This window comes from Anolis sagrei, chromosome 3 (genome assembly GCF_037176765.1).
Source record: "Anolis sagrei isolate rAnoSag1 chromosome 3, rAnoSag1.mat, whole genome shotgun sequence".
NCBI classification, from domain to species: Eukaryota; Metazoa; Chordata; class Lepidosauria; order Squamata; family Dactyloidae; genus Anolis; species Anolis sagrei.
In genome coordinates, this window is record NC_090023.1 from 203,729,208 (window position 1) to 203,973,000 (window position 243,793).

The 243,793-nt window shown below is 40.8% G+C and overlaps 1 protein-coding gene and 1 long non-coding RNA gene across 8 annotated transcripts; one reads left to right on the forward strand and one right to left on the reverse strand.

Annotated features, from left to right (window-relative positions):
• Nucleotides 1-116,934: 116,934 nt before the first annotated feature.
• Nucleotides 116,935-139,989, reverse strand: EMX2 (empty spiracles homeobox 2). The gene is made up of 3 exons (XM_060768507.2): nucleotides 139,390-139,989; nucleotides 131,379-131,563; nucleotides 116,935-118,736 (listed from the first exon to the last, which is right to left on the reverse strand). Exons 1-3 carry the CDS (start codon nucleotides 139,814-139,816, stop codon nucleotides 118,569-118,571), a joined length of 780 nt encoding a protein of 259 aa, XP_060624490.1. The 5' UTR covers nucleotides 139,817-139,989; the 3' UTR covers nucleotides 116,935-118,568.
• A 362-nt stretch (nucleotides 139,990-140,351) lies between these two features.
• On the forward strand, nucleotides 140,352-219,437 carry LOC132770989 (uncharacterized). 7 transcript variants are annotated; one of them, XR_010909506.1, is made up of 9 exons: nucleotides 140,352-140,547; nucleotides 161,830-161,938; nucleotides 184,003-184,147; nucleotides 186,499-186,628; nucleotides 203,672-203,776; nucleotides 204,158-204,285; nucleotides 207,136-207,216; nucleotides 214,887-215,076; nucleotides 216,966-219,197. It is a non-coding gene; the product is annotated as an uncharacterized lncRNA (long non-coding RNA). The 7 variants fall into 7 exon arrangements; XR_010909505.1 differs by lacking the exons at nucleotides 184,003-184,147; nucleotides 186,499-186,628 and adding an exon at nucleotides 219,207-219,437 and having other exon boundaries at nucleotides 140,354-140,547; nucleotides 216,966-217,045; XR_010909504.1 differs by lacking the exon at nucleotides 186,499-186,628 and having other exon boundaries at nucleotides 140,354-140,547.
• The last annotated feature ends 24,356 nt before the right edge of the window (nucleotides 219,438-243,793 follow it).

Here is a 243,793-nt window from a genome sequence, read left to right on the forward strand (position 1 = left end):
AAAGCTGGTCATGAGAACAACTGATGGGAAGAAAATAAACTCATTTGAGATGTAGTGCTGGAGAAGATTTTGCAGATACCGTGGATTGCTAAAAGGACAAATAAATGGAACAAATAGAGCCTGAATTCCCAGGAAGCCAAGATGATTACACTGAGGCAGTTGGATTTTGGCTATATCATGAGAAGGAAGTACTCACTAGTATAGATGGCAATGCTTGGTTAAGGTGGAGCCAGCTTTTAACTGCATTATAGAGTCTGTGTAGGAGCACCCTCAGTTGGAAAACCACAGAAAGCAACGTCTGATCAATGCAAGCCGGCAATAGCAGGAAATGAAACTGGGTTACGCACACACACTGCATAGAAAACCTACATGCATATGAGTGTGCACACCCATATGTGAGGAGGGAGATTGTTTGGATCCCACCTTGCATAAATTCATCCATTATGTGACTGTGTTATGCATTCAGAAATCTTTGAACATGGAGCTCAATTAGAATAAGGAGGAGGATAAATACAGAGGTTTAAAGAGAGGCCTGCAAAACGTCTGCTCTTGGGAATATAATATAAATGACATAAACATCCCAGGAGACTTCTGCTATAACTCACAGAAGAAGAAGAAAATGGGGGCGGCAATGGTGGAAGCAACATTATTGTTCAGGAAGAGATAAATAAAAACTTCCCTGCCTGTCTCCATGCACCAAGTATATGTATCTAAATACTATGCAGAATTCCGTCATTAGCTAATAATAGCATTAGCAGTTCAGAAGTTTATATTAAAAAAAGTCTTTAATACTTAGTCTTAGCAGCTGATAATGTAAAATAGGGTGGCATTTGGAAGCATAGGATGCTGCCAGTCTCTGGGGAGAGAAAGGTGTTAACTTCTAATAGCTTTTCAGTAATAGCCAAGCATCTGCAGTCCCCATAAAAAAGGGGTTTTTAAAAATTAATAGAGCTGAATGTGCTTCACACTGAGGAGAATGCCAGATTAATAAGCGCATTAAGGACCGCTTTGGATTGGAAATAATTATGGAAAATGACAAGGAGCAGAGGTAGCATTGGTGGTGCTTTCAGGAATGCATTTTAAAAAGGAGTTTAAAGAGCCTTCAGATGTTGGTATTATCCTGCGTGACCAAATTAAGAGCAAATGAGAAAAGTTTATCTGGCATTTTGGAGTATTGAAAGGGCTTAGTGTTATAAATTATACAGTATGAGGATAGGTAGCGGTGTGCAAATTCATGTTAAACATTATTGGCAGTTTAAATAGCAGCTGCTTTATGAAGCACTAAATGTTTTAAATTTGAGATGAGAAGCTATTCAACTCACACACACACAAAATACATTTGACTGTTCCTGGTATAACAAACACACATCCCTTTGTTTAGAGGTCATTCCACGTTACTCTCTATTCCTATGCTAGGTATAAAAATAGCATAAGGCTTATGAGACCTGAGTTGCCTTCGGATTCAGAGCTGGCTTCACCTTTAAATGTGGCATTGAATAATTGCCAAAACTGGAAGCCACTCTGAGTCCCCTCTGGGGTGAGATACAGCGGAGTCGAAATACAGTAAATAAATAGATAGAAAAAGGCAGTCTTCACACACATGTCATGAAAGGGCATTATATAGTTAGCCATTTAATTTGTTATGATTGTACTCTCCACTGGGTTGTCATAGATTTTTTGGGCTGTATGGCCATGTTCTAGAAGCATTCTCTCCTGACGTTTCATCTGCATCTATGGCAGGTATCCTCAGAGGTTGTGAGGTCTGTTGGAAACTAAGAAAATTTGGTTTATATTTTTGTGGAAAGTCCAGGGTGGGGGAAAGGACTCTTGTCTGTTGGAGCTAGGTGTGGATGTTTCAGTTGGCCACCTCAATTAGCATTTGATGGACTGACTGTTTTTAGGTGTTGCTTGTTACTACCTGGGGGAATCCTTTGTTGAGAGGTGATTAGCTGTCGCCGATTGTTTCTTGTCTGGAGTTCCCCTGTGTTTGAGTTCTTTATTTACTGTTAGAATTTTAGAGATTTTAATACTGGTAGCCAGATTTTGTTCATTATCATGGTTTCTTCCCTTCTGTTGAAATTGTCCACATACTTGTGGATTCCAATGGCTTCTCTGTGTTGCCTGATATGGTGGTTGTTAGAGTGGTCCAGCATTTCTGTGTTCTCAAATAATATGCTGTGTCTAGGTTGGGTCAACACTAATGAATGTTGGAGAGGAGAGAGAGGCACTTGTCAGATTTTAGCCTTAGGGACCAACAACCACTTGGTTGCCCAAGAGTGCCCTTGTCTCTAGGCAGTAAAAGGTCATGGCCCTGTTCACCCCACCCAATTGCCATACCACCTAAGATCTGGTTTAATATTAGAGACAGTTTGCTGTACTCAATGACTTGTAAATCTACATGAGAGCAGCCTTGGTCCTATCAGCAGGCAGAAAGAGGCAACTATCAGAAGATATTGGGTATCATGACGGGACAGTGGACCATCATTATTTAATTTGTTTGTATTCTTGAGAGCTAGAAATGCTGAGAGATGTTTCATGGATTTTTGTCTCCTCTGCCAAATTAACTTGGCTGGCTTTGCCCTGCCAACCTTGATACAAATTCAGCACAGATTAGAAATGTTAATTTTTTTGGACCTTCAGCTAGAGTTTCCAGGTCAGCGGGATCCCATTCTCTAGATTTCAAGGTGAAAACCTGAGACCAGCAATGCATCAATACTGTAGAATTATTGAAGTTTAACAATACCTTAACTGCTATGGATCAGTGTTATGAAATCCTGGGAGTTGTCATTTTACAAGGTCTTTCAAGGACTTTGGAATGCCCTCCTGAGGGAGAGATTAGGCTGGCCCCCACTCTCCAAGCCTTCCATATACAATTGAAGACATGGCTATTTTGACAAGAATCCCTTAATGAACATATTTGAGGACCTAGAGACTATTTCACCATGCCATTTATTACACTGATATTGATTGCAGTTGTTTTATTCTTGCAGCTATTGTTGCATTTTACTGATCTTAACTTTGGGGGGGGGGGGTTGTGATGTTTATGTTGGTAGTTATTGTTTTTATGTTATTGTCTCTGCACTTTTTATATTTTGTGTGCTTGCACCTTTGAGTGTTTTGTGAGTTGCCTTGAGCCCTTTTTGGAGATGGTGGCGGGGTATAAATAATGTATATTTATATTTTTTATACCACCTTCTCTGCCAAAGAATGCTGGTGCCTGACTAAACTACAAATCTAAGGATTCCATAACATTGAGTCATAGCAGTTAAAGTGGTGTCGAACTGCATTAATTCTATAGTGTAGATGCAGTCCAGAAAGTAGTTTTTTTGTTAACGACAAATGGCAACTATAGCCACAATATCCAGACCCTTGCGATCAGCATGGCCAGTAGATTCTGGAAATTATTGTCCATAGAGTTAACTTTTCTGAACTCAGGAGACACAAATTCCTACTCTACCTCAGGCAACAAAAATGTCTCAGGCCAGGTCTGCTTGAAATACGGTTCTGGCCCAACTTACCTGTCTGAACATATCTCCCCTTATGGACCTGCTAAGACTTTAAGACCATCCGGGGAGGCCCTGCTCTTGTTCCCGCCTGCGTCACAAATATGTTTGGTGGGGACAAGGGACAGGGCCTTCTCAGTGGTGGCCCCTCAGCTATGGAACTCCCTTCCTAGGGATATTAGATCGGACCCCCTCCCTCTTAACATTCCAGAAAAGAGTCAAGACTTGGCTGTTTGAGCAAGTGTTTGAAAATGCAATGTAAAAGACATAGGAATATGGAACAACTGGGCGATGAGATTGGACAATGTTTTTAATTAGGAGATGCAATTGATTTATGTTTTTATTGTGCTTGTTATGGTTTTTATATTATGTATTAATGTTTTTAAATGTTTTATGGTGTTGTTGGGTATTGAATTGTTGCCTCTGTAAACCGCCCTGAGTTGCCTAAGGGCTGAGAAGGGCGGTATACAAATATAATAAATAAATAATAATAAATAAATAAACAGCACTGAATTGAATATGGCTTCTTAAGACAGCAATTGAAGGGCTGCTCTATAGTTCTTGCTGAAATCAAATGAATTTCCAATTCGAATCTATAAATATTTGCACAGAATTATATCCTGTTGAGTTGCATCACAGAATTTATTTTTTATCACGAATGCGTGAGATTGCAACCACCTTTTAGCAGTGCTTTTGTCATCTTCTTTTCCAAAAAGTTTGATATTGCAGTTTTTTTCCAAGATTAGGCAAGGGTGTTTCAACCCATCCACAAACGACAGAGATGTAGAAATGTTTAAATATGTTCTTCAAAATGTGGATTTATCATCAGCATAGATAATGGATGCAGAACAGATTAAGGTCAGTAAATACTGAAAACAGCCAAGGCCTCATCCTCTTCCACAAACTCCATTCATCTATAGATAGCCACTTTTTAAAATAAGTCTTCTCTTTATCCCTGCACACAAATGTAACTTCAACATCAATAGTATGAACTATAGAAATTCAAGCCTCTTTCCAGCAGGGTGCAATGTCAACTTTTTATCATATTGTATTCTTCGTTTCTTCCATCACTGCTTGCTTCTTCATAATGAGGAGGCAATACCTCCTGACTGTTTCTTCAAGTTCCTACTCGTCAAAACAAAATGATAGTCCTATGGTATTTTGGGAACTGTGTATTTTGGCTGATTGTAATAAACCTTTGAATGCACAAGATATTTGTGCTTAGAGATTAATGTCTCTTAAATTATCTGCTTGGGTCAGGTATAAGAAGGGGGGAAACAGCAAAGAGACACCGAGATTGCTTTCTCATTGGCAGGTTGATGCTTCCCTTATCATTTTATTTACAATATTTATTTATCTACAACATTTATATTTTGCCCTTCTCACCCCAAAAGGGACTCAGAGCAGCTTACAAGTTATAGGTGCATACAATATATTATATTATTAGCATAGCACGCTATTGGTTTTACATGTTACTATATTGTACTATGCCACTATACTGCAATATTATTAGTAATATTACATGTAATATAAAATATATAATTATTATATTGTATTATTAGGAGTGCCTAGTGGCACAGTGGGTTAAACTGCTGAGCTGTTGAACTTGCTGACAGAAAGGTTGCAGGTCCAAATCCAGAGAGTGGCATGAGCTCCCCCTGCCAGCCCTAGTTACTGCCAACCTAGCAGTTCAAAACATGCAGATGTCAGTAGATCAATAGGTACCGCTCCGGTGGGAAGGTAATGCCGCTCCATGAAGCCATGCCGCCATATGACCTTGTAAGTGTCAACACCGGCTCTTCGGCTTAGAAATGGAGATAAGCACCAACTGTCGGTACCCAGATGCCTTAAAGAGCCAGACTCAAGAGTATGTCCAAAAGTAGAGTTTATTAATGCAAAGCAAAAGGACTCGGAGACACTTACTTCAGTGTCCCTGGTCAAAGCTCAAAAGTAGCAGCAAGTTTCATCTTAAAAAACAAACTAAAGCAATAATCCAGATTATCCAGAGAAAAGATCCAGATTAAACTGAAGCGCTTCCAAAGTCACACAAAATAACACAGCAAATGAAAGACAAACAAGCAAAGGGCCATGAAGAAAGAGACGTAGTCAAACGAAGTCTGAGGTCGAAGAAAGCCAAGTCTGAAGCTGCGAGGTTCCAAAGTCCACATAGGCAGTGTCGTCGTCAAAAACAGTCTGAAGTCAAAGAAGGGGAAATCCGCACTCACGAGAATCCAAGCCGAGTTGTAACATGAACAGAAGCAGCAACCTGCAGATCCAAGACCTGAGCCCAACACGAAAGCGGCAGCAACAAAACCCAAGGCACGAAACCAACACTTTTCCCTCTGCAAAGATCTTCCATTTCAGTGCCTACTTTTATTTTACACCTCATCATCCGATTATGAGCTGACCTCCACCCCGTCATTATCCCTTACAGCTGACTTTGCTTCTGTACCTGAACACCAACACCCATCCCTCCAACTCTTCCAACTCTTGTCAAGACTTAGCTCTCCCCAGTATCTCCTGATTGCCAATCCCCACCACCAGAAAACCCCACAAATGTGTCACTAGACATTGGCTGAGTACATACATCTCGAACCTCTTGAACCTTGGTCCAATCCAGTGTGTTATCCCCATCACTCCCAGACCCATCACTCCCAGAGAAACCCATGAAAGATTCTTCATCTGTGGGAGCAGTAAGTATATCCCGGATCTTCTTCCTCTGTCGCTCCTCATCCGATTCCTGCTCCCGAGTAACCCTCTTAGTTCCCCTATTCACATTCACTGTATCTCCTTCCTCCTCCTCTTTCATTGACCCTTCGCTCTCAGAAAACCCTTCGAAGGAGTCTTTGTCGGTAGGTGACATTATTATATCCCGGATCCTTTTCCTCTGTTGTTCCTCGTCTAGCTCTTGCTCACGAGCACTTATTTCCCCCCTTCTGACACCCATACTACCACTTGCAGTATTACTAACAGGATCTACTACAACACCAACCCCCAGAGTCAGACACAACTGGACTTAATGTCAGGGGAAAACCTTTACCTTTTACCTATTGTATTATTAATATTATATTGTATTACAATATTATGATCAATATTATATGTACATACAATATATTAAAATTATAATTATTAGCATAGCACAATATTAGAATTATATATTACTATATTGTACTATACCACTATACTGCATTATTAGTAATATCATATGCAATATACAATATACCATTATTATATCGTATTATTATTAGTATTATATTGTATTATATTATAATAATAATATTATCATCCAGATGTTAATGAGGAAATTAAAAGGGCCTTTTGAAAAGAGAACAATTAAGATTCCATGCTGATGTTTAGAAGAAAAATTCATGAGACAGGGAGCAAAATAGTCATTTAAATGTACTTTAAAATAATATCTGGCATGTAATTTCTATCCAGTTACCTGATATTATACCTACCAGGGAGAAGAGACTGAGAATGAAAGTGATTGACTATTTGATATAGGTGAGTGAGACTGGAAGCAAAACAACCAAATTATAACAACTATCATTAAACTGTTCTTCTGTGTACCATACAGGCAACACGCGGGAGACTCATTATTTCAAATCCAACTTCTCAAAGATTTATTTTTCTTTTGAAACAATTTCTGACAGCTTTTGATCTTCTAAACGGAAAAAAAATCAAAGAAATCTGTTTCTCGAGCGTATTAATAGCAAAGGAATTTCTGGATGCTGCAAAGTAGGGAACTGAATATAATAGCATACCAGTTTTATTCATCTTCAAAGAAAACCAAATATATTTTTGAGTCTACAAAAAAATTAAAAAAATAGGATACCCTACAGATTTTGAAGGGATGGGATAAACCTCTTTCCATAAGAAAAGATGACAAGAAATTCATCTTGAAGGACACTCTCTTTGCCTCTGTCCATTTAATACACTTACAAACCAGCTGTCACGAAGTAATCGGCCTTTTACATCTGAAGCAAAATTACTGTACCAGTTGGAGAAGCTCATATGCTTAATAGTTTTAGCCCTTTTTTCTCCCTTTGCTCACTTTATAGGTTGCAACCCTTTATATCTACAAATATTCAAATTTATATAATGGACTGAAAAATGCCTAAAATGCTGATTTCATTCAGGGATTGGACACGCTTTACATTTTACCTCTTTGTGGCTGTACCAAAGGTAACTGTTCCATTTATTTCTGGGTAGCTACACACCTGCCTCCAAGCAGAATTGGATGCAAATTCACAAAAAGTAAGTAAGACTGCCAAGGTGGAAATGGAGGTAGTTAATTGTGTCTTGCATATGAAAACCAGTGTAGTGTAATGGTATGAATTTTGAATTATGACTGTGCAGACCAGGGTTTAAATCCTCGCTCAGCCATGGAAAACCACTGGATGACCTTGGACAAGTCACTCTCTCTCAGACTCAGAAGCAGGAAAAGGCAGCAAACCTTGCCAAGACAACCCATGATAGAGACATCATACATTGGAAATGGCTTGCTGGCACACAACAATAAAGTTGTTGGGTCAAAGGGATATAAATCTTTTCTAATTTCTTCAAGGATCCGGAAAACAGTAAGAATATGTGTGAAACTCTTTCTGGACCATTATATGAGGGACTTCAGTCAATGCCAATATATTCAAGCTGAACACAACTAGGTATCCCTCAGTTTGGTTAATTTCCAATATAGGGGGACTCTGGAATATTTGACTAGTAGCCACTGTTTTATTGCGTTTGCTTAAATGCTGGTTTTTCTCGTGGGCTTCTTCCAAAAGACATTTGGCACAAAGAGTCATAATCTTAGCACCAGCTGTTAGTGGGAATGTTAACCCTGTATATCTGGTATAAACTCGATCAGAATTGATAAATGCTTGTGGCATCTCAGGGAAGCGGAGAACCAATAAAAGGCAACTGGATTGGGCAGCGTTTAGGTATAAGATGCTAAGAGGGAAAATAGCATGAAGGGTGAAGTGAAAGAAAGGAAGATAATGTAAATACCCGGGGTTGGGGGGGGGGGGGGAGAGCAAAAAAATTAAATCACTGGGTTGTTGTAGGTTTTTCAGGCTATATGGCCATGTTCTAGAAGCATTCTCTCCTGACGTTTCGCCTGGATCTATGACAAGCATCCTCAGAGGTTATGAGGAACATGGCCATATAGCCCGAAAAAACTACAACAACCCAGTGATTCCAGTCATGAAAGCCTTCAACAATAAAATAAAATCAGTTACAACCATGAGTCTAGTTGTCAGGCTGAAGATCCAGTACAATGAAGTTGGATCTACTGGTGAATATCTTTGTTCAACAGCATTGCTTGTGCAAAAACATCATCTCAATCAGAAAAATAAGCAATCCAAACTGGTTAGAAATCCTGCTGAAACTATCCCTGAGAAAGGTACCCTGTAAAACACACCTAATTCATCATGTAATATGTTCATGTTATAAAACTCCATGCAATTCATGTTAAAAGTAGTAACATTACATTATTTGTCACATTATTCTTTTTTTGCAAAGCAATAACAGCGGGTTGTTTTTTTTAAAAAAAAAAAAAGTGAAACCTTGCTTAATCAAGGGCACTTCTAGACATGACTTAAACCCATACTGAAGTGGGTTTAAAAAACCTGGTCCAAAGTGGGTTTAAGTCCCCACAAGCCCGCCAAAACCCGGGCTTTCCCAGGAGGGTGGCTACTTGCCATCCTGATAACAATTAGGATGGCATGGAGCCAACCCAAAGCCCCCCAAAACAACTCTTAAAAAGTTTTAAGAACAAAGATGGCTGTGTGGATTGGGCCCAGGGAGCATGTGATTGGGCCCAATCCATACAGGGCCTACACCTGTTAACACCTGGATCTTACCTAGAATCTGGATTTTACAAGATTTTTAATTAATTCGGTTTTATCGGAGGCATTGTTTGGACACCTCTGGTAAAACCGAGACAGGTCTTGCTTTTAAGGCCTGTCTATATGGATCCCAAGTTGCAGAAAATTTGAATGGGAGAGAGAAGAAAGGAGAACATGGGTAGGCTTGATCAGGTTCTGAAATTCTAGCAGTCTTGAGCTTCTTATTCACTTTTCACATTACTGCGAGACACCTCTAATATTTAAAACTTTTAAAAAATTTCCATTGCTTGATGTTTGAAATGAATAAATATTTTTAGAACTGCACATTTGGACTTGAAAGTGTTAGACTCGAAGGTGTCGGACAACTGTTCCAGTGTTTATGGGTGATCTGGCAGCTGAGCTTAGGTGCTAGGCCTACCAAAAGGGATTAACCTGGGTTTTGAGGAATTTATTTCCTAGGTTTGCTTTCTTTTCTTTTTTCAATATCTGACATGTAATTCCAATCATAGCTGAAACATTCCATTTTTCCTGGTTCTCTTTAACCCTATAATGGCCCCTGGGCATGGTTAATTAATTAATTAATAAGCAAAGTGGATTATCCACTCTCTTTTCTACTTTTCAAGCAAACCAGAGAAAACAAAGAAACATTCACAATAGGAAGCAAAGGTAGACATTTAGCTCAAAAGGAGGGAGAGATTCCATTCAAGTCTTTGGGAAGAAAGAGAAAATTTACATCTCTCTTCAAGCCACAAACTCACACACACATTGCAGGTTTTTATTCCTTAATAAATTGCATCACTGCTACATTCAGCTCCATCACTCAATGAATTTCCCACAGAATCACAATGCTGGAAATATGGATAAGAATACAGGTCTCAACAGAAGGATGGACACAGAACTCTAACGCCTTGCTAAGGTAACAACAAAGTTACCTTAATTCACAGACTCCATGCTTAAGCCTCATTTTCCGCAATACCGTAATGATGTAGTGGTTCAAGAAGGTTTTTTAAAAATGTTTATCGTGTTTGGCAGGGAGGAATTTTTTTTACAAAGATCTGAATTAGATAAATCATATTGCTACTACAGTATATCTGTGTGTGTAGGCTTTCCTGATTAATTATAGCTACGTTTTTTTGTATTACCCTATTTACTCAAATCTAATGCCCACCTTTTTTGGCTAAATTACCTTGCCAAAAGAAGCCCATGGTGGAGCAATGGGTTATACCCTAGTGCTGGCAGGACTGCTGACCGAAAAGGTCAGCAGTTTGAATTTGGGGAGTGGGATGAGCTCCCATCTGTTGTCTCCAGCGTCTCATGTGAGGACATGAGAAAGTCTCCCACAGGCTGGTAACACATCAAACATCCAGGCATCCCCTGGGCAACGTCCTTGCAGACGGCCAATCCTCATACAATTTCTCAAGTCACTCCTGACATGAAAAAAAACCTTGCCAAAATCAGGTTGTGGATTAGATTCACATCACACGGTAATCTTAGTGCTGAGCCAAAGCAAAAGGGGAAGCTGCTTCAGAAGCTGGACCTGGAGCTCCTTTTTGAGAGACCTCATCTCTAATTCAATGGCCATGGCTCAATGTGATGCATTGTTGGGATTTGTAGTTTAGTGTGGCCCCAGCATTCTTTGGCAGAGAAGGCTCAAGACCTTGTCAAACTACAGCCCCCAGGATTTCATAGCATTGAACCAAGGTAGTTAAAATGGATTGATTCTACAGCATAGATGCATCCCATGGTTTGTTTTCATTTTTCTGTTGCTGGAAGCTTTGGTGTTCTAACACCAAAGATTGTTTTTAAAGTAAGAATTCTAAGCATGCCACAATAGTAACACACACTTTTTTGGTCAAATTACAAAGAGTGCAATTTTTGCCACTGTGCATTCACCAACAAATACTTTTTTGGGTTTCCTGACGTTTTGCCTGAATCTATGGCAGGCATCCTCAGAGGTTGTGAGGTCTGTTGGAAACTAGGCAAGTAGAGAGTGCCTTGGACCACGAGAAGATCCAATCAGTCCATGCTTCAGGAAATAAAGCCTGACTGCTCATTGGAGGGAAGGAGATTAGAGTAAAATATGAAGTACTTTGGCCACATAATGAGAAGGCAGGAAAGCTTGGAGAAGACAATGATGCTGGGGAAAACGGAAGGAAAAAGGAAGCGGGGTCAACCAAGGGCAAGATGGATGGCTGGCATCCTTGGAGTTACTGGCTTGACTCTGAAGGAGCTGGGAGTGGTGACAGCTGACAGGGAGCTCTGGCGTGGGCTGGTCCATGAGGTCACGAAGAGTTGGAAGCAACTGAACAAATAAACAACAACAAAGGGTTTATATATCTGTGGGATGTTCAGGGTGGGAGAAAGAACTCTTGTCTGTTTGAGGCAGGTATGAATGTTGCAATTGGCTACTTTGATTAGCACTGAATGGCCTTGCAGCTTCAAGGGCTGGCTGTTTCCTGCCTGGGAAAAACCTTGTTGGGATGTGTTAGCTGGCCCTGATTGATTCATGCCTGGAATTCCTCTGTTTTCTGAGTGATGTTCTTTATTTACTGAAAGAATGCTTCTGGAACATGGCCATACAGCCTTGAAAACTCATAGCAACTCAGTGATTCCGGCCATGAAAGTCTTCAACAAACACTTTTTTTTTTATTTCAGGATGTTTTGTTCAAGATTTTTTTAAATGGTACCTTAGAATCGAGTAAATACGGTTATTTGTAATGGTGAAGTATCACCTTCCCAACAAGAAAGAAGACCTTCTGCTCTTTATCCATGCAGAGAGGCCATTCATCATTGCTATGACTTTTTCATTGCCTGAAAACATTGACACACTGTAGTAGCAAGAAAGTTGTTTATAAAATAATTGTGCAGGAAAGTAGTTGCATACTTGGCCCATCACATTGCAGTTTCTACCAGAGCCAGATACTTGATTTTTCCTTTCAAAGAGTGTGAGAATCTGGGAGTGATGGCTTGGGAAGAAACTGCTTCTTACTACTTCAGAAGGCATTTATCAACCCTCTTTGCAATTCACTGTCCCATTTCTGAACAGTAAATTTGTAAATGTTCCAGTGATTTTTTTCTCCCTCCAAACTAATTTGAAACTGAAGCATGACTAAAAGTATCACATGCAGCTTTGCTTTGGGCTGCACTAGTCACTCAGGGTCTAAAAAGGTCACCCAAATACCACTGTTGTCTATTATAAATGTTACTGATATACACATCAAAACAAAGTAAGTATAATTTAGCATTTTAATGCCACCCAAAAAGAAGTAAAATCTCCTGGAATTATTATTGCAAAGGATTTTATTCACTGGTTGGAAGTGACATCTGGATGTGGTTTGTAGCAGCAATCTTTCTGATACCACAAATTATTGCCTTGTAAAACAGCTTGGGTCTGAAACCGAAAAAGAAAAAAGGTAACAGTTTGGGGATGATATAATACAAAGACATACTGGAGCACTAAAGATAGAAAGAGCCATTCCTTGCTGTTGGTTTCATGCGAGGCAATTAAACTTTATATGAGACAATTGTCAAAATAAGTGGGAACAGAGAAGAGCAGAGAAAGTGACTAGGAGGAAATATTAGAATAAATTTCCATCATGTGAAACCAGACAAGACGGCGGTACTATTGGTCAGTCGTTGGGCTGATTAAGGTATTGGGCTGCAACCTGTGCTGGATGGAGTCACACTCCCCCTGAAGGTGCAGGTTCACAGTCTGCGGGTCTTCCTGGACTCAATACTGACCCAGGAGTCCCAGGTGTCTGCAGTGGCAAGGAGGGCCCTCGCATAGTTAAAGCTCGTGCACCAGCTGAGCCCATACCTTGAAAAGCCTAATCTGGCCATGGTAGTGCATGCCTTAGTCCAAACTAAAATACTGTAAAGCGCTCTACATGGGGCTGCCCCAGAAGAGCATTCAGAAACTGCGACTGGTACAAACGTCAGAAACTAGACTGCTTACAGGAGTGGAATACAGGGAAAAAAACTATCCTGCTCCTAAGGCTTCCAGTTAGTTTTTGGGTGCAATTCAAGGTGCTGGTTTTAGTCTATAAAATCCAAAACAGTTTGAGCCCATCCTACCTTAGAGACCGCATCTCCTCCTATCAGCCCACCCGAGTCCTGAGATCATCAGGAAAGGCCTTCTTCTTGGTCCTACCTCGGTGACAAGTACGATTGGTGGGAACGAGAGAGAGGGCCTTTTCGGTGGTGGCCCTGTGGTTCTGGAATTTCCTCCCCAAAGAGGTGCATTTGACCCCCTCATTATTGGCCTTTTGCTCCAAGATGAAAACATTTTTAATAGAAGCAGGCCCTCCCTGACAACACACAATAACAGTTTATCTTGGTAAGACAAGGCTCACATGGCCAAAGACTTGGAGATTTGAGATGTTTAGTTTAATATTTTAATGTTTTAAGACAATCTTAGTGGCCTGAGTCATAGGGATTTAGTGATTATACATGTGATTATTTTTAGGCTTATATATATGAATGTAATTTTTATTTTATGCAATACATTGATTTATTGTTTTTATGTTGGGTTGGGGGGATGATGGTTATCTATTATGTAATTTGTTTTTTCTATTTTGTTCACCACTTTGAGTACCATCCATGGGAGAAAAGTGGGGTAACAGTAAGTAGATAAATAAATAATAAAGTGAATTCCAAATCTGTGTGCATCAACCACATTCCTTCTGATTTTTGGTATTTTTCATATAATTTTTCCTCAGGACAATTGCAGAGTAGGAACTGGTAAAAGATGTATTGTGGATTCACCAAACTGTATACAAGAGCCATGTCTTTAAAGTAAGGACAGAGAAAGTGTGGTTTTTCTGTTGTTCCTGGATTGACGTATTCTGTGAAAGTACAACCCAACAATCCTGACCTTGGGGCTAGTCTATTGGAAGAAACCTCTACTTGCTTTTCAAACTGAAGATAAAATAGACTCTCAGTGTCTATCAATCAACGTATCACTCTTTCTCTTGAGCTTCTGGTTCATTTTGAAACCAAAAACCCATTGCCAATCTTTTCCCACAACCATTATTTGAATGGCTAGAATTTGTTTTGGCCATAACCAGTGATATTACATGAGCCCTGGGAGGCATGTCTTCCCTTCAGCTTATATATTTCATATTGTTAAAGTGATGCAAGACCAACCTATACCTATCAGCTCAAGAAATTGGTTGGGTAAACTGACTAAGAGCTTACTGAGATGTTTAATGTAATGCAAGTTTTGATGCAACCTGATTGTGCCTTCTGAACATTGCTATTTGGAGCAATTAACTCTTTGATTTATAGTGTAAGAATAATACACAGTTCCTACAGGGTGTGTTATTGTGAAATAAACACAGCATATGATGGCTTCATGCACCAGTCAGTCTATGGAATTTGCAGCCAAGAATGAAAACACACATCGGATTTGCCAATTTGTAAAGTGAATTTTCTGAACATGGGGTGGGCGGGAGGGGGACTCTCATAATCAGGCTCTTAACTGCAAGACACAACAGATAACTATAAGGTCCAGAATGGAATTTGACTCCCCAATGCACATCAGTTGGCCCTACTGGATTAAGGGGTCTATGTGTATTATTTTATTTTGTTCCACCTCTCTCTAAATCTCTGAGATCAGGTACTGGCCTTTGATGGAATCAGCATGCCAATTCCAAAAGACCATTTGTCTTTCCAAATGTTCATTCATGTGTTAAACTGGCCCAGTGTGCACACCCCTACAGTCATTCCACATTGCCCACAGCGTAATCACATTTGATACACATACTTAGGCACTCTGCTTTCTAAAAATGGGTACAGAAGTCGAGAGCTTGCAAATGGAAATTGCCACATTCACTGTAATATCCGTAGGCACTCACTTATTCTTAACTAATAAGAAATAACCTTATCTTTCTTATCTAATGCAGTGATGATTTACTCAAATGTGAAATGTATCATTGCCAAAAGTCATTGAGTGGTTGCTCAGTATTCCAAAATGCCAGACATTAAAAGCTTTTTTCTTGAAATTGGAAAAGTTATAAACTTCTTTTTACAAAAGGTAGCCTTGCTGTGTATTTTATTTAGTGTCAGAACTAAAAACTAAATGAAGAAGAAAAGAGTAGATCTTTTTGCATTCATTTCTGATTCAATAAGAAATGTTGACTTAATACACTGAAATGATAGCTGTGAGAATGGCTGCAGGTTGTTTGTGCAAAAATATTGTTTTGTGCAAATGATTTTTCCCCCCAGGAAACATTGCAGGAGAGTCACCAGACCACTAAAAAATCTGCTAAAACTTTTGTAATCTCACCAGCAAGGAGACAACATTTGTAATTATTGTATTTTGCATGCAGAAACAAAATAAGAAAAGATGTATACCCTTTGTACTTTTTTGTTTATAAATTTTTCCCCCAAAAATCTCTCGTTTCTTCTACAATTTTCACATCTAATGAAGACTTCACATTTTGTGTTTATATTCCAAATTCTATTAAAATGCTTAAAAATCTAACTAGATTGAATGGGCCCCCTGGTGGCACAGCAGATTAAACAGCTGAGCTGCTGAACTTGCTAGCCGAAAGGTTGGGGGTTCGAATCTGGGGAGCTTCCACTGTTAGTCTCAGCTTCTGCCAACCTAGCAGTTTGAAAATATGCAAATGTGATTGGCGCAATGGGTACTGCTTCTGCGGGAAGGTAACTGCACTCCATGCAGTCATGCTAGCCACATGAACTTGGAGATGTCAACGGATAATGCCAGTTCTTCAGCTTAGAAATAGAGATGAGCACCACCACTCAGAGTCAGACACAACTAGACTTTATGTCAGGGGAAATCTTTACCTTTATCTTTAGATTGAATGGACAAAATTGTATGAGATTATGGAAAAGCTCACAAATGGACAATAATCAAAATTGGTAAGATGGTAAGGAATAGTCAGAGTCAGAGGGTGGTGTATCTTTGAACGGGGTTGTACATATGCTACCTTCTCTGCTGAATATTTGTGACGATTTCTTCTATTGTAAAGATGTGCTTATAGGGAGTGTCTACATAGACAAAGTAATGTACCCATAGGTCTTCCTCAGAACCAGAGATATACATACTGCTACCTCCAAGTTATGAGCAAAATAGGTTATGTAGGTTTGTTCTTAAGTCAAAAGTACATTTTAAGTGTAATCAAAGCTCTGTGTGTGTGTGTGTGTGTGTGTGTGTGTGTGTGTGTGTGTTTATAGCAAAGGTAGATGTTTCCCCTTGACATTAAGTGTACTCAAGTCTGACTCTGGGGGGTGAAGCTCATCTCCATTTCTAAGCTAAAGAACTGGCATTGTCTGTAGACACCTCCGAGATTATGTGGCTGGCATGACTGCATGGAGTGCTGTCATGGAGTGTTGTGTTTCAGGATCCTGATGTGGGAAATGATGAGGGAAATGATGAGAGAAATGATGGTGCTGAGGCTGAGGAACAAGATTGAGATGGTTTGGTCAATGATTTTAAGGCAGACAATGACAGAGAGGCCCAGTGCAAAAGGCAGTTTCTCATGAGAATATTCCTGCTGGGCCTAGCAATGATGGTTCACTCCCTCTCTCTGTGAGCTCTCAAGATTTGGGTTTGAAAAACAATCTGACACCTGGGAATTTTAATGAGCACCTAGATAGTAGGCCTGTCGGTTTTAGTTCGTTAATTCGTTTTTCGGAATTTATTCGTTATTTTTAGCATATCCGACGCGATTTCAAAACATATTTTTAAACCCGGAAGGGTTTAAAAATATCGAAACAGCAGCCCCATTTTTTTTACGAGCTTCAGCTCGTCTCGTTAATGGGATGGAGGCTGCTGTGCTGCTGGTGCCTGGGAGCCCTTTCCCTTTCCCTGCTTCACCTACAGAAAGCCTGAAGGGACATACTTTCTTCCTCAAAAAAAATTACGTATTTGAATACTTGCTTGCTTGGTCTGTGAAGCTTGGTTGGCAGGTTGAGGCGTGTGTGGGGAGGGAAACTGATGGTCAAGGCGAAGGCAGGGGAGAAGGGCGCGCGCGAAAGGGAGGGAGATGTGATTGGCCGGCGGGGCAGATGATTGACAGAAACAGGAGAAGGTCGTTGCAGCCAAGCGAAGAGAGAGAGAGGAGGGCGCAGCAGCTGGAGCCGATCGGATGGCGCGCGCGCTCCTGCGCCCTCCTCCTCCTCCTCCTGAGGAGAAGGTCGTTGCAGCCAAGCGAAGAGAGAGAGGAGGGCGCAGCAGCTGGAGCCGATCAGGAGGAGGAGGAGGAGGGCGCAGGAGCGCGCGCGCCATCCGATCGGCTCCAGCTGCTGCGCCCTCCTCTCTCTCTCTTCGCTTGGCTGCAACGACCTTCTCCTGTTTCTGTCAATCATCTGCCCCGCCGGCCAATCACATCTCCCTCCCTTTCGCGCGCGCCCTTCTCCCCTGCCTTCGCCTTGACCATCAGTTTCCCTCCCCACACACGCCTCAACCTGCCAACCAAGCTTCACAGACCAAGCAAGTATTCAAATACGTATTTATTTTTTTTGAGGAAGAAAGTATGTCCCTTCAGGCTTTCCGTAGGTGAAGCAGGGAAAGGGATTGCTCACGCCGTCGAGCAGTAAAGATGGCGGCGCCCAGGAGAGCAAAGTGATAGCGTTCTGGAGGGGGATCTTTTGGCCAAGCAGGTAGGTGGCTCCTCATAGTTACTCAGGCTATTTATTATTTAGGCCTGTTTGATCAAGAAAAAATTTGTTTCTAAAATGTTTTGTAAATATTTACGAAATTTCGTAAATAACAAAACATTTTTTTGGAAAGTTTTGTAAATATTTTAAATATCGAAACAAAAAAACACCCCAATTACAAATCGATTTTAGAAACAAATTTTTTCTTGATCAAACAGGCCTACTAGATAGGGAGCTGAAAAATAGGCAGCTGGAGATTAGCCAGGATCAACAGCAAACTCAGTGTTTACATCGCTCTGAAAGGCTTTGGCTGAAAAGGGGTGAATGTGGGGGAAAGCGAAACCAATTTCTGAGTTTTGGGATATAAGGTTTGCCTCAAGGGGAAACCTGTTAGATCAGGCATCATTTGGAAACCAAGTTCATGTGCCAAGGAAATCCTGTTCAAGAGGTCTTGTTCCTGTGGAGTTTATTTATTTATTTATTTATTTAACGCATTTCTATCCCGCCCTTCTCAATCCCCGAGGGGGGACTCAGGGCGGCTTACAAAAGGCACAATTCGATGCCAACACCTTTAGCCTTTTGGAGTGTCTTTGCATCTTGTTGATTCTTGTCTGGATAAATGCTGTTTTGGATTGCTTTTATATCTGGTGTGGACATTGCTTTGTGTTACTACCTTTTATGGATTTATTACATTTGGAACTTTCCTATTTTCTTACAAGCATTTATTTCTTCTGGCTATTTACTACACTTCAATAAAAGAAGGTTTGTTTTTTCACTCTTTGTGTGGCATGTTTTAAAGTCAGAGGGCTTATTCCTGACCTGGAGTGCAACATCTTTGCCAAATGAATATGGCAACACCCCTCCCTATTTGAGTAACTTCCTGATAAACAGAATGATGGGCCAGTTGACAATGGACCCCAAAACGTCATGCCTTTTGGCCAAATTGCACAAGCCTAGTGCTGAAGCAAAACTGAATTATTTTGTATGCCATAGCCTAATAAATTGAGTAATGGGGGACACACCCACTGTCCATTTTGAGTGGAATATTAAGAACTTGCTTTTGTGAGCTATGAATAATCTAGCAAAAGAACCAACAAGCTGGTTTCCCACATACTCCATCTTGCATTCATTTTAATCTGTTAATTTTGTTCAAGACTGAATGAGACGTACTACACACACAGCAATTTTAATGGCTCCATTCACCCTCTTCCAATTATGCATTCTTTACTTATTAATCAGCGCTACAATTTCTTCTGACATTTAACATAGGTATGACATTATTTTCATTCATTCTCCAAGTTTGCTATTCACTGTATCACTATACACATGGCAAAGACATTGCAAATGTAAATAAATATAGGCATATCAGGTTTAACCACTGTTCTCAAAAAATAATGTCTTTTTTAATGTGGCTTAACTCGCAATCAAACCAAATGTCATCACAGATGCAGAGAGAACGGGCAAGTCTTCAAGCAAACTTAATTTTTCACACACACCACACATACTGTCTGGCATTTGTGCAAAAATAATGAATTCTCTAAAACTGCAGAAAGAAGAATGCAGCTAATAACTGTATTTATGTTCTTAAGTGCCGCTTTCCATTGATTCGGAAATTGAATAGCATGGCTAATTTCTATTAAATAAATACACTAATTGGCCCTTGAAAATGCAAATTTCGACAACAATATTTAAGGCAGAATAACAAGATGTGTTAGAAGCAACAGCTTTGCAGATCCTTTGATTGTACATAAGAGATTAGTTTTAAATATACATGTGCAGAACAGGTTGGCACTATTTCAGGTACCAGTAGATTTAGGATGCTTGCCAACCTGTATGAAGTACAGGTATTTTTACAATGCACCAGGGGATCTCCACCCCCTCGCCTGAATATTTGCCTTTACAAATTAGCGCAGGAAAAGAGAGATTTTAAAAAGAAAATAGTTGCTTTGATTTCTAGATGTTGTTTACCCAACCACATTCCTGTGCCGTGTTAGCAATAGCCATCTGGTGAATATTGTTTGCATTGAACCATATGGACCCATAGAGATGGACCAGGCTGCTGGACCTCCAGCAAGTCAGAACCACTTGAAGTGACTTTCCCTGTTGCCCAATTCCCTTCCACTGAAAGAAGAAGAGGAGCAAAAAAAAGAACATAGTGGTACCTCTAGTGGTCCTTAAGCAACAAAAGGAAAGGGCTGTTTTCTTTTGTCATAATGGCCTGAAAGGGCCATTAAAACTGTTACTGCCAACACATCTCCCTGTTTGAGACTGCGGTGGCACAATGGGTTAAATCGTTGAGTTGCTGAATTTGCTGACCTGAAGGTTGACAGTTCGAATCCGTGGGATGGGGTGAGCTCCCACTGTTAGCCCCAGCTCCTGCCAGTTGACCAGTTTGAAAACAAGGCAAATGGCATTTATGTTATTATATCATTAGAGTTATTAGTAGAGTTATTATATGTTATTATATTATTAGAATTATTATATAATTTTGTCTGGCTATGTGTAGTTTAATTTATTGATGTTAAGTTTAATTTACTGGTGTTAGGCTTTAATTTGATGTTAGATTTTAATGTTATTTTAATATGTGGGATTTTTCTGGGATTTTATGTCAATGTTTGTTTGTTTTATGTAGGCATTGAATGGTTGCCATTGTATGTTGGAATCCGTCTTGAGTTCCCTTGGGGAGATAGGGTGAAATACAAATGAAGTTATTATTATTATTATTATTATTATTATTATTATTATTATTATTATGCAGTCATGCCAGCCACATGACCAGGAGGTGTCTATGGAGAACAGAGACTCCTCGGTTTGGAAACAGAGATAAACACCTCCCCCAGAGTCAGAAATGAGCACCACCATCAGAGCCAGAGAAGAAAGAGGAAGCCTTTTCCTTTGTCTGTGTATTTGTTTCAAGGCATTGAATGTTTGCCTGTGTCTGTATATATGCTGGAATCCCCCCTGAGTCCCCTTGGGGAGATAAGGCGGAATATAAATAAAGTGTTGTTGTTGTTGTTCTCCTTCAATAGCACAGAGAGTATACAGGTATGGAGTGCGCATTTTCCCGTTTCAAAAGACTTTATCAATAGCTGAAAGAACACTGTTTTGCTCAATACAGTTGCTTGTTATTAAGGCAATCTTGGGGGAGTGGGTCAGACCAAGATAAATTACCAAGTAGCTAATATAGGATATTGATTTTTAACACCAACAATAAAGAACATCATGAATAAAATAACAGATGATATGGTGGTACCATTACTGCAAAATAGCTGTAAAACATCCTACCTATTGTAATATATCACCCACCAGAGGTTTATGTACACATACTTATTTTGGTTAACACAGGGGAATGTATGATAGACATTTCTTCCTCAAATCTGCATACACAGGATACACAGTGTTTGTCCTCATCCTTAGGAATCAACACAGCCTAATACTTTACATATCAAACAAAATTATACTTCAGAGCTGTATGCTGCTGTTTTTGAAGTATATCCTTACAGTGATGTACTTCACTGTTTCTGATGCCCGGCATGAAATGTTGTCATGAATACTGATGTTGGGTAAAACCATAAATTGCAGTTTGTCATTTGTCAATTGAAAGTGATGTCATGACTATATCAAAAAAGTGTCATCATCAGAACCTTTGTATCTCCTGATACTGCTTTTAATAATATATTTAAACAGAGTTGGTTGTATCCCAAACTGATGAGAAACAAATGGATATCTGTATATAAATTAGTATTCTGGCCACTTTCTCTCTTCTGTGCTCCATTTATTCTGGCCAAACCTAAACCAAACCACCCCAAAACTCCTCAAAAGTATAAAGACATCACCATGCAAAGATCCCATCCTTTTCTTTCACAGCACTGACCTCTGTCATAATGAGTGATATCCAGACGCTACTGAAACCTTTTAACTCTAACCTCTGGACAGGTTAGCCATCTGTCACCTGGAGATGAAACATACAACTGCCACCTTGTTAACCAGTACTGATGAGTTTCTCAGCAGCACTTTTAGATGATTCAAAGGCCTGCCTTTATTTTAGGCTGTAACTGGATATCTTGTTTTAGGATTTGGCCATGCAAGAAGCCAATCACCTCTGAAGGTTACTGAGCACCTGAACTCCCAGCAATTTTAATAAGCTTTGAAACCACTTGGCAAATTCTTTCTAATAAGCTGCCATTCAGCATCAAGCAGAATTGGAACTTGTCTACAGAATTAATCTTTGTGGATATGCTCAACTGGGAAACAATATGTCTCAGATATACTTTAAAGGGAAAGGTTGTCAGTATCAAATAGACATTTTGCTGTTTGATGATACTGAATGGAGAGGGTTGACCTATTGAGCTCCTGGTACTGTGATTTTATTTAAGATTTTTAATGCAAGTTATATCATGCCACACATTTCCTTTTCATGTTCTTTGTCTATGAAATTCTATCTGTGGTAGCAATACTTCTATTGCTTTTCATAAGCCAGCATTTCACCCCACATAACAATAGCAATTTTATTTATTGAAATGGACTCAGGTAATAATTACCATCACATGTTGAATTTAATCAACATAGTACAGTAGAATCTCATTTATCCAACCTTAGCTCATCCAACATTCTGTATTATCCAATGCAGTCTGCCTCCCGCCCAGATCCACAGCTGTTTCAATACATTGCAATGTTTTGGTGCTAAATTCGTAAATACAGTAATTACTACATAATGTTGCCGTGTATTTAACTGCTTTTTCTGTTGAATTGTTTAAAAACATGATATTTATGTGCTTAATTTGTAAAATCATAACATAATTTGACGTTTAATAGGCTTTTCCTTAATCCCGCCTTATAATCCAACATTTTTACTTATTCAATGTTCTGCCCACCCGTTTATGTTGGATAAGCGAGACTCTACTATACATCACTTTTTTGAGGCAGAAATTCAGCATGATGGTCAATTTCCGGTGGGAAGGTAATGGTGCTCCATGCAGTCATGCCGGCCACATGACCTTGGAGGTGTCTACGGACAACCCCAGCTCTTCAGCTTAAAAATTGAGATGAGCACCAAGCCGCAGTCGGACACAACTGGACTTAATGTCAGGGGAAAATCTTTACCTATATGAAGAATATGTGGCTATTTAGATCATTCGACCGACTTACTTAGGCGATCTTTCATTGTCTGAGTATGATGACCTTCCAAGTGTAGTGTCTTAGCAGTGGATACGTAGATGACTGTGGAGCCCTATTCTTGACCCGCATGTTCTTCCATAGTGAGGGCATCGATTTCCAGGTAGAAGGCGATCCCAGTCAGGATTGACTTGACATGCCTTCCTCTTGGCATGTTTCTCTCTTCTGCCCTTCATTCTTGTCTCCTCAAAAGGGAAAAGGGAACTTGGGTATAACTTAGTGGGAGGAATGTCTTGGACCTCAAGGCTGTTCTCCTGTGAATCAGAAGAATGAAGAAAGTGAAGTAATGTTTAGACTAAGTGACCAAGGGAGTTAAGAATGTGCAAGTGTAATGGATGGGTTCCTGGACCAATGCTGGTTATTTATGCAAAATGTTAAAAAAGCAAAGCCTATAAATTTTGGATTCCATAATATTAACCTTTCACTGTGAACTCAGCAGATGGTCATTTTGATATATTTTTTTGATGAAAGAATGTGATGGCAATGATTTTGCAAATATTCCATCAATTCACAATGAAAGTGGATTACTAATGATCTCATATTATATAGTCTGTCCCAAATACATGTTCCATCATCCATTTGATGAGTAGCAATTGGTGCCTGCAAGCATAGAGATTTAGAACTGAATAGCATACTGGATGCCAAAAAATGTCTTATATACAATTTTATGTGTCATTATCAAAAAAAGATGCTGCAATATTTAAGCCCACAGCTGTACAACTGACATTTCTCTGTTATTAGGATTAATAATTGAACTGGATAATTTGTGGACAGAGGTATGAAAAATTTTAATCCCTTGAATTTTAGAAAAAGCAATAACTGGTTATAAAAGAATTGATAATTCAGCACTTAACTTGACATAGAAAGTGCCCAAAATACACCTATTTCCTATAGTTGTTTTCCATTTTCCTTACAGACCAATTATACAACCAATTAAGGTGGCAATGATCAAATGCGATGTCTCTCATATGATATTCCTGTGCTAAATATTGAATCCATAAAATTAAAAACTGTTCTGTGATATACTAAATGATTATCACAGAACACGGAGCCCCCGGTGGTGCAGTGGGTTAAACCCCTGTGCCAGCAGGACTGAAGACCAACAAGTCACAGGTTTGAATCCGGGGAGAGCGCGGATGAGCTCCCTCTATCAACTCCAGCTCCTCATGCGGGGACATGAGAGAAGCCTCCCACAAGGATGACGAAATATCAAAAAAACATCTGGGCAACGTTCTCGTAGACAGCCAATTCTCTCACACCAGAAGCGACTTGCAATTTCTCAAGTTGCTCCTGACACGACAAAAAAAAATCACAGAACAAGGAAAGGTTTTGTGAGAACTACCACTTCTCTGAATGTTCTTCCAGCAACAGCAAGAATATCCCTGTGGGCAGCAAAATCAAGCAATTCCAACTGGATGGGCCCCCATGAGGGTCTTCCTTTGGGGCAAACCAAGAATGGGCAACTTGGAAGTCCCTGAACAGACTCAGAAGCAGAGTTGGCAGATCAAAAGACAACCTGGCAAAATGGCACTGCCTAGAAAAATCCTCTACCTTGTACGATTGTGGAGCAGAACAAACAACTCAGCATCTGTATGCTTGCCCACAATGCCCTGCCTCATGCACAGAGGAGAAATGGTTTAAAGCTATAGACAATGCAGTTGCTGTTGCCTGTTTTTGGTCAAAAACTATCTAGCAGCTTTTGATCCCTTTATTTTATCAGTTTTAGATAAACTATTTTATCACTTTTAGATAAACTATTTTATCACTTTTAGATAAACTATTTTATGCAAAGCTTTTGACATGGTATATATATAAGAGGTAAAGGTTTTCCTCTGTCATTAAGTCCAGTCATGTCCGACTCTGGGGAGTGGTGCTCATCTCCATTTCTAAGCCGAAGACCGGCATTGTCCGTAGACACCTCCAAGGTCATGTGGCCAGCAGAACTTCATGGAGTGCCATTAGCTTCCCACTGGAACAGTAATTATTTATCTACTCACATTTGCATGTTTTTGAACTGCTAGGTTGGCAGAAGCTGAGGCTAACAGCGGGAGCTGACGCCACTCCCCAGATTCAAACCTGCGACCTTTCAATCAGCAAGTTCAGCAGCTCAGCGGATTAACCCACTGCATATATAACAGATCAAGCAATGAAACATGCATGAAATTTCATATACTATAAGACCATAGCTAAAAATATCCACTGTGTGAAGAAAGTTCTGCCTCCCTGATAAAACAGCTTAAAAAGTGAGTAGATGTTCTTGCCCCTCCCTCATAATGCTTCTTCATAGAGTAAAAAGTTAAGCAGTTGAGAACATAAGTACTGAGAACAACCAAGGGTAAATCTACTCATAGAATCAATGAGTTGGGCACCATTTTAATTCTCACGACTCAGTGGTGTGGGAGATGTAGTTTGACGATGCTTCAGTACTCCTTGGCAGAGAAGTCTAAAGACCTTGACAAACTACAACTTCCATTATTCCATAGCATTGAAGGATGTCAGTTACAGTGGTTTCAAACTACATTGATTCTATAGTATAAATGCCCTGTTTGATACCTTCAAAGGACAACTTCACTCATTTATGGAATATAATATTATGTCTAGATGTTTTGATAGCTATATTGGCGCAAAGTCAAAGGCCGCATGCATTTGAAGACCACCTACTGTAGGACAACGGCTAAACAGAATCATTGCCTTGTGCCAGGCCATTGTAGGAACATTATTGTGAATTAGGTCCTTGTGCAGAGCTTTTTGTGCACACATGCAATGAGGATACAGTTCCCATACATATTGATACATCAGCAACACAACTTGCAAGCAGTATATGTCAAGAATGTTCTTGTTTAAAGTCATCATATTTCGAGAATGATTTTTTCATAAAGTGATGGTTCATTTAATAACTGGATTTAACAAGGCAGGTCTGGTGGATTTAAATGTGCCTGCCTACCCTTGGCAGGAGTCCACGTTATTAATGCAAGTTGGAATAAACCAATATTATTCAGGGTGTGCAGGTGTGAGAGGCAGTGCATGTGCAGACAGACACACACTCACAACACTTAAGAGAATTCAAACTATATTGTTAAATTGATGGTGTGCTAAATGGTGTGTATCATTAATTTTCCATGGCAGTTGCTTTAAATGCTTATTTCATGTTGAATCATCAAAAAGAAGAGGATTGCGTTAGGGAAGTATGCTCCTTGCTGGAACAATTTTTCAAAGCATTCATGCAATGCCTCAGAAATATCCACCATGCCAGTCTTTTGCCATATCTTCATCTCAAATAGGTCTTTAAGCCATCCAGAAGAGCGGGGAAATCAGCTTCCCTACCTAATCTATCATGTAAAGATATCTATTATTTTTGAATGATGCATCCAGAGAAACTTTCCATTGACCTCCCAAGCAGAGAGGCCACAATGAAGCTCTTATCTCATTTAACTCCAGTGACACTTCATTGAAATCATCCAAGGCAGGAGGATACAGAGAGATTGAAGGCAGAATGGCCTCCAAGGTGAATGGATTGGGAATCTAAGCAGCGCTGTTTAAGGCGCATTACACACAGCCTGGAGAAAAACTTCCACATGCCTCCGTCTTAGGTTGCCATGTTTTATTTTGCCTTTTCCCATCCAGGCATCATTAATCACCAAAAGACAACACCATTATTTTTGACCTTTTACTGTCGAGGCCAGAAGGTTAGGAGGTCTGCTCTAGTAATTACCAATCAGCCTGACAAAGTAACCTTAATTAGTGGGACTTTTTTATATCACATATAGGAAAAGGGGCATAAGCAAGAACACATGTTATTATGATTTAACACCTTGCTCACATCTCATGTACATTCTTTGTCTTCTCCTGTCACCTACATAATTAGGGAACAGGGATGCGACGGATTCTGATTTTGTCAATACCTGCCTGGTCCTCCGGGTTCATATGAAGTACGAAATGAGACGAGTATTAAACAGTGATCTACCTGCAACTTTACAATCCACTGCAAAGATATTTGAAGATGACTGATTTTATACATTCATCTATTAATAATATACCCTTTCAGCCCGAGGTGACTTGCAACAAATTAAGACATTGAGTCAGTTAAGGCTGGACAGCATTTTAAAAAGAACAAAAACATTGCCAACCAGATGTAATTTTCGTAGAAGTTTGGCAGTTTAAACCTATCTGAACTTATCCTATGAAAGATTTTAGACATTTTTATTTAATTTGTTGTTTTTTTATTCATTTCCTATACTTATACCTCGCCCTTCTCATCCCCGGGGGGGGGGGGGGGGGGAGGCTCAGGGTGGCCTCACAACAAGCGTCATAAGATGCATTGCCATCATAGAACAATCAAAAACACATTCATCAAATACATTTAAACATTAAAACAATAAATTAAAAACAATCGATTTAACACACCAGTTAAAAAACAAATCCAAATTTGTTGCCAATTCGTTGTCATGGGTTGCCTAGGTCTTCTTTCCATTTGCTGATAATCACTTGTTAAATACCAGGTCCCAAGTTAAATACCAAATCTTAAGTTTCTTTCTGAAATACAGGAGAGAGGTGGCCAGTCTGATGTCTCTGGGGAGCGAGTTCCACAGATGGGGGGGGCACTGCTGAGAAGACCCTGTCCCTCGTCCCCACTAATCACGTTTGCAATGGGGGTGGGACTGAGAGCAGGGCCTCTCCAGAGTCACCACTTCCCAGAGTCAGACACAATTAGACTAAATGTCAAGGGAAAACCTTTATCTTTAAACCATTTAACAACAGATTTATATATTTTTGTTATTCTTGACCCATAGTCAAAATTCATCCATAAAACTTAAATTTTATCCTGTTTTAATTCATATTGTGTGATTATGTTTGCAAGGGTTGTCAAGTTTTTTATTTTTTTACTAATTTCAATTTGGTATGCAGTTTATAGTAATGGCTGTTCTATTTTCTTTGATGTGCATTGTTTTGATGTAATTTTTTATTATGTCTTTATTCTGGCACTGAATGTTTGCCACATGTGTTGGAAACCGCCATGAGTCCCTTCAGGGAGATAGGGCGGTCTATAAATAAAGTTTCTGTTGTTGTTGAAAAGTGACTGGAAACTTCAATTAGCCCAAATAGCTGCCTCCAGGTGCTGGAACCAGAGAGTGGTCCACCCCTCCTGCTACAGAACCTGCACTGGCTGCCAATATGTTACCAAGCCCAATTCAAGTTGCTGGTTTTGACCTTACAAATAATTTCTGCATAGTTAAAGCAATGGTATGCCTCATAGCAACCTATGGATGTGAGAGCTGGACCATAAGGAAGGCTGAGCAAGGAAGACAGACATTTTTGAACTGTGGTGCTGGAAGAAAATTCTGAGAGTGCCTTGGACCACAAGAAGATCAAACCAGTCCATAGTCCAGGAAATAAAGCCTGACTGCTCACTGGAGGGAAGGATATCAGAGGCAAAGATGAAGTACTTTGGCCACCTCATGAGAAGATAGGAAAGCTTGGGGGAAATGGAAGGAAAAAGAAAGAGGGGCCAACCAAAGGCAAGATTGATGGATGGTATCGTTGAAGTGACTGGCTTGACCTTGAAGCAGCTGGGGGTGGCGACAGCCAACAGGGAGGTCTGGCATGGACTGGTCCATGAGGTCATGAAGGGTCAGAAGCGACTGAATGAATAAACAGTAGCAAACATACAACTTGGCTATGTTACAAGCCAAAGTAACAGTTTTGTTGAAGGAAAATGGGATCATTCTGACTGGTTCATTATAGAATAGCGAACATGTAATTGCACAGGTGACAACAAGATTAGTAATAGCTCATCTTAAAAACACTGTTAGAAATTGATCTATCACTTTGAAGAGAGTGACATCTTCAGCATATAATTTAGGGATTAATGTGGTATAGGTATGTATTTTACACATTGTTGTCTAATGAAGATGGGGTGGTAATCTGTTCTCATTAGGTTAATGTGTCAGCTCTGTGAGGTTACATCATCAGCCTATTTTTGAACAGATATAATTAATGTAAGCATGTAGCAATTCGTGATAATTATTGCCATTAATTCAATGGGATGCTTTTTTCATGTTACTATACAACCAAAACCACTACTACTTATGGGAGGAGAAGAAAGAAGAAAAATGGAAGGAGAGAAAAGGCATGGGGGGGGGGTTAGGAAGGAGAGAAATTTTGACAAGGCTGTTATTCTGAAATAAATGATTTTTGTATATGATTTAAAGAGCAGAAATGTGTTATTGCAAACCTTTTGTTCACTACTTAGAATGGGTTTGGGGGGGGGGGACACTTTTTGTCCAACCGCCAAAGCACCTTGCCAATCTGTATAGTCAGCCTGTTGGATTTGAGATAGTTTTTGGGCTCTGTTTCCATGTGCTTAGAAAACAGAGACCCACGTGATTCCCAAGGAGACCATCACATGATATAAGGGACTTCCAGTGGGATTCTGTGGTGTTCCTTCTCCTAAGCGCATGGAAACAAAGCCCAAAGACCATCTTTCAAGGGTCAAGTGTTACCCAATCCCAAGCTAGAGAAAGCAGAAGAAAGTGGAGAAAAGACTGGGAAAGGCACAGAAAAGACATGAGATGGCTGCCCATCCCAGAAGATGAGAAAAGATGGTAGAAAATAGGTAAGATGGTTCCCTCCACTTTCTCCCTGCCCGCCTGATGAAATCCTATACCTCCACTGTTGAATTACTGCAGTTTGACACAACTTTAACTGCCATAGTTCAATACTATGGTATGCTGGGATTTGTAGTTTAGTGAAACACCAGCACTCAAAACTAATGGCAAAACTACAACTCCCAGGATTCCATAGCATTGAACCATGGCAATTTAAGTGGTGTCAAATTGTATTAATTTTGCATGGAGATGCACTCTAGGACTCAGGAAAGACAGATTATATCATTCTTCCTGAGTTATAAAAATTACTAGGTGATCTTAGTCTGTTGTTGGTGGATATGAGAAGTTGGAGAACCTTGTGCACCACCTTGAATGCACAACAGAAATCATCGCAATCATCATGAATGTCATCATCAAGATAAGTACCTTTTAGAAGTCAAGACTAGGCAAAATAATATCATCCATGCTGGTATTTTGAAGTCTGTACAAAAGATATCCAATGTCCATAATTTGGATTGGTACTATGATTGTAGGACTATAGAATACAAAATATCCATTGACCACAGTCCAATGTAGAATGAGGTGATATTGATTTTTAAGATCTCTTCAGAGCTTAACAATGGTCAGTTAGTGGTGATATGTGAAAACCAGAGACTAACATGGAAACTATAAGGAGGAGCTGTTGGGTCGGTTCAACAATGTATCATACAGTATCTGTCTCAGATCAAGCAGTCAGTCTCAAGGGCTCAAATGTTTCTGAAGAACCTTTAACCAGGTATGCTTGGAGCTTAGCCTGGGACTGCATCAATGTAAAATAAATGCTCTTCTGCTTGGCTACAATCTTTCCTCAATTCTATTTCTGTAACATTTAGTGACTGTGTTTACCAAAGCAAAGAACAGCACTTGCACATACTGGAAGACAGCCAGTTCTTCACAAGTCTAAAAGCCTATATTATTACTCTAGATTTAACTCTCATTCATTTCAACTAGTCTGTTATAAGTGTGATTAAGATTGATTCCAGCACAAAGCCTCCAAATTGAAGAAAATATTAACTACATTTTTGGAGTCAGTAGAATATATCCCTAAGGTGTACTCAAGACCCATTGATGAATGAGATTCAAGGAGCACATAACATCTCTACGAACAGAGCAGTGTTTACAAGGGAAAATCAGTTATTTGATCTAGATTGAGAATTAACTCAAAAGCTTACAAAAACGAGTAGAGTCTTGTCCTAGGGTAATTGAGGGCAACATTTGAGAATGTAACGATTTCAAAGAGCAGACATTAAACAGTTAGAAACTAAGACATAGCTGAGAACTAAGACTGTCAAAGCATAGTTCTCTAATCCAGTATTAGAAAACAATAGTGTCAGGGGGTCACTTGTTCAACTTTATATTTTCGTATGATCTAATGGTCAGAATGTTGGACTGGGACTCTGCAAACAGAGTAGAACTCTCCATTGAGCCAAGATATTTAGCTTCACCTACATCACAACACTGAACAGTGTATGCTACCTTGGACTCATTTGAGGAAAAGTACAAAACAAAGGAATACGTATAATCTATATATAATCATTTTTTTTACAAAGCAGACCAACTGTAGGGCTGCAACCCTTGACAAAACTGCAACTCTTACATGCCCTCATCCTAATTATAATCCACTTTCTCCACTCCTCCCTCCAGGGACAGGAGACTTGCTTGTTGGAAGAGACATATCTATTATTAATCTTAAGATAGTTAGTCAAATCATTTGCACTGTTCATTATCCAGTATCACCTTACGGATTACTAAACAACATCTATGCATTTGCTAATGAGCTCCAGAAGTGAAATATTTTACATATATTATAGCCAGACAATTAGGCGATGCCTTGTTTTTCACTGTGGATCTTAAAACAAATTGTTTGGAGCATTAAGCACATGCAGAGACAGATGACTAATGGGCAAGTGGTTAACATTAACTAGACTAATGAATCATAGACTTAAGCATATAAGAAATGTCACAACCTTTTCGTTTTTTAAAAAATCCTGCAAGTTACTGCAATCAGTAACAGGGATCAACCCAACACCCTATGGAGGCTCCTTTCCTTAAACTATTGCCGAATCGATTGGCTAAGCCCTGCGATAATATACTATGACACTATATACTGTACTTGCTCATATTAGTTGGTTCCCAATTGGTTAATATGATCAAATGCACCAAAGCTGCCTGGGTCATACTGTTGCATAGGTCATTCTAATCCCAGATGGCAAATATTCACTGCCAGTTCATGTCTGTTCCAGAATCCTTTTGGGAGATTCTACAAGTTGTCCAAAAATGCAGCTTTCTCTTCTGTTCACTGACATAGTGGTAGATTTTGATATTCAGACATACATCATTATCTTCCCAATGTGACACATATCATTTAGGGCTGTGCAAAACTTCAGAGCTCCATTTCATAACTCGGAGATTTGAATAATTCATTAATACGAATTTCTGAATTACTAATTGGAAAGGGACCCCTCCAAAGCATTAAGAATTGAAACAGTCACCTCTGAAATATTTTGGGGAGATTAGTAAAGATTTTTTTGTTTTTGGAGTTACATACATACTCCATAATTGTCTGGGGTGGGGCGAGTGGTTGATATGATTGACAATAGCAGCTGTATGTGGTTTTTTTCCTTGTCAGCCAATCAGAAGAAGACTTCTGGTGATCTCCTTCCCTCCAGCATCTGTGTTTCTAGTTTTTCTAGTGTTTCTAGTTTTTTGTGGAGTAATAGGAGAGAGGGGGAGATGTTTGCTGCTAATTCCATGTGTTTGGTAAAACTTAAACTTAGTTTTTTGATAATTCTGTTAGTTTCAGTCCCGTCATATGCAATCTATAACTTTCCTCTATTGGAATTATCCAACCCCAAACTTAAATTTTCCAAATTCCCATCACTACTAGCTAGCTATACTCCCTCCCCAGCTCTTACCTTCCCCTCATTTTTTTCTTTTATCAGCTAACTATGTGTGCTTTTTGCTTAGAAGTCTCATTATAAAGCCCCACCCTAAATGACATCTATAATTCTGCTTGAGCCAGAAAAATGGGGCTGCCCGCATTAAAGCCCCATGTAATAAAGGGGTAAGGGTAATTTTTTAAAAATATTTAAAATGGGTGGATAGGCTGATTGTTCTGAAACTTGGCGGGCTTGCTGCTCTGCTCATGTTGTCTCGCTGTGCCACAATTTAAGGAGATACCACTCATAGTTTTTTTTAAAAAAATATTTAATTGAAACAACTTTTTAAAATTCCTAAAATCATTAGAGGAACAAATCTTTCTGAATTTTTGCAGGATTAATTCTCTGCTTATATTGTCTCATTGTGCAGAAATTCAAGGAGATACCTCCTAGATTGTGTGTGTGTGTAAAAACATTTAAAATTTCCTAAAAATCAGTGGATGACCAAAACATTCTGAAACTTGGCAGTCATAAATGTTGCTTACAAGTGTGTCAAGTTTCATCCTGTTAAAAATTCTATGACAGAGAAAATATCCTCAAAATTTTCCCCATTGCCTTCAGATTACTAATAGGAATGGAACTCCTCCGAATTTTTACAAATTCCACCTGAATCTCTAAAATTAATTATTAATCCAATTGCAGCTGCATCGCACACCTCTAATATCCATAAATTGGCTGGATATGTTTCCATCTCAATTAGATGCTATATGCTGTTATAAGTCCTATGCAAGTCACAACAATGCTTAACTATACAACAGGAATAGTTGACAAGAATGTAATGTTGCCGGGAAAATCTGCAACTAGCTCTTCACTACTAGGGTAACTATTGCTAGACATAGGAACCAGAGCATTTTGAAGCAAGTTGAACATGCAGATAAACTTTTCTCAGTTCTGTTTTTAATTCTGCTTTTCACAACATATGGAAATTGTTTAAATAGAAAGTTTTACAAAATAGATTTTGAATCATTTTTAAAAATTGTTTTCAAGGCAACAATCTTACCCTGAGATTCTTCTTATTGTGCTGGGATTCAGGGGGCAAGGAAGGCTCATGTCTTGAAACTCGGAGCTTTTTATCTCTGGGTGCATATTTTAACTAAGAGGTTTAAGGGAGTGTATATCTTTTGGGAAATTGCAACTGCTAATTCTGTTTCAAAGAAACAACCACCCTCTGCTAACCAAATATATTTATGTAGTGGAATGTCTTTATCCTTGGCAGTTTAAAGACATGGTTCTTCAGTTTAACAACTGAGTTACCTGTGTACCATTACATGAATGCTTATGAATATCACTTGTTCAAAGAATTGACTTCTAACAAGGTCATGCTTTTCTTGATTAGTGGTTTTCAAAAGGTAGTCTCCACATGTTCATGGAGATTCACATTTGCCAGACAGATGTGACATCATTTTTATCTTTTAAATAAGGTTATGGTGCACTTATTTCCAATAGGTTTTGGAATTTCAAATACATAGAAGCCAAAGCTGGCCCTGCTTAGCTTCTATGATCAGGCAGGTTACTTGCTGTAAGTCAAAAATTCCTGGTGTTTTTATCCCTCAAGGCATTGGTTCCCTTGCAGCCTTGATCCTAGTTACCTAGATATTATATTGCTTTCTATTTTGATGATGATGATAATAATAATAATAATAATAATAATAATAATACTTTATTTATACCCCGCCTCCATCTCCCCAAGGGACTCGGAGCGGCTTACACGAGGCCAAGCCCAACAACACATCAGTAACAAAAAAAACAATAACAAAAAATAACAACAACACAATTAAATAAATCACATGTAAACATTAAAATACAAGGATTTAAAGCCTATGGGCGGGCCAGATGTAATAGTTAAAAATTAAAAAATAACGCTGGTCATGAACAGGTAGGATATATCTAATAGGAGTGTTTTTAAAAAGTGAAGGGAGCGCAATCCAAACAGATAGTTAAAGTGCATTTGGGGGCATTTTGCTGGGAATAGTTTCCTTATTCTGGGAAGGCACACTGGAACAGCCACGTTTTCAGGCTCCTCTTAAAGACTGCCAATGTTGAGGTATGCCTGATGTCCCTGGGAAGTGAGTTCCAGAGTTGGGGGGCCACTACCGAGAAGGCCCTCTCCCTCGCCCCCACCAATCGCACCTGTGAGGGCGGCAGGAGCGAGAGCAGGTCCTCTCCAGATGAACGAAGAGACCATGTTGGTTTATGCATGGAAATGTGGTCACGCAGGTAGGCAGGTCCCAAACCATTCAGGGCTTTGCAGGTAAGAACCTGCACCTTGAATTGGGACCAGAAAATGAATGGCTGCTAGTGTAGCTCCTTAAACAGGAGGGTTGACTGCTCTCTGTAAGTCGCACCAGTTAATAACTTGGCTGCTGCTGAATTTATAGATACAAATTCATTCCACAGCCTTCAGGAAGTTCCCCATCTAACAGAATGGAAACTGTATATATTCTAATAATGGGATTCAGCTTCTGAACCCCCTCCCCCACAGGTTCTGAATCTTACCAGGATTTGGATATGTACCAAGAAATAATCATAAGTATTATTCCATTGATGGCTTTTCAAGAGGAGTGTTAATGTGTATTTCTGAGACAGATGCAAGTCCTTTGTTAAACAGGAAATCAATCAACTGGCCTTTTTTCCCCAAATCCTTAAATAGGTTTCTTGGCTTTGTTTCCTCTGACAGCACAGGAAAATGCTGGTCAACCCACTATGAATAGTCATAAAAATGTGGATGTTTGGGTACGCTTGACACTCATGCAATATGCTCAACAGCATCCTGTTCCTGTTAGAGCTGTCCATTGAGTGCGCCACAGAGCATGAATGAAAGAGTCTTTCAGCTGATTTGCATGTCCCATGCGCATATTAATTCCTCATATTATTCCCCAAAAATATGTGTTCAATGTTTGCTATAAACACAGAGTGTACTCGAGATTCACTTGACTGGCAAGCGGACAGAGAGGAGTAAAATTACCCACTGATGAACAATCTCCTCCATTCTGAACATAATGCTTGAGCTCTTTTCACGCAGAAATTCAACCCTCACTCTGCCACTTGGCAAAAAGCCAAATGACCACAAAAGAAGTCTGAATTAACAGGAAAATTGGAATTCTAGGTATAAAATTAACACTAATTTAGTTAATGGCACATGACTTAAAAAAACACACACACACAGCAATCCTCTTTCCAAAATCATCAGGGTGGGTTCAAATGAAAGAATTGCCATTCATATCCAAAGCTTGGAAAGTTACTTCTAAAGACTCATACATTATTGAACTCATCATAAAGTCTCTGTGCTCCTAAAACTTTTCTGCTATTAGCTTTATGAAACAAGCATTAATCATTTCTTTCATTGCTCCTTCCATCACTCATTTTCTTTTCCACTGGTCTCTTTAAAAAAAACACACACCTAAAATTAAAAGAAGATAATCTCAAATTTGAGGGGGGAATGCCCTCAAAAGTACTACAAATAAACATTTTAACATCCAAAAACCAGATTCATGAAAAAGTAATCATATTATTAGTACATACTAGGGATGTGCAATAAGGCAGCAATAGGAAACCTTACCATGCCAACTAGATTTGATGCATGTTTAAATAGTGGATTTTAATGTCGAGATAAATTATTTTAATGTTTATGCATGTGTATAATCTATTTATGTCCTGGCATTGAATATTTCTTGTTTGTATGTTGTACTCTGCCCTAAGTCCCCTTAATGTTTTAAATAAACAATAAATAAATGTGCCAGCCATTAAAAATGGTTCAAAAGTCATTACAAAACTAAAAGGTTCTGGCGCTTCATTTCTAAAGTATACTTACTGAAAAGTTTGTTACTATAACGAGAGTAACGAAATTTCATTGTATTTCATTACAGTAATTGTGCATAAATTACTATAATTGGGAAAACTTCAGGGGCTTCTTTCTCCCTCATTTTTAAGGCTATGGGATGAAAATCACTACAACAGTAGAACACATTTACCATGGTTAGCCAACCAAATTTCAGAACATTTCACTTATTTACAGATTTTGGAGGAATTTTCAATGTTTTTATAAATGACATTTTTTAAAAATTACAAGAGCTATCTCCTTGAAATGTCTATACAATGACAGAGAATAACATCATTATTCCCAACTTTCAGAGATATTCATACATTTACTGATTTTAGAATTTTTAGAAAATGTTTTGACAAAAACCTACAACTGCTATTTCATTGAATGTCTCTCATATTAACCAACAGAAACCAATATTAACCAATTCTGTATTTCTATAGAATCCTTGAGTTGCAGGGGACCCCCAAGAGCCATATAGTACAACTACCTCCTTCCAGGCAGAAAGACATCATCACAACTCTACTGAGAGATGGCCATCTAAACTAATTAATATGCTTCCCCTAAGTGTGAGGGCCATCCAATTAGGAATTTCTTCCCAGCCCAGCACAGAGATTTACTTGCTAGAAGTATCCATCAGTCCTTTTTTGCAGATTCAACAATTCATTGGAATTCTCACTGGCTGCTGTTAGGGAGGCCTCTCCTGCTACCCTGATTGGTGCTTTCTGATGCTGATGCATTTTGGGAAATGTAGTTTAGAGCAGGGCCTTTTGAATTCTCTGACATAGGGCTCTTCCCAAACTACATTTCCCAGAGTTCTGTGCTGTTCTCAGAAAACACTGCTCCCTCTGTTCCCCTCTCCTAATGGCAAGAGGTCATTAATTTACAGGAGAAAGGCAAGACAGGCACTAAGGCATCCTTTTTTACTTTGCTTTTTGAGCTTTGCTTCCTTGCACTAAATATGATGCTGATTTTGAGAGCCTTCCAAGATTTACAAAACTAAAATGAAAAAGTATGGGCTAAGTTGCTATTTCTTAATTTTTGGTGCAGACTACACTTGCATGTCGGATACCACATCGTAAGTACAAATCATACGAAACTGATCTGCACTTAGGATGCTTTCTGATTTTTTACACATGCCTAGTACATATTCTTTCTCCAAATGTTCTTTACATTTTTTAGAAAAAATTGTCTAGCTATTTGAAAAGATGCCACTGTGACCTTCTCATTCCTCCCCAAAATAATGCATTATAGTTACATTGTGGATTAATTGTAATCCATTATTTCCAAGCCATGTTTGTATCAAGCACCATTATTAAAATATTTGTGTTGTCAGTGGTAAAATCAAGGGCAATGTCTTTATTTTAGGTTTTAAAGTTCAATGCCAATAAAACTCAACATGAGTTGGCTCTTAAGTCATATCTCGTAACTTTGTAATTCAAAATGTTCATCAGCCTGGCTACTTGGCTAGCATTAGTTATAAATTTAGAATTTTATAATGTGTTCATGCATTTTAGTAAAGGGTGATCCTTTACTAAAATGGCAATTACAAATGCATACATTGTAGTTACATACTTGTCACTATTATGTATTAAATGATCCCCATTAAGCACCTAGTTTAGGAGCTACATAAGGGCTGTGTGTCAGAAGGCAGCCACTGTGATCGACAGGGGGTCTGTTCCCTATTGATCAGAAAACAACTGACTACTGCTCCCATTCATCAACTTATGTGAGTGATCTTCAAAATGAGGGAGAATTACAACAGGGAACCAGCTTCTGCCTGTCATACCGAAGATAACTTTAAGTTTGGAAACAGCAGCCAACTGCTTCTTGATCAACAGTTCCTGCCAGTTCCACTTCAGTTTTGCCACAGAGCCCTGCTGGATGTAGTTGTACATTGTGGGATGGGAACTGGCAGGCTCCGTGGCAAAACTGAAGATTAACTGGTGTACATAACAGAATTTTAGTGTGTCTGATGGACTAAAAGGCTGAAGATGACTCTGTCTCCATATCTCCTAGCCCACTGTAGGAATGGAAAAAAATATTTTCTGTTATCCATTTCCTGCCTGAGACATGCATTTTCCAATACTAAAAAAAACATCTGGGAAAAATAACACAATGGGGAGAATTTTGTGCGTTTTTTGCCAGTATTCACACATCCCAAAATATTACAGGAAATTGTTCTACACAGTTTTATATGTGGCAATTATAAAAGTTTATATAAAAATAATGGGTGGGATCTTGTTACTCAGTTATGATGTTGTAAGTTATAGCCACTTAACGTTTCCCTATTCATATTTACAAATGTAGTATTGATGGTGCAAGAGAACTCAAGCACATTTCAGATTCTTTCGATATCCCAGTTTTCTTTCTTAAATTAAGGAACCATTGTTTGACTTCCTTAAGTTATTGTCTGACTATGTAAATATGTTGTTTTCAACCACAGTTCAACAGGTCAGCAATGTCAGCAGTTCTCATCAGCAACTTTTTATCTCAGTTCAGCAGTTCATTAATTATTCACCTTCTTTTGCAGTTTTCCAGGCTTCATTCTCAGAATGATGTCTTCAGCCTTATATAGGCCTCAATCATACTCCAATCATACAATTTCATTCATTTCACTCATTATATAGCCAACATTTCCAAACAACCTATGAGTACTTTTTTGTGCAAGACATAAAAAGGCTGCAATCTTGTACTGATAATAGTAGTAGTAGTAGTAGTAGTAGTAGTAGTAATCTTTATGTGTATACCACCCTATCTCCCTAAAGGGACTCGGGGCCATTTCCAACATGTAAGGCAAACATTCAATTGCCAGAAATAAATTATACAGACAATTACATCAAAATAAACACATTCAACAATATGACACAACAATATTAAACTAATAGACAAAATAACAACAACTGAAAACATCATAAAATTTGAAAATTCTGCTAAAACAAATTAAAAATAAAAATACTTCAACAAAAATCTTACACAAAAATATTATACAGAAGGAACATTTTTGTGGAGGAGAAATAACCATAATTTTTCTTTTTCAGTATTTTTGTCTTTTCCACAGTGCAATATGTTTTTCCAAGTGCAGTCTATTTTGTGTAAGATTTTGCTGTACAGATATAGAAAACAGCCATCTTACACAAAAACACACACCTGGTCGTTTGGAAATAGAGTTTTTCACACAGAGAGGATGAAAGAAAAAAGAAAATGTACTTTTATAAAAAGAATACATTTATTCCTTTACTGTATAATTTTCCAAAGCACTTTGGGATGGGTGAATACCAAGTGAGAGCTGTATAGAATTCTTTATTTCTCCACAACAGGAAAAGAACTGAAAATTATTTCCTAGAATGAGATCATTGAATATTTACATTCACAGGGGATGATCAACCCCAAGTGTGATGAGGGCTAATTAGAACAGTCTCTGCCACACAGCAGAACTGGACAAAGTGTGCTTTATGCCCTTCCGGGGTCACCTTTGAGATACCCTCCCCAAATGTCTGACCCACTGACTCTCCCCCAAAGAATCATTCTGAGGGTAAAGGAATGGACAATTTTGTCCCGTATTTCCCAACCGTTTTTAAAACTCCAAAGGGCTCTCTCAAATTTTGAAACAACCCCCCCCCCCCCCATGGGCCTAAAGCTTGAAGGAATTCAACAAAATGAGCAACTGATCGGCCATGTAAGCAGGCCTGTAGCCAGGAGTTTGTTTTGGGGGGGGGGCTGAGTTTGGTTCGGGGGGGCTGAGTCTGAGTGAAAGAGGGTCTGCCCTAGCAAACCTTTTGTATCGTTACCCCAATACCCCCATGCATATGGGATATATTGAGCATGGTGATCAGATGATGATATGAATAAACATAACAGTTTAAATAATGTACCAGTAAGGCCTTTTCGCGGACCACCATGAGAATTTCGGGGGGGGGGCTGAAGCCCCCCAAGCCCCCCCCCCCCCCCCCCCCAGCTACATGCCTGCATGTAAGGATTACATTTTGGGGGTTTCAGGCTCGGGGGGACAGGTGTAGACTTTTGATCTCTGAAGTCACCACCCTTGTTGTTATTGTCATTATCATCTCACTTTTCATCTCAAATGAGATGCAAAGCAGTTCATAATATTAAAAGACTGCTCTATCCAGAGATCTAAGAACCGCATACAGTGCAATAAATCTGATAATAAGATAAAAAGAGGTCCATATTGAACATGCCATCTGATGCCATGATAAGATAAGAAAGAGGACCATATTGAACATGCCATTTGATTCCACTTTAACACTTGTGCAAAAATGTAAATAGGATTTAAACATTTGTAAATTATGTAGAAAACTCATCCTAGTGTGTACTGTTGTATGTGTAACTTGGCAAGCAAATTACAAATTCTGATGGGTTCAGTATATGCATCATTTGTTTTGTATGCCTCCCCTTGGCTGCTATTTATGCTTTTATTATCTGTATGGAGCATCAGATTTTGAAGCCAGCGCTTAGCTTATCAACTACAGGGACACTTACAACACCGTGCCCTGTGCTCTCAGCACTCCACCCATGATGTCTCGGTACACATCTACAGAGATTACATCAAGTCATGAGGGGATAATTCATTTTCATTTCCCATTAAAATCCTCTGTCTCTCTGACTAATAGGAGCTGCCAACAGGGCTACCAATTAATACTGTCTCTGGGGATGAATGGCAGAGCTGGGAGGTTCTATCTTTACAGTGCAGGATTCAGTAGATGGACTTCCAGCAATCTAAGAAATAGCTCCAATGTAAACAGACTACACCCTAACTAGGTAGGATTTTTATAGTGAAGAGGATTTTCTTTCTCCTGTAACTCTACGTTAGTCCCTGCCATTGAACAAAGGCAAATAAATTTTCATAATCTGTCTGTGGATCTCCCAGAGACATCTCGTTTCATCTTGGCAACTGTGGGAAACAAGAGACAGTTTTAGTATGCCTTATCCAAAATGTGTGAGACCAGAAATGTTTCCGTTTTGGACCCCCCCCCCCCCCATTTTTGCATACATTCCCCAGATATTTGCATATGACACATAATGAAATGTCTTGACGACAAGACCCAAGTCTAAACACAAAATTCACTGACCTTATCACTCATGGCCCATTTTTTTGTCTTCCAGAGATTGAATCTTGGTAGTGGATCCATAAAGGATTTTGAAGACCTATCCTGGATCTGTATGGTTTTTCACACTAAGGACATAGATTTCCAGACAGAAGATGGTCATTACAAGGATTTGTTTAACATGCCTTCATCTTGGCATATTTCTCCCTTTCACCCTCTATTCGTGCCTCTTCAAAATCCATACCACTGTTGGTAACAGCTGACCTCCTGTTATAATACACAAGTTCTTAGTGTTATACCATATGGCCTGAAAGTTAACTTAAAAATAAAAGACACCTTATACACATAGCCTTAAGATAATTATATGCAATATTTTAATAATTTTGTACATGAAACCAAGATTGTGTACATTGAACCATGAGAAATCATAAATGTCAACACCCCACCCCAATGTGTATAATTTTAGATTTCAGGATTCCAAATAAGGAATATCCATCCCTTATTGGGTTGGGTGGGCCATTGGTTTGATGGAACCTAGGTGTCAAACCAGGCTTTCTTTTTTTAACAAAGTGATATAGCTTCTGTTTGTCTCCACTTTTTTCTTTTCAAGAGAGATTCGGGGAAGAGATATTTTCACTCATTGCAAGCTTGCAGGAATTACTGACACATCTGTAGCAGTTAAATATGCAACTTTTGGGGAGGTCATTAGGCACAAGCTGCAGCCTGTGTGACTACCAAACAAAGAATCCAGTTTCTTGTTCAACTTGCCAAGAAAACAAAAACAACCATTTGGCCATTTGCCTTGAATATGTCAGTATTCTACTATGTCAGGGGCCAGTTTGTTCAGGTGGAAATTCCTTTAAATATGGCCAAATGCCAAGCTTCTGTCTCATTATTTTTCAAAAGCCACACAAAATGACCAGTTCTCTTTCCTGGAGTCTACAAAAAAGAGTTGTGAGCCAAAATCTACATGTGTATTAAAGTGGACAAAGGCAAGAGAGGTGTAGGATATGAGCAGCTATGCTAATGATTTTGATCTTTGTGATTTCTCCAAGACATCAGCCTTTCAAAATAGAGTTTCTGATGGGAGGATCAGAAAATATCGTGCTTTCTTATGTCCTGTATACTTTCACATGTCAGCAATGTGTAATTAAACTCTTTATACAACATTACCACAATTTAATTTTTCATTTTAATGTTCAGTGACTGGAAGTGTTATGAATTCTTGCTACAAATGTTTGTGCTTTTGGGTGATCTTCCTGGAAAACACTATTGGTTAATTATGCGTACACATTTCCGTCATCCACACAACCTGTTGAGTTCAACATAAGCATTTGTAACCCTTCAGAATTCATGTTTATGCATGTGACATTATAGCTGAGTATTAAATGAAAATCTTGTGACCAAATGTATTTTAGATTTCAGATTTTTTTCCAGATTTTGAACTACCTGTATTTGCACATGCTTATAATGAGATATTGTAGAAAAGTGATCCAAGTCTAAACCGAAAGTTCATCAATGTTTCATACATACATATATATATATAGCCTGAAGGTAATTTTATACAATATATGTTTAATAAACTTGTACATGAAACAAAGTTTCTTGCCACATTGACCCATCAAATAGCAAAAGTGTCACCATCTCAGTCACCCGGATGGGCAATTACAGCTTTTGGGAGATTTCAGTTTCCAGATAAGGGATGCTCAACCTGAACTACCACAATTGCAAATGCCATCCCATGGCCTACTTTAACACCAACAAGAATTTATGATGAAGATCCTGCTTCTGATTGCCTGAGCATGGCTCAGTGGTAGGAGGAAGCTGAAACTGTTATTCTGCAGCACTTAGTTATTAACAGAACAGATCTCAGTCAGTCAGTGCAGCTGCTGGCTCTTAAGGTTTGGAGAGTTGATTAGGAGATGATAATGATGATTATGATTATGATTATTATTATTATTATCTTATCCTATCTCGGGCGGTTCACAATAAGTTCTGGCAAACATTCAATGTCGTACAATACTACACAAAGAATGAACTAACTGAAAGCACAGAAATACCAAATCATACCCAACATCCATATCAAAATAATAATAAAGACATAGTTACACATATAATCATAGTTGGAAAAGACCAAAAGGGCCATCCAGTCCAACCTCCTGCCATAATCAAAGCACTCCTGACAGCTGGCCATCTAGCCTCTGTTTAAAAGCTTCCAGATAAGGAAACTCCACTACACTCAAAGCCAGCATATTCCACTATCAAACAGCTCTCACCTCCAGGAAGGTCTTTCTAATGTTTCGGTGGAATCTCTTTTCCTACAGCTTTAATCCAGTACTCTGAAAGTACATCTGTGATATAGAATCTTGGTTCAAATCTATCATTAGATGTGTACACAGGTAAAGATACCCATTATAGACAATTTACTTTACTACAAAATTGTAAACAATGCAAAAATATATATCTTGAAGTATATGTATAAACTACAGCTGTCAACATTTTTTTTATTTAGGCAATCACATGGTATTTAATAGACTTATGCAGGATACCACCCAGTCATCTGTTTTACATCTGTCTATTTGTTGGCTTGCCATCTAAAGATATTGCTGAGTGTCATTACAAATATCATTGAATGTGGGATGTAATTATTGCATTTCCCATATTTTGAGTTATTATTTTTGCCCATTGTGCTGAGATGATGATAAAGCATTTTAAGCATCTGTGGGAATGAGAATGGGCTTGGCAAGAAGCTTCTTCAGAAATAACTGGGACTTTTCAAGTTGAACTATGGAATTGGGAAAATGGGCTAGTATAAAATTAAGATTAGCCACTACATGTATCAAAACCTGTGGCCACATTCAAATATAAACTGAAAAACATGATTTGCATTTTTCTTCCAACTGTAAGCCCCTCTGGACAATGAGACATATTTGGGAGGGATAGCCAATACCCAGAAGACCAGAGCAGAATTCAAAATGCTCTTAACAGATTAGAGAGATGGGCCAAAACTAACAAAATGAAGTTCAACAGTGACAAATGCAAGATACTCCACTTAGGCAGAAAAAATGAAATGCAAAGATACAGAATGGGGAACGATGCCTGGCACGACATTAGTATGTGTGAAGAAGATCTTGGAGTCCTCATGGACAATAGTTAAACATGAGCCAACAATGTCATGCGGCAGCAAAAAAAAAAGCCAATGGGATTTTGGCCTGCATCAATAGGTGTCTAGTGTCTAGTTCCAGGGAAGTCATGCTACCCCTCTATTCTGCCTTGGTTAGGCCACACCTGGAATACTGTGTCCAATTCTGGGCACCACAATTGAAGCGAGATGTTGACAAGCTGGAATGTGTCCAGAGAGCAACTAAAATGATCAAGGGTCTGGAGAACAAGCCCTATGAGGAACGGCTCAAAAAGCTGGGCATGTTTAGCCTTCAGAAGAGAAGGTTGAGAGGAGGCATGATGGTCATGTATAAATATGTGAGGGGATGTCATAGGGAGAAGGGAGCAAGCTTGTTTTTTGCTGCCCTGGAGACTAGAACAAGGAACAATGGCTTCAAACTACAAGAAAGGAGATTCCATCTGAACATTAGGAAGAATTTCCTAACTGTGAGAGCTGTTCAGTAGCAGACCTCTCTGCCCCGGAGTGTGGTGGAGGTTCCTTCTCTGGAGGCTTTTAAGCAGAGGCTGGATGGCCATCTGTCAGGATGCTTTGAATATGATTTTCCTGCTTCTTGGCAGGGGGTTGGACTGGATGGTCCATGAGGTCTCTTCCAACTCTATGATTCTATGATTCTATGATTCTATGATATGTTGCAGGATCCCCCGGTGGCGCAGTGGGTTAAAGCACTGAACTGCTGAGCTTGTTGATCGAAAGGTCGCAGGTTCAATTCCGGGGAGCGGCGTGAGCTTCCGCTGTCAGCCCTAGCTTTTGCCAACCTAGCAGTTCGAAAACATGCAAATGTGAGTAAATCAATAGGTACCGCTCCGGCGGGAAGGTAACAGCGCTCCATGCAGTCATGCCGGCCACATGACCTTGGAGGTGTCTACGGACAACGCTGGCTCTTCGGCTTAGAAATGGAGATGAGCACCACACCCCAGAGTCAGACATGACTGGACTTAATGTCAGGGGACTACCTTTATGATATGTTGCAGTGCTCCTGTCTTGAAGCATATGCATAAATAACAAACCAATGATGACATTAGTTTAATCAAGTGTCATATCTATGAGAGAATCACTCAAAATCATAATGAAAGTTATGAAAGCTCTGCAGTCGCAGAAATGGTATTGCTACATGGCAAATATAATTACTAAAGTTTGTATGCAAAATGATCTTGCAACACCTTTGGGACTATCAGACTCAAAGGTGATATGAAATCTCTTTGCATACTGATCCAGACTAATGCGGCTATGTTTGGTTCTACACAGACACTATAATGCAGTTCAAAACCTGCTCGAAGGTGGATATCCACAAAGCATAACACCCCCTCCCCAATGTGCATCAAGTCTGAAACATTATGTTAAACTCACCAGAAACTCTGGAACAAGCCAGCTACAAGAGGAAGGGGGCTCTGAGTTTTCCGGTGGCTGTCTAGCTCCAGATACTGTAGGTCCTGGGTAAATATGAGCTTAGTATTTTGAAAAAGTAAAATATGTAGCACTTCTGAACTAAGGTTCCCAGATTCCCCAGCAAAAACAAGTAGGTGCCATGTTGTAGCCAGACAACTTATTTATTTATTTATTTATTTCCTGCCTCTCTTTGTGGCTCAAGGCAGGCTGTAACATCACTAAAAATGTATAATCATCTAAAAACATTCTATGAAATACACATAATAAAACATATTTCTACAAAATACATATTAAAATACACAGAACAAAGATTAAACATAAGACACAAATTTAAAACTCTTGATTAAAACTGGCTGGGTAGGCCTGCCAGAAGAGATAGATCTTCAAATGTGTTTTAAATTCCAACACCAGGGGAAACGGGGAGCCATTTGGGTCTCTCATTCATAGGTGTTTTGCCAGGAGCAGGTAGTTCTTTTCTTATGGAGATACTGAGCACACCAGCAATGAAACATTCAACACATGTATTAAATTAGTAGGCAAACTCTCTAGATTTTAAAAACATTAGAAAGATACTTCCCACATATAATAATAATAATAATAATAATAATAATAATAATAATAATAATCTTTATTTATATTCTGCTCTATCTCCCCAAAGGGAGTCAGGGCGGATTCCAAACATAAAAGGCAAACATTCAAAGTAAAGTAAGTAAAACTCACAAAGTAAACTCACATCTCTATTCAGCCATTAGAAGCTCTGGAGAAGGAACAACAGACATACCTCTTTCTATCTAGTAAGCAGTACTTCAGTTGACCTCTGATCTGCACTGAGCTCAACAGGTTGATGAAGACAGGTGATTCTATCCTATATAAAGTCCTCATGCTCTGTATAGGATTAAACCATTTGTCTTGGTTGTATGCCTCCAATTAAGAGGTGGTGGGGTGTAATTTTTGAGCATTTGACTATGTCTTTGAAACCAGGGTTCAAATCCCACTTGAGCATGAAAACCCACTGGATGACTTTGGCAAGTCACATTCACCCAGTCTCTAAAGATAACAGTGGCAAATCCTCTCTGAAGAAACCTGGCAAGAAAACCCATGATAGCTTCGTTTTAAGGTCACCATAAGTTAGGCAGACAACAACAAATGCCTTCAGTAACTCACACTTGCACTTATTTGATAAATTCTAGCAAGCTAATTGACAGTAGATGCCCTAATGACTGAGTTATTGTGGTTACCTTTAACTGGACCAGGATGAATTGCAACAAATAGGAGGGGTTTTGATAACTTCTCATCAAAGCCATATCAGCCATATACCAAAGATAAACATAAGTAAGAGTCAAGATTACATATGTTTACTGTTAGCCAAAGAAATGGTATATGGGGTTCTGGGAGAAAACAGACAAAGTGGCCAGAATGCTAGAACAACTGACATGGCTCATCTAAATTCTCTCCGGACAATATTTTTCAACCATATTGCCAGTACAATGGGGTTGCCATGGGTTGAAGTCAACTTGATGGAAAGTAACAACAAGCACAACATCTCAGTTGTGGTCCTCTCAGACAACAGAATGTTGACACCATAAATAGGCAAAAAAATAGTTATTTAATTTATTAGTGGGTTTTTTTCTTTGATCACCAAGGTGTACTGTAGTGTAGAGAGACACTACTTGTGAGATTTTCAGCCCCAGATGCATGGTAAATTATTTGAGATCTTTTCACCTAGATGTGGATCAAAATGCATGTCTTTAAAATATTTTAAAATTAACAGAAAAGCACTAACATTATTCTTTTTTAAAAAAAATCACAAAAATAAATAATAACATATATTTCCAGCTCGCTGAACAACTAAAAAGCATTTTTCCATTTTGTTTGAAGAAAAAGTCAAACTCTGTTGAGCCATATACCTTCCACACTGTGTAGTCAAATAATGGGGAAGTTACCTAATTAATGGAGTACTGTGCTGGTGGGAAAGGAATTTGGTGACATATACTAGGTGATTTATTTTCTTTGGTCTGCAATTCTAGACAGACATATATCAGTAATAATTATTACACCTGCTAGATATCTGTAGACTCGAGGCAAAGAAAAATGAATACATATGAAACAAGTGCTTCTTGCAAAATAAAAAAAATCTTTAACTGTGCAACCCTGTGCATGTCTACTCAAGGATAAGCCACACTCATTTTGATGAGACTTACTCCTAGATACATGTGTGGGTAGGATTACAACCTAAAGAAAATAAATCACCTAATATATGTCACAAAATTCCTTTCCCACCGGCACAGTAGTCCATTAATGACCTAAGAGCTATTTCCATTATGTCTCTTGAACTGTCCTCTATAAATCTTTTGTCAGTATTTTCGTAACTATGTGTTATTATAAACATCACTGCCATTGCAGAAAATTCTTGCCACTTAGCAGGCATTTTCATGTTTCTGTTTCTCAGACATTTGCGGATCTGCCTTAGGAAGAATTATGCTGAAGGCAAAATGTGACTTTATTGCTGCCTGTAATAGGCAGATATTTCTTGCAAGGGATTTCCTGCAATAAATACCTGTGTCATTCCAACTAGAAGAAAGCTGTTGCCGTGAAACACCTTGCGATTGAAAAACGGCTTTTTGTTACATGAATGATTACGTAAGTACTACAGGTTTGTCCTCTCACTGCCAGGGGGAGGAGTGGAGGGGATAACCAGGGTTTTGGTGTTTTACATCAACTGCTGCAGGTAAAAAGAGAACTGTTTCTTTGTTGGAACAGAGCCATTTGGGTGCTAATGCTGGGCACATGCCAGGGAGGAAAGGGAACATTAAGGGAAAGGGGGCAGCATCTTGACCTGTGTTTAGGTAGCAAAATCTACAGCAAAATTCAGGCAGCTGTCATCCTGTTCAGTAGCTACACAGTTATAAATTGAACTTGCAATCTGGGAATTTACATTTACACTCATTAATGGAACCCCAGAAACCAACTCTTTCAACCTGGCACACCAGGTTTCTGAGAGCTGCAGACTGGAGCACTGGGAAATGACATCTGCTGGGCAGTGGCCAAACTAAGAGTGGATTATTGTGCACCTCTATGGAAAGATGTGCAGAGAAGAACCACCACTGTAAGTAACAGAAGGTTTAGCTGTCTGGAACTTGTGAGAGGAGGAATTGTGACGGTACCCCACTATGTTCTGAATATCAATATTATTAATTAATTAATTAATTACTGTATTTATATACCACCTTTCTCACCCCTGGAAGGGGTTCAAGGTGGTCCTTCCCAGGCAAAAATTCAATGCCAACATACATGTAAAAAAATCATGATAACTAAACAGTAACATATAATTAAGACTATAAATTAAAATCATTAAAACCATCAAACATAAGACATAAATAACATTTAAACATCAAGACAAGGCATTAAAATACCCCAGTATAAATATTAAAATCACATGATCCAAAATCATAAACCATAGCCATTCCACTTGTCATTGTACATATTGCCTTATTATTCTTTGCACTGCATTACTTTACTGGTCAAAGGCTTGGTTCCATAACCATGTCCTTGTTTTCTTTCTGAAGGCCAGGGGAGAGGGCGCTGATCTAATCTCACTAGGGAGAGAGTTCCAGAGCTGAGAAGCCACCATTGAGAAGACACTGTCTCTCATCCCCACCAACTGCACTTGCGACTGAGGCGGAACCAAGAGCAGGGCCTCCCCAGAAGATCTTAACCTCTGTGATGGTTCATAGAGGGAGCTACGTTCAGAGAGGTAAGCCTACCAATACCTGTTAGGAAACAAAATTGTTTCAGTTTTCTGTGTTATTTTCATTAGGAAAGAACAGCATCATTGTAATAACTATTGGTACAAAGAACATTTACTTCATTACTAATCTTTTTCTTGTTTTTCTTTCATTCTTAAATCTTGCATTTCCATTTTCTTTTTACTGCATCTATCCATGTAATATCTGCAGTAATGGTTGTATCACTTTATGATTTTCTCTGGTAGCACCACATCTTCCCAAATATCATGCCTAGTAAGCTTTTGTCCTCTGTCTCTGTTCCAGGTGGCATTCATAGCCAGAGAGCAGGTAAAGCCCAACAAGGACTTCCAAACAAGACTCTAAACAGTTCCAAGTACTATTCGGGTTGCAGCACAGACAGGGAAGCTCTGGCCATCTAGATGTTTGGATTTCAGTTCCCACAAGCCCCAGCCATTGTAGGCAAAGGCACAAGGGATTATGAGAATAGTGGTCCAAAAGATCAAGAGAGCCAAAGTTTCTACATCCCTGTATTACTGCCATCCTCATGTTGTTTCAGCAACAAAAAAAAATCCTACACTGAGCTCTAAATAGGGTTGGAGTTCAATCTGAGTGGCTTGCCTTATTTCTGTTGAGCTCCACTTATAGGTGGCTTTTCTCCATTTGTAATCATTGGCTGTCCTGGCCTTTGACAGACTACTTTAGTTTCTAGATTGAAATCCTCATTTTTTTATTTTGGGGTGGGGGGGGGGATGATAGTGTATTGTGACAATCTCAGACTGCCACTGTTAGACAGGAAATTGGCTTTTCAAGAGCTGATACTTATAGGAAGGAGTATTTTCTGGTGTTATGACTGAGGGTGATTCCCTCTCACATTTCATCATCACCTTCTTGTTGTTCCCTAAATAACAAGGGGCCAGGATACTGAAAGACCAGTTTTTCCCACATCAAACTGTCTGGAAATTGAAATCCTGGGTGGAGGTCCTACTGCATGGACAAGAAGCTAACCCGATAAATACATAAGATAAGACTTTCTTTACCATAGAATCCTGGCTGTAGAGCCTCTTCTCAAGAAAAGTCAAGCTAGGTCTGGAACTTCCAACAGTCAATCAAAACTCTACTGTTTGCAAGTAAGGACTGTACAGACAAACATCAAACATGTCATTTGGAACTATGGTCCTTTTGATCTGTATCCTTCCAAGTGGACACATTGATAATATCCCCACATCCCATGGTTAAAAATATCCCTCATTTTTTAAAAAACAATTTTATTCTACATCTTCCTGGCTAGTTTTCTCTATGCAGGGACATTTGCATATACTGTTTGGATTGTGAGAGTACAGAGCAGAGCAAGATGCAACAACAAGGGGGCACAAAGCACAAGATAGCACTTGAAGAACTTGACCTTCCTCCTCTAGCCATAAAGTGACTTTGTGACTTTAGAAGTTATGATTATGTCACAAAAGGAGTTGGAACAATTTCTTTTTAAGTTGCAGGCATTAGCTGCCATCATTTCAGTGGCAAACACAAGTGTACCTCTATTTTTTGTTTCTGTGGAGTTTCCTCCCCTCGCTGTGGAAAACTCACCTAGACAAACAGCTGAGATCTGCTGAAAGCCACTCCAATCGTCTTTCATACCTGGAGGAGAATGGAGATCACAGAAAGATACAGGTTCCCCAACAGACCTCACCGGCTCAGGTCTATTGCATCTAATTGTAGCAACATAACTAGATGCTTCTGTGGTCTTCCTCTCCCCCTCTCTCCCCCAGGTAGGCCCGTAGCTGGTGGGGGACTTGAGGGACTTCAGCCCCCCCCCCCCCCCCCAATTCTCAGGGTGGTCCGCGAGAAGGCCTTACTGGTACATTATTTAAACTGTTATGTTTATTCATATCATGATCTGATCTCCATGCTCAATATATCCCGTATGCATGGGGGTATTGGGATAAAGATACAAAAGGTTTGCTAGGAGAGATCCTGACTCCCCCCCCCCCCCCCCAGAAATCAAACTCACCCCCCCCCCCCCGAATCAAAAGCCTGGCTACAGGCCTGCCCCCAGGCATAAATGGCAATGGGTGTTGGGGCTCCTGTAGCTCTGCCCTCGGACTAGGAGATGGCACACTGCTCAGTGTAATGTAGTTCCATATGTGGGACTGCTGTACAACACTAAGCCATGCAAGATTGCAGCCATGAAGTTATACCTTAAGGACTGGACAGTGGCCATACTGGCTGAGAGATTCTCCAAACTGCGGTGGGGAAAAATGTGTGTGGGAAGGGATAAATAGTTACTTCCAAATTTGGAAAGGAGCAAACACATGTTTACCATGTATACAGTTGCTCTGCACATTTCCTGATATATACAAACAGTCACAATTGGCAGAATATTATGGGTGGTCCTCTAACTGCACTCTTTTCATTGGCAGCCAAGATCTTGTTATTTAATCAGGCCTTCAGGCTGTAACTGGTTGAAACAGACGAATACACCAAAGATATATGTTTATATGTATAATATGTGGTTTTTAATTGTTTTTAACTAGTGATTTAATTGGATTGATTATTTTTTTAACTTTAGTTCATTCAACTTATATTGTAAGCCACTTTGGGACACATATTTGGGGAAAGGTAGGATATAAATCAAATAAATTATTTATAAGGCCCTGTTGTTTATACAGCAAAAACATCAGGGGTGACAATAACTATTATCCCTATGCACTCAATACCTGGAAATGTACTGGTTTAAATTCCTTACCCAACAACTGTCTTAATTTTTGCACCAATTTGTTGGATACAATATTAAATATACAGGCAGTTCTCAAGTTATGAACAAAATAGGTCCTGTAGGTTTGTTCTTATGTTGAATTTGTATGTAAGTCAAAATAGGTACACCACCAGCCATACACACACACACACACACCTTTTCCCAATGATAACTCTTTCAGGAGTGAATTTCCCTTCCTAAAGGTAAAGTAATAAATGATCTATTTGATAAAATTTGAAAAATAGGCTTTCATAATGTTGTCTGCCATTGTATATTGCAGTTCTGCTCCTTATTTACTAGCAATATGTAGTCATGATTAATGCCATGATCATAAATGTCCTCCCAACCCTCTTTTACTAGGCAGCAGCTCCAGCAAGAGATGATGGTCTGTTCAGCAGGTGAAGAAAGTACAAGGAGGAACATGTTTCCAGCCCCCGTATACCAGAGAGGGCAGCTGTCAGGCATGTAGCCAGGAGGGGGGGGCTCAGGGGGCTTCAGCCCCCCCCCCCCCCCGAAATTCTCATGGTGGTTCGCGAAAAGGCCTTACTGGTGCATTACTTAAACTGTTATGTTTATTCATATCATGATCTGATCACCATGCTCAATATATCCCATATGCATGGGGGTATTGGGGCAATGATACAAAGGTTTGCTAGGGTAGACCCTCTTTCACTCAGACTCAGCCCCCCCCCCCGAAACTCACCCCCCCCCCAAAAAAAACCCTGAAAAAAATTCCCCCCCCCCCCCGAAACGAAATCCTGGCTACGGGCCTGGCAGCTGTGACAATCAGAGATAGGACGCTAGCCACAAATCTTGGTTGTGACAGGAGGTAAAAATCTATCCCTGCAATTGCCAGCTGGGCAGACTCCCAGTCAGAATCCTCTATGCCAGTTACAAATGCATAACTGAAAATCCCACACTCATGACTGTGACATGTTCACAATCCCTATGTAGTGCCTGCTTTAGGGGCTACATAGCAACTTTGAGGGTCCTCCAGTTCCTACTCAGCAGCTACTGCAATTGATGAGCATCTCTTTCCCGGTCACCCAAAAAGCAGCTGTCTTCTTTTGTACAAGAGATCTTCAGAGCAAGGGGAATGGTAGTAGGGTTTCTGCTTCTACCTATCACATCATAGACCACTCAGGGGGGAGGCTGGAAATGGTCATTAATTCCTTCTCGTGTGACGGAGAGATCTTGAAAGCTGAGCAAGGTAAGCTCTGGCTAATACTTCGATGGGAGACTGCCAATGAATGCCAAGTGCTATAGGTGGTATTTCATAGGAAGGAATGACCAAAGTCACCTCTCAGTAACCCATACCTAAGAAAAACCTATAAAATTCATGGGATTGCCATAAGTCAACAGGTGACTTGAAGGCATCTGCATATATATAATGGGGTGATAGAGGAGACATATAATGGGGAGGGGACCCTCTGCAACCATCTATGCCCCCCCTCAGTGCCAATTATGTTTGCTAGTTTCCAGTAAATAATACTTAAGTATTAAGTATATCATATGGGAAACTGATGGCTGTCTTGCATTAGTGCTTCAGGTGGACTTTTGGTTTTATATTAATCCAGAGACAGCCATTGAATCTGATAGCATAGGGGAAACAAATCCACACTTGATTTTGCCACTGCTCTTGCCTCAGCTGCTCAGAGCTAAGATAGATGATATCCCATCAGAGATTTGGCCTCAACACAGTTCCTGGTCAACTGAGAGCAGCCATGGAAAGAGCAGGCATTAAATCAAGAGAGGATTTACCACTCCTGCAGTGACAGATCCATCAGCTATCTCTGCATGGATCAACCACCACAATTGAAATTGGGGGGCAGAGTGAAAAGCTTCCAGGCAATTATTGGAGAATGGAGAGATTTTTCCAACTTGTAAACTGTGGAGAAACATGGGCTGAATATGGATGTTTAGTGCCTAGGATTTATGGATCAGAGTGTTTATATATAAACACAGTGCACTAAAAATCAATGTGAAAATCAAACTCTTATTTGAAAATCAAGGTGAAAACAACTACTTAGAATCATAGAATTATAGAATCATTGAGTTGGAAGAGACTTCATGGGCCATCTAGTCCAAGCCCCTGCCAAAAAGCAGGAAATTATATAATCTGTGGCTTTATTTAATGGAGGATTGCTAATTTCACAACAACACCCATACCATATTTAGCAATTCACTTAATATTCTGCTGTCTAAAAGAAAACTAGCAATTGTGGAGTGAAATACCTGGGATAGAGTATAGAAAAGTACAAAACTTGCAGATTCTTACCCCACCCCTCACCCCACACACATACATAAAATCCTTGTAAATTTCATTGTTTTTAATAGTCACTTGGTATTCTTCATTTCTGGCATCCACTTATTGAAAGATTAAACAATGAGTGTGATAAAGTCACTAAAATGCATACAAGATTACATATTAAATCAGATGTGTCTATATGATAATATCGCAATGAAACTTAACAACATACATTGTAAAGCAAATCTCTTTGTAAAGGTAACTGAAAAGAAAAGGGAAAAAGTATTTTAACACTGATAGAAAGTGGATTCATAAGCAAATTTCTCTATAGCATTAAAAGAGCTTGGAAATCATTCATTGTTGTTTCAATTATTTTGTGCACCATATAGTGTAATAGTTCTACATGTTGAACTTTGCTATATAGCTCTTCTCCATACCACAGACTTACTGATTAGCCACTGCATTGCTCTAATAGCCACTTTAAGGATGCTGAAAAGCAAGGGGAATGGAGAAGCCCGTGGCCAGCCACAGAAAGACTATATCATCCACAGAGATCCATCTCAATTGATGATATAACTCTTTCACATTTGTCTACAGGAACATAGCAATACACTACTGTTGTTGGAGTTAGCAACTTCTTGTTTGCCTGTACTAAGTGATAACTGAATGGCATGTGAATCTCTAGGAATTTGGAGCACAGCATGTTTATGATGACATCCTGTGTATTTGTGTGTTTATAAATTTGTTGACACATTCTCGTTCTGCATCCTATAGGCTTTCTTTTGTTCCCTAGGGCTTCTTAAACTTTTCCACTTGGGACTTCTTTTGGCCCAAGAAATTGTTATAGAACTCTGGATATATGCTTATATAAAATAGGTATGTAGAGATGTGTTTATTATAAAGTGTTATTTATAATGTGTTTAAACTGTATTTATAATGTTTATTATAAAGTGTTATCTATAATGTGTTTGAATCTGTATTTATGTATTACATTTGTTGCCAGGGCCTAGCTGAGAGAGATAGGTTGCCATGGTGACAGGGCCGAAGAGGAGGTGGGCTGAGTTTAAGGAATAAAAGGTTTGAAAGCGTCAGTTAATATTCAGTCAGGAGGAAGAGACCCTGAGAAGAGGACAGAGCCAGTTAAGGGCTCTGGGAAATAGCAGAGTCAAGAAAGGACTCTGGGGAAAGTAGTTTAGTCCGGTGGATGAGACCCGGGGAAGAGGATCAGAGTCAGTTAGGGCTCTGGGTTGTGAAGCTGTGGAGAATTCAGTTAGTTCTTAGGATTTGTGAATATTTCTTCAGCAAGAGAGCTGAAGGTGTTACCTTGTTAGATTGCTTAGGTTAAAAGAATCTAACAGAAGGGGTTTTAAGGATCGCCAGTAAGGAAAGACTGGTGATCAGTGGTTTGATCCGAGTATAGGACAAACAGTGTGGAATATTCACAATAGGGAACTCTGAAGTAATAAAAGCACTTCACTAAAGAAGGAGTTTATAGAATTGTAACATCAGAAGCTTGAATGTAACTCAAACCAGCCATTTTGTAACATCAAGCCTTGTGCCAAGTTCACATTCTCAAAACTGCAACAATTACGTTCTGTTAACAATAAAACTTGTTCTCTTTGTATTTCAAACCTGCCTCCTCCATTGCTTTATGCTTGGTGCATTCCACACTACCAAAGTCACCTCACAACACAACTAAAGATAAACAGAGACATAAACCAGCGTCTCTAAACATATTGGTGGCAGCTTAATTGATTTTTAAAAGAAGGTTCCTCACAGAATATTGGTGGCATTAAAGAAGATTAATACTTCCTCACATAATATTTGGTGGCATCTAGTGGGATTAGCGCTTCTTTACAAGGTATAAAAGATTTACTGATGACAAATCAGCTAAACAAGCTGATTTTCCTTTTAATGAAGTATAGCTGAAGCATCTTCTGCAGACTCCACTCTAAACACTGATCCCTACCAACAATAGAATTGGGCCAAACTTCCCACACAGAACTCCCATGACTAACAGAAAATACTGTGTTTTTTCTGTGTGAATGGCCCTGGTCCCTTAGTAGGGCCATTGCTAAGACCGATCCTTGCACTGTGGCATTCAGCCAGCCCCATTTTCCCCTTCTCCTTGCACTAGCCTTGGCCCAGCCTGTTCCAAATAGTCCAGGTCCCTTATTGAAATCTTTGCCCCTGGCAGCTTACCTTACATGAAGAAGAGAGCTGAACTGGTTTTAAATTGATTTTAATGTGTATTTGTATTAACAATTTATGCCTATGTTTTTGTTTTATATTGTATGTTTTTGTATTATTTTCCATATGTGGAAACCACTCTGAGTCCCCTAGGGGAGATAGGGCAGTATATAAATAAAGTATTATTATTATTATTATTATTATTATTATTATTATTATTATGGTCTTTGGTGACCCCTCTGACACCACCTCGCGACCCCACAGGGGTCCTGACCCCCAGGTTGAGAAACGTCATACTAGATGGTCCAGAGAACATTTCTGTTCATATACTAGATGACTTCTTTGTTGAAACACTGAGAGAAAAGATTATTTTTCACAGTATCATTAATTCCAGATCTTAGAAAGGTTAATTTTTCAAACCACAGCTCTCAGGATCAACCAGCTAATGCAGCCGCTATTCTGTAGTCCAAAAAATAACTTTCCCAAACTCTGGTTAATTTTCCCTTGCATCTGGTTGCTTTCAAATGATTCTTCAGCAAAAGGAATGTTTTGCTGGCATCCCTGTTCTCCCACACAGACACATCTTCTTGAGCACTGCAATAATACAAAGCCAGACAAAATCAGATTGTATAAATCATTGATGATTATGACTGAGTGATGAAATGAATATTTTTGTGTAATGAAATATACACATTTGAGTTTTTGAGTTTCTGTACTTACATTCATTTCAGCTGAATTGCTAAATTCAAAACAGATGCTAAAACCAAGGATTAGAGTATACAAAGACAGATTTTCACATTTCTTTTGGCGAGTGTTTTTGTCAATAACACACATGAAAAGGATCTTAGAAGCTCTTTACTGCATTCATTTGGTTGCCATAAATCAACAGATAATGAAAAGTTCATTTGACTTAACCACCTCTGAAATAGCATAATAAACAATTGAGTTTTTATTTCACATCCTTACAGTGAGGTTGGTGAGATTCTGTGTTTGAAAATTAATAAAATGCTCATGTGCTCTCAGAACCAGCACTTACCATTCTATTGCTTTGTCTTTTATGAAAATAAATTCACAGTTGGTCAGTTACAGTTTAACATATCTGGAATTGCCTTTATCTATATCTAACAAAATTTGACATCTCTGGGTATTTTCAAGGTCCTCCAGCATGACTCTGTGGTGTTCCTGGGCTGGAAGTCCTTCGCTCAAGAATTTGCTGTTATCTGCAGTTTCATGTATCTACACAAAAATTGGGAATGTATCCCTGTGGATAAAAGGATTGTACTGTAATGTAAAGAGTGAAAAACAAAGTTATGGGTGGAGAGTAGTATTTTCTATTTACTTTATTGCTATTTTAGGGGAATTACTAGAAACCCCTTGAATTTTTTTTCAAAATTTAATTCATTCTGTCATCAGTTCTAAAGTGCCTTTCTTTAAGTTACAAAACCAGTATCATAAATAACAAAAGGATCAATTATTTTCAGGATCTTTGTAAGAGGTTACATAAACAAATTGCGTTTCACAAATATAAAGATTAGTGATGCATCTGTATAATTATTTATTTATCGTGTCAGAAGTGAGTTGACAGTACAGTTAAAATGAATTTAAAAACACAAAGTTAAAAAAAATGCCATTATGCTAAATGTTCTTTGACTAGAAGCTGGCCACTTGCAGTGCCTCTGGTGTTGCTGTGAGAAGATCCTCCATTGTGCATGTGGCAGGGCTCAGGTTGCATTGTAGTAGGTGGTGTGTGATTTGCTCTTCTCCGCACTCACATATTGTGGACTCCACTTTGTAGCCTTATTTCTTAAGACTAGCCCTGCATCTTATCGTGCCAGAGCATAGCCTGTTCAGCACCTTTCATGTCACCCAATCTTCTGTGTGCCCAGGAGGGAGTTTCTCATCCGGTCTCAGCCACTGATTAAGGTGCTGGGTTTTAACCTGCCACTTTTGGATTCTTGCTTGTTGAGGTGTTCCTGTGAGTATCTCTCTTGATCATAGGAAACTGTTTCTTGATTTAAGCTGTTGGCATGCTGGCTGATATCTGAACAGAGGATGGGCTGGAGACGTAACAGCCTTGCTCCTTTCATTATTGGCTGCTACTTCTCAACGGATGTTAGGTGGTGCAATATCAGCTAAACAGTATAATTTCTCCAGTAGTGTGGGGTGTAGACATCCAGTGATAATGTGGCATGTCTTATTAAGAGCCACATCCACTGTTTTAACATGGCGCAATGTATTCCACACTGGGCATGTGTATTCAACAGAAGAGTAGTAAAGTGAAAGGGCAGATATCTTCACTGTATCTATATAACTAAGCTTTTTATTGTTTCAGCACAAGCTTTGGATTGCAAGCCACTTCTGTAGATGTGTGATGTAAAATATAAATCCTCAAACTGCGGCCCTCCCACTGTTTGGCCCTCCAACTCCCAGAAGCCCTAACAAGCTTGTTCAATTGTCAGGAATTCTGGGAGTTGAAAGCCCAAACAGCTGGAGGGCCACAGTTTGAGGATGCCTGCCTTAGAGTCCATGTTTTTGGGCTGTCTTTTGCTGGTTAGTTAAAAAACATCATCAATCTTCAACTGGGCTACCATTATCACATTAATGATATTAGCTCCATTGACATCACCACCTTTTTGTTTTGGCTATGGAAAGCAAAGAAGAAAACAAAAGACAGAGAGGACTAATCAACAAAAGCAAGAATTCTCACCCTGAAAAGTAGAAGATAATGTCTCTTTGCCTTTGATGACTGTGCAGATAAAAAAAAATATAATTTCCCCTTAATTAATTAATTGGATTAAAGTAGATGACATTTCAACACATGCCCCTTCTGTCAGTCCTGTAGCACTTGCCAAAATCCCATCTTTGACGCAATTTGACTACACAGTGAGTGTTATTATCTGATCACCAAAGACAGAGAAGGGGAAAGATGGGCACCAAGTGCTGGAATGGACAGGTCAGTGTATGTTCAGACCATGTCATTTTCACATCAATGCCATTTCAAAATTAATTTTCACATAGAAATTAATATCTGAATGCTTGACACGCTTTAAATATATATCCTTATAACAATAATATTCTAAATAAATTTCCTTTTAATGCAGTATGACCCTGTTCCTGCAATGGTTATAGAATAATAGAGTTGGCAGAAACCATAAGGGCCATCCCAGCCAACCTCCTGCTATGTAAGAACACACAATCAAAATATCCCCAATAGATACCCATCCAGCCTCTGCTTAAAAACCTTGGAGATACCACCACACTTCGAAGCAGCATATTCTACTGCCAAACAGCTCTTACCTAATGTTCTTCCTAATGCTTAGGTGGAATCATTTTCCTACAATTTGAAACCATTGCTCCATGTTCTAGCTTCTAGAGCAGCAGAAAACAAGCTTCCCCCTCCTCAAATATTTAAACATGGCTATCATGTTCCCTCTCAGCCTTATTTTCTCCAGGATAAAGCTGCCCAGTTCCCTAAACGCTTCTCATACAGCTTGGCTTGCATACCTCGGATCACTTTGATCTCCCTCCTCTAGACACGTTCTAATTTGTCAACATTCTTCCTGAATTATGGCAAACAGAATTGGACTCAGTATTCCACATTCCAGGGCTTCAAGTGAAATGGCAGGTAGTAGCAAACGCTAGTGAACAAATTATTTCCATTGGAAACATTCCATAGGGTCATGCTGGAGGATCTAGGAAATGACTTCAGAAAATACATTTTTAGGCATGACTCTATGACTACCCTGCAGTGGAAGCATACTATAGGAACACCTGGGGGATCTAGAAAATGCCTAGAGGAGACATATTTTTCCAAATATGAGTAAATGAAACTGCTACTAAGAAGTCTCTACTGCATAATTTATCTCAAAATGCAGAATTCATATGCATATCGGGAAGAGTTTTAATTGAGAAACACATTCCAAAATTCAGAAAACTGCAAAATCTAAAGAAAGATGATGTTCTAATCTGCACATTACTTTTGGAAGCAAGATTCAATTCATTTCAACATTACATTAAATTTTTTAAGTTAAAGAAATTTTAAAAATAAAGTAGATTTCTATTACTTTACATGACTGCATCTCCCCTTGTGAACCTGTTTGGGCATCAAGAGGGGAGACCCTCCTCTTGATCCTACCTCCATCGCAAGCAAGGTTGGTGAGAACGAGGGAGATGGCCTTCTCAATAATTGCCCCCCAGCTCTGGAACACTATCCCCAGGGAGATCAGACAAGCAACCACTCTCATGACTTTCAAGAAGGACTGAAAGACTTAGCTATTTAAGCAGGCCTTTGAAAATGATTAGTAACCCTTAATGTGGACAAGGTCTTTGTTTTGATGGACACACTTGGGCACTTTAGCTTTTAATTAATTTATTTATAAAATGATTGTGTTTTAAATGTGTTTAATTAATGTTTTACTGTTTATTGTTTAATTGTTATTTTGTTTTATTAGTTTTCCTTAATAATTTGTCATTTACTTTGCATATACTGTTTATTTTGTTTTATTCATGTTGTGAGTTGCCCCAAGTCCTTTTGGAGAGATGGGACAGGATAGAAATGATGATGATGATGATGATGATGATGATGATTATTATTATTATTATTATGTTATATAGCAGATTGAACTTTCAACTAGAAAGGGCTAAGAATGTTGTTCTGTCTCAGTTTAAGATAACCTGGTTGTTTCCAGATGGTCTGAAACAAATCTCCATCATTTTCCTACCAACATTACTGACAAAAATCCCTGGAAGGCACCAGTTTTTTGTTATTATTGTGTAGATAAGCCAATGTTCTCAATCTCCTGTGACCTCTTGCATATGAATTTCCAGAAGCTATTTGTGTACCTTTTGCCGCAGTACAAGTATTCTGAGAACAAACCCACTCCTGGTATAATTACCCTCTTAAGAGAGAAGGGCACATTGCTTCATTTCTCAAATATTTATTTGCAGTCACCACATAAACATTTACATGATTTAATATAGATTTACACACATACTTTCATCCACACACTTGACATCCATGATTGCTGTTTCAATCAGACTCATCATTACAGCAATGTTTGGCTCAGAGTTGAAAGACTGGTGTCAATATTACATTTAGTTGTCTTGGGAGGAGACGTAAAGAGATCCAATTGCAAATAAAAAGAAAAATGTTACTCAGACATCTGGAGCAGAGTTCTGCATGCAGTTTGACCAAAGGTACAATTCTGGAGAAGGCTAGCCAATTTTGTCCAAACCAAACCAAGTCCTTATTGGAATGGTGTGGAGCCAAATGGGTCCAAGAAAAGCTAAATGATTTGTATTGTGCTATGGTGCAGAGTGGTTGGGTCCAAACTGGAATTATAAATCTAAATCCAATAAGATTGTCAGGGAAGGCCCTGCTCTCAATCCCACCATCCTCGGAAGTGCAGCTGGTGGGGACGAGAGACAGGGCTTTCTCTGTGGTGGCCCCTCATCTGTGGAACATGCTCCCTGCTCAAATCTGGTTGGCCCCTTCCCTCTTGTCCTTTAGAGAAAAGCTTAAATAATCGCTATGGGACCGGGCATTTGAGCAGCAGGCGCAGCATTATTAATGTATACCATTTCCTTGATTGACGATGGACAGACCTCGGACTATGACTTTGAATGTGGATTTGTATTTGGTCTTATATTTGTTCGCTTTTAATTTAATGTTTAATTTATTGTTTAGTTAATGTTTTAATTGTGATTTTATTGCTATTGTTTGGTGGTATCTAATGAGTGCCAATTGTAAGCCGCTCTGAGTCTTCCTTCAGGGGTGAAAAGGGCGGGATATAAATGTCTGAAATAAATAAAATAAAATAATAATTTCCCTAGTATTTTCAGACAACTCCAATGACAGCATTTGTAGAAGGATTTGGTCTTTTAAAATATGTTTATTAAACATACAAAATGACAATTTTTATACTGTATAAAACACACATACAAGACAACACAAACTAACTACAAATTACATTAACTATCCAATAATATTAAAAGACAAAAAACAAAGAGGGAAAGAAGAGGGATGAGGGACAGGGTTTTGCTTCCAACCAACCAACTTTCTTAATCAACTTCCTTTAATACAAACATGATTGCCTTAATATTTATCCTTCAAACAGATAACATACACTTACGTCTACTGATAGTAACAACTACTATTCTTTAAATGCTGCAAATCATTACCTAGTCCAATGGTCTATTAAGTATTCAATAACAGGTTGCCAATACTTAAAAATGTATCTATTGTAGGATGTATTTGCGATGTCATGGAAAATGCACATACACATTCATACCCTTTTCATTATATATTTTTTGAAACATTGCTTGGAGTTTGGTTTAAAAAGGCTAAAAGGAGATGAATTCAAGAAAATTGTTGAGAGGTATGTGTGTGTTGTTGTTATTAACTGCAGAAGTTGAGGGATGTTTTCTCATTCTTCTCTTCTGGAGCAGCTTTTGCATGTGCGTGCATGCATGGATGTGTTTATGAGATTTTTCTCATTTTTCTTAAGCTTAATTTAATGTAACCATTCTGGAACTACATTATACATCTGCATGTTTTTGTGAGATAGGACTGGGATTTTTTCTCATTCTTCTTTAGGTCTAAATGTTGGTAAAATCAAATAACTCTTCTGTTTTGTACTGAGAGGAATTATGATTCAAAGACATCGCCATATTAGTCTGGAATATCAATATGCAAAGGGATCTTTTAATGCCTTAGAGATTAATTGAGCGAACAATGTTGGTAGCATAAGCTTACATATATCTCTATACACTTGGTCTATAAAAGCATATGGACCTAACTGCATCTTCTCAGTCTCTCAAGGTGCTACAAGATTCCCTTGCATAAATATAATGTAAGGAGTGAAGAGAAGTGCGTAGTTGAGTATAGTGTAAGGTTTCCAAATACACTTACATGGATGAGCATAGCCTAAGAGTCCCATCTGTCGGACTCCCCAATGGCTCCCCCGTCACCATTCCAAAAAGTTGTGTATTGTAATAGGCCCCCTTATGACCCTTTTATGCTTCTGGGGGAGTGATCAGAAAAGTCCCTAGCTATATTCTAATTTTGGTAATATCCCTAATATCCCTAATAATGACTCAGCAAGAAAGACAGAGTGTCATGGTCTTTTCTATTTGGTAAAGTAAAACACACTCTAAGCATAGATACAGACAACCCTACACATTTATTCAATCATATTTATTCAGAAATTTAAAACTCACTAACATGAAAATCTCTGACTGCAATTTGGCTATTGATTTATTTATTTACAGTTATTTATATTCTCCCCTTCTCGGGGGACTCAGAGCGGATCACAGAACACATATACGGCAAACATTCAATGCTGTTATACAGTGACAAGACAGACAATTGTACATAGATAGAGGTATGTATAAGCTTTACCATCCTCGGCATCTTTGAAGCTGTGCTCAGTTCCGGCCACAGGGGTTGCTATCACTCCACTTTCCCTGCCGAAAAGCTTTGTTTGTAAACTTCCTCCTTGATTGAATTGCCCGCATTTTTCTGGCATTTCCTTATGGATGTCTCAAATGCCTCCTCGTTAACGGTGCCTATTTATCTACTCACATTGCTGTTTTTGAAATTGCTAGGTAGGCAGAAGCTGGGCAAAGGCCAGGAGCTCACCCTGACCCAGACTTCGAACTGTCAACCTTTCAGTTGGCAAGATTTACTACAGCTGGTGGTTAACCTGCTGTGTTAAAGCGCAACCCAATGTTTATCTTCTCTTTAGAGTCTGCCATGCCTACACAGTTTCATCCAGACATGTGAAAGAACAGAGAATTTATAGCCATTTTGGTCTTCCAAGAGAAATGCATCCAGCAATCTGGATTTGCAAGTCACAATTTCTATTTGAACTCTAGATTTAATCATGCCATGTCTGTATCAATTCAGAGTGTATTGGGGCTTGATCCAGATCAGCAGATATGACTCTGGTTTTGCTTCTAAAATAGGCAATCAGGAGCTAACTTTCTGTATTTAACATTTTTAATCATTTTCTTTTTCAAACATATGGCCCCAGGACAAGAATTTAAATCTCCCACCCTTATTTTACATATTTTTCTTCTACACTTTGGAGTCATAATCCAAATCATTTGATTTGTACTCTAAACAAGCATGAAGCTGATTGTCCTTTCTATATTAATAAACTTTGGAGCAGGTGTGTGTGTCATATGTGAATGTGGACATGTTTGATGGCTGCTGAGACTGAGTATACGTATTAATTTCTTTTCCTTTAAGAGATGGTATATCAGGTGCTATGCAACAGAGGATTCACTTTCAGGTTTCATCTTTCAAGTAGATGGTAGACTCTATCATGGAGACTCAAATTACTTGGGAGAAATGAGGGTGACACCTAAAAAATCCCGAAATCCCATCTCCCCTCTCTGTCGCCTAAAGAACAATTAAGGAGGCTGGCAAGAAGGGTAAAGGAGTAATCCATCCCCAGCTTTTCCCCATAATCCAAACTGTGGTGTCACCTTTACCATGAAGGCATCAGTCACTCCAAGGGTGAGGCTGCATTCCAACATAGCTAAAGTTCTGGAAGAGGCAGCCATTGCATTCTGTTTGACTGCCTGTCATATCCACTCATACCCACTCATACTTTCCCAGAGGGCAAGTAGTCTGGGAAAAAGCTAAAGCAGCTTCTTGGGAAAGAGGTGTGAAAAAAGGCTTCACCCTTTTCTCCCCAATATCATTCTTCATAGATTCCATCCCAGTCGCCCAGCCCATTCCCATGTGTAGCAATTACATTTGAAATAGGTTCAGTACAAGACATCTCCCAAGCTTAATTGCCATGCAGAAGGGGGTGATGTTTGTGGAGATCACAGCGCACAACAAATGGAGTGTGAATAAGTGGAGAAGGCTGTTTGGTTGTGTATGTGAAGGTGTATGAACAGATGTTGCAAGTGATGATGGAAAATATTTTCCACTCCTTCTGTAGCCTATCTCAATATTCCCTCTGTCAGCTAATCAGGAACAAGACCAACAAGAGAAGAGGATGCTGTTTCAAACAAACATCATCAAAACAAAGAGAGGGAAAATTATGAAATAGTAAGACTTGCAACTGGGATTTGGCACCTCTAGGAACATAACATTTCCTGTATTTTAGCTACCTTGGGAGCCATTCCAAATGGACTAATAAAACATATGAATGAATTTCCAATTAAAGAGGATCATAAAAGCACAATTACAAATAGTGACAGTGGTTGGAACATGCCAGTAATGAAACTTCATTGATTCTTTGACTCTTGGATAGAATCTAAATGACTCCAGTTAGTAATCTGTGGTACCCTGTGAAACTCATGATGATGATGATAATAATAATAAAGTTATTATATAATAAATAACTCAGATGTTGATGTTGGTAGTGGCAATGATGTGAGTATTAAGCATAATGATAACAATACCCAACCAAAAACCCTCCCTCTATCTCTCTTTTATGTACTTCCAATATAACCAAACCTACTCAACCTCATATATCCTGCCTGATCACGTAAGCTAAAGAGAATTGGCCCTGGTTCATATCTGAATGGGAGACCTCTTATAAATACCAGGTGCTATAGACTACATTTCAAAGGAAGAAACTGGCAAAACCACCTCTGAATATTCCTTGCCTAAAGAACCCCCATGAAATTCATGTGATTGCCATAAGTTGACAGGTGACTTTGAAGGCACACAACAACAACAAAAATCAGCCTCACAAAACCTCATGTAAGCAAGGAGACAAACAAAAAGGTAATAAATCAGTTGGGTTGCAAAAGAAGGAAAGTGGGAGAAGAGAGGTAAAAGGTCAGACAAGTTTTAGTGGGCGAAAGTTAATAGAAAACCATGGTTGTTCAAATAAATCAAGGTACAGAGATCATATGAAAAAATCTTTCTCATTTTTTCCTCTCCTTTTAAATTGTATTTTCTCTTCTGAAACCATGTGTAGTCTTTTCCAACCAGATTCTGATATTGTGGGGAATAAGTATTGCCATCCCTCCCTAAAGCAAGGGTTGTTGCAGTTCTCGTTTTGTGCCTATTTTCATTCTTATCTTCTGATGTGTTGTGCCCCACAATGAGATTAAGAGCTCATCAAAATCAGAGTCCAGTGCAATATTGACATCACACCTTCTTTTTCTAGCATGGATGCAGGGCAAGAACAAATGTCAGAGGCTGGGATTGCTCTGAATGACCTTTTGGTGCCTCTTACTGCAGGATCTTGTTCAACTCCATAACTCTTGGCTCAAAGATTTCAGTAAATTGAGATATCTCTGTAGATGCCAGAGGCAACACCTCTCAAGACCTGACAATAGATGAGTGATGGCTGATAACATTTTGATGATGTGTTTCAGTGGGAACTCAAGTGAGCTAAATGGGCATAGATGATGACAGGGAGGGAAGACTCACCTAGTTCTCCCCTCCAAAGGAATGCAATCTTAGAGGAAGAACAGTAGGAGCAAGTTAGGCATTGTGTATGATAGTCTGTGCTGAATTGGAAAAGGAAGGTGAGGACAGACTGGGAAGTCCTGCCAGAAATCTTACGCCACAATGGTTTCTCCTAGAAAGTGTTAATGCAATGAGTCTTCATTTTACACAGAAAAAAATCTCTAGAGGATAGTGATATGCCCAACAGCCAGTGCAATATAGTGGTTTGATATTTGACTAGGAGTACAGGGGACCAAGGAAAACCAGCAGGTGACCGTAGCCAGGCATGTAGCCGGGGGGGGGGGGGGCTTGGGGGCTTCAGCCCACCCACCCCCCCCCCCCCCCCGAAATTCTGATGGCAGTTCGCGAGAAGGCCGTACTGGTGCATTATTTAAACTGCTATGTTTATTCCTATCATGATCTGATCGCTATACTCAATATATCCCATATGCATGGGGGTATTGGGGTAACAATACAAAAGGTTTGCTAGGGTAGACCCTCTTTCACTATCTGATATGGAGGTTGTATTTTCATTCACTTGGTAAATTTGGCACAAATACCCAATACATCAAATTAGAATACTGGTTGGGGTGGGGGTTTGATTTTGTCATTTGTGAGTTCTAGTTGCTGGGATTTATAATTAACTTATAATAATAATTTTAAAATTTTGAACTCCACCAATGATGGAATTGAACCAAACTTGGCACATAGAATCCCCATGATGAGCAAAAAATCCTGAAGGTCTTTGGAGGAAATTCACCTTAATTTGGGGGAGTTGTAGTTCATCTACATCCAGAGAGCACTGTGAACTCCAAACAAAGAGGGATCTGGACCCAACTTGGCACAAATACTCAATATCCCCAAATTTGAACATTGGTGGAGTTTGGGAAAAATAGACCTTGACATTTGGGAGTTGTAGTTGCTGGGATTTGTAATTCACCTACAATCAAAGAGCCCCTTGAACCCCACCAATGATAGAATTGGGCCAGACTTCCCACACAGAACCCCCATGACCAACAAAAAATACTGGAGGGATTTGAGTTCCTAAGACCATTAGGAATATGTGTTTTCTGTTTATCTTTGGGAACCCCTCTGAACACCCCCCCCCCCATGACCCCCAGATTGAGAAACACTGGCCTAGAAGAAGGCAATGACAAACCTTCCCTGAGTAAATTTTGTCCCCGGGATGTCCATCATGGCATTGCTATGGGTTGCAAAACACACTAGATGATACCAAAATTTCTATGTCTACAATGCTCTTCTACAATGTCCACAAAAACATTTTTCATAAACCCAATTACAAGAAATCTAATATACCTGCAATACTAAAACTCAATGCCAATTTACTTCTGTTCTTTCTAATACAGTATGCTTGTGATTGAGCCAGAGCTGTTATTATTGTCAAATTATGACTGGTCAACCTATATAAAGAGCAAAGAAATACTGGAGACAAATTCACAGGGTAATCCAATAAATTCTTAAAACAAGAAGCAGCTTCAAGCCAGAAGTCATACTACTAGGGCTGTTGGATGATCAAATAAAAAAGTTGCATGAGAAAATACTGCAGCACATGTTAATAGTGGCAGCAATACTCAATAAGACAGAAACACCAACTATAAAAGACTGGGCAGTGAAGATGTGAGAAGTAACAGAAATGGACAGGTTAACAATTTTGTTGAAGGATAAATCACTGGACACATTTCAAGAAGAATGGTAGGCTTTTTATCAATATGTATCTGAGGAGAAAAGGAAAGACTTTATGGTCTGGGTTTTAAACTGGGTTTGGAGATATAAACTGTTGGGATATCCATTTGTTAATATTAAAGCAAGCAAAAGTCAACTTGCTGTATATAAAGTGGAAGAAAATATGTTAAATGATGGAGAAAGGGAAAGTAGGAAATCCTCTTTTAAAATTATTGTCTGTATCTTTGTTTGTAATTTAGAGTTACATGAAAAAAATATTTCCAAATTACGATGATGCTTTTAATTTACATGGTTTTGTTTGCTACAAGTACACACAATTGTTGTGTGTTGCATTGGTTATTTGGTCATTGATTTGGTATTTTAGCTGCAGTATTGTGGTAAGGTGTGATACCGGATGGGAGCCCCTGATGGCAAAGTGGATCAAACAGCTGAGCTGTTGAACTTGCTGACCGAAAGGTTGGTGGTTCGAATCCGGGGAGCAGGGTGAGCTCCCGTTGTTATCCCCAGCTTCTGCCAACCTAGCAGTTCAAAAACATGCAAATGTGAGTAGATCAATAAGTACTGCTCCAGAAGGAAGGTAACGGTGCTCCATGCAGTCATACTGGCCACATGTCCTTGGAGGTGTCTACAGACAACGCCGGCTCTTCGGTTTAGAAATGGAGATGAGCACCACCTCCAGAGTCAGACACAACTAGACTTAATGTCAAGGTGAAACCTTTACCTTTACCTTTTATGGTACAGGAAACAGACCATGAGTTAATGCATCCAACCCTTAGTGACACCAGATGGTGGCCATACATTGGAACCAACTGGAAGATACATAACAACAAAAACAATGTTTCCTTTCCTCAAAAACACACATTGATGGGCATATCAATTGGAAACAACCACTTGAAAAGAATTAGCTTTAGGATTAGCCACTCTATTTGTAGGCATTTGCTCAGATATTTTAGATATCTTGAATGAGATGAAATTTTAATTTATCTCACTATCAGTCAGTGCTATGCATATCAACTCAGAAATACAATCTTTTAAGTTCAGTGGGTCTTGGCCCTAGATAAGTATGTGTAGGATTCAGCCACAATCCATTTTCAGAAGAAAATCAATAGCTCCTATATTCCAAATATCAAAATACAAAATTCATTTTCAAGATGTTTAATTTAGAGAATCTGATTTGCATCCCAGTTGCAAAGCCAAGTTTTTGCAAGACATGTAGCAGATAGAGTTTTCCTAGCATTTACTCTTATGCCTGGCTATATTCCACTGAAGGAAAAGCTGGCTCTATATTTCAAACAGCCATAAACAACAATATCATAAAGATGATGACTCAATGTTTTGACAAGGTTTTTAAAATATTTTACACATGAGCATATGAACAAATTTTAAACTGGGTTTTCGTACTGGAAGAAACATGTTCATCTCAGACATGGCTGCCATTCTTTGCCTTCTGGGCCCTATTAATATTATGTTTGTGCATTTCATAGCAAAACAAAATCAAATACTTTGAGCCGATCCCTATGGTTTGGGTGTGACTTCAAACAAGCAAGAGCAATTTTGTTAATAGAATGGGAATAAAATGATAAATAATGGCACAATTTAAAACGATAAAATTACCCATCTCTCTCATTTCCTTCCAGCCTCATCCTTTTGTGTCTTTCTCTTTCTTCAGCTCTGTTTCAGAGATATCATAATCTCATAACTCTGAAAATCTTTAGTGAATAATACAAAATAACTGTTAGTTTTATAGTGTTTCTTTTTACTGAATTAGCATGACAATAAACAGGAAATGTTTCTGTTGCAATAAAAGAGGGAGTAAACTTGATCTCAACAATAATATAAATATATAAATATATTACTCTGGATTGTGATAGCTATTTCTGAGGTTATATCTGGTGTGTACGCAGCATTTACTTCAGGTATTTGCTTAGGAAATAGGGAAAGACTCTACCTCAACTTTAGAAGCTACTTGTTTAATGAAGCATTGATAACAATACTAGCTAATGCTCATATTTCACCTGCTTTTGTGGAGGTTACAAAAAAGCAATTTATCAATATATACTGTAGTTTTTAGTTGTGCCTCAGAAAGAGACAAGAGACCTAATGTTATAGATTCTGGAAAGATTTGTGGAGGGTATGAATGGCTTTTGGTGAAATAATCCTACTTTTGGAGGGCAGTTCTATGTTTACAAACTCAGAACTAAAACCAAAATAATTTAATGGCCTTTACTAAGCTATAAGGAAGGCTGAGCAAAGGAAGATAGATGCTTTTGAGCTGTGGTGGTGGAGGAAAATTCTGAGAGTGCCTTGGACCGCAAGAAGATCCAACCAGTCCATACTTCAGGAAATAAAGCCCAACTGCTCATTGGAGGGAAGGATATTAGAGGCAAAGATTAAGTACTTTGGCCACATCATGAGAAGACAAGAAAGCTTAGAGAAGACAATGATGCTGGGGAAAATTGAAGGAAAAAGGATGAGGGGCCGACCAAGGGCAAGATGGATGGATGGCATCCTTGAAGTGACTGGATTGACCTTGAAGGAGCTGGGGGTGGTGAAAGCCAACAGGGAGCTCTGGCGTGGGCTGGTCCATGAGGTCACAAAGAGTCAGAAGTGACTGAACGAATAAACAACAGTAAGCTATATTGCAGAAGAAGAAACCAGAATATTGAATATTTCTTGTCTACTAAGAAAACCTTACAAAATTCACCATACATTGACAGACATCTTGATGGCACATACACACACATCCAAGTAAGTACATAGAAGACAACCATCTTAAAGACATCCAACACATCTATACTAAACTATCCTTTGCCCAGGGCTGTAGCCAAGTGGGGGGAGTGTTAGGGACTTAACCCCCTCCCCAATTTTTTTGGGTTAAAAAAACTGGTTTACTCATTACTTGCAGCAATAGCCGATATAGTGGAAGCAACCAAGTTGGCCCACCCATAACTAGCAGGCAAAGGCTAAGAAATGGAGGGAGGATTTGAAGGCCCTCATGAAGGAGACCAGACTTGGTGGAGGCGGTTGACTAAGGTGGAACTGCAAACTATTTAAGGGTGCTCTGCCCCCTTCCTGTGTTCTTTGCTTCAGCATGAGGTAGGAGGCAGGTTCCTAATGGAGCATTAGGTCTTTTCCTCTTTGCTCCCTCCCCTTTTCCAAATAGTTGGATTCCCATTACTATGCTTTTGCCCTAGGGAGACACCTTACAATTTGGGCAGTTTCTGCCCTTGGCATTTATTGGCAGGGATTTTCCAGCAGAGTGTAAGGACATGCCACAACTTTGGCAGTCTTTAGGAGGAGCTTGAAAACGTGGTTGTTCCAGTGCGCCTTCCTAGAATAATGAACCCTCAGCATTATGTCCTCTAAATGCACTTTACACTGATTTAGGGCTGCTTGTACGCTTTCACCAATGCCCCATCTCTCCTACCTTGTTGATGCCTAGCATTATTTTTAAACTTTAATTGCATTTGGCCCAGCCATAGATTTTAAAATGTGTGTTATCATCAGGATGTCTGAGATGCAGAGCTGGTCTTATTGGCTGGAAGATGTAGTTCAAAAAAGGGAAACTCCAAACTGCTGCAATGCGATCCCAGGAATAGCCTCAGCTTGTTATTGGTGTGCTTTCTTGCAGGCAGTATGTCCACCAATGCCGAATTGTGTCACATGACTCCAATGAGATCTTCCAATGAACCCTGAGGAATTGAGAAATGTTCAAGATGCAGGTTTTTCAGTTTTTGCTATGCCATACACTGAATGGCTGATGAGACCCTTTAAGGCAAACCCCAGCCAGTTCTCCCTCACAGACTCAATAGCAGGAACATAATCCCTTACAGTTCCCATTGTTGCCTCTGGGCCCTGTAACCTTTCAATGAGGAGCAAAACCAGTTCCAGGCTCTCCTTTTTCAGTATCTCTTTCTCCTCTGAATGCACAACAGGTAGAGTGCTTTCAGTACACATACATAACCAACAGAAAGGTCAGACGTATAGGTGATATGTAAAGCAGCGTGAGTTACACATTAACTCTTGGTGAGCTTAAATCAGTGAAATGTATACCCACAAAAGGGCCGATGTGCAACTGTAGTGCTGAGGTGTTCTCCCTGGCAGCCGTCAGCAGTTTTTGTAGTAGGTTGTTGTGTTGTACACTTCAATATTGTCCTGTTGTGTAATCTAATCCTCCAAACATCTGGATATTCTCACTGAGGAACCGCAACATTAGAGCTATGGACAAAGTTGTAATCTGTTGTGCTCCACCAGCTGTCTTTGCAGTTTTAACTTGTACAATCTAGTACCTGGGGATGATTACACAAAGTCAAAATTGAGGAATTCTTATTTAACCATGGTTAAAATTCACCTTTATCTCAATTTATTTCTCGAGTTATTGGAGGGCTGCAAACAAGACTCAGAGATAACCTATAAGTGGACTGTTAGTTGATGTAATATAAAAAAGGAGCAATTAAAAGTAATTGTCTGCTTTCTTGCAATGCATGGCTCTAAGAACAGAAAGTCTGTACCCAAGAACACAGTTGATTAAATTATCCACAACCACACAAAGAATGCAAATTAAACTGAGTTTCCTAGCAAATAGAACTAGTCTTCCCATGAATCTATAAATGAAACATTTCTTTTTTCTCATTATATTATATTGATATTCTATTTTCTTTGATATTTTCTATGTTTTCCTTGCTAGAAATTTTTCTTTGATGTTCAGAGAAGAACTCTTGAGGGATGCTAGAACTACCAGAAATATTCAGGGTTCTCTGGAAACCCTAAATATTTGACTGCCTGAGTCAATGCAGAAACAGGTCAAGGTGCATAGTACTCAAAGCCCGTCATATTATTTTGACACATGAGATAGAAAACACTCAAGTACTCTTGTCATCCTTGGCAGTCAAATAATGAAACAAGCAACTAACATTTCCATGGCACTCTAAAATTTCTGCCTGAGACAGACGTCTCATTTTGCCTAATTGTAATCAAGACATGTCTGGAAGAGGCAAGTGACACAACCATGTTGCCAAAGGATGACAAAGTGAAACCATAAGGAACTACCTGTGTACTTCTGTGCAAATTAGCCTCACGTATAGGTCTGGGGCAGGTTTTAGGTTCAAAATTATGAATTTTGCTTGTTTGGGTAAGTTGAGGGTAAACCTTTGGTGTATGCAACAAAACAAATATTTTTCCCATCTTTAAAACATACTTAGAAAGAACTAAAGTAACCCTATTAAAAATGGCTGCCGCATGTCTTATGTAAGAAGTCCTTATTAAAAAGGGACCACCATTCCATTCCATCTCAAGCACTCAAAATGTTGATGAACACTACTTTGGCCAAAAAAGAAAGAAATTGACTGCCTTTCCTTCTCTGGTTTGGGCAAGGGAGAGGTAATTGGGTGGAAGAAATTCTTGCCTCTGTCTCTTGTCACTTCCATCATGCTGTCAATGCTGGAGGAACATTTTTTGTCAGTAATATTGACATATTCACAGATATATATGGTAATGTTTTGATGGCTGATGAGGATATCTTGCAACAGTCTTATACAGCTCTATCATGGCTCTTTATAATCCTAGGATCCTAGGATTTGTAATTTGGTGCTTAGAATTCCTTGATAATGAGTTGTAGTGATCTATGATAATGGAGTGAAAGCACTAGAGCTCTTACGTACCAGAATGTCATTGACTGGAAGTACAGCAGTTAAAGTGGTATCAAACTGCTGTAAATGCACAACATAGATCCAATTTATGGTATACTAGCCATCCCCTGCCACACGTTGCTGTGGCCCAGTCTGTGTATATGTGTTTTGTGTGTATATAAGTGTGTATATGTGTATATATGTGGTTTTATGCATGTGTTGTAATGTTTTTTTTTTTTTGGCTTTTTAAGTCTCATTTGATGTGTTTTCAGTGTTTTATGAGTGATGGTCACTTGTTGGCCAAATTGTGTCCATTCATCCAGTGTTTTTTGAGTTATGTTAATCCCACAAATGAAGGAAGACTGCCTTTTCTAGATGTCCTAGTCATCCGCAAACCAGATCAACAATTGGGTCACACCGTCTACAGAAAACCCACACACACAGATAGATATCTACATAAAAACTCCAACCATCACCCAAGTCAAAAAAGAAGCACCATCAAAGCCTTGGCAGACCGTGCAAAAAGAATCTGTGAACCCCACCTCCTCCAAGATGAACTGAACCACCTCAACTGGGCTCTACAGGCCAGTGGATACTCCGCCTCAGACATCGGGGGAGCTGCGGGGCCGGGAGCAAGCCACGGGAATAGGGATGAAGATCCACCCAGAGGAGGGGTGTCCCTGCCATACATCAAGGGAACCACTGACCGCATGGGGAGGCTGATGAGGAAACACAACATACAAACAATCTGCAGACCCACCAAGAAGGTTCAACAAATGCTACGTTCAGCGGGGGACGGGGGGGATCCTCTCGCCTCTGCGGGAGTCTGCCGTGTACCGTGCAGCTGTGGACGGGTCTGCATGGGGACCACCAAGCGCAGCGCCCAGACACGCATCGGGGAACATGAAGGGCACTGCAGACTGCTCCAGCCAGAGAGGTCAGCCATAGCGGGGCACCTGATGAACCAACCTGGACACGGCATTCTATTTGGGAGCACAGGAATGCTGGACCACTCTCGCGGCCGCCGTGTCGGGCTACACAGAGAAGCCATTGAAGTCCACGGGCATGTGGACAGTTTCAGCAGAAAGGAAGAAACCATGAAGATGAACAAAATTTGGCTACCAGTTTTAAAAAATTCTAAAATTAAAACAACAGAGAGAAAAACAGGCAGGGACATCTAATCACCTTTCATTAAGAGTTTGCTCCAGGCACAGTCAGCCCATTGTATGCTAATCAAGGTGGTCAATTGAAAAGATTCACACCTAGCCCATCTTACAGTAGCCTTTTGTCTCACCCTGGTCTTTCCACAGATATATAAACCCCCTTTTTCCCAGCTCCAGACCTCACCCTCTGAGGATGCCTGCCATAGATGCAGGCGAAACGTCAGGAGAAATGCCTCTAGAACATGGCGATATAGCCCGAAAAAACCCACAAGAACTGAGTGATTCCGGCCATGAAAGCCTTCGACAATACATTACATTTTTATTTATAGAGATGTTACTCACATGAATCAGAAATTCAGCTCAGCACCTCTGACTTAGGACTTGTCTACACAAACAGAAAAAAAGGATTCTTTTCATATACTCTGTGATCCAGATATATGGTGTTCTTCACAATTCGCAAGGAATGTGGTTCTTTGGACTTTAATCATTTTTTTAAAAAAAAACTTGCCTTTTACTTCACTGATTTCCAGAAAATCCAGATTTTCTGGCATATTGGCAAACTTTTCAAAGCTTTATTTCATTGCTCTGAAGTTACAGGAAGGAATTTATAGTAGGAGGAACAGGTTAGTGGGAGGCGACCTGGGCCACATACTATTGTTTGAACAGTAGGGATGACAGGAAACATTGGGAAAGGGGTTTAAAATCTGACAGCAAAAGGAATAAGAGGATGATGTTAATTATTGGGAAAGATGTTTAAAATCTGGCAGCAGAAGGAGGAAGTTCGGGTAAATGGTGAAAGGCTGGCGCTTTTGGCAGGACATGGAAGGACAAGAAGTAGTCCAACGAAAGGAGTGAAGCAAGTAGATTGAGCTAATTAGGCAGCAGCTACAAACCTCATCATTAATCTCTCTCCCCCTACCCCTTTACAGAAAATGCATATATTTAAATACATGATGGGAGGAAGCAGAGCAGCAACAGTCATGTGGCCAAAAATAATGCAAAAGTTTTGGATATTGTTGACCATTCCCTTACACTGAGGATAGTTTGCCAGGGGAAAATGTGTGGCCAGATATGGCATTATCAACATGGTGTGGGTAATGTGCATAAAATTAAGAGGATCAATGCAAATTCCTTGTGGATTAGGAAGACCAGGAAAATGTGGTGCAAACTGCAAACTGGGTTTTAAAATCAGTGTAGACAAGTCTTAAGTCTGCAATTCAAAGATTTCCAGAAGGGAATGAGTCACGCTTTCCAGACAAGCATCACAGGCAGATTAAAATATTATGGTTCCACAGCCGAAACTTATAATTACCTATTAGCTATTCCATATTACAAATCTAGCCTGTTCACTATTCCCATCTGTATAGCAAGCCCTGATTTTAAGGTGCCAACATTTATTTTTCTGCTGCTCAATTATGTAGAATTGTTTTAAATTGTTTAGACTGTTTTGGAATTGTTCTAAGTTATTTTTATTGCCTGTACTCTGGCCCGAGATTTCTGGAAACAAGGCTGGATGTAAATATTTTAATAACTAAATAAAAATTGTAATATGTTTGTAATTACAAGCAAATCTATTCCCAGTTTATTTCTCTTTTTAGTGCCAGCACAGTCTGTGTGGCTGGCATGACCAAGCAGCCGGAAATGAGGTGGTACCACCATGTTTACAGATGCTCAAGTGTTTCCTAATTGTCCCTTTGATTACTCATGCAAATGAAAACATTCACCATTCACATGTTTTGGGTAGTTTCACTTTAACTCTTTGCTTTGTTTCTTTTTTCCTAATTAAAATAATTTATAGCATGGGTGGGTAACTGCACTGGAAAGGGAACATTTCTTCCCTTCCCCATGGGCCCCTCCCATAGCACTGCAAAATACTTCCATTTTCACTGGATCCATCTGAAAATGGCAAATGGAAGTGACATCATGTCACTTTCAGCTGACACTTTGGGAAGGACTATTTGGAAGTGAAAACTTTACAGATTCCTGAAGGTAGATGGGAACATTTTTCAGAAGAAAAGATTACGAGGTGACATGACAGCCAGGTTTAATATTTGAAAGGATGTCATGGATGAGAATTTGCACAGAATGTGACTTTGGTTAACATGGATCAAGGCTGTAAGCAGCAACTTTGGCCTGTGTTAACCCAGGTCAGTTCTGTGTGTCGTTTAGCCACCATGGAGCTAACTCAGGAACTGATTTACCAGCACTTCGTACTATATGGTCAGTGTAGATGTGCCCTAGGACCTGGAGCAATGGATTCAAAGTACATGAAAAGAGATTCTACCTAAATATCAGGAAGTACTTAGTGAAGGTAAGAGCTGTTCGACAGTAGACTATGTTGCCTTGGAGTCTACATCTTTGGAGGTTTTAAAACAGAGGCGGGATTGCAATGTGTCATGTGTCCTTTGGTTATGTGTTCCTGCATGGCAAAGGGTTAGATTAGATTGTCTTTGGGGGTCTCTTCCAACTCTTTAGACAGAATCACAAAATTGGGTGAGACCCCCAAGCTGATGCTTTGGGAACTGCTTTTCTTGTCATTTTCTTCATAACCACCATGTGCACCTGGTCCCAGTTTGTAAATTATTGTTGTTGTTGTTGTTATTTTACTGACACAAAAACACAGTATGTCACAGCAAATGAGATCTATATTTACTGTGACATACTGCATTTTTGTGTCAGTAAAATAATAATCATAATAATAATAATAATAATAATAATTTACAAACTGGGACCATTATTCTTATCATCATCATCACGTCAGAAGCAACTTAAGAAACTGCAAGTCACTTCTGGTGTGAGAGAATTAGCTGTCTACATTGCCCAGGGGATGCCCGGATTTGTTACCCTCTTGTGAGAGAATTTTCTCATATCTCCACATGGGAAGCTGGAGATGGGAGCTTACCCCGTCTCGAACATTCAAACTGCCAACCTTCAGGTCAGCCGTTCAGCCAGCACAAGGATTTAACCCATTGCACCACCATGGCTCCAGTTTGTAAATAAAACAGCTTGTTAAAAAAAAAACCACATGCGACAGCAGTTGAAGAACAATGCATTGTTAAGCACATGGTGGGAAGATATGTTGGACTATGTATGCCACATTTCCAAAATGAACTTTTTTCTCACTTAAGTAGAAAGATCTGATCCTGTTCCAAATGCTGGAACATTAGAAATGTTTTCTTCGTTTTTATTCAGCAAGACCCATAAATCTAATTGGAATGTAGTCATTGTGCCCATCTCTGGAAAATTCACATCAAAAAGTCAAATTTTAATTATTGCTCCATCACCTCACCACCATTTCAAAGCTCTATGAAACTAGCACAGCCAATGATGAGGAATATAGGAAGCTGCAATTTAGTAATATCTGGGGAGCTACAGTTTGCTTAACCACGGGATGGAGTATACTCAAAAAGTACTTACTTTTTCTTTTTCTACATGAAAGAAATATATAACAGGTGAAAAGTATTTATTTGGAAGGAAGCGATCCAGTCTTATTCTTTGGGATGATGAAAAGGGAATAGACGAAAGAGACATGTTTCACAGTTTGTCCTGGGAAAAAATCCAGGTCTAAAATCAAACATGTCAAACTAGAACTAAAACTTCCCTTTTTTATTATGAATCCACAGCCCATGGCAATATTTTTCATAATATTTATGTTGTAATACCACCATTTTCAGCTGGGTGGATGCTTTAACATCACACCTCCATAAAGAAGGTGAAAGTATGAATCTGTCAACATTTGATGGATGTTGGATCTCTACTGAGGCAAGCACACTGTGGAAAGCAACAGTACAGTGCAAATTACTCAGGAACTTTAGAACGTAATTGTACCTTTTAATTATTTCAGTGAAGGTTTCTAGCCTTCAAGTCTGCTGAAAACGCCTTCGGGAAATAACTGCTCAAGGCTCAGAAACCAATGAGTCAGGAAGATCGAGTTTCCAGATGTAGCTAATTATTATACATGTATTTGATTATTCTACTCCAGGTTTATTCATCTATACCTTTTAAACTTTGGCCAAAACTGTTTGCACTTTATGATTTTCCTAATGCACCACAGGATGGCAGAACAGGGCACTAGGTAAAGAATGTAATCTGATAACCTCAGTTTCACATTTAATAGAGGTGTGTGACTCACAGGGCACTGGGTAAAAAGACTTTAATCTGATAAGGACAGTTTAATTTTTAGTAGAGATATGAAATGAAGGCATGATTCAACTCAACTGGCTTGAATCCCACCATCTTGGAGTCCGACTCCATTATTAAGCCACCTATTCAAACTCTGAATCAGAACTTTAGTTCAGAAAATATGAAGCTCCTTATTGACTTTCACAGGGAAATCAGCAAATGACCTTCTTTTGTTGACGGAACTGGATGCAATGAGCAAGCTAAATGGCTCCGTCTGAGAAAATGAAATCTGCTAAATTTCAGGAGTTTCCATTCAAGTATTCTGTATATTTTCTGCTTTTTTCCGATTTGTTGTTGTTTTTAATGCCATTTTTTCAAACCCCCAGTATTTCCAATGTCATATTATATTGCCTCTTCAGATAGATATTTATGCACCTTCAGTCTCCCAAAGTCCACACCCCTTGTCAAAAGTAAAGGAAGGCCTAGTATTTGCCTATTGATGCGTTCCCCAAAGAAATGAGATCTTGGGCAAAAGATTATGTATAGGGTTTTGTTCTGGGTAAAGAAGAAGCCCCTGATTTTTTTTACCAGATTAAAAAAAATAATCTTTGATAAACGGCCACATAGAGACTAAAGATGGCACAATATCCACACTCGTAAACTCTGTTAGAAATGCTTCATCTGTAGCCGTTCTTGGTGACGCTGCTTTTTCTCGTTGGGCTCCTGGTTGGTGGCTGAAGGATCTATGGTCAGCTATGTCCCAAGATGTTAACTCATAGGAGGCAGAGCGCCTGCCCTAGAGCCTTCCCACAGCTTGCGGTGTCTCCCTGCAGCCATGTTCCACCTCATGCCCAAGAGCGGGAGGACGATGGCGGCTGCCCTTCTTCATGACAGCCCAAGTGGAGCATTTTTTCTGTTTTTTTTAGTGTTCCAACTAACATTGAGAGGAATGAGTTACAGTAGAGTCTCACTTATCCAACATAAATGGGTCAGCAGAACGTTTGATAAGCGAAAATTTTGAATAATAGGGAGGGATTAAGGAAAAGCCTATTAAATGTCAAATTATGCTATGATTTTACAAATTAAGCACCAAAACATCATGTTTTACAACAAATCGACAGAAAAGGCAGTTCAATATATGATAATGTTTTGTAGTAATTACTGTATTTACGAATTTAGCACAAAATATTGCAATGTATTGAAACAGCAGTGGATCTGGGTGGGAGGCAGACTGCGTTGAATAATACAGAACGTTGGATAAGTGAAAGTTGGATAAGCGAGACTCTATTGTATCTAGAGATCACTACCATTGTACTCATGATTTATCACTATACAAATTGTTGGGGGGTTTTTTCGGGGTGGAAATTCTGACTTGTTTTTCTCAGTGTTAACTCTAACTGTATCCCTTCCACCCCAATAAGCACAATATAACTGCTCTTCAACAAATATGTAAACAATGAAACCCATATGTACAATTTGTTCATGAATTTGGCCTTCGATTCAAAGAAGCCTGCTGAGAAGCATTCCCTCTGAGTCAGAGAAAGAAAGAAAGAAAGAATGAACTCCTTGGAGGGAAAATATAAAAATAGCTACTATTAAATCCCTCGTATACTGTCATCTGGAAGAGTAAGACAGGCTTGATTTTGCTCCATGGTGCATGTATTCTTCCAAAGGAGAAACAGAAGATCAAATCACTGTGAGGATTTTACTCTCAGAAATGCTTGATGTTGATACTTGCCATCTGTTCGTGTATGTACCATTTTTCCACTGTCAACCATACTCAAAGTAGCTTACATCAGAAGAACCTGATACAGTAAATATAACATTTCAAGATGACTCACCAATACTGATCATTAAAAAAAGAATAATGAAACACAGTAGTTTAAATTCATTTGTTACATCCCAGCAGAGTTGACCCAAGGAATCAATGGGAACATGACCAGTTAATATTTATGTAAGTGTTATTGATTTGAAGAGTTTGCTCTAGTTCAGACTAATATTTAGATTTAACTCACTAAACAATCCACTCATAATTCACAGTAGGGCTTCCAACCAAAATACGAAAATGTAACTTCACCAGCAGCAACATAACATGTCTTATCCAATACTAAATGTTACCTCCTGCAACAACTCATGGTCTCCCAACACCTACAGAAATAGGAATAGAATTTTTCTCAGCTTCCATTTGTGTCCCATCCTCCTAGATCAGGTAAAATGAGCTAGACAAAAGAACAGGGATAGAGTTTTTTAGGACCCATTACCTACCTTGAAGTGGACAACTTGTCCTCCAAATGGTGGTGAATTGAAGCTCTAATTAGTCCTTGCCAGCATATGGGGCCATGCAGGCCCATAGCCAGGATTTTGATTCAGGGGGGCGGGGGGGGGGGGCTGAGTCTGAGTGAAAGAGGGTCTACCCTAGCAAACCTTTTGTATCGTTACCCCATGCATATGGGATATATTGAGCATGGTGATCAGATCATGATATGAATAAACATAACAGTTTAAATAATGTACCAGTAAGGCCTTCTCACAGACCACCATGAGAATTAGGGGGGGGGAGGGCTGAAGCCCCTCAACACCCCCCCCCCCCCCGGCTACATGACTGGGGCCATGGAATTTAATGATCAAGTACACCAGGAGTGCCACATGTTTCCTACCACGTCTCAGGCTCCTTCTACCTTGCCCTATATGTCAGGATCTGGTCCCAGATTATCTGCTTTAAACTGGATTATATGAGTCTCCACTGCCAGAGATAATCTGGTATCAGATCCTGGAATATAGGAGCAGTATAGAAGGGGGCTTAATCTCTAGGCATTTTCAGTGCTGGGATTCCTTATTAGACTACAATTGTAAGCACACGTGCTTGGACATATGTCATATCACCACGTGCATATGTTAGCTGAATGATGGGAGTTGCACTCCTAGATACCTGAGGAGTGCAGCATTGCAGAACCTTTATCTCATGGAAGATGCAGACAAGGAAGAAAAAGGGGGAAGAGGATACATAGACAGATATTGTTTATGTAAGTGAGATATGGGCTTTGGAACATTTATGCCCACCAGAAGCTTGAGAGGTTTTGAGGATTTGATGTTCCTTTTTGGTTGCTATCATTTATAATATTTCATGGATATATATACCCCAAAACATAAAACCAAACAAGGATTGGAATATACTGAATATAAGCCAGTATTGTAATGCTCATGTTTCCATCTATATTGGTTGAATAGAAAGTAGATTGTATTTATGGTCTTTTAGATTTCACTCGATCTTTAGTGTACATATTTGGCATGTTGACTTAAGGTGACCCTATGCATGTCATAGGATTTTCTTAGGCAAGAAAATGGGTTTGCCACTTTTTCCCCTCTGATAAACAGCACCTGGTACTTGTTAGTAGTTTTCCATACAAGTACTAACCAGAGCTGACTTTGCTTAGCTTCTTTTGTCCTATCTGAATAAGATGTGTTCAAAGAAGTTGTTGTAGTAGTTTATATTGTCTCTGATTGGTTCCATATCCCAATAAAGGGTTCTCTTTTTAAGTGGAAAGTAGTCTTTTAGTGGTGGTTTTCTTTCCTTTCCTTTTTTAAACAGTGTGCCAAGTTCTGTCTGTTTTGTACCTTACATAAGTATTAATACTGAAGACGTGAGGGATCCAAGCATTGTATAAACCTTGTCACTCAGTCTATAACTTTCCTCTTTGTAAGCTTGAATTAATGAGACATATATTACTTCTGGCCAGCTTTAAGACACTATAATGTAGCTAGAGAGCCAGCATGGTATGACATTTTGGAGACTGGACTATATGACTCCGGATACCGAGTGGGTGACCTTGGACAAGTCACATTTTCTCAGCTTCAGGGGAAGGCAGCCCCGCTCTGAATAAATCTTGCCAGGAAAAAGAGCATTCTCTATGGCTGATCTGTGGAACTCCCTTCTACGGGAAATGTAGTTGGCCTCCCCCTGCTCCTTTTCCACTGGCAGGTGAAAACATTTACATTTAATGCCACCAGACAGATTTCCAAAGCTCTGGAAGTTGGAGGTTTCCAGTTCATTTGCTTAAATACTTGTGGATGATTGTATTTGTTTAGTTGTGTTTTAAATCAAAGGGAATTTAATTGTATTGTGATGTTTGCATTGAGAGTTTTTAATTGTGTGTTTTGAAGATGTTTATGCCATTTTGGTTCCTGTACTGGGGAAAAGGTAGGATATAAATTTAAAAAGCAAACAAAGAAGCAAGCAAGAAAACTGTTAGAGGCTTGCTGTAGGGCAGTGGTTCCAACCTTTTTTATTTACCAGGGACCACTTTGACCAGGGATCATTTGACCAGCGACTACTTTGACCAGAGACTACTTTGACCAGGGACCATTTTGACCAGGAACCACTCTCCAGCATTAGTACCAAAAGGGTTACAAATCAGGTTTTTTTGGTCAACTTTAGATTTGGTTTGGTTATTTGGGGTGCTGATTCAGAAAATTTCATTGGATAGACCACATCAGCTCTAGTTTCTGATACAGAACATATGCCATCTAGTAGTCACCATCTGCTCATCCACAGAAAACTGTATTTAATAATCTAGAGCCACAGACCTTATTTTAGGTCTCATGGCCCACAGGTTGGGAACCACTGCTGTAGGATCATCATAAATCACAAATGACTTGAAGACACGCAAGAATGTAATGTAGTTACAGACCTATATATCTACTACAGATCCACAAAATAGTCTTAATTGGCTGAGGGTCTGTGGCAAAGAGCATATTTTAATATGTCAAATGATATACATTTCTATTTAAAAAACAGTGTTGAATAGTAGTTTTGGGAATAATCTTGGGACTTGATCTCATGAGGCTGATAAATCGCCAGAGGAACAGTTATATTGACTTTGAATTGTGATTGGATTGCCTCTTTTCATTGATGCGAAAAAGTAATCCACAAATCCAATATCTCTGCTGTTCTACCACTATTTCTTGTGCAATCGTTTCTTGTCACAATAGTCTTGATATTTCAAAGCCAAGAAGGTCTTGCGAGAAACCAAAACTGTGTAACTGTAAAGTTATGGCAAAACAGAGGGAAGGGGGAGGAACAGCGTGCACAAAACAATTTGTAGATACAAAACAACAACGATTTCTCATTATATATCACTTAAAGGATTGACAATTCAACCCTATAGTATGTTCCCTGTGTCCATGAGGGATAAGTTCCAAGACCACACAGGGATGCCTGAAATAATGGATACAAGCAAACCCTATATTTGGCTATACTTGGACTAGAAGCACAACATAGCATAGCCTAGTATATCACTGGAGAACTAGAGAGGTTTGAAAACACTGGGGAAATAATATTATTTTTGGGAATGGATAAGAGAAACTGTGGTTATTGAATCCATGGATAAGCAGACCATATTACATCTGAAGTATCTCAAATTGAGCCATTCAGTGTAGGATCCTAAAAGGAGAACTTATATCACCAGAAGTTGGGACTTTGTTCTTTGAAGATTCATTACCTCCAGCTGCAAGTTACAGTTACAAGATACAGCTCCCCAATTCAACTTCTATTGACACTTTTTAAAAATCTATTACACATTGGAAATTGTCTCTACCTTTGTTCAAATAGATTTTCCTTGTACTTCTGTTTTCCATAGACCAGGGGATCTGTGTGTGAAGAAATTATTCCAAGTAACTGCTTAATATTTTTATTTTCTAAGATGGACAACCTGACATTCTTTGCTCGTTGCTTCTTCCCAGAAAGGACAATGATGCTTTCAATTTCAAACGATGACAATACTTTGCAGATATTAGTCTGAAAGTCAGCAACTTGTCATGGTAGGACTCCAGCCATGAAGACTTCGGGTCCTGTCACAAAGCTGAATAAAATCCCACAGTATCTGCATTCTGAGTTATATGGCTGTGTGCAAGGGCCTTTCAAGTAACCTCACTCTCCTTCCCTCCCAACTACTTCTTGTAACATCTTACCTGAAGACCTTGAAAGCTTTAACCCAATTTAGTGAATATTTTTGTAGCATATGTTAATGTGCAGGAGTGCAATCTATTGGTCTCCATAAACTAATATGAATTGAAAATCTGTCAATTTCCTTTCTTTCCATTTCTAGAAATACCACTGATGGGTTTTTTTTGCCCCATCATAGTTCTGTATCCAGTCATGAGACATCCTATCCTCACATGAAAATGCATGTCTAGTATTTTCCCCCCACATGTATTCAATTATATGATTTTTTTCCCATTTTCCAAAGTGTGTGTGTGTGTGTGTGCATGCATTTTGTTTCAAAAATATTATATAGAGGCACATTTTTCTTTGCCAAAATGCATATGGAACCTCAGAAATGAATGAAGTTTTGAGCCAAGATGCAATTAAGATTGTTGCCATTTGCAAGGTGTGAAATGGATACTTCCATGGAGAAATTGTGGACACAGAAAAGGCATTTTCTTCCTTACCACATCCTCAAATAGAATCCAAAATTGCTATGTCGATCTGTATGGATGTAGGGTATGTATTACATAAAACTTTTGAAAAGGAGATCTTAATTATCTGAGAAAGATTAGCTTGCATTGAAATGAGCAGTTGTGGCGAAGTCTCTCCAGCTGTCTATTCCCAATGTGTCCCATTACCAGGACAGCGATACTGATTCATTCTTCAGCACTCTGGTCTGGAGCACTTTGGAGCTCCATCCTTGTAGTTACATTGGTGCTGCAGACTCTCTGCCCTTGTTTCACCCTATAAACATACACACTTCATAGATATAGTTACAAAGAGGCAAAAAGAGAATGTTGCCTCCTTCAATAAAAATTCAATAAGAACCCTAACCCTTTCCAGCAATTAAACCTCCTCTCCTAGATCAGGAAGAAAGACTGTAGATTAAGAATGAGATCATGTGTGTAAAGTGCTATTCTGTTTGGAACTCAAAACAAATTCCTGGGTTCCGAGCTGTTCGATTCAAATTGTGTACTATAAGACTTATGGTCTGCATTGCATTTGATTATATTGTATGCTCTTTTTAAAATTTAAACTGGGATTTTTTTAATGGAAATAATTAAATTGAAAGTGGTTTTTAGTTTGTCAAGGCTAAATGTTGCTGTTTGGATAGCCAAAGCTGCCTTTGGATATTTACTAAAAATAAAATAAAATAAAATAGCAAAATATTTTCACCAAGATCTCAGGGTTCCAGAAGAAGAAAGCAAATCCTGCAAATCTGAAGTTTTCTCAACCTTACATGTATGTAAACATAACATGGATCTTTTTTGCGGGTAGGGGAAGACCAGTTCTGCTCTCCTCTACCCCCTCTTCTAAATTTCCCCCCTCATTCTCTACATGGTATAATCAGGCTTGAAGGAAGTCTATTTGTTCAGGATTCATCAAAACCTCATTATCAGACTTTCAACCTGTTCAAACAATGCATCTGTGGCAGATCAGTTTTGGAGCCAGTTCTAGAGGGCTGCAGATCCCTTGCTCGCTCCCTCTCCCCTTCCCTTTTGGCAAAGGGCCTTGTGTATTGCCTAAACCCCACTGAAATGAAAGACACCTCCCTTTCTCCCTCGTCTTCACCCTGTTTCAATAAATCAGTCCCAAATCAACGTCTCCTCCTAAGCCTCAGAGACTGACTAGGGTTTAGCCTGTGAGCTTTTCCCTCCAGACAACAATTATGGGGAGAAACATCTGAATAAACACAGGATCATTTACTTAAAGAATTGACAGACCTTCTACTTGAACTGCTTTAAATTATTTGACGCCACTTTTTTGTGCTGGGCTTTTTTTTTTAACCCTCCTTCCATTGAAACATATAATTATAGTCATTTACCAAACCGAAGGAGGAATTGACTGATTTTGGGGGTGAGGAGAGGCAGAGAAGCCCCAGCAGATGGGGCACACAGGCATACCTACTCTCAGACCCCATCTACACTGCCATATACTCCAGATTATCAAAGCAGATAAGCCATGTTATCCGCTTTGAACTGGATTATATGAGTCTACACTGCCATATAATCCAGTTCAGATCAGATAATCTAGATTTTATATGGCCACAGGTTCTGTGACAAAGAGAATGGGGCCTCAGAGAGGAAATGTATAGTTTGGACCACAGCTCTCAGCATCCACCAAAATGGGTGAGGGATTCTGGGGACAGTAGGACAAAATACTATATATACTCAAGTATAAGCCTAGTTTTTCAGCATCTGTTATAACAACTGTTATAGAACTCCAATATGCTGATGACGTCATCTGTGCACATTCAGAAGAAGACCTACAAGCCACTGTAAACACCTTCGCAGAAGCATACGAGAAGCTTGGCCTGTCATTGAACATCAAGAAAACCAAAGTGCTGTTCCAGCAGTCACCAGCCAACCCCTCTCCAATGCCAGAAATACAGCTTAATGGTGTAACATTAGAAAACGTTGAGCATTTCCACTGCCTTGGCAGCCACCTCTCCATCACAGTCAACATTGACACCGAAATACAACACCGCCTGAGCTCTGTGACTGCATCATTTTTCCGAATGAAGCAGAGAGTGTTTGAGGATCGGGACATCCGTAGGGATATCAAGGTGCTTGTTTATAAAGTTATTGTCCTTCCAACCCTGCTATACGCCTGTGAGATGTGGACTGTGTACAGACGTCACATGTAACTCCTGGAACAATTCCATCAGCGCTGCCTCCAGAAAATCCTGCAAATCTCTTGGGAAGACAATCAGACAAGTGTCAATGTGCTGGAAGAAGCAAAGATCACCAGCATTGAAGCGATTGTCCTCCGCCATCAACTCCGCTGGACTGGTTGTCCAGATGCCCAACCACCATCTCCCAAAACAGTTACTTTATTCCGAACTCAAGAATGGAAAACAGAATGTTGATGGGCAGAAAAAGAGCTTTAAAGATGGGCTCAAAGTGAACCTTAAAAACTCTGGCATAGATACTGAGAACTGGGAAGCCCTTGAGCACTCCAGCTGGTAGTCAGCTGTGACCAGCAGTGCTGTAGAATTTGAAAAGGCACGAATGGAGGGCAAAAGAGAGAAACGTGCCAAGAGAAAGGCGCATCAAGCTATCCCTGACCGGGACCACCTTTCACCTGGAAACGGATGCCCTCTCTGTGGGAGAAGATGCAGATCAAGAATAGGGCTCCACAGTCACCTATGGACCCACCGCTAGTACACTGATCTTGGAAGACTATCCTACACAGACAATGAGGTATCGCCTAAGTAAGTAAATAAGTTTTTCAGCCCTTTTTTAGGCTGAAAAAGCCCTCCTTGGTTTATACTCGGGTGAAGGTCCTGGTGGGAAGGCGTGGGCCTGAAAGAAGGGCTTCTTTCAGCCCCAAAACTTCCTTCCAGAACCATCACCTCTCCGCAAAGGAACCCAGTTCTCCTTTCTCTCCTCCTTTCTCAGTGCCAGTCTTTCCCACTTTTCCTTATTCATATACACACAGCATTTCCCATGAAATGTATAATTAAAATAAACTATGGTGATTATTGGAAGAACATTTACATTGAAGAAGGTTAAAATAATGATTTAATCAGAGTTGGGCAGTCTTATCTTAAATTGCAGTTTGATGTAAATATTAAAAAACATTTAACCTACTGATGCCTCCTCACCTACATAAAGCTCTGTTTTTTTTGCTCTGATATTTCCTGGGATCTGGGCTGGCATCTATTTTACTTTATTGCAGACAAAGCATCCTCCAGGAAGAAGGAATGACATAACATTAGCAGCAATTTGGGGGAACCCAATGATGGTGAAAGGCTGCTGTCAATTTCAAGATCACTTTAAAACACACTGAAGGCGAGAGCTTAGATGTGCAGCTGCTGTACTGAAACCGGTTTATCTTAAATAGCCCCAGAGTAAAGCAAGAATATTGTTATATTATATTAAAGAAGGATGCCTGCCTAAATACCCTGAAGGCACCAGATCCCGTCTGATCTTGGAAGCAGAGCAGGGATAGGCCTGGATATTGCATGGGTGGGGAACTGCCAAGGAAGATCAGATTATATTCAGAAAAAGCAATACCAAATTACCTCGAAGGCCCCTTCTACACTGCCATATAATTCAGATTATCAAATCAGATAAGCCACACTGTCTGCTTTGAACTGGATTATCTGAGTCAACACTGCCATATAATCCAGTTCAAAGCAGATAATCTGGATTTTATATGGTAGTGTAGAAAGGGCCTGAGTATCCCTCATCCTGGACAGGTGACTTTGATGTTCATTACTTTAGAGGTAAACTAGTGGAGCATGTGCTGAACATCTTCAGTGTATGCCATTTCAGTTGCAGCATGCATAGAGGCAGCGCTAGGTAATTTTCAACGGTAAGCAAACAGTATTTTGGCATACACACACACACACACACCAACCAATCATTGATATATATTTTCTGTTCATCATGGGAGTTCTATGTGCCATATTTGGTTCAATTCCATCATTGGTGGGCAAAATCAACTATACTGCTGTGAATGCTTACTTTGCGTAATGGGTTGAGCCGCCCCTGAGCATGCAGCCCCGAAACATTTTGTGACATAAAAATATTGTGCTCTGTGGCAAAATTGGGAATTTATTTTGTTGGGCCAAAGCTGAAACAGTTCAAGAACATCAATGGGAACCCCAACTCCCATGACTCCATGGCATTGAGCCCTGGCAGTTAAGATAGTGTCCAACTGCATTCATGCACCCTTAGGCCCTTTCTACAGTGCCATATAATCCAGATTATCAAAGTAGATAATCCAATTCAAAGCATATAATCTGATATATGACAGTGTAGATAGGGCCTGAGAAAGTCCACAAAATCCACTACCTTCTTAATGCCCACATGCCAAGAATTGCCTTCCTTCCCACTTACTAATCCAACAGGTTTGTGGATACAAAAGAGCTAGGGTGAAAGATAAGGATTAGATAGCAAGTTTGATAACTGTCTCCTTAATTTACATGCTTACTATTGAGGACACAACAGTTCATTAAAGTATATGGAAGAGATTGTGACTATGCACTGCAGTTGCCCAATGGGTTGGCAACCACCCAATTGATCTTCATTGCATCATGTTGGCATTCAGCTATAGGAGATTCAGAATGGTGTCATGGTTTGAGTGTCCAACTAGGACTCCTTCTACACTGCCATATAATCCAGTCCAAAGCAGAAAATCTGGATTTTATATGGCAATGTAGAAGGGGCCTAGGCTTAGGGTTAGGCCCCTTCTACACTGCCCTATATCCCAGGATCTGATCCCAGATTATTATGATGGAGGCTCCTTCTTCGGAGGCTTTTAAACAGAGGCTGGATGGCCATCTGTCTGGGGTGCTTTGAATGCAATTTTCCTGCTTCTTGGCAGGGGGTTGGACTGGATGGCCCATGGGGTCTCTTCCAACTCTATGATTCTAGGTCATGCTTTTTTACTAAAAGGTTTTGGCATTTTCCCCAAAAGGTTATGACCTCAAACAAGGTCCTCCTGCCTTTCCAGAGATCATAACATCAAACATTCAAAGACAAAGAAAGAGAGAGACATCAAGCCCATATCTTTCATCCAACTCTTTATTTCCACATTTTTCTCAAGGGGAGGAAAGAGTAGGATATATTTTCATCGCCGGATGTGACCAAAACAACCTTTTCGAGGAAAGTTTACCGTTTGGGTTGGATTTCGGCCGCCAGAGTCGGGATCCAGGAACACCCATCTGCCAAGGAAAATAACAGCGATTAGGCGAGATTATGAATGAAACTCGCCTGGGAGTGTTTTTCCTTTCTTTTTCTTTCCCCCCTTTTTTTATCTGGGAATCTCCCTCTGGCTCGTCGGAGTCCTCAGGAATGCTCTCCAGTCTCCTCCACTTTCTCTGGCCTCATCGCCATCACATGCGAGCAAGAATAATAAGCGGAGCGGTCTCCCTTCCCTTGGCTCCCCGCTCTCCAGGAAGAAAGGCAAGCCCTTGCGGTTTTGCTTTCTAAACAACACCCCCCCCCCCACGCTCGAAAAAGCGTGTTCAAATAATGAATGAAATCCAGACTCTCAAAAGCCCATTTGGAAACCCTTTGCCGAGGCAGGAAATGCGTGCGCACGCTCCAAAACAACGATGCTTCTCCACTGCAGAATTAAAGCAGTTGGACACCGCTTTAGCTGCCCTGACTGAATGCGATGGAACCCTGGGAGTAGTAGTTTGGTGAGAAGTTCAGGTCAGAAGTGAGTTGAGATTACTACAAGTCGCTTCTGGTGTCTGCAGAGATGTGGCCAAGAGGACGTATTACCATCCTGTGGGAGGCTTCTCTCATGTCCCTGCATGGGAAGCTGGAGCTGACAGACAGGAGCTCACCCAGGTCTCAGCGGTGGCCGGGAGAGCTTTTACACAATTAAAACTTGTGTGCCAGCTGCGGCCATACCTTGGGAAGTCTGATCTGGCCACAGTGGTCCACTCTCTTGTCACATCCCAAATAGATTACTGCAAAGCACTCTATGTGGGGTTGCCTTTGAAGACTGTTTGGAAACTTCAATTAGTCCAATGGGCGGCAGCCAGATTACTAACTGGAGCATCATACAGGGAGCATACCACCTCCCTTATGTCAACTCCACTGGCTGCCGATCCAATTTCGAGCACAATTCAAAGTTCTGGTCTTGACCTATAAAACCCTATACAGTTCCGGTCCAGCATACCTGTCTGAACGTATCTCCTTCTACGTCCCACCTTGGAGTTTAAGATCTTCTGGGGAGGCCCTGCTCTCGCCCCACCTCTATCTCAAACACGATTGGCGGGAACGAAGGACAGCCTTCTCAGTGGTGGCCCCCCACCTGTGGAACTCACTCCCCAGGGAAATTAGGTCATCTACATCCCTTCTCACCTTTAGAAAAAAGTTAAGAATGTGGATCTGGGACCAGGCCTTTGGGTAATTAAGCGGACAATGACAATAATAATATTGACAATGACTTGGAAATGGATTATGGATAAGTTTGATGGAGCATTCGACTAGTTTTCAGCTAATAATGGCCACTAAAGTGGTAATTCTTAGCAGTTTTTAACTTTATTGTTTAATGTTTTTAACTATTTATAATTGCTTGTTTTTATTATGTATTTATTGTGGCATTGAATCGCTGCGGATTGAAAGCTACCCTGAGTCGTAGTAGTCCCATCTCAACCCCCAGGGGGTTGAGAAGGGCGGGGTACAAGTGTTCGAAATAAATAAAAAATAAATAAATAATCTCTCTCAGATTCGAACCTCCAATCTTCAGGTCAGCAGTTCAACACAAGGGTTTAATCCAGTGGTTCCCAACCTTTTTTTGACCAGGGACCACTTTGACTAGGGATCACTTTGGCCAGGGACCACTCTCCCACATTAGTCCTAAAAAGGTAACGAATGGTTTTTGGTAAACTTTAGATTCAGTTTGGTCATTTGGGATTCTGATTCAGAAAACTGCATTGGATAGACCACATCAGCTCTAGTTTCTGATACAGAACATGTGCCATCCCATAGTCGCCATTTGCTCACCCACAGAAACCATATTTAATAATCTAGAACTGATGTGGTAGTAGTAATCTTTCGTTGTTAGTCAGCCTTTCCCCTCCTGACATCCCTTTTGCCTCGGCACTATAAGAGGGTTTCATGAGACCAATCCATGCGGTTTCGAAGCAACAGTGTAATAATAATGAAAAATATGTCATCCAATAGTTACCATCTGCTCACTCACAGAAAACCATATTTAATAAGACTCGGCATTATAAGAAGGTTTTGCGAGACCAGCCACTCTCATTGCAAGGGTGTAGGCTGTGGACCATATTTTAGTTCTTGTGGACCACTGGCGGTCCATGGATCACAGGATGGGAACCACTGGTTTAACCCATTGCACCACCACAGCTCCTGGCAGAGAAGGCCAATGTTTTGCAAAACTACAATACCCAGGATTCCATAGCACTTTTACAAGGATCTACACTACCCTATATCTCAGGATCTGAACCCAGATTGTCTGTTTATCCTAGACTATCTTGCAGTGTAGACTCATATAATCTAGTTCAAAGCACATAATCTGGGATCACCAAACAACAACTCCTAGGATTCCATAGCACTGAGACATACCGGTTCAAGTAGTGTTGAACTGCATTCATTTTACAGTGTAGATCACTGGTTCCCAACCTTTTTTTTTTTTTTTTTTTTTTTTTTTTACCAGGGACCACTTGACCGGGGACCACTTTCTAGCATTAGTACCAAAAGGGTTATGAATCAGTTTTTGGTCAACTTTAGATTTAGTTTTGTTATCTGGGGTGCTGCTTCAGAAAATTGCATTGGATAGACCACATCTGCTCTAGTTTCTGATACAGAACATATGCCATCAAGTAGTCGCCATCTGATTGCCCACAGAAAACCATATTTAATAAGCCTCTGCACTATAAGAGCATTTTGCAAGACCAGTCGCTCTCATGACAACAGTGTAGTAGTGATGAAGCCACAAACCATATTTTAGTTCTTGCAGACCACCAGTGGTCCACGGACCACAGGATGGGAACCACTGGTATAGATGCACTCCAAATCTGACACTTCGCCACACTGTTTCTCATTGAAATTGTCCCAATGTACAAGTCTTTCCACATCCCAACCAGTCCAGTTTCACCACTCTATTTCATATCCAACTTGAACTTACCACTGTTTAGTTACTTTTTGGCTGGCCTTAAAATCAAAGGTGCACATGTCTTGTTTTTCACCTCCAGCCAAAGAAGCCTTTGAGAGGCACATTTTTCCAACCACATCCCACTTGGATCTCTCTCTTTTTCTACTACTTCAGGAGAACTTTCCAAGTCAAGCCCTCCTAAATAAACTTACTAGGAAAGGCGTTCAAATGAGTTCAAATTGATTCATGTCCCAAATAAACATGTGTTGGAAGGCAGACTAGAAACCGTGTAGGGATGTTTTTCACCCTTCTCGGTCATGTTAGCTATTCCTCCAAATATTCATTCATATTTTTCAGCATTGATGTAGTATTCCTATTGTGTTGTGCCTTCAAGTCGTCTTCATTTTATATGGCAATCCTATCACAATTTTTCTTGGCAGTATTTGTTAGGGGGGAAGGGTTGCTTCTGCCTTCTTCTGAGGCTGGATCTCACTGCCCTATATCCAAGGATCGAATCCCAGATTATCTGCTTTGAACTGTATTATATAAAATTTTACTGGAATCATATCCTGGGATATAGGACAGTGGAGATCCAGCCTGAGACTAAGACCCTTTCTAAACTGCCATATAATCTAGATCAGGGGTCCTCAAACTAAGGCATGAGGGCCTGATATGGCCCTCCAAGTTCATTTACTCGGCCCTCGCTCAGGGTCAACCTAAGTCTGAAATGACTTAAAAGCACACAACAACAACAGCAGCAATAGCAGCAACAGCAGCAACAGCAAGAACAACAATCCTATCTTATCAGCCAAAAACAGGCCCACACTTCCCATTGAAATACTAACAAGCTTATATTTGTTAAAATTGTTCCTTGTTTTAATTATTATATTGTTTTTAAGTTGTTGGTTTTTTTGCACTACAAATAAGATATGTGCAGTGTGCATAGGAATTTATTCATTTTTTTTCCAAATTATAATCCGGCCCTCCAACAGTTTGATGGACTGTGGCCTGGCCCTCTGTTGAAAAAGTTTGAGGACCCCTGGTCTAGATTATCAAAGCAGATGATCCACATTATCTGCTTTGAACTGAATTATCTGAGGCCTCTTCCACACAGTTGTATTGCTGAGAGACTTGGGGACAAATTCCTGCTGGAACAACTGGGTGACCTTGAGCAAGCCACACTCTCTCAGCCTCAAAGGAAAGTCATGGCAATCCACTCTGAAAAAATCTTGCCCAGAAAGCCCCATTGTAGTGTCCATAGTATTGAGCTATGCCAGGCTGGATCTACCTATATCCTAGGATCCAATCTCAGATTATCTGCTCTGAACTGGATTATATGAGTCTACACTGCCAGATAATCTGAGATAAGCAGATAATTTGGGATCAGATCCTGGGCTGTAGGGTAGTGTAGATCCAGCCTCAGTTAAAATGGTGGCTAACTGCATTAATTCTGCAATGTACACTCTAGGGCTCCTTCCACACAGCTGTATGAAATCCACATTGAACTGGATTATATAGCAATATGGACTCAGATAACCCAGATCAAAGCAGATATTGTGGATTATCTGCCTTTGTATTCTGGATTGTATGGCTCTGTAGAAGGGTCTTGAGTCTACACTACTGTATAATCCTGCTCAAAGCAGATAATCTGGATTTTATACAACTGTGTAGAAGGAGCCTGAGAGAATGAGACTTGCTCAAATCACCCAGCAATTTTCAATGGCTGAGAGAGAATCAAACACAGGTTTCTGGACTTGTAAGGGACATCTACACCTTAGAATGAATGTAGTTTGACACCAATTTAACTGTTATGGCTAAATGCTGTGGAATCCTGAGATTGGTAGTTTGTTGAGGAACCAGCATTCTTTTGGTGCAAAAAGCCACAGACCTTGTAAAACCACAACTCTCAAGATTCCATAGAACTGAGCCATGGAAGTTAAAGTAGTGTCAAACTGCATTAAGTCTACATTAATTCTAGTCCAACAATGCATCTCGGCTAGCACTGTAGGATGATTAAATATGAATAAAGGTTGTTGCTAATGTCACATATTGCCCAGAATTTCCTTCACAATCTACTTGTTATCCCTTCATTGAGACAGGAGTGCAAGCCCATTAAAAATACAGAAAACTCAAGAGTTTAGAAGGAAAACAGTATGTGTGGTTTTCTCTCCATCTTCTTTGCTTGGCTCAAGCCTGAGCTACAGGAAAGGGCAAATGAATGCATCCTCCCCATGACATTTTCACTCCAGTCCCCAGCTTTCTAGCATGGAAAAGAATGAAACACTGCAAAGTATCCACACTCAGAACTCTTCTATTTGCTGTGTTCACATTCCCTTGAAACCTTTGCTTGCCCTTTTTGTTGGGATGCCTAAACTGTATTTTTAAATGGTTATCAATGCAGATAATCCACATTATTTGCTTTGAACTGGATTATATTAGTCTACACTGCCATATAATTCAGTTCAAGCAGATAATTTGGATTTTATAAGGCAGTGTAGAAAGGGCCTGAGTCTGTCTATCCCCCCAAATTTATTGATGCTTTTATAACCTTCTTGGCTGGATTTCCTACCCATAACTCCTAAAATGGCTATGGAAGGGTACCTTCTAGTAGCCATTATAGAAATAATTTCAATAAATATTTTTGAACCTATAGTTCTGACTCCGCAATACTGTGCCATCCTATGGACTAAAAACTTATCCCAGCTCACCACAAGTAAGTTTCTGCTTGTTATGAAGGTTACTTCTGGTACTCTGTTATATTTTTGGTAAAATCACCCCAACTGAGGGGTACTTTGAGCCTAACAGCTCAGATTCCCCAACAAATGGGTACCATAATATCTGCTTCGAACTGGGTTATCTGACCCCACAATGCCATATAACCCTGTTCAAAGGAGATAATGTGAGGAAGTGTTATTGCGCTGTGCTGACCATGTGGCCATTCACCATTTTCCTCTCTCTTCTGCCTTTCCATCCTTTCAGTGAGGACACATTTTGCCTCTCACTTTAAGGCAAAATGTAGCTGCATGGACTTTAAAAAAACTTTTTACCCTTTTACCTCTTTAGAAGATGAGACTTAGTAAACTAGTTAACTCCAAAACCTTTTCTATCTAGAATGTATTTCTTTTACTTCAATAAATATTTTGAACCTAAAGTTCTGACTGCAATCCTGTACCATTCTATTGAGAGAAAATTTATCCTAGCTCCCCACCTGTAAGTTTCTTCTGGTTATGAAGTTTGCTTCTGTACTTTGCTATATTTATGATGGTTAAACCCCTGTGCCGGCAGGACTGAAGTCAGACAGGTCACAGGTTCGAATCCGGGGAGAGGCGGATGAGCACCCTCTATCAGCTCCAGCTCTCCATGCGGGACATGAGAGAAGCCTCTCACAAGGATGGCAAAACATCAAAACATCCGGGCTTCCCCTGGGCAACGTCCTTGCAGACTGCCAATTATCTCACACCAGAAGCAACTTGCAGTTTCTCAAGTCGCTCCTGACACGACAAAAAATGGTGGAATCACCCCAACTGAGGGTTATTTTTGAGCTTAACAACTCAGATTCTCCAATTATTAATCTTTCTAGCAATCTTAAGCTCATTCTGTGCTTTGGCTTTTCTAACTTTCCCCCGAACATACCTCCTTTTTTCCTATTTCTTGTCAATTTAGAACCAATTGACATCCCTTCCATCCACAAACATTCAGGCAATCCTGCCTACTTCCTGGAAAAAGCAAACAAACCACATTTTAATTACCTAAAGAGATGAAGAAGAAGAGAAGGGATGTGATTGGTCGGGCGGTCTTTTATTTCTTCCCCTTTCTTTCTTTCATTCATTCATTCTTTCTTTCCTTCCTTTTCTCTCTCTCTCGCTCGGTTTCCCAAATGATCGCCAAGCCATTGGAGCCTTCCCACCTGAATCCCAAGCCTTGGGCACCTGGGGCCATTTGGGCTCCCAGCAAAGCCCATTAAGGCCTCTTCGGTGGACGTTTAGACTCTCTTGATCCCTTCCCATTTCAAAGGCTGATCTTTCATTCTGCTCGGGAGGGGGCCGCCTCAGCAGCCATTCCAGGGCTTCTTGGACCCTCTTCCCAGCCTTTGAAGTCGAATAGAATGCTTTTCAATAAATAAGGGAGGGGGAAAAATAAGGAACACAGCCCGACGGACAGGCTCAGAGACAAAAAGGTATTTGTCCCTTTAAGGCGCAACTGCTCTTGGCCAGCAACTTTCTCTGCTCTCAGAGGCCAAAAAGAAAAGAAGGAAGGGGTGGGTGGGTGGAAGGTTATCTACCTGAGCCGACCCCCGACTTCCCTAACCTAGTTATGAACAGGATCAGCAAACAAGTATTTTATGAGGATGCGATAGGAATGCCTCTTCCCCCCCCCCCTCCCCTCCCAGCAGAGAATGCCTCTCTCGTTGGATCTATTTGGGGCTAGGCAAGAAGCTAGCTCGCCCTCGTCAATAATATACAAAGTAAGAAACCTAATCCAGCCGGCTAGAATGTTTAATTCATCATTATGCGAACTAATTGGAAGGTGATTATATGGTAATTGCTCATTAGTGGTGTATATTTATCGCTGTACCTTATGTCAAGGCCATGGGAATTGTGTAGAGCCTGTTCTCTCATTTCAAGATCAGTTTCAGAAGCAGGCTGGATCAAGTGTGGGGAGTTGTTTTGCTCTCTCTCTCTCCCTCTTTCTCTCTCTTGACGTCAGGTCCAGCTCAGTGCAATGGAGGAGAGCCCAGCTATAAATATTAGCCGGGTTTGGCATCTCTAGAATGAAAATGGAGGGGTGGGATCTCTCCTGAGAGATGTGGGATCATGGAAGGGGCTGTCCTGGATCCAGAGGATGGATTTTGGTAAAGATGAAGGCTTGAACTTCTCTATCTTAGGCCAAGAAGGAGAGACTTCTTGGGTGGGTGAGTGAGTGGGGGCCTTTATAACAGCTGGATGTCTGCAGAAAGTCCAGGGAAAGTGGCTTCTTGGACTACAACTCCCAGAATCCCCTAACTAGCTGGACTTGTAGTCCCAAGAAGTCATCTTCCTCCAGGACAGTGGTTCTAAACCTTTGGGTCCCCAGGTAGGAGTATAGTGTCTAGATCCAGGGAAGTCATGCTACCCCTCTATTCTGCCTTGGTTAGACCACATCTGGAATATTGTGACCAATTCTGGGCACCACAATTGAAGAGAGATATTGACAAGCTTGAGGGTGTCAAGAGGAGGGTGACTAAAATGACCAAGGGTCTGGAGAACAAGCCCTTTGAGGAGCGGCTGAAGAAAAGAAGGCTGAGAAGTGACATGATAGCCATGTATAAATATGTGAGAGGAAGTCATAGGGAGGAGGGAGCAAGCTTGTTTTCTGCTTCCCTGGAGACTAGGACGTGGAATAATGGCTTCAAACTACAGGACAGGAGATTTCATCTGAACATGAGGAAGAACTTCCTGACTGTGAGAGCTGTTCAGCAGTGGAACTCTCTGCCCTGGAGTGTGGTGGAGGTTCCTTCTTTGGAGGCTTTTAAACAGAGGCTGGATGGCCATCTGTGGGAGTCTTTGAATGCAATATTCCTGCTTCTTGGCAGGGGGTTGGACTGGATGGCCCATGAGGTCTCTTCCAACTCTATGATTCTAGGATTTTTGGGAGTTTAAGGCCAAAACATCTGGGGACCCACAGTTTGAGAAAGAAATGGAAGAAATTGGGAAGGGGGAATAGGGGCTCCTGAAACCCCTTCTACACTGCCATATAAAATCCAGATTATTTTCTTTGAACTGGATTAAATGGCAGTGTAGACTCAAATAATCCTGTTCAAAGCAGATAATCTGGATTTTATATGGCAGTGTAGATTCAGCCTTGAACTCATCGTCTTGTGAGGCTATCTTTGTGAGAGGAAGAGAAGGAATGTGTCCAGAAAGGAATGAAAAAGTGTCCATTCATTATAAAGGAGGCATCAGAAATGACAAAAAAGAAGACCTCTTAGGTAAGCCCCAATCGCTGCTGTGAATTTCGGAATGAGGAAAGTGATTGAAGATAAGACAAGAATTATTATTATTATTATTATTATTATATTGATTTATATCCCACTTTTATTGAGTGGGAATTGAGACTCTGGCAACACTGACAAAAATGCAATTTAAAACTGACTGGATGATTATATTTTGAAAGCTTTGGAAGACAGTATAGTTCCCAGCATCCTCTACAGACCAGAAATTAGTTTGGGAGTCATGAGGTGGATAGATACAGTAGAATTGATGCAGTTTGAGACTACTTTAACTGTGCTGGTTTAATGCTGTGGAATCCTGGGATTTGTAGTTTTCAGACCTGAACACTCCTTGGCAGATAAGGATAAAGACCTTGCAAAACTACAACATTCTCCATTCTAGTGCACTGATCCATGCAGGTAAAATGGTGTCCAGCTGCAATAAAGATCAACCAGAGCCCCCTTCTACATAGCTATATATAATCCAGATTATCTGCTTTGAACTGGATTATATGAGTCCACACTGCCAAATAATCTGGGATAAACAGAAAACTTGAGGTCAGATCCTAGGATATAGGGCTATCTGGGGTCCCTTCCACACAGCTGAATAAAATCCCACATTTTCTGCTTTGAACTGGAATATATGGCAGTGGGGACTCAGAAAAACCGGTTCAAAGCAGATATTGTGGGATTTTCTCCTTTGATATTTAGGGTTATATGACTGTGTTGAAGGGCTCTCCGATAATCCATTTCAAAGCAAATAATGTGGATTATCTGCCTTGATATTCTGGATTATATGGCAGTGTAGAAGGGCCCTTCCACACAGCATTATATCCCAGAATATCAAGACAGAGTAACCCACAATATCTGCTTTGAACTTGGTTATTTGAGTCCACACTGCCATATATTCCAGTGCAAAACAGATAATGTGAGATTTTATAATGCTGTGTGGAAGGGTCTTCAGATAACCCAGAGCCCTTCCACACAGCCCTATATCCCAGGATATCAAGGCAGAAAATCCCACAATATCTGCTTTGAACTGGGTTATCTGAGTCCACACTCAGATAAATTGGGATTTTCTACCTTGATATTCTGGGATATAGGGCTGTGTGGAAGGGGTCCCAGTCACATTCCCATATAACCGACTTCAAAGCAGATATTGTGGGATTTTCTGCCTTGATATTATTTATTTATTTATTTACAATATTTATATTCCGCCCTTCTCACTCCGCAGGGGACTCAGGGCAGATTACAATGTACATATATATGGCAAACATCCAATGCCAAAGACACACAATAGATATAGAAAGACAGTCAGAGGCTATTTAACTTTTCTGGCCGCCAGGGGAGCTGTCACTTTCATCGTCCATCCGCGACACTGCTGAAGTACTTCGCATTCTCCCTCATGCTTTGCTGGAGTCTTTTTTTATGGGCTCATAAATTAGTTAAATTAGCCTCCCCACACATAGGTGATACCTAATTTTCCTATTTGACAGATGCAACTGTCTTTCGGGTTGCAAAGGTCGACAACAAGCTACACAATTGGTCGGAAGCTCACTCTGACCCAGGCTGGCTTCAAACTCATGACCTTTTGGTCAGAAGTGATCTTAATGGTTATATGGCTGTGTGGAAGGGCCCTTGATCACTCAAGTCACTATGCTTTTCGAGGGGAAGATGGAAGAATTGACTGGTCTCCTTTACTTTTAATGGTAGCATTCCTTCTATAAGGTACAGTAGCCCCTTCTAGTTGGCACTCTGGCAGACGCATGCGCAGCTAAGGTCCTGCTATATCTGCAAAGAGAGGCAGAAGCCGGGTCCCTCTCAATCCGTGGGGATGTCTATCTTCCTCGCGGGAACAGTCCATGAGAAGGGGGTGCTAGAAGCAATGGCTGCATCTGCCCCTGTTGCAAAAGCAAGGCAGCCGATCCGAGGCGGGAGGCTTTTCCTTTCGCAGACGAAGACAGCCGTGTCGATTTCGCAAAGAAAAAGCCTTTTGTGAGCTCTCGAGGTCAGCGAGGCACCTGCCGGAGGATTGAATTCAGGCGAGGCGTCAAATGACAGCCGCCTCGGTGGCAGGCACGCTCGAGGTTAGAAGTTTCCAAGGCCTCATCTACACGGCCGAATTCAGGCAGTTCGAGATGGGAGAGGTCCCGCCCGAGGTCGCCTTCCTGCCCCCCTTTTTCCTTCTTTCTTTCTTTCTGTCTGTCACAAAAAGGCCAAGCACCGCAGATCCATCCGAGGGCGGCTGCTGCTGCTTCTCCAACTTCCTCAAAGTTGCTGCTAAGGGTCAGCGGCTTCTCTCAACTCCGACTCCTTAGAGAAGGCCATCAATCGCCATATTGTATTGTCGAAGGCTTCCATGGCCGGAATCACTGGGCAGTTGTAGGTATTTGGGGCTGTATGGCCATGTTCTAGAAGCATTCCCTCCTGACGTTTCGCCTGCATCTATGACAGGCACCCTCAAAGGTTGTGAGGTCTGGTTTTCCTCCTGATTGTTGCCACTGTGCATAAAGTATTTTTTATTTTGTTTCAAACACAGGGGAACTTCAGACAAGAAATAATCAGGTAATCACCTCTCAACAAAGAATTCCCCCAGGCTGTAAGAAGCTACACCTTGTCTCCTGTGCTATGTTAATCTATATAAATAAAAATGTAATGTTTGTTTGTGGGATTAACAGAACTCAAAAAACACCGGACGAATTGACACCAAATTTGGACACAAGACACCTAACAACCCAATGTATGTCCTTCACTCATAAAAATGGATTTTGTCATTTGGGAGTTGTAGTTGCTGGGATTTATAGTCCACCTACAATCAAGGAGCATTCTGAACCCCACCAACGATGGAATTGAACCAAACTTGGCAAACAGTTCTCCTATGTCGAACAGAAAATACTGGAAGGGTTTGGTGCGCAGTATCCTTTGATTTAGGAGTTGTAGTTCACCTACATCCAGAGATCACTGTGAACTCAAACAATGATGGATTTGGACCAAACTCTACAAGAAAACTCAATATGCCCTAATGTGAACACTGGTGGAGTTTGGGGAAAATAGAATCGAGACTTTTGGGAGTTGTAGTTGCTGGGATTTATAGTTCACCTACAATCACAGAGCATTGTGAACCCTACCAATGATAGAAATGGGCCAAACCTCCCACACAGAACCCCATGTGAGCCACAGCAACGTGTGGCAGGGGCTAGTCTATATAAATAAAAATGTAATGTTCATTTGTGGGATTAACATAACTCAAAAACCACTGGATGAATTGACACCAAATTTGGACACAAGACACCTACTAGGCCAAAAAATTGATTTTGTCATATGGGAGTTGTAGTTGCTGAGATTTATAGTTCACCTACAATCAAAGAGCATTCTGAACTCCACCAAGGATGGAATTGAACCAAACCAGGCACACGGAACTCCCATGCCTGACAGAAAACACTAGAAGGGTTTGGTGGGCATTGACCTTGAGTTTGGGAGTTGTAGTTCACATACATGCAGAGAGCACTGTGGACTTGAACAATGATGGATCTGGACCAAACTTGGCATGAATATTCCATATGCCCAAATATGGACACAGATGGAGTTTGGGGGAAATAGACCTTGACATTTGAGAGTTGTAGTTACTGGGATTTATAGTTCTGAACCCCACCAACTGCAGAACCCCACCAATGACAGAACCCCACCAACAACAGAATTAGGGCAAACTTACCACACAGAACTCCCATGACCAACAGAAAATATTTAAGGCTATCCAGTCCAACTCCCTTCACCAGGGCAAGAAAATCAAAGCCCTCCTGACAAAGAGCCATCCAGCCATAGATAGAGATAGATAGATATGATTCACACACAGTGAGATATGGTATCTGACTTTGTATTAGACTGACTTTTTTCTAATAAATAGTGTTAAAAATTACATAAGCTGCTTCTGCTCCTCCTCCTGATGCTCCCGGGCCACTCTCAATCCCATGTGGCAGGGGCACGTTTCCTTGAAGGGACTCGCAAGCCTTGCACACATAGAGCACTGTAGACTCAAACTATGATGGATCTGGACCAAACTTGCCACAAATACTCAATATGCCTAAATGTGGACACTGGTGGAGTTTGAGGAAAATAGACCTTGACATTTTGGAGTTGCATTTTGGGATTTATAATTCACCTACAATCAAAGAGCATTCTGAAGCCCAAAGTTCCCACACAGAACCCCCATGACCAACAGAAAATAGTGTTTTCTGATGGTCTTTGGTGACCCCTCTGACACCCTCTCGCGACCCCCCCCCCCGGTCCTGACCCCCAGGTTGAGAAACACTGCCCTAGAGGGAGGATGAAGTGGGGGGGAGATAGAGCGCCACAAACTAGCAAGAGCGGTCAGATCAATAGAGCTAGATGGGATCGAAGGGTCTCCCCTCTCCTTTCCTAACCTCATTCCTTTAGGGCAGGGGTCCTCAACCTGTGGATCCCCAGATGTTTTGACCTCCAACTCCCAGAAATCCAACCGCTGGTAAAGTGGCTGGAATTTCTGGGAGTTGTAGGCCAAAACACCTGGTTACCCACAGGTTGAGAACCACTGCTCTAGGGTTTAACCCAGACTGCTCGGAAAAAGGTCCTCCCTCTCCGTCAACTTTGGCAGGAGCCTTGATGGACAGCCCAAGCCAGGACCCGTCGCGCCTGATGGAGCCTGTCATGCATGACAGAAACCTTAGCAATGCTTGCTTATCCAACTCTATGATTCTATGGTTCATAGAGTTGGAAGAGACCTCGTGGGCTATCCAGTCCACCCCCTGCCAAGAAGGAGGAAAATCTCGCTCAAAGCACCCCCAACAGATAGCCATCCAGCCTCTCTTTAAAAGCCTCCATAGAAGGAGCCTCCACCACACTTCGGGGTAGAGAGTTCCACTGATGAACAGCTCTCACAGTCAGGAAGTTCTTCCTCATGTTCAGGTGGAATCTCCTTTCCTGCAGCTTGAAAGCCCCAAATGCAGGGAAAAAACGCATTGCAAAACTCCAGCATCTCCCTTGCACGTAGCCAGGAAGGGTAGGTGAGGGGACCGACACGTGTTCAGGTTTATTGCAACAGCCTCTGTGACTTCCAGGTACATATCACCGGCCTAAAGCCAATAGCGGGTCCCAACAAGAGCAGGCCTCCTTGATGCGGTTTGCATAAGCGATGATTTACCATCCCGCACCTGTTTCAAGGTGTCTGGCTGGAAGGAGGAGGAGGAGGCGGCGGCGGGGTTGGCTTGGGGCTACTGGGTTGGATGGGCCCGTCCCATCATCGCAGGTCAGGGAAGACGTGAATACACGCGGCCTTGAGGTCAACCAGGACTCACTCAGGGTTCAAGCTGCATTGTATGAACTCTGTTTAACATCAGACTAATGGATGCAGCATTCCCTCAAATAACGACGTTTAGGTTAAGAGGGAGAACTGCCATTTTACACGTTAGAAACCCCCAACACACATAGACACACACGTTCACAAGCAGGCCTGAATGGCGCGTCTGTAAGATACCAAAGAGAACCAGTTGGGAAGCTGCGCTCTGAGCAGGTCAAAGTGGGCGAAAGGCTGGCAGAGCTCTGCGCCTGCGCATTGGCGCCCACCCCATCCATCCCCCCAACTAGAGTCGCCTTGCAGCCTTTGTTTTAGGGCTCGCGCAGGAAGTTAACATCCAGCCCGGGCTGTGACGTCACCCACATGGGAAAGGGAACCCAAGGGTGCATGTATAGACTGTAGAATTAATGTAGTTTAACTCCACTTGAACTGCCAGGACTCTAGAGTTATCTTTTCCAATGTCTTTAGCTTTTTCTGTCTGTGCTATGCTAATAATATAATATAATATAATATAATATAATAATGTATATACATATAATATAATATAATAATGTATATACATATAATATTTATAATATTATAATGCAATACAATATAATACCAATAATAATAATGTTATAATTATATATTATTATTATTATTATTATTATTATTATTATTATTATTATTACTTTATTTGTACCCCGCTAGCATCTCCCAAGGGACTCGATGTGGCTTACAACAGGCCGGAGCCCAACACAATACAACAATACAATACATAGCAAATAAAACAGTTAAAGCAGAAAACAATAGCAATAGCAGTACAACAGGACATTATTAAAAACTGAGCCGGCCGGAGTAGGGTACAGGATTAAAAGTGCTGAAGTGTCGGAGGGATATGGGATTAAAATATAAGTGCAGTGTGCGGTGAGGGTGATCTTGACTCTACTAAGGTGCTTCTGGGCTTTAGTAGTGGCGTTCCTAAGAAGGCACGTTGGAACAGCCAGGTTTTCAGGTTCTTTCTGAAAACCGCCAAAGTAGGGGCCTGTCTGAGATCTTTCGGGAGGGCATTCCAGTGGCGGGGGCCACCACAGAGAAGGCCCTGTCCCACGTCCCCACCAAACGCGCCTGCGACGGGGGGGCGGGATCACGAGCAGGGCCTCTCCTGATGATATATTTATGTTATATGTAATATTACTAATAATATTACAATATAATGGTATAGTAAAATATAGTAATATTTAATACCGATATTGTACTATGATAATAATATAATATATTGGATGTATATATATTGTAAGCCGCTCTGAGTCCCCTTCAGGGTGAGAAGGGCGGCATATAAAGGTCGTAAATAATTAAATAAATAAATAAGAGGGCTAGTCCCTCACCAAACAACAAGTCCCAGGATGCCATAGCCTTGATCCTTGGTGGTTAAAGTGACTGCATCAAGCTGCACCCATGCTACAAAACAGGCTCAAAACTGCCTCGGGAAAACTGAAATTCACCCAACACATGCTGAATGGACTCACTCCTCTGTTTACAAGCCCCTTCAAAGAAATAACTCTGAGAGCCACCTCTTGTAAACATTTGCCCAAGGAGGCATATTGCTCCAGATTGCAAAATAGGGACCCCAACTGAATAGCGGGTTCCACTCCCAGTAGGGAAAGAGATTTACCATTCAATAATGGCGCCTAAATCAATAGAAACAGCTATAGCTGGGACTGGCCATTACATTTGGGCCACTCACTGATTTGACTTCATTCTATCATATTAGCAAGAGAAGGAAATCAAACAATAAAATGTATTGTCGAAAACTTTCATGGCCGGAATCACTGGATTGTGCGTTTTTCGGACTGCATGGCCATGTTCCAGAAGCATTCTCTCCTGACTTTTCGCCTGCATCTATCGCAGGCATCCCTGCCGTAGATGCAGACAAAACGTCAGGAGAGAATGCTTCCGGAACATGGCCAAACAGCCTGGAAAACACACAACAACCCACAAACAATAAAAATCCATTGACCCTGAAGAGGCCGGTTCAAAGCTGGGAGACCTTGGTCACACTCTCAGAGGAAGGCAATGGCAAACATCCTTTTGCACATATTTTGCAAAAAAAAAAAAAAAAACCCATGATATAGTTGCCATACATCGGAGATTACATGAAGGCACGATTTAGTAATTGCCTGTTTATTTTGCCCTCCTGGTTTTCCTTTTTGTTTTGTTTTTTGACCTAAGAGAACGCCTCTCTAGGAATTTTTAGGGCCCCTTCCACACAGCTGAATAAAGTCCCACATGATCAGCTTTGAACTGGAATATATCGCAGTGTGGACTCAGATAACCCAGTTCAAAGCATATATTGGGCCCTTCCACACAGCCCTATATCCCAGAATATCAAAACAGAAGATCCCACGAGCTTTGCACTAGGTTATCTGAGTTCACACTCAGATAATGTGGGATTTTCTGTCTTGATATTCTGGGATATAGAGCCGTGTGAAAGGGTCCATTGTGGGATTTTCTGCCTTGATATTCTGGGTTATATGGCTGTGTGGAAGGATTCTACGTCTTCTAGTAGGACTCAGTAGCCAACTTTCTTAGGAAGCTGACCACAGAAGTCAAGTTGGAGGACCTAGAGAGGAGTTGTCTGGAGAAAATCCCTAGTCCTCCAACCTGACTGGAGGAAGTCGATCATAAAGTCACTCTGGAGGACGCAGAAATTCATAGAGAGAACATGTTTCATTAAATCCTCCAACAGTCAAACCTGCAATAGTTTAAAAAAGGAGAGAGGGCTGTATGGTGTAGCTTTGTTTACCCCTTACAGGTTAGTTGAGTGAATTTCTGACTTATAGGTACCCCCTTGGCATATATATGTGTGTGTATGTATAATCTTGGCATATGTGTATATGTGTCTATGTATAGATCTCTCTCTCTCTCTCTCTCTCTCTCTCTATATATATATATATATATATATATAGACATATGCCATTATGATATATAAATAGGCACACACAGAGAGACATATGCCATAATGATATATGCATAGACACACATACTTAGACATATGCCATGATGATATATATATAGACACACACACACACATATTCGTTGCCTAATAATCCTGTTCCATTATGTGTGTGTGTATGTGTGTGTGTGTGTGTACAGTATATGGAGAGAGAGGGATGGAATGTGATTATTGTTTGGCTTTCCAGTCATTTGCCCTACCACACTGGAAACACATATTTATGTATTCCAGTTTGGGATGATAGCTGAAAGCAAGAAAAGGTAAGCAAAATAATAATAACAACACATACACATATCCCTGAAGCTCAGGGTCTGTTTCTTGCAATCACGTGTTTGTTTGTTTTTTCTTAATTTGGATGAGGAAGGAAAGAAAAAAAATAGAAAAGAGAGAAAGAAGAAAGGTGGGGAAAGACATTGCAGTGGATGGGAGGAACTCCCAGTTGGATGAGTTGCATCTGCACTGTGAAATGAATGCAGTTTGAAGTCACATTGACTTAATGCTATGGAATGATGGGAGTTATAGTATAAACAAAATCTGGTTACCAGTATTTAAAAAAATCTAAAATCAGGACAGTAAATAAAGATAAACACTCTGAAAACAGGGGAATTCCAGACATGAAACAATCAGGGCCAGCTAACACCTTCCAAAAAAGGATTCCCCCGGGCAGGCCCGTAGCCAGGATTTTGATTTGGGGGGGGGGGGTCTGAGTGAAAGAGGGTCTAGCAAACCTTTTGTATTGTTACCCCAATATCCCCATGCATATGGGATATATTGAGTATGGTGATCAGATCATGATATGAATAAACATAAGTTTAAATAATGCACCAGTAAGGCCTTATTGTGGATCACCATGAGAACTTCAGCCCCCCCCCCCCCCTCTACATGCCTGCCCCTAGGCAGGATTCAGCCATGCCTTGAAGCTGCAAGGCTTTGCAATGTTAATCAAGGTGATTAATTGCAACATTCATACATGCCCCCAACAGACAAGAGTCCTGTCTCCCACATTAGACCTTCTACAGATATATAAACTTCCCTTGTTTAGTTTCCAATAGACCTCACACCCTCTGAGGATGCCTGCCATAGACGTGGGCGAAACGTCAGGTGAGAATGCTTCTGGAACATGGCCATACAGCCCGGAAAACTCACAACAACCCAGTAATTCCCGTTAACAACACATTTATAGTTTAGTCAGACCTCAGAGCTCTTTGGCAGGGGAGGCTAAAGACTGACAACACTCAGGATTTCCTAGCAAGGAGCGGAGGCGGTTAAAGCGGCGTCAAACCGCATTCATTCTACAGTGTAGATGCACCCACCGCCTTCGAGTTTAGCTCAATGGGAAGCTGCTTCGCATCGAGAGATTAAAGACATAGCAAGCATATTCTGGAAATAAGAAAATAAGAGAGGGAGGGAGAGAGAAAGAGAGAGAGAGAGAATGTTGGAAATCCTCCACCCAAAGAAATCTTCCCAATTCGGATTGATCCCGGGTGAGAATTCGCCGCGGACGCCTCTTTCCCAACGCCAGCCAATCCGCCCCACTTTGAACGAGATGAATTAATAACGCGAATGAGGACTTAATAATTCCTCGCGTCCTGTTTCTTGGGCATTTTGGGGAAGAAGAAGAGGAGGAGGAGGACACTGAAGAGAAGGAAGAGAGACAGAAAAAGAAAGAGGGAGAGGGGGGGGGAGAGAGAGAGAGAGAGAAAGTGCGCCCAAATTGTTTGCCGTGGATCAAGGCGAGCCGCCTTTTGCTTCACTTTCTTTATCTTAATTCCGACTTGAAAAGATATAATTATCTAGTTTGAACAGAGCTGCTATCAAATCCTTCTTTCGGCGGGGAAGGGGCCCGCTGGAGTGGGCGGCGGGCCTCTGAGCCGCTCGGTGGAGCCTGAGATAGCGGGTAATGAAGTTGTGGAGTCCTCCGATACAAAGGGCATTAACCTCATTAGCATGAAACCTTTTCTTCCAGCCATTGTGGGACTCTTTCAGGCTCCTAATCCCCCCGATTTTCAAAGCCCGGTTTGTAATAAAGCTTTTAGGGGGGTTCCTCCCCCCACCCCAAAGCTAATAGCATTCTCTGAAGATTTTATTGCTGTTACGCTACATAGGACGCTTAATTCTCTCTATTCCTCCCTTCCCCCCCCCCCCACGTCCCCTTCTTTCTTGTCCCCCCTTTTTGCAGTTTAAGGGAAGAGGTGGGGAGGAGGAGAGATCAGAGTATTTTATAGTATTTTATACATACATGTGTGTGAGAGAGAGTTATATATATGAGTGTGAGTATGTATGTATGAATCTGTGTGTATATATATATATGAGTCTATATAATATATATATATATATATATATATATGAATGTGTGTATATATGAGTATATATGTATATATGAGTGTGTGTGTGTATATATATACATGAGTATATATATGTGTGTGTTGTATATGAGTATAATTATGAGTGTGTATACATATGAAAGTGTATATATATATGAGAGTGTGAGTATATATTATATATGAATGTATGCATATATGAGTGTGTGTATATACATGAGTATATATATATATGAGTGTGTGTATACATATAATATATGAATGTGTGTATATATGAGAGTACTATATATATATATATATATATATATATATGAGTGAGTGTATATATGCATGAGTGTATATATGTGTGTGTGTATTATACTCATATATACACACACATTGATATATATAATATATGAATGTGTGTATATACGAGTGTAATATATATATGAGTGTGTATATATGTGTGTGTATGTATATATATGAAAGTGTATATATGAGTGTGTGTATATCTCTGTGTATATATAATATGTGAATGTGTGTATATACGAGTATAATATATATATGTGTATATATATGTGTGTGTATGTATATATATGAAAGTGTATGTGTATATATATATATGAATGTGTGTATATCTCTGTGTATATATAATATATGAATGTGTATATATGTGTGTGTATGTATAAATATATATGAGTATAATCTATATATGAGTGTGTATATATATGAGGGTGTGTGTATATATTATATATGCATTGTGTATATATGAGTATAATATATATATATATGAATGTTTGTATGTATATATGTGAGTGTGTGTATATATATGACTGTGTGTATGTATATATATGAGTGTATTTATATATGATATATGAATGTGTGTATATATGAGTATATATATATACACAAACACACACACACATACATAGAGTTATATGTATCTATTTATACAGTCACTAGTGAGATATATAAATATAGATATAGATAAGCTAAAAAACCAAGTTCCTGTGCTTTGCAAAACATAAGCCATTATTAATAATAATAATAATAATAATAATAATAATATCATCAAGATAGGAAAGCATTTCGAATGAGAAATCTAGATAAAGAGTTATATGCTTGTTTTATGTATTTATTTTCAAGCAAAGCTGAGGGCTGTTAAAAGGTGCTTAAGATGATGATGATGTTCTCAAGATAGGAAACTATTTCGAGACAGGAAGCCAGGAAAACGGTCACGTGTGTATTTGATGTACTAATTTTCAAGTAGGGTGGAGGGGGACGTTAGAAGGTGCTAAGATGATGATGATGATGATCTCAAGTTAGGAGCCATTTCGAACCAGGAAGGAAAGAAAGGGGTAATGTCTATGTGTTGTAATGTACTTACTTTAAAGCAGAGCTGGAGGTAGCGTTAAAAGTGCTAAATATAATAATAATATTAATAATAATATCAAGATAGGAAACAACTTCGAGCCAAGAAGCCAGGAAAAGGATAATGTGTGCGCGCGTGTGTGTTATATGTCTTTATTTTAAAACGGGGCTGGAGGCGCTAAAAGGTGATAAAACTAGTCGGTGTGCCTGGTTTTTCTTTGGAAGGATGCATTAAAAGTAGGTAAGAAGAGAGACAGGAGGGAAAAAGACAGGAGGGAGGGGGGGGAGGAAGTAAAAGAGAAGTTTGCCTTAGGAGCGCTGGCTCCTAGGTCTCTGAAGTGGGAAGCGGTAGGGTCGACAGAGAAGCGGGTTCCTCTCTTCCTTCCTTCCTTCCTTCCTTCCTTCCTTCCTTCCTTCCTTCCTCTCTCCCTCCCTCCCTCCCTCCCTCCCTCCTTCCTTCCTTCCTTTCTGTCTTTCTGTCTTTCTGTCTGTCTAGTCTGCTTCCTTCTTTCCTCCTTTCCTTTCCTTTCTTTTTTCCTTCCTTCTTTCCTTCCTTCCTGTCTTTCTGTCTTCCTTCCCTCCCTCCCTCCATTCTTCTTTCCTTCCTTTCTGTCTTTCTTTCTTCCTTTCTGTCTGCCTGCCTTCCTCCTTTCTTTTCCTTTTTCCTTCCTTCCTTCCCTCCCTCCCTCCATTCTTCTTTCCTTCCTTTCTGTCTTTCTGTCTGTCTTCCTTCCATCCCTCCTTCCTTTCTGTCTGTCTGCCTTCCTTCTTTCCTTTCTTTTCCTTCCTTCCTTCCCTCCCTCCCTTCTTCCTTCCTTCCTTCCTTCCTTCCTGTCTTTCTGTCTTTCTGTCTTCGTTCTTTCCTCTTTTCCTTTCCTTTCCTTTCCTTTCTTTTCCCTTCCTTCCTTCCTTCCTTCCTTCCTTTCTTCTTTCCTGTCTGTCTTTCTGTCTTCCTTTCCTTCCCTTCCCTTCCCTTTTCCTTCCTTCCTTCCTTCCTTCCTCCCCTCTCTCCCTCCCTCTCTCCATTCTTCTTTCCTTCCTTTCTGTCTTTCTGTCATTCTGCCTTCCTTCCTTCCTGTCTTTCTGTCTGTCTGCCTTCTTTTCTCCTTTCCTTTCCTTTCCTTCCTTCCTTCATTCCTTCCTTTCTTTCTTTCTGCCTTCCTCCCTTCCCTTTTCCCACAGCTCTGAGTGGAAAGTCACTCATAAAGATCGAAAAGAGAGAACTTTTAAAATACAGGTGGAAAGATATTATTTTAATAAGGCGAAAAAAGCTACCCAGGTATTTAAAAAACAAACAAACCATGCAACTCACCAGAACGGAGAACAGCACGTGTGAAATTGAACTATTATTATTATTATTATTATTATTATTATTATTATTAAACCAGGCAGGTTGCTGAACAAAGCGGGCATTTTCGGGCGGGATTGTCCCTTCTCCTTATCGCAGTGTAAAAGGGTCGTCGGATTGTCCTAAATTATGTCCAACTCGTCCCCCCCCCCGCCCCCCGCCCTCGGATCCACGGATTAAGAGATTAAAGGAGGCCACTGGGCAAGGGCTCCTCTTTCCCCCCTTCATATTCCCGGTATGATAATTGCCTAAACTGATTTGCACTTCCACAAAAAAGTCTTTGTAGCGGGAACACTGCAGACGAGGTTTGGCCTGTCAATGGGAAGAGGGCTGATTAATGCAGCCGATCAGGCTAAGGAGCAAATGAAGCATGGCTTAATTTAAAATACGGGGTACCCCCAGAAAGCCAAGTCGCTTCCTGGAGAATTAAAGGCGGGGGGATGCTTTTGGCCCCTTGGGCTATTGAAGTTGGCACCCTTCCCATCCCTTCGCCCCAGAAAATGCAAACAATCCTACTCAAAAAATAAGGCGGCGAGCATATTGCCGAGGTCACCAATAACACCTTCGTCAAGGCAGAACGACTGACAGCTCAGGACCTAACGCGGTTACATCCAGGATGGTTCTACGCATGCGCGGCTAGCTAGAAGGCAATCTCCTGCCATTCAGAGGCAAAGGAGTGGATCTAGGATGGCAGCCTAACTCAAATGCAGCTGGAATCAAGGCAGGTTCCCCCAAAACATTCTTAAAACGAGATACGACAAGACAATGAAAATGAAGCGAGGTATATTTCCCCCTCCCACACAAAAACACAACTCGTTTTGATGAAAGCAAACTCTCAAGGCTAAGTTACTAGCCTTGAGAGTTGAACCAATGGGAGTTACCAAAGAGGCTAGGACTAGAATGCTAAATAATGCAGATTATTATTATATTATTATAAAACATATAACATAATATATATAATACAAGATAATTATATTACTATATTACATTATTATAATATATAAAATATAATAACACTAAATAATGTAGATTATTATTACATTATTAAAATTATATATATATATATATATATATTATATGTAAATGTTATATTATATTATAGAATAATATTATATTGCAATTACCATATATAAAATATAATAATTGTATTATATTATTATATAAATAATATAATGCAGGCCAATGCAGTTCAGATTACATTACACAGGTCTAAACTAACCATACAATGTAGTTCCAACAGTGTAGATCCCGCCTAAGTCGCTTTGAGTCTCAATCAAGAGAGGAAATATAAATATAATAAACCAACAAACAAACAAGGTCCCTGGGTTCCACTGTTTCTCCTAAAAGAGACTAAGGGCCCTTCCAGACAGGCCCTATATCCCAGGATCTGATCCCAGGTTTTCTGCTTTAAACTGGATTATATGAGTCCACACTGCCAGATAATCTTGGATAAATAGAAAACCTGGGATCAGATCCTGGATATAGGGCCTGTCTGGAAGGTCCCTAATTCTACTCGGATTCAAATAAGACTTACTGTCCGATCTGCCTCGATTCAAGCGGAAGTGGAGTCCGGCTCAAGTCTCCAAACCGATCCATAACTCTGTAACCGGATTCTCAGACCCGCGCTTATCCAGCAGCCCAGCCTTAAACCTAGGAAGCAAACGCCATTTAATTTCCGTATAAGTGACTGTCAAGAGTCATACAAACCATCACGACACTCCAAGGTCCCCCTCTCACACAGACACAGCTACCACTCGAGTTTGCCACTCGACACGCAAGCTAGTCCCTTCTCCTTTGATTGCACACGGAGTTAGGCGAAAGACCAAATCCAGTTTCTCCTCCCAGCGAGAGAAAAGATGGCTAGGAATGGTAGAGCAATACTTAAGAAAACAAACCCATTGATCCAATGGGTCTGCTCTACTTAAGGGACAAACAAAGAGTGCGTCTATATTGTAGAATAAATGCAGTTCAATACTGCTTTTACTGTCTATGGCAGTGGTTCTCAACCTGGGGTCCCCAGATGTTTTTGGCCTACAACTCCCAGGAATCCTAACAGCTGATAGACTGGCTGAGGTTTCTGGGAGTTGTAGGCCAAAAAACATCTGGGGACCCCAGGTTGAGAACCACTGGTCTATAGGATTATGGGATTTATAGTTTGGTGAGGCACTTGGAAACATATAACTCCCGTAGCAGTGAGCCATGGCACTGCATTCATTCTATAGTGTAGAGCAGGCATGGGCAAACTTGGACCCTCCAGGTGTTTTGGACTTCAACTCCCACAATTCCTAACAGCCTCAGGCCCCTTCCTTTTCCCTTTCAGCCACTTAAGTGTGACCCAGTACCAGTAGCCCAAAGACATAAAAAGAACAAAAACACATAGACCAACGTTATCTCTTCCTTATAAGGCTTTTTTGTAGTAAAACAATCTGGTTGCACTAGAGTGTGAGGATAACCTCTGTGTGAGAGATGCCTCATGTGAAGCCCTTTCCTTTTCCTCCTCAACCGCTTGAGCTTTGTAGTAAAATAATGTGGTTGCACTATTTACAAGAACTAGGTTTCCATAACACAAATAAACAAATACACAACAGCTTTACATGCAGCAGTCTTCACACTGGAGCTTTCTCACACAGAGGCTTCTCTCACATAGAGGTTTACCTCACACTCCTAAGGACGAAGAGGCTGTTGGGAATTGTGGGAGTTGAAGTCTAAAACATCTGGAGGGCCGAAATTGCCCACCTCTGCCCCATATCATCAATATTTTGTTCCTATCATTCACATTTCTGCCAGGAGCGGGCTGAAACCAGCGCCAAGTTACTTTTTTTTATTAAAGGGGGGGGGGGATGAAGAGTTACATCTTGTTGTCCTTGAGGGAAGAAGGGACTTTAAAAAGCGTCAGGCCATATTGATAAATCTTTATTGACAAAATATTGACATGGAGATACTTCTTGGAAGTATATAGTGTGTTAGAATTCTAACAAATTAAACACCAAAAAAATAAAAATAAAAACACGAACATATTTACATTCTGGTCAAGAACACATGAAGGGGAAACATTTGTCATTTGAGTAGCTCTAGCATCTTGGAAACATCAATCTCGTGGATCATCATCAGTGCTTGAAATGTGTGCCCCCCCCCCTCCTTAAAGAGCCCAAACCCTCCCCTTTAAAAGTGTCTTATTATCACTCCCATCATCCCCAACCAACAACGGAGAGGATGGGAAATGAAAACAGACAAAGCCTAGAGCAGTGGTCCCCAACCTTTGGGCCTCCAGGTGGTTTGGACTTCAGCTCCAACAGTTGGTAAACAGACTGGGATTTCTGGGAATTGAAGTACCCCATTGAAGCATGGGAGTTGTAATTTGGTGAGGCACCAGCACTCATTGGGAAATTATATTAATTATTATTATCAATAATAATAATAATAATAATAATAATAATAATAATTTGTTATGCCTACACATGGCTGAGGCTGGGTATTATTATTATTATTATTATTATTATTATTATTATTATTGCTTCCATACCAAAATACCTGGAAGCCCAAAGGTTGGGGAACCATTGGCCTAGAGGGTGATGGATTGGAGAAATTGGAGATCTGAGTGGAAGGGGGTGATTCAGGGAAGAATAAAAACATTTTAAAATGAAAAGAAGGAAAGCTTTGAGTCTCTGTTTTCCCTTCTTTTTTCTTTCCCCCCACCCCTGTGACACCCATTCTTTTTTTTCTTTCCCCCACACCCTTAACACCCATTTTTTATTCCTTTCTTCTTCTTCTTCTTCAAAGATTTATCCATTGGGAGGAGCAAAAAATTAAAAAATAATAATAATTAAAAAATAATTAGAATTGGTTACCGCTACTTCATTTGAGTTTTCACAACCACGTTGACGCCAGAAGTTATCATTTAAAAAAAAAAAGGTTTACAGACGGCACAGTTTCTCGTAAAATCATTTAAAAAAGCACACAGAACCTGTCTCAAAGGAGAAAGAGGGTGGGAGAAGGGGGCTTACAGTTCATATCTGCCTGTCTTTAGCAAATTGGAGGGGGAGGGGAATACATTTCTGTCGGAAAGCCTTCTGCAAGGTCTTGAATTTGTGTGTGTGTGTGTCTGTGTGTTTTTAAAGCATGCACGTTCAAGTTTCTCGAACAGGTAGGTCGATATTTTGGCTGAGTGTGGGGCTGAGTTGAGGAACAAGAGATCCAATCTCCCTGGCCAAGTGCAAAGTAGGTGCGTGCGTGTGGACGAAGGCTAAGAGGGAAAGCGGGATAGTTCCGCGTTTGGGCTTTGATTGACAGCTCCCCCTCCCTTCCTCCTTCCGCTCTGTCGCCCCCTTTTTCGAAAGAGACCCCCCTCCCCTCCCTTAAAGGCGCCGACACCGGAGTCTGTGTCCGTGGAAGAAGAGTCTGCTTCCTTTGCTCTTGCTCTTGTTTTGTTTCTGAAGTGCCAGCTTTTTTTGGAGTTTCTTTTTCTCTCTCCTTTCTTTTTACCAAAAACAAACCAAAGTGGGGGGAAAGTGAGGAAGAAAAGAGGGGTGACTTAATCGTCTGAGGTGACATCGATCTCCTCCGGGCTGGCTTGCTTGGTGGCGATTCTCCACCGGTTAATGTGATGAGTCCCTTTTTTCTTCTGCTGCGAGTCCGAGCCTTCTTCTTCCAACTTCTGCCGCTTGAACTTCGTCCGTCGGTTCTGGAACCAAACTTTTACCTAAAAGGAAAGGAGGATGAGGAGAGGGAGGGTTAGATCCCCTGAAGGTAATGGGAGCCCCCAACTCCCCAATCCCTCCCCAAAAAGTCTGCATAGATGGTTCCCCCCCCCACCCCCCCGCATCAGACCTCCTGCGCCTTTAAGGTTGTATTACAATAAACGAGGGAATGTTGAGAGGCAATGACTTCGGAGATTGAGGGTACATGAATCGTTGTAGTTTGATACAACTTGAACTGCCAAGGCTCCATGCTATGGAAGCATGGGAGTTGTAATTTGGTGAGGCACCAGCACCCATTGGGAAATTATACGATGATATTATTAGTAATAGTAATTAGTAATAATAATAATAATAATATAATTTCCTAATGAGTGCAATGACAACAACAGCAGCAGCAGCAATTTGTTAGCCCTACACACATGGCTGAGACTGGGCATTACTACTACTACAATAAATAATAATAATAATAATAATAATAATAATAATATAATTTCCTAATGAGTGCAATAATAATAATAATAATAATAATAACAACAACAACAACAACAATTTGTTACCCCTACACACATGGCTGAGACTGGGTACAATACAGTTAAAATACATTGAATTGGTTCAATTTGATACTACTTCAACTGACAGGGCTCCTCCATGCTATGGAAGAATGGAAGTTGTGATTTGGTGAGTTACCAGCACTCACTGGGAAATTATTATTATTATTATTATTATTATTATTATTGATAATAATAACAATAATTTCCTAATGAGTGCAATAATAATAATAATAATAACAACAATAATTTGTTACCCCTACACACGTGGTTGAGACTGGATACTACTACTACTACTACTACTACTACTAATAATAATAATAATAATAATAATGTGTTTCCCCTACACTCAAGGCTGAGGCTGGGTACAATACAGTTAAAATACAATTAATTGATGCAATTTCATACTACTTGAACTGCCAGGGCTCCTCCCATGCTATGGAAGCATGGGAGTTGTGATTTGGTGAGTTACCAGCACTCATTGAGAAATTATATTATTAATAATTATTAAATTACTGCCAATAATAATAATTGTTAACCCTACACACATGGCTAAGGCTGGTACTACTACTACTACTACTACTACTATTCCTAGTACTACTAATAATAATATTAATAATGTATTACCTCTATACTCAAGGCTGAGACTGGGTACAATATAGTTAAAATAAAATGAATTGGTGCAGTTTGATACTACTTGAACTGACAGGGCTCCATGCTATGGAAGCATGGAAGTTGTGATTTGGTAAGGTACCAGCACTCATTGAGAAATTATATTATTAATAATTATTAATTATTGCCAATAATAATAATAATAATAATAATTGTTACCCCTACACACATGGCTGAGGCTGGTACTACTACTACTACTACTACTACTATTCCTAGTACTACTACTAATACTAATACTAATAATGTATTACCCCTACACTCAACGCTGAGGCTGGATATAATACAGTTAAAATACAATGAATTGATGCAGCTTGGCACCACTTGAACTGCCAGGACTCAATGCTATGGAAGCATGGGGGTTGTGATTTGGTGAGGCACCAGCACCCATTGGGAAATATTATTATTATTATTATTATTATTATTAAGTTGCTACCACTACATTAAAGGCTGAGGCTGGGTACAACACAGTTAAAATACAGTAAAGAATTGATACAGGTTGATACCATTTGAACTGTCAGGGCTCCATGCTATGGAAGAATGGGAGTTGTAATTTGGTGGGACACCTGCACTCAATGGAAAATAATAATAATAATAATAATAATAATAATAATATTGTTACCCTCTATCTTCAAGGCTGAGGCTGGAACAACATAGCTCAAATGCATAGATAAAAACATAAAACAGATATTTTAAAAACAGAGGAGGCTAAGCACATGGCAGCTAAAGTGGTGCCAAACTGCACCAATTCTTGAGTATAGATGCACCTAAGGTCTTAGTCTTCTTTCCCGGAGAGAGCTGTGCCTCGCCAAGCTACCAGCCTTTGATTCCATAGCACCGGCAGTCAAACTGCATTAATTCTAGAGTGTAGATGACAGCCTGAGAAATAGTACTTCAGAATAGATCAGATTCTCACTTGATTGACACCATGGTAAAGAGGATCTGTGGGGGGTGGGGAGTATTTGATTTTTATCTAGCCTTTATCTAAATATGAGGCCCAAGGCTCACAAGTTAAAACAAAATGCAGGTTTTGGTATTGTTGTTGTGTGCTTTCAAGCCCTTTCCGGTGACCCGAGGGTGTCACGGAGCTTTCTGCGGCTGAGAGAGTGTGACTTATCGAGGCTCACCCAGTGGGTTTTCAGAGCCGAATCGAGGACAGGTCTCCGGAGACAAAAGAGTCCAACGCTCATACCACTGGTCCAAAAAAGCCATACTTTATATAAAGTAGCTCTATTTTGTTTCTGTCTTCTCTTATTGCTACCATTGCCTGTAATCGAAGTGGGGAAACTGCAAAAGATTTTGTAAAAAAACCAAAACAGCTAAACGGCTGACTTCTAAGAACGAGTTCGTAACAATTAATTCATTCCTTGCTCCAGCTTTTAAAATGTATTTATTTCAACCGTGTCTTTCCCCTCATAGTTTTTGGTTTTTATGATCTTTTGGAGAGCTGAGCAAGTCCTGTTGGTTGTTAAATTATTGCAGATCCACAGAGATATCAAGCAAGGAAAGAAAGAAGGAAGGAAGGAACATGGAAGGAAGGAAACATGGGAGGAAGGAAGGAAGGAAGGAAGGAAGGAAAGAAGGAAGGAATGAAAGAAGGAAGGAAGGAAGGAAGGGAGAAGGAAGGACAGAAAGAAAGAAAGTAAGAAAGAAGGAAGGAAAGATGGACGGAAGGAAAGATGGAAGGAAGACCGGAAGGGAAGAAGGAAGGAAGGAAGGAAGGCAGAAAAGAAGGAAGGAAAGGAAGGAAGGAAAGAAAGAAAGAAAGAAAGAAAGAGAAAGAAGGAAGGAAGGAAGGAAGGAAGGAGGAGAGGGAGGAAGGAAGGTTGGAAAGAAAGAAGGAAGGAAAGAAAGAAGGAAAGAAGAAAGGAAGGAAAGAAAGAAAGAAAGGAAGGAAGGAAGGAAGAAAGAAAGAAGGCAGGAAAAAGGAAGGAAGGAAGGAAAGAAAGAATGAAAAAGATAAAGAAGAAAAAAAGGTTGGAAAGAAAGAAAGAAAGAAAGCAGAAAGGAAGGAAGGAAAGAAAGAAAGACAGAAAGAAAGAACGAAGGGAGGGAGGGAGGTTGGAAGGAAAGAAAGAATAAAGGAAAGGAAATGAAAGAAGAAAGAAAGAAAGAAAGAAAGAAAGAAAGAAGTTCTCTGCCCTGACGCTGGAGGAGTAAGGTTCCCACAGCCTCTTCTACTACAGACTGCGTTAAACCACAGATAACTTGCTATCAGGAGCTACTTCTAAGTAACCATGCTCCAGTCCTGGCTTGGATCGAGTCCTCTGTTCCCGATCCTTTTTCCAAGGAGGCAGCACGTGACGTTGAAGAGCAATCCTATGCCTGAAGTTATCCGTGCTATTAAGAGTGCATCTACATTATAGAATTAACGCAGTTTGACATCTCTTTAGCCGCCAAGGCTCCATGTTGTGAAAGTGTGAGAGCTGCGGTTTTGTGAGGCACCAACACTCTTTGGCAGAGAAGGCGACAGACCTTGTGATACTTCCATTCCCATGATTCCATAGCTTTGAACCATTTCAGTTAATGTGGTGTCCAAACTGCGTTAATCCGGCAGTGCAGACGCACCTTTAGTTCCAACGATACAAGGCGCACAATGGAAAACCCATTCATGGGTGGATCTGCACTATAGAATTAATGCAGTTAGATGGCCGCTTCCCCCGCCATATGGAATCATGGGAAATGTAGTTTTACAAGCCTTGTCTATCGAAGAGTGCTGGTGTCCTACCATCTCAGGATTCAATAGAATGGAACTATGATAGTCAAATGGCATTAATTCTACAGTATGAGATTAAAGAGATGTTTAGGACAGCAATCGGCTATAGAATCATGGAAATTGTAGTTTGGTGAGGTAGAGAAGGTGAAAGATCCAATCAATCCCATGACTGCCCAGTTTAGAGGCATTTCAGTCCAAGTGGTGCCAAACTGTGATAATTCTACGGTGTAGCCGCACCCCTCTGCCTCCTTTCCCGCCTTCACGGGCACACAGAGATCCTCTGCTTCTGCTTCCCGGAAAGGAAATCCGTGCTCAAGCCCGGGACTTCCTGTTGCGTCGGAAGCCTCCTCCCGGGTGAAGCGCAGCCCCCTTTGGCTTCCCAGGCGCTCCCCTCCTGCCTCGCTCGGAGCTCCGTTAAGCCGCAGTAATTGGGGTTTAAGACTAATCCCCCACTTTAAGCGCAGGCCTTGGAAAAGTGCCCCCATTGAGGATGGCAACCTAGGCCTGCCGCTTGTCAGCAACTCATTGGCGGCCTGAAATCCCCCCCTGATATGAATAGGGGGTTTTGAGGGGATCCAACCGCTTCGGTCTACCCAAAATCCAAGGACCTTCCACTCCGAGGTGGATCTAAATGCTCAGTTTTGCCACCCAGCAACCCCAGAATAGTCCTGATGAGGTCAATCGTGGAAAATAAACCCTCTTGCAAGCCTACATTGAGTTTATGTGGAAGCAACTCTCCCTGAATCCAGCTCAATTTGCTGCTTAATGTCTCTAAGTGGCATTTGACTCTTTCCTCTCTATTCCAAACCGGTTTGGCTTGAAATATAGAGGTTTGGGGTGTCTACACTGCAGAATAGATGCAGTTTAACAGCACCTCAACTGCCATGGCTCAAGGCTATGGAATCATGGGATCTGTAGTTTGAAAAGGCACTAGCACTCTTGGGCATAGAAAGCTAAAGAGGGTGTATATCTTCTATATAAATAAAAATGCAATGTTCGTTTGTGAGATTAACATAACTCAAAAACCACTGGACGAATTGACACCAAATTTGGACACAAGACACCTAACAACCCAATGTATGTCCTTCACTCAAAAAAACACTGAAAAACAGAACAGAAGGGACAAAATACATTACAACGCATGCGCAAAATCACATATACACACAAAACACATATACACAGATTGGGCCACAGCAACGCGTGGCAGGGGACAGCTAGTTAACTATAATTTCCTTGATGCCGTATAGCACTGAACTATTACAGTTATACTGGTATCAAACTGCATTCATGTGGTGCATAATTCCAGAGAAAGGACATGGCATGTGTTTAGAAAGAGACTTGTGGCTAGACCCATTGAAAGAATAGGTCTTCTGAAACCATCACTGGGGGAGATAGGGTGGGTTATAAATTAAGCATTATTATTATTATTATTATTATTATTATTATTATTATTAAAACTTCCATGTCTATCTATTTGGAATTTAAAAGTCGGCTCTAGTTCTTTCAGTGCCTAAAATGTGGACTAGGTTATCTGGACCTACACTGACTAACCGTAGACTGCCCAAGAAAGCAGTTTGAAATGCCAGTGGTCAGTGTAGACCCATCTGATGCCTTTCACGTCTAGAGGCCCACGTCTATAGGCGAATACACTCAACCAAGCATCAGATAGGATATACTCTCTGGGTTATATTCCTCTGCTGAAGGAATGTACACATAGTCACCCCCAAAGTATTTTTCACAGGCTTCCACCTCTCTATTTGAAATAGATAGACAAACAGACAGATAGATAGAGGCAGGCAGGCAGGCATACACACGGCTGTGTCAAAACGTTTTGCTTCCTGCATCAGAAAAACCTTATGAATGAATATACGGCAGCATTTTCCGAAATGGTTTTGATCCCATAGTTGTAGCAACTTCTACTGTTGTGTGTTCATTCCTAACTTTTTTTTTAATGACGCAGGAGGCAAAACCTTTTGACCAACCCATGCATGTGTGTGTGTATTCTCACACACTCATACACTCACACCCACGGCTGGGTCAAAAAGTTTTGCTGTTGTATATTCATTCATAACGTATATACACACACACATAAACACACGAATACACACACACACACACACACACACACACGGGTGGGTCAAATAGTTTTGCTGCTGTACATTCATTCATAACGTATATATACATCCATATATATACATATATATGTAACGGCGAACCATGCAGTCATTCTGGTCACATGACCTTTGAGGTGTCTACGGACAACACCGGCTCTCCGGTTTAGAAATGGAGATGAGCACAACGCACCAGAGTCGGACACGACTAGACTTAATGTCAGGGGAAAACCTTTACCTATATATCCATATACATACATATATACACACAGACATATATACACACACACATATATATATAAACACACATATATACACATTCACACATGGGTGGGTCAAAAAGTTTTGTTGTATATTCTTTCATAACGTGTATATATATATACATATATACGTCCATATATATATATATATATATATATACACACACACACACACACATATATATCACGCGTGGGTCAAAAAGTTTTGCTGTTGTATTTTCTTTCATAACATACAATACACACACACACAGATATACATCCATATATATATATAAAATATCCACACACACACACATTAACACACGGGTGGGTCAAAACGTTTGCTGTTGTATATTCTTTCATAACACACACACACATATACACAAATATACATCCATATATCCACACATACACACATACATATATATAAACACACACGGGTGGGTCAAAAAGTTTTGTTGTAAATTCTTTCATAACGTGTATATACACGCACACACACACACACATCCATATATATATATATATATATATATATATACACACACACACACACACATACACACACAAATATCTATCTTTCACGGGAGGGTCAAAAAGTTTTGCCTCCTGCGCCAAACACACACGTATATACACATATACATACACACACACACACACACACACACACACGGTTGGGTCAAAAAGTTTTTCCCCCTGTGTCTCTCTCTCACACACACACGAATCGGATTCTTTCCTCCCAAGTCTATATAATTCAAGCTGTAGGAAATGTTATGTTTTGTCTATGATCCGCTTCCACTCCTCACCCCCTAAAGAGTCATCAGAGAAGTATTTCCGATTATCGATGGATGTCAGCGGACGCACCACACCTCCAAGTCTTCCTCTCCACCACAAAGGCCGTTTAATTCGGCTTTTCTGGCTCAATATTATGCCTTTCCCGCACCGCTTTGGGATGAAGGGAGTTCAAGGCAACCTCAGGATCTCGGGTTCATTTGGAGGGGGGGGGGGGCGTCTCTTTTCCAAGGTGGAGGAGGGGAACCATTGAGCCTTAATTAAAAATAATGTCCAAAGGGAGGGGAGAAAGAGAGAGAGATTGAGAGAGAGAGAGAAAGAGAGAGAGAGACTCCACTCCGTTAATTAAGGAGGCGTTTCGGAACCCGCGCGCCGAGAAAGAGGCGCCCCTTTTGTACCTCGGCATAATCTCCAAGGAAAGGAGAAAAAAGGGGGTGGGATTGGTTTGGGATGCTTTGCTGGGGAGGGAAAAAGTAGAAGGAAGGAGAGGGAAGACCTTCCAAAGCCAAGGAAAAGGTTAGGGAAGCCCCTGGATCGCCCAAATCTGAATCCAACATCGCCAGCTGACCCCGGCCCCGTCATTTAATTACAGATCCCGAAAGAAGAGAAGGAGGGAGGGAAGGAGAAAAGAAAAGACCCCCCCCTCTCTCTCTCTTTGCAAGCAAAGGTAAACAGGATTGCTTTCTAATAATTAAAAAAAGACCTTCTGGTCCGATTGAGCCTGAAAATGCCTGATAAAGGCCCAGCGCGTGGAAAGGGGGGGGGGGGGGCAGACAAGGCCTAAATCCGAAAACGGGCCCGCTTTAATCCTCTCCTTTAACCCGTTTCTCTGCCAAGAGCTTCCCCCTTCTTTCTTTCCAACCCTCCCTACATCTCTAGGCTTCATTTTCATATATTATACACACATCTAAAAGGAAGCAACTTCCCAAAAAAGAGGAAAGCTAAGACAGAGAGAGAGAGAGAAAAGGTCCTTCTGAAGGAAACAAGGGCTGAGTTTAATTCGCTTTTCAGTTTGCTAATTGAAGGGGAGGTCGGGTCCTTGGTCTCCAAAGGGGAGCTTCGTTTGAGTCGGGGGGGGGGGGGGGGCTTTCTTGTGATTTTATTTCGGGACAAAAGACCCCCTGGGATCAAAAGCGGGACAAAGGGCACCTCCAAGGGCGCCCTTTTTGCCCGGGAAAAGCGAATTAAAATAATAATAATAATAATTAATAAAATAAAATAATAATTAATAATTAATAAAATAAAATTTATATTAATAAAATAAATATAAAAATACAAATAGAATAAAATATAAAATAATATATAATAATAATGTAAATCAAATGTAAAATGTAAAATACAAAATACAAATAAAAATAAAATAAAATAAAAATAATATATAATATAATATAACATAAAATATAAATCTAAATAAAATATAATATATAAGATAAATATAATCTAAATAAAATATAAAATACAATAAAAGTAAAAAAATAATACAAACTATAATCTAAAAGATAAATCTAAATAAAACAAAATATATAAAATCTAAATCTAAGTAACATAAAATAAAAATAATATAATCTAAAATATAAATCTAAATAATATATAATATATTAGATAAATATAATCTAATTAAAATATAAAATACAATGAAAGTAAAAATAATATAAACTATAATCTAAAATATAAATCTAAATAAAATAAAATAAAAATAATATAATCTAAAATATAAATTTAAATAATATATAATATAAATAAAATATAAAATACAATAAAAAGAAAAAAATCTAAACTATAATCTAAACTATAAATCTAAATAAAATAAAATATTTAAAATCTGAATCTAAATAAAATAAAATATTAGATATAAATAGAAAATGAAAATATAATTAAAAGAAAATAAAAATGTAAATAAAATAATATAAAATTATTTTTTTAAAAAAAATCCATTTTCCGGGGAGGTGGTGAGGACATTCCCCCCCCTTTTCCCCCCAAACAGAGACAAAAAGGTCCCATTTCGAGCCTCTTGAAAGTACCCAAAAGGAAGCAGTGGACCAAAAAAACCTCCAAAGTGTTACAACTTAATCCGACCAAAGAACGATACTGTTTACTGGGAACTTTGAACTGAGCAGTATCTCTCCGAGATACATGCACACTACCCATTTTTCCCCTCCTGATAGGGAACATTTCCCTCGAAATTGGAAGGGAAAAAGAAAGGGAAAAGGGAGGGGGGCTTCTTTGGAGGAGGGGCGCTTGCAAAAATAAAACAGGGGGTCCAAAGCAGCCTTCTACTCCCACCAATGCTATCTCGAGATCTCAGAGGCAAGGCAACCATCTGGTTAGGAAGAGACACAAACACAGACACACACACACACAAGGCAGCTGGGCAATCCAAGCCACCAAGATGAATTTGATCTGATCTCTCTCCCCTCCTCTTCTTCCTCCTCCTCTTTTTTCTCTCTTTCTTCCAAGGTTCACACAATGGCTCTTTCTCCCTGGCACACTCTTCAAGGAACCAACAACACACAGTCCCGTCTGGGCCATTGGCAAACAAGGCTATTCTTCCAAGCAGAGCGCAGGGCAGACCCACATTCCCCCCCCCCCCCCCGCTTCTTTCTCTCTTTTCTTTCTTTTTTGATGTGGCTTTTACTCTTTCGGGTTTTTCTCTCTCTCTACCCATCCCATTCCCAAATTATTTCTTTCAATATCACACAGGCGCTTGGCATGGGAGAATTCCCCCAACCTTCCTAATAATAAAACTAATAGAACAAAAAGAGGAGGAGGGAAAAGAGGAGAAAGAAGAAAGAGAGGAAGAAGAAAAAGAGGGGTTGGAGGAGGAAGGGGGAGGAAAGAGAGGAAGACGAGGAAGAGGAGGAGGAAGGAGGAGGAGGAGAAAGAAGAGGAGTTGGAGAAAGAGGGAAGAGGATGACGAGGAGGAAAGGAAAGAAGAAAAAGAGGAGAAAAGAGAGGAAGAAGATAATGAAGAAGAGTTGGTGGAAGAGGAAGGAGGAGGAAGAAGAGGAAGGGGAAGAAGAAAAAGATGAGGAAAGAGAGGAAGAAGAGGAAGAGAAGGAGAAAGAGGAGTTGGCAGAAGAGGAGGAAGGAGAAGAAGAAAAAGAGGAGGAGGAGGAAGAAAAGGAAGAAGATGAAGAAGGAGGAAGAAGAGGAATTGGCGGAAGGGGAAGGAGGAGGAAGAAGAGGAAGGGGAAGAAGAAAAAGAGGAAAAAGAAAAGGAAGGCGAAGAGGAAGAAGGGGAAGAAGAAAAATTGGAGAAAGAGGAAGGAGGAGGAAGAAGAGGAAGCGAAAGAGGAAAAAGAAGAGGAAAGAGAGGAAGAAGAAGGAAGAAAATGAGTTGGAAGAAGAGGGAAAGAAAGAAGAGGGGGAAAAGAGGAAGAAGAAGAGAAAAGAAGAAGAGGAAGAAGGCGGAAGAAGAGGAGTTGGGGGAAGAAGAAGAAAGAAGAGGAAGGGGAAGGGAAGAATAAAAAGAAGAGGAAGCGACGGAGAGGGAACCACCACTAACATATACCAGTACACTTTTTTCCAATCTGTGGAAAGGAAACTAATACACAAATCCGATCCGATCCAATCCGAAACACACTTTTTAATTAATCCCGCGCATAAATCGGATTCGAAACCTTCCCCCTCGAAAACAACTTCCATCGCTCTCAAGAGGAAGCTTTCAATTTTCATGCTCAAGGACCTGTGTTTAGGGGTACGTCTACACTGTAAAATTAACGCAGTTTAACATCACTTTAACGGCTATGGCGCCACCGTAAGGGATGTTGTAGTTTTGTCAGATCTTTTAGCCTCCTCTGTGGAATCATGCTGGCGCCTCACCAAACTACACATCCCAGGATTCCGTAGCAACCAACCCTACCAGTCAAAGCGGCGCCATTCCGCCTTAATCCTACAATGTAGATACACTTCAGGATTGGTCTGTAGACGGGTAGTAAACCGAGTTAAGCAGAGAGACAGCCGACTTTCCATTTCGAAAGCAAACAAGGGGTGAGGGAGAGCAAACTTTTTTCCTTTTTGTGGTCAAACTGCCTCTAATTGGAAGTCTTCAAACTTTCCCGAGGAGTGGAAACTCTCTCTTCCCAAACTATGAATAGTAACAAACCAACACTCCTGTTCTCAACACTTTCCAGTGTGGACACACTCTCCTCTTCCTGTAGTATTAGAGAATTCCAGAAAACTTAGCTCGTTTGATCAATGCTTCAAACCAAGGCCCCCTTCTATACAGCCTTATAATCCAGATTATCTAATCAGATAATCCCCAGGATCTGCTTTGAACTGAATGATATGCGTCTACACGGCCATATAATCCAGTTCAAAGCAGATAATCTGGATTTTTATATGGCAGTGTAGAAGGGACCCAAGTTCTCAAGGAATTATTAGCGCGATAATCCCACCAAGAAACACTCTGGAGCCAGTTCAGCCAAAGCTGCATGAGGTGCATCTGCACTGTCAAATAAATGCCACTCACGAACCACCGTGGCTCAAGGCTGTGGAATCATGGGAAATGCAGTCTAGGGATGCACCAAAAGAAAACGATTATTCCTAGGATTCGTCTCGGCAGTAAAACTGGTGTCAAACTGCATTCATTCTACAATGTAGACGCACTCTTTACTCCAAAATCCACCTGGAGACTTCCTTCGAGGTAAATGTGCATAAGACCACAGTCTGAAAAATTATCAAATACATTCCTCACCAGAGGCGAAACAGAAGATTAAAATTCGGAGTTGATCAGATCACATGTAGGGGTGTATCGATAATAATAATAATTAATAATAATAATTAATAATAATAATAAACAATAATAATTTAGTTATACACGTTCATAGAATCATAGAGTTGGAAGAGACCTCTTGGGACATCCAGTCTAACCCCCCTGCCAAGAAGCAGGAAAATTGCATTCAAAGCACTCCCGACAGATGGCCATCCAGCCTCTATTTAAAAGCTTCCTATCTCCCTGAAAGTTCCTATCTCCTTGAAAGACTCAGGGTGGTTTCCCAACATATGTATTCAATACCACAAAGAGACAAGTAACAGGTGACACACACGACACAACAACAAAAAATAGGACAACCTATGGTATCTTGGGAGTTGTAGTTTTGCAAGCCTTCTCTACCAAAAAAGTGCTAAACGACAGACCCAATGATTCCATAGAATGAAGCCATGGTAGTGAAAGTGGCATCAAACCCCATTAGTTCCACAGTAGAAATGTATGGGATGGATAGGAATTTGGGAAGGCTACACTTCCAAGGATGCGATGAAGGTACCACATGAGGCTGAGCACTCTGGGTGCGTCTACACTGTAGGATAAATGCATTTTTGGCACCACTTGCACCGTCCAGGCTCAACGCTGTGGGATCAAGGGCTTGGTCATTTGGCAGAGGAGGCTCCAGACTTGGTCAATCCACATACCTGGCGGTGAAAGTGGTGTCAAACCGCATTCCTTCCAAGGCGGTCCACTTTCCCCTTCTTTCTAGGAACCCACTTTTCCTTTCTGGAGCAAACATCTCGAGGGCCACTTGAAACCAAAGACTAGGGTGCTGAGTACTAGGAAGAGTAAGAGGCGACTCACCTGAGTTTCCGTGAGGCTGAGGCTGTGCGCCAGCTGCTTCCTCTCCGCCCCGACCACGTAGTGGTTCTTCTCAAAGGCGTGCTCCAACCTCAGCAACTGCGACGGAGAGAAGGCGGTGCGGATCCGTTTGGGTTTCCTGGCGAGGGCATTGTGCAAAAGGAAGCTTTCCGGGCTCGTTTCGTTGCCTGGACGGGAAACAACAACACCAACACGCGTGAAACACAAAGCAGGGCTTCTAAAGCAGGGAGCGACAGAAGAAACAGCCCTCTTCCCCTTTCTATTCATCCCATCTTCCTTTATTTGACACCTTCCTTTTTCCTCATGGAACAAATAGGCGCCCCCATTGAGACAATGGGTTAAACCCTTGTGCCGGCAATACTGCTGACCACAAAGAATCCGAGGTGAGCTCCCCTCTGTCAGCTCCAGTTTCTCATGCGGGAACATGAGAGAAGCCTCCTATAGTATGGTAAAACACCTGGCAGGACTGTTGACCCAAAGGAACCTGGGGAGCGGGGTGTGCTCCTCACTGTCAGCTCCAGTTTCTCATGCGGGGACATGAGAGAAGCCTCCCACAGGATGGTAAAACATCTGGCAGGACTGCTGACCAAAAGGAATCCGGGGAGCGGGGTGAGCTCCTCTCTATCAGCTCCAGCTTCTCATGCGGGGACATGAGAGAACCCTCCCACAGGATGGTAAAACACTTGGCAGGGCTGCTCACCAAAAGGAATCCGGGGAGTGGGGTGAGCTCCCCTCCCTCAGCTTCAGCTTCTCATGTGGGGACATAAGAGAAGCCTCGAGGATGGTAAAACACCCGGGCGTCCCCTGGGCAACATCCTTGCAGACGGCCAATTCTCTCACACCAGAAGCGACTTGAGGTTCTCAAGTCATTCCTGAGAAGGAAAAAAAGCCCTGTGCTTTTGGGGGTGCCAATGGGCATGAGAGGGAACCAGTCTGTCATCTCCAGCTTCCCATGCTGGACATGAGAGAAGCCTCCCACAGGACGGTAAAATATCCGGGCGTCCCCTGAGCAACGTCCTTGCAGACGGCCAATTTTCTCACAGCAGAAGCGACTTGCAGTTTCTTAAAGTCACTCCTGACACGAAAAAAAACTCTGTGCTTTTGGCCGTGTAGATGGGCATGAGAGCGAACTAGCCTGCCTCCCACAGGATGGTAAAATATCCTGGGCAACGTCCTTGCAGACAGCCAATTCTCTCATACTAGAAGAGACTTGCAGTTTCTCAAGTTGCTCCTGACACACAAACACACACAAACGAAACAAAATTTTTAAATATACTTTTACGCACAGTCACAACAACCAGGAGAAAAACAGACCTCACAACCTCTGAGGATGCCTGCCATAGATGCAGGCGAAAGGTCAGGAGAGAATGCTTCTGGAACATGGCCATACATCCCGGAAAACTCACAGGAACCTAGTGATTCCGGCCATAAAAGCCTTGGACAATATAGGGGAAAATAATTGGGGGAAGAAAATGTATTATTTTCCTCAGAGAGGTACCATCATCATTATTAACTAATGGTGATGATGTTGATGATGTTGATGACGATGATGATGATGATGATCTATTTTGGTAAAGTCTCTCTCTCCGAGGAGAGATAAAAAAGGAGGTGAAGGATATTGATTGATTTGATGTTCTTTCCAAAAACAAAGCAAAACTGTCACCCTCTGAAAAGGGCTTGAAATCATCCTCTTTAGAGTTCTTTTATTTTAAAAGGGACAGGTTGGAGTCTAAGGACAACAGCAATGAATAATCCCAACCCCCCCCCCCCCTTCCCCAAAATTGGTTGGTCTCATTCTCGTTTGAAGCGCCAGGCGACATAATTGGTTGGAGACCTTCGAGGAAACCCGTTTCGGGAAACGATAACCCGCTCTGGATCCACACCCAACGGGTTCCCAATCCCCTTCCCTTTCTGTTTTGCTTTTTTCTCCCTTTCTTCCTTAGTCTTGGTAGCAGGTTGATTTAAAAGAAAACACAACTTTATCTCAAGGAGAGATAAAGTCACTTGCCACTGACTCTTCTTCGGCTGCTATTTGAGGAGCCACAGAACCAAACTCATCTTATGAATTTGAGAGAAGAATTCATCCACTTCCCCCTAACCAACCCCCCTCACGTCTCCACCATCCCTCCCATCTCAATGACTAGAATGGAATTATCTCTGGGTTTTAGAAACATTCATTTCCAAAATTGCTCTTTTCTTCCTTCCTTCTCTCTCTCTGTGTATCACACAAAGTTTGGGTCGTTTCACCTCCTGCCTGTTATTTCAAGTCAAAGGTGGGAAATCCTCACTTCCCCCTGCTGCCAACAACTGGGAGGGAGGGGAAGGGGGGAGCATTGGGCAGACAAAATGCTTTATTTTCCACCCAGAGATGAAATAACACAGTCTTAACACTGATACAAATACTTTTTTTGTGTGTCATTGGCGATTTGAGAAACTGCAAGTCGCTTCTAGTGTGAGAGAATTGGCCGTCTGCAAGGACATTGCCCAGGGGACGCCCGGATGTTTTACCATCCCGTGGGGGGCTTCTCTCATGTCCCTGCATGAGAGGCTGGAGCTGACAGAGGGGAGCTCACCCCGCTCCCCGGATTCCTTTTGGTCAGCAGTCCTGCCAGGTATTTTACTATTCTGTGGGAGGCTACTCTCATGTCCCTGCATGGGAAGCTGGAGCTGACACAGGGGAGCTCACCCCGCTCCCCGGATTTCTTTTGATCAGTAGTCTTGCCAGGTATTTTACTATTCTGTGGGAGGCTTCTCTTATGTCCCCTCATGAGAAGCTGGAGCTGACAGACATGAGCTCACCCCGCTCCGAGATTCGAACCTCTGACCTTTCAGTCAGCAGTCCTGCCAGCAAAAGGGTTTAACCCATTGCAAGGGTTTAACCCATTGTCCTGCCAGCACAAGGGTTTAACCCATTGTATTATATGTACCTGGGACTCCGATACATATAATAATAATAATAATAATAATAATAATAATAATAATTACACACAACCTCTGAAGATGCCTGCCATAGATGCAGGCGAAACGTCAGGAGAGAATGCTTCTGGAACATGTCCATACAGCTCGGAAAACTCACAACAAACCACTGATTCCGGCCATGAAAGCCTTCAACAATACATAATAATAATAATAATAATAATAATCTTTATTTATATTCCGCCCTCTCTCCCCAATATATATCATATATATTTATATATCATATATATTTATATCATGTGTGTGTGTGTGATTGATATATTAACGTGTGTGCGTGGACTGTGATGTTTGTGTGTATTGTGTCTTGGTTTTTAGACCTGTCCCTGAGGATCTTTGGGGCGGCTAATGCAAAAAAATCCGCATTGGATGTAACCCGCCTCAGCTCTAGTTTCTTAAAGCCCTTCCACACAGGATAGCAAGGCAAAAGGTTCCACAATATCTGCTTTGAATGGGGTTATCTGAGCCTACATAGCCATATATTCAACTTCAAAGCAGATATTGTGGGGTTCTTTCAGCTGCGTGGAAGGGGCCACGGATATGATTGTCAGTGTTTTTCTATGGGCGAGCAGATGGCGACTGGAAGGTGGCATATGTTCCGTATCTCAAAAACTAGAGCTGGTAAGAGGAAACTAGTACCATTTTTTGAATCAGCAGGTCAAAGATATCCAGAAACAGAGCTAACTTCGGGGGTGCAAACATGTGTCCAACAATAACAACCACATCAACTACTATCTTTTTAAGGGAAACATTGAGATAAGTGCCTGCACATTTCTTATTTCTATTGTTGATTCAATAATAATCAATGAAATCCCAAGTTGAGTTAATACTGGGTTGTTGTGAGTTTTCCGGGCTGCATGGCCATGTTCCAGAAGCATTCTCTCCTGACCTTTCGCCCACATTGATCGATCGATGTGGGCGAAAGGTCAGGAGAGAATGCTTCTGGAACATGGCCATGCAGCCCGGAAAACTCACAACAACCCAGTGATTCCGACAATACAATAATAATACTCTTTCCCCAGTAATTAAAATGCGTGGGGCAAGAAAGGCGACTTCAATCTCACCAGATCCCAAGGGCCTTGAACCCTTTGGCCTCCTCAAGGCTCCTCCAGGTAGTCAACTCTCATTTCCCAAATAGTTTGGTCTCACACCTGCTTTCATTTGATCTCCCTCCGCTTCTTTTTCCAAGTGTCATTTGCCCGTGGAAAGAATCTGAAGGGAAGGGAGGCCTTTTGCCTCTTCGGTTGGAATCAATGGCGAAAAAGAAGCCAAGAGGCCCTTTCCTAAGGAAAGCCGCCTCCTGATCCTAAAGATCTGGGGCTTGGGTTTGCAATCCCGATCCCAGCATCCTAAAGGAAGTTCGTGACTCTTAGGAAGTTGCATCGGATCGAAAAGACAGTAACTTTGGCAACGGGGAAATAAGTAACAAAAAAGTTAGGAAAATATGTAAACAAACATTTTCTTCTTTTATGTTTTGGGGGCTCTAAACTTCGCTGTCATCAGATCTTTCTGTAAAAGTCTTAAACTCCATTTAATCTCCTTTTTTCGGATATAAATAAAATAAAATATTGGGGATTTTAAAGCAGGCGGGGGAAAAAGTAAAAATCAGATGCCAAGTTTCAATGTCTTTCTCTCAGCTTTCGGTTTCTCTCTTCCTGACTTTACCCCCTTCTTCTGATCCAGACTCTCTGCCCCTCTTTTGATTCGGTTTCCAAGCCAGGCCTCTTTTGCTGGGTAATTTATGGGCCGCTTTGCTGTCTCCAGCTCCGCAGCTAGGCCACGATTTCAGCTGGGAAAGTGTCCGAAAGGAAGGCGGAAAAAAGACCCGATCGTTGCGTTATGGACTCCAGGGTGCTATTTGCCCCCTTCTTGGGGTGCTGTCTGTCTGTCCTGATGGAGGAGGACAAATCTTAGAGCCTCCAGACCTATATTTCCACCCCAAACCCTGCCTTCTGTTTCTCTCTCACCGGCAGTGACAGTCCTCTCAACTTCCCAAGAACTCAGCAGGGAAGAGAAACCAAATCTAGAGCCTGGGAATGAGTCCCCATCGATCCATTACTTCCAGCGGAAACAAATAGATTTCAAGGGTTTTTGGGGAGAGGGGGGTTAGGTTCCCTTCAACGACCACCACCTTTATTATTTCTCCCATTTGACCCGACGAATTCCTGCCTGAAGTTTGTTACAAAACCCAACACTCTCGCCCAACCCTCTCCAGCTCACTGAGATCTGTTAGGACGACTAATAATAATAATAATAATAATAATAATAATCTATATAAATAAAAATGTAATGTTCTTTTGTGGGATGAACATAACTCAAAAACCACTGAACGAATTGACACCAAATTTGGACACTACAGCCCTAACAGACCAACGAGTGACCAGAGTGACCATCACTCATAACCTCCCCCCCCTCCCCAAAAAAGAGCGGAAAGGACTTAAAAACCCTACAAAGCTAAATGATGATACAGAAAAAAGGAAGAAAGTAATGAGGGAAGGAAGGAAGGAGAGCAAGAAAGAAAGAAATAAAGAATAAAGGAGAGAGAGAGAGAGAGAGAGAAAAGGAAAGAGAGAAGGAAGGAAGGAAGGAAGGAAGGAAGGAAGGAAGGAAGGAAGGAAGGGAAGGGGTAGAGAAGGAAGAAAGCAGAGAAAGTGAGAGGGACAAAAAGGGGGGGAGGAAGGAAAGAAGTAGAGAAGGAATGAAGGAGAGAAGGAAAGAAAAAAAAGGGAAGAAAGGAAGGAAAGAGGGAGCAAAGGAGGGAAGGAAAGAAGGAGAAAAAGAGAGGGAAGGTTGGCCACAGCAACGTGTGGCGGCTACAGCTAGTAGTAGTAGTAGTAGTAGTAATAATAATAATAATAATAATAATAATAATAATAATAATTTATTACCCTCCACTCTTTGGAAGGTGAATATGACCCTCTTTCAATAACTTTGGCCATTTGGCTCGACAAAGTCCAGTTTGGAGCTGTCTATAGACACAACATCTCCAGCTCTCTCCAGCCATTATGCCCCCCCCTCTCTTCCCCCAATTATTTTCCCTATGTGGACTGACAAAAACGCTTACTTGGACTTTTGCAGAGACCCAATACCCCCCTTCACCCAACACACACACCTTTTTTCGTCTCAGGAGTGACTTGAGAAACTGCTTCTGGTGTGAGAGAATTGGCCGTCTGCAAGGAGGAGGACACCCCGAATGTTTCACCATCTTGTGGGAGGCTTCTCCCAATACCCTTAAACATGCGATGTTTGCGATTGAGGGGTGGGTGGCTCTCATCTACACTATGCAACCAATTTCTGTTCCTGGTTTGAAAGTAATTTCCTTTTTAATGGTGCAGCCTGTCCTGACTTGGAAAATAGTTATACTCCAGAAACTTCGTTGTTTTTGTGTGGATGCCACAAACTAGGTTGAATTGCTTGAGACTGGATGAGATATCCATAGAAAATCTAACAGTCGTGGGCCAACTTGGGCCTTCCTTCAGGTGTTTTGGACTTCAACTCCCACCATTCCTAACTGCCCCAGACGCTTTCCTTTTCGTCCTGCGGAGTTTGAGGTAAACCACTGTGTGAGAGAAGCCTCACCAGTGTGAAGGCTGCTGCATGTAAAGCAACTATGTATTTATTTGTGCTATGGAAACCTAGTTCTTGTAAATAGTGCAACCATATTATTTTACCACAAAGAAAAGCCTCCTAAGGAAGAGATAACATTGTTGTGTATGTTTTTGTTCTTTTTATCACTGGGCTACTAGAGTTGGGTCACACAGCTGCTGCTGAGTTACACTGCTGCACATTTATGAGGAGGGTCTTTTGTTAACAAGCCAACCCAACTAACATTTACAAGAAAAGGAAGGCTGTTACTGGAACGGTGGGAGCTGAAGTCCAAAACACCTGGAGGAAGGCCGAAGTTTGCTCAAAACTATGTTTTAGAACCGATTTAGAAATGACATTTTAAACTCAGGAACAAACATGGTATCATCCAGGGGCCAAGAGATCCAGATTATAAAATCAGGTAATTCACACGATCTGCTTTGAATTGGATGATATGTGTCTAAACTGCCATTTAATCCAGTTCAAACCTGATAATCTGTGTCTGTATGCAAGCGGAACACGAAAAGTAATGGTTGTCTACCTGCAACTGTGTGTTTCTTCGAGTGGTGATCTCTGAAATTCACATATATTTCCTGTGCCAGCATTATAGACTAAGGGCCCTTCCACACAGCCCTATATCCCTGAATATCAAGGCAGAAAATCCCACATTATCTGAGTGTGGACTCAGGGCCCTTCTACAAAGCCCTATATCCCAGAATATCAAGCCAGAAAACCCCACTATATCTGCTTTGAACTGGGTTATCTGAGGATCTTATATCCCTATATCCCAGAATGTCAAGACAAAAAATCCCACAATATCCGTTTTGAACTGGGTTGTGTAGGGGCCTTTCCACACCGCCCTATATCCCAGTATATCAAGGAAAAATATCCCACATTTTGCCTTGTTATCTGAGTTCCGCTGGGTTATCTGAGTGTGAACTCAGATAACCCAGCTCAAAGCAGGTATTGTGGGATTTTCTGCTTTGATATTCTGAGATAGAGGGCTGTGTGGAAGGGCCCTGAGTCCACACTCGATAATTTGGGATTTCCTGCCTTGATATTCTGGGATATAGGGCTGTGCGGAAGGTCCCTGTGTCCATATTCAGATATTGTGGAATTTCCTGCCTTGCTATTCTGGGATAGAGGGTTTTGAGAAAGGGCCCTGAGTCCACACTCGGATAATGTGGGATTTCCTGCCTTGATATTCTGGGATCGAGGGCTGTGTGGAAGCACCCTAGGACTGGTTTTGACTATTTTCCTGAAGGCACAGGGAATACCACATGGGTGCATTTCCCCGGGACCAAGATGGAGAAAAGCCTGCTGGAAAAGGGCCCACCACCACACACCTTGTTCCCCAGCATTCGAACTGTCTGCTTTAAGGAAGGAAGTGCCTCTCTGTGCGGGAGCGCGGGAAGGGGCGTCCCTTCAAGCTTACCTTGGAAGCGGTGTCCCAGGTAGCGGTAGCGGTGGATGAGCCAAGGGTAGAAGGCGGCGGGGTCTCGCTGCTGCGAGGCTGCGAAGAGCGGGTGCGGGGCGTGGGCGGCGGGGAGCGGGTGGGCGCCCAGGGCGTGGGGAGGCGGGTGGGGCGGCGGCGGCGGCGGGTGGACGGGCGCGTTGGCCTCGGCGAAGCTGACCAGGTCCGGGTTGGCGGCGTAGACGCCTCGGGCGGCGGCAGCAGCTGCGGCGGCGGCGTGGAAGCCGTTGAGGAAGGGGTTGACGGGCCCGGCGTTGGCGTAGCTGAGGGCGGCCGGGCGGAGAGGCTCCTCGGCGGGACCCCGGGAGGCCGGCAAGGCGGCAGCGGGGCTGTCCTTGGCCACCAGCGACTCGATGGTGAAGCAGCGCTTCGGGGTGGGCTGGAACATCCCGGCGGCGGCGGACACGCAGGGCAGGGCAGGCCCGGGCCCCCCTCCCGCCCCCTCCCGCCAACCCACCTTCCTCTTTCCCTCCCTCTCTCCCAAAACCTCCTCCGCGACGTCCTCAAGGTCCCCGAGAGAGACCGAAATCCAAATCCCGTGCCTGCCTGCCGCCGCTTGGGCTCAATCACTTCATCCGGGGAAAGGACAAGCAAAAAAAGTTGCTGCTGCTTCCTTTAAAAAAATCAGACGCCCCTTTCCTTTCTTCCTTTCGCTTGACCTCTTCCTCTTCTTCTTCCAGTCCCTTCCTTGCTCCCTTTCCCCTCTCTCCGAAGGCTAAGTCCAGCCTTGATCCATGGCAGAAGAGAAGAAGCGAGGAGGAGGAGAGCGCCGGCCCAAAGTGGTGCGAACGATTTGTTAGTTCATGAGCCTAATTAGTGCGGAGGATCACATAAACAGCTTCCTCTGAAGCCTGGTAAATGGCTTGATGATTGGTCGCTATTACTCGCCTGGAGGAGGGGGGCAAGGAGGAGGAGGAGGAGGAGGAGGAGGGAAAGGAGGGAAGGAAGGAAGGAGAGAAGCAGAAAGGCGCTTTCAAGTGCGTCAGAGGCGAAAACTTCTGGCCCCCGCGATCCTGGAGGGGTGGATCCCAGCCCGGAACTGGAACGGACTCTTCTCCGGACCGCAGGAAACCGGAGCAGAGCAGGAGACGCTTCGGCGGAGCCTCGGAGAGGAGTCAGGTGAGGAACTGGGGAGGGAGGGCTGGTCCTCTGGAGGGGGAGGGAAAGAGGGGAAACAGCCCTTTGTGTGTGCGTGTCGGGCCTACTGATAGCTGAAAAGTCTGGATTTAGAAAGCAAGCTGGTGGAGATGCCTCCTTGCCATAGAGACCAGAGAATAAGTCTGGATTTAGAGAGGAAGCTGGAGGAGATGCCTCCTTGCCATAGAGACTGGGGGAGAAGTCTGGATTTAGAGAGGAAGCTGGGGGAGATGCCTCCTTGCCATAAAGACTGGAGGAGACGTCTGGATTTAGAGAGAAAGCTGGTGGAGATGCCTCTTTGCCATAGAGATTAGAGGAGAAGTCTGGATTTAGAGAGAAAGCTGGTGGAGATGCCTCCTTGTTATAGAAACTAGAGGAGAAGTCTGGATTTAGAAAGGAAACTGGTGGAGATGCCACCTTGCCATAGAGACTGGGGGAGAAGTCTGGATTTAGAGAGGAAGCTGGTGGAGATGCCTCCTTGCCATAGAAACTAGAGGAGAAGTCTGGATTTAGAAAGGAAACTGGTGGAGATGCCTCCTTGCCATAGAGACTGGGAGAGAAGTCTGGATTTAGAGAGGAAGCTGGGGGAGATGCCTCCTTGCCATAAAGACTGGAGGAGACGTCTGGATTTAGAGAGGAAGCTGGTGGAGATGCCTCCTTGTTATAGAGATTGGAGGAGAAGTCTGGGTTTAGAGAGGAAGCTGGTGGAGATGCCTCCTTGCCATTGAGGCTGGAGGAGAAATCTGGACTTAGAGAGGAGGCTGGTGGAGATGCCTTCTTGCCACAAAGACTGGAGAAGTCTAGGTTTAGAGAGGAAGTTGGTGGAGATGCCTCCTTGCCATAGAAACTGGAGAAAAAGTCTGGATTTATAGAGGAAGCTTGTGGAGATGCCTCCTTGCCATAGAGATATAATTGCAGAGTCCCTCTCTGAGGTCTGTTTGGATGCCTTTCATTCAGGGCGACGCCAAGCCACTTCCAAAAGGATCTTGGGGAGTTCCCTCAGCCAACCGGTTTCTCTTCTCTTCCAAACCGGAAGTAAACACAAAACTTGAGCAGGTTGAAGCTAGTCCTTGTTTGGATCCCTCCTGGGCTTCCTCTTTCCTTGTCGAAGCCCAGACCGAGCCAAGGCCAGCTGGGCGACCCTTCCCCGACTCCGGCCTTGCTGTCCTTATCCGCGTTTTCGCTCTCGCCCGCGGATTTTTTAAGGGCCGCGTCCTCGCCCTCCCATTGGCTGCCACGGAGGAGTCGTGACGATCCCGTCCCTCCTCGGGGCCGCCTGCTGCTTACTGTTTATTGGCAGTTAAGGATCTATTATCTATTCATCAGCCTCCTATTTTTACCAATTACCACTCGTCTCAAGTGAAGCACCAGCAGGTATTTTTTCACGTTTACAATTAATGATTAAAGAAAGGAAAGATCTGGCGTCTTTCTCATCCGTGAGGAGGCTGTGATTTGGGTTTTTTGGGGGGAAGGTGCTGCCAGACGCATCTCCTCTGGGGCTTGTCCTGTTTCAAAGCAACCCAACTCCCCCCCCCCCCCGCTTTTTGGCATTGTTTACTCTCTCAGGCCCTCCCTCTTCCATATAATAAGATGTATTCCAAGGTATACTGCCAAATAATTCAGTTCAAACGGCACTACATGTCTATGGGTCTACACGAGGCGTGGACAAACTTGGACTTCAACTCCCACCACTCCTAACAGCCTCAGGATCTTTCCTTTTCGTCCTGAAGAGTGTGAGGTTAACCTCTGTGTGAGAGATGCCTCATGTGAGGCCCTTTCCTTTTCCCCTCAGTCGCTAGAGCTTTGTAGTAAAATAATGTGGTTGCACTATTTACAAGAACTAGGTTTCCATAACATAAATAAACAATACACAGTAGCTTTACATGCAGCAGCCTTCACAATGGAGCTTTCTCCCAACAGGCTTGTCTCACACAGAGGTTAACCTCACACTCTTCAGGACGAAAAGGAAAGGTCCTGAGGCTGTTAGGAATGGTGGGAGTTGAAGTCCAAAACACCTCGAGGTCCCAAGTTTGCCCACGCCTGGACACTGACCATAGAATACATTATTTGGCATTGTAGATCAAGCCTTGGCGATTGTATATATAATTGAGTTGTCACAGCCCAAGACCTTGAAATATCCTGTTAGGATCCGACCCTCTTTCTTCAGCATCAATGACGAAATTATGGAAATCAAGAGAATGAGGAACACTGATTTTTTTTTACTCGTGTCAGGAGTGACTTGAGAAACTGCAAGTCACTTCTGGTGTGAGGGAATTGGTCGTCTGCAACCAGGGGACTCGTCTGGCATGTTTTTAGTCTTCTCTCACGTCCGAAGTCAAGAGAATAAGGAATCAAGAACACTGTGGCTTTTTTTCTGTGTCAGGAGCGACTTGTGAAACTTCAAGTCGCTTCTGGTGTGGGAGGGAATTGGTCGTCTGCAATGACGTTGCCCAGGGAACTCCAGGATGTTTTACCATTCTGTGAAAGGCTTCTCTCATGTCCCCGTGTGAGAAGCTGGAGCTGGCAGAGGGAGCTGAGGACATTATTATTATTATTATTATTATTATTATTATTTGCACATTGCCTCTTTCTGTATGTTTGGAGATGATATGCGGTCATAGGCTCAACAGTATTACATATGTGCAGACGTATGTGCAGACAGAAAGAGTATAGCGCTTTCGCTCTCATAGGCATCTTCAAAAGCACAAGTTGTTTTGTGTGTGCGTGTATGTGTCAGGAGCGACTTGAGAAACTGCAAGTCGCTTCTGGTGTGAGAGAATGAGCTGTCTGCAAGGACGTTTCCCAGGGGATGTTTTACCATCCAGTGGGAAGCTTCTCTTCATGTATGGGAAACTGGAGCTGACAGATGGGAGCTCACTCCACCCCCCAGGTTCGCTCTCATGCTCATTGGCACCTCCAAAAGCACAGTATTGTCCCTAATGTCAGGAGCGACTTGAGAAACTGCAATTGGTGTGGGATAATTGGTCTTCTGCAGGGACGTTCCCCAGATGAGGTATTATCCTGTGGGAGGCTTCTTTCATATCCCTGCATGGGAAGCTGGAGCTGACAGACGGAAACTCACCCTGCTCCACGGGTTCCAGAACCCCTGATATTTTACCATCCTGCGAGAGGCTTCTCTCATGTCCCCACATGGGAAGCTGGAGCTGACAGACAGGAGCTCACCCTGCTCCAAGGATTCGAACCGCCTACTTTTCGGTCAGCAGTCTTCCCGACACAAGGGAACATAAATACGAGTTTCTATGCGGCTAAAAGAGTTACTGGAGTGTACATTTCAACATCTTCTTTCTCTTGGAAGTGAGAGTATGTTTAGGAGACTTTCCAGTGTTGTCTGCCCAAGGAGGCAAAAGTGGTTGTGCTTGCTTGGCTGGGGGCGCTTTCTTCAATCCATTTCCTGGATTTAATAATCTCGTGGGTTGTTTTGATCCTTAGGATGAGCTTTGCTGCCTCCTGCCACGCGTCCTCGGCCTGGTTAAACGTGGTATTTAATTTAATGGGGGGACTGGAGGAGAAAACGGGAGACCTTTGGCCCCTTTCCCCAGCGCCGCTGCCTCTCTTCAAGGAGCGAGTTCAAGTCCGTGGCGGGATTAGCCGTAGAAAAAGCCCACGTCCACGCGCCCAGGCAGGTGGAAATATCCCCCAAAAGGAGGGGCAAAGAGGGATTTTGAGAAGCAGGCTCAATGTGGCCCCTTTGGGCTGAAATCCCCCCAATTTCAGGGAACAAAGAGGTCTCAATGCGCGTCAATCTCGCCCCATTCTGCTGGCCGCGAGATCGGACACGGCATTAATTCTAAGCAAGGCCTCCTTCCTTCTTTCCTTCATGTGTCGGAGGGCGTTAATCCCCACCCGGAACCAAAGCCAGATCCTCAGTCCATTTCCACCAGGTTGAAATGAGTCCACCCGTGGATTGGCGTTTTATTTTATTGCGCGATACATTACTTCTCACCACCCGTTTATTTATTTTTTTAATCTTCGAAGCTGGGAAAAGAGTTTTGGATTTTGGAAACACAATAATGTCTGTATTTAAGCCCTTCCAGATTGTCCCACGAAGAAGAACTTATGGGGAAGGAGTTCTTTCTCAAGCCCTTTCTACACAGCTGAGTCAAATCCCACATTATCTGCTTTGAACCAGGATATATGGCTGTGTGAAGTCAGATAACCCGGTTCAAAGCAGATTGTGGGATTTTCTGCCTTGATATTCTGGGTTATATGGCTGTATTGACGGGTCCCCAGTCACACTGCGATGCAACCCAGTTAAAAGCAGATAGTGTGGGATTTTTGCCCGAATATTCTGGGTTATGTGGCTGTGTGGACGGCCCCCAGTCACACTGCGATATAACCCACTTCTAAGCAGATTGTGGGATTTTCTGCCTTGTTATTCTGGGTTATATGGCTGTGTGGACGCGTCCCCAGTCACATTGCGATATAACCCAGTTTAAAGCAGATATTGTGGGATTTTCTGCCTTGTTATTCTGGGTTACATGGCTGTATGGACGGACCCCCAGTCACATTGTGATATAATCCACTTCAAAGCAGACATTGTGGGATTTTCTGCCTTGATATTCTGTGTTATATGGCTGTGTGGACGGGATCCAAGTCACACTGCTATATAACCCACTTCACAGCAGATAATGTGGGGTTTTCTGCCTTGTTATTCTGGGTTTTGTGGATGGGCCCCAAGTGATCTCTCTCTATGGCTCGGGATATGCTATCTTTCCACCCAAGCAGTGTAGCAGAGAGGTCTCCCATCTACATTGCCATATAAGGCAGTTTCATCATAACGCGTTACAGGAAAGTGTAGATGCCCGGCTCTTAAACCCACGAGGGTTTCCCCTCACTTTCCCCCTTCCGTCCTTGAAAAGTTTGGCGTGGAAACCCGACGGCGCGTCTCTCATTTTTTCCTCCTCTGGTTTGCTTCTCCTTCACTCGCGGTCTCAAAGGGACCGGTTCCTCTTTCGGGAGGGTTTCCACAGGAATCCAAAGGAAACAGAAAAGGGGGGAATGGGAAGGGCTGTGTTTTGGAAGAAGGCTGGAAACTGGGTTCACAAAGCGGGGCAAAAACTCCTAACGGTAGCGCAGAAGTCTTCTGGGAAGGGAGTGATATTTCTGGAGCCAGACAAGGTTTGTGGGGCCTGTCAATCAAGTGAGGACTCTCTCTCTCTCTTTTTCCAACTCTCCCAACTCTAGAAAGCTGACCCTTCGCCTCTTCCTTTCCTTCAAGGTGAAAGAAGGGATCCACGCGCAATCCTTCGGCGCCTTTTATGCGCCCTGGCTTTGCCCGAACCAGGATTGCGCCCACATAGCCCGCGGGAGGGGCTTTCTGAGAAAGTGGAAACCTTGGAGGAGGGGGCAGGTGAATCGAGAAGTTCAGAGTCAAGGGAGACCCCCAAAAGCGGGCCGATTTCGGCTTCTTCGCGTGGTCTTTCCCCAAAAAAGTCTGCAAGAGTGAAAAGGGGACAGGTGGCTCCTCGCGGGAAGATTGCAGGAGGGCCACACTGGAGGCGAGGCCGAAAGGGGAAGCGAGAAAGTAGGCCCTGTTTCACGCAGGATTCGCACCTCCAGGGAAGATTCAACAGTCTCTAACCGCGAGAGACTCTCGTGGGAGAGGGATCTTTCCCTTTCCCTTCACCGCAAGAGGAAGAGAGGGGCTGGCGAGGCCTGCGACGATTCTCTCACACGGCCGTGGATCCGAGTTGGCTCGCCCTCGTTGGGTTTGGGAACCTTTCGGGAAGTCGGCGTTACTAGGAGCCCCAAATGAGGCTGAGCTAACCAAGTCTTGGCCTCCGGAGGTGCTTTCCGAATTATTTCTCTCTTCCCCAGACAATCTGGAGCTGCAGGCATTTTGGGAAGCAGAGTGGCCCTTCCACACAGCCATAGAAGCCAGAATATCAAGGCAGAAAATCCCACAATATCTGCTTTGAACTGGGTTTTCTGAGGCCCCTCCCACACAGCTGAAGAAAATATCACATTTTCTGCTTTGAACCGGGATATATGGCAGTGTGGACTCCGATAATCCAGTTCAAAGCAGATATTGTGGGATTTTCTGCCTTGTTCTGAATAAAATCCCACATTTACTGCTTTGCACGGGGATATATGGCAGTGTGGACTCAGATAACCCATTCAAAGCAGATATTGTGGGCTTTTCTGCCTTGTTATTCTGGGTTATATCGCTGTGTGGAAGGGCTCTCAGTCCACATTGCCATATATTCCAGTTCAATAAGATAACGTGGGATTTTATTCAGCTGTGTGGAAGGGGCCTGGGTAAAGCGACAATCCCCTTGATTCCATAGCTTTGAGTCAGTGCTGTGAAAGTGAAGTGAAACTGTATTAATTCTACAATGCAGACGTGCCCCTAGTAATTTCAGCCTCAGATTGGTCCCAACATTCAAGTCAGTTTGGTCGCCAGCCAATGGTTTAAGAGACCTAGGCCCCTTCTACACTGCCATATAATCCAGATAATCAAAGTAGATAATCGACATCAGGCATATTGGGAGGGGGGAGGGGGGTTGAGGGGCTTCAGTCCCCCTCCAAGTCTCCGCCTTACTGGTACATTATTTAAACTGTTATGTTTATTCATATCACCATGCTTAATATATCCCATATGCATTGGGTATTGGGATAACGATACAGGGTAGATCCTCAGCCCCCCCCCCCATCAAACTCAGCTCCACCTCAAATCAAACTCAGCCCACCCCCCAATCAAAATCCTGGCTATGGGCCTGATCGACATTATTTGAGTTAAACCGGATTATACGAGTCTACACTGCCATACAATCCAATTCAAAGCATATCATCTAGAGGCCCTTCTACACAGCCCTATATCCCAAAATATCAAGTCAGAAAATCCCACATTATCTGAGTGTGGACTCAGATAACGCAGTTCAAAGCAGATATTGTGGGATTTTCTGCCTTGATATTTTGAGATATAGGGCTGTGTGGAAGGGTCCTAGATTTTATATGACACTGTAGCAATGGTCTCAGAATGGAACTACTAAGACAGGTGGATCCTTTCTAATAACAACTACACTGGCCAACACTCATTTTGGTGCTGCAAACTTTTAGCCCTGTTTCTGGAGATATTTGACCTGCTGGTTCCAAAAATGTCACCCTATCAGCTTTAGTTGTTGAGATATGCCATCTACCAGTCGCCATCTGCTCCTCCATAGAAAACCATGATGATCACCATATCTAAAGCTCCTTACACAAAGCTGAATGAAATCCCACAATTTGTGCTTTGAACTGGAATGTATGGCAGAGTGGACTGAGATAAAAGCAGATATTGTGGGATGTTTTTGCCTTGATATTCTGGGTTATATGGCAGTATAGAGGGACCCTCAGAAACTAGGGCTTAATAAGTCTGTTCTATGTGATTTCCTGAATCAGTGCCCCAAAGAACCCCCAAAACAGACCTAAAAACCAAGACACCAAGAATTTATTTTCTTGGTTGGGCTATGTTGTCATATAATAATAATAATAATAATAATAATAATAATAATAATGTAAAGCAACAATTATAAAAACAACAAAAGTATTGCATCGGAGGGCCCTTCCAGATATGCCCTATGTACCAGGATCTGACAGCAGGTTTTCTGTTTATCCCAGATTATCTGGCAGTGTGGACTCATATAATCCGGTTTAAAACAGGTCCTGAGATATAGGGCCTATTTGGGAGGGCCCTAAGAGTCCTTCCACACAGCTCTATATCTCAGAATATCAAGGCAGGGAATCCCACATTATCTGAGTGTGGACTCTGATAACCCTGGTCAAAGCAGATATTGTGGGATTCTCTGCCTTAATATTCTGGGAAATAGGGCTGTGTGGAAGGGTCCCAAGTCTAAGTTTGGGGCCATCCATGGATTCTGTCCAAGAAGCTAGGAATCAGTGAAATTATTCATTCCTCTTAGTGCCACCTTTTGTAATTAATTCATTAACGTGTTGCTGTAGTCTCCTTAATTGTATTGTTGTTGTTCTTCTTATTAGTTGAAGTCTGTTGGGGTCCTTCCACACAGCCCTATATCCCAGACTATCAAGGTAGAATACCCCACATTATCTGAGTGTGGACTCAGGGCCCTTCCACACAGCCCTATACCCCAGAATATCAAAGCAAAAAATCCCACATTATCGGAGTGTGGGCTCAGATAACCCAGTTCAAAGCAGATATTGTGGGATTTTCTGCCTTGATGTTCTGGGATATAGGGCTGTGTGGAAGGGCCCTGTGTTATTTGAGTCCACACTCAGATATTGTGGGCTTTCTGCCTTGATATTCTGGGATATAGGGCTTTGTGGAAGGGCCCTGTGTTACTTGAGTCCACACTCAGATATTGTGGGATTTTCTGCCTTGATAATCTGGGATATAGAGATGTGTGGAAGGCCCCTGTGTTATTTGAGTCCACACTCAGATATTGTGGGATTTTCTGCCTTGATATTGGGATATAGGGCTGTGTGGAAGGGCCCTGTGTTATTTGAGTCCACACTCAGATATTGTGGGATTTTCTGCCTTGATATTCTGGGATATAGGGCTGTGTGGAAGGGCCCTGTGTTATTTGAGTCCACACTCAGATATTGTGGGATTTTCTGCCTTGATATTCTGGGATATAGGGCTGTGTGGAAGGGCCCTGTGTTATTTGAGTCCACACTCAGATATTGTGGGATTTTCTGCCTTGGTATTCTGGGATATAGGGCTGTGTGGAAAGGCCCTTTCCTGTGTGGAAAGGTTCAGGTTCATTGTATAGCCACTTGGCTCTGGATTGAAAACCTATCTAAATGGATCCTGGCTAAATATTTCGGTGGAAAGGGCTTTAGAAGCGAACTCCTATTGGTCCTCTATTCTAAGCACAGATATAGGAGGGAAAAAGGCCCTGAAGTCAAGGGGACTTCGTTTCCCACCCGAAAAAGTGCCTTATGTATGTATAACCTCAGTATGTCGAGGACCTTCTTGGAATGGAGGAGAAACCCAGCATCAAAACAGCCTTTCCCAATCGAAAACAACACGCACACCATTTGAGGTTCCTGCGTGATAAAAAGCAGGACTTACTTCCGAGTGGGCACACCTAGAATCCCACTCTTTCTTTCTCCTTTCAAAGCTGCTTTCCCCCCGAAATTCATTCCCGGAATGAAACCAAAAATGGGACTCTACTCATTATGTCAGAAATCCACGTTGTTATTCAGGCTGGGTCTCCCTCCCTCATTTGGTATGGAGGTGCTCGATTCCCATCCGTTTGGAAGAACGGCGCCTAAATATTAATGCGCACTACGCGCAGGTTTTCGCAGGCCGTAGAAATTATCAATTTTGCAAGAAAACAATTTGCTATATTAAGAATATAAGAAGACATAAATTTATTTTTTTGCAATATTTCCTGCGCCTCCGCTAATTCCGCCGCCTTTTGCCAATTAATTTGGGCTTTAAGCGATTTCCAGAATGTGTACCCATTAAGGAATGTTTTATTTTTGAAGCGCCTAATGTTCAATAAAGACACTTTCTGAAAAGTCTTGCCTGGCAGTGGCGAAGACTTCAGCCAAGCTTTGAACCAAATTTGCGTGCCTGCAGTGCCGCCTAGTGGCCGATGGCTGAAATGCACGCCTTCGTAGGAATTCTTTCTGAACAGAGATCCAAAAAAAGGGGGTGGATTACAAACAATTCTTTCGCTACACTTCTTTCTAGTTCTGTGAGTTCTTAGGGCCCTTCCAGATAAGACCCATATTCCAGGATCCGATCCCAGGTTTTCTGTTTATCCCAGATTATCTAGCAGTGTGGACTCATATAATCCGGTTTAAAACAGAAAACCTGGGATCAGATCCTTGGATATAGGGCCTGTCTAGAAGGGGCCTTATACTTTTCTTAGTCAACATGAATCAGGCTCTAGAGATGAATTATTATTTCCACTGTCAATATATTGGAATCTATACACAATTACAGGCTAAATAGCTTAAATTATAGAGTCAGAAGTATTTATAAATGAATTCCTATCTATCTATCTATCTATCTATTATATCACCTATATTAACTATACTATCTAACTAACTATATTTTATTATATAATATTTATACATATTATATTTATCAAATTATATTAATTAAATATATTATATTAATATTTTATTATATTACATTATATCATATGTTATATTATATATTTATTATATTAACTAGTTATATTATCTAACTATAGTTATATTATCTAACTATATTTTGGGGATGTTTCATATACTTCTTACACTCATAGCATGAAGTCTATTGTATCCACCATACTTGTAATCATGTTGTGCATAAAACAAAGTTTGTGCACATGTAAACCATCAGAAAGCAAATTATATTAATTAAATATATTTATATTATATATTATATTAACTATTATATTATCTAACTATATTTTGGGGTTGGGATGTTTCATATACTTCTTACACACATAGCATGAAGTCAGTTGTATCCACCATATTTGTAATCATGTTGTGCATGAAGCAAAGTTTGTGCACATGTAAACCATCAGAAAGCAAAGGTGTCATTATCTCAACCACTCAATTGGGCAATTTCAGAATTGGGAGGATTTTTTATTTTATTTCTGAATGCCCCTTCCACACTGCCATATGAAATCTAGATTATCTGCTTTGATAATCTGGGTTATGTGGCAGTATAGACTCATATAATCCAGTTCAAAGCAGATAATGTGGATGATCTGCTTTGATAATCTAGATTATATGGCAGGGTAGAAGGAGCCTCACAGATCTACTGTGTTTTGATTATTTCACAATAGGTCAAAAATTCAGTGCAGAATATACCCTTAACAAATACTAAGCACCATAACAGAAGGTTGGGTTTGCTGTGAGTTTTCCAGGAATGTTCTAGAAGCATTCTCTCCTGAAGTTTCGCCCACATCTATGGCAGGCATGTGTGGGTCTGTTGGAAACTAGGCAAGTGAGGTTTATATATATGAAATAATGTCCAGGGTGGGAGAAAGAACTCTTGTTTGCTTGAGGCAGGTGTGATTGTTGCAAATGGTCACCTTGATTAGCATTGAATGGCCTTGCAGCTTCAAAGCCTGGCTGGTTGCTGCCTGGGGGAATCTTTTGTTGGGAGGTGTTAGCTGGTCCTCATTGATTATTGTCTGGAATTCTTCTATTTTTTGAGTGTTGCTCTTTATTTACTGTCCTGATTTTAGAGTTTTTAAATACCGGTAGCCAGTATGTTACATCAGATATATGATGTCTTGTATCTTTATTTGATATTTTGTAAATAAATAGGTATCTATATAAGGTTTTTAAACTTTTGCAGTATGTGTATAGATTTGCCTGTACCCTTTTACTGTAAACCACTCATTTTAGGAGAAAGTGAGGACATATTCAACCAACCAATCAATGACTAATATGTTTGGTTGGGCATAAACCATTTGGGAATGCAGTTCACTTTCAGTACACAAAAGCTCAGGTTGGAGATAAAAAGTCTAGCTCAGGCATGGGCAAACTTTGGTCCTCCAGGTGTTTTGGACTACAACTCCCAGTCCAAAACACCTGGAGGGCCGAAGTTGGCCATGCCTAGTCTATCTTAAAGTTATTATAAGGCTGTAAGTTTTTCTGTAATAGTTCCCCCCAAATCTTACAGCTTTTCTGTAAGATACAGCTCCATCCCCACAACACAGAGATATAGTTTTCTTTATCTATCTGTCTAAGAACCAGGCTGTTGAAGTGGTTTGAGTGCTGGACTAGAGCCCCTTCTACACTGCCATATAATTCATATTATCAAATCAGATAATTCACATGATCTGATTTGAACTGGATTATATGAGTCCACACCACTATATAACACAGTTCAAAGCAGATAGGGTTCTGGAGAAGAGGTTTCCTTAGTCAACTCACACTCTCTCAGCCTCAAAAGAAGACAACGGGGAACCCTTTGCTTTGCCATAAATCTACAACAACAATTTTAAACTGCTAGGTTGACAGGAACTGGGGTTAACAGCGGGAGCTCACCCTACTCCTAGGATTCCAACCGCAGACCTTGACCTTTGGGTCAGCAAGTTCAGCAGCTTAGTGGTTTAACCTGTTGGGCCACCGGGGGCTCCTGTCTATATCTATAGAGAGATAGAATACCTGGGTGGGTCAAAAGGTTTTGCCTCCTGGGTCATAAAAACACTATGAATGAACATATCACAACAGAGGTTGCTCCAGATCATAGTCTGAACTGTCCCCAAACGGGTCAGAGTCAGCAGGGGCCAGGTCATAAACATTCTTCAAGTGATAATGGATTTCCTTAAGTAGAGGAAAACCTTCTTTGACAGAAATTCAGTGACAACTCTTTATTTTAGCTTCAGATTCATGTATTGTCGAAGGCTTTAATGGCAGGAATCACTGGGTTGCTGTGAGTTTTCCGGGCTGTATGGCCATGTTCCAGAAGCATTCTCTCCTGACGTTTCTCATACATCTATGGCAGAGATTGTAAATTCTGTTGGAAACTAGGAAAATTGAGTTTATATATCTGTGGAATGTCCAGGGTGTGAATGTTTCAATTGGCTACCTTGATTAATGGCCTAGCATTTCAAGGTCTAGCTTCTTACTGGGGGGATCCTTTGTTGGGTGGTGATTAGCTGGCCGTGATTGATTCTTGTCTGGAATTCCCCTGTTTTTGAGTGTTGGTCTTTATTTATTCTTGTGATTTTAGAGTTTTTAAAAAATAGTTTTAGCCAGATTTTGTTCATTTTCACGGTTTCCACATTTCTGTTGAAATTGTCCACATGCTTGTGGATTTCAATGGCTTCTCTCAAACAGACCAGAGTTCTTTCTCCTACCCTGGACCTTCATAGATATATATAAACCCAGTTTTCCTAGTTTCCAGCAGACTCACAACCGCTGAGAATGCCTGCCATAGATGGAGGCGAAAGGCCAGGAGGGAATGCTTCTGGAACATGGCCATACAGCCCGGAAAAGTCACAATAATTCACTTCAGATTCATGGTTCTAATCAGTCAATAGGAAAAAAAGAGAAGACTGTATCAGTAGAGTAAGGTTGCCTCTATCATATCATGCATAGATGTCCAGTAGCTTGTGAAAGAAATAGAAGTTAGAGCGATTTTCCTTAACTGGAGGGATGTTTTTTCTTCTGGATTCCAGAAGTGCCACAACTTTCCTGCGACTTCGGTTGTAAGTTGCAGCTTTATCCCCTCCTTCCCTCCCTTGAGTTGTCATTGAATATTGGCTCGTATTTAGCCTGGCTTTCCTTGCAAATGACTCCTTTTCCAACCGAGACTTTCTCGGCGAGGTTTTGCCTCACTTCGGCATCGCTTCCATCCTCCTTCTAACTCTCCTTCCTGACACTTTGCAGTGAAAGCGTTTTTGAACGCAGCTCATTGACACCAATCTGTTAGCAAGCAACGTGCAGTGTTTACAGTGGACTTTATAGAAATGGCTGCACTCCACAAAAAGGAAATCAGCCTGCTTAGCTGATACATATTATCAGTATACCTTTGGGGGTTTTCAATACCCATTTTATAGAACTAGTAGCTATACCTGCCACGCGTTGCTGTAGCCAACCTTCCCTCCCTCTTTCACTTCTTTCTTTCTCTCCTCCCTCCCTCCCCTCTTTCATCACCTCTTCCTTCCTTCCTTCTTCCTTCCTTCCTTCCTTCCTTTCTCTCCTCCGTCCCTCCCTCCTTCTCTCCTTCCTTCCTCCCCTCTTCCCTTCCTTCCTTCCTTCTTCTCTCTCCTTCCTTCCTCTTTCATTCCTTCCTTCCTTTCTCTTCTTCCTTCCTCCCCTCTTTCCTTCCTTCCTTCCTTCCTTCCTTTTTTCTCTCCTTCCTTCCTTCCTTCCTTCCTTCCTTCCTTCCTTCCTTCTTTTCTCTCCTTTCTTCTTCCCCTCTTTCCTTCCTTCCTTCCTTCCTTCCTTCCTTCCTTCCTTCCTCTCCTTCCTTCTTCCCCTCTTTCCTCCCTCCCTTCCTTCCTTCCTCCCTCCCTCCCCTTTCCTTCCTTCCTTTTTCTCTCTCCTTCCTTCCCTCTTTCCTTCCTTCCTTCCTCCCTCCCCTTTCCTTCCTTCCTTTTTCTCTCTCCTTCCTTCCCTCTTTCCTTCCTTCCTTTCTCTCCTTCCTTCCGTCCCTCTTTCCGTCCCTCTTTCCTTCCTTCCTTCCTTCCTTCCTTCCTTCCTTCCTTCCTTTCTCTCCTCCCTCCCTCCCTTCTTTTCTTTCTTTCTCTTTCTTTCTTTCTCTCCATCCTTCTGTTCTTCTTCCCTTCCTCCCCCCCCCCAACCTTTTCTTTCCCTTCCTCTTTCTCTCCTTTCTTCCTTCTCTACTTATTCTTGGACTGCAACTCCCAGCAGTCCTCCTCATCCATCCATCCATCCATCCATCTACCTACTTACCTTTATGCCGCGTTAGAGATGCCATCAACGCGTATTAAGTGGACAATATAGACACCCCCCTTCGCCTTTATAGTGTCTGTTTTGCCAAGTGCGGAAGACCCCCGCCTTCCTTTGTGTCGGCTGTACTTCATATCCAATGACTCGTATTTCATAATTTAGAAGAGACTCTGTTAAAAATGTTAGATTTCAGGGAAGGGGAAATCTTCAGTTGGCTTTTGTATTGGGTTGTTGTATGTTTTTCAGGCCGTAGCATTCTCTCCTGACGTTTCGCCCACATCTATGGCAGGCATCCTCAGAGGTTGTGAGGTCTGTTGGAAACTAGGCAAGTGGGGTTTATATATCTGTGAAATAATGTCCAGGGTCGGATAAAGAACTTGACTGCTTGAGGCAAGTGTGAATGTTGCAATTGGCCACCTTGATTAGCATTGAATGGATTTGCAGCTTCAAAGCCTGGCTGGTTGCTGCCTGGGGAATCATAGAATCATAGAGTTTGGAGAGACCTCATGGGCCACCCAGTCCAACCCCCTGCCAAGAAGCAGGAATATTGCATTCAAAGCACCCCCGACAGATGGCCACCCAGCCTCTGTTGAGAGGTGTTAGCTGACCCTGATTGATTCTTGTCCGGAACTCCCTTGCGTTTTGGGTGTTGCTCTTTATTTACTGTCTTGATTTTATAATTTTTTAAAAAATATTGGTAGTCAAATTTTGTTCATTTTCATGGTTTCCCCCTTTCTGTTGAAAGTGTCCTCATGCTTCTTGTGGATTTCAATGGCTTCCCTGTATAGTCCGAGATGTGTAGCCTGTGTAATTTAGTGGGGCTGTTAAAGGCTCCTCCCTAAACTACAAACCCCAGAATTCTGCAGGAGGCACAAACCGGATTTTAAATGGATTTTTTCTCTAGTGTGATGAGACATCATATGATGGTTGTTTCATCTTTAATACGATTATGTTCTTGACAAACTGGGGCCGGGGATCTGAGTGTTTACCCAAAGCAACCCCGAAGAGACCATGGAAAGGTCCCAAGGCTTTCCCCTTGTGTTTACTTCTGGGGATCAGGCTCAGTCCCGACTCCCCGGCCCTCGCCGCTTCTCATCGCTTTGTGTTCCTTATCCCACGCCTTTCCTAAACTCGTTAAAGCCGAAGAGGAGTCTTTTGATTTCCACGGGGCGCGGCTTTCGGAGGGGAACCGAATCAGAGTGTCAGGTTGACATCTACATCTTAATGCCACCCCCCCCCCTCTTTAAAAGTCTCATTACATAGTTGTACTACTTAACAGACAACCTCATCCTGTTTCGAAGCTGGGACAGCCTGCAATTGCGGTGGGGAAGAAGTCGCATCTTCACAGTTGTGTTGGTTTTTGAACTATGACACCCTCTTGTTAAAAGGATTGGCTGTTTGGGAATGACTCACTCAAAGGAGGCGAACTTGTGTGATTTAAAGTGGATTCATTCTCTCCTGTGATGGATTGTGTGATGTATAGGCAAATAATGCGACAGATGATAGTTTTGTCAGCCCTGATTGTGCTTAAGTGCAGGCCAAGGTCTTTAGGCACTGCACCCAGTGTGCCAATCACCACTGGGACCACCTTGACTGGCTTGCACCAGAGTCTTTGCAGTTCGAGCTTTAAATCCTCATATTGTGTCAGCTTTTACAGTTGTTCCTCTTCAATCCTGCTGTTGTTTGGGATTGCAACATCAAGGATCACAAGTATTGTGCTCCAAAACTCTGTCAGTCTGAATCATCTGAGCTATGTGTTATGCCTCTGCTTGTAGTCCTTCTGCGTAATCTTCTTGCAGCAGCTGAGGATGTGATCTATTGTTTCATCTGCTTTGTTGCAGAGTTTATATTTGGGATCTTTATTATTATTATTATTATTATTATTATTATTTAGGTCAATGGAAAAAAAATAAGCAGAGGCCATCATAAATGTAAAGATTAGGATTGAGATGGTTCCTTGCCCATCTTTGCCCTGAAACCACCCCTCCAGTCCATCCCAGAATGTACATCCAAGCTTGGACACACTTAAGGGGCATCTACACTGTAGAATTAATGTCATTCAGCACCACTTTAACTACCAGGGCTCAATGCTATAGAATCCTGGGTGGTGTAGTTTTACCAGGTCTTCAGCCCTCTCTGCCAAAGATCATTGGTGCTTCACCAAACTGCATTTCCTGTGATTCCACAGCATTGAGCCATAGCAGTTAAAGTGGTGTCAAATGCCTTAATATTATTATAATGATTAATTTTGTACACAGAGAAAAAAACATAGAGATACTTGGGTCAATTTCTATTGCAAAAGTATGTGTGGGAGCAACAGGGTGATAGTGATGACAGAATCATAGAATCTTAGCATTGGAAGAGACCTCGTGGGCCATCCAGTCCAACTCCCTGCCAAGAAGCAGGAAGATTGCATTCAAAGCACCCTGACAGATGGCCATCCAGCCTCTGTTTAAAAGCTTTCAAGGCAGGAGCCTCCACCACACTCCAAGGCAGAGAGTTCCACTGCTGAACACAACTCACAGTTAGGAAGTTCTTCCTCAAGTTTAGGTGTAATCTCCTTTCCTGTAGTTTGAAGCCATTGTTCCCTGTCCTAGTCTCCAGGGAAGCAGAAAACAAGATTTCTCCTTTTTACCTATGACTTCCCCTCACATATTTATACATGGCCCTCAACATGTCTCCTCTCAGTCTTCTCTTTTGTAGGCTAAACATGCCCAGCTCTTTAAGTCGCTCCTCATAGGGTGTCTTCATCAGAACCCTGATCATTTAAATTGCTCTCCTCTGGACACATTCCAGCTTTTCAACATCTCCCTTCAATTGCAGTGGCCAGAATTGGACACAGTATGATTCCAGGTGTGGTTTTACCAAGGCAGAATAGAGGAGTAGCATGACTTCCCTGGATCTAGACTCTATACTCCTGCAGGCCAAAATCCCATTGGTTTTTTTATAGTATCATACTAATGATAGTAGTAGTAGTAGTAGCAGTAGTAGTAATAGTAGTAGTAATAATAGTAATCCGCCTTGGAAAGAACCTTCAGATGGATTATAAATTATAATGATTTCTGTCACCACTACCACTTTGTTGCTCCCACACATATCTTTCCAACAGAAATGAGCTGATCCAACCAGTCCATACTTTGTGAAATAAAGCCCGACTGCTCACTGGAGGGAAGGATATTAGAGGCAAAGATGAAGTATTTTGGCCACATAATGACAGGAAAGCTTAGAGAATACAATTATGCTGGGAAAATGGAAGGAAAAAGGAAGGGGGCCCGAGCAAGGGCAAGATGGATGGATGGCATCCTTGAAGTGACTGGCTTGACCTTGAAGGAGCTGGGGGTGGTGACGGCTGACAGGGAGCTCTGGTGCGGGCTGGTTCATGAGGTCTCGAAGAGTGAGAAGTGACTGAACGAATGAACAACAAAGTATCTCTATGGTTTTGTTTGCCATAATAATTATTACTACTATTATTATTCCCACATTTCCCATCTAGCATTCAAGGCAGCTTACTACATTGTAGACCAGGGGTCCTCAAACTAAGGTCCAAGGGCCGGATGTGGCCCTCCAAGGTCATTTACCCAGCCCTCGCTCAGGGTCAACCTAAGTCTGAAACACACAACAAAAACAACAACAACAATCCTATCTCTTCAGCCAAAAGCAGGCCCACTGTTCCCATTGAAATACTAATAAGTTTATATTTGTTAAAATCGTTCTTCATTTTAATTATTGTATTGTTTTTAAGTGTTTTTTTGCACTACAAATGCGATATGTGCTGTGTGCATAGGAACTCATTTATGCTTTTTGCAAATTATAATCTGGCCCTCCAACAGTTTGAGGGACTGTGACCTGGCCCTCTGTTTAAAAAGTTTGAGGACCCCTGTTGTAGACAAACATAACTAGAAATCTAGCTATTAAAAAGAAAACAATATATAGAAGATACATTAAGGCCTGTGTCCTTTGAATTGTCTCTCTTCAAAGGCCAGCTGAAACAAAAAAGTCACCTTCTGCAAGGTCTAGTCTGAGCTGTCACTGAGAAGACATTTAAAAACCTTTTGATGTCAAAAGCTGATCTGAATTTCATATCTGCATCTCTGTCTATATATGAAGATACTTTCCTGCTCTTTCTGGGCTGCTTCATGTTATCTCTCTTTTTCTCTCTCTTTCTCTCTCTCTCTCTCTGCATTGGAGCTTTCTCCAACTGAGTGCCCTCCAATAATTTCCTTCATCCCAGTTTACGTGGCCTGGGAGGTGATGGAAGTTTGCTTCAGCTCAACACCAGATTGGGGAAGGTGGATGGAAGAGCAAGAAAGACGTAAAAATGAACAAATTTCTTACAGCACAAACATTCCCGGGCTCTAGCCCTCTTCACCAGATGCACAGAATTACTCAGAATTTGAGATACGTGTACAACACACTTGGAGATCCCTTTGAACACTGAAATAATTGGTGGTGTAGACTTCTGTTGTATATAAAACAAGATAGTTGAGGATGAAAGACCTAAATGCATACTTTCATCTGGCTTTATGCTTGCTGGGAAGTGGGGTGGTGAGTTTCGCAACAGCGAGGGAGAGGGGTGCTGTTATCCAGAGATATGCTAGTGCCACCCGCTACTCAGAGGAAGGGATGGAAACTTTGGATTTCTTTGCCCCAACTAACCAGTCCTATCAATGTAGTCAGATTGGCTTTATGAAAGTCATTGCTGCTTGTGTGGAGTTCATTATCATTCCTCCTTCACCCCAAACTAAACTGAACTAGCCAAAATAATAATAATATAAAAACCTCCCCTGGCCCTGTTCAATGAGAGCAAATAGAATGATCTCACAATTACTAACATGAAATATTGGCTTCACATCAGGAAGAGGAAGCAGGCAACAGACCTGAATAGAAAAAAGAGGTACTATAGGGATTTAACTGGTCAAGTTTTAATGGCAGGTTATTCTTACAGAAGAAGAAAAACATTGATCTTAAAGCCAGGACAGATGGGTAGGCGATTCTTAAAAGGAATATGCAAACTAAAGGAGATCTCTACAAAGATACCAACAGTCTGTGATAAAAGACACACCTCCGGGCTAACATTATTATGTTTTGAGGTTTTTTTTTCTTTCTCAAAAGCTGCATTACAGTCACCAGGGCTTTCTTCCAAAGCAAGTGCTGGGGTGGGGTGAAAGAAGGGGTAGGGTGGAGAAAGCGAGGGAGATGGAAAGAGAGAAATGTCAACACTCACATATTTTGCCATTCCAAAATGATCTAACCAATAGATAATTTGGAAACAGAAGAGGTCTGTATATGGGGTGGGGGGATGCCATGGTATGCAAGGATATGATATCATATCATATGGCAGAAGGATTGTGTATACATATTATGTAGACACGCAAGCATAACTAACCATCCCCACACTACATTTTATACACAACATAATGTAAGAGGTCAGACATCCTGATTCACTTTACTAAGGATCCATCTTTGTGTTTTGAATATATTTCAACAAGGGTCCACGACATAATTTCTTGCCCACTCATTTTTGAACAAATAACCTTTAGGCCAAGGCTTGGCAACTATGAGAATGGTAGGGGATTACTATACAGTATATACTCGAGTATAAGCTTAGTTTTTCAGCCCTTTTTTTAGGCTGAAAAAGTCCCCCTCAGCATATACTCGAATCAAGGTTATGTATAATTTTACTCTGTTATTATTATTTTTATTACATTTATTATTTTACTCTATTTATTATTATTATTAGTATATTTATTATTTTACTTTTTATTGTTGTTATTATTACATTTATTATTTTACTTTATTATTGCTATTACTTTCATTATTTTATTCTATTATTACTGTTATTATTACATTTCCATTATTTTACTCTATTATTATTATTATTATTATTATTATTACATTTATTATTTTACTCTATTATTATTGGAAGATACGTAAGCACATTTACACTGAAGAAGCTTAGAATAATCAGAGTTGGGCAGTATATCTTAAATTACATTTTAATGCAATTATTCAAAATTCATTTAACATACCGATGCCTCAATTAATGTGATTTTATTGGTATCTATTTTTATTTTGAAATTTACCAGTAGCTGCTGCATTACTCCTCCCCCCCCCCCCCCCGGCTTATACTCAAGTCAATCTGTTTTCACAGTTTCTTGTGGTAAAATTAGGTGCCTCGTCTTATATTTGGGTCAGCTTATACTCGAGTATATATGGCATATTAGTCCTTGAAGAGCTGTATCCACATTGTACTGCTCCAGGAGATCAACAACAAAAACTAGGATGCATTTAGAGGCCAAAATAGTTTGACCTCTAGGAAATTCAGGGGTGCTTGAGACATGTACCTCTGTACCTTCTGTATTTTCTTTTTTCCCTGGAGCTGAGCAAGGGCTGGAAAAAACAAACTTTGTTCACCGCTGCTTTAGGCTGAAACTCAGATAATAAAACTCAAATAGTATTCCAAATTTCAACTTTTACTGACTTCAGCTCATGGGAATGGCCTTGCTGAAACAATGCAATATTATCACATTCATTGGCCTTATTTGCTCCCTCCTTTATAATATTTTATCTGCTTCTAATTATTTTTCTCTCAGTCAGTAGTGGGCAGCAGCTTGTATGTCAATGAGAGGGATAATAATCAGTGTTTCACTTTGGCCTTTAAAGGCACTCATCAAGTTTCTGGCCCTATTTTGGAGGTAGACTTCTGTATCTTGAATGACTTCTTTAAAGTTCATTCTAAAACCTGGAGCAGATCCACTGTCCCACTGGCATGAAAATTGTCAAATATCACTGCTGTTAGTAGGTATGGGTAGTGTCAAACTGTTGATATTTCATAGTCCTTCTTTTGAGTTCTGATGTGTCATTGAAATCAAATGAAGTAAAAATATTTATTTTTTTATTTATTTACAGTAATTATATTCTGCCTTTCTCTCCCTGAAGGGGACTCAGGGCAGATCACAGAACACATATACAGCAAACATTCACCGCCGATTATACAATGACAAGACAACAGATAGAGGTATGTATAGGCTTTTTCTCATCATTTGGCATATTTTGGAGGCTGTGCTTAGTTCCGGACAGAGGGGGGTGCTGTCGCTCCATCTCCCTGCCGGGAGCTTTCTTTGTTCATACACTTTTCTCCGAACACCATGCTTAAAATACCTCCCTGCTTAGTGCGATTCCTATTCATCTACTCATATTGCTGTTTTTGAAGTGCTAGGTAGGCGGGGATCTGGGCTGAAGGTCAGGAGCTCATGCTGACTGGGCTTTGAACTGTCAACCTTTCAGTTGGCAAGATCTACTGCAGCTGCAGCTAGTGATTAACCTGCTGTGCTAAAGCCGGTCCATATTAAAATAGCTTCCCACAAGAGATACAGTTCAAAAATATAAAACATATTCTCATAGAACTATGTCATTCAGAAGACAAAGGGGGAAATTGTATGTTTGACTGCTCCTATATTTAAAAATGCCATTTAGTCAGTTGTGCACATTTGTGCATTTGATTTTTGCAGATTAATTCATGGATTTGATAAAAGTGCTCTGGAAATTTCTTGGTCCTCCAGTGCAGTTCTGTGGTTAAACTCTGGTGTTAAGTTGAGCATTGTATTGGGGGACCCAGAGATTCCCAGAGAAGCATTCTTCTACTTTTAAAAAAAGTGTTTATTCTATTTTCAGTTTTTCTACTTTCATGGGGATCCTGAGAATGTGGAAGGATAACTGTATATGGACACTAATTTATCAGAGATGCAGCTAGGATAGTATCTTTCATCCCTGAGGCCTTACAATTTTACCTGCAAGGATTGTTTGTGCATATTGACCATGGTATCCTTCTGGGATGCCTCGCTGATATGGGACTTGGAAGAACTGTTCTGCAGTGGCTCTCGTCCTTCCTTGAGAGTTGTTCCCAGAAGGTGTTGTTGCGGGACACCTGCTCATCCTCACAGCCATTGACTTGTGGGATCCCGCAGGGATCAGTGCTGTCCCCCATGTTGTTTAACATTTACATAAAGCTTCTGGGAGAGATCATCCGGAGTTTTGGGGTCAGATGTCATCTGTACACAGATGATGTTCAACTCTATAACTCCTTCCGAACTGTCACTAAGGAGGCTGTTCAGGTCCTGAACCAGTGCTTGGCAGCAGTGATGGTCTGGAGGAGAGGGAACAAATTGAAACTGAATCTAGACAAGATGGAGGTCCTCCTGGTTAGTCACAAGACTGAACAGGGCATAGGGTTACAGTCTGTGCTGGATGGGTTACACTTCCCCTGGAAACACAGGTTAGGGAGTGATCCTAGACTTATCACTGAGCATGGAACTGCAGATCTCGGTGGTGGCTAGAGGAGCTTTTGCACAACTAAAACTTGTGCGCCAGTTGCACCCATACCTTGGGAAGTCTGACTTGGCCATGGTGGTCCACGCTCTTGTTACATCCAGAATAGACTACTGCAATGCACTCTATGTGGGGTTGCCTTTGAAGACTGTCCGGAAGCTCCCACTATTCCAATGGTCAGTAGCCAGCAGCTCGCTGGAACAGCATATGGAGAGCATACAACCCCTCTGCTACGCCAGCTTCACTGGCTGCTGATATACTACCGAGCACAATTCAAAGTGATGGTCTTAACCTTTAAAGCCCTGAACGGTTCTGGTCAAGATTACCTGTCAGAACATATCTCCCATTATGAACCATCACAAAGCTTAAGTTCAGCTGGAGAGGCCCTGCTCTTGATCCTACCATCGCAAATGCGACTGGTGGGAATGAGAGACAGAGTCTTCTCAGTGGTGGCTCCTCTTCTGTGGAACTCTATCCCCATTGACATCAGATTGACTACCTCCCTCCTATCATTTAGAAAGAAACTCAAAACCTGGTTATGGGACCAAGCATTTGAATGATAGAGGGAGCAATTGAGAGTAAGACTCAAGTGATCTGAATGACAATGGACTGATCCAGACTTGGATTTTAACCAAATGTCTTATTAATGTAATGTTTTAATGTAATGTGTTTTTATGAATGGGGATGGCACTGAATGAGTGCCTGTTGTGAAGCTGCCCTGAGACCCCCCTCGGGGGTGAGAAGGACAGGGTACAAATGTATGAAATAAATATATAAATAAAACACCTGTGAAGTGTATTGTGAAGTGTCCTTTTCATTTTGTCTTGGTACATTTGAGAAAAACTGTACCATATAGGGAGCCAATTTGTTGTGGTGGTTCCACCAGTCATCTAACCCATTTGCAGGTGGAAGGTATCATATTGCACTTGGATATTGTTAGTGAAGCAGAAAAGGAGGGAAGCAGGGACTCCTACAATTTTGGGAAAGCATCAGTAGTAGTGTTGCTCCTCAGCATGGTGGTGGCTGTTGTCTCACAAGAGGTGCATCTTCACCACAGCATAGCTTGGTGCTTCTTCCAGGACCTGAAATAAGTTGTTTTGGATTTTCAAAGGGCAAGTAGCAAACGTGAACATATTAAGCATGCAAAATATGCCAGAATCATAATAAGTTAATTAGACTTGTGTTCAGTTGCTGCAGCACACATTAAAGTGAACTTTACTGACACCCTTCTTGGTTGCTTGTAATTTTGCTCTGTTGTTGAAATTAAACACAATGATTCATCACTTTGCAAGCTTCTACCAATTCTGCTCCTTTAATTGATGTCTTGGCTCATTCACTCATAAAATAAATTGGAGACTTCTGGCCCAGGTTGCTATGGAGGATCTATCATGCACGCATGCACACGCACACATACACGCACACACAATGTAACCCCGCATGTACGGGAGGGGAAGGCACTTCACTTACAACTGAGTCATCTGAGGATCTGATATTTATAGGCCTGATACGTTTTCTACGACCAGCTTATTATTTGCACATAGCAGCTCCTCAGATGTCATTCCATGTCATGATTTGTCATTAAAGTCCCTTGAACTCCAGCAACTTTAGCTCTGTAATAGCTGAAATATGTACTCAAATGTCTCAACTTCAGTGCAAATAATTGAGTGGAATTTCTTTCAAGTAGAAAATGGTATGCAACTAGCAATCATCGGGATTTGGGGGGGGGGGGAATTCACAGAACGTGGGTGGGGAGAAGGGAATTTCTTGAGGCGGTTCCTGTCATTTGGACTTACAGTATTTTCTCCTGGCAGCAAGTGAAGCCCAATGTGAGTGAACATATTCAGGGATAGCTATGTTGGCCATGTGGCAAACCACAACAAAATCTGAAATGCACAGAAGCGCGATACCTTTACTGACCAACTGAAATGCAGAAAATAAACCAACTGCCATAGGAATAATATCAGAGACAAAATGCTTCCCTATGACTCCAATGTTGCTTTTTTCTGTATGGTTTTTAGTATCTTTGCTCGATGAAGAAGCCAGTGAAACTTTGAAAGTGTGCATGATGCTAGGTTGCTGTGAGTTTTCTGGACTGTATGGCTATGTTCCAGAAGCATTCTCTCCTGACATTTCACCCACATCTATGGCAGGCATCCTCAGAGGTTGTGAGGTCTGTTGTAAACTAGACAAGTGAGGTTTATACATCTGTGGAATGTCCAGGGTGGGAGAAAAAACTCATTGCTGTTTGAGGAAGACGTGAATGTTGCAATTGGCCATCTTGATTATTTATTTATTTATAAATAATTTAAAATTTATATCCCATCCTATCTCACCTCCACAGAGGGACTCAGGGTGGCTAACAACCAGCACAGCATAGTGCCCACAATAAGAAAAGCATAAATATACATAATATAATAAAAACAGTATACAAACAATATAAAAACATTAAATACAACGCCAAATTCAGTAATAATCCTAAAAGCAGTCCATCATAGTCCATTAAAACCATAACTCTGACAGCAAATCAGTCTAGTCCACAAAGACCTGATCCCACAGCCAGGATTTCACTTTTTTTTGGAAGGACTGGAGAGATGGAGCAGATCTGATTTTGTTTGGGAGGGAATTCCATAGCTGAGGGGCCACTACGGAGAAGTCCCTATCTCTTGTACCCGCCAAACATGATTGCGATGGTGGGGGGACTGAGAGTAGGGCCTCCCCTGATGTTCTTAAGGTCCTAGGTGGCTTGTAACAGGAGATACGTTCGGTCAGGTAAACTGGGCCTTGCAGCTTCAAAGCGTGGCTGGTTGCTGCCTGGGGGTCCTTTGTTGGGAGGTGTTAGCTGGTCCTGACTTATTTTTGTCTGGAATTCCCCGTTTTTTTTAGTGTTGTTCTTTATTTACTGTCCCAAGTTTAAAGTTTTTTTAATACTGGTAACCAGATTTTGATCATTTTCGTGGTTTTCTCCTTTCTGTTGAAATTGTCCACATGCTTGTGGATTTCCATGGCTTCTTTGTGTAGTCTGACATGGTAATTGTTAGAGTGGTCCAGCATATCTGTGTTCTCAAATAATATGCTGTGTTATGATGCATTTTTTCATTTTGGTAAGTCCAGGCGAATCATTTGGATTTCTGGCAGGGTGAGAGGTACATGAGAGTGGAGACTATGGCTTCAAAGTCTATGAAGACCATGGACCGGTTGGTTGCTTAAAAAAAAGAAATGCTGTCCTTCTCAAACAGTTGTAGCTTTTTGTTTTCCAAACAGCTATTTTAATGTGATTTGCTTTTGCAAAAGTTACATGGCCAAGATGCATCTATCATGACTTCAGAACGTATAGTGAAGAGGGCACACAGGTGCAAAATATCCATAAGCTGGTGACGTTGTATATTTAATTTGCAAGCTTGAAGATATTTGCTATTGCTCTACAGTTCTCTATTGTATTGTTCAATGGCTATTAATATTGTACAATAAAAATAAAACTGGGACCTCAAACATTCCTCCTTTTTGGTTGAGAATAGTTATTGCACTTCAAGTTGTTTCCAATTTATGGTGACCCTAAATCAACCTCATAATTGGGTTTTCTTGGCCAGATTTGTTCAGAATAGGTTTGCCCTTGCCTTCATTTGAGGCTGAGGCTAGATCTACGCTGCCATATAGCCCAGATTAATATCTGTTTTGAGAAACCTCCCAAAGCATGGTAAAACATCCGGGCGTCCCCTGGGCAACGTCCTTGCAGACAACCAAGTCTCTCACACCAAAAATGACTTGCAGTTTCTCAAGTCGGACCTGACACAAAAAAATGGATTATATGGGTCTTCACTGCCACATAATCTGGGATAAGAAGATAATCTAGGATCAGATCCTAAATACAGGCCAGTGTAGAAGGTGCCTGTGAGAGCATGCCATGCCCATAGTTACTCAGTGGGTTTCATGGCCAAGCAGGATTTGAACTCTTGTCTCCACAGTTATAGTGCAATACTCAAACCACAAGACTGTGCTGCCTTAAAATTGTTGGAGTGCAAATTTGACAACAGTGCAGTGTGTTTATTTCTGCTTATTTATTTTGATTCGAGAGCAAAGGTATATTCTCTAAGCTTCAACTGGCATAATAGATTTACTTCTGTATACAGGAAAACTTTTTTAATGTACAGAAGTTTTATCTTTTAACCTGCTATAATCAGTTTTGTATCTCTAGAAAAGAATGTGCTTTTAATAACTCGAGGTCCCCCTTCAGATCAGCTGTCACTTTTGATAACCTGACAAATAGAGATTTCTCTGACATGCTGCTAAGCAACACTCATTTTACACCATTTTAATGCTCTTGCTTCCAATGGTTTAACTTCTGATTTACACAAGCCCAAGACAGGGAGAGAATGGGCATACAAGGGAGAACTGTTTTCAGAAGTGTGAGTCGAATTAAGCAGCGCACACTATGAAACCATTAAATCAGAACAATGCAGGATGTTGAGAATGATTTGTGTTTTGACATCAAAGCTGTATGCAGAAATAGATTTTTGTAGGCCCTAAACGAGTGCCATCAATTTGAAATGAATGTACACATCTGAGCACATGAGACATGTCAAAAAAAAAGAAACAAAGAAAGAAAGAAAGAAAAGAAAAGAAAAGAAAATACACTCTGTTACCTTGGACCTGGAGTGGGAATTATACTGTCCTCCAGATGTTGCTGAACAGCAAATCTTAGTAGCCCAAGACAGTAGAGCCAGTGGTGAGGAACGCTGGGATTAATAGCTCCATAGTATTGAAGAACGGGATTGTACAAAATTGGTGTTAACTGCTGTCAAGTCAATTTGGTGGTGCAATGGGTTAAACCCTTGTGCTGTCAGGACTACTGACTGAAAGGTCAGCAGTTCAAATCTAGGGAGCGGGATGAGCTCTTGTCTGTCAGCTCCAGCTTCTCATGCGGGGACATGAGAGAAGTCTCCCATAGGATGGTAAAACATCCGGATGTCTCTGGGCAACCGACTTGCAGATGGCCAATTCTCTCACAATTCTCTCTCAATTACATAATTACAGTAGAGTCTTGCTTATCCAACCTTTGTTCATCCAACATTCTGTATTATCCAACGCAGTACAGATCCACAGCTCTTTCAGCACATTGCAATGTTTTGGTGCTAAATTCGTAAATACAGTAATTACTACATAATGTTACCATGTATTGAAATGTCTTTTCTGTCAATTTGTTGTAAAACATGATGTTTTGGTGCTTAATTGTAAAATCATAATGTAATTTCACATTTAATAGGCTTTTCCTTAATCCCTCCTCATTATCCAACAGTTTTGCTTATCCAACGTTCTTCCAGCTCATTTATGTTGTATAATCCTGTGGTATGGTGGAATTTGTAGTTTAGCGGTGCACTAGAATTCCCTGGCAGGGTGTTTTAATTACCATAACTTATGGAAATACAAATTCTAGAATTCCTTTGAATGGACCCATGTAGTTAAACTGATACTAAAGTGCTATAATTGTGCAGTGTGCTAGAAACCGGAGAAGAGCTGCTCTTTGAATCTTGATTAAGTCATAAAACTACATGGAATCATGGAATCAAAGAGTTGGAAGAGACTTCGTGGGCCATCCAGTCCAAACCCCTGCCAAGAAGCAGGAAAATCGCATTTAAAATACCCCTGACAGATGGCTATCCACCCTCTGTTTTAAAGCCTCCAAAGAAGGAGATTCCACCACACTCAGGGGCAGAGCATTCCAGTGCTGAACATCTCTCACAGTTTGAAAGTACTTCCCAGGGGCGGCTCAACTATACAGCAATTGCGAAGCATTTGCTGTATAGTTGATTTTGCCCAGGGGCATTCTTGAGACACTCTTGGGGGAAAATAGACCTTGACATATGCGAGTTGTAGTTACTGGGATGTATAGTTCACCTACAATCAAAGAGGATTCTGAACTCCACCAATGATGGAATTGAACCAAATATGGCACACAGAACTCCCACGACAAACAGAAAATATATATCAGTGATTTGTTGGGGGGGGGGGGGGGGCAGCAGCGCCATTGAAAATTACCTAGGGCTGCCTCTGGTACTTCCTAATGTTCTGGTTCTTTACTGTAATTTGAAGCCATTGCTTCATGTCCTAGTCTCGAGAGCAGCAGAAAACAAGCTTGGCTTCCCTTCCCTATGACTTCCCCTCACATATTTATACATGGCCATCATGTCTCCCCTCAGCCTTATCTTCTGCAGGCTAAACATGCCCAGCTCTTTAGGCTGCTCCTCATAGGGCTTGTTCTCCAGACCCTTGATCATTTTAGTCACCCTCCTCTGGACACATTCCAACTTGTCAACATCTCCCTTCAATTGCAGTGCCCAGAATTGGACACAGTATCCCAGGTGTGATCTGACCAAGGCAGAATAGATGGGTAGTAGGACTTCTCTGGAACAAGAGCAAAACATTTTCAGACAAACTAGATGATATAGTTAACATGTTTTCAGAAAAAAATGCTTCCTTGAGTGGTAAAAAACCCCCTGTCTGTTCATAATAGCACTTAACTGTCCTTAATTGCATGTGTTGTGCCTAATTTGCAAGCTTGGTTGTTGAAGCACACATCTCTGAAGAAACCATTGTTTTGAGAGTGAAGATATTTCAGTCTCTGGAAATGCATATTGTCTAACATCTAGTTTGACCTCAATACTGCCATCATTTCTGGGAATACAGATTCCTAAGTATCTTTCCTCTTGGACATTTCTCCGTAATGCTTGAAGAAAAGCTTTTCCAATTACTTTCCTCCCCTGGCACTGTTGCTGGAAGGTATGTTTTGAAAAAAGGCAACTGTACAACCCAGAATTGGCCAGGTTTATTTATGAGCTGAGATGGAATTCAAAGCAATGTTAGCTCAGATCTTAAACAAGCACAGTGTTTCATAATGGGGCGAGGATCTGTTTCCAACCACCTCTCCAGTTCTGAAACTTGGCAATGTTGCTATTCCAAAATATACTGCTCTACATGCGAGTAACAACTTAAATCTGAGAAATGATACTTTATTGTTGTTGTTGTTTTGAGCCAACCCGCTTTTTAAATTAGCAAATAATGTCAAAGTTCAGAATGGAATCTCTGCATAGTGGTGTGTGTTATGTGTGCATGTGTTTTGCAAAGACGGTGATGAGGTGGAATCCAAATTTAGCACTCCAGCGCTAGTTTCATTTTCAGGCTGTCCTATCCAATCCTCCATTCTTTTTTCAAGTATGTTTCAGATAACTCTTTCCTAGTCACAAAATAACATAATCATAATAAATTAAAATTACATAATTTAATCTTCTTCTTTTTTTACACAAAATCCGTTAGTTGGGACAGTTGCCTAACTCTGTCTGGCCCTACTTTATCATGAAGTGGAAACATCTAAAGCAGTGGTTCCCAACCTTTTTTTGACCAGGGACCACTTGACCAGGGACCACTCTCCAACGTTAGTATCAAAAGGGTTATGAATTAGTTTTTTGGTCAACTTTAGATCCGGTTTGGTTATTTGGGGTGCTGATTCAGAAAACTGCATCGGATAAACCACATCAGCTCTAGTTTCTGATACAGAACATATGCCATCCAGTAGTTGCCAACTGCTCAACCACAGAACACCATATTTAATAATCTAGAGCTGATGTGGTAGTCGTAATCTTTCGTGGGTAGTCAGCCTCTCCCCACCTGGCATCCCTGTTGCCTCGGCACTATAAGAGGGTTTCATGAGACCAGTTGCTCTTATTGCAATGTGGTTTTGAGGTAACGGTGTAGTAATGGTGAGGGCGCGGACCATATTTTCGTTTTTGTAGATCACTGGTGGTCCAAGGTCCACAGGTTGGGAACCATTGATCTACAGTTTGCAATTATTTCGTGTGCTTACATTACTTTACCTATCAAAATCTTTTAAGTTATGGAGCACTTGCACTTTGCTGTAAAACTTGAACCAAAACTATGGCAGTCACTCAAAGGCATCTCTCTCTGTGAGGCTTATTAATGGGCTCCACTGTGAATCATCTTGGAACTTGACAAAAAGTGGACCACCCAATACAATCTAGTGAATGTGTGGCTGAACACGGATTGAACCTGGAAGTTCAATACTATCCATTGACCAATGCTATTATTGCTTATATTTCAAGCATTCACATTTCTCCACTTGTACAGAAATAGTTTTAGAGACCTTCCTAAATATTCTCCTTTCTTTTTCTTGGCAAAGTAGTCCAAAAGAAAATACGTCCTATTGGTTAGTTTCTGCCAGACCACAACTACACATTTCCTTTGCCCCCTTTCCCCGCAGAAAAGGCTTGGCAATGTATAGACATAAAATCTATTGGTGGCACTGGTGTGGAAAACATTGTAGGCCAATTCATATAGGCCCCAATCCAGAAAAATTCTTAGGTTCCGGTCAGATGAATGGTTCCATTGATTTCAAAGGGATAGGTCAGCAACAGGTGGGCTCTGAAGTTGTAATTCCTAGAATGGTAGGATATAAAGTTTGCAATCTTTTGAGAAAATCAAGACCAAAATAAAAAAAACAAAAAACCCTCAATATATACAATGTTGTACAAATACACTACCTAACTGTCCCTTCTTTTTTGTAGAGGTGGGAAAATGAGAAATGTTGGCATATGCTGTCACATTTATTTTCTGAATTTAGGCATTTGGTTCACACGCAATTACTTTGTCATTATTCATTAAGAGACAAACTAGCAACACATTTACTACATATTGAGAAACAGATGCCCCTTGAAATAGTGAAGGGCATTCACTTGTCATAGTATGTGATTTTCCCCACCCATTTATCATGCATCATCATTGTCATCAACATTGTCATCATTCTTGTTCTCGTTGTCGCTGTCATTGTTGTATGCCTTCATGTTTCCAACTTATGACAACCCTATCACAGTATTTTCTTGATGAGATTTGTTCAGAAGGGCTTTGCTTTTGGCCCTTTCTGAGCCCATGAGAGTGTGCCTTGCCATTGAGATGACTTAGAACTGCTAAAACAAGCAACTAAAAATTAAACAAAAGCTGGGTTGCTGTGAGTTTTCCGGGATGTATATATCTCAAGCAGACAAGAATTTTTCCCCCATCCTGGACATTCCACAGATATATAAACCTCACTTACTTAGTTTCCAACAGACCCCTCAACCTCTGAGGATGCCTGCCATAGATGTGGGCAAAGCGTCAGGAGAGAATGCTTCTGGAACATGGCCATACAGCCCAGAAAACTCACAGCTACCCAGTGATTCTGGCCATGAAAGCCTTCGACAACACATTACACAAAAGCTAACAAGCCACACCAAACAACCGCCAGGCTATCAAATGCTAATCAAGGTGGTCAGTTGAAACATTCACACCTAGCTCCAACACACATGAGTTCTGTGTCCCACCCTGGACATTCTACAGATATATAAACCCAATTTTCCTAGCTCCAACAGACCTCAATACCTCTGAGGATGCTTGCCATAGATGTAGGCAAAACGTCAGGAGAGAATTCCTCTAGGACATGGCCATATAGCCTGAAAAAAACCTACAACAACCCAGGGATTCCAGTCATGAAACTTTCGACAATACAGAAGTATGGCAGTCTAACCTCTCTAAGAAAAATCTTCCAGAATTTAGGAACAGACAATGAGAAGGTCCTCTCCTCCTAAGGAAATCTAGCAGGATTTCTTTTGTGACTTGTCTTTGGAAGATAAACATGCATTTAATTTGCAAGCCTGATTGCTAGAGTATACATCTCTGAGAAAACCCTGTTGTCAGTGGGAAAACATGCTGCCAAACCTTGTTGTCAATGGGAAAACAGCCAATATGCATTCTCCTTAATGAGTGTATAGGCAAAACAGAAGGTAGTATTGGATTTATACACAAACAAAGGAAGTTATACTTTAAGTCCCCACATTATGAAGCTTCTCTAAATACTAATACGTTCCTGTTAAAATAATACTTTTATTTGTAATGCTCTTTGGATTCTTAACAAGTATATTTGACCTCACTGGCTTCATTTTAAGCTTTCAGCATGTCTTAGGGCCCTCCCACACAGCCATATAACCCAGAATATCAAGGCAGAAAATCCCACAATATCTGTTTTGAACTGGGTTATCAGAATCCGCACTTCCATATATTCCAGTTCAAAGCAAAAAAATGTGGGATTTTATTCAGCTGCATGGAAGGGGCCTGTATCTATACTGGATAGTCCTCTATGTCTCCACATAGAGCCTAGCTAAAGTGTATGGGCAAGGATGTGAATACTGAAGGCATGCAAGACTTACTATGTTGATTACTGCTCCTCCTCCATAAATCTATCAACCTAGTCCCAATGCAAAACATAATTCTGAATTTGTTTGTCAACAAGCAACTAAACAGAGCCAAAAACTATATCAGTGATGAAGTGTCTCTGCCACAGGTTTTATCTGAACCATAAAGAGGCTATTTAAGACCCCTTCTGAACTGCCATATAATACAGATATCAAAGCAGAAAATCCACATTATGTGCTTTGAACTGGATTATCTGGGTCTATACTGCCATATAATCCAGTTCAAGGCAGATAATCTGGATTTTATGTGGCAGTGTAGAAGGGGCCTAAGATGCCGAACCTATTTGGGGGACTTGTCTTCAGCACTTTGGTTAGCTCCTTCAAAGTTCAGATTACAACCAACTGCTGACTCCACTGATAGGAAGTTGCCAAAGGGATGAAATTTATGATGGACTCTTGCTCTCAACAAAAATATTAGTTTTGTCACTGCTTAATTGTTGTATAGCTTGTGACCTTTTGAGCCCATCACTCATGCCTTCCTTATTTATTTCTGCCTGGGTGGGCAGACTAATCTGGCCAATTTGTCTTTGGAGACCCAGAGTTTTGGGGGCTAAGCTTTTGAAAGTCTGGTTTGAATCTCTGTGTATTCAACAACCAAAGTTCTCATTTGTCTTTGCATCCTCTCCCCCAAGACTCCTTACTTTTAATAGTTCTGTAGCATACAGGAATAATGAAGTGCTCTCTCTGCTGGGAATCCCATAGTGTATATTGGGGAGAAATTTGTTTCAGTTTATTAAAATGTACCAAAATCTGCAAAAAAAAAAAAAAACTCTTAATATAAAGGAAAGCAAAACTGACCATTTTTCTTATCTGTAGTTTTTCACATTGTTAAGGCTAGAAGCAGCATTCATCAGGAAATGTTTTATGCATTCTTAAAGAACCCTACAATAAAATAAATACAATAAGTCTCAGAGAAACAAATGAAGGTTTATGCAGCAACTAGAACCAGTGGATTCTAACCTGCATGTCCTACTTTCCAAATCTGGATGATGATGCAGACAATTTTAATTACACGTAATTCATGTTGGTTTATGAATCATTTTCTGTAAAGACTAATGCACATTTCATGTGCAGCCTGTAATTTACTACTTTTAAGAGCATTATCTCTTACAACTTGAGAAGCTGCTCCCAGGCATCTTAAACAAAGTTGGAGTGGAGGAAGGGTTAAAGACTCCCATGTTAAATCAGAATAGTTTTTGTGTGTGTCAGGAGCGACTTGAGAAACTGCAAGTCACTTCTGGTGTGAGAGAATTGGCTGTCTGCAAGGATGTTGCCCAGGGGATGCCTGGATGTTTGGGAGGCTTCTCTCATGTCCCTGCATGAGAAGCTGGAGCTGACAGATGGGAGCTTACCCCACTCCCCAGATTTGAACTGCCAACCTTTTGGTCAGTAGTCCTGCCAGCACAAGGGCTTAATCCTTTGTGCCACTGGGGGCTCCCTATCAGAATAGTAAAATGTGTCAAATATGAAGATAGTATTTGAGTACGGATTGTTAGATCAGGAAGAAAAGCATGACTGCAGATATATAATGGAGGTAATAGTTTTTAAAGTCACGTCAGTCTCTTGCTACATAAAAAAGAGAAAGGGAGTGGGACGAAAAGAAATGTTGCAGCACCTTTAAGACTGATGGGTTTTTATTTTAGTATGGACTTTCATGGATTTAAATCCACTTCTTCAGTTGCAGTACCAACTCTACTGAGTGGAATTAAAGCTTCAGATTATAAAGCATATTTATACAGTTGTGGGACTCAGAGTTAATGTAATAAGACCCAGAAAGATGCTAAAAATGTCCCTTTCTTTACATTTTCAAAGACCTGTGTAATGTGATACCGATCTTTCAGATCTTTACTGTGGTCAATTAGTGTTGAAGGCAATAAATCTGTTTATCAATTGTCAATTTCTCTGGGTTCAAAGCTCCCTACAAGGAGATTCCATTTGTTGTATGTGCAGTAAGAAGGACACTTGAATTTATATATGTAATGTGCCATGAAGCCATTGTTTTGCTCATACCCCTGGAAATGGATTGGAATTTTTGAATATTTTTCAATTCAGCTGTTTCTCTTTCTACTCTTCCTTTGATTAAGCACTGTGACCTGAAAGAACTTAAATACCTATAACAGCCCTTTGAAATTTAAGTCAGGAGTCATTATTTGCATCTTTCTGAATCCCATTGTGTTCTGTCCTGTACCCACAAATGTATAAATATGCTTCATATCTGGATTAATGATTTAATGATTATTTTAATGTATATTATTTTAATGCATATGTTTATTTTATTGATGTATGTTCATATGGTATTGAATTGCTGCCTATATATGTGAGCCACCTTGAGTCCCCTATGGGGTGAGAAGGGCAAGGTATAAATGTGATACATATAAATACCTGAAAAAATTATAAATACCTGAGGTCTAAAACCATTTGGTATGGCATCTAAAGAAGTGGGTATATATCCATAAAAGTTCATGTGGAAAAAAAACAGGCTTAAAGGAACAAGAATAATCAATTTTCTCCCCCTTTCCTTCCACTTTTTAAATAAACAAGGCAAGTAACTGAAAAAGGTGTCGCTGGTGAGTCAGGTACAAGGAACATTGTGAAAGCAGAAGGTCAAGGAGGAGAGAGGAAAGAAGAGAAGAAAGAGTGGAAGGTATAGTGGGAAGGAGGAAGAAGCAAAGCAAGTAGATAGAAGCGTGAGGGGAGAAGGTGTGGCTTGTAAGTTTGCCCTTTTTCCCATATAAGGGGAAGTTTGGGTTTCCCATATAAGTAAGATGGGAGTCATTCTCAGGAGCTCCCTGTGACATTGAAATAGAACAGTTTAGAGCAGCCATGAATAGTGAGATCTGGGTCACTTGTGGATTCGTGTGCTGGGTGAGACGAAGAAGCTACAACAATGTTTGGAAATAAATCTCACCAAGTTGAAGAGAAGTCACCGAGGTTTTATTCAATCATCTGAAAGTGATGTTAGCTTACGGTAATCCGTGAAAGAAAGCTGAGATATGAAACAATACCAAGCATGCAATTTTATACAGTCAAATCCTTTGAAATTCCTCCTTCTGCCCCAGCTCAGCTGGCTTTGCCCTGATTTGCTGGGCTCCGATGATGTCAAAGAGGCCTCCCCTCAGAGGCAGGACTGTGTCCCCGCTGGCCAATGGGGAAGCGCTTCTCACCTCCAATGTAAATGTGTCCTTGTCCAATGGCTGAAGCAGGGCAGAGAAGCCCAGGAAGAAATGGTGCTGAAATGATTTGTGAATGTGTTATGTGGTCCCATCAAAGGGGCCATCCAGCCTAAACATTTCCTGTTTTGGGGTTTGTTTTTTTTGTTCTTTGTACAAAACTTTGGGGAAAATACCATAGTGATCAGATGTATTGGAAATGTCTGTGCACAACCAAATGTTGTTGGCATTGTTATTGTCCTCCTGCTCCTCCTCACCACGAATGTACATTGCCTACCCACCCCTGAAATGATCGGACACAAATATCTTGAGTTAATAATGGAACGCCCTCCTTAAGGATATCAGATCGGCCCCTCCCTTTTAACATTTTGAAAGAGCGTCAAGACTTGGCTTTTTGAGCTGGCATTTCCAAATACAGTGTAACAGACATAGGAAAATTGAATGGTTTGATGATGTGATTGGACAATGTTTTTAACAAGAGATTCTAATGTTCACGTTTTTACTGATTTTGTTTTGTTTTTATTACTTGATTATATTGAATTTGTATTTTATGGTCTTGGCACCAACTGTAAACTGCCCCGAGTTGCCTGCGGGATGAGAGGGATGGTATATAAATATAGTAAATAAATAAATAAATAATTGGGCAGTGTTTATTAATTGTTACTTATTTAACTTTTCCTATAAATAAACTATGAACGTGTTGGACTTGATGTGGCGAAGCCGAGGTAGCGTCCCTGCACGGCCTACCCTTATTTATTTATTTATTTATTTATTTACTACATTTGTAGACTGCCCTTCTCAGCCCTAGGGCGACTCACCTTCGGCTTGTAAGGACGAAACATCTGGGTCCCCTGGTGACCCAAACTCGGGCAACCTCAAAGGGAAATGTATGGAGAAGCCTCACTCAAAAGTTGTTGAGAGCAGACTCTTCCCATTTCTGGGCCATTTTATTTCACCTCATCCCTTAATTGGATATCAAGGTGAGTGTATTAGGTAATACACTCACTCAAATGGGGGTGCCTTGGATGTACACCAACTCCTTTGTGTTTCCCTAGCTATTTAAGCTAGGCCTATTTAACACAACCTACCATCCCAGCTAGCCCCTAAACAGTACAGGGTAGGCGAAAAAACCTTCCTAGAACATAGGAAGGAAAAATTCCTACCGGGTCCCAATAGGCAACCACATAGTTATACTGTTAATGGGCAGGAGTGGTGGGTTAACAGTCGGTAGTCGAATGGCTTGGGGCTAGCTGCCTCTTGGCTAGCAACGCCCCCACTTCTAGATGGTTCCTTTGGAACCATCCCTCCTCTTCTTTAGGGGAGGAGGCAAATTGCTCTCCCTCCCTAACTCTGTCAGGGAGGGAAAGTCTCTTCCCAAAAATAAAAAATAAGACAAAAATGAAAAAATATGCCAACAAATGTAGAACAAGGGAATATAAATCATTAACAGATTCATTCTCACAGTTTTATTCTTTCCAAGTATTAAGAAACCCATTTTTGATCTGAGAATGAATAATTACAAATATCCTTTTCAACCCTATCTGTGGAAATACTCTTATGAACTTCCCCTTCCTTTCTCTTTGTTTTGCACATGTATACTGTGCTAGAAACATTGGGTGCCTCATCTTTAGTTTTTTTGTGAAAGAAAGAGTGTCTTGCTTATTTAATTGGATGCAGAAAGTTAAAATGAGGAATATCATAGGTGGGACCCTTGTCTAACTTACTAGCTATCAGGAGAGTTTTTAAAAGTTATTTCTTGACTGCAGATTACAGTATTGCTTAGCCCCAAAAGCACACTGGGAAAAGCGAATACTAAAAGGGGAGCTTAGAGACAACAGAGTTAGGATTACTGTCCAAAACAGTATCTAATTACAAGTTCGCATATGTTGGACTAAAGATACAGCACTGTGTGATCAGAATGAATGAATTATTCGTTCTGAAGAGCACTGTCTGATTAACTACAGAGGAAGGATGGTATGTAATGCATGGGGCACATGGCCATACATCTAACAAAGAGGATAAAAATAAATAGTGAACAGCTGTCTCGTCCTTTAAGCTTTGGCCATGCTGCACACTTCATGAGCGTGGAATCCTGCTTAAAAATATGGTATATATGCTTACATGAGGCAGATACATGCAGAACACATTAATGAATCAATGTGAACTGATTTATATGGGAAGGATTTTAACTCCAGACCAAGACATTAGGGGTTTTCTTTAAAAAAAAAAGGGAGAGAGAGATGACAATATATATTAGCCTCAAGAAGATGCACACGATATAACTAAAACATATGGTATTATATAGTATTATATGGTGGAACACATCTCACCCTGCTAAAACAGTGGATGTGGCTCTTAATGAGACATACCACATTATCACAGGATATTTGTGCCCTACATCATTAGAGAAATTACACTGTTTAGCTGGTATTGCACCATCTGATATATTCCAGGAAGTAGCAGCCAATAATGAAAGGACCAAGGTAGTGACATCTCAAGCACACCCCCTATTCAGATATCACCCAGAACACCAATGCCTTAAATCAAGAAATAGTTTTTTAAGATCTACAGAGATACTTGCAGGAACACCTCAGGAAGCAAGAGTCCAAAAGTGGCAGGCTAAAACCTGGAACTTCAACCCATGGCTGATACCAAATGATAGACTCCCGTCTGGGCATACAGAAGACTGGGTGACTTGGAAGGCATTGAACAGACTGCGCTCAGGCACCATGACATGCAAGTGTGGAGAAGAGCAAACCACAGACCACTTATTACAATCCAGTCTGAGACCTGCCACATGCACAGTGGAGGACCTCCTTATAGCAACACCAGAAGTACTCCAAGCGGCCATCTACTGGTCAAAGGACATTTAATATAATGCCAAGTTTCTAAACTTGGTGGTTTTAAATATATAACAACTGTACCCTTAGTCTGCTCCTTTTTTATATATATAAATAGTTTTTATTAGAAAGATTTTTCAAATACAACAAATTCAAATTCACCCTTAGTCTGCTCCTGATATGATAAATAAATAAATAAACATATTTCACAGTATGGCATAATTTTAAAGGCGATGGATGGCTGTATGGAAACAAATTCTGCTTTGGATATACATTTCTACAGATGATTAAATCAGAGCGGTCAGAGATATTTTCAACATCAGGATCTGAAAACACATGGTCTCCTCCTAATTTTTATTTGACTAGACTAGACAGGCCTTTGATGGAAATCTCACTAGAATCATCCTAGCTAAAGCAGATGCACTGTTTCATTCATTTCAGTGTGTTTTCTCTAGGTGAGACTAACATTGGATTTAGCCCATTGATTTCCATTGTCTTTTGATGTGCGGCAGGATTTGCAGCAAAGCATTTAAGGATCCACTGTATATCAAAGGCAACAATGAAATTCTTGTCTACTTGAGCAGGGACACCAGGATAGAGATGTGCCAAATAATTCCCTCCAGATGAGAGACTCAAAATGTTCTGAAAAACCATAACAAATGGTCCAGAATGTCAACACTATATATTTCATTAAGGATTTCATCCGTAAGAACCATTTTGGAATTAAATCTTTGCACATTTCCAGCAAGATAATAATTATTCTAAACTCTTGCGCACAGTTCTCCCTTGAGTAATATGATTTAGAATAAATTGCTACAAATATGGGATTGCTGAGGAATTTCAGTTATCCTGCTAGTAATGGGAATTGAAGGCGCTTAAGCTGGAGAATGCGGTTTCCAGCCAAAGGATGCCCATGGTATTATTATAACAACAATTAAGGATACTTCAGGCACCAATATGCCAAAATACCACATGAAAGCACAAGGATGGTTTAAAAGATGATCACATTTGTTCTGCCTAGCAATTCACAAGGGGAAAGGAGGGAAGGAACCTTTCCAAGCTAGAAGTTCCAGTGAACGCAGACAGATGAAGCACTCCTCCTGGCGTCTTGCCACACAGATGTTTATGAATGAATCTGTCAAAATGTGGGATTTGGCTTTAAATAGCCATTCTATATAAAATCACCACAGCATGGTCTGTCTTGTAGAGATATAATAGAACAAGGAAAGGTTTCCCCATTGTCTGGCATCTGCTATAGCTGTGCAATCTTGTCAGTAGATGTGATCACTTTTTCTCCTGGAGCCAAGGCACTTCCACTTTGCTCCGATCCTCTCCTGATCCACTAATTGCCTCTTAGAGCTTTTGAATGTCAGGCAGGTACTTCTCTGTTGGGGTTTGAAAATGTACATGTCACCTTAATACAGCAAACTGAAGATAGTCTTTGCTGTTTACATCATGTTCGTTCTCTTTTCCCTCCCCACCCATAAAAGGCAACAGCAGAAACCCTTCCTAAGGCTGAACAGACCTCTGCACCCTATCAAAAAAGGATTTATGCATAGATAAGACTGTAGGCTTGTGCAATCCAGGTAAGCCGTGATCTGTTTTGATGTCCCAGATTTTGGTGGGGGTCCCAATCTGTTTTTTGGGAGCCTCATGAATTGGGAAGACAGAACTCTGTATTTGATCTGGGAAGCCGAAAGATTAGTTTTTTATTCGGTCCATTATGTATGTGTAGGGGGACTTTCCAGGCTTCCTTCCCATTATTTTAGGCATTGTCTGTCTTCATATCCTTCATTAAGACTTGGATTAGAAGCATCAGTTAATATACCACTCTTTCTGTGATCCTTTCCCTTCTGTCTTTAGAGGAGACTGGGTTGAGAGCTTTGTTAAAGCTGTTTGTACTCTAGAGGAGTGTGCACCTTCTCTTCCGGGCCTGCCACACACCACTCACTCTTTCCAAGGTATTTTAAGGAGGCTTCTTAAAGCTATTTCTACTCTAGAGGAGAGGTGCTGCAGAGAGCGCACATGCTTTCTCTCCTAGGCCTGCAGCACACCATGCACTCTTTCCAAGGCATTATGAGGAGGCTTCCCACTTCCAGATAAGGAACAGCAATGACCTAGAGCTACCCTATCCTGGTTTTCTTTTAAAAAGCCCTCTCTTTTCCTTCTAGCGGTTGCCTCCCTCCTGCACTCCACTTGTAACCAAAAGCAGCCGGTATTTGACTGCTACTGTTCTGTTGAGGCCGAAAAAAAACATGAAGGCTGAGCCCTTGCCATTACATCCCCCCGAACAAGCCGGACCAGCCAGATTAGCCGAAGGGAACTGGCCAAAATGAATCTGTACACAAGCCTACTAGACTGTACTAAAGCATATAAATGATGACAGACAGGACCTTCTCAGTAGTGGCTCCTTGGCTCTGGAACTCCCTCCCCAATGATCTGGCTGGGGTGGTCCATGCCTTGGTCACCTCTAGATTAGATTACTGCAATGCGCTCTACATAGGGCTGCCCTTGAAAATGGCTCGGAAATTCCAACTGGTCCAACGGGCAGCAGCCAGGATGTTAACCGGGGCTCATTACAGAGAGAGGTCAACCCTCCTGTTCAAGGAGCTCCACTGGCTGCCGTTTATTTTCCGAGCCCAATTTAAGGTGCAGGTGCTTACCTTCAAAGCCCTGAACGGTTTGGAACCACCCTACCTGCGTGACCGCATCTCCGTCTACGAACTCACACGATCACTTCGGTCATCTGGGGAGGCCCTGCTCGTGATCCCGCCTGTGTCACAAGCGTGCTTGGTGGGGACTCGAGACAGGGCCTTTTCTGTGGCGGCTCCCCGACTCTGGAACGCCCTCCCAAAAGATCTCAGACAGACCCCTACATTGGCAGTCTTCAGAAAAAACTTGAAGACCTGGCTATTCCGATGTGCCTTCTCAGATTAGGACTCTCCAATACCAAGTCCTAGAAGCACTTTAGTAGAATTAAGATTGCCGCACTCTGCACACTGCACTTACTTATAATCCTGCATACCTCCTGCCACATCAGCACTTTTAATCTTGTACCCATTACTCTGGCCCGGCCCAGTTTTATAGTGTCTTGATGTATTGTTTTATTGTTGTTGTTCATACCGCTGAACTGTTTTTAATTTGCTTTAGGTATTGTACTGTTGTATTGTGTTTTGAGGCCTTGGCCTATGTAAGCCGCATCGAGTCCTTCGGGAGATGCAAGCGGGGTACAAATAAAGTTATAATAATAATAATAATAATAATAATAATAATAATAATTAGATCAGCGCCCTCCCGCATAACCTTTAGAAAGAGAACAAAGATGTGGTTGTGGGATCAAGCCTTTGGCTAATAAATAATGCAGTACAAAGAAAAATTAAGGAACATGGCAATTCGGAATGACTATGGTATACAATTTCTGGATCATAGGATTTTAATGTTGCTGCTATGATGATTTTATGCTTTGTCTGAATGTTTAAATTTTATGTATGTCTTATAATTAATGGTTTGAATTGATTTTAAGGTCATAGTTATGTGCAGTAATTAGTTATTATGATTTCTTTGTGTACGGTATGTTGGCATTGAATTTTTGCCATTAGTATGTTGTAAACCACCTTGAGTCCCCTCAGGGGTGAGAAAGGCGGTATATAAATACAGTAAATAAATAAATGTCACTGATAGGATACTGATTTTAGTTTAGTAATGATGGGTTGAATCCTATTGACTTGTTCCAACTACAGTAGGTTCATTGACTCAGTTGTTGAATGGTGTGGCAATTAATTCAGTTAGTCTATTCTAGATGGAACTAACAATGCAAGCCATTGTGTTGTAGTGTGCTTTATAGATCCTTAGAGTGATTGCTTCATTTGTTATTAGCTATATGTTTATGTGTGTTGCAATAAATGTAATTGCCGCTCAATAAAATGAAATTTAAAATAATAAAAATAAGAAAGAATTAGCACCCTTTATGGTATACTGAAGTGGGTTTAACAATGGATTGTGTTGATGAAATTTCATCTTGTATTCAACAGAATTGCACTATGTGCATGCGAGAGTACATATTTCCCCATCATGATAAGTGTGAGTGGGAAGCAAAGTGCTGCAGCCATTCTATTAAAACTGTTTCTTGGGCCACTCCCTGCATTAAAATCAGTTTGAAGATAAACAGTCATCATTTTTACACACAAACAAAACCCAAATTGTGCAACAATTCAAATTAACTGAGACTAAGCAACAGTGAGCATAGTGAGACATTGTCAGAATTCAAGAGCACACAAAGCTCTGAAACTTATTTTTTTGCAGTATAACTCCCAGACTTCTTCCCGCTTGCCTGCCCCATTGCTATATTGACATGGTGATTCTGTAAGTTGTAGTTCAGGAAAGGTGACTTTCCCAAGTTATGCATGCAGTGGTTTCAAAATGACACCAACCAGCCATCAATTTAATCCACAGCAATTTGGAAGAGGCCGATTTGGAGTGGATACTTTCAACTATCTGATTGTAAGAAGAGTGCCTTCAAAAGATTGCACAGCGTTTACAGAATCCCTCAGCTGTGTGACGATAGAAGCATTGTAATGAATGGCAGAGTGTCATGCATGTGAGTATTGGAAACTCTTTTGATCTGTTAAGCAACTGAAATGGATTAGGAGGCCTGTGGCTCTACAGATGCTGGTGGACTTCATTTATCACACAGTTTTGTTAGGAATACAGATTATCATTTGGCGAACTGATTAAATCAGCTTTTTCCAACCTGGTGCCCTCCAGATGTGTTGGTGTACAACTTCCATTACCCCTTCCATAGAGGCCATTGAATGTGCTGCCTGAGGATGATGGGTATTGTAGTTAACACATCTGGATGTTTCCAGGTTGTAGGATGGTGGGGTAGATGGTTGACAAACCTGCTTCTGAAAAGTTCTATTCGATGGATTCTTTTTTTGCCATACACCCTTAACACTTGACTCTTCCAGTGACTTCCTTTCCTTTTTATTTTTATTTTTATTTTCCAAACTGCTAGGTAGGCAGAAGCTGGACTAAAGGCTAGATGTCCTTAAATGCACTTTAATAATGACTTTAGATTATCTGCACATTTCTTCCCTCTCCAAAAACCTCTATTCCAATTACATCTTACCTGTTTATGCCCAGCATTATTTTTAAAATTTTAATTATTACATTTGGCCCAGCCATAGGTTTTTAAATGTGTTGTGTTATTGTTATTGTTTTTGACTTATTTTGCTTATGAGTTTATGTATTGTTTTTGTATTATTGCTGCTATTGTTTATTGTTGTGTTGTGGGCTCGGCCTCATGTAAGCCGCACCGAGTCCCTCAGGAGATGGTAGCGGGGTGCAAATAAAGTTTTATTATTATTATTATTATTAACCCTCCTAACTTTGAGCATGTTTGTATGAACAAAGCTTCTTCTTTGCACAAAGCACAAGAGCATTTAGCACAAATTAATTTCACATTATATTTCTAAAGTTTAAACAAGAGGTAAAACATTTTGATTTTAATTAGAATGGTTCCCTCTTATCATTTATTTATTTACAGTATTTATATTTTGCCCTTCTCACCCTGAAGAGGACTTAGAGCAGATCACAGAACACATATACAGCAAACATTCAATGCCGTTATATACTGACAAGACAGACAACTGTACACAGATAGAGGCATATATAGGCTTTCCCATCTTCGGTGTCGTGGAGGCTGTGCTTGGTTCCAGCCACAGGAGGCTGCTGTCACTCCATCTTCCTTGCCAAAGAGCTTTGTTAGTTAACTTTCTCCTTGATCGAATCACTGGAATTTTTCTGGTATTTCCTTATGGGTGCCTTAAATACCTCCCTGCTTTAAAGCGGTACAGATTTATCTACTCACATTTATTTTCCGAACTGCTAGGTAGGCAAAAGCTGGACTAAAGGCCAGGAGCTTACCCCAACCTGGGCTTCAAACTGTCAGCCTTTCAAACTGGCAGCTGGTAGTTAACGTGCTATGCTAAAGACTGACCCTTATCAAATAGGAAACATATACAAGAATTCCAGAGACTGCAGTGGCCCAATTAGATTTTTTTAAAAAAGCTTAGAAACTGCAAGTCTTTTCTAAGGTGAAAATTGAAGTGCACCCTTTGCTGCAAAACTCAAGTGTGGGCTGGCATTCTGCAATGCAGTTGCAGATTCGTAATCTAGAGTTACAAATCCGCAATTGCTCTTTTTAATGTTAAGACCATGGCCCTATATACATTAACCATTTCATGCAGTTTGAGCATAGCTAGCTTTGAACTGTGGCAATCAGACAAGAAATTGCCATTAAAGTATGCAAAAGGAAGCACTTACTGTACATTAGTGTTTTGATGTGTAATCACCATCTGGGTGATTTTCCCAATTCTTTTAAAATTAAATAAATGGAGATCCAAAGTGGATCTAGAGCAGATTTGCATGACCTGCAGACCTCTAGATGTTTGGGCCTCCAACTCCTAGAAGCTCTAGCCAGCTGTCCCAATAGCCAGGAATCCTGGGAGCTGAGGTGCAAAACACCTGGAAGGCTGCAGATTGTGCAGGCCTAATCTATAGGGTCATCCAGAAGGGGGAAATCTATTTTGAAGGGCTATAAACAAAACAGCAGCGAGGGTTATTTCTGTTGAAAGATGACAAGAAGATTAATTGTAGCAGGTATTCCTTGTAGTTAATTGCTCCTTCCACATTAAAGAATCATAGAGTGGGAAGACACCACCAGGGCCATCTGGTCCAACCCTCTTCTGCCACACAATCACAGCACTCCTGACAGATGGCCATCCAGCCTCTGTTTGAAAGCCTACTAAAAGGAGACTCCTCCACACTGTGTCAAACAGCTCTTACCACCAGGAAGTTCTTCTTAATGCTTAGGTGTTAGGTGGCAAGTGAGGGGAATGAAGCTATGAGTGAGCATTTCTTTGCCAACTCCTCTGCCTCTAAATTCAGCTTCAGAACATATCCTGATTGGTCTGGATTGTCCACCAAGCAACAAGTGATGCAAGAAGATGGCAACCCTTGGATAAGGGTCAAAGATTGAAGATAGCAAGGAAGTCAAGAAAGAGGGCGCTGATTGCAGGTGACAATGGTTGTATGTTGCCTAACCTCTCAAAGACTTTAGGAACCTTGAGGGAATGAACAAACCTCATGGACTGAATTCCCTCCCACATATAGGACCTGAAGCCACTGTTAGAAGCTCTTCATAAATACACACAAATATACGTACATATATACATATATACATGAACCTTCCACTGGTGCATTTTGAAGTCTCAAAGTGTGCATCCACACTGCAGGATTAATGCAGTTTGACACCACTAGAACTGCTATGGCTAGTGCTATGGAATCCAAGGTGAGGGACCACCACTTTTTGGCAGAGAAGGCCAAAGACCTAGTAAAACTAGTTTCAGTGTTCCATAGCATTGAACCATGGCATTTAAAGTGGTGCCAGACTGCATTCATTCTACAGTGTAGATCAGACATGGGCAAACTTTCTAATTTAGGGGTCGCATGCTAGCACTCACTGCTAGGAGGACTGGCTGCCTGGTGATGGAAGGAAGAGAAGGAGGAAGGAAAGAGAGAAGGAAAGCAGGAGGAAGGGAAAGATGGAAGGAGAAAGAGGGAAAGAGGGATGAAAGAGGGAAGGAAGGAAAGACAAAGGGAGGGAAGGCAGGAAGGAGAAAGAGGGAGAGAGGGAGGAAAGGAAGGGTGAAAGGGTGAAAGGGAAGGATGGAAGGAGAAAGAGGGAGGGAAAGACGGGGAAGGAGAAAAAGAAGGAAGACAAAAGGGAGGGAAGGACAAAAGGGTGGAAGGGAATGAAGAGAGGGGGAAAGAGGGTGGGGAGGGAGGAAAGAGAGTAGGAAGGACAGACAAAAAGGAAGAAGGGAGGAAGGGAAGAAACAAACAAAAGGGTGAAAGGGAAGGAGGGAGAGAGAAAGAGGGAGGGAAGGAGGAAGTAAAGAGAGGAAGGATGAAAGGGTGGAAGGGAATGAGAAAGAGGGAGGGAAGAAGGAAGGAAAGAGAGATGGAAGGAAGGACTGAATGGTGAGAGAAAGGAGGGCCTGAGAAAAGAGCCCTAGGGGCCGCATCCGGCCTTCGGGCCTAGGTTTGCCCATACCTGGTGTAGATGCACCCAACAAAGGAGAATTGTCAAGGACTAAAAATTAAATCAGAACAAATGAAGTCAGGGCAACACCTTATACTAACTGAGCCTATAGCATTTATCAGGTTAGAAAAGAGAGAAAGCAAAGGCCATAATTTCAGGCATGGAGAATGTCCCTCAGAGATATCTCTATCTGTCAACTTTGGTGGAAGTTATCTTGGTACCAGCCTGGCCCAGCAACACTTATGGGGTGATAGATTTTTCACTGTTTGTGTATTTAAGAATTACTTCTCCAAAGCTGTGTAGGTAACATTCAAAACCTCGTAATATTATAGCTGTCATTAGATTTGCCTTTTTGGTCCTACACAGCTGCCAACCAAAGCTACTTTCCTAAAGCACAGCATGTACACTATCAAGACGAATATTTCTTCCGCCTCTTCTTAACTAAATGTGTATGGCTTTAGATCATGAGATGAATCTTCAGAGGGATTATATTTCAGAAATCAGCAACAAATAAGGGAGGAGCAAACGTCTGAACTGCTCTGGCCATTTCCTTTGGTTTCATCTATTTTCCTCCAGAGAGAAATCTTGTCCAGCTGCAAAGTATGCGGAGATAGAGTGACAGCCTGTGGCAAGACAGAGGAATTTCACTACCTTAATCCTATTGATTTTCATTTGCTTTTGATCTTCTTCATTCTTCCTGCTTGTCAGGCAAGATAAAGGTAGTGGAGTTTGGGGCTAAGCCTCCTCATTGCTTCACAGAAAGCTCTTCTTAAGCAATGGGGAAAATATTACCTCCTTTCCCTGTGTAGTGTTCCTCCAGGAAAGATATTGCATGCTAGGACTCAAGCCTTTACTGACTGCATTTTGAGCCTGGGAGCTATGTCAAGTAGAGGTTCAACTTTTGTATCATCACAGAATGAGGACTAGTAGAGGTAATTGCATTAAAATGAGCAGGATCTATGGAAACCATGTGGTAACTATGAGAGTTACATTGAAGTGTTATCCACTCTGTCACCAGTACCAGGTAAATGGGACTTTCACCCTAAAAATAGTAGAGTTGTGCATGGATCCGTTTTCCTTTGTTACATCCATTTTTTGTTACTTTTGTTACCTTTAGGAGCATGTAAGGGGAAGCCCCCTCCTAGTACAAAAATCAGCTCAACACTAAAGCAAGCAGGAGCCTATAAATGGCTCCTCGCCTGGTTTTCGTGAGCAGCCTCCTTGCCTTGGAAAGTGTGTGTGTGTGTGTGTGGCATGCAGGCCCAGCAAGTGTGCATGCCTGCCTGCAGCTGAGCACCTCCTCTAGAGTGAAATACAGAACTTGCCTCCTTGCCTTGGAAAGAGTGTGTGTGTGGCGTGCAGGCCCAGAAAGTGCAGGCTCCTGCCCGTAGCCTGTGCCTCTCTTCTGGAGTAGAGAAACAGTTAAGAAGCCTCCTTAAAGCGTGCACCTACCTGCAGCTGAGTGCCTCTCCTCTAGAATAGAAGCAGTTTAAATGCATATGATGGGAAGGGGAACCTGGGAACCCCCTCCCCATAATGGACTGATAGAAAACAAATCTTTTGGCACCCTAGAGCAAAAACAGTTATTTGTCCTCCCGATTTTGGGAGGCTCCAATGGATCGGGGTCCCCACTGAAAGCCGGGACACAAAACGGGTCAAGGTTTACCAGGATTGCACAAGCCTAATAAATGGAGGAACGTAGGGCCGTAGCTGGGGTGCGGGGGCGGTTAAGGGTTCTAACCCCCCAAAATAGTTCTAACCCTCCCAAAACCTGGTTTATTCAAGAATTTAAACTAGTTAACCAAGTTATGAGTAAACCAGGTTTCTTTTTTAACCTGACACATTTCAGGGCAGGGTTGAACTTTTAACCCCCCCCCCCCCCCCCGGCTAGGGCCCTGGAGGAACATGATGTCCTTTTTGCATTCACAGTGAGTACTGGCCTGTGATGGCTTTCAATTCGATTTCAGACATCCAAGTTCGGTATCACATTACAGGCAGTCCCTGAGTTACGAATACCTGACTTATATATGACTCATAGTTAAGAACAGGGGTGAGACAACAGGAAGTGAGAGAAATCTATCCCTTGGGAGGGAAATTCATTCCTGAAAGAATTATCATGGAAAAAAGGTGTATCCACTGAAGCTTCCACAACAAGCCTAAACATTCAAAATCCAGTTGTCTTAGGACAGAAAGTGTGGTGAAGTCTTTTAAACAGGGGCAAGGACAGCAAAACAAACTCCATAGGGGTGTTAACATTACCCCATGCTATCCAAAACTAAAATATAGATTTTTGGCTGGAGTTATATTTTTAAAATATGCCTGTTCTGACATACATATGAATTCAATTTAAGAGCAAGCTTGCAGAACCCATGTTGTTCGTAATTTGGGGACTGCCTGCATTTATTCTTACAATCAATAGTGTCAACCTGTTGAACATCAATAAATCAAGGAACGCCATGTGGCAACACTGCACCTGCCCCTGCCACTAACAGCTCAAAATCAGACCGGCAACGTGGGCTAACAATAATGCAAATTGGAAGCCTGTTTATACACTGTAGTTATGATTGAATTTTCGCTAGGGTCACGTAGTGGTGAGGAAAAGGAGAGAAAACGTCCTTCTTTCAAGAAGTCTATATCTCCAACAGTTTGCTCCCTTCCAAGCTTCATCTTCCATGCCTCCCGCCCTAACTACTGTCTGTGTCACACTGGTCTAAGGCACTAACAGATTTTGGGCTTAATTGCTCTCCTGCTTGCTTCTTGCATCTTACTCCCTGTTGTGAATGTTGCAAAATATCACGCAACACTATAACATGACTTCATTATGATTATCAGCTTCTTTTGCTGTGATTTAAGACATGCCAGCACAACAAATAGTATTATGAATAATCTTAAAGGAGTTAATACTTTGGTGGTACTGGCTACCAGGTGCAGAAAAAAAATGTAAAAATATGACAAGATGATGATTTAAATTAGGATCTAGTTTGTAGGTCTTATCAAGTCTAGTGTCTAGACAGAAGTATGTGTTTGGTCAAAAGCTAGCTAGAGAAATGATTAATTGATGTATGCATGAAAGGTTAGCTAATCTGCAATATGTGTGTTATGAAGAAAATATTACAGTGCACCCGAAGGCGGGAAGGTAGTGGGCAGGCACATAAAGATCATCTTTGTTACTGATTTTGAAATCATATCTGAGCATGTTCTTTATTCCCAAGTATTTACAATGGGCCCTCAGTATAGGTTGGGGTTTGGTTATAGGATGCTCTGTCGATACAATATCTGTGGATACTTTAGTTCAGGGATGTCCAACGTTTTGGCTTCCCTGGACCACATTGGAAGAAGAATTGTTGTCTTGGGCAACACATAAAATACACTAAGGATATCTGATGAGCAAACAAAAAAAGTTATGTGCAAAATTTTCATGATAGCTGCCACCAAAGATAAGCAAATCAATAAATTAATCACATAATAATTCTAATTATTCACCACCCTGTTTGGAAGGTCTTTTCAAATTGGCAACCAAGTGGTCTCCTGGTTGAACTATTTGCAAATGTAATGTGAATTATGGATGCTGCTCTGGTATTTGTAGACGTAACACACTCCAATTATTCAATTCCATTTTGTTGTGGTCTACAAAGTCAGCACTTGAGAAGTGCTTTACCAAGTTACAAAAATCTTAATGTCTTAAGTAATTTTACAATTTTGTGTTGGGTTGCATTCATAAGCGCCTTGGGTTGTATGCTGCCCACTGGCCACAGGGCTGGACAAACCTGCTCTAGTCCCATTATATAAAATGCTGTAGTAAAATGGCACCCCCCCTCTATAAAAAGTGGTGAACAATTCAAACAAGTGTCAAAGGGTGGTTCTAGACAGCACCAAACTGTACACTTTAGTCAAGGACAAAAAATCCAGGGGCTTCAGAAGAGGTCCCTATACAGACCTGTTGGTCCCAGGATTTCTGCCTTCATGGTCCACACTTGCTACTTCATTGCAGGATTTAGAGGCTCCTAAGATGACAGTTGCAGGACTTCTGCTGCAAATTCCCGCACCTGAAAATCTCGCATTTTTTGCCATGTGTAGCAATTGCTTCTACATTTACAGGGAACAGCATCTGGCCACTCTCTTGTTTGCTGTGGAAGCTTCTGGGATAAAGGTACTGTCTGGACAGGCCCAAAGTCAGCCTGCCATTGGGGGTGAGAGGGCTCCAGTTGGCTATGTCTGCCTACACATAATGTAGTGCTTGGCATGTGGCAAAATCTAGAGTTTTTTATAAGAAGAATCTTATTCCAAGTATTTTTGAGCTGTAATTGATTGCATCTGTGGATGCAGAACTCATGAATACAGAGAATCTAATGTACTCTGAAATAAAGTAATAGCGTTTTGCAAATACTTTGATTATTTCCCATAGCAGGTAGATCTGTTGGTTAGGGGTTCAATTTTCCTTGTGGTGATCAATTCCTGTGTTGTATTTTATGGTGGCAAAGGGCCTATAGGATATTAAAGCTGTTCTGAAGCTGAGTTCCTCCAGCTGGCCAGGCAACAGTCCACTATCTCACCACTAAGACAGCGATCTCTGCTCCTCAATAATAACATGTGGGCAATTTTTCATTCCTGAAATGTCTCCACTAGGTTGGGTTTTCCTCGCCTCCTCTCCCACTCCAGAGGAACCAGACTCAAAAAGAGGGGGAAGGGCACCTATATTCTCTCTATATTCTGCCTGAATTAATCAAATAAATCTTCTTAAAAGCAACCCAAAATGAGTCACAGATGGGCTTGCCCTTTTGCAGGTTGCAGAAATCACCCATTACAGTTCTTCTAATTTATCAGAGGCAGAGGAGAAAAATAAGATGCCCTCTTGTTCCTTTGCAGTAATAATCAGAACCAGTCTGCCTGGCATTCTAATTCACTCTAAATACATAATGATGGTTGTGGCAAGCTATATGTGACCTCTCTGGAAAACACGAAGAAAGAGTGCAGTGGATAGCCTTTATAAAACCAGGTTTAATAAAAAAGAGTGTTATATTAAGTATGGTTGCTGGTGTATGTAAGCATATGGTTTCCATATCAGGAGCAAAGATGGCAAACACATGGCTTACCTTTCAAATAACCTTTCTCTCTGCTCCTTGCTATGGGAGCAATTCTTCCCTTAGTATAGTCACGAAGATGGCTCACAGTAAATGCTAAGCCTACTAATCTCTCATTAAAAACAACCTCTGGTTCACAAAACAACCCAATTTTCCCTGTTCTGAGAAATTTCAGTAAATAAAATTTAGATCCACCTTTCCCTCATGGTACTGTCCACATATACTGGACCTTAATTCTCAGAGTCCCAGAGTCAACAAGAAGGACTGGCATAAAGGTGTCCATGATTGGTGGCTTCCATGTCAGTGGATTAGTGAATTATGGAGTTCAGATCTACTGGCTAAATCAGTCATGGGAAAACTTTGGCTCTCAGGTGTTTTGGACTTCAACTCCCACAATTCCTAACAGCCTCAGGCCCTTTCCTTTTCCCACTCAGATGCTTAAGGAGAGGGGGTTGAAGTTCAAAATACCATTGGCCCATGTCTGACCTAAATAATTTGAGATTTGCAGGTGGGAGCTGTGTTGTGTAGTCATGAGGCTAAATTGGCAGATATATATCACACGTCTAAGGAAAATTAGGTATCTCTAGTTAGGAGCAAAGCCAGAAAAAAATGGGGCTGTGGGGGCTTGAATATATATATATATATATATATATATATATATATTTAGCGAATCATGAGAAGTAGTTCCGTAACACAAAATAATTTAAATAGTATGATTCATTCTATATTTTATATAAACTTAATTAAATCAATTTTCTCGACTCCTTCATGGGGGCTTCAAATCCCTCCCATGTCTTAGGCTTTGCCTACCAGTTGTGGGTGGGCCAACTTGGTTGCTTCCACTATATTAGCTATTGCTGCAAGTAATGAATGTGAATAAATTGTCAAAATAGTGCTTGCAGTTCTGGAGGGACTTGTTTAATGTTTGCTTCTCATAGACTTAGAAGAGGGATTTGGTTAACCAGTTAAAATTCATGAGTAAACCAGGGTTTTTTTAACCTGAAAATTGGGGGGGGGGGAGTTAGGGGTTCAATCCCCCCCCCCCAGTTTTCTTGGCTACAGCCCTGTCTCCAGTGCAAGGAGGGGACAATGAACAGGACTGGGTTGTGACCAGAATTTGAAAATGTTATTTTTGGGACTGTAATTCCAGAATGTTCAAGGCCCAGTGCAGTCTGGGAGAGTCTGAAAGTAGTAACTTTTCCATCTTGTGTGGACAGAATCCTGTTAATGTTTTATGGATGTCTGCTTTCTCCCATGAAAGCAACTGGACATTTGTGTCTATTGTAGAACAGCTACACAGTGAGTTCAACATTGTAGAGATTGAGTTGCATATGTGCTGGTATTGTGCGTATAGGTGTGCATGTGCATGAGATGTATGGGCATGTCTATCATGTATGAAATGCTGTCTGTGTCCCTGTTCAGAAGATTTCACCTCGCTTTCTGTGCCTGTGATCATTAGATTTTGAAAAATTTGGCTTGTGAAAACAAGGATTGATGACAAAGCTTCAGTGGAGACACCTTCTTCCCATTATAACTCTTTCAGGAGTGAATTTCTCATCTGAGAGAACTTTCACTTTTTGTTGTCTCACCACCATTCGTAATGATGAGTCATTGGTAAGTCTGATGTTTGTAATTTGGGGACTGCCTGTACTTGAATCCTCACGTATGCATTTTATTGCTCAATATTGCCATGAAACACAAGGATTGCACAACATACTTACTGTAGGAATTTACAGTATGCAGCACCAATGTAGGATCTTGACCACTGTGGAGTATCCTGTGGTCTTTCTTGAGGCTTCATCTTGTGACTGTGATATACTGTGCCAACAAGAGCACAAGTCCAGACACTCTCATTCAAATCAATTGGAAGTTTATGATATTATAACCCATTGGTCTCTTTAAAATCAGACCCAAAGCAAACAAAGTCAGGTCTGTTACAATAGGTAAATAAATCCTATGATCTCCTTGTAAGTGATGGCGAAACCATATCTTCTTATGATGAGTGAGTAAGTAGTATTGCTAAGTGATTACATTACTTATTGCTACATGTCATCTTCTTATGTGTCATCATAGAAGAATGGGAAGGGAGCTAGAATATGTGGAAAAGAAAGGCAGCATCTCAGTCACTCAACACATGGCCTCTTAGGAGCATTCAAATCACAGGAAATGCCCATAGCAACTTCTGCACATTATTTATATTTGCCCCAGGGAGCTCTTCTCCAGGCATCCAGAGACATGCAGGAAAGAATATTCTCTAGGAGCAAAACCTTAACCAGTGCCCAAGAGAAACACAGCAATCTCATTCTGGGGTTTACCAGGTATTTTGTTTTTAAGAGTTTATGATGGACAGAACATAACAGATGCAGTCATCCCTAGCCTGGAAATACAGTGATGGGGAAAACTATAACTGGTTGCTCCCCAAGAGAACAAAATGAGATTATAATCTCTTTCATCAGTGAGGTTGTTGGGGCAGAATATACCATAGTTTCTGTTCAACTTAAAACTGTGTTTATGTTGTTCCTCCCTCTGTTCTTCTAATCCCAAGGACTCCAGTCTAGTGTCCATGGTCACCAGTGGTGTCACTAGCATTGGTGTTACTTCTCACAATTGAGCAAGTAGTGCAGGGTTTAGGAAAGAAGGTAGCTGGCTGTGTGGAGGAGGGAAGAGGGAGCTTGTCTGACTTTGAGGAACACCAAAAGCTTACAAACAGAAGAGCAGCAAAATGAAAGGATCACCTGGATGATCGTGGATATGGTTTTAATAAACATAATAAATCTCTCTCTCTCTCTCTCTCTCTCACGCACACACACACACACACACACACACAGTCTTTTAGAGTAAAACAATGACATCTGTACCCAGGTTCTCCATGGGCTCCAGTGGAGTTTTACCTTAGATATCAAAGCTCTGTTCTTCTGCTCCATGGTATCTGCTCAGAACTGACTAATTTTAGAATTTATCTAAAAATATTAGGCAAGCAATCAGAAAGATGTTGTAGGATATCATAGTAAATCATGGGATGGGCTAAAATCAAGAATGAAATTAGTTGGTTTCTTCATACTGATCAAAAATTAATTTAACCTCCATGAAAGAGGTCCTTGGGGTCATGGAACTCAGCCACTTCTGGACCAGTTGGGTAAAACATATCTCCTCATGCACATACCATGCATTAGTGAATTAGTTTGTTTGTTTGAAAGGCAACTAATTGATACAAATATTAGCCGGAATCCTTTTGGGATGTTGTATCATCATAAGTGAACTTATGAATTAGAATTAGAAGTGGACAATTGTGCAGGAGTAGAGGGCGCCTATTGTGTTACTATATAGCAGAACTGGCAAAATGTCCAGTGTGCATTTGTGCCCAGTGTGTGTTGTCGTATCTGATCCTCATTGGTGCCTGATTCACAACAGGACCAATATGCATTGGTCCCAATGAGCACCAGGTACTAACCACCTCATCAGACAGCTAGTGGCAGGAGGAGGTGGTGCTCTGCTTCATCTCACCATGGGGAATCCAGTGCCCCACATTGCTTGGATCCATGGGCGAGTAATCACATGGGGGAAGCATGAGCATGCATGGTGAAAACAGCTTCCTCTCCTGTGTTGCCCTGCTGGCAGCATGCACCGGCTCCACCCTCCTTCACCCACGGAGCTGGCACGATGTCATGTGATGGGAACTGGCTGGTTCCATGTGTGACCTGGGCTAAAATCAGCACATGCCACTGATTTTAGCCCAACATGATGAGGAATGCACACCAGACACTCTTTCAGTGCCGTAATAAGCAATTCACAAGGCAGAAAATGCATTTTTGTGCTACTTAGCTAGATATAAACAAAATTATGTTATGTAAAAACTCATATAGAATTCTGTTCACTGTCTGTTAAATATGCAACCAGGTTTCCTTGAAACTCTTGCTATAACTCAACTGGCATGTAAGCCATGGGAATTAAATATATTATTTATATTTATTATTTGTACCTGTCCTAGATATCTCAGGATAGTTTACAATAACATCAATTTAAAACAATAGATAATAATTTAATAGACTAAAGATATTTAAAATCATCTATCAATTTAAACCAGGAAATTTAAAACTAGCTAAAATAAGTTAAAGTAATGGTAATCTTATCACATGTTTATGTATGCATATAATGAATTCATGTCCTGGCATTGAATGTTTGCCATTTGTATGTTGTGCTCTGCCCTGAGTCCCCTTCGGAGTGAGAAGGACAGAATATAAATGTTTTAAATAAATTTTACAAAATGCAAATTCAACAGAATCATTTAGGCTGGAAGACTTTAATAAAAAAAATTGACTTGGTACTGGAATGACATAATAATAATAAAAATATACTACTACTACTACTACTAATAATAATAATAATAATAAAAACTTTATTTATACCCCGCTACCATTTCCCCAAGGGACTCGGAGCGGCTTACATGAGGCCAAGCCCAAAAACACATCAAAACAACAAGCAATAATAAAACAACAACAATAAGCAAAATAAACAGTATTTATTTATTTATTAATTTATTTATTATTTACTTTATTTGTATACCGCTCTTCTCAGCCCTTAGGTGACTCAGAGCGGTTTACAACAATTTAGGTATACACAATACAAAATCATTAAGCATTTAAAAGCAATAGCACCACAAATCATTAAACATCAATATCAATACATCACTACATCAGTATAACAAATCCATCAGGTCTCATCAATGAAATCAGAATCCAAACTTGTTATCCGATATTCCGTGTTCCGATAGTCAGTCAATCAATCACACTGCTTAGTCGAATGCCTGTTCAAACAGCCAGGTCTTTACTTTCCTCCGGAATGCCAGCAGGGAGGGGGTTGATCTAATATCTGCAGGAAGGGCGTTCCACAGCTGAGGGGCCACCACTGAGAAGGCCCTGTCTCTCGTCCCCGCCAGGCGTGCTTGTGAAGCCGGCGGGATCGAGAACAGGGCCTCCCCAGGTGATCTTAATGTCCTAACTGGTTCATAGGAGGAGACGTGTTCGGACAGGTAGGTCGGGCCAGAACCGTTTAGGGCTTTAAAGGCTAAAGCCAGCACTTTGAATTGTGCCCGGTAGCAAATTGGCAGCCAGTGGAGCTGGCGCAACAGAGGAGTAGTATGCTCCCTGAGTGCCGCTCCTGTTAACATCCTGGCTGCCGATCGTTGGACCATTTGAAGCTTCCGAGCAGTCTTCAGAGGCAACCCCACGTAAAGAGCGTTGCAGTAGTCTAAACAGGATGTGACTAGAGCATGGATTACCGTGGTCAAGTCAGGCTTCCCAAGGTACGGGCGCAGCTGGCGCACTAGTTTTAACTGTGCGAATGCTCCCCTGGTCACCGCTGAAACCTGGGGTTCCAGGCTCAGCGATGGGTCCAAGATCACACCCAAGCTGCGAACCTGCGTCTTCAGGAGGAGTGTGACCCCGTCTAACACAGGCTGTAACCCTATGCCCTGATCGCGTGGGTTCGTACACAGAAATGCGGTCACGTAGGTAGGCGGGTCCCAAACCATTGAGGGCTTTGTAGGTCAAAACCTGCACCTTGAATTGGGATCGGAAAATGAACAGCAGCCAATGGAGCTCCTTAAACAGGGGGTTGACCACTCCCTGTAAGTTACCCCAGGAGGACAGCTGTAGACTGAACAGGAAGTCAGCATTGATGTAAACTGGATCTTCAAGGAGAGGGTATTCTATAATATGGGTGCCACCATTGAGGAGCCTTCCCCCCATGTCCTCCTACAATGTATTTCTGATACTGATGAGAGAGAGTAGGCCATCTCCACCACCCAATTGTCTTGGGTAGGCATTGAGAGACAGGGTCAAAAGCTGTTCAGTTATTGGATTATTTATGTAGAGAACCAACTTACAGTTAACATTTATAACAGCACCTTACCCATCGAGTTATACACACATACAAAACACATACCAACCAGTTCTTTTTCTTAAAAGTCAGATTTATTAGACACATCTGAACATTTTCATGCATTCCTAGCTTCTCCAAATTGGATATTCCCATACTCATGTAGTCAAATACTCTGAGAAGGTGTTAGGAGAAGGGCTATTTTTATTTATGGGGAAGTGGGATACAGTCAGTCTTGTCATGACAAATGACCAAGTTCTTTCACCTTCTCACAGTGCTCAGTTGGGTTGGTTATTGGCTTGCATGCAGAACACGGGGAGACAATGAGTGATGACACCCCTGGTGTGAACTTTACAGGAAGAAGGGGAGATAAATGCTGACACTTGTTACACCCTTCTTGGTAGGTGCTGGTTCTGCAAGCAGTGAGTTATAAATCTATGGGTCCCCTTGCTTTTTCGTCACTTGCCTGATCCTGTGCCCTTCTTTTCATGTGCTGTAATTACTAACATCTGCTTTCTGATCCAGGACTGGATGGAATTTGCAAAGGCACTTTCTATCCAGAACAATGGCAACAGCTGTTTCATTTAGCCTTGGGCCAGCACTTCCTGTTCAGTCTACAGCTGTCCTCCTGTGTCCAATTTATATTGCAGAGTTTCTTTCTTTCTTTCTTTCTTTCTTTCTTTCTTTCATTATTAACACATTTGAAAATAACACAGAATGTATTCCATACTGAAGCATTGTAGAGCACAGAATAAATAGTTTAGGCTATGCTGGCATAACTTTTATAGTAAACCATCAATACATTGGGAGGACAGTAGCAATTGATAGCATAAATTTATACACATACCCGCAGAAGTAAGTCTACTTGTTTTCTCTGGATTCCTTGAATTCCTTGAGAATAAAGGACGCCAGCCTAGAGAACTAGAAATATAATCCAAATTTTAAGATACAGAGACTACTCTAAAATAATATGAATAAATTCATATTTAATTCATATTTATATGTTATTAATTTAGTTATGTATTGCTTTTATATGTATGTTAGGTATTGCATTTTTGCCATTTTGCCATGTTGTACACCTCTCTGAGTCCTCCCAGGGGTGAGAAGAGTGGTATAGAAATGGAATAAATAAATAAATACTCCAAAATAACTTGCCAAATATAAGTGGTTTAGGCTGAAATATGCCTTTCATTCCCACAGGGAAGCTCTTTCTCAAAACATTCTCAAGCTGTACAGTTAGGGAGTGCTGCAGATCTGCCTGATCCTAATGTTGTCATTCTTTTAGTGCCAGATAAAGCCATTCTTCTACTCCCAGGCATTTGAAAATTGCATTTTTTAAAAATGGCATTACTCTATTTAGTTTATTGTTTTCATAACATATAGATCTTGGGTGGTTGGACTCTATGTTATGGATATACTGTTTGTATTTTTCTTGTTTTTCTGACTCTCATATCCGTAGAACCAGTATTCACAATTTCACTTGCCCTTGTCTGGGAAAACATGTCCTCTCTAGGCATTTTCCAGATTATCCAATCCAATTTGATGGTGTGCTTTTAGCAAAAAGTGACTATAGAGTTGCACTGGAAGATCTGAAAACGTTAGTTCTTTCTAGGCATTGTCTAGGTTCTCCAGCAAGATTCTGGAGAACCATTGGACATAAACCCATGCTGGAGGATCTAGAAATACTAGCATAATGTGTTCTCTAGGCATTTTCTTGGTCCTTCAGTGTGAGTCTATGGAATGCCAGAAGTCTTTCATCTGAAGACAGTTCCCTATTACCTGAAATTTCATCTTACCACTTTAAGTCCAGGAACTCCTCTGTAGATAAGGGGGTTGTGTTGTGCTGGATATTTTAATACCATATTATATGTTGAGTCTACTATGTACCAGGTATGGGCAAATTAAGGCCTTGGGACTGCATGTGGCTCCCGGACAATTACCTTGGGCCCTCCTCATTTTCCTTGTCCGCTTGGCTTAAGGATGCCTGCTGCATCCTTATGCCAAAAAAGACAAGGGAGAAAGGCACACATTAGCTGAGAGCCCTCTGGAGCGCTCTTAGCCACCGCAAATCTCACCCTGCTCCCAGCATAAGGATGGCATGAGTAGCCCCATTGTTATGCCAGAAGGATGGCTTGAGGAAGGTACAGTGCAGCTGAGAGCCCTCTGACGCACTCTCAGCACTGCCTGTTCCACCCTCCTCCTGGGATAATGCCAAAAGGACAACCCAAGGATCAGGGAAGAATTGAGAGGGAATCAGGAGGGAGGATTGTGGCAGTCGCTGCATGTCTTGCCTTTCTCTCAGCATAAGGATGGGGCGAGCAGTGCTGTGCTTATGCTGGGAGGACAACCTAAGGATGACCCAGGCCCTGCTCTGCCCACTCCTGGCCATGCCCTCTCCTGGGCCCTCTCTCTCCTGGACCCACCCCACATAGCGTTCACCCACCCCCTCCCTCCTGGTCCGGCCCTCCAGGCCCAGCCCACAATAACACCCCAATGCAAAAAAGTTTACCCATGCCTGTAGCTAGGTGGACTAAACAACTCATCTCTTTCCATACACAATATATTTAATGCACTATCCTGTAGTAAGTACATCTACACCTACAGCTAAACATAACTCTGCATGTGTATGCAGAATATCCCACATATGTAGATATTGCAGGCAAAAGATAACAGATGACAGCTCTATTTATGTTGAATTTACAATCTTTTACATTTACTGGTAAAACATTGTTTACTTTAATAGCAATCTGCACTGCATGGAACTTTCCTTTTGTATGCCAGTCAAAGGGACGTCAAACCATACCACTACAGATGGCAATGATGGACACAAATTTCATGAAAGGTTAATACATTTCTAAGTACATTTTAAGATCTCGTTTCCATGCTTGATATCTGCAGCTCCTGGTTGACTCTGTTTTGAGACCTGGGTGGTGCTTCAGCGTACTACAGAGCCTGGCCTGGTTCAAGGATCCATCATATCTAGAGCTTGACAAACATAGAGATTACAAGTTTTTTTCCAACTCCCTATTCCATAATGTGTATGTGCAGACTGCTGGAGCACCCTGTCTCTTAATCTCAATTTACAATACAGTGCACTGGGCTTTATTTTGGACTATTTCCCAACTTTGGTTATCTCAGGCCCCTTCTACACAGCTGTATAATATCCACATTGAACTGGATTACATGGCACTATGGACTAAGATAGCCCAGTTCAAAGCAGATATTGTGGATTATCTGTTTTGATATTCTGAGTTATATGTCTGTGTGGAAGAGTCTTCATTTTAAAGCTGTAAATTGCACTGCAGCACGCATTTGCAACATGCATGATATAAATATCATGCTGTAAAAATTGTTGTCTAGACATGCTCATAATTTCTAGAGTATTTCAAGATCATTACAGTCTTGTGAATGCTATCAGTTGCTGTGTATTCTGCATTTAAATGAGAGCAAATTGGGAACACATAGAAGCAGAATATCTGGGGAATAGATAAGCAAAAAAGGGGGGGCACCAAGACCAGTTTGGCAATTGCAATTAGAGGTGTGCATGGTACCCGTTTCTCCCATTTCATTCGTTCTTTCATTCTGGGCAGGAGCACAAAATGGGACCCCCCCCCCCCCCCCCCGAATGAAAATTAGCTCAAAACGAAAGAAAGCAGGAGCAGGTACCTCCTGTTGCTTCTCCTGGAGAAGTTAGAAGGCAGGGTCAGTGGGTGGATGAAGAAGGAGGAATGTTTTTAAGATTTTACTTATAGTAAGAAAAAAAATGCCTAAAAATTGGGGGATGACCCAAACATTATAAAACTTAGCTGGCTAAAAGTGGTTGATGTGTCCTCCATGTGTGGTGATTTTCACCCCTCTAGCCCTATACCTGAGGGGAAGGGGAGCCTGGGGAAGCCCGCCCATAGCGACCAATGGGTCAACATTTTCGTATTTTCGGACACAGAACAAAAATGTCAATTTGGAAAGGTGCCAATTTTGGGAGGTGCTCAAAAATGAAAATGGGGGTCTTATGAAGGAAACAAACAGAAACATATAGCAATTCTATACAAATGCACAAGCCTAACTGCAATAGCAGAACCTTCCCAGTAAGACCCCCCCCCCCCCACTTCTCCTGAGAAGGGTGGAAAAGGCAACTAGAGTACAGTCAAATGGGAGCTGTTTGCTGTACTCTGTTTGTGCTGATTGGAGGGAGCAGCTGGGCGCTTTTCACAGTACAAGGGATTCTAATGGTCGAGGAAAGAAATTAGTCCCACTTCTTTAATGTTTGAATGTTTTATTGAGCTGAGAAATCAGGGCTTATTCCTACATTAATTCCTATTGATGATAGATCAGATCTTCCTTTGTAGTCCTCTTAAAAGGCCAAGCATCTAGTTAAGCCATCCCTCTAGGTTTTCCTCAGGACTGTGCTGAGTTGCAAAGTTTCCATAAATTTATCTGATTTTGCATTTGAATTATGGAATGAAGGCAAGAGGAAGGCAGATTACTAAACCAGATTGTCCCTCCACTAACCTTCCTGACAGAGACCCTATGTACAGTTTCCAGAGTGAATGATACAATATGGAGAAAATAATGGATCGGAAAATGTGTAGAACATGTGCTGTAAATGAAGAGTCAGTTTCAAACTCACCTCAAGTACATATGGTTACTTGTAATTAATTCCTTTTTTCAAGTAACAAAGATATAATTGAGATATATTACCATTGTTAACAAGAGATAAGATGGCCATAATGCTATTTCAAATGGGTTACCAATGGTCATCATAGAAATGTGCTATGCTTCCTTTCCCCACATATGTATCACAAAGCATTGTTCCATGCCCTAAAAGTCTGTCTATTTAAAGGATCTCTTGTCTTGTTAGAAACCTATCAAGATCTTCTGAAGAGGGATTCAGGAGAAGGCTTTCTAATCTTTTGCTGTGAGGGAATGGATGTTGCAACTCATTCTCACTCTGGGTGCTTTTATGTGATAGAGACACCAAATTAGTGTTTCAAAATGCTTTAATAATTTATTTTAACGGGTTTTACTGTTCAAATTGTTTTGTAATTGTGTTTTTATGCAGAAATGAACAAATGAGCTATTTTCATGGCCATTGACCCATCCAGAATGCATCTTTTCCCAACAATAAAGGTGAATTGCTTCTCCTACAGGACTTCAGGAATAGCAGGTTTGTAGCCTCCAATGCTTCACAAATGCAAGATGTCAAAAGTTATTAATGAGGAAAAACAGACAAGCTCAGGGAGACTGCAGCAATTTGCTTTTGCCTTTGTCCACTGGGAAGAATTATGCATGTCATAGTTTTACAAGGTCTTTAGCCTTCTCTGACTATGAATGCTGGTGCTTCACTAAACAATTCCCATTACTCTGTAGTATTGAGCCATAGCAGTTAAAGTGGTGTCAAACTGCATTAATTTACAGTGTAGATGCATCCTTAGTCATGATTGGTTTCTCACACTGAATTAAGTGAAACCTTAGAAATGAAAAGTATTTTAAAGGATTCCAAAAAATGTTTTAAAACATCGTTTGTCATTTTTGTCTCTCCTCCCAGTTGAATGACACAGTCCAGGAAGGGAGAGAAAAACAGTGGAATGAACAACTGACTGTGAAGAAGATGCTGTTAGGAACAAGTTTGGCTTCTTTGACTATTGTCTGCAGTTCCATGAAGATATACCTCTGGCAAGTGATTGGATTGCATCTCACAGTAGTTGGGAGACATATACCCTAACTCATGATGAGTTTTTCACCCTAATCTATTTCAAAGAAATAGACCAAACAAGAAAGAAGGAGATACTTAGAGGTGTAAAGAGAGCCATGCCTTAAATCCTAAGAGGTAAATTGAGGGCATTAACAAATTCATCAATTGCCTTGCACTTGATTTCCTTGTCCAGAAGGTAGGAGAAGCAACAACATGATCAGCTATTTTAGATCTGATCCTAGTCAGTAGATGATGCAGTAGGAGAGATGCAGCAAAGAATATGTAAAAAGGTAGTACAGGAATAACTGGCTACTCTAAATGAATTCAAGTTGAAAGGGTCACATGAAAGACCTTCAAGGACTGAACAGAAATAATCTTAGAACCGCTGACAATAATAGTGAGAATTCCCGAAGAACAGGCAAAATCTCAGAAGAGTGGAGAAGGACAAACATTATCTCCATCTTCAAAAGGAGAACACTTCCAGTTAGCTGAACATCAATTGCAACAAATACTCTATGGCAGATAATTAAACTGGGAATTTGTAAGTAATCAGAAGCAAATACTATGTTCATTTAACACCAGTGTTTCAAAAACAAGTCATGCTAAACTAATAATATCTCTTCTTTTTGATAGAGCAATGAGCTTGATAGATCAAGGGAATGCTGTGGATGTAGCATAACTTGAATTCAACAAGGCCAATGAGGTCCTTTATTATATTCTTGCAAACAAGTTAGTAAAACAACACTACTGTTAGATGGATTTTTAATTCATGGACTGACTAATCCCAAAAGATGTTCACCAATGGCTCCTCTTCATCTCTGAGGGACATATAGGGCACCACAAGGTTCTGTCCTGGGCCCAGTGCTATCCCACATTTGTATAGATGTCTTGTAAGATGGAAAAGGGGGTATGCTTATCAAATGTGAAAATAACACTAAATTAGGGGGGAAGGTAATATCCCAAAGAACAGGATCAGAATTTTAAATGACCTTAACAGATAGGAGAGCTAAGTCAGAAATACTAAAAGGAATTAGAACTGGAAGAAATGTAAGATACACCTTTGCAGAAAAAATATACAGAAATAGGATGTGTGGCACCTTTATGACAACAGTTCATATGAAAGAGATCTAAGTCTTAGTGGACTACATGAGTCAACAGTGTGATGCAGCAGGTGGTTCAGGTTCAGGTCCAGACTATTTGGCTGACCGCATCCCTTTGCATGAACCTGCCCGTGCCCTGAGATCTTCAAGAGAGGCCCTTCTCTCAGTCCCACCTCCATCTCAAGCCGGGTTGGTGAGAATGAGAGAGCAGGCCTTCTCGGTGGCTGCCCCACGACTCTGGAACTCCCTACCCAGGGAAGTCAGAATGGCCCCCTCCCTGCTGTCCTTCCAGCAGCATCTGCAACAGCATCTTGAGCCGACAGGCTATTGCTGCTACACGGAAGCTAGCAACTTTACCAGTAATTTTGGAGTGTTGGTCAGCCAAAAGATAAACATAAACCTTACAGATATCCCTAGTAAACTTTCTAAAATTGGGTTTATAAAATGTTTACGAAGATCTCAGTAAAAAGAGCAGTACAACAAAAAGCAGTTTGGACTTCTGTAAAAGTTTTTTTTTATTGACTAAAGCCTGTTTAGGTATATTTTCAAAATATACACATAATTGTAAAGCATAATCATAGTTTTGTGCACATATTCCCCTTGTACAACTGGACTGCAAGCCTTGAAAATATTTGGATTTTAGAGGGAAAGTATACTTCATATTATGGCCAGTTTAGGCATGCATGAAGCTGATTTTGTGCTGTAAAATGTGAACACAACACCACCAGTCCCCTCGACATGAAAGTTATTTAACCTAATAGCTAATAGATCTTTTGGGTATAAGAGATATTCTAAAAGATTAATTTAAACAGTTCCCAGAAAAGGTCCCCAAACTCGGGACTGAGTGCAAACATTTAAGACTATAAATGAATGTTTAACACTTTCTAGTATAAGGGCTTTTCAGTGTTTTGTACTGTACTGGTTAATTATTTTTAAAAGACCACAAATAGATTATTCAGAATGAGAATAAAGAGCAAATTGTGGAAGGCAAAACCTGCATTATAAAGATGGTCCAAGTAGTTTGGACAGGCTTGACTCTGAATGTTTAGAAAATGTGCAGTAACTGTATCTCTTTTCTTAATGAAAAAGAAATCCATGTTTTCTTACCAAAGAGAGATCAAGTTATTAGTGTGATCCTTGCTTTTAAACAGATGACCAATTTAATCTGGCATGTAATCTGGAATGTGTGTGCTTAGTGACACACATATAACATATATATAAATACAGCTTAAAGATGGGAATGGAAGGAAAGAGGCCACTAAAGGTTGTCCTCTAGATGCGTGTGTAATTGCCTTCAACTCCAGCATATATAATGTGTTTCATTACTCAATTGCTCAATAGCCAAGCTTTTTTACAATATCCCAGGGACCAAATTTATGTTCCGTGACCTTGGCTTATAACCAATCCCTAAACTTTAAACTCGTCTCCAGTATTTCTGAAACAATTATGTGATACTGAAATATGGAAGGAGTTGTGGCCCTGGTTTGCCATATATGATATCATTAAGATTCCCTGATGGACTATCATATTGGGGCAGCTGGCTTTGGAAGAATCCTCCTGAGGAATATTTTCCATTTTCCCACATACTCAGAATCATTCCCCTTCATCCAACCAATTTAAGGTTTTCACTCCATGAAAAGTTGGTTTAATCAATTAAGAAAGCAATTAAAAACACTAACTTATTACAATTTGTGGTGATACTTAGATCATATGTATTTCTTTCTTTAACAGAATGAGTATCACATTATTCTCCTTTCTTACATGGACACAGCTCAATGATGAAGCCTACAGTCCTACACGCATGGCTTGGAAGCAAGTCCTGCTTCAATTAAAAGGTCTTATTTCTGAGTAAACATGCTTAGCTTTGAGATACAAAATTCTACCTTCATAAACTGGCATTAATAAATTAATTTTTAAAACTCAATAAAGTTATACCTGTAAAAACAATTTAAAAAGTTAATAAAGTTATAGCCACATTTACAGGCAAAAGTCTGTCTTCAGTCATGTGAAGGAAAACCACACTGATTCCAAGGGAGTTTATGTGTGAGTAATTATGTATGAGTAATTCTTTTGAGTTCCAACAGACTACTGTTGAAAGTGAAGCAGTGTGCTGTAGCTGCTGGACTCTTGAAGTGTTTGAAATATTGGTGAAATATTTCAATTTCATGGGTTGCATTCAAGCCAACTTTGGAAGGAATGGTCAAGCAATGGAGGTCACCCCCACACATCTAATTCAAATAGATTTGGCATGGCTTAATTATTAATTGGAAGGCACCTCAAATTTGAGGCCCTAAAATAAAGTTTGCTTATCTTGTGCATATATCCGGCACTGATTATAGCCATACAAATCAAGGACCGAAACCTCAGCAGAGCATATACAGTGATACACTTTTCTACTTTCTAAATAGTGCATGTTATTTACCCGCATGCACCTGCTGCTGTTGTAAAAACAAACAACCAAAGCACTTCACGGAGCTATATGGAAAAAAATGTGTCTATTTGCAGTTTCTACCTACCAGTCTTACTCAGGAGCTCTTTTGGATTTTTTTTTAATGCCTCCACTTTGGGATATTAACTGTTATCAATCTTGTGATCCCTGGAGTCAAAGACAGTATTTCATTATATTCATGCTGTGATCCATTGAAAAGTCAGGTTTTTTGTCATATGTGGAAATGAACTCTCCTTGCAAAACCATTAGTGGTGGGTGTTGAATAAATAGCTCTACCAGGACAGTATTTTTCTAGGAACACTAGCAGTTTGTTAAATCTTAGTGGAAGTATGTTTCTCGGCTGAATGTATATAGTGTATTTTCTTCACTTTGATTTCCTGCTTATTGCCTCAAGATTTCTGTCGACTCTTTCCTTTCCTTCTGGCTGTTCAGCAATGAAGTAAGGTGGTAATTTGTCCTGTTTTTACCAAAACAATCACTTCTGGTGTGAGAGAATTGGCCGTCTGCAAGGACATTGCCCAGGGTACGCCAAGATGTTTGATGTTTTAACCTTCCTTGTGGGAGGCTACTCTCATGTCCCCGCATGGGGAGCTGGAGCTGACAGAGGAAGCTCACCCCACTCTCCCCGGATTTGAACTACTGACCTGTAGGTCAGCAGTCCTGCTGGCACAAGGGTTTAACCCATTGCACCACCGAGGGCTCTCAAGTTTCTCAAGTCGGTCCTGACACACAAAAACAAAACAAAACAATCTTGTGTTTGAAAGGACAGCCCTAAGTCTGAACACTAGGGCTGGGCGGTTTCGTTTCGTTAATTCGTAATTCATTAATAATTCGTTATTTTTTTCAATTACAAAACGATAACAAACCATTCTGGAGCAATTTTTTTAAAAAATGAATTTTTAAACACGTTTTGTAAATGCTTCGTATTTCGTTATTGTATTCGTTTCGTTATTGTTCTGAGGTCGTTTCGTTATTTTTTCCGCATGTCTGGGCAAGTTTTTTGTTTAATTAGTGAAAAAAAATTATAATATCACACCAACAGTCAACAACAGAGGGAGAGGGAAGCTTCAGAAGTTTTTGGAGGTTTTTTAGCGTATTTCGCGGTCGCGTCCGCCATTAACGAATCGATTCGTTATTGTTTCGGAAATCGATTCATTAATGTTTTGTAATTTTTTTCACATTTACGAAATTTTGTAAATATCGAACTTTTTAAAAGGAAAATTTTGTAATTATTTTAAATATCGAAACAAAAAAACCCCCCAAATACAAATCGATTTTAGAAACAAATTTTTCCGTTGTTGCCCAGGCCTACTGAACACATCTTCTTTTGGAAGGACTTACAACAGAAGTGTGGTTTAGTCTCATAAAACATAAAAACAAAGAACCAGGCTGTTGGAGTTGCCAATCAATAGTAATCATGTGAAGGAAACCCCTCTAATTCCCAAATTATTCTCTCCTGCAAAGTTAGTATAGGGGCAGACGACTAACTTCCATTCTGCTGTCTTGCTATTCCTTGCATTGAAATTCTTCATTAAAAAATTAAATGCTTTCTTGGTAGCTTCTCTCAGACTTCGCAGCATCTCACCCTGAGAAGCTATGCTGGTTCACTCCTTGTTGTCTTTCTGGCAGCAAACAAAGACAGTCTTCTTAACCTGGAACTTTAGCAAATGATCTTGCTTGGTATAGAAGGGGCTTTAGCAGGGTGGATTCTGTATTTTCTTCCTCCAGTAGTGCATTTAAAAAAATCTTAGTTTAATATTAAAAATTTAATTGCAGTTATTTTATTTTATTGTAAGCCATCTTGAATCCCAACTTTGGGAGAAAATAGGTTATAAATAAAATAAAGACAAAGACTATAATACATAAATGGCATCATGAAGTCTAATTGGACCAAGAGTTGATATAGTGTTTATTTTATGCATTGGTGTGGTAATGGCTTGGAAATAACTAAGAATATTGAGACTGCTCTACTGAAATAGTTTTCTGTAGGATCACTGTTGAGCAAGGAAACCATTTTTGTTTCCTGACCAACGACAATTGTAGAACCACAAAAGAAAAGATGGTGGAACAGTATGCTTCAATAGAAAACTAATTCTTGGATCTTAGATGTTCCCAGAATTGTATGGTGACTTTGTCTTCATTACTCCATCAAATTTATTGACAATTACATAAAACTGTTATGGCATGAAAAAATAATCTAAGATGGATAACTCCATCTCATCCATCTCACTGTTGCAAGAATACTTATGTTCTTCAGATTTTCTAGAATGGTTAGAAGCTGCCATCACCACTCTGAGGAAAGATGTGTGGACTTATCTTAAGCTTCCAGCCAAATATGCCACCTGCCCACATTTCATTGCTCATGGTAGATAGCTAGAAAATGGCTTTAACCCAATTTAAGTTTAAAGTTCAGATTCATTATTATTTTTCTTACAAATATGTTGAAGCTGGAAAAACAATCAATCCAGCCTCTTATATGGTGAGCCCTTGGTAGCCACTGGGATTTTGTTCCAGGACGCCCAGTGGATACCAACATCAATAAATCCCCAAGTCCCATTATATATAATAGCATAATTAAATACAAAATGGCATGATCAAAATGTGCTTCCGAGATTTTTTAAAAAAAAAAATATTTTCAAGCCATTGATGGTTGAATCTATATATACCAGTGGTTCTCAACCTGTGGGTCCCCATGTGTTTTGGCCTACAACTTCCAGAAATCCCAGCCAGTTTACCAGCTGTTAGGATTTCTGGAAGTTGAAGACCAAAAACATCTGGGGACCCACAGGTTGAGAACCACTGATATATACAGACCCCATGGATTCAGAGGGCTGTCTGCATCCTCCTTAGTAAGGTCATCTTAGGCTTCTTGCATTCCATGTCTGTGTTGGCATCACTCCCTTCATTATTTTTTTCTGTGCTAAGTTTGTTATGCCAGAGACAGGATGGGTAGGGAAGATACTTTTTGGCCATACCTCTTTCCACTCTATGCACCTTGCACAACCAATTTAATCATGAGTAAGTCCAGACTGTGCAAGTTATAGCAATTTGATACCATTCAAACTGTCTTAGAGCCATTCTATGGAATAACAGGATTTTCAGTTGGTGAAGTATTAATACTGCAGCTCAGGGGACTGGATCTGAGCTCTTTATCTGAGAAATCTAAATACCTTAACCAACTATAAATACTAGTATTTTGTAGAATATAGCTGTGGCCGTTAAGGTGATACAAAACTTCTGTAATAGTGCCATTTTGGATGCATCTCATGTTCTCTATGATGGCCATTCCCATAGTTGAGTCACCAGATACTTCAACTCTCAGAAACCTCAGCCAGCATGCTCAATGATTGGAAATGTTGAGAGCTACAGGCCGTGAAGACTGGGTGTCTTTGCAATTGGAAATAGGTGCTATAGTAGGTCTGTGAGAATACCAAGTTTCACCTATCAAATCTAGCTATAGTTGCATTCATAAGCCGTAACTATCTCCCTGTCTCCCTACTTCAAAATCTTCAAGGCATTTAACTTGGTCATTATGAAGTTCAGCACTCAAATAAGGAAGTTTATACTAACCAAGACTTCATTTTATGTTTTAGAAAAAAAGAAAAATGTAGCTACCCACACCCAAGCTAATTGTATCTTTTCTGTGCCCTGAGTCAGATAAGCTATATCTCATTAGAGACGGAGAGGGAAGGATTTAACGTGAACTCAGAGTCTCCTTCTGAACACTCAAGAAAAAAAAAGATCTCTAATCAGCAGAGTGTATACTTTATATAATTGTACCTTGGCAACCCTTCTCTTGCTCATTAAGCTGAAAAACAGAAATGGTGAGATAAGGAAAGAAAACTCAAAGTCTATTATTGTTTATACATACAAAGTATGTCTGAGATCTGTGGAATCATCTAGTTTCATAGATATAACAACTGAAGTATTATCATTAGACAATCCAGTCTATTTGAAGGCAAGAAACCCAATTTTCAGCTATTGTAAGCTGACCTATCTCTCCCAAAGTTAATCAGTTCAGTGCGGTTTCTTTCTTTCTTTTTTTTTGCATCTGGCCAAATCTATGAAGCTACATTCTGCCAGCTAAAAATCGAGTCACAGAAAACAAAAGAAAATGGAGTTTGTGCCTTTTGGCACTATTAAGGATTAATTACTCAACTCAGATTCTTAGTCAGAAATGAAAATGTCAAAAAGTTGAGATAGGGAGATGGAGAGAGAAGGGGGATATGTTATACAGATGACCTAACTACTTTGGACTAAAAGGTCTTCCCTAGGCAGAAGGCAGGTTGGTTTTCTGTATTATCCTGCCCAAGGTCAGCCTGACACATTTTGCCTCCTGAGGTAGAACAGCAAAATGGTCCCATCTCAAGGTGCATAGTAGCCAAAGTGGGAGTTCTTTTGGCACATAGAAAATCCCATCCAACTACTTCATCACACTAGAGCAGCTTAACTCAACCTGGAGACCCCTGGGGGGGGGGGTGGTCATGAGGGAGTTTCAGAGGGGTCGCCAAAGACCATCAGAAAACATATATTTTAGATGGTCTTAGGAACCCTTTGGCAGAGAAAGCTGAAGACCTCTCAGCCTGTTCTTCTCTTATTTTTTTGGAAACAGAGGGTGAATCCTCCCACCAAAAGCCCTCCTCTGCTGTAATTGGTCAGCTTTTCAGCCAGCCTCTCAACCAAGCAGGGAGGGGAGAGCAGGCGTACTTGGTGCATGGCAGCGTGGTGCGCATGTGTGTGTGAGGGAGAGTGTGGAAGGCTGGAGGGCGGCTCACACCAGCAAATCCATTCAAGGCATGGGAGTCCTGTGTGGGAAGTTTGGCCTGATTATATCATTGGTGGGGTTCAGAATGCTCTTTGATTGTAGGTGAACTATAAATCTCAGCAACTATAACTCCAAAATGTCAATGTTTATTTCCCCCAAACTCCACCAGTGTTCACATTTGGGCATATTAAGTATTCATGCCAAGTTTGGTCCAGATCCTTCATTGTTTGAGTCCACAGTGCTCTCTGGAAGTAGGTGAACTACAACTCCCAAACTCAAGGTCAATGCCCACCAAACCCTTCCAGTATTTTCTATTGGCCATGGGAGTTCTGTGTGCCAAGTTTGGTTCAATTCCATTGGTGGTGGAGTTCAGAATGCTCTTTGATTGTAGGTGAACTATAAATCCCAGCAATTACAAATTCCAAATGACAAAATCAATCACTCCAACCCCACCAGTATTCAAATTTGGGCATATTGGGTATTTGTGGTAAATTTGGTCCAGTGAATGAAAATGCATCCTGCATATCTGATATTTACATTACAATTCATAACAGTAGCAAAATTACCATTATGAAGTAACAACGAAAATAATGTTATGGTAAGGAACTGCATCAAGGTGTCGTGGCATTAGGAGGTTGAGAAACACTGCACTAGAGAATTAATCCACTTTAAATCTGGTTTCTGCCTCCCACAGAATTCTGGATTTGTAGTTTAGTGAGGCTATTAAAGGCTCCTCCCTAAACTACAAACCCCAGTATTCTGCGGGAGGCAGCAGCTGGATTTAAAGTGGATTCATTCCCTAGTGTGATGAGGCCCCATAGGATGAAGCAGTGGCATTTAAAGTGGGATCAAAGTGCACTGTGAAAAAGCTCTTTGGATAATCAGACATTTAGCCGATGAAGCTTTCTGGTCACCTCATCTGTTTTCTGAGAAAAAGCATTATCTGCTAGATTTCTTTCTACAAGGCATTGCACAGAAACATTGCTTTGGAGGGAGGGGTGGCCTCTGGCAACACCATTCACAGGATCCAGGACTGAGCCCTAACTGAAATACTATATTATCTCCCAAGCATTCAAACCCCGCTAAAGGCTGGTGAAAGAGAGTGCTTGTTGCAATCCTATGCTACTCTGCAGCTTAAGATAAGCTTTGCAAGAAGTAGGCTTTGTGTAAAATGAATTAAAGTTTAGAATTTACAAGCAAGTCTGGTGTCCCGATAATGCTTGAGAAAGTAACTGTGCTGGGTTTTACTTCTGAGGAAACATGCATAAGATTGAGCTCTGCAGCTTAAGATAAGCTTTGCAAGAAGTTGGTTCTGTCACAGTAGATTTTTATGGCTTGATATCAGAACTCTACATCTATAACAGAACAGATCCAGATTTGTATTGGTAGCTCTGTCATTTGTATAATATGGGCCTTTATACCAAACTATATTTCTGGTGTATATTCAGAAGAAAATCCAAGTAATTTAAACAGGCCTTCCTTACAAAGAATAGAAGGGAAAAAATGGGCAATTTAGATTTCTTTCAAGATTTCTCATTTTTCCAGACTTCAGTTCAGTTCATTCCAAACACTGAGATTTTTAAATATCTAAATTTCACTTCATCCTAAACTATAAGCATTAAAAATAAAGGCTTGTATGAAAATTCATACTTATTTGCCCATGAATTTCTTTTGATACATGAAATTGTGTACGCAATTTTGTCTAACCTAACACTTTCCTGATGTAATGTATTTTGGATGTTATTTAATGAATATATACATTTTTGCATGCACAAATCCCTGATATGTCCATTACCGTTTGTTTATTAATCTCTATCACAAAAGTTAATGACTCAAATGTCCCTACTCTAGCTAACAAGTGAGTGTGAATGAGATTGCAGCTGAAATTTCTATTTTGTACCTAACTTTCATTTAAGCTGCCATTTTGTATCTCATTCCAAGAAGTGGATATCAGGCCCCAAGTTAAAAGAGAAAGGTGATCTCACAAAACTGATGCCTACATACTCATAGCCCTTGAAGATGGAAAGAAATAAGTTATGGCTTCCTGGGTATTATTCATCATGGTCATAATCATCCCAGTGAAAGCATACTTAGTTTATTTGCTCACAGTGTAGTTTGGTAATTTCATATGTTTTATCAGCCTATCTATTCATCCTCTTTTTATCCAGTCAGGCCCAAGTATGCTCCAAATATGTTCCATATTTCAAGTTGACTCTTGTACATTGTGTAGCCTCTTCCCTTGTAATGTTCAACCTTCTGTGTTCATAGGCTGCCATCTACTGTGAATAAAAGAAGCTGCAAGAGAATGAATGAACATCCAGCAAAAGATCCGAAATGTCTGTGTAGCAGTTCTGTCACTGAAGACAAGTAGGTCTGGCCATGTAAGCTGCCTGGGTGGGAGACCACCTGGAAACCATATGTGAGCTACACTGAGATCCTTGGAGAGTGAGCTGGATAGGTATGCAATAAATACATGGGAAAACAATCCAATTATTTTGATATTTCTTTGTCGGACTCCATGATTTAGATGAACTCTCCTTTTAGGTGCCAAAGTTATTCACATGTTTCTGATAACTGATCTGCTGTAAACACACCCTTGCACTGGACTCCATTAAAAAAACGATCTTTCAGAACCAAGGGACCATTAAGAAATGTGTGCTTTGGATTTGATTCTGAATAACAAAAAGAAGCTCTAAAGTAGTGAAAACTCTGAAAATTCAATTATGACTGGGAGTACTTAAAACTGATTCTGTTTTTCATTGCACAGAAGTCTTTGATGCCATTGCTTGTCAACAAAGTATTATATATATTTTTGCAATTAAGCCATGTGCCATGCAATCCTTAAGAATGTACTCTTGGATGCCTTTAAAAAAGGACGTAGGATATATTTACTATTCTGTGTAATTTCTCACAAGGGCAGTATATCTGGTAATGTTCCAAAACCTGTCGTTTCCAACAAAACAGCAGTGTAGGGAAAAGAAATTATATTCTTCATTTCCAGTGGATTTAGGGATTTATGTCTTTTCAACAGAAGCTGACTTTGTGATGAATCATCTATAACAGGTAGCAATGGCTACTGAAATGGCCTGAGGGCAGGCCCATAGCCAGGATTTCGTTTTTTTTTTGGGGGGGGGGGCTGAATTTTTTTCAGGGGTGGTTTCGGGGGGGGCTGAGGTTCGGAGGGGGGCTGAGTCTGAGTGAAAGAGGGTCTAGCCTAGCAAACCTTTTGTATCATTACCCCAATATCCCCATGCATATGGGATATATTGAGTATGGTGATCAGATCATGATATGAATAAACATAACAGTTTAAATAATGCACCAGTAAGGCTTTTTCGCGAACCACCATGAGAATTTCGGGGGGGGGGGGCTGAAGCCCCTCAAGCCCCCCCTCTGGCTACATGCCTGCCTGAGGGCCCAACAAGACAGGCCCAAAATGCAGGACTTGTTTTGGTTTAACTGGAGGTGTCCAAACGACACCTCAAATAAAAAGCAAATTAATGTGGAATAATTAAACACCTCTTTAGATCCAGATCTTTATGAAAGATCTGGGTCTAATGTGGTGCTGGGCCTTTAGGGACTGACTCCCAAAAGTGTAGGAGGGCACCCACCCTGAGAAGACCCGAGGGGAGGGATTTTCCTCCTCACCCTTCCCATCTCCTCAGGCATCATTTTCTCATGCCATGAGGACACGAGGAGAGGCTTCGTGGCTGCCATGGACCTTTTCAGTAAGTTTTACGGGGTAAATCAGGGGCTTTGAGGTGGCTTCATGCCATCCTGATTTCAATTTGGATAGCAAGTAACCACCCGGAGAGGGAAATCCCGGGGCTGTGGGATGAGGTGGGTACTAGAACCAAAGTGGGCTATTTTAACCAATTTCAGCACACATTTTAGGTATGTGTGGAAGTGCCCTGAGAAAGCTAAAATCTGCTTAAATCAAGTTCAAGAGAAGATACCCATATTTTTAATTATTAGAAATCTGTCTCACTTGGTTATGGAAACTGATAACGTCACATGGGAAAGGAAAAAAGAAATAGTTATTTTTAGTTTAAATCTGGAGAGACACAGAAGTGAGAGTTTAAGATATAATCAGAGTTGTAGGAGTTAAGATCGTAGGCTGCATAAATATTGGAAAATGATTTTGCAGTTTATTGTATTGGAACTATTGGTGCTTCCAGCAGATCTCTGCAGTTTGGGGACTTCTTAAGCCTTTTTGGCTTTGTCAAGATGAATCTTTTGATAGTGTCTTTTGGCTGTCAACATCTGTAGCTTAGGCCACAACCACAAACAATTTATGACAGTAATAATGGAATCAATATGACTAACTACTCATTATTTTATATGCAGGAAGTAGAAGAAAGAAGTGCTGACAGTTAAGGAATGCTTTTCCATCAAGATTTTACCATTCCCATTTTTAATTAAATTGTGTAAGTATGATAATGAGAATCATTACAAAAGAGTTACAGATACACATTTACAGCACAAATGAAGAACTAAGGCCAGCATGCCCAAAAGTTAATAATTTAAAAGTTGATAATTAACAATGGGAGAGAAGAGAAGAGGAGAAAGGATGGTCAAAAGCAAAGGTGACAAAGGAGAAATGTTAGCAAATGAAAGGTAATGTTCAACCCTATGAAAATAAACTACAATAATCAGTTATCTTCCTGGTGACTGATTAATATCCTTCAAGAAATGTCATGTAAAAAAAACCATGAATCATGTATAATGTATTTCCATTATCTATCATTACCTCTCTTCAAAAGCAAAGCATTTTTAACTTACTTGACTGCCTGGCATTGCGTCTGCAACTAATACAGCAGCAAAGCTGTTCTATGTGGTCAGAGGGCTCCTTCACCCTGATTCTCAGGGTGGGACCCCTGACCACCCAGCGGCTTGTTGTGGCGATTTTGCACACCACTTGGCAGACAAAGTCACCCAGATCTGCTCTGACTTGGACACCAGCATTTTTGCAATATCAATAGATGTATGCAGGGCACCTGCTTGTCCTATTTTAATAGAATTGTTTCAGTTTGTTCAGCATGATGACATGAGCAAGATCCTTGGAGCAGTGAGGGAGACCACATGGAGTTTGGACCCTTGCCCTTCCTGGCTTATTAAACAAGCCAGAGGGAGTTGGTTGAATGGATCTTGAGGATTACCAGTGTCTCATTGGGACAGGGCAAAATCCCAACCTGCTTTTAAACAGCAGTTCTAAAACCAGTTTTCAAAAAACAGTCCCTTGATCTTTGGTGTTTAACAACTATCGGCGCATTTCCAACCTCCCCTTTTTTGGACAAGGTTCTAGAGCACGTGGTCGTCACTCAACTTCAGAGATTCTTGAATGAAACTGATTATCTAGTCCCATTGCAGTCTGGGTTTAGTCCTGGCTACAGAACAGAGACTGCTTTGGTTGCCAGAGAACTAGACAGGAGGAGTATATCCCTGTTGGTTCTCCTTGACCTCTCAGTGGCTTTCGATACTATCAACCATTATATTATCCTGGATCGGCTTTCTGGGATGAGTCTTGAGGGTACTGTTCTACAGTGGCTCCGCTCATTCTTGGAGGGCCAGACCCAGAAGGTTGTGCTGGGGGATGGCTTCTCGGACCATTGACCTCTGGCTTGTGGTGTCTCGCAAGGCTCGATTCTATGCCCCATGCTATTTAACATCTACATAGATGTGTAACCATTGGGTGAGGTCATCTGGATTTTTGGAGTTTGGTGCCATCTGTACGTAAATGAGACCCAACTCTATTACTCATTTCCACCTAAAGCCAAGGAAGCTGCCCAGGTCCTGAAGGCTGGGTGAGGGCTAATAAACTGGAACATAATCCTGACAAGATAGAGGTCCTCTTGATCAGCCGGGGGGCAGATTGGGGTATAGGGTGGCAACCTGTGCTCGATGGGGTTACACTCCCCCGCAGCTGACTCTTGAAGCTCAGGTGTTGGCGGTGGCTGGGAGAAGAAAACGGCACTCTCTAACTTGACACCTTCCAAAGGTCTTGGGCAAATGCCCCCATAATCCTTTACACAATTAAAGTTTGTGCTCCAGTTGCACTTCTACCTCAAAGAGTCTGATCTGGTCACAGTGGTCCACATTTTGGTTACATCTTGAATGGATTAATGCAATGCACTCTATGTGGGGCTGCCTTTGAAGACGACTCAGAAATTGCAACTAGTGCAAAGAGCGGTGGCCAGATTACCAGCAGGAACTGACTAGAGGGAGCATACTACTCCCCTGTTAAAGCAGCTCCAGTGGCTGCCCATGTGTTTCTGGGCCCAATTCAAAGTGCACCTACAAAGCCTTTATGGTTCATGTCCAGCCTATTTGCGTGAACACATCTCCCCCTATGAACCTACTTGGGCTTTAAGTTCTGCTGAGGAGGCCCGACTCATGGTCCCACTGCCCTCACAGGCGCGGTTGGTGGGGACGAGAGAGATTAGACTGGCTCCCATTCTAATGACTTTTAGAAAGTAACTAAAAGCATGGATGTGGAAGCAGGCTTTTGACAATGGTTCACTACAACTTAAGTGATAGAGTTTTTAATTGATCCTAATACTAACTGAGTTTTAACTGTTTTATTAACAGGAGCTGCTTTTTGCCTCTGGTGTACATCATGTTTTAATCATAATCCAGTTTTATTTATTTTGATGTTTTTGTTCTTTAATTAATATGTTTATTACTGTTTTATTTTGTCTATGTATTATGATTTGCTGATTTGTCAGTTGATAAATATTATTTGTCTTGATTGGTCAAATATTATTATGTATACTGTATTTTTCTCTATTGTGAGCCACCCTGAGTCCTTGAGAGAAGTGAGATATTATTATTATTATTATTATTATTATTATTATTATTAAGTTTTTGAGTTTTTGCTGAATAATAATATCTTTCCATTGGAAGAACAGGGCAACTATTGATTTGCAAAGATAGGACATATTTCAAATCTCCCATCTGTGGAAGTGATGCTTGACTCTGCTTTTCTCTGAAGCCTTATTTTATAAAAATCCAGTTATACTCCCGACTTTGTAGGGGCATTAGCACAACAATGGAGTCCTAATCAGGGGCACCGGTCAAGATGAACTGTAGATAGCACCATCTGTTCACAATATGTTTAGGACAGATTACAAGAAAACAAACTTTACATGACTCTCAAATGGTTGCATTTGGCATACATAATATGAGCATGTAGATGAGACATACACAATGTGACTCACCTAGAGATATTTGAGGACACATACTTGCAGAAACAATAATTTTAGAATTGAAATTTCTGCATGGGAATCTGGTGCTCCATTACAGCATCATCATAGGTGATCAATCGCTGCAGAGTATGATTGTCTCCCAGAGGTAGAGTCTTGGCAGTAGGTCCGTAAACAACTGTGAAGACTTGTTTTTGTTCCACGTGGTCTTTCACATTGAGGATATATATGGAAATGAGTTAAACCCTTGCGTTACTGAACTGCTGACCTAAAGGTCGGCTGAACTGCTGATCTGAAGTTCAAATCTGCAAGATGGGGTGAGTTCCTGTCTGTAAGCTCCAGTTTCTGTCAACCTAGCAGTTCGAAAACATGCAAATTTGAGTAAATAAATATGTATCACTTCGGTGGGTAAAGGCAAAAAGATGCTCCAAACAATCTTGTTATCATACAACCAGAAGGTAAGAATGCAGGCCGCTCAGCTTGAAAATGGAGAAGAAAGCACCTCCTCAGAGCCAGAGATGAGTGCCACCTCTAGAAGCCGGAAATGAAAGGAGAAGCCTCTGCCTTTGTTTGTGTTTGTCTGTCCTATTGTATATGATTGTAATGGCATTGAATGTTTGCCTATGTATGTAAATGCTGTAATCTGCTCTGTTACCAAGGGGAGAAGGGTGGAATATAAATAAAGTGTATTATTATCATTATCATTTATTAAAGGAATCATGGTAAGGGGTTGCTTGATGCACCTTCCTTTTCTCCCCTTTGCCCTGTATTCATGCCCCTTCAAAGCCCATAGCACTGTTGGCAACATCTGACCTTCAGTTACAGTGCTTGAGTAGCAAGACTTATTAATTCTCTGTGTTTATAACACATTTTGAGGTAAACTTTAAGCCCATCTTTAAATCTCTTTTGCTGTCCACCGACATTCTGTTTTCTTTTCTTAAATTGAAAGTTAAGTAACTGCTTTGTGAGATAGTGATCAGACATTTGGACAATTATCGCTAGCCAGGATGGAAATCACCTGATTAGTATAGAATAACTATGATCCACATGAAGCCCCCGGTGGTGCAGTGGGTTAAACCCCTGTGCTGGCAGGACTGAAGACCGACAGGTCACAAGTTCGAATCTGGGGAGAGGCAGATGAGCTCCCTCTATCAGCTCCAGCTCTTCATGCGTGGACATGAGAGAAGCCCCCCACAAGGATGATAAAAACATCAATTTATCCGGGCGTCCCCTGGGCAATGTCCTTACAGACAGCCAATTCTCTCACACCAGAAGTGACTTGCAGTTTCTCAAGTTGCTCCTGACACGACAAAAACAAAACTAAACTATGATCCACATTGATCTTATGACCTGAGAGTTAAATTGAGTGGGAATCATGCTACACATGGCTTTGTGGGAGGTATTCAGCATGATTTAATTATCTCCATGTTAGACTACTGTAATACAGTCTATATGGGGCTGCACTTGAAAGGTACTTGGAAGGTACTGATCATGCAAAATGCAGCAGATAATATATTTGATGTGCACTATCAGGACCATGTATCACTGCCCTGCCAGTTTGCTTCTGACCTCAGTTTGAACTACTGGATTGTATATATAAAGTCTTAAATGGTGCTCATCGATGGGTGAATAATATCCCATGTAACTGTGCACTTATTTAAGAGTCAAAAACAGATTAGTGGTACTTTCCTGTAAATTGTTGATAGCACAGTGGAACAGAACTCAGGTGTCAGAAATTGCCAGATGCTTTCTTTTAATAATATACTACTCCTATTTAATGCTGTCCCAGTGGACACATCTAGCTGCAAGATGAAATTATTATGCATTAGACCAAACACTAGATTCTTACTCTAAGGGGCCTCCAATCCAAATTGGATAGATAATCTAATGAGGCCTTGAGCAGCAGAATCAAAAAGGAGGTTGAGAAACAGAAGAGAGAGTACTTCTTACAGAGAAGTGGACTCTTGGGAAAATATATGAATGATAGATAAGTAATTAGGTACATGACATTCTTTGGTGTAGAAGGAGAGAAAGCAAGATACTAATCAGAGCCAGAGTGCATGTGCTGGAAAAGCACAAGGAAACCATGTGAGCTATATGGTTAGGAAACCTGCCATTGCAGGTAATAGTACATATAGCCCTATGTGCTTTCATGTGCTTTCAAGTTGCTTGTCAACTTATGGCAACATCATGAATTTCACAAGAGTTTCTTAATCAAGGAAAATTCAGATGTAGTTTCCCATTTCCTCCCTCTTAAATATAGCCTACAGCTCCTGGCATTCATTAACAGTCTCCCATCCAAGTACTGCCAGGGATGACCCTGCCTAACTTATTTATTTAGTGTATCAGAAGTGAACCAAGGGTACAGTTGTGATATATTTTAAAAACACAAAGTTTAAAAACTTGGCATTATATTAAATATCCTTTGACCAGTAGCTGGCCACTTGGAGTGTCTCTGATGTTGCTATAAGGAGGTCCTCCATTGTGCATGTGGCAGGGCTCAGACTACACTGTAATAGGTGGTCTGTCGTTTGCTCATTTCCACACTCGCATGTTTATTATTTATTTACTTATTTCATATTCTTCTATCCCGCCCTTCTCCCCACAAGGGGGACTCAGGGCAGCCTCACATAGGCATCAACGATGCTTGCAATGTATCTATCATAAAGATACAATTAAAACAATAAAATGGTAAAAACATCTTAAAAACATAATACAAATCAGCCAATAAATTCATTTAACAATAATATTAGAGTGCCAGTAAAACCATGTCTTGGACTCCACTTTGTAGGCCCATTTCTTAAGATTGGCTCTGCCTCTCGTGGTGCCAGAGCACAGTCTGTTCAGTGCCTTCCAAGTTACCCAGTCTTCCATGTGCCCAGGTGGGGGTGTCTCATTTGTTATCAGCCATGGCTTGAGGTTCTGGGTTTTAGCTTGCCACCTTTGGACTCTTGCTTGTTGAGGTGTACCTGTGAGTATCTCTGTAGATCTTAGAAAGCCATTTCTTGATTTAAGGCATTGGTATGCTGGTTGATATCTGAACAGAGGATGGGACAAAGATGTTATTGCCTTGGTCCTTTCAGTATTGGCTGCTATTTCTCGGCGGATGTCAGGTGGTACAATATTGGCTAAACAGTATAATTTCTCCAGAGGTGTAGAGTAGCAAAGTGCAAGGGCAGGTGTCTTCACTATATTTGGTTGTGATCCCCAGCTTTCGTATAATATTGTTTCTAGCAGTCATTTTTTGCTTGATATTCAAGCAGTTCTTTTTGAAGGTAGGTGCAGGGTCCAGGGTAACTCCCAGGTATTTGGGTGTGCTCCAGTGGGATTCCTTCCCAGGTAATCCTCAGAGCTCGAGATGCTTGTCTGTTCTTAAGATGGAAAGCACATGCCTGTGTTTTAGATGGATTAGTAATCAACTGGTTTTCCCTGTAATAGGCAGAAAGAGCACCTAAAGCTTCAGAGAGCTTCTGTTCAACCATTTCAAAGCTCCCTACTTGACTTCCAAAATCAGACAGGAAGTGGTTCCTTTGGGGTTTCCCACAACTACTCTTTGCCACTATAGCCTCCTTACTCCTAATACCACCACTGCTGATATCTATATTTATGTGGTTGCATTGACCAATAGGATCCTTTTTTGGTGTAAGATCAGTTCAGTCCTCTAATGGACTAAAAAAAACCCCATTGCTGCTTGATATCACTAACTGAAGGATGATGGAACATATAGGTAATGCAAGGAAGCCTTAATACTTTTATAGACAACTCTGAAGGTAAGAGACACCATGGTTTTAAAATGAGAATTCCTAAATCTTAGGGCCTAGCCTCTTTTCTCCACTCCCTAGGGTAAAGGGAAGAATATCAAGGCCGAAGAACTGCCTTGAAAAGTGTATATATATAGATTGTCTCATTTTGTAGACACGGCTCAGCAGGGGCGGCTCAAGCCATTACGCAAAGTAAGAATTTGCAGTATAGTTGATTTTGCCCAGGGCACTCTTGAGGCACTCTTGGGGGGAAATAGACCTTGACATATGCGAGTTGTAGTTACTGGGATGTATAGTTCACCTACAATCAAAGAGCATTCTGAACTCCGCCAATGATGGAATTGAACCAAATATGGCACACAGAACTCCCACGACGAACAGAAAATATATTTCAGTGATTGGTTGGGGGGGGGGGCACAATACTGTTTTCTTACCGTTGAAAATTACCTAGGGCCACGTCTGTGGCTCAGCATAGTGTAGTCGGTCTGTTACCACCTCTTAACTTGCTGAACAGCCTCTGAGGCCTCCTATGTGGCCATTCCCTACTCCATGGAGAGCAGACAAGATCACAGTAGCATTTGGCTACTTCTCCATGGCCGGATATAAATGATGACAGCAGTGCTGCGATCTCGGAATGACCCTGGTTAATCTCTACACTTTATTTCATCATCTTACATCTGAAACTTCTCTAATCCTCTCCATTCTACACAAATCATGAAACAGCAGTGTGGGTGGTTGTTCAGAAAATTAAAGGGAAGTGTGCTGCAGAAAGAAGATGGAAATACCACCCTTCACAGCACACGAAAAACATCATAAGGAAAACTTACTTGTGTGCTTGGCGTTAACAGGATGGCAGCCACATTGTTTTTGTAAAATTGGAATGGCAGAGTCTGTGAAAAAAGTGATTGGTATTTCATATATTATGCTTGATGACATCATATAGACCTTTCCCCCTCTGACATCACTGAGATATTACATTTCCAGATAAAAGCCTCCCACTGTTAATAATCAGAGGTCAACTTGAAGCTATTCCACCTTTCCCCCCCCCCCCCCCTTAATGAATTTTCTGCAATTGTGGAAAAGATTGAGGCAGCAGTAGAAAGGCAAAGGAAGGTTACAAATGGTGGGCAACATCATGTAATTTAGTGAACAAGACAGGGCAGTGATGGTAGGAAGCACCTCATGTGGACCAAGGGATTCAAATCAAGTTTCAATTTGCCCTAAATGTTGAACATTAAGATTTTCCTGGACTGGAAGGAAACCTGAAATATCAGCTGAAAGTCTGCATAACTTGAACCTGAACAAACCCACACAAAAAAAAGTCATGATACTACTTCAAAATAAGAACTTTTCAAAACACACACACACACACGCGCGCGCACAAGACAAACCACAATCTGATGTAGTTCTTCATCAGAACGGGAATGATTTGGAATGAGTACATAAAATATAGCTAACATCTGGGAGGATTTAAGTGTATAACCTCTATCAGCAAAATGAGAAAAGAGGTTTAGGTCAAGAGATTTCAGCAGAATCCTGGAAATGGATCTGGGAAAATGTTCCCTTGGAAACCTAATGTTTAAACCTAAAGAAGAGCTTTATAAACTCATTTTTAGATGGTATCTTATACCTAAGAGCTTGAGCCACATATGCTGAGGTACATGTGTGAGAGTTTGGTATTGATAGTGCAGTCTTTGTTCATTATTTATTTAATTTAAGATACATTCTTATGATTCTAAAATATATTTTATGATATAATGTATGATACATACACATACATTTACATAATATAAAGCAGACATAGCTAAAGATCCTTATGGGCATAGTTCTGTTCACTCCCTCCCTTCAACAGCACAGTAGTAGAAAGGCAAAGGAAGGTTACAAATGGTGGGCAACATCATGTAAAGGCCTTGCAAAATTTAGTGAACAAGACGGCACTTTTGTACCATCTAGGCACATTTACCATTTACCATATTTACCATTTAATGGTAAATGCGGTTTTTACCATTTATGATTTAATGGTGAGGGGAATGTGGAAGCCATCGGGCAACTTCCAGCTTTGTTTCTGCAAGTAAGATACACAAAGATCAAAGCCTTCTCCTGAACTTCCAGAAGGCTGCTGGGAGGTGCAGGAGGATGCCATTTTTTTCATGTGTGTCTGTCTGCAAGGACACAGACAGATGTGGTCAGTCCTACACTCTCCTGGCTCCTAAATGGCTTGGGATGGGTGCTCAGGCATCATGGGAAAAGGCAACATGGTCTGAGTGAAATGGTAGATAGAAGTGTTGATGCCTCCTTCAGATTATGCCATTGCAAGAGATACATAATGTAAATACAGCTCTTTCATGCGCTCATACACATGCACGTACACAAGAGATAATATTCCACACTTGCAAATCTTAGCTTTTGAACTACTCATCCACTGGTAGTTACAAAGATGACTAAACTTAGATATGCAACCACTATAAAAAGTCGATAATTCCAACTGACTCGCCAAAACTGCCTGAATAGTAACAAGTGAACATATTCTATGTCTCATTTATACTAAATATTCCCTAAGCTGGGGAATGTTGCATTTCCTTAAGCATGTTTACTGACACATTTAGACAAGTTCCCATCAGGTTTTCAGGAATTCCGATTGAAAAGGGAGATGACAAGGAAGCACTATTCCCATCTTTGGGGTGTGTGTGTGTGAGAGAGAGAGAGAGAGAGAGAGAGAAATTGTAAAGTCACAACAAGGATTCCACCTATCTCTGGAGTGAATTTGGACCCTAGTACTGAAAAACAGGTAGAACATTGATTAATATGGCATAGCTTGGTATTGCCAATTTGTGAATCTATACATATGAAAAGAGTGTTTTAAATGTTTTTTTAAAAGAAAAATTTGATAATAAGAATTATGAACTGATTAGGACCTTTTGAAGTTTAGGACTTAGTCTACCCAAACTCCATACATTGTTGTTTGCACAGAAAACAGTAGTCATTGCTGATTAATACTGTTGGGAATGTATTCTGCACAAAAATTGCATGTGTTATTTTAGCACAGAAAGCAACATTTTCTGGACAAGAAACAGAATGTTCTGCACAGAAAAACTAAATTATCTGCACTGACAATTTTTCTGCACAGAAAAATTACTTTATGCACAGAAAATGGTAGTGAAATGTGAATTTTGATTAAACACCAAACAATATTTCTGCACAAAAAATGGTTTTCTGTGGAGAAAATTCTGCTTCCTGGTAGGCGAGGATAGAGAGGTTTGGTCCAGGATTCAGTGTTTATCACCATAACTTCTGTTTTTACACATGTTATTTTAATGCATTAGTATTTAGTATATAATTTAGAAATACAACTACAAAAGTGGAAAAGTTCTGTTTTTACCACTCCTAGGGTTGTGGGCATTGCACAGGATTGGGTCAGGATTCATCATGCAACACCATAACTATAACACTTACCAGATAAACATCTCCCATGCAGGGTTATGGCTATTTATAGAAATGGTAGTCACTAGTATATGCTCCTTGCTTGTTTATTGGGTACTATGTAATTATGCAGTTAACCATAATTAAATATACTAAGATGTTTAGAAGCCACCTTACGACAACTTTTTTTTTTTTTTGTCTTCAAACAAGCAGTTCTCCGGCTAGTTATTGCTTGGAGAAAAATGGCTATTCCTCTCCATTCCTTCTAACACGAATGCTTATGCTTAGCCCACTCAGTAAATCTTTAGGAGAATAGCTAAGAGGATTTTCCTCTTTGGATTAAGTGATCTCCAACAAACTCACCCTCCGCGAATCAGCAGGTGGCTTGAATGGAAAAAGAGTTTTCTGTAGTTCTAATTTAGAGCAAGATGATGTGTCTTTTCAACATTATATGGTAAATGGACAATGGTAGTCAATGATATATATCAGGCCAAAGCTAAAGTGATTAGAGTTTTTATAAAAACCCTATGTTTTGCCTCCATTGAATGTTCATACATGAACATTTAGTATATCCATTAGAAGTACTATTACAGAAGGGGAAAACTACAGCTGCTACTACTACTACTTCTAATGTTCCCAGATCTCGGAGTCTGGCCCAATTTCTCTGATCCTCAACTCAAGAGTGCTGATTTTATTGTGTTTTTTACTTGAATGTCATATTCTGTATAGCTATGATTTAAGGTTTTATACTTTATGATATCCTCAGGTGAAGCCCCTTGTAATATTGCCCATGAGATATCTCCAGGGCCCACTCACCGTGACATCATCATAAGACATCTATAGATCTTGGTTCTGGGAAAGCCTGAACAAGAAATCTTAATTGATGTCATGATTACTACTGCGGCTAATACTACATCCTCATCCCCTCTTCCTCCTCCAAAATCAGCAATATGCAGTTTTCAATTTTAAATATAATAGATTTTTAAAAACTGATTGAACTCGTTACGTCAACATTCATTACGTTAAGTAACCTTGTATTTCCTATTGATTCAATGTCTCTACTTAGACTATTCTAAAGCCTTTGACTGTGTGGATCATAATAAATTGTGGCAAGTTCTTGGTGGGATGGGTATACCAAGTCAGCTTAACTCTCTCCTGAGGAATCTGTATAAGGACCAAGTAACAACAGTAAGAACTGACCACGGAACAACAGACTGGTTCAAGATTGGGAAAGGCGTACGGCAGGGTTGTATATTCTCACCCAACCTATTCAACTTGTATGCAGAACACATCATGCGATGTGCGGGGCTTGACGAATGCAAGGCTGGGGTGAAAATTGCTGGAAGAAACATTAACAACCTTAGGTATGCAGATGACACCACTTTGATGGCCAAAAGTGAGGAGGAGCTGAGGAGCCTTCTAATCAAGGGGAAAGAAGAAAGTGCAAAAGATGGGTTGCAGTTAAACATTTAAAAAACAAGATTATGGCAACAAGCATGATTGACAACTGGGAAATAGAGGGAGAAAACGTGGAGGCAGTGACAGACTTTGTATTTCTAGGTGCAAAGATCACTACAGATGCAGACTGCAGCCAGGAAATTGGGAGACGCTTACTACTTGGGAGGAGAGCAATGACCAATCTTGATAAAATAGTGAAGAGTAGAGACATCACACTGGCAACGAATATCTGCATAGTCAAGGGGAAACCTTTACCTTTACCTTTTTACCCAAAGGTAATACTAAGCATTGGACAATTAGTATTACACAAAGGTAATACTAAGCATTGTGTGTGCGTGTGCGTGTTTGCTTCTGAATTTGTCATATGTTTGGGACTTTCAATATTTGTACTCAGTGAACTTCATTTTTTATAATCCTCCTTTCCTGCTTATTTTTGGTATTTATCATTTTTGTAACTCATCGCATATTAAAATCAAGTCCATTTGTCTTCTTACTTCATCAGCTTCTATTGTCTTTCTCTGCTGTTACTTCCAATTTTCAACCTTCCTTCTCTGCTTGTCCTGCTTAAACTTAATTCAATAGCATGGAGGATTTTTGTTTAACCTAAAGCATACCTCTTTGGCCTTCTCTCAGTAGGTCTCACTTGCCTTCTGGTTTTGCTCTGTGAATGTTTCTTTCGGATTTAAATTCAATATGTTGTTTTGTCTTCAGTTTTCTGCTTCATTTAAATGTGGATTTTCCATCTCCTTTTGCAGTAGTTGTTAACCCCCTCACAGAAAAAAAAGCTCATAAACAAAGAAGAAAATCCCTAGAATTTAAATTCCACTCTTTATGTCTGCCGCAAGACCCTCCCCAAATTCCTTTTATTTAAGATGATAGTTCCAGATTTTATCAGTGTGACTGGTTTCTATTAACTTTTACAGCACAAAGACATTAAATAAAACATGGAGCCATCTCTGTGCTGTCCGGTTTTGCTCATTTTCTGTATTTTACTTGTTAAATAGCAGACCACATTTCCACCCAGAAAAAGGTCAAACTACTCTCAAAGACTGTGTTGGTTTAGTCAGCAGAAGGCAAAAGCTTCAATTGGTCAATCAGCAGGAGACCAAGAACTGAATGGAAAATAAAATAATATAGGTAGCCTTCCCTTCCTGGAAGGAGTGCTAGCTTTTAATTATTTTACTCTTCACTGTCTTGGGGGGGGGGGGGGGGGGGATCTGAAGGTTTCTTGTTCTGCAAATGTATTTGCATATAACAAATTGGTTTATTAAACTCAGTGGTTTGAAAGTTACTTTTCAAAGCAGCGTGTTCCTATTACTCATGTCTCTGTTGGAAAGTAATTTGCCCTTACTCATAGAATCATGGAATCACAGACTTGGAAAAGATTGCATGGGCCATCATTATAGTGTTGAAAAAGTAACTTACCAGATTACTTGTTATATAGCTTACTACTTTTTATTACTTCCCAAAACTTAAAAAACATCCAATTCATAGTAGAATGACATAAAACTTGAAAAACTAATAATAATCATAATTATAAATGAACTATATGTCAAGACCCAGAAGCCTCAGTAAAGCCAAACACAGAGTAAACGATCCAAACACGAGTTTATTGGTTACAAAAGAGTCTTAGAAGCACTTAAAATCAGTGCTTCAGGTTCAGTCAACAAGTTGACATCAAAAACAAGGTGATATACACAACTGAAATATAACCCGGATTATCCTGGCGTTTAATCCGGTACAATGCACAAATATAGCAATCTGCTTTAAACTTGCACAGTTCAAAAGGCACAGTTCAAGAAGCAAAAACAGAGTCAAAAAAGCGTTCTTTAGTCGAAGCACGAGGTAGACAAATTGTTCAATTTCAAATGGCAAAAGCGTTGTTCAAACCAGTCCGGAGTCAAGCCGCAGAGTAGAGGTAAACACAGGAACACAGGAATCTGTAGTCCAAGGACCCAAGCTCAAAAGTTGGCAGCAACAAAGATTCACATCCCAAAAGAGACACTTTGCCTTCTGCAAAGAGCCATACAACCAAAACCCATTTTTAACCTAAAGTTCCTCATCAGAGGATGATGAGCTCCCCACCCTTTCATCATCGCTCTCAGCTGCCTCCATCCCCGCAGCTGAACCCGAACGCCCATACCTCCACCTCTGCCAGCGTCTGTCAAGACTTAGATCTTGCCAAGTGCTTCCCGGTTGCCATTCCCCTGTAAACCTCTTAAATTCATCACTGGAGGTGGGTTGGTTGCAAATGTCCCTAATCTCCTGAACATGGGTCCAATCCAGCTCATCCTCCTCCCCCATATCACTCCCAGACCCATGACTCCTTTCAAACCCCATGAAGTCCTCATCCTTTGTAGGAGCGCTAAGTACATAACGGATACGCTTCCTTTGAAGCTCTTAGTCGGACTCTTGTTCACGAGTAGCCCACTTGACTCCCCTGCTTTCCTCCCCATCCCCCATTTCACAGTCGGAGAAGCCCTCAAAAGTCTCAGAATCACCCGGAGCCATGATTATCTCTCTAATCCGCTTTCGCTGCTGCTCCCCTTCCAACACCTGCGCAGCCCTCTTCTCCCTTCTACCAGTAGTAGTAACGTTACCATCATGCTGAACTACAGCACTATATGCAGAGGCACAATACCATTTTTCAGATGATCCATTGGAATTTGTAGGTTGGGAACTACTGATCTACACTGACCAAACTGCATCATATGGCAGTGTAGATCTAAACTTGGTTGGATGATTGAGGGTGCAGCTGCACTGTAGTATTAATGCAGTTTGGCATCACTTTAACTGCCATAGCTCAATGCTATAGAATCTTGATAGTTATGGTTTTTGCACAGATCTGAGGAGTGAGGTTGAATGGGCCTTAAGAAAACAATGATGCTGGGGAAAATGGAAGGAAAAAGGAAGAGGGGCTGACCAAGGGCAAGTTGGATGGATGGTATCTTTGAAGTGATTGGCTTGACTCTGAAGGAGCTGGGGTTGGTGACGGCCGACAGGGAGCTGTGGTGAGGTCACAAAGAGTCAGAAGTGACTGAACAAATAAGCAACAAATAGTTTTTGCTTTTTCTGCCACAGAGTGCCCAAACTACAAATCCCAGGATTCCATAATAATAATAATAATAATAATAATAATAATAATAATAATAATAATTTATTTATTTATACCCCACCACATCTCCCATAGGAACTCGGGGCGGCTTACAAAATAGCACACAAAGATGCTATACAGAAAATATATAATACAGAAAATAAAATACATCAACATGAAAACAATAATAACATTATATAAAGCAGATATATAAATTGGATAGAACAACCTCTATTAAAGTAGAATCAAATAAAAGATCCATATAATCAATATAGTATTGAACCATGGCAGTGAACTGATGCTGAACTACATTTATTCTCCAGTGTAGATGCACTGTAATATTCTCCCCCCTCCCCCCACTTTTTTTTTTTTTTGAAAAAATAATTACACATTCATTCCATCTTGAATCTAGGGAAATTTGTAAAGCTTGGTGAATTCAAACAAATTGAATTCAAACAAATTCCCGATCCATCCCTACACAAGACCAGATCCTATTTATTTTAGGAGGCATCTGCTTATTGTAACAAAGCTATAGACATGTTTGGAAGACACTTTCTAGCAGCAGAACAACATGGACGCAAAGCTCTCACATTGAAACATCTCCAGACTTGTTTTTGCCGGATTCCAATTCGTCTGCGTTAGTGAGCACACATGATGGCAATTATGACTTTGGCACATTTGAAGTCAGCTGCTTGCTGATCTAGAACTTAGATAGGAGCCGAGATCTTTTGGTCCAAGTTGAGAGAGAACATCTTGAATCTGTTTCTAGGCATATGAAAAATTAATTGAATCTCTATGGGCCGAAGTCTTCCCAAATACTAAACTATCAGATGGTTTGTGGTACCCTGCATGAAAAGGGATAACCTGTTCAGCCTTTAAAGTCAGAATAATTTTGTCTGCAGGCTTATTGAGAGATGTGTAATGAAAAATTGCCACAGTAAGGGAGCTCTGAGCCAAGGGGGTTTGTTTATAGATTGTATGTTAACAATATGGTGAGAGGGACTAAATACCTCCTGCTCTCTTTCATCTCTCGGGCACCGAAATGCAAGGTTACATTATATTACATTACTGAGAAAGAATATGGAGCAAACATAAACCCTATTACAGTTCTCATTTGATGTTTCTAAAGCCCAGGCACAGAGCTCAACCAAAGAGTTCTGAATAAAACCTGAAAATCAATCTCAGAATATGTCCTCTGGCCTCAGGGTCAGGAAATGATGTTAGAGGATCAACAGTTAAAAGGAGAGCTTGCAAAAGGGCCTAAAATCTCTATTTGCCTTCAATTCCCTAATTAGCCCAGGGCAAATATAAATACTAGGTCTTGGTGCAAGCTCCCCTTTTGACTTTTGATCTAATATCTGCATCTGTGCTCCCTCTCCTTCTCCCGTTCTCTGTACAATTTAATACAGAATATTAATATGTGTCTTCCCCAAAATAAAAATGTAAAGCAGAATATGTCATAGAATCTTTTTAAACTTTCAGGATTTTAAAAAGGGTGTTCACAGGGCATCTAAAATGTTAAAATTATGGCTTCAGAGATATGCAAAGCTGTCATTACACAAACATATAACTCCAGCAATAAAGCAATTCATTACAGTAGAGTCTCGCTTATCCAACCATCACTCATCCAATCTGCCTCCCGCCTGGATCCACACCTGTTTCAATACATTGCGATGTTTTGGTGCTAAATTGGTAAATATAGTAATTACTACATAATGTTACCATGTATTAAACTGTTTTTTTCTGCCAAATTGTTGTGAAACATGGTGTTTTGGTGCTTAATTTGTAAAATCGTAACGTAATTTGACGTTTAATGGGCTTTTCCTTAATCCCACCTCATTATCCAACATTTTTGCTTATCCAACGTTCTGCTGGCCTGTTTATGTTGGATAAGCAAGGCTCTACTGTATTGTTGGAGGAAAGTTCTGAGAGTGCCTTGGACTGCGAGAAGATCCAACCAGTCCATCCTCCAGGAAATAAAGCCCGGCTGCTCACTGGAGGGAAGGATACTAGAGACAAAGTATTTTGGCCACATCATGAGGAGACAGCAAAGCCTAGAGAAGACAATTATGCTGGGGAAAGTGGAAGGCAAAAGGAAGAGGGGCCGACCAAGGGCAAGATGGATGGCATCCTTGAAGTGACTGGACTGACCTTGAAGGAGTTGTCGGTGACGGCCGACAAGGAGCTTTGGTGTGGGCTGGTCCATGAGGTCACAAAGAGTCAGAGACGACTGAACGAATGAACAACAACAACAACTGTATTTGAAATGTAGTTAAGTGGAGAAATGTGCAACCATGGTTTGCATATGTACCTCGAGGGGTGTGTGTGTGTGTGCAACTACAGACTGGATTTTGGGTGGCGTGATTTTAGTAACTGTTTTTAAATTGTGTTGTTTATTGGTGGGTTTTAATATAATGTTATTATATTATCAATGTTTAATTTTTTATGTTTTATGTCTAAATGTTCTTTTATGTTTGTTTTAATTTGGTTAGGTTAATGTATACCTTTTGGTTTTCACATGTATGTACAATATTGAATTTTGCCTTTATAATGTTGGAAATCGCTATGAGTTCCCTTAGGAGGAGAAAAGTAGTACATAAATGTACCAAATAAATAAATAAAACTACACTGTAGAATTAATGCAGTTTGACGCCAGTTTAACTGTCATGACTCAGTGCTATGGAAATATGGTAGTTTTTGCCTTATCTGCAAAAAGGGCTCATGCCTCACCAAACTACAAATCGTAGGATTAAGTTGTTGTTTATATGCCTATATGTTTTATTCAATTGTATTTTATTCTGTGCTTTATTTTATGTTCTGTTTTTAGTCACTTTGTGCCATGTGTAAGCTGCCTGAGTTCTTTCGGGGAGATGGTGGTGGGATGCAAGAAGAAAGTTGTCATTGTTGTTGATATTATTGATGATGATGATGATGATGATGATGATGATGATGATGATAGGACTCCCTAGCATTGAGCCATGACAGTTAAAGTGATGCCAAATTGCATTAAATCTACAGTGTAGGTGCACCTACAAACCTCTAGGGGACAGTAAAGAGATAGATTAATAATATATTCCTGGCTATATTCTCTCTGCTCTGTTGTTTTCTTATCCACAGACTGATATTCTTATTCTTGGCTTCATTTCCTCTCCCGTCTTATTTCTTTCCCTCTACTTCTCTCTGTCAGTAGTCGTAGATCCCATATGTTCTGTGTCCAAATATGTTGTTCACTTGTAAGAAACTACATCACTGAAGATGATCTTTAGCTGATGATGCCAAATGCCAGCTTCGATAAAATCTCAGTTGCTGTGCTTCTTGCCTGTCAACTGCAGTATTATTCAGAATGAGACACCTTGTTAAATCACGCTGTAGACTTATTGGGTTACCCACTCTATCCATTTCCTGAACTCCATCTTTATGCTTATACATAAAGCATAAGAGAATCAGAATTTAAAAATGTATTTTCATACTCATATCTATTAAATCATCATCATCATCTTTTCATTACTCTCTAAAATACAACCCCAACTTCTACCTAATAGATATATAAGTAACTTAGGACCTTCCACACTGTCATATAATCCAGATTACCAAATCAGATAATCCACATTATCTGCTTTGAACTGGATTATATGAACCACACTGCCATATAATCCAGCTCAAAGCAGATAATCTGGATTTTTATACTAGTGTAGAAGGGCCCTTACTCTTCAAAACCCCAAAGCATGTTTTTCCTTCTTCATAAAGGTTGAAAATGATTCCCAGTCCTTAATCAAATTGTATAATGATTTCTCTTTTAACAAGTTAGATAATTTATTCACCTCAGCTAAATCAAACATCTTCAAAATCCAGTTTTCTGACCCACAAATGGAATAATGAAACCGCACAAAAACATATTGCTTGAAATAAGGCCAACTTGATTAATGCTACCAAAATTAATTTTTTCTAAGTGATATGCAAAACCTAATGGGAGGAACAACCTGCTGTAGTAGTAACTGTGGCAGAGGTTCCCATTTGACCTACTCACCAACTTCCCTGGGCAAGATCACCATAGTGCCTGAGAGGAACTCTGCTTAAAAATTGTGTTGTTCCCATATGAATGATTAAACTGAGACGCTGACCAGAGAGTGCCAACCTTCAATAATAATAATAATAATAATAATAATAATAATAATAATAATAATAATTTATTTGGGCAGTCATATGACTCTTTCAAAATATAACACAAGTAAAAGACAAGGCAAAAAGGAGAGGACAGCAGCTGACCTATTTACAGTCAGAATCTTACTTTCCTGGTTCTTCTTTCAGGAAATGTGCTCTTTTCTTGATAGCTATCAGAATAAAAAGGCTTACTCTGATTATGGTGGATCTTTCCTGTCCTTACAAAAAGAATTTCAGAAGATCATTTCTGTTGGGGGACCTGCAGTTGGATAATATCGGATGTAAATATCTGTATCACAGTTCAGTATATGCTAGATAGTCAATTAAGAAACGTTCAATATCTTCCACAGTTTGTTTTCCCCATACGCAGAATCTCTCACTTCTTGGGATGTTACAGTAACGTTTGCTGAGTTGTTCAAACCTAGCCTAACGCTCAAATCCCATTGTCCCTTGATGAGGGCAAAGACCAAGAGACCAACCCCAAAGACCATGACTTTCTGCAACCCCTCAGATCCAGATTCCCACCCTTCACCAAAGAGGACCTGTTTAAGGCACCATCCTTAACCAATTGCCAAGATCCCCATGGCAGTATAAGATAGGTGAAAAAATCCTATAAGGAGAAGTGAAACTCCTATTGGCTTGAAGCAACTAGCATACTTAAACTCTGAAATGGGTGGGCCAATGCAGGTCAAAGTGGGAGAAAGGGGGTAAAGCAGTCCTTATATCAGTGGTTACCAACCTGTGGTCCTTCAGGTGTTTTGGACTTCAATTTCCAAAAATCCCAGTCAGCTTACCACCTGTTAGGAATTGTGGAGATGAAATCCAGAACACCTGGAGGACCAAAGGTTGGGAACCGCTGCCTTATGCAGATGTGCCCTTTACACCCTTTTCTTCAACCTCCTCTACCATCTGAGGGCCAGCAATTGACCTCATACTGCTTAAGGTTGTGGGAAGAAAACTCTTTTCTTTTGTTGGCAAAATGCATTTTTAAAGTGAACGAAGGCCTTGTAAGAGATTGACATTGTCTCTGCAAAGTTATTTAATTTCTTTTTTTATAGGCTAAGTACCAGCCCAAGAAAGCCTCAAACGAGAGAGGGAGAACTATTTTATTAAAGTCCTTGTTCCTGGAACAGTTCTCTCGGTCTGATTCTCTGTGCAATCTCTGATTTCCTGGTCTTCTTCTTTCATAAACTTTGCCTAATTGCCACCCCCCCCCCCCCTATGTTACATGTGGAACACATACACACCAACATCTGTCTTCCCAGACTTCATGGCCCCTTGCTTCTAGGCTTGCCAGCTTCCTTGCTGTTATGGGGTGAGCAGAATGAGGTCATGAAGTGGTGATCAAATGAGGTAACAACAATGATAAGCATACAAACATTTTATTTGCAGCAAGCAATTTCCTCTGCTTCTAAAATAGGCAACTTTGAGCTTATTTGGAATAAAATTGCCAAGTTTGCTTTGAGGGAATGGACATTTATGTGGAAAAAATCCTGAAGCATGCCCAGGACCATGCTAGCTATGCCTATTATTAGATAGTGTGAAGTAGATACGTCAGGCAGGCATCTGATTCTAGATGGCATGGAAAACTTGCAATTTTATTAATTGTTCTAGTTAATTCAATTGTTGTAAAAAAATGATTCTCCATTGAACTACCTCATTCTCCTCATCTCATTATCTGCCAACCCATGTTCTTGCTGCACTGGGGAAATGTGTATTGGGATACCCTCTTAAGCAACAGGTTTCTGGAGCCCTTTCCTACCCCAAAGGAAGTCATGGAGGGAGGGCAACAGGAGCCCTTTCCTCCTGTCTCTCTTCTTCATTGAGGCTGGATCTACACTGCCCTATATCCCAGGATCTGAGCCCAGATTATCATCTTATCCCAGATTATCTGGCAGTGTAGACTCATATAATCCAGTTAAGCAGATAATCTGGGATCAGATCCTGGAATATAGGGCAGTGTAGATTCAGCCTCCTTCCTAGGAGACAGTCTTTCTGCAATCATGAGAGCTGAAACCCCTCCACGGCCACTTACCTGGAATTTTTGTAATATTACTAATATTACTAATGGCAGCCCAATAAGTTATTTTATGGGCTTTTGGGGGGGGGGGTGTTACCGTGCTGGCATGCAGACACTCACCCAGGGAACCCTGGGCTTTTGGCAAGGATGTGATGACTTAAACCTGAGTTTAAGCCCTGTCTGGAAGTGTTGCATAAGAGCTGTCCAGTCAGAACCATTCAGAAATACACTCTTGACAGATGGCTGTTCAGCCCGTGTTTAAAAACCTCCAGAGTAGACCAACACACTCCCAGGCAGTATGTTCCACTACCATACAACTCTAACAGTCAGGAAGATCCTCCTAATATTTGAACAAATAAATTCAAATACACATGAATAAGACTGCAGTACTTTTGTAGCAGATTTCAAGTGTCCACCTGGAATTTTCAACATTTTGAAACAAAAGAGTGATTAGACTAAAATAAACAATGAGATTTCCTTTATAAAACGCACACACATACATCTAATCCAGTCTAATTTAAGGGACCAGCTCATTATTCCAACCACTGCCTACTTTATTCAGCCAATAAAAACTTTATCATGTTGGATTATACAAATTATGCCAAGTGGAACACAATTCTTGATACAAAATTATAGACTGAATATGTGTCAATAGGCCTTGCTAGATATTTTAATTACTAGGCAAGAGATAAAATATAGGAGATTGAATAACTTTTGTAGATATTTGGTAAAGTGACACTAGTAATACATATTTTTTTACACAAAGTAGATCAGCACTGCCATCTTGTGGCTACAATGATCAAGTATTTTATCTAAAGACTAAATACCTTGACTGGGTTTAGTAAATCCTAACATAGTTATATGATTTTATATTTATCATATTATTCTCACTTTTACAAAGTTCTGGTTTGTATTTGTGTACATTTAACCCATTTCAACAAAATATTTTACATGAAATAAGATGATAATTTCTTGATCTGTCATACATTAATGGTACCAGACCCCCTGTGATCTTGGAAGTCAAGCAGGGCCCACCCTGGTTAGTATTTGCATGAGAGACTGCCAATGAATAACATGGGCTGTAGGCTACTTTTTCAGAACAAGGAACTGGCAAAGCCATCCCTGAATATTCCTTGCCTAAGAAACTCTAAGAAATTCAGTCAGGTCAAATGGTGTCCTTGGAAGAAACTGATTATCTAGGTCCCTCGCAGTCTGGCTTTAAGCCGGGTCATGGAACTGAAACAGCCTTGGTCTTTTTAATGGATGATCTATGCAGGAAACTGGACCAGGGGAGTATGTCCCTGTTGGTTCTCTTGGACCTCTCAGCAGCCTACGATACCATAGTCCACAGTATCCTTCTGAAACACCTCATGGATATGGGACTTGGCGATACTGTTTTACAGTGGCTCTGGTCCTTCCTAGAGGGTCGTTCTCAGAGGGTGTTGCTAAGAGGACACCTGCTCATCCTCACAATCATTGACTTGTGGGATCCTGCAGGGATCAGTAGTGTTCCCCATGTTGTTTAACATCTACATGAAATCACTATGAGAGATCATCCAGAGTTTTGGAGTTGAATGTCATCTGTATGCAGATGATATCCAACTTTATTACTACTTTCCACCTGCTTCTAAGGAGTCTGGTCAGGTCCTGAAACAGTGCTTGGCATCTGGGACAGTCTGGATGAGGACAAACAAATTGAAATTGAATCCAGACAAGACAGAGATCCTCCTGGTCAGTCGTAAGGATATAGGTTACAGCCTGTGCTGGACGGGGTTACATTCCCCCGAAGACACAGGTTCGCAGCTTGGGAGTTCTTCTGGACTCATTGCTGAGCCTGGAACTTCAGGTTTCAGTGGTGGCCAGGGTAGCTTTTGCACAATTAAAACTTGTGCAACAGCTGCATCAGTACCTTGGGAAATCAGACTTGGCCATGGTGGTCCACGTTCTTGTTACATCTCGAATAGACTGTTGCAATGTGCGTGCGTTTGCCTTTGAAGACTGTTCAGAAGCTTCAAGTAGTCCAACGGGCAGCAGCCAGTTTTCTAACTGGAGTGACTCACAGGGAGCATACAATCCCCATGTTGAGCCAGCTCCACTGGCTGCTGGTTTGCTACCGAACTCATTTGAAACTGCTGGCTTTAGCCTATAAATCACTAAATGATTCAGGTCTATCTTACCTATCTGAACATATCTCCCTTTATGAGACAGTTAGAGCATTAAGATTGGCTGAAGAGGTCCTGCTCTCAGTCCCATCGCCCTCGCAGGTACGACTGGTGAGGACGAGAGACAGGGCCTTTTTGGTGGTGGCACCTCAGCTGTGGAACTCCCTCCACAGCGAGATCAGATTGGCCCCCTCCCTCCTGATGTTTAGGAAACAACTTAAAGCATGGCTTTTAAAGCAAGCATTTGGTGAGTGAGATGAAGCAGTCAAGATAACTTTGATGCAATGTCCAATGTTCTATGTTTGACGTTTTATAGTTTACTGGTTTAAATCTATTGTTATATGCTATTTTAGTTATGTGTTATATTTTATATTTTGTGAGGCATTGAATTTTGCCATTTACGTTGTTGTGAATCGCTTTGAGTCCGTCCCCCCCCGGGGTTGAGAAAAGGGGTATATAAATGAAATAAATAAATAATAAATAAACATAAACTGACAGGTGACTTTAAAGCATGCACACACAAATAAATAATAGAAAGGACAATTACTAGTGTATTACTTAATGTTAATAAACAAAGTGAAGAAAACTCTAGAGGGAGGTGAACTACAATTGAAATGCCTTTGGTTTCTTAATGAATTAATAGAAATAATTTTAAAAGGAGAAGAAAAAAAGAAGAGAAAAAGTAAATAGAGGAATAGTTGAGAACAGCAGCAGAGAGCTAGAGATGGCTGAGAAGAATGCGGGTGGCTGTAATTGTGCCATGAATGTTTTCTAAACATAAACATAATATTTTTAAAAAATATTTTGGAAGCAAGGTAAGTAGTCTATCAAGAGAATACTAATGCGATGTATGCCTTGTTCATGTTCGTAGGAATTTTGGCTATGTGTTTTAATAGCTTCGTTCATCCTGTTAACAATATTGCAGCAACTAATAAAGTGGTCTTGGTATGTTCTGTGGAAATATGCGACAGCATTAATTTCACCGCTCATGTGCCAGTGCAGTGTTCATTTCAAGGGAGGGAGCAGAGTTGTGTTGGTCAAGGCATATCTTTGTAGATCTGCTTGCATCACTGAAATTCACCGGGAAGTTGGGCTAAAAGCCAGACCTCTTAAAGTGGCAGTGGGGGGAGAAGCAAATAAATAGTACATGGTACATTTGTATACAAGAGCCATCAGGGAATGCCAGTCACTATGAAATGGAAAGGATCTAAATACAGATAATCTGCTGGGACTACAGCCTAGTGCAGAAATACATTCTTTGCATGCAGAACATCTTGAGTACAAACTCTGATCCAGTCCCATGATAAATTTAGAAAAAACAAAACCCTCCTGTCTATTATGATGAATTGCTGCTGATGGTCAGTGTGGATTGGGGCTGAGAACTGTATGGATCATGGTGCCCAAGGCTATTTTATCCCTCATGGGAACCACCAAGGTATGTGGTCCCCCCCCCCTTTTTTTTTTTTTTTGCTGGACTTGAGCTCTGTAAAACAAGCTATTGATTTTTTTTCTTTGAGAAACAACATTCGCATTTATGTTGGCTACAGCAAAACAAAATCCATTGCACTTTTGAAAATATCATGGAACCACAACTTTGAGAAGCTTTGAGAAGAAAAACCATGACTATAGGAAAAGAGTGGATTTTATTAATGCACCTTGACCCCACTTTTACTGACATTGCTCAATGCCATGGGATAATGGGATAATGGGAATTATGGGTGTATAATTCGGAAAAACCCATCCTGTTTTCGGTTCTGTTTTCAGGTGGGCTGCCATTCTGTTTTTCAGGAAGTTCCTCAAATCAGGAGGGGGGAAATGCTGTTTCTCAGATCCAGCAGTCAGAAGCTCTGTTTTCATTTCGGGAAGATCCAGCCCATTGGTGTTGATGGCGGAAATGGCGAGGCTCCTCTTTCTAATATATACCCACAAGTACAACAAAATGCACCATTGAAAAAAAGATAAAAGAATACAAACTTGAGAGAGGAATGTAAAGTATTCGTTATGAGAATGTACAATTGTGAGTACTTATACTAGATTTATAACTACATTTATGTGAATATGTTATGTGCTTCTGCTAATTTATTATGGTATTCTCAGATAAATTCACCTGAGGAAAACCAAGAGTCGAAACCAGTTGTGAGTTCTACATGCTCTTTAGTTCAACTGATTGATTTCACAAGTGGCAAATCAATGTATAGTGCACGCATTCTTTAGTTATATATTCATTTTGAGCATCAACATTACAATTGTACATTTTATACTTATTGTAATTCATTCAATATAAGTTTATATTTCATACCAGTTTATTTATCATTGGCCAGTGCATATTGCTGTACTTGTGGGTATTAATTAGTTGAGGTTCCTCTTTCTGTCATTTATGACTATTGGGCTGAAAATGGCCACACTTGGAGGATACATTTACCACCGCAATCCCCCTAAGTTTCAGAACATTTGGGTCACCCACTGACTTTTAGGAAATTTTTAAAGTTTAATGTCTTTTAAAAACAATGCCTCATAATTGTGTGTATATATATATTGTGTAAGAGTGTGTGCACATGCACTACAGTACTTTTGCCCCTAAAAATATTTAAACAAAACACCAAACTTACAAAAAAAAGTCCTTAAACTCATGCCCACCCATTCCTCCCTAGTGAAATTACTAAAATAAAAGAAGAACTGAAAGTTATTTAACTAAGAATATTAAATGCAGAAGAAAAAGGAATTCTCAGAAAGTGATCCATTCCCTAAGCAGCGACACTGAGACACACAGAGCTAGCACATTTCTCTCTCAAATGCCAGCTTTGTAAAAAGACACGTGACTGGCTTTCTTTTTCTGATTGACTCTGGCAAGGCTAAGACCCTGCACGTGGCTCCTCTTCTCTCATGGCAGCCAAATGCAACCAATATAGCTGAAGACCGGCCTCTGCCCACCCCGTTATTGCCAGTCTCCTGTTGTCGCTGCCCGCCTGCCCCATTTCTAGGGATTCACTGCCAAATCTGCCAAATCCTCCAAATTTGGAACAGTGATCCGATATTATGCACACCCCTAATGGGAATTGTACTTTTTCTTTAGCCTTCTCTGCCAGGGACCAAATTAAAATCCCCATAATTCCAAAGAATTAAATCATGGCAGTTAAAGTGGTGGTAAATAGAGGTAGACATGATATTGTTTTGATGTTCTGAATTTGGGGGATTCCGGGGATTTGGCTGCCAAATCCCTGGAAATGAGCCTTGCCAATATGGATCATAGCAGCCAGATCTTTATGGCTAATGGAGGCTAATGGGGCTGAGAGGCACTCTACCTGAGGTGGAGGTGGCGTGTGGGCAATTTTGCAAATCAGGTAAATTGTGGTCCTTCCTCTTGTTTCTTACCTGGAAGCCTCTTCCATCCTTTCCTGAAACGCCCCCTCCAGCGTCTGCTTGAGAAGAATGGGAACTCACTTCCTCAGCAGCACTTTTTGCAGTGCAAGCATTGAAGGAGCTGTTCAATGTATTGTCAAAGGCTTTCATGGCCGGAATCACTGGGTTGTTGTAGGTGTTTTTGGGCTATATGGCCATGTTCTAGAGGCATTTTCTCCTGATGTTTTGCCTGCATCTATGGCAAGCATCCTCACTACCTCTGAGGATGCTTGCCATAGATGCAGCCCAAACGTCAGGAGAGAATGCCTCTAGAACATGGCCATATAGCCCAAAAAAACCTACAACAACCCATTGAAGGAGCCTCTGTGCTCCCTCCCGGGCATGATGAGAGTAGAGGTTTCTCTCTGTGTGTGTTTCGTGCTTTCTTTCTCAGCCAATCAGAGGCCTGACTGACTGTGTCCATTCTCTCTTGTGATGTGCACTTGAAACGTCAATTCCCAGAACCCCAAAAAACATTATGGCAAAATTTAAAATAAA

Excerpts from the sequence above, each read along its gene's own strand:
- EMX2 (XM_060768507.2), bottom strand. The coding sequence starts at position 139,816 with ATGTTCCAGCCCACCCCGAAGCGCTGCTTCACCATCGAGTCGCTGGTG. Across the intron at positions 131,564-139,389 it reads CCTGGGACACCGCTTCCAAG|GCAACGAAACGAGCCCGGAA; the intron begins GTAAGCTTGAAG and ends TTTCCCGTCCAG. Across the intron at positions 118,737-131,378 it reads TCAGCCTCACGGAAACTCAG|GTAAAAGTTTGGTTCCAGAA; the intron begins GTGAGTCGCCTC and ends CTTTCCTTTTAG.